The sequence below is a fragment of the Schistocerca piceifrons genome, chromosome 5 (genome assembly GCF_021461385.2).
Source record: "Schistocerca piceifrons isolate TAMUIC-IGC-003096 chromosome 5, iqSchPice1.1, whole genome shotgun sequence".
In the NCBI taxonomy this organism is placed as follows: domain Eukaryota; kingdom Metazoa; phylum Arthropoda; class Insecta; order Orthoptera; family Acrididae; genus Schistocerca; species Schistocerca piceifrons.
In genome coordinates, this window is record NC_060142.1 from 616636271 (window position 1) to 616924628 (window position 288358).

At 41.8% G+C, this 288358-nt stretch overlaps 1 protein-coding gene and 1 non-coding gene across 2 annotated transcripts; one reads left to right on the forward strand and one right to left on the reverse strand.

The window, feature by feature from the left end:
* Positions 1-26229: 26229 nt before the first annotated feature.
* On the reverse strand, positions 26230-239151 carry LOC124798573 (zwei Ig domain protein zig-8-like). The gene is made up of 5 exons (XM_047262035.1): positions 239038-239151; positions 163673-163774; positions 101621-101729; positions 96066-96356; positions 26230-27091 (listed from the first exon to the last, which is right to left on the reverse strand). The coding sequence occupies exons 1-5, from the start codon at positions 239038-239040 to the stop codon at positions 26955-26957; spliced, it is 642 nt and encodes a 213-aa protein (XP_047117991.1). The 5' UTR covers positions 239041-239151; the 3' UTR covers positions 26230-26954.
* Positions 44191-44265, forward strand: Trnat-cgu. Its single transcript has one exon. It is a non-coding gene; the product is annotated as a tRNA-Thr (tRNA).
* Positions 239152-288358: the final 49207 nt, after the last annotated feature.

Here is a 288358-nt window from a genome sequence, read left to right on the forward strand (position 1 = left end):
AAGTCATTCTGCTCTTAAGGTGTTAGACGGTTTGGGCCTTCAGCCTAAGTTAAGAACTGTTTTACATGAAGCCTTTGGCATTTTTAACATTACTGTTATTGAGTCTTAAGTGTTGGGGCTTCAGCCGATTTTGAATTTAAGTTGTTTGCTCTTAAAGTGTCATATTTTTTGGGCCTTCAGCCTAATTAAGGAAGTGCTTTGCCTTTAAAATTTCTCATTTTGGTCGAGCTTTAAGTTATTGGCTTACAGCCGTTTTTAAATTAAAGTGGTCTTGCCCTTAAGGCACGAGATTGTACTGCGCATTTAGCAGCTGTGTTTTTTTTTCGTGGCTCTTGTTATGTTTGATCAAATAAAAGGTTGTATCTTCGAATGTAACTGACAGCCGCTTATTTTGGCCTTTTTTCACAAATTAAACTACCTGTCCTCTGCTGCAGGTTTAGCGGGATGTCTCAATTAGGTTTTGTGTTTAATGTGTGGGAGTTGTGCAACGAGATTAGTAAATTGGAAGAGGGGTTTTCAGGGATGCAGCTGTTAACAGTAGTGGGATTCTGAGAAAAATCTCGAATGAGCAGATTAATTTGCTGAGGGTACATGTACAACTAAAGGAGAAAAGGCAGGAGGTAACTGGAATGGTACCACATGAATACACGACCGTGAAGATGGGTGGATAGATGCCAGGATAGAATACTGAAAACCATATTCGGGACACCAACACGAGCTGCTTAGGCAAAATAAACGCAACAGCAAAAGCAATGAGGAATTTCAAATAACTTACCAGAATGCAAGTAAAAATTAATAAGATTTTAAATTCATTCATAAATTTGTTATTAAGGATTATGTGTCCGAGAAAACGGTCGTTCAGCGACTGCTCCCATGTGCATAAGGCACGTGACCGCTGGTGTTCCCTTGGCCGTCCGCTGCGGTCCATATATAAATACAGCCCGAGAAGCAGGAAGAAGGTTCATTTCGCACTCAGCCAATGTAAGATCCACGTCTGTTAAACGTCGGATTGCGCTCTGCCTCGGATGACGTCAGAGACGAACTGTGGCAAAACGCGTATTTTCTGTAACAATTGATAGTGAATTCGCGAGGACTGTACACCGTCCGGGTTCGCTTACATTTTGCTAAAGTAACTGTTAGTGTGCCGTCCGTGATAATTACAAGCGGTGACTATTATTTCCACTTTCGTAGCAAGCATACATTTCTAACATTTATTTGAATATTAGTAGTCAGGGCGAAAGACAATTTGGCAGGAAGGTAGAAGTCGCCTCTGAACTGATAGTTGAGCTGTTTAGATTAGAAAGATTTACTGTCAGTTGAACATAGTGACTTTCAATGTGTTGTGTATGAGATAGTTTACCAAATATATGTATGAACTATAACTTTATACCTTCATTTGCAGTCATAGTCCTGTTCCCGTAAAGTAGAAAGAGAAAATAAACATTTCTTTCAGTGGACTGAACCAGAACGTGGCCGTGCAGACTGGAAACTATGGTCAGTATGTTCTCCATCGCTCCAAAAGTAGTGACTAGGCTCGTGTGAGAAAGACGGTGAACAAAACAAATAAACCGTCATCTCATACTGAACCCACCGCCCCAAACCTCATGAGTTGCAGGCTCACCTATCATTAACGTTCTGTAGTGCGTCAAGTACATTCTCCCCCCCCCCCCCTCCCCAATAGGTATAGTATCATAATTTTCTTACTGATTTAGGACGATCACGTTGGTAACACCACATGGCGAAAGGCATTCACATTAATCTCCCTTCACCTCTCGAATAACTAGAATTCGACGACATATTAGTGCTATAACAACATACAGGGAAAGAACACTCCTATTTCATTAGGAACTAAACAGCTACCACAAAAAACCACAAACAGTATAACGTCCTTCATAAGAGGTCTTGTACAATGCTCTTATTTGTGGAACGTCTTACGTTTTCTGTTCCTTCTCCAGCACGGTAACAGCGAATCATCAGCTCCACCTTACGGTGAAGAGGTTTTAGGAGTGGGCTGCAAAGATGGGTTTCAGTTTTTTTCTTCTTTTTTTTGGAAACAAGAATGTAAGTGTTCCTTGTAACTCTTCTGGTCGTATTTTTAATTTATCTGACTCTCATACGAGGGACGCCATTCTGATTGGTGGGGTTCCTGAGCCTTTATTTCCTGTTCCAAACTCTCCCAGGAAAGCATTAATTATTTTAAAGTTATTTAACCACAGTTCTTGGGTAGCAAACAGTTCGAGCCTGCTGCATATTTACAAAGCTTTGGTAAGATCATGGCTGGACTGCAGTGAACAGTATATGAATGTATTTGAATTGGAAAGACTTCCTTACCCGAAGATCGTTGGCGCCACCCACTATGAGTTGCTGAGGCTGTTGACGGATGCTTAATGGACCAGCCACATATCCAGTCTCTGAGCTGAGGCTGGGCAACTGCCAATCACGATTCTGCGGCAACTCCTCAATATGCGTCAAGCGTAGTTCTCGAACAACAAGGCCATTTGAGATCCATGTGATGCGAGTGAACGGGATTCGTTTGGTGTGGGGTAAGTAGGGGCCTGAATCCAATGTTTTAACTCACTACGACCATGGTCACTGCAGAGTCCAAGACTGATATTAGATTTGGTGCAGTCGCACTCCTGCATATGCAATTAGTACGCTTTTCTCGGATACTTCAAACGAGCATCGCATCTGTGAAACTGTATTCACGGATTGGTCTTAACACGGGATTTAGTGGGCTGTTCTGTGGTGTTTCCCTGGATGTGTTCTGAAAATTCGGTTACTTCAAGGCTTCACTGTCTTTGAGGTCCAGTTATATAGAGGGAGCTGGAGCAGATGAGATGTGTCGAGTCTACTCAGTTCCTCGACTGTTTTGACTCTCAGAGTACCCTTCACTCCCTACTTGTTCCCATCAGATAGAGTAGCCAGTGTATCCAAGAAGCCCTTTTCCACTTACAAAGCTTGGGGATAGAGGTGTCTTTTTTCTTAGTACAGGGGACATGGGTAGTAAAGGGAGAGAAATGATGGCCGTTGCGTTCCTCACTTGTCATGCCCTGTATGCTTCACTTCGTTGATGAGATACAGAGCCATAGATGGGAAAAAGAATGGCTGCAAGTGACAGCCAAAAAGACTGTGTCTGGTAACTCACAGCTTACAACGTGCATTACTTTTAGTGTACAGATCACGGCTCGTAACACTTTACTGGATTGCTTTTTTATTCTGATAAGAGGAAGCAGCTCATTTGCCGATCTTCTTTTCTTCTATTTCAACTGTCTACCGAAGGAATAAATGTGGTGTGTATTTTCAAGTTTTGTAGAGTGTCCAGCATGTTCCCCAAGATATTAGGATGACATGTTAATGTGTTATCAGTGTGACACGGTAATCTGCATATTTTGTAAGTGGTCAGCCAGTCACATCTACCTGAGAAGATGTTTTAGTTTCTTTATTGTCTTCCTTGCTTTTCAAATGACTGTTTCACTTAAGGGTGAATAACTTGAAAAGCCAAAGGCATCTTTCTACCATATACCAACTCATACAATGGAACGTACAATGCTGTAATATACTTTATGACTGTGTGAAGCTATGACATAGAGAAGGTAAACGTTGACATCGTAATTACGACGGCTGTTCACTGAACTCCTTCTTATCTGACACTGTGCTAAATGTGTGATTTGTGGTGCTGTTTGATTGGGGTGGAGGCGACTCGTTATCAGCTACCGAATTCGCCACAGATAGCTCACATTCTTCATCAGGCATGAAGTTACTGTACTCATCTGAAATTGTTGCCTGGGAACGTAAAACTTTAACAACCAGTTTTCTACAACGGCTTTGTAGTCGTCTGTCAAGGAGAGTGCCTCATCTGCTAGTTCTACGCTATCATGTGTTCGTTTTATGTGGTTGTGAGCCCTGATGACTGATTGGACGGACGGCCGCACATTTATGTTACAATAATTGTTTTGTGGCCCTTGGAGATGAAACTTTAGGTTTCGGAACAGGTCGTGCAATGAAGAAGAAATTACTGGGAACTGAATCGGAGTCTTCTTCTACCAATATAGTCCTCAGGAGTGGATGACCCCTCGATCAAAAATTTAGAATTTTCTACTACACAGGTAACAATAGACGTAAGAAATAGAATGTATATCACTCAACATCTCTTTCTCTGTAGCTGAGTATTTCCGTTTGGCGTTATTCAACTGTTAATGGCAGGTGGTGATACTCAACATTGATATCCTGACTCAGAATACATCAAATCGCCTGGCTACTTGCGTGAAATGATTGAAAGATTTCTGTTTCATAACTGGTAATATTAGTACTTGGCTAGTCTTTAATGCCACTTTCAACTTCTAGAACGCGGTTTGACTATTGGCTGGCCACTGGAATTTCGCACCCTTTTCCTATAAACGAGTCAAAATACTAGCAATTTCAGCAAACATTTTCACAAATTTTCTAAAATAATTACACAGAACTAAAAGCAATTTGTGTCATTGTTTGTGGCGGTAAGGATAATCACATAACTAGACAGTTTACCTCTGTAGACGGAAAGTAACAATTTCCAATAATTAATGATAAATGTGCCAAACGCCACACGTCAGAAACTTCCTCCAGAGTGTGCGTTCCTCTAGATGTTTAGAACATACAGTTGTTGTTGTTGTTGTTGTGGTCTTCAGTCCTGAGACTGGTTTGATGCAGCTCTCCATGCTATTCTATCCTGTGCAAGCTTCTTCATCTCCCAGTACCTACTGCAACCTACATCCTTCTGAATCTGCTTAGTGGATTCATCTCTTGGTCTCCCTCTGCGATTTTTACCCTCCACGGTGCCCTCCAATGCTAAATTTGTGATCCCTTGATGCCTCAAAACATGTCCTACCAACCGATCCCTTCTTCTAGTCAAGTTGTGCCACAAACTTCTCTTCTCCCCAATCCCATTCAATACCTCCTCGTTAGTTACGTGTTCTACCCACCTTATCTTCAGCATTCTTCTGTAGCACCACATTTCGAAAATTCAGTATTATCTTCTAAATAGATCATACACTGGTATCTCTTTAACCACTCCGTACAATAAAGTCTGCAACATACCTTCCAATTTTACAACCCAGACAGCATCAATCAGTACTTAGTGATCCCAAGGAATCGTAAACGCGGTCTTCAGCTGGTGTTTTGGAGCCAGTCATAAATAGAGATATCCACTATTCGAGTCTCTACTTATACTGACCTAGAGTGTTCAATTTCTTCGTCATATTCTGTGACGTATATGTATCCATATTTCTTCCTGTCTTTAGATGTTACTAATGCAACGAAACCTGTATTTCATCAGATGAATGGTATAGAACAGCCAATGGCTACCTGTATGAACTGTCACTCTCCTCAATAATTCCGTCAACCAACTACTGATCGATAAATTATTTCATCATAAGTTGCGGATGCCTGAGTATTCTGTACGGCTTCCTGTAGACTGGCTGGTGGGGCTGGGGAGGGTCGGGAGGGACATTCCCCGTTGCTAATATACGTCTCGGTTGCTAATATACGCTGAATAACAGGTTTCACAGGTAATAATACACCAGAATTAAATGATCCTGCAAATCATACTTACAAAATTTCCATTTACTTAATCTTTCCTGTTAAATCCTTCACCTTCTTGTAAAATGCATGTGTATTGATGGTTGGTCTGTGAAAAAGGTGTCCTCTGGAAGAACCCATATCGTCCTTGTCTAGTACTCCTAAATTGGCAGACGATAGTACTTTTTTCAGTTCTAGTTTCTCAGATCCAAAATAATTCATATACACTGTAACTACGCAACCTCCATGTATTTCCTGCATATGTACCACGCTTCTATGTACAAGACGTTTTCCAACAGCCCCGTAACACAGAATACATCAAACAGTGGGTCAGCAGCGACACTCACCCAAAGTAATTTTCTTGTTCATCTTGGTTCTTTATGATTCGAACTGAGGTTGGATGAGCGTGTTTATTCGGTTCAAGCTTTCTTATCAGCAAACTTTGTGACAAGTTATCACTTGTGTGTGTCGTTTCCAGATGGAACAACACCCCACTGAGTTTGGTTGGATGCTGCAAAAGATCAACATTTGCATGACGCTTATGCAATAAATCCAACCAATCTATCGTGCATATTCCTCACCAATACGGGGTAATTCTTTCATATGTTCCTGATAATTACTTGCTCCAGCACAGAAAATGATCAGTGCTGGCTCCAATGGTGCCTCATCGTTATCCCCATCTCCATGTATCCTTTATCTTTAGTCTCTTACAACCCAGGATTTCTAGACTAATCAACGGCAAATCAGCCCATATATCCAGTAAAAGCCTATGTTCCCTTCTGTCTACCATACCCCTGGGTAAATGTTTGCAGCATTCTGTTTCACAAGCAACACCGTCGGGCCGTTGAGAAACTCCACTTAGCATTTGGTGAATGTTTACTGTGATGACATTCGCTTTTTTTACTGTTCCGACAGACCTGCGTCCGATGCCCCACCACCTAACATGCATAGTACTAGCATTATTTCCGAATATGGTCCACATGCCACACCCATAACGTTTTGCTTAAAGGGAAACTATATTCTCCCATCCTGCACCCGATTTGTTATATCTGCCTGCATATCAACGTTAATGGCAGCAGCCAAACCCTTTGGATTTTATATCTGCACTATCTTTCACCTATCTGGTCAAGCACTCTTAAAAATACCACTAACGTGCCGAGCCCCCTGCATAATAGTTTTATCTGCTTCTTCACTAAATCTGTTGACAGGGCTTTTCTCTTCCATCAGTAATGTTATCTACTTTCCTGATGTTACCTAAGAATACTTCCACCGATTCGTTCGTCTTTGACATCATCATCATCATCATCAGCAATCGGTTGGGTTTCTGGGACACACTATTAAGTTGTTACCTTCAGAATACAGGACTGTCCAACCTACGGTAACCCTGATAGAGTTCCTTCTTGAATTGTTTAAACGTATGTAACCTTATTCCACCCTTCATGTCTCACGATGTACGTTTCCCAGTTGCCCGCTAACAGTAACTTAGCCATACGTGAACGTACGTCGTCTGCCGATTACCCACAATTGCAGAAGCTTCCACATTGTTAATAATGGCTGCCATGCCCTCATTTGGATTACCCGAAACAGAGCCGGTAGACTAGCTGCAATAGGATACACTGATTGAAGCTTCCACCGTTACACCTCGTCTAAGCCCATTACCTGAAGTTAAACTGTTTGCCTACCTTTGTAACGCGGTATTCTTCTCTAATAGATCTACCATACGTTTTGTCAAAATTTCATGCGCTTCCAGAGTCGTCATTGCCTGTGTTTCTAGCAACTGTGCAAGAGATAACAGCACCAAATTTTTTAAGTGCATCACAAAGCAAGTAAGTCTACCACATAATTTCTAAGAGAGTTAAAATGGAATTGAAACTAATTCTTACAACGTTTGCTAGTCAAACGAAACTCCGAGCCCTAAAGTACTTCGTGTCCGTAACGTAGCTGCCACTGCTTTCATACACAGTAATTGATTGACCAGCTTAATTACCACATTGGTACTAGTCGCAAATTGTAATTTCTACAATTTCTCTTAAACTGAGACATTTAGGCACGTCCCCCGGGCATCTCAAACCGTAACCACAGATTCCCATGCACGTCAGCTCCAGTCCACCATGACCATGCAGAAGAACAACACAACAAAGGCGACAAAAATAGAGCTAACGCTTGAAATATCAGGCTGGAGCAGGCGATAACGTCGCAGCCAGAGAGTCTTCTCGATGAATACCAGCAGCTTACGATGCAGTAGAACTTCAGACACAACATGTATAAGCCACTAGTGTGACTTCTAACATGTGATGGAACGAATTATTCGAAGCTCAACTGTAGCATTGACTTCTTCACGGGCAAGTGGGTTGAGAGTGAGGGTAATGGCAAGAACTGAGCAGAAGACCGCTAATAAGACATCCATGGTTGAATTAGACCCTTTTTCTAGGTACTTGCAATAGTGCGTTACCGGAGGACGAGAGGCTGTCTAGCGGAAAGACTCAGCGAACCCACCAATCCAAGAGACAACGAGACTTAGCCCCTGGGTGTCGCTATTGGTGGCGATGACATCACTTGTTCTGCTCTTCTTGTTTAGTCAGCTCCCGAAGCAGCCTATTTGGAGTTGTAGAAATGACCAACGTCACCATTCAGAGATGCTGGCTAACTTTTTTCCGCTTCCTGAAGATATTGACTAAGCGTTCTTGCGGTTTGGATAAATTTTACTTCATAGTGAGTGTTCACCACAGTAATGGCACATATCTCTCTCTATGAAGTCGTTTTGTTGCATTGGCGGCAGTAAGGGCTCGTCGGAAAAGCTTCAGGGAAACACTATAGAACCATTTAATATCTTAGTGTACAATCCAATAAACAAATAAATAAATGTTAAAACTCCCAACGACGAAGGAATTATCCAAATGGGATGGAAATGTTGGATAATTTATTCAAGTGAAAGAGCCATACAAACTGTGCATGTCAATAACTCGTTGGTTCAACTCTGGCCCTTACTTCGTTTGGCATTCTCTGACAAAATTTTTGGATGTTCTTCTGAGGTACATCGTATCATATTCTGTCCGAACTTAGGATATATCGTGAAAATCCGTAGCTGCTTGACTGCACTACTCATAATGCTCCAAACGCTCTTAACTGGGGAGAGATGCGGCACCCTTACTAACGAAGGTATGGGTTGGCAAGTACTAACGCAGGGAGTAGAAACTCTCGCCGCGTGTATGTTGGCCTTAATTTGTTGAAATGTAAGCCCAGATTGGCTTGTCATGAAGGGCAATAAAACGGGGCGTAAAATATCGTGAACGTAGCACTGAGTTGTAATGGTGCCGCGGATGACAACCAAATGGGTCTTGCATAGAAAAGAAGTGGAACCAAGACCTTCACTTGTCGGGCCGTAGGGTTGTACCAGGTTCGTATCCTACCACTGTCCGTGGTGTCTCCAGGGGGCTCAGTTCGCAGCGGACCCTGCGCCAATGACAGTTCTATTCCATTCAATGAGTTTGCAGGCCGAAGATGTGTTTGTAGAGGCCCTGGACATCGGTGGGATACGTCCTGACAACCAAGACTGGTGCTCCGAGGTGCCATTTCTTTAATCTGCAACCTTTTGCCTGTCTTCCGTGCCACTCTTACAGCACAGCGGTACATCGACGATATTCTGCGCCTAGTTTTGCTGCTGTTAATAGCATTTCAGCAAGATAATTCCCTTCCACACACTGCTTGTGAACGTGTTTACTAAACAATACCTTGGTCACAGAAGTCGCCGGATCTCTCCCCAGTTCAGAGTGTTTGGAAACTTATGCGCAGAACCGTATAACCAGCTAGGGATTTTAACGATCTAATGCCCCTATTGGACACAATCTGGCACGATATCTCTTCGGACGATTTCAGCAACTCTGTTTATAAATGATAAAACGAGTTAATGGTTGCAATTTCAGAAGCTCATTCTCTTGAACAAATTATCCAATTTCTTAAGAATTGTAACCATTTGTCTGTTTGTACATCACATCTATCGATTTCCGTCCCATTCGAATAATTATTTCGTGGTGTGTCACTTTTTTGTGTTATAGCTTACATATATGATTTATCAAAAAGAGTAAGGAGCACTATTAGATTGTCGAAGAAGGATCGTGTTCTCTAACATAAGTACTGTCGTTTGACTATCGTAATAAAGTCAGAAATTATTTTGGTAAGATTTCCAGTGTCTGTAGTGTATAACAGCTCTCCTTAAACTTTTATAAATCAATGATAATGCCTATGAGAAAGATGAAATCTTGCATATTGCAAGATTATTCGTAAACATCTTGAGGCGGTCAAAACAAGTAAATTTTTATGGGTATTACGGAAACCCGACACGAAATGGGACGATGTGATGAAATGAGCACTAGGCATAAGTATGGTTGATTTAGATGTTTTGGAACAGTTCTGGAACGTTCTCGCCGTTCGTACAAGAAATTTCATTTATAACGAAACTACGACTATCTTATACCGTCAAAGCGTAAGAGATACTGTCAGTTAGGCTTGACTAAAAAAAATCGAACGTAATCAGAGATGGCTGCTAAGGTCGTTACAAGACGGTATAACTATTATGAAAGTGTAACAGAGGTGCTTAGTGAACTTAAACGGGAACCTTTGCAGAAAAGGTAATGTATCGTATGTAAAGAATAAGATGGAACAGACTTTGGCACGTACCGACGCATAAGAAAGTAATTCCTCCCCGGCTCAGTATGATAAGGAAATATCAGATAGATCCAGTAATGCCGTTCCACCAATTACTGTAAAATGCCGCTCTTGAACGTCAAAGTGGAAACACTGCACGACACGCCGTCATCACTGTCTTGACGGAACTGGGCAGTGTGCAAAATAGCGACTGCGGTTGAATCACTCTGATATTTTAGTGAGTTTCGATGTGGTCTCTAGGCGCTACAGTCTGGAACCGCGAGACCGCTACGGCCGCTTGTTCGAATCCTGCCTCGGGCATGGATGTGTGTGATGTCCTCAGGTTAGTTAGGTTTAACCAGTTCTAAGTTCTAGAGGACTGATGACCACAGTAGGTAAGTCCCATAGTGCTCAGAGCCAATTGAACCATTTTGATGTGGTCTCTCTCTTCATTCGTGTACCTCTGTCTGATTCGTTGCGGTTAACTGAGGCTAGGTTTGGTGCTGAATTAACTAATCTCTTTCGGCATGTGTTGACAACCACTTACTTTTTATTCAGTAACCAGTATTACGAGCAGACAGATGAAGTTGCGATGGGTTGTCCGTTGTCTCCTGTGATGGAAATTTTTTTTATAGAAGACTTCGAGGAGCGTGCATTGGAGTCGGCGCCTTTGATACCCGCCTGTTTCTTTAGATATGTGGACGATAACTTTGTTGTTTGGCCTCATGGTAGGAAGAATTTGAATGCCTTTCTAGAACATCTGAACTTGATCCACCCGAACATTTGTTTTACAATGGAGGTGGAAAGGATGGTTGCCTTCCCTTTCTTGTCGTGTTGGTTAGGTGGAAGAATGATGGTTCATTGAGACATGCATTCTACAGGAAACGTACTCACACCGACTTGTACTTACAGGCTAATAGTTGTCACCATCCGGCTCAGCGTCAAGGGGTACTTCGTACCTTGGTACACAGGGCACATGTCGTTTCTGACGCTGAGACTTTGCCAGCTGAGCTGTCCCATCCTGAAGTTACGTTTCATCAAAATGGTTATAGTGACAGACAGATTGAACGTGCGTTGCGCTATCGACCAACTCTACATCGGGTGATGGATGATAATGCTGAGTCAACACCTAAGTGTACTGCATTTTTGCCTTACGTAGGAAACACTTCCAACACGATTGGTCGTATTTTACGGAAATTCGATGTGAAATGTGTTTTACGACCTCCATCTGAAATTAGAGCGCTTTTGAGTTCTGTTAAGGATGATCTTGGTCTGCGTAACGCGGGTGTATATCGCATTCCTTGTAGCTGGGACATGGCATGTATTGGTCAAACAATCAGGACCGTGGAGGACCGATGTACTGAGCATAAACGGCACACACGATTACAGGCGCCAAGTAGCTCTGCTGTTGCCGATCATTGCTTGGATACTGGTCACCCCATGTTATATAATAACGCCGAGGTATTGGCACGCACCTCCAGCTATTGGGACAGTGTTATTAAGGAGGCAGTTGAGATTAAATTAGCGAACAACCTCGTTAGAAGGGATGGAGGTTTTTGCTTAAACTCCGTTTGGAATCCGTTTTTCTCCCTTGTCAAAAAAACAGAGGGAGAGAGTCAATGCTACCTCACCTGCGAGTTCGTAGTCTCACTATCGATAACACTGACTTTCGTCATCTTTGGTGGCACTAGTGTTCAGTGTGTGTGTTATCTTTCCTGCATGTCCAAGAACAGATGTTTTAAATTTGCATGTACATCACCTGTCCGTTGCAGTTTGCCTTGAAAGTGGCGGGGTGTTCTACTGCCGAAATATCAGCGGTCGCTGAAAGTGTTACCTGGCTGAATTCCCGGAAGTTATTTGGAAGTTGTATACAACTCAGGTCTAAACAAGAACAACGGCTTTTGCCCGTTTGGGAATGAGGTCGAACAGAACATTTATGACAGCCCTGCCAAGTCACTCCGTGCTGCTTCAACCGTGTGCCAAAGTTCTTCAGTCTTGTTGCCTGATGCATAGGTTCACGCTTGTCTTTGGGCAACCCATGACCCGATTATTTAATTTGTGAGAGATCTGTGTAACGTGCTGGCAAGGGCAACAGGAGATCATCTGTAACGAGGAAGTTCTGGACAGCACAGGTAACACACCCATTATCATGACTTCTGATGACGACCACGAAAGCTATTTAGCAATGTTCGTGCTACTCGGAAACTTCACACAAAGATATGTTCATCACCATAATCTGCACCGAACTGGAACACAAATAAAAAGAGATCATGGTGTCAATACTATGTACAGCGTTTTAGGCGCATTGCTGTCGGCTCCAAGCGAAGTCGTATCAGTGATCGGCATGCTGACTGTCCGCGGTTTTGTAGATGTTATTACAGTGTCCATGTAGACACTTGTACTTCCGTATAAAAGTCCATCTACTGACTGGAGGAACACGACGTATCTGCATGATACTATGCCGCTGAGCGTAGTGCGCGTCAGTCCTCTGTAGTGCTGCTGACACTTTTCCGCCAAGGCTCAACACGGCTTTGGGTATTGTCCTCCTGAGTTCACCGGTTTTAATATTTTCAAGGTAGTCGTGGGATCAATATAAACACTGACAGCAACATCGTGGAACAATAAACAGGTACCGATATGCCACACTCCAATTGAATTGTAAGCCACGCTCATGTCATTATTGAACACACTAAGTAATCTTTCCTTATATAACGTAAACAGCAATACTCCTACTAGCATCCGAAAGTTGGAACCACTCTCCTCGTTGGAAAATCACGTCTGTGGACTGCACTCAGGGCTGAAATTTTAGTAGAAAAACGACTTTTGGCCTTGCCATCGCTGTTTACGTCTTTCCTCCTAGAACAGATAAGAAAACTTATCGTGTAAAAGGCCATCCTGTTCGCCAGTCAGTACTCTCACTCAACCCTTTCCAATAATCTCATCCTTGAATCATAAAACATCTCACAGAAGAGTACCTCCCAAACATGAATGTGTCACAGCTCCCATTCATAGATATTCTATAATCATCCATTCTTATCCCGATTTCCCATTCAACCTGCTGCATAGACTTCCTGTCATAACTTTCAGCCATCATTGCAATAAAGAGGGCTAACCCGAGAAGGGAACAGAGGAAGTTAAGATGAAGTTACATTCCAGTTCAGAATTCTAACTACAGAAAGAATGTCGAATCCACCACCCCTCTGATTCCACATTTCTCACCCGATCACTTCCGCAAACATACACTTGCGCCTGACGTGTTGACTTGATCCTGTTGTCCGTCTGTTCCTCGTGTAACTAAACTTTACGGACAACGCCAAAACATGCTGGCTTCTTGCTCACAGCATTTCATGAGGCCACCGCATGACACGTCATTCTCTCCAGCAGCATAGTACATCCAAACGACCATGTCGCTGTCACCTGCATATTTAAGATACCACTATATGTCTGGCAGATTTCGTCCGCTCCAGGCTTTATGCTGGCCACATCCAGTGGCCCATCCTTCTGAACACAAATATCCATGCAGCATTTGCTCTGGGACCTACGCAGACAACATCCAGTGGCTCATCAGTCAGAGCATACGCTCGCCACTCAACATGTGCTTAGCATATGCTCCGGCCTTTACGCCTGCCACATTCAGTGGATCATCCGACGGAGCACACAATGGGCTTATGGTAGCTATTCCATGTCGGCCTGGACACCAACTTGGACTTGTTGATTAGCGGACGCTTACTTGCCTAGTTTAATCGCTTGATCCAACTGATTAAAGAACTGTGTTTCCTAACCATGTGCAAGTGTTATCTCTTCTTGTAACTCACTGTTGGAGTCATTCTTTAGTAACTACCAAACAGCACCTAGTTATTCTCCTCCCCCCCCCCCCCTCCGCCCCTCCTCACTTCCTATTTTCTCGGCTATACACACTCATGTCATAACTTCACACTCAACCATATGCAGCACGCTCAACCATTCTGCTCCCAAATCCACCCCACATCTCAGCTAGATTTCTATCGTAATCTCCTGGAAAAGATCACCCCGACCAGCACACTATACACATTCACCAAGTATTTGATACCACTACTTTTACGTTTGAAAAGCCTTATGCTGAGGAGCAGCTAGGGAACTGTTGCCAGCCAGTTCTGCAAAGAGCAATGAAACCTCAGTAACGCAAATAAAACTATTACACGTGTTTAGAGCGGTTACACTGAAAAGTAATGATTTGCTTATCCACAAATACTGCACTCCACGGCAAACTGGCGCTCGTTTGATGCCTTTATTATGGTGCTGCAATTCTAGTGGCGTTACAGTGAACTACAGCATCATAGACGAGCGTTCTGTTTAATGGTGATGTGGAGAAAAAGATAAACGATCCAATGACATTAAAATTAATAAAGAAACTGTCAATTCATAACATTCGATAGTTGTTTCTAGGCTGAGAAAGTTTCTAAGGTTGTGTTTACTATAATGAACAAAATATTTTAATTTCATGACATTCTTAATCACTGTGTCTGTCAGTCTTCAAAATTAGGAACAAGTCACTGAAATAGCAATTAGGGACATCACAACAATGTACAGGGATTGCACAAAATATGGAACCGTCTAGAGAAATTTATGCTTGAACATAAATTCAGATACTAGCCAAGCCTGCTAGTTGTACTTTTGTATTACAACAATACATTGCCAGTATTAGTACTGTGTTCTGTATTGTTGTGACTGCAATATTTCGGAGGCAAATGAATTCGGACGTGGCCAGCTTGTTAGAGCTCGTATGGTGGATGCTTCCATGACGTTATACCGGAGATTTATATCGAATACATTGCTTTCGAAATTGTATGTTGTATGAAAAGAACTGTGACGAAAAATTATATGGAAACAGCTGCAATCAAATGTCAATGCAGAACTGAGTGTCGCACTCGTGAAATCTGTCAGCAAAACAAAAAAAAAAAAAAAAATAAAGAGAGAGAGAGAGAGAAGGGAGCCACAAGAAAAAATAAAACAGAATAGTTGTGCGAGATGAAATCCCAAAAATGCCCATAGAAAGAACCATTGATGAAGAAGCACTAAAAGCTCGTCTATGGAGCAATGGAAGAAAGTCATTTGCATGGATGAGTTTTGTTTCACCCAGTTTCTAACCTGTGACCGAGTTTACGTCACGAGAGAGAAGCGTGGCAGGGATTCGGTAATGTTTATGGCAGCAATATCGTGATACTCCACTGATCCTATGGTTACTCAGTAGCGTCGCATTATTTGCAAGGTTTATGTGACCATTTTGGCTGACGAGGTAAACCCCTGGTACAATATCTCCTCACCCATCTTACTGCTGTATTCTGAGAGGACAGGTCCCTTGTTCATTCAACTTGCGTCGTCCAGGACTGATCTTTTGAGCACCAGGAAGAATTATCGCATCTCCACCAGACCACCACAGCCACCAAATCTGATAGTTTTTTAGTCTTTGTGGTCGGTCATCTTTACCTGAATTAGCCACTATTTAGCAGCAAGATTTTCTGAAAGACATGACAGAACCCGGAAGCTGTGTCGAGTGCCAGCAGGTTTCGTACAGGATTTTAATGCGGTGTGTCTGGCTGTTTCCATTTCTTTTGTCCAACATCTGCTTCTCATCAGTGGAGACCAGTGATGAGTGAGCACAGTGAACTGCGCAGTCTCCAAGGTCTTATCGGCATCGTGAAGTGACATATGTCTGAGAGAAACTAACTTTAGATAGATAATTGCTACAATAGTATAATTTGTAATATTTATCATACTACCATGACGACTTTATTGTGTTGAAATATATCGAGTCACGAAACCGATTTACACATACGTGAATACATATGGACGGTCGAGGTAAGTTATACATAAATTAAAGAATTTTTTTACAGTTGTTGGTGATTGAGTTGTCACACAATCTTTTGGACGTATACACATTCCGAGCAATGTTAAGCTCTGCATAAGATGTATATGTGACAGTCACTGCGGTATTAGACCGTTTTCATGTATGTTTGTCTGTTTTAACGTAGTGACACTAGGGGGTTATGTTAGTGCACTTGTGACATGGAGAATGACGGAATAAAATTAATATTTTAGCTAGCGTATATTTCACGTGACATATACTCCGTAATGTAGTGCACACTTGTACATTCATTGTGTCGAATAAATACGGTAAAATGTAAAAAATATCATTATGGGCTTACGTATTCCTTCGAAAACAATTAATGGAGAAAGATTGAAAGGATTTAAGGACAACTATAAATCACTTCTACTTACAAAGTATTTTTCAGAGCGTATTGATTTCGGCGTTCTGAGAAGGCATTTCTCAATGCTTCCTCACCACTATACAAAAAAAAAAAAAAAAAAAAAGCCATATGAGTGACTATACAAGTTTATTCTCGATATTGAACGCAGACCGTAAAGATGCCTTAGAAAAGCGTATTCAGAGCGCATGGTGCTATGGGATGGAACATGTCTATACTAGTGCTATGATGACATTCAAAATCAGCAGAGCGCTTACGGGCAAACCTTGGGCCTTACAAAATTCTGGTGGCCTTGGCTGCGACAGAATTTCCTTTGTGCAGTTCTGTGTGCTCAGTGCGTGGATACTCCTGAAGAATGAGAGACTCGTCCTACATTTCTTGTTACCTGTTCCATCCTATTAATAGATAGTGCAACCTGACGATCACAGGCTATAATCAACAAACTCACATTGAACTGAGAGTGAAGAGAACAAAGTTTCTACGGCCGCAATAGGGAGCGGTGGATGGGACGTCTTATTTGGAAGCAGGAGGAAAGTTTTGTGATCATGTAAAACCAACGCGGCCCTGTTATTGTAGTATATAACGTGCGCGTTAACTGATTGGTAGAGTAATAATGTATTGCTAGCACGTCTCGCTGACGGAATGTTGACAACGTGTGAGGAAGGGATGTTGGGTCACACAGTCACAGAGCCTTACCTTAGAGAACAAGGCCATAATTAGATCTTGAAACTGAGGTGTTTACACTGTGATATTTGTCGCACTCTTCTGTTCGATGTCGTGTTATGTAGCTTTGCACGATGGTTTATTCTGTGAGAATTTCTGTAGCACCCCGCGACTACTGCAACGTACATTCATTTTAGCCTGCTCGCTGTATTCGTCCCTAAACTCCCTCTGCATTCCCGTGCAGAAAAGATGTACTGCCTGAAAGTCGCGACTTTCAAGCACAATGTCTGATATGCACGGGAATATAGTGGATGTGTGAGTACAGATCGTAGACGTGATGTTGACGACGTATAGGAAGTTGGGTCCGGCTGTGCGTCGTGCACTGAATACCAAATGGTGAGGCGACTGCTCGCGATAACCGGGAAACCCGGGTTTGAGCCCAGGGAATTCCATTCGACAGCTGATGGTAGTCATTATTCGTAGTTGCGAATTCAGCTGATGCGTTAAGCCAATATAGGTGTGTTGCCCTCTCTTCATAAAGCAAACACTTATATTCAGTAAATAACTGTAACATACGTTATTATGAATGTACCTCATAGAACAAAGAATGCTTTTTAAAATGCAGTACTGTACGGAACCCAAAAATTCACTGCCTACGATTGACACACACTTTTGAACATTGTTGTTGTGGTCTTCAGTCCTGAGACTGATTTGATGCAGCTCTCCATGCTACTCTATCCTGTGCAAGCTTGTACATCTCCCAGTAGTTACTGCAGCCTACATCCTTCTGAATCTGCTTAGTGTATTCATCTCTTGGTCCCTCTCTGCGATTTTTACCCTCCACGCTGCCCTCCAATTCTACATTGGTGATCCCTCTATGTCTCAGAACATGTCCTACCAACCGATCCCTTCTTCTAGTAAAGTTGTGCCACAAGCTCCTCTTTTCCCCAATTCTGTTCAATACACCCTCATTAGTTATGTGATCTACCCATCTAATCTTCAACATTCTTCTGCAGCAGCACTTTTCGAAACCTTCTATTCTCTTCTTGTCTAAACTATTTATCGTCCTTCAGAAACGACTTCCTGACATTTAAATCTGTACTCGAAGTTAACAAATTTTTCTTCTTCAGAAACGCTTACCTTGCCGTTGCCATTCTACATTTTATATCCTCTCTACTTCGACCATCATCAGTTATTTTGCTCCCCAAATAACAAAACTCCTTTACTGCATTATGTGTCTCATTTCCTAATCAAATTCCCTCAGCATCATCCGACTTAATTCCATTATCCTCGTTTTGCTTTTGTTGATGTTCATCTTATACCCTCCTTTCAAGACACTGTCCACTCCGTTCAGCTGCTCTTCCAAGTCCTTTGCTGTCTCTGACAGAATTACAATGTCATTGGCGAACCTCAAAGCTTTTATTTCTTCTCCTTGGATTTTAATACCTACTCCGTACTTTTCTTTTGTTTCCTTTATTGCTTGCTCAATATACAGATTGAATAACATCGGGGATTGGCTACAACCCTTTCTCACTCCCTTCCCAACCACTGCTTCCCTATCGTGTCCCTCGACTCTTATAACTGCCATCTGGTTTCTGTACAAATTGTATATAGCCATTCGCTCCCCGTATTTTACCCCTGCCAACTTCAGAATTTGAAAGAGAGTGTTCCAGTCAACATTGTCAAAAGCTTTCTCTAAGTCTACAAATGCTAGAAACGTAGGTTTGCCTTTCCTTAATCTTTCTTCTAAGATAGGTCGTAGGGTCAGTATTGCCTCGCATGTTTCAACATTTCTACGGAATCCAAACTGATCTTCCCCCAGGCGGGTTTGTATCAGTTTTTCCATTCGTCTGGAAAGAATTCGCGTTAGTATTTTGCACTAGTGACGTAATAAACTGATAGTTCGGTAATTTTCACACCTTTCAACACCTGCTTCCTTTGGGATTGGAATTATTATATTTTACTTGAAGTCTGAGGGTATTTTTCCTGTCTCATACATCTTGCTCACCAGATGGTGGAGTTTTGTCAGCACTGGCTCTCCCAAGGCTGTCAGTAGTTCTAATGGAATGTTATCTACTCAGGGGGCCTTGTTTCGACTCAAGTCTTTCATTGCTGTGTCAAACTCTTCACACAGTATCATATCACCCATTTCATCTTCAGCTACATCCTCTTCTATTTCCATAATATTGTCTTCAAGTACATCGCCCTTGTATAGACCCTCTATATACTCCTTCCACCTTTCTGCTTTCCCTTCTTTGCTTAGAACTGGATTTCCATTAAAGCTCTTGATATTCAGGCAAGTGCTTCTCCTTCCTCCAAAGGTCTGTTTAATTTTCCTGCAGGCAGTGTCTATCTTACCCCTAGTGAGATTACATCCTTACATTTGTCCTATAGCCATCCCTGCTTAGCGATTTTGCACTTCCTGTCGATATCATTTTTGAGACCTTTGTATCCCTTTTTGCCTGCTTCATTTACTGCCTTTTTATATTTTCTCCTTTCACCAATTAAATTCAATATTTCTTCTGCTACCCAAGGGTTTCTACTAGCCCTCGTCTTTTTACCTATTTGATCATCTGCTGCCTTCACTATTTCATCCCTCAGAGCTACCCATTAATCTTCTACTGTTTTTATTTCCCCCATTCCTGTCAAGTGTTCCCTTATGTTCTCCCTGAAACTCTGTACAATCTCTGGTTCTTTCAGTTTATTCAGGTACCATCTCCTTAAATTCCCACCTTTTTGCAGTTTCTTCAGTTTTAATCTACAGTTCATAACCAAGAGATTGTGGTCAGAGTCCACATCTGCTCCTGGAAATGTCTTACAGTTTAAATCCTTGTTCCTAAATCTCTGTCTTACCATTATATAACCTATCTGATACTTTTTAGTATCTCCAGGGTTCTTCCATGTATACAACCTTCTTTCATGATTCTTGAACCAAGTGTTAGCTATGATTAAGTTATGCTCTGTGCAAAATTCTACCAGGCAGCTTCCACTTTCATTCCTTAGCCCCAATCCCTAATCACCTACTATGTTTCTTTCTCTCCCTTTTCCTACTCTCGAATTCCAGTCACCCATGACTATTAAAATTTCGTCTCCCTTCGCTACCTGAATAATTTTTTTTTTATCTCCTCATACATTTCATCAATTTCTTCGTCATCTGAAGAGCTAGTTGGCACATAAACTTGTACTACTGTATTAGACGTGGGTTTCGTGTCTATCTTGGCCAGAATAATGCGTTCACTATGCTGTTTGTAGTAGCTTACCCGTATTCCAATTTTTTATTCATTATTAAACCTACACTCCTGGAAATGGAAAAAAGAACACATTGACACCGGTGTGTCAGACCCACCATACTTGCTCCGGACACTGCGAGAGGGCTGTACAAGCAATGATCACATGCACGGCACAGCGGACACACCAGGAACCGCGGTGTTGGCCGTCGAATGGCGCTACTTGCGCAGCATTTGTGCACCGCCGCCGTCAGTGTCAGCCAGTTTGCCGTGGCATACGGAGCTCCATCGCAGTCTTTAACACTGGTAGCATGCCGCGACAGCGTGGACGTGAACCGTATGTGCAGCTGACGGACTTTGAGCGAGGGCGTATAGTGGGCATGCGGGAGGCCGGGTGGACGTACCGCTGAATTGAACACGTGGGGCGTGAGGTCTCCACAGTACATCGATGTTGTCGCCAGTGGTCGGCGGAAGGTGCACGTGCCCGTCGACCTGGGACCGGACCGCAGCGACGCACGGATGCACGCCAAGACCGTAGGATCCTACGCAGTGCCGTAGGGGACCGCACCGCCACTTCCCAGCAAATTAGGGACACTGTTGCTCCTGGGGTATCGGCGAGGACCATTCGCAACCGTCTCCATGAAGCTGGGCTACGGTCCCGCACACCGTTAGGCCGTCTTCCGCTCACGCCCCAACATCGTGCAGCCCGCCTCCAGTGGTGTCGCGACAGGCGTGAATGGAGGGACGAATGGAGACGTGTCATCTTCAGCGATGAGAGTCGCATCTGCCTTGGTGCCAATGATGGTCGTATGCGTGTTTGGCGCCGTGCAGGTGAGCGCCACAATCAGGACTGCATACGACCGAGGCACACAGGGCCAACACCCGGCATCATGGTGTGGGGAGCGATCTCCTACACTGGCCGTACACCACTGGTGATCGTCGAGGGGACATTGAAAGTGCACGGTACATCCAAACCGTAATCGAACCCATCGTTCTACCATTCCTAGACCGGCAAGGGAACTTGCTGTTCCAACAGGACAATGCACATCCGCATGTATCCCGTGCCACCCAACGTGCTCTAAAAGGTGTAAGTCAACTACCCTGGCCAGCAAGATCTCCGGATCTGTCCCCCATTGAGCATGTTTGGGACTGGATGAAGCGTCGTCTCACGCGGTCTGCACGTCCAGCACGAACGCTGGTCCAACTGAGGCGCCAGGTGGAAATGGCATGGCAAGTCGTTCCACAGGACTACATCCGGCATCTCTACGATGGTCTCCATGGGAGAATAACAGCCTGCATTTCTGCGAAAGGTGGATATACACTGTACTAGTGCCGACATTGTGCATGCTCTGTTGCCTGTGTCTATGTGCCTGTGGTTCTGTCAGTGTGATCATGTGATGTATCTGACCCCAGGAATGTGTCAATAAAGTTTCCCCTTCCTGGGACAATGAATTCACGGTGTTCTTATTTCAATTTCCAGGAGTGTACTTCTGCATTACCGCTATTTGATTTTGTATTTATAACCCTGTATTCACCTGACCAAAAGTCTTGTTCCTCCTGCCACCGAACTTCACTAATTTCAACTACATCTAACTTTAACCTATCCATTTCCCTTTTTAAATTTTCTAACCTACCTGCCCGATTAAGGGATCTGACATTCCACGCTCCGATTCGTAGAACGCCAGTTTTCTTTCTGCTGATAACGACGTCCTCTTCAGTAGTCCCCGCCCGGAGATCAGTATGGGGGACTATTTTACCTCCGGAATATTTTACCCAAGAGGACGCCATCATCATGTAATCATACAGTAAAGCTGCATGCCCTCTGGAAAAATTGCGGCTGTAGTTTCCCCTTGCTTTCAGCCGTTCGCAGTACCAGAACAGCAAGGCCATTTTGGTTAGTGTTACAAGGCCAGATCAGTCAATCATCCAGACTGTTGCCGCTGCAACTACTGAAAAGGCTGCTGCCCCTCTTCAGGAACCACACGTTTGTCTGGCCTCTCAACAGATACCCCTCCGTTGTGGTTGCACCTGCGGTACGGCTATTTGTATCGTTGAGGCACGCAAGCCTCCCCGCCAACGGCAAGGTCCATTGTTCATGGGTGGCGGGGGGGGGGGGGAGTTTTTGAACATAGAGACCTTCAAATAGTTTAAAATGGGGAAATAAGTAAAAGCAAAGTGCATAAATTATATGTCGTCTCAAATGTTGAGAGCGCCGAAGGTAAATAAATAAAAATAAAAATATTTCATTAACATCTGTGTCACACGCTAACTATAAGCTACTTAAATAGGTATTTAGTTTCACATTTATTATAGATCTCAGAATTTATTATCACCAATGCAATACTCTCTAGTAACGAGCCACGAGTATTAGAATAGGAAGAAAACTAAATATCACATTAAAGTGACCACCGCTTATGTTGGATGTCTCTGTGCAATAACCAGTCACATATACTAAGAGGCAGCGCTAGCAGTGAAGGGTATAAAAAAACGTTTCAGTGGTGAGCGGGTGGGGGAGAGGGAGGGGAGAGGCGGCGTTGTATACGCGAACAACAGAACAGTGGACGGTTGATGTCGTAATGCGGAAACGGAGAAATTTATCTAACGTCCAAAAAGGTACGATCACTGGCTTTCGGGCCAGGGGTTGAAGCATTTCCGAAACGACTGAGTTTGTAAGTCCTTCACATGCTACAACACTTAAAGTATACGACGCACGGTAAAATAGTGCAACCGAAAACCAGGGCCGAGGCCACTGTGGTTCACCACAATATGAAGATAACAGGGGTGAAACACGGCTGCGGAGATGTGTACGAGTCATCAGACGTGCAACTGTTGAGCAACAGGCTGCCCAAATGAACCAAAAGGCTACCATCAGTGTCTCCTCAACGACCGTTCAGTGAACATTAATGCATATGAATCTCTGCAGCAGACGCCTACTTCGAGCGTTACTGTTGACCGCTGGCTGTCGGTGACGAGGGCTGAGATCAGTGTGCGAGTACCCCAAATGGAAGTCCACTGAGTGGCAGCAGGTGGCCTTTTCAGACGAATAACGTTGTATGCTCTATCTACCAGACGTCCATTGGTGTGTAGGGTGTGAAATGTCTGAAAGCAAATACCCTGTAACAATCATCGGAAGGGTTCTGGCCGGAGAAGGGAGTGTTATGGTCTGGGGAATGTTTTCATGGCTTTCCTTGGATGAATTCGTAATTCTAGAGGGCATAATGGATCAATACAAGTATGCTTCTATTGGGTGCCATGTCCACTCTACATACAGTTCCTTTTTCTCTGCATGATGGCATCTACAAACAGGAGAGTTCAACGTGTCACACAGCTCGCACTGTACGTGCGTGGCTCGAACAGCACCTGATGACCTGGCCATTCTTCACTGGTCACCAACTTCCCCTGATGTTAGCACCATGTGTCCTCAACTTTGAACGTAGCCCAGCAGGCAGCGGTACAGGAGAATGTTCATTGTGTTTCGGGCCGAAGGTGGAAGTATTTCCACATCCCTGTCGTTACCTCAGAGATCCTCACTGACCCTCTTCCAGCTTGTCTTGCAGCGGTATGCGCTGCGAAATGTAGTTAGTCCGGCTTCCGACAGGTGGTCACATTAAAGTGACTCGTCAGCGTGTAAGGAATGTGTTACAAAATTTATTGATAGGAATTAAGTCACTTTTAAAGCCAATAACGGGAACCAAAAGTAAACTGAGTGGCTCTGTTGCTTTGCCAGATTACATTGAGATATACAGCAGTGTTTCAGACCACCAGAGTGCTACAGGATGAGCAACTAAGGCGCTAACAGAAGAAAACATAGACAGAGCCTATGAACAAGCAAATGAACGTTTATTAAGACTGGGAATAATAACGGAAACAACCAATCCGAGAATGCACATGGACACGACTTTCGTTACAAGTAAGAAACTTTGTGTGAAATCCTCAAACATCTATTATGTGTAAATACCAGAAGACTTTACTCATCAACATGGTGAGAGATTTCAGCAGGAAGTTATATGACAGAATGGTTCACTTTCAAGTCGAGGATCTTTGACTCACTTTTTGTAAAATTTAGTAAATTAGTAATTAACAAACCTTACTTTAAAAGTAATTATATATAGATGTATGGAGCTGTAGGGGAACAGGAATGGTCATCAGCAGTGTATTAAACACAAATAAAACCAAGTAATCACCATTTATTGTTAAAAAAGTATGTGCTGGGAGTAATTAGTACACTGACAACAATAAACTGATTAGAAATAAACCAGTGCTAAGATTCACTGAAATGTCAAATAAAGCTATTCAACTGGAAAAGGAGAAACAGCAAAAATAATGCATTTTAGACAACCTAGCACGATCAAACGAAGTTGTGTTGAAATATAAAGTTAACATCATTTAAAGGATCTTAGGAGTGAAATACTCAAACCTAAACTGGATGCGAAGTGCATAAATGAGAACTACTTACTAGAGAAAAACAACTATAGCCAGACAGGAGGTAAAGAAAATGAAAAAATATACTAAGTTACATTCTTAGTTGACAAGGAATGTAACCTTCAATACGATAAGTAGAAGACCCACTGCATACCAAGAGACCTGTAAAGACAAGCCCTTCTTTGCGTAGTCCTAGAAGAGAAGGAATAAATTATTTCAGTTTGCCAACCAGCTTAGCCGTGGTGAATTTCAAAATAGGCTGTTACGGGATTCTCATTAAAGGACTGAGGAATAATTAATTTTAAGTATTCAGTGGTAATATATAAGTTATATAATGGACAAGTAAATTCATCTAAATATTTTCGTGAGAATTTTAGTGACATATTTCACTTCCTCACTTTCTCAAGACAGAGTACCAGTTGATTTCTATTTAAGTTACATAATGTTCTGAACGTAGAGAACAACGTTTACTTTAAAATAACATCGTATCTTGTCTGCTTCTCTGGTTTTACGGAATAAACAAATAAAACTTCTTTAGTGACGCTGTTAAGTTCTGATCTGAGTTAAGAAGTTCAAGAAAGTCCTATCATCTTTTCCTGAAAATATCATTTATCTTCTTATTATTTCTAAAAACAGTTAATTTTCATATTTTAAACACGTGGAAAACGAAGAAAAAAAATGCATCTAACTCTATGAAATTGTTGAAGAACATGAACGTTTAACACACCTGTAGGAAGATGAAATTTTAAAGAGAAACTCATTTCCAGTTCCGTTGCGATAACGGAATGAAAATTCTAGCTAAGTCCCTTCCAAATATTAGTTAACACAGCTTCCACCTCAGAGAGGAATCACGTGAATCATAATGCTTACATGATGATGAAGTTTTTCAGATATTTATGTAAACGAAATTGTAGACAATTTTCCTGGTCTGCAGGCATGTAAGTTTTTCACATCAGTCGTCTCGATAAAGATAGCGGTTATTTCTCCTCTTTCGTAGTAATAGAAGAGAATTATAGTTTTTTGGTAGTTCAGTAGCAAGGAAGTTCAAAATCATATGGTTTACGAGCTTTGAAGTGCAGTACTTTCTTTTTCTTTTGCTGCTATAATTCATACATTTCTTTGTTTGTTTGTAAACTCTTTAGAATTTTCGACACGAGAATATCTGTCTACTTAGAGTGAATAGTATTTATGTCCATTAAATGAATTTCTTTAAGGAAAACGTCTACACGATGGAACGGAATTGTAATACACACGACACTTACAAACATCTGTTAAAAACTATCAATTCTTCAACAACAATTTCATAACAACCCTTATACTGAGCATTCAAGTAATTCACAACAAATTTTTACAGGTACAATACCATGCTAGGAAAAGAAGTAATGACACAGAAAACAAAATGTAGAACATAGTAAGTATCAGATACTGAGCATACAATATGTAAAACACTACTCTTCGAAATTAGGAGATAAAAATAATGATTTTTCATTTTTATTTGCGATCTGTTTAATATTTATAGAAAATAGTGTGTCATGATTCAGTTCGCACAAGTCCAGATTCCGTCTCTGTCCCATAATTTTAATATTAAAATAATTTACGTATATTTCCCGACGAGCCACATCCAGGTTAAGGGCGGATAAGAAAAAAAGGAATGAATAGGTATTATGGATTTACGGAATACAGTTTCATGTTCATTCACTGGACATAGGCGTTCGCACTCGGTGGAATCAATAGTATACGTTGGCCGTTAGCACACTCATTTTTGACGTAAGAAGTCTTTTGAGGTTAGTGCCGACCTTCTTAACCGCAAAGCACCACGTAATGTTCTTGTGATGTTCCACAAATGAAGAACCACCATAGTAGTATAAGGATGAGATTCCATCAGTTTAGCCAACCTTTAACGTCGTGTTAACAATTCAGAGACACAGTTATTGATATGAATAGGCAAATAACTACAACATGTTCGTAGCATTAGCTGAAGATGTCTGAACGCACCACTAAACCACCTCCCACCTGGCCACCATCCATCTTCCATCAATCCCATACAAAACGCTTCGTCTCCAGCAGTCCGTAGGGAAAGTTCCCCTGAAATCGTTCACACATAAGTCGCACACCGGAGTGACAGTCTGCCGCCAGACGCTCGTCATCCTCCGCCGGGTGGTCTCAGAAAATGCAGACATGTTCAGATGGTGGTGGCCCGCTATGGATCGGCCCCTAGGACGGCGGCAGGCCCGGCGCACAGAGCGGCTGCTATACTGGCCAGCAACAGCCACGCCGAAGGACATCGCAGCCAAGACAGCGCCCGCCCGCCGTGCTGCATCGCCGCAGGGTTCTCTCCTGAAACAGTGAGATTAAACACATTTCCTTAGATTAGCTTTCTGCCTTTGCGGAGTGCAGGACATTTTTAGAGGATGTCAAAGCCTCATTGACTGTAAAATTACTTATTCATCAAATCAAAAATTGCAGTTGCAGCTATATGGCCATTGTCAAGTGCAGTACTGCGAGATTTGTACTTCAGCACACGTCCAACTTCTAAAATATATGACGCCTGTCATGTCACCATCACATGATTCACGTAATTAACTTAACCCTTTCATGGTTAAAATTTATTTTGCATATATTTATTTTACATATATTTGAGCAAAATAGGTCAGAAACTCATAACTAACATACTTCCACTACCCAGAAAAATTTAAGCTGACTGATTTTGGAAATCGGTGGAGTGGGAGACATCTGACGCACGAACCTAATTAGATCCACATTTCCATGAGAACCACGGCTTTCGTGAGTTATATTTTAATTTTAGAATGATTTTACCGGGATGGAAATTTTGGAAAGAGGTATAACAAATCAGTACCCAAGCACATTTACTTTCCTGACAGTGGGAAATAGGAAATATCGCACACAGGTATTCAACATAACATTCGAAGACTGCTTTGAGATGCCACACTCCAATGTCTTCCCATTCTATGAAGATTTCTAAGGCAAGTAAGTCCCACTTAATACAAATTATATAGAAATCAGCTGAGTCACTGTAGTGCGTAGTAATGTTTAAAAACAGACACACCAGTGGTGTAGTCACGCAGGTTTTGGATGTCCCTCTAAGTTTATTCCGTTTACATATTTCATATTTTGTAAATGGTTCAGAAATGTTGTCTTATAAAGTGGTTTCACCAACAGAAACAACTTAATTAACCGAAAATATCGAAATCAGAAGCGTGAAAGTGACAACTTCCCGGTAACGACGTTGTAAAGAGATTAGTATTCAGAGCCATTCAGCTGTACCTGCCGATGTTGTTTTAGGCAATTAGACCTATTCACAGATTTTGTTCATGGAGCTACTTTAGCACATTAACAAGGCGAAACATTTTTAAATTTTTCATTGGTTTATACTCCCGAAATTTGATACTTTCTTGCATGCCATTTTGATATCTCCTGCTACTAACGTTGTTTCCAATGGTGAACCACTCATTATTAGGCAATGTTTTTGAACCGTTTACTTACCATTAAGTGCTATACGTGGAATAATCTTACAGGGACGTTCATAACCAGTATGATTGCATTGTTAATTACACAAAGAAAGATTGGAGGCACTTGGATAAGCTTGGAAGGATGAAGGCATATTTTGATCCAGACAAACGATGTAGCTACCATTGCCTTACGCTTGTGCCCCGCAGTCTCAATAAATTTGTAGAATGACATTTTTGCATCAGAATGTATAAAATGTTTTGTCATGCACAGCATCGGTTTTGACCGTTGCTACAAGAGACACACTTGAGAATTGGCAACACCCAAAACCCGTACCGTCAAAAAATAAAAAATAAAATATATAGACAGTCTGGTGGGTAAATGTTGTCCTTCAAATACCATGTAACCCATGGAAAGTCCTCACTTGTATTTTTTGCAGTATGATTCCAACTGCTAACAGGCACGCAAAGCTCTGAGAGGGAACATATCTATTACGTGTCTGTCGCCTGTCTGGGTATGGTTCCTGATACGATGTAGTGCGGGTTGCATAAAACAGATCGGTAGGAGTTAGCTGAATCACCCTGTATATATATGCAGATGAATGAAATAATTTTCCTGTATGAATCAGCATTAATTGTTGATTTTTGTGAACCAAGTGTACTAAAGTCCTTTTGTAAAAGTCAGAAATTCTTTGAGCAGACTAGTGCTCCTTGAGCTTATCAACATGGAACTTTCAACGATGATATACCGATACCCTCCCTGCACTGGTTTTTCGATTTCTGATTCTTGACATTTCCTGGTTGCGGTCAGAGCCAATATTGGAGCACCTGTGTCTTTCAAGATCCATTAAATTGCGTAGATGTTCTGAATCTATTAGTACATGGTTGAATTTGGTTAGGTATTACCATCTGGAGATCTACATGTCATTTTACATACACCTGTTTAGTTAAGTGACGTACAGCATATAAATATCGAGGAAGCAAATTGTACAATAACTGATTCCATTTTCATTTGAGTTATCATCTAGAAAAAGAAAATGGTTCAAATGGCTCTGAGCACTATGGTACTTAACTTCTAAGGTCATCACTCCCCTAGAACTTAGAATACTTAAACCTAACTAACCTAAGGACATCACACACATCCATACCCGAGGCAGGATTCGAACCTGCGACCGTAGGGGTCGCGCGGTTCCAGACTGTAGCGCCTAGAACCGCTCGGGCACTCCTATCATCTAGATTGTATTTGCCAAAACAGTAAGCATAGTAATCTTTTACTATTTCAGCGTTCATATCTTGACAAATTATCTTACAGTCTCCTCTCAGACACTCATTGTATTTTTCATCCATCACACTATAAACAGCTTCCTTCTCTAAGCGTATCTTCTCTTCAGGTGGGGCATGAACACATATGAGCCAACAGGGAGGAATTTCCCGCGGATTCTGGGTATGTACAATCAGAATGATGTCGTTCCGAAATCCGTAATAATTCTGGTTCACTTATTTACAGGAATAGTTGTGCGTAACGTTTGATCTTTTCCGTCAGCTATAAGGTATCACACAATCCTTTTCTATCACTCCTTCTCGTAATGATCTTACCTCTTCAATATCTGTAATAACCAGTCGGTACTCATTCAGTTGATCAAGTAATATTGTTAGAGTTGCTGCCTGGTAGGGAGAGCATTCCATGATCGAAACCGTTAGCCTTTTAGACGTCTGTCAGCTTGTCGTAGAAAAGTCTGGCCGGCTATTTATTCAGTAGATCTGGTACCACTTGATTTTTGCATATTGTGTCTCATATATGTTCCCGTTTTTTCCTCAAGATGAATACCGTGGGCTGTTCCATACTCCATTCTTGCCAATTCTGAACTGGTGCTAAATGCTAACGACAGTGATACTTGTCGTTCATTAAAAGCACTAATCGTCTTTCGTTTCATTTTAATTTCCAGAGAAATTTTCATTAGATTTTTACTACGCTAGCGTTTGGGGGAAACTAAAATATGTTGTTGTTGATGTGGTTTTCACTCCTGAGACTGGTTTGACGCAACTCTCCATGCTACTCTATCCTGTGCAAGTTTCTTCATCTTCCATTACCTACTGCTACCTATGTCATTCTGAATCTATTTAGTGTATTCATCTTTTGGTCTCCCTCTACGATTTTTACCCTGCACGCTGCCCTCCAATACTAAATTGGTGATCACTTGATGCCTCAGAATATGCCCCACCAAGCGGTCCCTTCTCCTAGTCAAGTTGTGCCACAAATTTCTCCAATTCTGTTCAATACCTCCTCATTAGTTATGTGATATACACATCTAATCTTCAGCATTCTTCTGTAGCACGATATTTTGGAAGCTTCTATTCTCTTGTTGTCTAAACTATTTATCGTCCACATTTCACTTCCATTCATGGCTACACTCCATACAAATACTTCCAGAAACAACTTCCTGACACTTCTTCAGATACGCCATTGCCGGTCTACATTTTATATCATCTCTAGTTCGACCATCATCAGTTATTTAGCTCCCCAAATAACAAAACTCATTTAGCACTTTAAGCCTCTCATTTCCTAATCTAATTCTCTGTGACGGTACGTCACATAAATATGGAAACTTCTATCGGTTGTAAACCTTAGTTTAGTATTTTATGAATATAATCAGTATTAAAGATACAGTTAATGTTCTTGAAACAACTGGTACGCAGCGATTATTTAAGAGTAGCATCTTTATTCAATGTCTATGATAATAAAAAGGGATCGAAAGAGACGCGATTGTACAGCCGAGGAGGAAGGACGTATTTTATGAGACACACACTGTTTTGTTTCGTGATACGGTAGGCAGCCAATGAGCGGCTACACATTTTTATGTAAGTTTATCTTATTTATTGCTAAAATTAACTTGTTATTATTATTACAAAATGAATTTATTTGTAATAGTTGTCACCTCAAATGCTTGCAGTTTCTAATTATTTTTAATGAGCATTTATTAAGTAATTTGCGCTGCGTAAAGCTCATCTTCCGATGCAGCCTCTGGTCGGCCATTGCGCGCCTAAGTATTAATTTAATTTTCAGTGTTAACAGTAACTGTAAATGCGAGAGATTTCGTTATAAGAACCTTTTTAAATTGACGTTGAAGTTCATGTTTTTAAACTATACAGATTCCTTGAGTTCGGTAAGTTTTATCTTGGCCGCTCCATGGCAACAATCGAAATTCTCTCAAGCCTTGCTTTGCAATCAATAACTAGAAATTAACAAAATTACATTCAATTCAGTTAACGACAACTATATTTTAGACACCACGTTCAAAATCTAAATCTAAAATCTAAATCTAAAATCTAAAATAAAATCAAAATCTAACTGAGACCCTTCAAGAACCCGTTTCATATTTACTTATGCACATCAGTAAAAGTGATAAGAAAAGACAATATTGCTCAGAGAAACAAGCATGCTGATAAAGTAAAAATAAAAATATAAAAATTACATATGTAATAATTTTTTGTATACAACGTCACGAATGCCACCAAAGACGTCACAAGTGGCGTCCAACAACGTGAGGGCCCGAAATTTTATGTACCAATATTAAGTACACAGAAGATGACTGAGATTTGTTAGTCCGTCTAGACAACTATATTTAAAAGAAAATTTTTTATGTACGTAATTATATGTATGTGAAATTAATGCCATATATGTAATCTATTTCCATGTACTACAAAATAAAAAAACTTTTACGAGATCCAACCAGTGAAGATAAATGGACATGAAGCTGACTAGATGCGTACCATTGTCTCGACTGTCATAAAGACAACACCAAGCAACAATAACTAATATAGGTATGGGTGTATATGCATGCGCTTCTGGGCTGGAATCTAAAGGAAGAAAGGATCCGGGGGCCATTCACTGTGTTTATCTTCTTGAGTTAAAATTTGTCAAAAGTGTTTTGCAATTTGTTTTAACGTCAGTGGATAGGGAATCAGATTCATTTACTACTACTGAACAAAAGTCAGTCTTAGAATTCTGAGACAGTGATTGTGTTCTGGATTTGTGGTCACACAATCAGCTGTGTGAATCAAATAAATGCTAGTGAAGTTGATTGCTAAAGTAATGTTTTAGCAGAAGTAAAATTTTTCACAATGCAACGGAAATATTACGAGTGCGAAAGTGTAAGTGTTAGTTTCAGTAGTAATAGTAGTAGGTAGCTTCTTTGCTTTACACTTTCAGTGTTTTGTATGTGCTTTGTGCAGCGTCATTTTTGGGGGAAAATAGTTTTTGTGTGTAACCGTGTCTTACCAGTCAGGATTTATACTAGTCGAAATGGTGAAGACACGCTAGGACAAACGCTTAGAGGGGGAAGATCTGTCAGGCTTTGACACAGACGAAAATATACAAGAGTTTCCAGTGAGGAACCACCCACAATGATGGGTTCTCAACTTCCAAAACCGGAAGCTGAGCAATCTGAAACGGACAAAATATTAGGCACTGATCAGGATCAAGCTCAATTGAGCAAAGAAATCCACTCGATTACTGGCACAGGGAATGAGGATGCTACTGAGTCGACAGCGAATGTTGTACAAGTACCTGTACCAACGACCGATTTTCTAACGGTGCTGATGGCACACTTAGTCATGAGAGACAAGCAACGGGAGCAGGCATTAATTAAACAAGTTAAGGACATTCTAGCGGAAGAACGTCTCGAACTTGAGGAAAAGGAAAGACAGGAACGCATTGAAGGCGAACGCAGGGAACTAGAGCGTGATGCTAAGTTCGTGGCAAAAATGAATGAAATGTTTGAACAGCGTGACAGGGCGCTAGTGTCATATTTGTCACAGGAGATCGATGTAGTCAAACAGCAAGTGGCTGACTTGGTACACCAGAACAAAGACACTCCACAAAGGTCACGCAGTTCGACGAGTGCATGGGTCAATTAGACAAACCTCAGTGTATGTTGGAGAAGCAAGTGAAAGTTATTGTTAAAACTGTTGATGTAGTTTCCAACTCGCTCGAACAGCGAGTCGAGGACTGCGTATCACAGGCTGAAACTAGCTTAGAGCGGGCCGATTAGTTATCGATCCCCGGGCCATTCAAAAACATTCGTTACGGAAATGTGACGATAAATGTATGCCCAGTGGAGAAAACGAGACTGCGAGAAATTGCAACCGTACTCGCCAGTCAATTGTTCAGGCGTTGTCACCGCGAACGGACAGGTAGCGGTACCAACTTTAGCGCAAGTAAAGCACGAAGAATCACTATTAAAACACAGGCAGTTCCAGACGTTTAATGGTGAGAAAAAGAATGTCCATCCGGTAATATTTATAAAAAGTTTCCGGAATGTACTCCCGGCATCATGGACTGTGCACCAAAAGGTTCAGTCTGTGATCTCTTTCATCACAGGCGACGCGGCACAGTGGGCGATGGAAATCGCGGAGCAGTGTCCATCGTTGTCTGAATTCGAAAGTAAATTTCTTGCCAGATACTGGTCCAGGTCTGTTCAGGAGCAACGGACAAGCGAACGGTAAAGGAAAAAACCAATCCAATAATAGCCCTCGTAAGAACGGGTATTCGAAGAGTGATGAATATTCGCAATGGGAAAACTTCTCTAAGAAAGGAAACCCTATGCAAAGAGTGCGCACTGTGGATGGTCACTGGCACAGCACTGGATACAATACGTACCAGCATGGCCAGTCAAACCCGTCTTCACCAAAAAGATGTGGAGGAAACTACAATCGAAAGAGACGAGGTGAAGGGGGAAGAAACTCCAACTTCAGCAATAAAAATATGAGAACTAACAATGAGCAGTGGCAACGGGCAGGGCCAGCAAATTGGCAGGCACATCAGAACATGCCGTCAGGTCATGTTCCTGTTAAACATATCATTGTCATCCCGATGCCACCGCCTCCAACTCAGCCTCCGAACAATCAGTCTCACGTGTACGCACCGCAGTGCACGTCACCAATTGTGACTGATAATGTTCGAGTAATCGATGTGTCTGATCACGTGTCGGCAGGGTGCGACAGGCCGTCAAACTCTGGCCGACCTCTGTAGGCCCTTCCCAGACCGTCGGCAAGATGAAAGAGGGGGGGGGGGGGCAGACAGAAAGTGGGGGTGAATATGTTCCGCTACAATGACGGATGCGAGATGAAAGATGAACTGACAGTTGATCCGCGACCTGCGCACCAACAAGAAATAGAACATGTACAGGCTGCCTTTGTGGCAAAGATAAATGGGATCGAAGTAATAATAATATTGGATATAGGGGCGAGTGCTTCTTGTATTTATGAGCAGTTGTTCAAGTGCGTGGATCGTGTGAAAAAGTTACCGAGCCTGCCAGTAGAAAACTGTAGGACAGTAGGTTCCGTACGGGGCAGGGTGCGGCTAATAAAGAATCACGTGCAGGCAGAGATTTCCCTGGAAAACGAAGCCATACTGTGCTCATTCCCGGTGGTCAAAAATCTCACAGTACCTTGCATCCAGGGCCTTGACGCGCTTAGGGAATTGAAGGCAAAAATTGACCTCACCCGAGCCAGATGCACCTTAACCTATCCAAACCGACAAATTGATCTAGCATTAAGGAGGACTCTGGACGCGTATGTGAACTACTGCCGAAACGTGCGGGTAACTTTACAGGATCCTGACACGTTAAATCACAACTGTGTTGTAAATCAAGACAGCAGCGAACCGGAACCCGGTTGGGAACGGGAAAACGCTATTATTAAGCAACACATTGAATCAAAAGTAGCCGAATCTTCGTACCTCAGCCTGTCACAGCAATCTGATTTGAGTCAAGTGCTGAACCAATTTGTACAAGTGTTTTCAGAAAAACCGAGGATAATAAAAAGAGTATGAGTCTGGCATGCAAGTAAAACCTCACCAAACTTTCTGCCCTGCCTCCTATTCATTGCCGTGGTCGCAAAGACAAACCGTGGGGAGAGAAATTCAGAGAATGCTGCGGTGGCAAATAATAAAACTGTTTATATCCATTGGCCGTGCGGTTCTAGGCGCTACAGTCTGGAGCCGAGCGACCGCTACGGTCGCAGGTTCGAATCCTGCCTCAGGCTTGGATGTGTGTGATGTCCTTAGGTTAGTTAGGTTCAATTAGTTCTAAGTTCTAGGGGACTGATGACCTCAGAAGTTAAGTCGCATAGTGCTCAGAGCCATTTTTTTTTGTTTATATCCACGGATACTTAAGGGTTTAAGTCTAAAGTGTGTAGTGTTTAAAAGTAGATGTAAGTTGTATGCCTAGTTAGTAAGATTTATTTAATGTTTATATGATTTTATACTTGTGCTTGTTAGATATAGATTAGTTGCTAAGTGTATGTATGAGTGAGTTGTGACAGAAGGAGAATACTGCACTTAAACAAGTGCCGTGACAGAATAGAGATAATCAAATGAATCTGCATAAGGACGCTCTGCACTGGATAAACCTTGAAAAGGGAAGAAGCATTGTGCATGGTCGTCGGACGCGCAAATTAACAACAAATCGCTGTGTAAACGCGAGAATTCGTGTAGTAAAAAAAAATTTTAAACAGAGTAATATCTCTTAACTTCCACACTGATTCCAGCTTGAAGGCACTTGCAGGTACACCCGCGCGTAAGCAGGGCAGCTGCAAACGCAACAATGACTAAAGTTTCTGAATCAGTGTTGAATGAATAAATAATACACATGTCATAAAACCTACTGAATTCACGGGTCCTGTATAACCAAATGGATAACACTTTAAATAAGAGGTGACAACTAGGTCAATCACTGAATACTAAGTGATAAACGGACTTAGAAGGAACTCTAATTGTACCATATCTAAGTATATACATAATATTAACATGTAAAATGGAAAGCAAATTTATTATGTAATTCTAGTAAAATGCAGTAAACCATGTTCCAATTTAAAAGTGACTATCCGAAAGCTCAAATAGTGAAAAGATGGATAAACTGAAGTACGAACTGGAACGACGTGAAAGTGTGAACAGTTAACTATGCAAGAACACGACGTGTGTGACTGTGTTTAACAGTGGAAGGCTGTCCTGAAAGTATAGTGAACAAAAGAATAAAAATTAATAACTCAAATGGTGAGCCTTTGCCAGAAAACAATTTAGATGCGAAACATGATAGACATTCACAGTGTGGATAAATGTTTCGGCAGAGAAGTGAGACTATAGATAGCGCACAGCGAACTGTGGTTTCCGAACCGGCAGATGCACGCTAGAAGCGACGCAGGCCAAGTGATATGAAGCGAAAAGTGTCACCGCGACGTACTCAACTGAACACTCACCATGGTGACAGTACGTACTGCGATCAAGTGAACACTTAGCTTAAAATTACAGCTACGTTAAATCAGTGTAAAATGTGTGAGTTCGTACCAGAACTTATTTAAAGACCTGGAACTCGTTCGTTCGCACATTCTTGCAATGCATTCCGTAAACAGTGAACAAGAGTGACTGTGGAGTGTTTGGGAAACTAATGAATTTTCTTCCAACAATTATAACAGGTATAGTTACTTTATTATGTCGATGAACTGATACTCGGTGAAATGTTTACATGTTGCGCGACGCAGCGAGCGATAGGCGGTTGTCCTGTCCGGGCAGCGGACGCCGCGCCACGCCAACGACCGGCAGCTGTTCGCGCCTACGCCACCGCTTGGGCCAACGAACCGGCGCCGACTGCTACAAGCGGTCACATACGCTATCGTCTACGCCAGCAGCGTCACACCGCCAGACCAACAACAAACCGCCGTCGGAAACTTTTACTTCGATCAGATCCAAAAATGTTGTAGTCGACAATGAACTGATAAACCATGTAAAATTGTAACAGTCAAAAACACAAAGTCTAAAACAACTATCTGTACAAAAAAAGGACTGTTGTACGTTATGTAATTTCATGTTTTAATGATGATTTTTTTGTAATGTAAAGGTATGTGTATATATTTGTTTGTTAATCTGCTACATATTCAATGTAAATCAAAATTAACCTTAATAACAACAATCCGAAGGCTCCGGGCAGGTTTTTTGGCCCGTTCTTTTCCCTTACGCCTGTAACCCGAATGGGGGAGCGTAAGTCAAAGTCCCTCGGGTCTGTAAGATACCGGATTGTTCCTATTCATAATAAAAACAGAAAGACAGATGGGACTGATAGACGTACTCACCTGTAATTGTGAATTAGGTATGACACCCATAATTGTGTAATGAACAGATTATTGAACAGTGAATTGAAATAGGTGGGCGAAACATAAACTGAAATATAAAACCGTAGTGAGTCTGTACATAAACACCCTCACTAGGGAGCACATGTCACGGTACGTCACATAAATATAGACATTTATTTTATGAATATAATTACTATTAAAGATACAGTTAATGTTCTTGAAACAACTGGTATACAGCGATAATTTAAGAGTAGCATCTTTATTTAATGTCTATGAAAATAAAAAAGGATCGAAAGAGACGCGATTGTACGGCCGAGGAGGAAGGACGTATTTTATGAGACACACACTGTTTTGTTTCGTGTTACGAAAGGCAGCCACTGAGCGGCTACACATATTTTATGTACGTTATTCGTATTTATTGCTAAAATAAACTTGTTATTATAATTACAAAATCAATTTATTTGTAATGCTCGCAGTGGCTAGTTATTTTTTATAAGGATGCTCATCTTCCGATGCAGCCTCTGGTCGGCCAAGGTCAAACCCTGCTTTGCAATCAATAACTAGAAATTAACAAAATTACATTCAGTTCAGTTAACGGCAACTATATTTTAGTCACCACGTTCAAAATCTAAAGTTGGTACACGAATAACTAAGACCCTTCAAGAACCCGTTTCATATATACTTATGCACGTAAGTAAAAGTGATACGAAAAGACAATATCCCTGAGAGAAACAAGCATGCTAATAAATTAAAAATAAAAATATATAAAATATAAATGTAATAATTTTTTGTATACGACGTCACGAATGCCATCAAAGACGTCACATCCCGCAGCATAACCCGATTTAATTCGACTACATTACATTATCCTCGTTTTGCTTCTGTTGATGTTCATTTCATATCTTCCTTTTAATATATAGATTGATTTATAGTTACCCAATGAAAATATGAGAGAGAGAGAGTCTTGAAAGAAAGCGTATGTGCTTATCGATGAGTGAGGGCTGAGTCACGACCATAAAAGTGTCTGAAATATTTGTAAGAACGTTTTCTGGCACCTGTAAATACCTCAAGCTGTGGCACTGAAAACTAGGGAAATTTAATGGCGAAATGTTTGTGGACTTGTGCTATTTATATGGGGTAGCGTGACGTGGACTTGCAACACTTTTACGCAAGCTAGCCAGTGTTGGAATTCATCTTTTGAGAACAATGGCTGGACCTGCTTTATTTTACAGTGATGATAGATTTGATTTTAACCCATTACTGGTCAGTGTCCCTTTTTTGGGAAGCGAAAATTTTACTTATTTTTACGTAAGCAATGGAGCTTTTAGCCTTTATTGTTGCACCCGTAGGTTCAACTAACTGCTATAATGCCTGTAAATGTAAAATAAATAACTTTTTTTCTAAGTACTTCACCACAGGAAAACTATAAACTTGGCGATTTTTTGATCTCACACTTGGCAGCACTGTATGTCCGCTGGTAGTTCCTGGACGTCAATGACCTGTGATTTAGTTGTCTGGACATGTTTGTTATGAACATATGGACGTCCATGTAAGATTAAGTATACTCCAGATTTTTTTTCAAGTAAGTGCAATATCGATGTATTTTATGCGTCCCAATAATGGGACAATGGCATGTTACACTATCACTTATTGTTGATGTGCCCTATTCTTGTATACAAGTATTATACAGAGAAGAATTGCATTTTACGTTCTTTATATCTGCTTTTTTTCATGTTCTATTTGAATTTTAAGATTCCAACAGGATAAAAACATGCCGCGTGGACTTACACTTGAAGAAATTCTAGCAGAACTAGCAAACCATCAAGAGTGTGACGATGAAGATGATGACGTAGAATTGGCGATTATTCCACCCGATGTGGATGTAATAACAGATGAAGAAGACATTGACAAAAATGTATTGAACAATGAGTCTGTTGTACAAGTTGTAGCCGGTACTTTAGAGAGAAGCTCTCACTTTTGGATGTCTGACAGAGAATAGTGATGTTTTACCTATCAAAGAAAACAGGATCAGTACCAAAACGCAGAGGACCACAAGAAAGCAAATTGATGGGAGGACGTGTGAGCACAGAAGTACGATTAGATCCAGGAAATCATTTCATTGTGCCAAGTAAAACACAGAAGAGAGTAAAACACAGAAGAGATGTGCTTAATGCAAGAAAAAAACAACAAAAATTTCTGATAAGTGCAATGTTGGTGTACACTACAAGCGTTTTCCTCCATTTCATACTGAATAGACATACAATAATATTAAAACATTCTTTATTTATTGTTTGTGTTGTTTCTTACAATATTATGCATGGAGAATAAGGTTGCGAATTTGGATAGCGCATTTGGCCAATGTCCCAAAAATGGGACGGTCTGCTATTGATCATCCAGATTATCAGAGAACTTAAACATTATTTTGCCAGAACACTATTGCACAGTTGAAACTAAAAAAAAAGCAAAGCGTTGTTATTTTCCCCCACTCCTGACAAATGTTCCACAGCTTTGTCTATCTGCTGATTTAGAGCAGTATGGTGTCTGTTGTTCGTTTATCCACAGGAAAAACCATCCAGTTTCGTACGAAAATAAACACGCGGTGAGCCAACTCGTGCTACTGCGGTAGCAGAAGTGAACCTGTAGGTGGCAGCACGAGTGCGGACCGTGTGTTAGCATTCAGTACAGGGCGCGGTCACTTGTTTAATTAACTCATTTAACCACAAGTCCAGCAGTAAGCGCAACTCTCACGTATGCTGTGTCTCATCTTTCCTCTCTCTGCCGTCTCTCACTTCTCTCTCTCTCTCTCTCTCGACCTCTCTCTCTCGACCTCTCTCGACCTCTCAGTATGTATCCGTCTTCCGTTTTCCCTCCCTCTTTTCTTTCTCGATGTCCTCGCTCACCTTCGCCTACGCGCGATTTGTTTATCCATTCCCATCCCAACCTAGTCGCCGCTGCTTTCACTTACTTCCACTCTCTCCTCCCATCGCCAGACCGTTTCTCGGTGGTATACTCACACACACACACAGTGAGTACGCCAGCATACACCGCCCGCAGGCTTGCTTAATTAGAAGGCCACACCGGGCACACTGCCTTTGGCCGGCGATGCCCGCACAGCAGGCAGCTGGAGAAGCCCCACTCCGGTCTATTTGCAACGCCGGGTCGACGCCTCGCTTAATGAGAGACTGCCAGCAGTTGATCAGCATTCCATCGGTGCTGCCTCTTCGACGCCTCTTACAGACGCCGCGCGAAGCTCTGTAATTACGGGGAGGCCGGAGTGGTGGACAGGGCCGAGTGGTGGCTCGCAGCGGAGGCGATCTCATTTAGAGAGGGCTACTGCTCACTTGCACGGCTAATGGTCTTTTCGGGTCTCTACTGCTAATCAACGATTAGCAGTAGAGACCAGCGATTTTATTTAAATATTCACTTCGCTATATCGCGAACAGATTCCAGAACACTAAAAGACGTAATATTTGTCTCACAACGTAGCTACAGACATTGTTCATACTGTAGTAATCGTATTAAGAACAGTCAGTGATCCCATGACCTTTTAAAAATATTGTATTTCATCAGTCTACCTAAATGGCAACAATAACGTTCCGGTTTTTACAAGTGAAGACAGTGCCATATTATTATGTGTTATCCACAAAAATGTCTGCTTAAAACATGAAAATACTTCGTCGTCATTAACAGAATCATATCGTCGTGGGGCAACACATCCATCCACAATCCGAGGAGTAGTCTTCCGTCTAACGTTCTGACTTGTAGTAGCACGAGTTTTCCTAAACAACTGGTCACGGATGCTGATAATAACTGTCTGTACATCTGAAAACGAATCTAAAAGGTAACTAGCCTAGTATAATCATTTTAATAACAAACTGTATAAAAATTCAACACTGATTCGACAGTATGTGCCCGTAATACGAATGGAAACGAATTCAGAAGCATTGGTTGGCCGTTAGTGAATGTAGAAAGAGCGAGTTGAATTCACGAGGTCCTCAGTATATTACCAAGACGAAAAAGATACGCTAAAGCATTTGAAGATATTGTTTCTACTTTAATTTCCCTGCAAAATATTATGTACACAGGGAACTTTTATTCCTGTAGTTATGTTATAAATTCCAGCTACTAAAACGCAAAATCCCATTTTCCAGTTGTTGATTAGGTACTATTTCAGTCAAATTTTTCAGCTGAGTAGAACTCTAATACACCTGCCTCTTCTATTGCAAATAGTCTTAAAGTCCTAAGCTCTGCAATGATGATGGCACATAAATTATTATTAAACACCCTAAGTTGATAACTCTCTGTGACAATTATGAAACACCATAAGTTGATGACTCCCTGTGACCAGACATTTCTCTTAAATAAAGAACATTACCTTCTTAATTTTCAAAATTACAAAATTCAGCAGTTGCCACTACTTCTAATTTACTGCTTACATCACAAGTAAACCGGAACAGGCATTTTACCTAGTTCATGAAGTGCTGATGAAGCTGATGCAAAGTTCATAAGCAATCGGGAATAGTAGACACTTAGTTTGTAGTCCAGTATCTATACTGTAAGAAGAGCCAGCAGTTACAAACCACAGCTATACTCGACAGCTGATAAAGAGTAGTCATACATTCAATATATGTGCTACAGAACAATGACACATATTTAGAACGAACGTCACTGCTAAATCTTACTTCAGTGTATCATAACATTGACGTCAAGCATAGGAAATTAGCGAATAAGAGAATATCATTAATTTCATTATATTGCAATCTTAGAAAAATTAATAAAACACGCATATAAGTTTCACCAGTGAGGAGTAATACTTCCTGAACTTGTTGATTTTCTGTTGTGTTCTACACAGTCTACATTAAGATATTTCATAATCACATTATCACTTAATACCTCGTTTCTTCATCTTCAGTATCATTTTTCAATGGAAAGAGATGATACTGTCTCAGTTTTCCACCGTTAATGTTGCATGATATTAAGAGAAGACACCTCCATCGTCAGACATGCGTATTATTCATCATTTTAACGATAACACCAGCTTCAAAAAAGTGATACATAGAAAACCAGGTAGGGCACTGGAGATTCGGATTAGAATATTATAAAATAATAACACCTTTACATTAATCATTCCTATCAGCAATGACATTCTGTTTAGGTAAATAACAGCAGATGACTACATATTGGAAAATTTGTAAGTGTAAGCGTTATTTAGAGTTTATAGTTATAAAATGGTGACTTGTTCGGTCTGTACATACTGTTGTAAAGAGGTTAAGGCGTAGCTACAGCGAGGAAATCCAGAATCAAGTAATGGTTTACTACTTGTGATTTTTCCAAAATAGCCAATATAAGTCTATGCCCGGACAAAGATGATTACCCATATCGCTAAAGAATGAAGATACCTGTGCACAATCATAAATCACTAAATTTTAAAATTATAACGAAATTCAAACGACTGTGCAACAAATTCATGAAGATACTAACATGATCATTAACAGATCTCTCTATGCCAATCTTCTCTTCGAGAATAGTATCCGTTTTGAGACACCAGTTCGTGTTCCGTTTTCGCAGGTGTCACGGCTCACTCATCTAAAGAACTGCAAGGAAGTCCTAAGCGCAACCGTTTTTCTCCTACAACAGAATGTCTTTCATTCGGTGAGTGCCATCTCCAACGTTAAAGTGTCCCTCGCGACGCACGAACCGGTAATCTCAAAAGACGTCCCAGGTAAGTAAAACCGTGCCATTTGTCAGCCCGTGCCCTCCGAGCGGCCTCTCATGTATAATCTGAGCAGAAAAGTCTATCTTTCACGGTTGACAGATCCGGATTAAAAATGAAATGGAGCTGGGGTTGGGATGGTACGCTGACGGGGTGGAAGGGGAAGTGAGGAGGGCATGACGTTGGAAGGCGAGAAAGAGAACCGGAGAACAAATTTAGTTCCACCACTGCTTGAGGAAGCGGTAACACACCCTGGCGTGCCTGCCTATCTCTAAAAGGATGAAACTTTGCTGAGAGGAATTCAGTGCGCTTCGGTAGCTCTCGGGTCTTCTGGGAAACAAAGGTGTTTCACAAAATGCTGCTCGAAGGCAATGGGAGCAAACTTGGTGCAACGTTAGACGCCTGGCATCCGTCAAGCTCGCTTCAGATCAAGAGATGGATGGCAGAGGCATTTCTGCTCTCATCCACGCTGGCGCTATCGAAGCTGTTTCGATTTTACGTCACTGTCTTGCTACGGGTTATCCATCGTTCTTCGGGAGGCTTTTCCAATTCTCTAAGCTACTGCACTCTGTGACTCTTCATATTCGCTCTTAATACATTTCCAATAGTTCTCCTTCAGTTTCCACTCAAGCCCTGCAGACTTTGTTGGGAAAAACTTTATTCTGTTTCATTTCTATGTTATATCATAACTGGCGGCAAGTCTCAGCAAATCGTGATCACCTTTAGTACCTGACCTCACATTTTTTGTTAATGATGACCTTTTTCGACCTGACTAGCATTTTATCTCCAGATCTGAATGTCGAAAGGACAAATGAAGTATGAGAATAATAAGTAACGTAAATGTAACACTGTAAATACTACAAAAAGATTAAAAATAAAAACTATGTAAAAGTACACAGCATGCTATGAGGAAGGGTACATTGTCATCAAGTGACTTGTGCTAAAACCGGTGACCATTATACTGTAGAGTGTAAAGAATAATATTCTATCATAAAAAGTTATTAAAATTAATAGTACTTTAATACATTTTAGAAGATACAAGATAAAAATAAGTATACAAATGTATGAAATAACCTCACATGACATGGAAGCGTGCGGAAGATAGTCCGTGCATTCCCTCTAACCTCTGTGCACTCGGTGGCTCAGTTGGATAGAGCGTCTGCTACGTAAGCAGGAGATTCCGGGTTCGAGTCCCAGTCGAGGCACACATTTTCACATCTCCCCATCGGTATGTATCAACGCCCGTCAGCAGCTGAAGGTATTAAATATAATTCTAATTTCGTTCTAAGACGGCTGCGGGTCGTCAATGGTGTCTGTTTCTTCAGACAGACAACCATATCCATGTAAGTATACTTTAAAAACAGGTTCTTGAAGGGACCTTTCAGTTTAATCAGAAATTGCGACACGTGTCATGTTAACATAATCACATACCTTCCTTAATTTAGTGTAACAACACGAGCCCAGGTAAATGTGCTACATGCCAGAAAGTGCGCCTCTTGCGGAAGCACGCAGTGTTGCGCCATCGCGCTTAGCCCATCAGCACACGGGCTGAGACAGCTAACGTCGACGTGTGCATGGACGGGATATCCCACGGCACGAGACACAGGGTCGGCCGCACACTGCACGAGCTGGTTGACGTGATTCTGCGCTATCAAAGCTCTCAACTGGCGTAAGTCGGCTTTATTTGGCTCGAAAACCATACAGTTAGTTAAAAAGAAACGCATTTAAAATTCTTGCCTTACCTCTATTAAAACAATCATTTCGTTTTCTGACTGTGCGCTGTCACATTGTTTTGTATCTGGTGTACATAAATAACAACTTTAATATCCTTGAATGCACAGTAAGACGAAAATAAAAGATACCTGTCCACTCTGGAAAGACATCACCTTATAAAAAGTCACCAAATCACACTCAGTCCTGACGGAGGGTGCACATATGCACTATCCAAACTGCCGTCTACCTTGCTGCTTTACAGAGAACCGGAACTAGACCGAAAAAACGACCTGGTGCCACGCCGGTGTCTAGTGTGGTCGTTGGGCGTACAGTTAAATTGTCACTGTGCTGAGAGACAAAGGTGCTCCAGACGTCAGCCCACTGTTGGTGTGTATTACCTTTCTGCAAAAAAACCCGTTTACTGACTCAGGATCCGTAATGTGGCTCCACGATTCCGCACGACTGAGAGAATAATATGTCTGTTCTCTCAGGCGCCAGTCGCACGGGGCCATTGATACACTGCATAGTATTAAGGATGGGGCTCCTGATTTTTTTTTATTTATTTATTTTTATTTCATCGGTCAGTTGACAGGTTTGATGCGATCCGCCACGAATTCCGATCATGTGCCAGCCTCTTCATCTCAGTGTAGCACTTGCAAACAATATCCTGAAATATTTGCCGAAAGTATTCCTATCTCTGCCTTCCGCTAGATTATCTGCTCTTTCCAGCCGCATCTATAACCATGGAAGTTCCACTTGTCTTAACGCACGTCCTAACATATTGTCCCTTAATCTTTTATCTGTTTACCATATGTTCCTTCCTTCGCCGAGCCTGTGGAGGACCTCCTCATTTCTTGCAACATTTCACTCACTTTTCAATACCCTTCTCCGCACCACATCTCAAACGCTTCGATTCTGTTATTTCCCGGTTTCTCCTCACTCCACGGTTAGCTTGTAGAGGAGGGCTGGTTGGAAGGTTCGACTGGTGAAAGTGGAAGCAGTCAGTAATTTAGATTACTTTAGGTGGCACACTAAAGAAACAGGAGGCAGTTTGCGCGCAGTTAGGTTCAGACAGTGTAAATTGTTGGGGAACACCCATGCATCAACAATAACTTGTTTTACGGGTAGGAGACCCGAAAATTACGCCAGAGAATGTGGAGAAGGCTCGTGGTTGGCACTCAGTCGAAAAATTACACTGAAGCGCCAAAGAAACTAATATAGGCATGGCTATTCAAATACAGAGATACGTAAACAGGCAGTATACTGCGCTGCGCTCGGCAACGCCTATATAACACAACAAGTGTTTGGTGCAGTTGTTCGATGGCTTGCTGCTGCTACGATGGCCGGTTATCTAGATTTAAGTGAGTTTGAACATGTTGTTATAGGCGGCACACGAGCGATGGGACACAGCATCTCCGAGGTAGCGATTACGTCTGATCACTTGTATCCATTAATGTCCATTGTGAATTACACGGACTTGGGCAATTCCAGCAGGACAAAGTTATACCCTACACGCCCAGAACTGTTACGGAGTGGCTCCAGGAGCCCACTTCTGATTTTAAACGCTTCCGGTGGCCACCAGACTGCCGACATATAAACGTTATTGCGCACATCTGGGATGCCTTGCAATGAGCTGTTCAGAAGATATCTCCACCACCTCGTAATCTTGCGGATTTATGGACGGCCATACAGTATTCATGGAGTCGCTTCCCTACAGTATTACTTCAGACCTCGGTCGAGTCGACACCACATCGTGCCGCGGCACTTCTGCGTGCTCCCCGGGGTCATACACGACATTAGGCCGGTGTACCAGCTTCTTTAGCTCATCATTGTATTTACATAACATCAAATATAACAGAGATTATTTATATTAATTTCATATTAAACTCCCACAACCTTTTAGAAAACGAGGAAGTATAAAAACTTAAACAATCTTCATCTGATCTATTTTCGGTCGCGCATAACGAAGCCTTGGCGAAGGACGCTACGCTAAATCTTCACCAATTTCGGCCTCAGTTTCTAAACTTTTGCTATCGAAATTCAATTATATATCAAATCCTAATGCGACCGACACGCGTTCATGAATCTCATGCCTCTACTGAAAGTAATATGATTGTAATATTCCAGCTGCGAGTGCCATTGATGATACGCTACCGCAATTTGATCGACAACGCTTTTTGCTAAAAAAAGCAGAATATATGTTATCTTGTAATAGTTGGAAATAAGTAACGCCGATTGGGCATTGTGTTTATTGGAGGTCACATAAATTTGCAAAAAGAAGTAACTTGAAGTGCAAAGGTCAACTTGTAATTGCATTTATGAAGAATAAAAACTGATTTTGTGAAACAAGAAGGTAATTATTGTTCACGAACCTTTATTCGATGTTGGATCCTCGGACCTTCATAAAAACTATTAGTTCGTCTAGCAATAATTGCATAGTGATTTCCTAGCGAATTAACAATACTGGGCGAATTTGCGTTGTTAATCAGGAAATATCATACTGCCACTGTTGTTCAACCTTGCCATTCTGAAAGTGTTTCCAGAAAATAAAATCTTACGGCGACTGTGAATATTGTAGTTGCAGAGGGAGAAGGCGTCTTCATCGAGAGTTGTAGCAGTTTTCTTCGACTTTGCCTGGCGTTCTCTGAGAACCGGAGAAGCGGAAACCTCCAACTCATCCTGTACCTAACCTGTTCTCTCCTTACAGCAGCCACGAAGAAAACACATTCATTTATAGTCAAATTTTTTCACAGATTGTTTTGTACCAGACAGGTAAAAAATTTTATAGTGTATGCATCTAGGCAAAAAATACAGAAGAGAGTTTTTTTAGTGTAGTACCTGTCTTATCTTTGTCAAAGACAAAAGTCAGGGAGGAAGTGAATTAATTAATTAATTTTTCTTATGAGTAGCATTTCATTTTAGGTTTCCATTCATTTTGTTACAATGAATCATGCCTAAAATGATTCGTTCTCGAGACATTCAACGTACTGTTGCTTGGAAACAGGATATTTTCATTGGGTCTAACGTATAACATAAACCTCATACGATATGAAAAAAATGGCTCTGAGCACTATGGGACTCAACTGCTGTGGTCATCAGTCCCCTAGAACTTAGAACTACTGAAACCTAACTAACCTAAGGACATCACACACACCCATGCCCGAGGCAGGATTCGAACCTGCGACCGTAGTAGCAGCGCGGCTCCGGACTGGAGCGCCTACAACCGCACGACCACCGCGGCCGGCCATACGATATGAGTTTCTGCTGAAAACCACTAGTACAGTACGGCGTCTTGCTTTCTGCTTGTAACATAGGGAGCATTCCTACTTCCTGTTGGTTCTACTTAGCGTGACTCGTTGCCGAAAAAATATCGCAGAACTTATTTTGTGTGTAACGTGACGAAATGGCGTCTCGGAGACAAATAGCAGCGACATAAAACACGTAGCGTGCCACGTCAGCGTAAGCAAACTCGTCCCGTGTGCCGACGACTTTACCGTGTGTCGCCTTTCGTTTGTTGGTTGGTGCCTGGACTGTTACCGTAATCAGGGACTCTTCGCCCACGAGCATATTGAGCCGTGCATGAATCGCCGTCCCACCATTTGGTATTTCACAACCTATTTTAAAGTATTTCCATCTCACCACGTTGATTTAAATTACTGGCGTTACTGAGTTGCGGTTTTGTCTGACCGTCATAAGCGCTAGTAGCGCATATCCTTATGTCCCGTCTGATGGGATCTTTGCTCGGCTGCTATTACTTCCCGCTTGTCTCCTGTCGTGGAGTCAGTCGGAACGTGCGAGGAGTAGAGTTCACGGCGGCAGTTCAAGTCGTGATTTCGGCCCTGGCAGTCAGTTGCAACGCGTCCGGAGCGCTGACCGGGTGAGCCAGTCGCCGGCTTGCATCAGCAGTGAGCCCTGCGTGAACATCACCCGCCCGACCGTTGCCGCCACGCATCTCTTAAGCCGGGCCTGACTTTTGGTGGATTGTTGGTCGATCGGTTGGTCCGAGGACATCGCCGTGCGGCGTGGTCGATTGGGAACGCTGGCGGTCTCTGCGCAGTGTCGAAGTCTGTCTGGAGCTGTCCATTCGGTACGAGCATCGTCGGTCGTGAGAACATGAAGGTTGAGTGGTTTTGTGCATTACGTTGTTGGTTCCGGCGTTACTGTTGTGAAGTGTTTCTGATTGTGGTTGTTAGTGTTCTGGTTACCTGTCCTGGCCGCTAACGTAGTTTTTAAGCAGTGTCTTTTCCTCAGCAGTTGTTTGCTGCCCAACATGGTGTGCAGTTTTGGCAGCTCAGTTCACATACGCGTTTGTTTGGGGATAGTTTTCTTGGGGCCTTGAATTCTCGTGTACTCCGTCATGGCAAGTCCGTGACTGTCCCTTTGTTGGGTTCGCACGAATTAAGTGTAGTTGGACTCACTACGTGTCTCGCCTAAGTGAACGAGGGCAGACCGATCCACTGGAGACTCTAGAGTCTCGTTCTCTTATTTATCCTTTTGCCAGTGTTAATGTTGTTGTATTTTTACTGAATTTTAAAATTTCACTTTGGCAGGGTTAGTTGTGGGCTTTCAGTCCTGGAAACATGTATTCAGAGTTTTCTCCAAGTCCAAACATTAGCGCCTTCTGCTCTTGAAAGGTTATTGTAATTTTCTCTGAAGGATTTTACGAGTTATTGTGGGCCTACTGCCGTTGGTGTTGCAAAAAGGAAATTTTTAAACTTAATGTATTGTTTTATCGATTTTTCCAATATATATTTCATTAATTTGCAGAATTTAACTTTGCGGCCTTCAGCCATCATATTGCGTTCGTTTATCTCTTTCTGTGCAGCTTGTGGGCTATCAGCCCTGTTAGCATCTTAAAACGTTGTGGCCTTCTGCCTTCAGTAGTCACGATAGTATATCCTGAATTGTTAAGAGTTAGTCCCGCGGCCTGCAGCCGCTGCGCATGCTCATTTCATTGAGCTTTATGTCATGTTGTTGTTGTTGTTGTTGTTGTTGTGGTCTTCAGTCCTGAGACTGGTTTGATGCAGCTCTCCATGCTACTCTATCCTGTGCAAGCTTTTTCATCTCCCAGTACCTACTGCAACCTACATCCTTCTGAATCTGCTTAGTGTATTCATCTCTTGGTCTCCCTCTACGATTTTTACCCTCCACGCTGCCCTCCAATACTAAATTGGTGATCCCTTGATGCCTCAGAACATGTCCTACCAACCGATCCCTTCTTCTGGTCAAGTTGTGCCACAAACTTCTCTTCTCCCCAATCCTATTCAATACTTCCTCATTAGTTATGTGATCTACCCATCTAATCTTCAGCATTCTTCTGTAGCACCACATTTCAAAAGCTTCTATTCTCTTCTTGTCCAAACTATTTATCGTCCATGTTTCACTTCCATACACGGCTACACTCCATACGAATACTTTCAGAAATGACTTCCTGACACTTAAATCAGTACTGGATGTTAACAAATTTCTCTTCTTCAGAAACGCTTTCCTTGCCATTGCCAGCCTACATTTTATATCCTCTCTACTTCGACCATCATCAGTTATTTTGCTCCCTAAATAGCAAAACTCCTTTACTACTTTAAGTGCCTCATTTCCTAATCTAATTCCCTCAGCATCACCCGACTTAATTAGACTACATTCCATTATCCTTGTTTTGCTTTTGTTGACGTTCATCTTATATCCTCCTTTCAAGACACTGTCCATTCCATTCAACTGCTCTTGCAAGTCCTTTGCTGTCTCTGACAGAATTACAATGTCATCGGCGAACCTCAAAGTTTTTATTTCTTCTCCATGGATTTTAATACCTACTCCGAATTTTTCTTTTGTTTCCTTTACTGCTTGCTCAATATACAGATTGAACAACATCGGGGAGAGGCTACAACCCTGTCTTACTCCCTTCCCAACCACTGCTTCCCTTTCATGTCCCTCGACTCTTATAAGTGCCATCTGGTTTCTGTACAAATTGTAAATAGCCTTTCGCTCCCTGTATTTTACCCCTGCCACCTTTAGAATTTGAAAGAGAGTATTCCAGTCAACATTGTCAAAAGCTTTCTCTAAGTCTACAAATGCTAGAAACGTAGGTTTGCCTTTCCTTAATCTTTCTTCTAAGGTAAGTCGTAAGGTCAGTATTGCCTCACGTGTTCCAGTGTTTCTACGGAATCCAAACTGATCTTCCCCGAGGTTGGCTTCTACTAGTTTTTCCATTCGTCTGTAAAGAATTCGTGTTAGTATTTTGCAGCTGTGACTTATTAAGCTGATAGTTCGGTAATTTTCACATCTGTCAACACCTGCTTTCTTCGGGATTGGAATTATTATATTCTTCTTGAAGTCTGAGGGTATTTCGCCTGTTTCATACATCTTGCTCACCAGATGGTAGATTTTTGTCAGGACTGGCTCTCCCACGGCCGTCAGTAGTTCCAATGGAATATTGTCTACTCCGGGGGCCTTGTTTCGACTCAGGTCTTTCAGTGCTCTGTCAAACTCTCCACGCAGTATCATATCTCCCATTTCATCTTCATCTACATCCTCTTCCATTTCCATAATATTGTCCACAAGTACATCGCCCTTGTATAGACCCTCTATATACTCCTTCCACCTTTCTGCTTTCCCTTCTTTGCTTAGAACTGGGTTTCCATCTGAGCTCTTGATATTCATACAAGTCGTTCTCTTATCTCCAAAGGTCTCTCTAATTTTCCTGTAGGCGGTATCTATCTTACCCCTAGTGAGATAGGCCTCTACATCCTTACATTTGTCCTCTTGCCATCCCTGCTTAGCCATTTTGCACTTCCTGTCGATCTCATTTTTGAGACGTTTGTATTCCTTTTTGCCTGTTTCACTTACTGCATTTTTATATTTTCTCCTTTCATCAGTTAAATTCAATATTTCTTCTGTTACCCAAGGATTTCTACTAGCCCTCGTCTTTTTACCAACTTGATCCTCTGCTGCCTTCACTACTTCATCCCTCAAAGCTACCCATTCTTCTTCTATTGTATTTATTTCCCCCATTCCTGTCAATTGCTCCCTTATGCTCTCCCTGAATCTCTGTACAACCTCTGGTTCTTTTAGTTTATCCAGGTCCCATCTCCTTAAATTCCCACCTTTTTGCAGTTTCTTCAGTTTTAATCTACAGGTCATAACCAATAGATTGTGGTCAGAGTCCACATCTGCCCTTGGAAATGTCTTACAAATTAAAAAACCTGGTTCCTAAATCTCTGTCTTACCGTTATATAATCTATTTGAGACCTTTTAGTATCTCCAGGGTTCTTTTATGTATACAACCTTCTTTCATGATTCTTAAACCAAGTGTTAGTTATGATTATGTTGTGCTCTGTGCAAAATTCGACCAAGCGGCTTCCTCTTTCATTTCTGTCCCCCAATCCATATTCACCTACTATGTTTCCTTCTCTCCCTTTTCCTACACTCGAATTCCAGTCACCCATGACTATTAAATTTTCGTCTCCCTTCACAATCTGAATAATTTCTTTTATTTCATCATACATTTCATCAATTTCTTCGTCATCTGCAGAGCTAGTTGGCATATAAACTTGTACTACTGTAGTAGGCGTGGGCTTCGTATCTATCTTGGCCACAATATTGCTTTCACTATGCTGTTTGTAGTAGCTTACCCGCATTCCTATTTTCCTATTCATTATTAAACCTACTCCTGCATTACCCCTATTTGATTTTGTGTTTATAACCCTGTAGTCACCTGACCAGAAGTCTTGTTCCTCCTGCCACCGAACTTCACTAATTCCCACTATATCTAACTTCAACCTATCCATTTCCCTTTTTAAATTTTCTAACCTACCTGCCCGATTAAGGGATCTGACATTCCACGCTCCGATCCGTAGAACGCCAGTTTTCTTTCTCCTGATAACGACATCCTCTTGAGTAGTCCCCGCCCGGAGATCCGAATGGGGGACTATTTTACCTCCGGAATATTTTACCCAAGAGGACGCCATCATCATGTAATCATACAGTAAAGCTGCATGCCCTCGGGAAAAATTACGGCTGTAGTTTCCCCTTGCTTTCAGCCGTTCGCAGTACCAGCACAGCAAGGCCGTTTTGGTTATTGTTACAAGGCCAGATCAGTCAATCATCCAGACTGTTGCCCTTGCAACTACTGAAAAGGCTGCTGCCCCTCTTCAGGAACCACACGTTTGTCTGGCCTCTCAACAGATACCCCTCCATTGTGGTTGCACCTACGGTACGGCTATCTGTATCGCTGAGGCACGCAAGCCTCCCCACCAACGGCAAGGTCCATAGTTCATGGGGGGGCTTTATGTCATGTCTTTTCAAAATTGAACTTATTCTAAAGCATCTGTTTGGAAGCTTTCAGCTACGAAGCAAATTTAAGTCTTCAAAAAGTGTATTTGTGAACTAAATGATAATAAATTACAATTGTGAAATGAATCCGACCACAAAGTCCCTTGGCCCTTTCCACAATCCTAATTACCTGTTAGCCCTGTGTGACTTAGCGGGCGTCTCAGATACGTGACTTCGGGAGCTGCAGCACTGCGACAATTCTCTTTTGGTCCGAATAAATACAGGTCTGGCGAGGCTGAGTATTTGTGAAAGCAGTGATACGTGAAGTGGTCTACTGTCCTAGTGTCTGACTCTTCCGTCAGCCGCTCTGCTGTCGCTCTGACAGGCACATCTTCCGATGAGTCCAGCCGCCACTTGACGGGCCGAAGGCCCAAGTTACGCCCTCTATCCACAGAGCTAATTGGGCGCTTGTTAGCGCCAATCGCAGCCAGCCAGCTGCCAGTCTTAGGTTGGCTCTCCGAACATCTGCTCTTATTACTTCCACGGCCTGAGTCAGTAGGCTTTGTCTGCCTGCAGTGTCAGCCCTGACGCTTGGACCGTTGACTACCAAGGTTGCGCCACACCTGTGTCGCGCTAACCGCAACACCTGCTGGAGGCCGACTGTAACGCTTTGCTGCCGTGGTCTGAGGAGCCGTACCCGTCCTCCAGTGCTGCCTGTTGTGGGCCTCAGTTCCACTTCCAACTACCGAGTGTAATAAATGGGTTTAAACAGTTACGGAGCGGCGTAATTTACTCCTACCCACCATCCACCGCCTCAACATTAGGTTCGTAACGCTAACATTTCATTATGTTATATAAGCGTGTAACTGTAGAGATATCGAATTCATTTGCTCTCATAGTCTGCTTCAAGTTCTCAATTTCCTCATCAATTTATTCCTCTGATAAAGACGAAAGTAATATCCTGCACAACAATGAATAAAACCGGGCTTTCTTGTACCATTAGCGATTACATGACTTCTCTTGAATTGTAATACCGGTGCATCTCGATTTCCCACAAATATTCTGAATTTGTGTATACCATTGTTTTCTGACGAGGTTAAAATAGTGCAAAATGTTTGAAATTCCGAAAAAAGTACGGATAAGCCATAGGGAACTACGCGTAATATACTATATGTTGAAAGGTAGCTACTCTGAGCCACAGCGCCAGAGATTGCGCCAAAGAGTTTTATTCCGCCGCCTCCACTGGAGTGCTTGTCCAGAACTCGTAGTAGGCAGTTCTTGTTGAGATGTGCTAGTAGTCAGTGCTTGTCGAGAACTCGTAGTAGTGAGTGCTTGCTGAGATGTCGTAGTGAATAGTTCTTGTCGATAAGTCGTAGTGGAGAGTGCTTGTTCCATGTTTTATGCAGTTGTTTGATGGGATAGACAGCAGATGTTGTTCTAATGGAGATATTGTAATGGTCAGAGTGCTTTTCGTCAATATATATGAAGGTTACGGTTCTATAAAATATTTAAGAACTTCAGGTAAATTTTGTGCGTGTCCGACGTTAAGACGACTTGCTATCGAGAAAATTTCAGGAAGAATGTAATTTCGAAGAAGAAACTAATAAACTAAAAAGGTAACTATTAATTGAGTTTATTTTTCAGGTAACATATTTCCACTTTAGACGTAATTTGCTGCTCGCGATTACGTGATTCATACTTTGTGCTACATTTCATGTTCTATGAATTTACTTGTGAAGCGACGTGCTTGCGTACGCTAACTGATTTTGACAATGATTGATTAATGAACAGGGTTGTTATTTGTATATATTATGCATCGCTTGGCTGCTAGGCTCTTTTACTGATGTCACATTTTTTATTATGTGTCTGCTGTGCTATTTAATTAAATTATAATTGTCACATGATTAGTTGTGCTGATATGGTTATGTATGTAGGTTACACTTTGTGATTTATCTGCTTGCGCCTTCATGTTTACTTATTAAGATAACATATGAACATTTATTTGCTTATGCTGATATGATGCTAATGACCTGTTTATTGTGTAAGATATATGTTTGCTGCTGTGCGTATGGATTGCACATTTACACATTTCTGTTTTGTTGTCATAACTATTCTTCAATTTAGAATATAGCAATGCTGATGTACAGTGTACGAACACAGAGTTTAGGTCACACTATGGTATTAATTATAGATTGTTTGTTTGGCAGAGCCTCGTTGTAGGAATTGTGCTGCATCCACTTGTTGACATTCTGTTCTCTACTGGTATATTTACTCGCTGTTACATGTTTTGCTTACACTCAGTGCCTTATATTTTTTACATAAGAAAATGAACTGCTGTAATTCGACGAACGACGTTAGTACAAGAAACTTCATAGAATTCACATGAGCTGGAGGTTTTATGGAAGCTGTATAAATTTATGCTAATAGGAAGGAAGCTAACGACATGACATACCAAAACTAGGTTTAGACCATTGACAGTTATTACACTGCATTCTTCGTGAGCAATTGAAATAGGAAGTGACACTTGACACAAGTTGACATTCTGTTCTCTACTGGTATATTTACTCGCTGTTGCATGTTTTGCTTACGCACAGTGCCTTATATTTTTAAGATAAGAAAATGAACTGCCATGGGCTGGAGGTTTTATGGAAGCTGTATAAATTTATGCTAATAGGAAGGAAGCTAACGACATGACATACCAAAACTAGGTTTAGACCATGGACAGTCATTACACTGCATTCTTCGTGAGCAATTGAAATAGGAAGTGACACTTGACACAAAAAATACTCCACATGCTTGCTTCTGCCATGATTCTTGAAGTGGTGTACACACTGTGAAATATTATGATCATTCACTCTCCGTAATCGTACTTAATTACTGAGAGTTATTCGAACTAAAGTCTGTTAGAGGTCCTGTATGCATTTCTTTTATTTAATGATGGACAAGGTAACCAAAATGTATTATATGATTCACAATGAGTAGAAGATTTGGGTCAGATGGATTACACAGAGGTTGTGTGTGGACATTGTGTCTTCGGATTGTATGGGATGATGAACTGAAGTTTGCACTAGAATTTTATATGTACTTGTTCGAGGAGACTGACTATAGGAAAGAGTTGTTATGGAAGTGGAATGATATTGGTAATAAGGTTTATATGTATCGACGTATTGAAGAGGTATTATTGAGGTATTATTGATATTATGTGAATGTTGATGATTATTGGAGTTTTGGTGGACAAGAGGTAAGGTAAATGATATTGATGATAAGATTTATATGTATCGACGTAACAGGTATTATTGAAGTATTAAGATTATGTGATGCTGATGATTATTGGAGTTTTGATGGATAAGAGGCAAAGTAAGTGAGGAGCATATTTTTTTTGTTGGTTTATATGGAACAAGGAAGATGAAGTTAGCAGATTAGAACACTAAAGTGGAAAGAAGATTGTCTACACACACACTTTGTTAAATCACTAAGCAGTATACACTTTTTTTTTTGGAGAGAGGAAGTATTTGCATATCTTGGCACACTGACAGTTGTTCAGCAACTGTACATTTTGATCTGGCTTGGCAAACATTGGTCTTGGCATGATGACTATGACGTTGACTAACTATTATTGACTGTTATACATTGCTGCCACTACTACTTGATACACATGATGAACATTAAATTTTGACAGAATTGCATTTACACAGTTAACACTATTCAATTACACAGTAGCACTAATGTGGACGAAAGATGAGTGAGTGTGTTTTGTGTGTTTTCCTTTCCCAATCCCAAATTGGTACCGACCTATCTCCTAAATATTATCTTACTTGTTTGTTGTGGCTTGCACTGACACTCATAAATATTATAGGTTTACTGATATTTGTGCATTTGTAATAATTAAGACGACAATTATCTTATATCATTTGTGTGTTTCTTATAATTTATATGTTTAGTGTAAGAGCATTGAGAATAATTTTGTAAAAGCAATTGCGTGTGCATTCAAACTGTTGTTCACACCTGCACCTGTTCAACATTGAAGTGTGACACTTAGAAATGTTTAATTTCTGCTGATGAACTGTGTGATTAGTGATAGTGAATATTATGGACTGTTACTTGCACTTTTTCTACATGATTGGTGCCACTGGGACATGTTTAATTTCTGCTTATAAACTCTGATGAACAGTGTGATTAGTGATAGTGAATATTATGGACTGCTGTCTGGACCTGCTCATCATTGCTAAGTGCCACTGATGGAACTGCTTCTACTGAAATGATGTCACTTGTTGCTGTCTGCACCTGTTCAACATTGCTGGGTGCCACTGATGGACTATTTCTACTGAATCGATGTCACATGTTGGTGTCTGCACCTGTTCAACATTACTAGGTGCCAATGATGGACTGCTTCTACTGACATAATGTCACTTGTTGGTGTCTGCACCTGCTCAACATTGCTGGGTGCCACTGATGGACTGCTTCTACTGAAATTATGTCACTTGTTGCTGTCTGCACCTGCTCAACATTGCTGGGTGCCACTGATGGACTGCTTCTACTGAAATGATGTCACTTGTTGGTGTCTGCACCTGTTCAACATTACTGGGTGCCACTGATGGACTGCTTCTACTGAAATGATGTCACTTGTTGCTGTCTGCACCTGTTCAACATTGCTGGGTGTCACTAATGGAACTGCTTCGACTGAAATAATTTCACTTGTTGGTGTCTGCACCTGCTCAACATTACTGGGTGCCACTGATGGAACTGCTTCTACCGAAATGATGTCACTTGTTGCTGTCTGCACCTGTTCAACATTGCTAGGTACTACTGATGGAACTGCTTGTACTGAAATGATGTCACTTGTTGCTGTCTGCACCTGCTCAACATTGCTGGGTGCCACTGATGGACTGCTTCTACTGACATAATGTCACATGTTGGTGTCTGCACCTGCTCAACATTGCTGGGTGCCACTGATGGACTGCTTCTACTGACATAATGTCACTTGTTGGTGTCTGTACCTGTTCAACATTGCTGGGTGCCACTGATGGACTGCTTGTACTGAAATGATGTCACTTGTTGCTGTACCTGCTCTACATTGCTGGGTGCCACTGATGGACTGCTTCTACTGACATAATGTCACTTGTTGGTGTCTGCACCTGTTCAACATTGCTGGGTGCCACTGATGGATTGCTTCTACTGACATAATGTCACTTGTTGGTGTCTGTACCTGTTCAACATTGCTGGGTGCCACTGATGGACTGCTTGTACTGAAATGATGTCACTTGTTGGTGTCTGCACCTGTTCAACATTGCTGGGTGCCACTAATGGAACTGTTTCTACTAAATTGATGTCACTTGTTGGTATTTGCACCTGTTGACCATTGCTGGGTGCTACTGCTGGAACTATCAACTACATGTTTTTTTTTTAATCATTGAAAGCATTTTATGTGAACATTTGTATAAACTGATATGTAAAGTCACATGTATGAAAGAATTTGTATTGCTTACTGTATTTTATATATTAGGTTATTGAAAGGTCAGTGCAAAGCCAAAATTTTATCTAATTATGTGATATTTATGTATTAATATTATCTTTTTTTTGTCTGTATTTTTGTGGACGAATTTGGTGGTATTTTCACCACCAATGCTGGCAAAAATACCATCAAATTCTGGCCCGTGGAGGAAGGGCATATGAAAGGTGGCTACTCTGAGCCACAGCGCCAGAGATTGCGCCAAAGAGTTTTATTCCGCCGCCTTCACTGGAGTGCTTGTCCAGAACTCGTAGTAGGCAGTTCTTGTTGAGATGTGCTAGTAGTCAGTGCTTGTCGAGAATTCGTAGTAGGCAGTGCTTGTCGAGATGTCGTAGTGAAATGTTCTTGTCGAGAAGTCGTAGTGGAGAGTGCTTGTTCCATGTTTTATGCAGTTGTTTGATGGGCTAGACAGCAGATGTTGTTCTAATAGAGATATGGTAATGATTAGAGTGCTTTTCATCAATATATATGAAGGTAACAAAACTCGCTTTATTTCTCATTATTTCAATGTCTTCAATAATGCGTCATTACAGGTTCAGTCAACAAAGCATCTGGCTTGTGTTCTTGTATTAGAGTGTAATTCTGGTTTTCTTGCGCAATTAAAGTATTTCTAATTTTTTGATTACTTCAGTATAGATGGTATTTAAAATTTCTTGTCTTGTTGAAGAAGAACCGTGCCAGATGTGTACGTTGAATCACACTCCCACACAGAGAACAATTACACTTGTGTTTTGGTTTCGTAGGTTTTATAGTTGCTGGGGACTTAATTAATTAATTGTGTTAACGGAAATTTTCTTTCATTCTTTGTTGTTGTTCTATGCAGTCAGATTGCGTACAAAAACTAGTCAGACCCAACCGTTTACGAGACTACGTAATCGGACATACAGCTCCAAAAAAAAATTATTTTCGTTATATATAATTAAGCCCCCATGCAATGTACAAGAATCAATAGGGAACAATAAGAGTAGGAGACCAAGCACAAAATGCTCGGAATCAAAAAAGTTGTTAGACAAGAATGTTCAATCTACACAGTGAAGAAGCAGTGTCGGAAATGAAAGAAAAATTCAAATGCGAGATTAAAACTCAGGGTGAAGGGATACCATTGCTATCCTCAGTGAAAGTGAAGACGAGTTACAGGATCAGTTAAATGGAATGGACGATATAATCCGTGCAGAATAGAGACTGAGAGGAAACTGAAGAAAGACGAAAGTAACGAGAGCTAGAAAATACGAGAACAGCGAGAAATTTAACATCAGAGCTGCAGATCATGAAGCAGACGAAGTCAAGGAATTTTGCTGTCTAGGCTGCAACATAACCCATGATGGACAGAGAAACGATGACATAAGAAGTAGAGCAGCACTTGGTAAAGAGAAAACTATTAGCACTAAACACAGACGTTTATCTGAGGAAGAAATTTCGGAGAATATGTGTTTGGAGCACAGTACTGTATGGAAGTGAAACGTGGTGGGAAAATCGCAACTCAAGGGAATTGAAGCATTTGAGATGTGGCTCTAAAGAAGAATGTGGAAAACCTGGTGGACTGATAAGGTAAGGAATGAGGAGACTCTGCGCAGAACCGACAAGGAAACGAATATATGGAAAACACTGACAAGAAGAACAGCCAGGATCGTAGGACACCTATTCAGATATCAGGGAATATCTTCTCGTGGTACTATAATGAGCTGTAGAGCGTAAAAGCTGTAAAGGAAGAAAGCGATTGGAATACACGTAGCAACTATATAAGGATGTAGGTTCCAAGTGCTACTCTGAAATGAAATGGTTGGCATAGGTGAGGAATTCATGGCAGGCTGCTTTATACCCACTAGAAAGCTGATGACAAAAAAAAGGCAAGAAAATGGATTTTTTTGTTTTTAAATTTAATTTAATTTTACAAAGTTTGGTACACAGTCATCTGTCTCATGTCGTCCTCACTCTAATAAACTACACTTACTTAGGTATCACTTAAAGAAAAGTACCTGATTTGTTACAAACAAGCTTTTTTTCACGATAGGATCATCCAAATCACGCCAGGAACTGTCTCCTGTGGTGGCCAGCCAGCATGTTAGTCACAGCCAAGCGTTGAATCAGCTCAACCCCAAACAGCATCCCCGTTCATTTATTTAACCTATACTGACTTTTTTTTTGTATTTTACTTATTTATTTTTAATTACCACAATAGTTTCCATAATCGGTACATCTTTACACAAATATTTAATATCGAGCGAAGCCCGTTTTGCGTTTTGAGATATATCAAGGCCTCGATTTTCGACAACAAGCTCATAGGTGTTCATAATGCAAAATGTTTCCAGGAAAGTGTGCAGGGCTTAGAGTCTTTTTACAGCAGCACTTTATTGTTGAAATTTGCTGAGTCTACAGCTCTGACATGCAACTTTCACATGAGAACATTTTTCCCTTTATATGATACTGCAGAACATAGATTTTCAGTTGTAGCGCAGCCGATTATTTAATTATCATTCTTCTGCCTTTCTGGAACTAACTATGGGCAGGTTCACCAGGCTTGCATAGAGATCAAGTCATTTTTACTAAAAGAAAGGTTGTTGTGGCTACAATGACAAATAACAGCAAACCCTTTCAAAATATCGTAGGTCTCTTCATAATGATCCTTTTCTCTTTTTCTGTTCCTTCTTCGATAAAACCCTTACGTACTCAAACTGCAAAGGAGATAAAATGTCACCTACACCTAAATGAGAAACTAATAATTCCTTACTAAGTAAATCTTTACTCTTAATGACTCTCTAATCTGTAATTTACCCAACAATCATCTACTTTTATCTTCAATATCACCAGTGATTCGTGACTTCGACATGTCTTGGGATTACGTCGGTAAGCAATCACGTGTTGTTAAACTTAATACTTGTTTTCTCTTTCATAATTTTAAATGTCAAATTTCCTAATTCTGGAGAAACAAAATGAATTTTCGCTCAACGCTTCTTTTAATACTGATGCAGACGTTCTCCAGTAAATGTACAATGTCTGACGAGTATTCTGTTTTCGCCAACACGAACGTGAAGTCGACACAGGTTGGCACAAAACGCAGCCTGGGCCACGCGCAACACACTCGTGCCCTGAGTGTCACGCAACCTGTTAAGGACGTGGCGAACCATAGTGGCCACTTTGGTATTTTTGTAAATGAACGTCAGTTTTTAAAATGTTGTTTTGACAGATGCCGGACTCAGGATATGCAAATTTAAAACTTTTGCTAATCTTTCAGCCTTCTTCCTTATGAAATTTTTAACACACGAGAAAATATATAAGTTACAATATGATTTGAGTCGTTACCCACATTTTTGTTTTTAGTTTTATCGGTATAATTTGGTATACACTGAAATATATAACATTAAGTTTTAAGTTTCTGAGAATGTATGTTTGTAGCACATCATTGTACGTTGGTGAAACATAGACTGTGCCAAATCCGCAACAGGAGAGAATCTAAGCATTTGAGATGGGGTGCTACAGAAAAATGTTGAAAATCTGGTGGACTGATAAGGTAAGGAATGAGGAAGTCTTCTGCAGAACCGGCGAAGAAAAATGTTCAAATGTGTGTGAAATCTTATGGGACTTAACTGCGAAGGTCATCAGTCCCTAAGCTTACACACTACTTAACCTAAATTATCCTAAGGAGAAACACACACCAATGCTAGAGGGAGGACTCGAACCTCCGCCGGGATCAGCCGCACAGTCCATCTGCAGCGCCATAGACCGCTCAGCTAATCCTGCGCGGCGAACCGGCGGGGAAAGTAATACATGAAAACCCTGGCAGGGAGAAGGGACCAGATGGTAGGACACCTGTTAGGATATCGGGAACTAACTTCTATGGTATTTTAGGGAGCAACAGAAGGTTGACGTGACTATTCAGTACATAGGAAGCACAATCCCTTTAGTCACAATTTCTTGGGGGTTTACCGAATCATACGATGCTTCTTTGACTTTGTGGTGCAATATCAGGTGGAAATCGTTTTTAATGTAGGACTTATTTCTGCTCTTCAATGAGGCAATGTGAAATGCATGTTCCTGTTGCGAGAATGTTAGATGTAAGGATTTCTAATTCGCGATCCAGATGAAAGACAATATGATGAGAAATAGTGGAAAACTTACAGAAAAATTTAGCAAGAGCAGTTTTAATCTTTTAGTGCAGCAGACCTTAGTTTCTACATTTCACATATATTGTTTAATATGAGAAGACCAACGACAACGTATATTATATAGCGACACATCGAATTTTAAATAAAGTGACATACATAAATAAAGAAATTTAAGATAAGGCTTTACAATAACTAAAATAGCTATTGCTAGCGACGTCAGACCCGTTCATTTAATGTGGATTCAAATTGTTGTTATGTTATAGAGAAGTGATTCAATTTGTTTTAACAGATGTAAGGTCTTACCGTTGGCTTCATTGTATAGTGCTGCCAAGTTGTTCCTACTCAGTTGATAATGTATTTAGTTTCCATTATACGCCATGCAATGACTGATTATTCAAAAGGGATTATACCAGAAAGGATCAGATGCTTTTGGAAATAGGATATGAAATTTCGGTTTGTTTCCCCTACATAGTGGACAGAAAAACCAGTCCAAGATACTTTATACAATCCATTCTCATAGAATGTTTGAGTATCTACCATTATGTTGTGGGTTAGAAACTGTCCTCAGCTATTATTAGCGGACAATGCAATCGTTACATTAATTATTGAGAATTGGTTAGCAATCTTCTGCGAAATGGCGGTGTCAAATAATTTGCCTCCTTGGTCTGACAATTTGTTGTTTTTATGTGTTCCTGCTTAAATTATCAATTGTTTTGGCTGTATTGCCATATCAGTAATTTTTATTATGTGAGTGTTCTTTGTGTAGCATGGTCTGAAATCCTGCATGTTTGACGGCCGGTGTGGCCGAGCGGTTCTAGGCGCTTCAGTCTGGAACCGCGTGTCCCCTACGGTCGCAGGTTCAAATCCTGCCTCGGGCATGGATGTGTGTGATGTCCTTAGGTTAGTTAGGTTTAAGTAGTTCTGAGTTCTAGGGGACTGATGACCTCAGATGTTAAGTCCCACACTGCTCAGAGCCAGTTGTACCATGCTGCATGTTTGGGTATAATGGGATGGCAGGATGAGTTGTCTATTGTAATTTCTGTGTACGGGTATTTCCTGTATAAGTTGAACTTACGGTTTTGTTTGTTAATGGTGATACTAGGACCCAGTGCATTTATCATTTTGTTGTTTACATTTTGGTGCCTTTATACATCAGCAAAAAATCATCAACATTTCTAAAGTGATACACTATTTTACTTTTGAGCTATTGATTTCTTTAAGAAAATGTTTTCCAAATGAGTGGTAATATCTCTACCAGGAAATTTCATATGCTACTGTCCGTGGTAAGTTCCTTCTTCTGGGTATATTTTCCCATTAAAGGTGAACTTACAACTTGGTATGTTGAAAACGAGGGATTTCCTGTCTGACGTGGCACCTCTGGTGTTTTATGCCCCGTTATTTGATAGCTGATACAGACGTCGCTGGGTCTTCCCATACAATCCTGGTAAAGAAACCATCACTCTTTCCCGACCTCTTACGCACTACTTACCAACAGAGGGTACTTAACTGTAGAGCGTGTAAATAAAATGTAATTACTTGGCATCGCCGTGCAGGAGTACACGGAATGGCAACCGATACTTTCTTCTTCTTGTTTCGTATAGGCCAACAAGGACCACGACATTCAACTACTGCGTTTGGAGTGGGCTTTGACGTTTGCCCAGTAGTTACGAATCCTCTGTCTGTGTTGTTCCTTCCTCTCCTGTGTCCAGAGGGCACCAGTCTTCTTTCTTGGTAGTCTGTCCTGGAACATCTTTTGTCTAAGTTTCTTCCTGGGTATTACGAAGCGAAGTGGCGCAGTGGTGAGCACACTAGACTTGCATTCGGGAGGACAACGGTTCAAACCCTTCTCCGGCCATCGTGATTTACGTTTTCCGTGATTTCCCAAATCGTTCAGGCAAATGCCGGGATGGTTCCTTTCAAAGGGCACAGCCGATTTCCTTCCCAGTTCTTCCCTAATCCGAGCTTGTCCGTCTCTAATGACCTCGCTGTCGACGGGACGTTAAACGCTAATCTTCTCTTGCTCCCCTTCCTGAGTACTGTCCGATATTCAAGTTTGCTTCTGTTATTCCCAGTTCCTTAAGATCTTTCTCCATTTTCATCAACCATGGTGAATTGGTCTTCCTGTTTTGCCAGTTACAAAGAAACTGGTTGGTCGATCTGTCACGGTGCATCCTGTAAACGTGTCCATAAAATACAGGAAGTCTTTTCCTAGCTACATCTGTGATTCTTTCACAGTATTCGCAGACCTCTCGGTTAGGTCGCCTTTTATAATTATCTCCTTCCATGACTGGCTCCAGTATCTTTCTCATTATCTTTCTCTCCTACATTTCGAGTTTTTCAATAAGTCTCTTCCTATTGAGTATTAAACATTCTAAAGCACATAAGGCTTCAGGACGGATGTCTGTCTGGTAGTGCTTCATTTTAGTGATCGGGAGAGACATTATTTATTATAAGTATTCTTGGTCAGCTGGTACGTTAGCTCTAGCTTGTTGACTTTAGTTAAAAGTGCTGTTCCTTCAGACATATTAGGTTCCAGCCGTCTTCAGGCTGCTGCCTCGGAGTGTAGCGACAGTGGAGAGTCTGGTGCGTTGCATGGTACACCCCCGGTGTTACATGCTTCACCCACTGTCCCTGCTGTCGAGACATCTTCGTGGGTACCGGGGAGTGACGGGTTCAGCTGCGTTCGCGGGGCGGCAAGTTAGGAGTAGGCAAAATGCAACAGAAAAAAAACAATATTAATGTGCGAGTAGTAAACTGCAGGAGCGTCTATACAAATGTCCCAGAACTGCTCTCATTAATAAACTGTCACAACGCCCATATAGTACTAGGGACAGAAAGTTGGCTGAAACCAGACGTAAACAGTAATGAAATCCTAAACCCAGATTGGATTGTTTACCGCAGAGACAGGCTGGACAGTGAAGGGGGAGGCGTGTTTATAGCAATTAGAAGTGCAATAGTATCGAAGGAAATTGACGGAGATCCGTAGTGTGAAATGATTTGTGTGTAGGTCACGGTTAAAGCAGGCTCAGACATAGTAATTGGATGTCTGTATAGGCCCCCTGGCTCAGCAGCTGTTGTGGCTGAGCACCTGAAGGATAATTTGGAAAATATTTCGAGTAGATTTCCCCACCATGTTGTAGTTCTGGGTGGAGATTTTAATTTGGCGGATATAGACTGGGAGACTCAAACGTTTATAACGGGTGGCAGGGACAAGGAATCCAGTGAAATTTTTTTAAGTGCTTGATCTGAAAACTACCTTGAGCAGTTAAACAGAAAACCGACCCGTGGCGATAACGTATCAGACCTTCTGGTGACAAACAGACCCGAACTATTTGAAACAGTTAACGCAGAACAGGGAATCAGCGATCATAAAGCAGTTACGGCATCGATGATTTCAGCCGTATATAGAAATATTAAAAAAGGTAGGAAGATTTTTCTGTTTAGCAAAATTGACAAAAAGCAGATTACAGAGTACCTGACGGCTCAACACAAAAGTTTTGTCTCAAGTACAAATAGTGTTGAGGATCAGTGGACAAAGTTCAAAACCATCGTACAATATGCGTTACATGAGTATGTGCCAAGCAAGATCGTAAGAGGTGGAAAAGAGCCACCGTGGTATAACAACCGAGTTATAAAACTGCTGCGGAAACAAAGGGAACTTCACAGCAAACATAAACATAGCCAAAGCCTTGCAGACAAACAAAAATTACGAGAAGCGAAATGTAGTGTGAGGAGGGCTATGCGAGAGGCGTTCAATGAATTCGAAACTAAAGTTCTATGTACTGACTTAGCAGAAAGTCCTAAGAAATTTTGGTCTTATGCCAAAGCAGTAGATGGATCAAAACAAAATGACCAGACACTCTGTGACCAAAATGGTACTGAAACAGAGGATGACAGACTAAAGGCCGAAATACTAAATGTCTTTTTCCAAAGCTGTTTCACAGAGGAAGACTGCACTGTAATTCCTTCTCTAGATTCTCGTACAGATGACAAAATGGTAGATATGGAAATAGACGACAGAGGGATAGAGAAACAATTAAAATCGCTCAAAAGGGGAAAGGCCGCAGGACCTGATGGGATACCAGTTCGATTTTACACAGAGTACGCGAAGGAACTTGCCCCCCTTCTTGCAGCGGTGTACCGTAGGAAGAGCGTAGCGTTCCAAAGGATTGGAAAAGGGCACAGGTCATCCCCGTTTTCAAGAAGAGACATCGAACAGATGTGCAGAACTATAGACCTATATCCCTAACGTCGATCAGTTGTAGAATTTTGGAACACGCGTTATGTTCGAGTGTAATTACTTTTATGGAGACTAGAAATCTACTCTGTAGGAATCAGCATGGGTTTCGAAAGAGACGGTCGTGTGAAACCCAGCTCGCGCTATTGGTCCACGAGACTCAGAGGGCCATAGAAACGGGTTCACAGGTAGATGCCGTGTTTCTTGACTTCCGCAAGACGTTTGATACAGTTCCCCACAGTCGTTTAATGAACAAAGTAAGAGCATATGGACTATCAGACCAACTGTGTGATTGGATTGAAGAGTTCCTGGATAACAGAACGCAGCATGTCCTTCTCAATGGAGAGAAGTCTTCCGAAGTGAGAGTGATTTCAGGTGTGCCGCAGGGGAGTGTCATAGGACCTTTGCTATTCACAATATACATAAATCACCTTGTGGATGACATCGGTAGTTCACTGAGGCTTTTGAAGATGATGCTGTGGTGTATCGAGAGGTTGTAACAATGGAAAATTGTACTGAAATACAGGAGGATCTGCAGCGATTTGACGCACGGTGCAGGGATGGCAATTTAATCTCAATGTAGACAAGTGTAATGTGCTGCGAATCCATAGAAAGATAGATCCCATATCATTTAGCTACAAAATAGCAGGTCAGCAACTGGAAGCAGTTAATTCCATAAATTTTCTGGGAGTACGCATTGGGAGTCATTTAAAATGGAATGATCATATAAAGTTGATCGTCGGTAAAGCAGATGCCAGACTGAGATTCATTGGAAGAATCCTAACGAAATGCAATCCGAAAACAAAGGAAGTAGGTTACAGTACGCTTGTTCGCCCACTGCTTGAATACTGCTCAGCAGTGTGGGATCCGTACCAGATAGGGTTGATAGAAGAGATAGAGAACGGAGAGCAGCGCGCTTCGGTGCAGGATCATTTAGTAATCGCGATAGCGTTACGGAGATGATAGATAAACTCCAGTGGAGGACTCTGCAGTAGAGACGCTCAGTATGTCGGTACGGGCTTTAGTTAAAGTTTCGAGAACATACCTTCACCGAAGAGTCAAGCAGTATATTCCTCCCTCCTATGTATATCTCGCGAAGAGACCATGAGGATAAAATCAGAGGGATTAGATCCCACACAGAAGCATACCGACAATCCTTCTTTCCACGAACAATACGAGACTGGAATAGAAGGGAGAACGGATAGAGGTACTCAGGGTACCCTCCGCCACACGCCGTCAGGTGGCTTGCGGAGCATGGATGTAGATGTAGATTCTCCCAAATACTTAAACCTGTTGGTGTTGTTGATCTTTCCCTGGCCTACATGCAGCGTACTAGAAGATTCACCTATGTTCATGATGTACTGCGTTTTTTTCAAGTGATACATGTAGCCCAACCTTTGCTGCTTGCTGTCTGAGAACGTTGAGTTGTTTCACTGAAGTTTCTATAGAGTCTGATAGAAGTGCTAGGCCATCGGCAAATGCCAGGCAATCAACAATGTGCCAATTGCACCTATTTCCCAGAGAGATACCATTTGCAATTCCCTCTTGAACTAACTCCTCCCGCCACTGTTTTATTACGTTTTCCAGGGCACAGTTGAAGAGGATAGGGGATAGTCCATGTTCCTGTCTTACTCACGATTTGATTTCAAAACTTTCTGAGAGGGTTCCTCTGAACTTTACTCGTGACATGGTTTTGCTGAACGTTTGTTAGATAAGGCTGTGGGTCTTCTCATCTAGCGCTAGTTCTTGCAGGATCTTCATGAGAGTAGGCCTATCAACTGAGTCATATGCCTTATTTAAGTCAACGAAGATGATGACGTACTTCTTACCAGTCATTTTTATTTGTAGTAGAACTGACTTCAGGTTCAGTATCTCTTCAGTACAAGAGCGTCCTTTTCTAAATCATTCCTGGTATTCCCCTAGCTGTGGGTCCAGTTGAAGTTGTTCGTCAGGGGGCGGGGGGCAGCACAGCTCCGCTCACCCCGCCGTCTCCGAAGCAACTCTGTCCTAACTTCTCCTTACTACAATTTACCGAAGTTGGTTTAAAAAAATTATCTGGCTGTGTTTTCATCTGACCAATCAGGGTCTCCATGTTAACCTTATGCTCCGCCTACAGAAATTCTGTCTATCCAATGAGAAACGTTATACTTTTCGTGGTGGGGCAATGTTTTTAAAGTTTGCAACGTAACAGAGACGCGAAAAAGTCTCACGCTAAAACTTGCAGCTGGTGTGGTCCACTTAGCGTTATCGTAAGATCTATACTGTTCTTATGGAGGGTTCTATCTTTTAACATGGGCTGGTGGGTGGTCCTAACGTAACAGAGACGCAAAAAATTCTGACGCTAAAACTTGCGGGTGGTGTAGCCCTTTTTGTGTTATCGTAAGATCTATACTGTTCTTCTGGAGGGCTCTAGCTTTTAACATTGGCTGGGGGGTGGTCTTGACGTAACAGAGACGCGAAAAAGTTTCACGCTAAAACTTGCGGGTGGTGTGGTCCTACCAGTTAGCTAGCGACGTGGGTGTCCGTCTGTCGCTTATCGTAGGGCCTTCCAGCTTAACACGGTTCTGCTCTCGGCTTCTGTTCTCGTTTCTCCCTTCGGAACTGCGTCTATCTCACGGTGGGAAGGTATGACATGCATTTAGGCATTCTTGTGTTAGTCTGTGGTATTCCATTTGCTCACTCGTTACTCGTATTACTTTGGTTAATTTAATGTCACGATTTATTCGGAGCTATGTTACATACTACTGGATTTGCTTATCATGTCAGGGTTTTCATGGAAGGTGTTGGACTTGCCTGAAACCTTACACTGTGGGTCCAGTTGAAGTTAGGATCTGTTTAGTAAGGACTTGGAGAAAGTCTTGTATGTGACAGGTACCAATGAGATTCTCCGATAATTATTGATGTCACTGAAGTCCCCTTCTTTGTGTAAAGGATGACTCAAGGCATTGGTCCAGTCACTAGGTAACGTTTCAGTCTCCCAAATGTTTTTTAGGATTTCCGACAACTTGTTTACAGTCTTACACAGTTCGGCCACTATTGAGTCTTCTCCAGATTGTTTGTTCTTTTTCAAGGACTACATGACTTCTATTACTCCTTCTTTCGTCGGTGGTTGCGAGTTTGGATGCTTGGTACTGCCGTGGTAATCAAATAATGTGTCAAGTGATTCACCGTTTAGAAAATTTACGAAGTACATGGCCAGAAGACGGCAATTGTCTGTATCATTGTAGGCTAACTTCCCACCTGGTACTCTGACGTGGATGCTGGGTGGACTGTAGTGGACTGTAGTTAACTTCCGTTGTTGTATGAACTTGTCTCTGTTCTCTTGTGTCTTCTGCGAGTTACACTTCAGCCAGGCCATCTGTCTCAGCGTCACTGCTTCCTCACAGGTAGTTGTCCACCAGGCAAGAAATTAATTGTACTCGTTATGTACATTAGATCTATCGTTTCCTGCCCATACACTACACGCAAATTTGATGTTGTACCGTAATGAACATCGGCCTACGAATAATCACACTAAAATTCTACTACATGCTCTGAAAGAACAAGCGATACCATTAATATAAAATAGTAATATCTAAACTAAATGCTTAGGGTTGCTCTCATATCATCGCTTTTTAAAATATTCTATTCCCGAGAGGATCAAGCAGTCACTCACATTACTTGTGTACCAGATACGGTGAGCAATGGTTCAAATGGTTCAAATGGCTCTGAGCACTATGGGACTTAACTTCTGAGGTCATCAGTCCCCTAGAACTTAGAACTACTTAAACCTAACTAACCTGAGGACATCACACACATCCATGCCCTTTGCAGAATTGGAACCTGCGACCGTAGCGGTCGCGCGGTTCAAGACTGTAGCGCCTAGAACCGCTCGGCCACCCCGGCCGGCGGTGAGCAATGCCGTGGTCTTATACTTCGGAGCGTGGGGAGGCAAACCATCTGGGTAATCATAGGCAATCCTTCGTTTTCTGTATAATAACTAATTAACAGATCGTGAGGGTCAACGGTATTGTGTGCAAGTCTTTAAACTGGACACCACTTCGGCGACTTGCATATCTCGAATATACCCAAATTACTCGTATTCAACCGGGGATATGAGCCTGTAGCTTGATGTTGAATCTGAATCATATGCCCTTCTTGCCGACCCATTATATCGTTGGAAACTGAATCCCAGTTTGAAGGCAGAATGAAAATTTCCATATTCCTCCCAGGGTTCGAACACGAGACTTCTTGGTTTCGAGGTACGTAACTTAGCAACATAACATCGTGCTCGACACCATAATAGCGAAATTAATGGTACTTATTATGTACATTATATGTGTTGCTTCCTGCCCATACGTTGCACGAAACTAATATTGTAGCCTAGTGAACATCGGCCTGCGAATAATCGCACTTATGTTCTACGACAGACTCTGAAAGAACATACCGCAAAAGTATGGCAGTACTAAGCTAAGATCTCAGTTTCCATCTTGAGCTAGAGGTGGCAAGTAAGTTCAAATACCGAAAGAAATTCTTACATTTCAGTAGGTATATAGCGCGTATTTCGTGAAGAACGGTAGCTTGCAAATATCTCCTGTCATTGCTCCACTGTATGAGACCGTCAGTGTGCCGTATCAATTTGGAATAGTAAGATTTCTTTCATATTACGCTTTATGGCGGTGCAGGAAATCTGTCTGCGTGGGTGCACGAGGGCACGATATTTAGAACCGGTAGTAAAATTATACGCTGATGAGCCACAACATTATGTTCACCTGCTTAACACCTAGTTTGTCCGTCTATGGGGAGAAAAGCATCACTCATTTAGAGTAGCCGGTCGGAGTGGCCGTGCGGTTCTAGGCGCTACAGTCTGGAACCGCGTGACCGCTACGGTCGCAGATTCTAATCCTGCCTCGGATATGGATGTGTGTGGTGTCCTTCGGTTAGTTAAGTTTAAGTAGTTCTACGTTCTAGGGGACTGATGACCTCAGAAGCTAAGTGCCATAGTGCTCAGAGCCATTTGAACCATTTGTTTAGAGTATCATGGGTCCGAATGTTTGATGGTAGGTTTGTGGAAGTGTGTGCCATTAGACGTTTATGACGGGTCATATAATTCGCGTAAACAACTGGCCGCTGGTTCGCACACGCGGTGATGGAGCTCGACAGCTACCCAGATTGGTTCCATAGTATTTACATGGTCATCGAGACTCTAACAAGAGTTCACTGCTACACTCCTCAAATCTCTGTAGAACGGTTTTGGCTCCAAGACACGCACAATTATGCTGCTGAAAGATGACAACATCGCCGGGGAATACATCAACCATTAAGGGATGCTGGTGGTTCGCAGCTGTCATTGTGTCTTCTTTTCCTACCACAGGTTCCATGCAGGCGGAGGAGATATGTTCTCTTAGCATAATACTGCTCCTGCCAGCCTCCATCAGTGGCGCTCTGCACGTTTAGAGCCGCCGATCACCTTGGTGACAGCGTTCGTGGAGACGACCACAGACCCAATAAGGCAAAAATGTGATTTGCCTGTAGAGCCTCCTCTTTTCCACTGATTGACTGTCGCCCGTAATTGACGATTACGTTGGGTCAGAATGTGAACACAGAGGGGTGTTCTGCTGCGAAGCTGCTTGTTCAACAGTGTACGATGAACGCGGTGCTCCGAAAGAGTTGCACGTGCGCCAGCATTGGGCTCTTTCGGCAGAGATACCACAAATCACCATCTGCCCTACTCTGTCCAACTTTACAGAACAGAAAAGCCTCCGAAACCCACGTTTTGTGAGGAGTCGTGGACGTACAACCATTTAGCGCCTAGTGGTAGTTTCACTGTCCTCCTACGTCTTTCTGTGGGTGCAAACGACAGTCACACGTGAACTTTCGACCAACTTCGTGTTTTCGAAATACTCATTCACAGGCTTAGTGTTATAATAATCTGCCGTTTGTCGAAGTCGATCATCTCGGTGGATTTCCCCTTTTTCACTCCATATCTTTGGTAGGCTGACCCCTGTCAGTGTCTGCTCCGCTTATATACGTTTCTCCAACGTAGCAGTGGGCGGTGGTCATAATTTTTTGGCTCATCAGCGGAAGAGACGAGTGTAGAGAAAACGGCTAAAGTAACAAAATTTTAGCAGCAATGAAAACATGTAGTGGTCCTAAACAGACACACAAATACGTAAGTCACTCTTTGTATTAGTTATAAAGCTGTGGCTGTCTGGACTAAAAGCTGCGTCACCCATTTTACCAGAATCCAAATTCTCCAACCTAAAAGCTTAGGCACGAAGCCTAAGACTGCCATCAAAAGTAAGAATGAACGCATATCCCCATCTAAAGTGATTCTGCCAGTTCATCACAACATAAAATGCACTAGTTAAAATTCGGCGTATAGTCATTTGCCACAGGCATCACCTGACACAGGGTGTGGTATAAGATAAGCCTTGGCCAGATAGTTGAATTCCCGGACAGCAGCTTATTACCAATATTACTTTCGTTGATGACATGCGCGGTTGTATATCTTAAATTTACATTTAGAGTTAACAAATCTCTACAGCAAAAATGCTTTTCTTGATATTCCCATTGAGGGTTTCATGTGCGCTGTGTTTTGAAAATTACTCAAGGTACTCTGTTCCATAGAGTCTTTGTTGAATCACTAATGAAAGAGTACTTTGAAACTTTCTTGAATTATCTTGTTACGCTGTTAACATTCTCAAGACTCTGGATGAACTTCCATGTCTTGTGGATGTGAAATGTACAAAAATTGGATAGTTACTGACTGAGTTGTGTAGACACTCCTCCAGCATTATGAAGCATGTTATATAGAGTGTTAGGGACATAGTTACAAACATTGTGATAACTTATACTTTAATATACAGGTTGAAGAAAAATTCACGCACTGGGACTTCGCAGCACGACTTCTCACACACGAGGAATACAAAAATGTCTGTCACAAGGTACTCTGTTCCTGAGACAGGTAGTTACTGTGCACGTGGTTACAGTGTTGCCGGATTGCCAATCTTTAACGTCCATTTACTGCCAAGAAAACGCGCAGGACGACATTTTGTGACAGACATTTTTGTATTCCTCGTGTGTGAGTAGTCGTGCTGCGAAGTCCCAGTGCGTGAATTTTTCTTCAACCTGTATATTAAAGTATAGAACCGCTACAGTCAGTCTCAAGGTACTCTGTTCCATAGAGTCTTTGTTGAATCTCTAATGAAAGAGTACTTTGAAACTTTCTTGAATTATCTTGTTACGCTGTTAACATTCTCAAGACTCTGGATGAACTTCCATGTCTTGTGGATGTGAAATGTACAAAAATTGGATAGTTACTGACTGAGTTATGTAGACACTCCTCCAGCATTATGAAGCATGTTATATAGAGTGTTAGGGACATAGTTACAAACATTGTGATAACTTATACTTTAATATACAGGTTGAAGAAAAATTCACGCACTGGGACTTCGCAGCACGACTTCTCACACACGAGGAATACAAAAATGTCTGTCACAAAATGTCGTCCTGCGCGTTTTCTTGGCAGTAAATGGACGTTAAAGATTGGAAATCCGGCAGCACTGTAACCACGTGCACAGTAACTACCTGTCTCAGGAACTTGCAGTGTTGATGTGCAGTTGGTGCAGTGAATGGCGCTTAGGGTTTGTATGCAGGAAGTCGAGTGTTCGATTCTGGGTGGAGGCTTATTTGTTTTTATTTGCTAACAGTAGTCTTCGAGGTATGGTATCTGGTGTCTTAATCGCCATACAGCAATTATAGTGTGTCTTATGCAAAACATTTGCAATTACGTACTACCAACACAGAAATGTAAATACAATTGTTTTCATCGGTCAGCTTTTAAAGAAACATTTTGCACTCATAGGGTGCGAATTGTTTCACATCACTGCATCTGCCAGATTCCAGACTTGTTTTGTGTGTACCCTCCCCGAATGGCCGCATCAGTTAATACCAACTATTATTCTTGCTATGCTGAGGTACATTAAATTTCGTTAGGGCTGTACGCCACCAGCAGGGCCAGCGACGTGGTCTGCAAATAATTTCGATGGGACACTTGAGGTTATGCAGGGCCGCGAAATAATTCGCGTCTACGACACGCAAGAGGCTTCTTTAAAACGTGACCAATAAAAATGATTGTACTCCAATTTCTACGTTCGTAATATGTAACTGCTAATATTTTGTAGAACGCCCACTGTAATCTTTGTGTGATGATTAAGACGCCGGATACCGTACAGCGTAGGATACTTGTAGAAAATAGCCGGCCGAGCTGGCCGAGCGGTTATAGACGCTAAGTCTGCAACCGCGCTACCGCTACGGTCGCAAGTTCGAATCCTGCCTCCTCCGTGGACGTGTGTGATGTCCTTAGGTTAGTTAGGTTTAAGTAGTTCTAAGTTCTAGGGGACTGATGACCTGAGAAGTTAAGTACCATATTGCTCAGAGCCATTTGAACCATTCTTTTGTAGAAAATAAAAACAAATAAGCCGCGACCCTGAATCGAATCCTCGACCACCTGCAAGCTAACCAAAACTCTGTCCCCTGCACCCACTGCACAACACTGCTGAATCTGCTGACAGAGGTATATACCGTACATGTGATAACGTTGTTGCCAGATTGCCATTCTATAACGTCCATTTACTGCCGGTAATAAGCGCAGGATGAAATTTTGGGAGACATAATTGTATTGCTGGTACGTGAGAAATCGCACTGAGAAGTCCGAGTGTGCGAATTTTTCTTCGCCCTATATACCCACTGCAGTATATTGTTTTTTTCCCCGCATGTAGCAAAAAATGGTTCAAATGGCTCTGAGCACTATGAGACTTAACTTCTAAGGTCATCAGTCCCCTAGAACTTAGAACTACTTAAACGTAACTAACCTAAGGACATCACCAACATCCAAGCCCAAGGCAGAATTCGAACCTGCGACCGTAGCGGCCACGCGGTTCCAGACTGTAGGGCCTTTAACCGCTTGGCCATTCCGCATTTAGCAGTAGTCCCGTAAACACTTCCCGTAATTTAGTACCTGATGTTTTCTGCAGGGTCGTAACTGCGCCATGAAGTGGACTACGCATGTAAGTGTGGGCTCTCCATTTTGTGTCCACTCATTCACAGTTGTAACCTGACATGCTACGCAGGGCGACATAAACTTTAATGACTACCTAGTGCCACGTGTTCTTGGAGGTACTAACAAACCTAAAAGCAATATACCACTAATAACTACGAATATTGGTCTGCAAATGAAGTTATTACTGCTGTAATATTAATCAGTGCACTGTCCTCAGCCAACAATAGATGCATCTGCACTTATACGCCCAAAACCCTGTATTTGTGAGTAAAATGATAGAATTTCGAATTGAATGCATAAAAAGTAAAAGTTGTCTCTGCTGTGGGTACAAATTAATGATATGTTATATTACTTTTGTTCTGCATGAATTATTGATCCCGGCCTCCAGAAATTATTTTACTATTAATTGTTTCTAAACTTCACATTCCTATGCCAATAAATAGCAGACATCTGCTTGTGTCCCTCAGTGCATTTTGTTACGAACAAGTGTGTGACTAATGATACATTGTGTATCAAACCACAAGACTTTGTGGGATACTCAGCTTATCAGGAGGCTTCTATGAACAGCGCTGCGAACCAAATTCTGGAACTCATCGCCTTCAGCAAAATATTTGCTGCAGAATAAGCGCCCACCTTCTCTGATATATTTAACAAGCGATGCAACTTACGCGTAATGCATTCGATTTGACAGTTTGTGTTTACTGTATCATGAAATTAATTATCTGTTAAGAAAGCCAGCATGTTAGACATCCACTTTTCCAATCCTCAAACCTTCGCCATTGTTGATGTCGCTGCCTCAGTTGCCAGTGGAGGGAAGCCACAACAATGGTCGCTGTCCTGAGAGTCAAAGGTGTTCCAGACGTTACCGCATTGGTGTGTATTACATATCTTTCTAAGTCCGTAATGCAGCTCGACCATCCCCCATGACTCAGCGAAGGATATGTCTGTCCTCCCGTGATATTATGGGGCTCCTGGATTTTATTTTTCATTCTTTTTTTCATCAGTCACCTGACTGATTTTGTGCGGCCCGAAACGAAATCCGAACTAGTGCCAGTAGCATCTTCCCCGAGTAGCACATACAACCCACGTCCTGAATTATTTATTGAATTTATACCTACCTGTGTCTTCCGCTAGATTATCTACCCGTTCCGGCCACCGCTAATTCATTGAAAGTTCCACATGTCTCAACACACATCATGTCACACTGACCGTCTTATCAATGTTTTTGCCATATGTTCCTTTCATCGCTGATCCTGTGCAGAACCTCATCTTTTCTTACCTTAACATTTCAACTAATTTTCAACATCCTTCTCCGTACCATATCTCAAGCTCTTCGATTCTACTACATTCCGGTTTTTCTTCATTCCCTGGTTCGCTTGGACAGAAGGGCTGGATGGAAGGTTCGACTGGTGAAAGTGGATGCAATCAGTGATTTAAATGACTTTAGGATGCACACTAAAGAAACAAAAAAAATGGCTCTGAGCACTATGTGACTTAACATCTGTGGTCATCAGTCCCCTAGAACGTAGAACTACTTAAACCTAACTAACCTAAGGACATCACACACATCCATGCCCGAGGCAGGATTCGAACCTGCGACCGTAGCAGTCGTACGGTTCCGGACTGAGCTCCTGAACCGCTAGACCACCGCGGCCGGCCAAAGAAACAAAAAGCAGTTTGCGCCAAGATAAACCTGTTGGGGCACAGTCCTTCGTGCACCCAGCCATCAACAATAACTTGCTGTAAGTGTTGGAGGGTTGTACAGTACACCAGAGATTGTGGAGAATGCTCACGGTTGGCACTCAGATGAAGGATTAGAAATGGCAGTAGCAGGAAGTCTACGCTGGTATTTGTAGTAAGTGCTTTCAGTCCTTTGGAGTTCTATTTTTTGGTTTTTTGTGGATACAGAATTTGCATTGAGTGCTCCAGACCTAGATTCTCAGGTGTTTGATACTAACAAACATCTCTTAGCCAGTTATACCCATCTTGTCTGCACTATTCTCTCTCTCTCTCTCTCTCTCTCTCTCTCTCTCTCTCTCTCTTTCTCTCTCTCTCTGTGTGTGTGTGTGTGTGTGTGTGTGTGTGTGTGTGTGTTTGTGTGTGTCTGTTAGAATGAATGAGGAAGGAATTCGTGGTGCATCGCAAATGCTACCTACAACTCATTCTCAGATAAGAAATCTAGCCACCCACAGTGAGGGTAGACACTTGTTACAAAATATACGTTCCCTGCATTACTACTCTACATCATGACACTTGCTTGACCTGCACACTGTTAACGTGTGTGCACTATACTTACTGATCGGAAATCACTTGATTGCTGCAATCGTTACTTCTGAACTGGCAGAAATTAGAAGGATCCAGGCTGTTAATGGTTTGTATTTCACCACAGCCACTAACGTTAATAGCAATAATAAAATGGCTCTGAGCACTATGGAACTTAACTGCTGAGGTCATCAGTCCCCTAGAACTTAGAACTACTTAAACCTAACCAACCTAAAGTCATAACACACATCAATGACCGAGGCAGGATTCGAACCTGCGACCGTAGCGGTCGCGCGGCTCCTGGCTGTAGCGCCTAGAACCGCTCAGCCAGAACGGCCGGCTAGCAATAATAATAATAATAATAACAATAACACTGTGCGCAGTACTATAGTAACCCTTATGTAGTTATTGCTGTGCCATGCTGTCTATTAATTCATTTATCTGTTTCGAAGCGAGAAATTAAGCCGTTTCTGGACTACTGCAGGTGCTGTTTATAGCTTGGAGAGGACATTTCTTCGAGATACTTAGCATTCGTAACGTGTGTGTCTCACTTTTATAATCAGCGATGTACTGAACAAACCACAACATACGTATGTAGTAGGTGGAAAATGTGAGGTACCTGTAAACTCAGTCACATTATGCTACTAAATGAAAAAAAGTGATTATTGAGAACGTTTATAATCAGTATTAGAGTCTTACAAACTTTTGCTAATAGTAACGATGCTTTGAAAATAATTTAGTTTCGTGATTGAAACAAAATCGAATTGTTTAGTTTTTATTCCTCAGAAAATTTAGTTTTACCCCCCAGGCCGCGAACCACTGTCTTAATATATTAATGCAATGGATCGGGCGCCATTGTCGAATCCTTATGTGGTCACAGCAAGTTCCATTAAACGAGCGTATCTTCATAGTATGAAGGCTTTCACGACCGGATGACATATCTTCTGGTAAACCTTGCGGGATGTAAGGTCGTGGTCCATGAAACTCTTCAGCTCCTAACGTTTCGTCCAGTGCTTCGCTGGACATCTTCAGAGGGGTGTTTCTCCTCCGGTGAGTCTTGCCGACTGACGGGTCGGACGTCTGAGAGCGACTTATGTATCGTAGAAAGTGGGCGTGACCAGAGTTACACGTGATATGCAGAGATAACCTTTGTCAGAGATAAAACTTAACTATCGATCGTAATCTTGTCACGGATAAAAAATGATAACAAAATACCGTTTTTGGATGTTTTAGTTATGAGACAGACGGATGGAAGCTTGAAACAACAGATTTTTAGAAAAATAACGCACACAGACAGATACTTACATAAAAGCTCTAACCACCATCCAAAACAAAAAAGAGGTGTGATTACAAGTCTCGTTGACAGAGCCAGACGGATTTGCACGCCGGAGTATCTAGACGACGAATTAAAACATCTGAAGCACGCTTTTGAGAGAAATGGCTACTCAAAGAAAGAAGTAAGCAGAATTCTGCACCCAAACAACAAAAAGCTTAAGGACAAGTCCGAAAAACGATGGAAGAATACAGTCTCTCTCCCTTTTATAAAGAAAGTAACGGATCAGATTGGAAAGATTTTAAGTAAACATGATATTAGACCTGTTTTTAGACCAACGAAGAAAATTTGTCATGTCCTTCGGTCTGTAAAAGATAAACGCGCTCCTCTATCAGCCAGTGGCGTATATAAAATTCCGTGTACATGTGGTAAAGCTTATGTTGGAACAACAAAAAGAAGCGTAAATACACGGTTAAAAGAACACAGAAGTCTTTGCCGATTAGGAAAAACAGATAAATCGGCTGTAGCAGAACACGCTTTTCAGCCAGGAAATCATCAAGTGAAGTTTTCCGAAACAAAAATTTTATCTACGACGACGAACTATTACCCACGGCTTTGTAGAGAAGCAATTGAAATATATAAACATAGGGATAATTTTAATCGAAAAGAAGAGACCATGAAACTTAGTGATATTTGGACAGTAGCACTACAGAATTGCTAGACAGTTTTATCCGTGACAAGATTACGATCGATAGTTAAGTTTTATCTCTGACAAAGGTTATCTCTGCATATCACGTGTAACTCTGGTCACGCCCACTTTCTACGATACATAAGTCGCTCTCAGACGTCCGACCCGTCAGTCGGCAAGACTCACCGGAGGAGAAACACCCCTGTGAAGATGTCCAGCGAAGCACTGGACGAAACGTTAGGAGCTGAAGATTTTCATGGACCACGACCTTATATCCCGCAAGGTTTACCAGAAGAGCGTATCTTCATTCACTTGTGTGATAACGAAATACGGTGGAGATTTTTAATCTTAATTTTATTGAAATGTTAGTTCTGACGCACAAACCTTATTATCTATCTTACCACGGTCACTCAAAGTCGTTTTAAAAGAAGGTTTACAACGAAGGCTTCGTCGATGCTTGTCATTCATCTCATCATATAATCTCCCTTTCTCTCTACTGACCTTCACATCGATTACAACAAATATTAACAACTTACTAAATAGAAAGAGCGATTATAATATCCGAGAGTGTACTACAGTTCAAAACAAATTGGTGCATGCTACTTCCTTGGTCTTTCAATTTTAATGGCCTACAGTGTACTTATTTAGCTGCTTCCGAAGCCCTCTGAAGCTCTATGGGGAGGTCGTTCTCTTACAACAACTCCACCGCCGCTCCTCTCTTCCTCATGTAGCCACACCAAAAGCACTTCTAACTCTTCGCGGTGTACTGGGTAAGTGGAAAGAGCCAAGGTTGTCGTTTTAGCAAAGCCTTCTATACTGACAATATCTGAGCACAGTCGACTCCTGAGGGGGAAAAGAGTTGCTTCTACAAAGCCGTAATAAAGCTGGTGTGTGGAGGAGCGACCCAGCGCCCGCTATCACGGCGAAGGACAGCCGGCTTGTTACGGGCGGCCGCCGCCGGCGCAGCGCGGCGTGTGAGGGCCTTCGGCTGTTGCAGCGTGTCGCTCGATACGCGGCCTCTGTCGCTGGGGAAGAGCCCGGCGGGTGATCCGGATTTATACGGCGCCAATAACGCCGCTCTGCTCAGCGGAGCCTCGATAATGCGGTGGGCGGGGTGGGTCGTGCAGGCAGGGTGGCGGCTGAGCGGCCCGGCCAGAGCGGCCTGCCTGCGCAGCGAGTCACGGGTCGTCGCCGCCGCCACCCTGCCGCCGCTGTTGCGCTTTGTTTGCGAACAGCGAAAGGACGTCGCCAGATTGCGGCAAATTGCGACGGCAGGGGCGACGCTCGCCAACGGAATCACAAAGTGGTCCACACTCACCGGGCGCGATTGCCTCTGTTCCGAACCCAAGCTCGTAAAAAAAATAGCCGTACATTGGAACTTGTGAGAGAAATCTTATGGGACTGAACTGGTCATCAGTCCCTAAGCTTACACACTACTTAATCTAAATTATCCTAAGGACAAACACACACATCCATGCCCGAGGGAGGACTCGAACCTCCGCCGGGACCAGCTGCACAGTCCCAGGACTGCAGCGCCCCTGACCGCTCGGCTAATGCCGCAGCGGCATACATTGGTACGATCGAGCAACAATGACCATACGTAATATCTATGTCTGAGGGTGTACTCTACATATCGTCATGCACAGCGGAAAGTTCCATTCCACAGCGAAACTTCCCAATAAAATTAAAACTGTGTGCCAGAATGGGACTTGAAACTTTGTCACTGTCTTAACAACTGTAAATCCGAGCAAACATCATAATTTCATTAGTTGTTGTAGAAATAGCGCCAAACAAACTAGTATAGGCATGCGTGCTCAAATGTAGAGGTATGTAAACAGGCAGAATACGCCGGTGCGGTCTGCAACGCCTATTCAGGATGGTCCATTGATAGTGACCGGGCCAAATATCTCACAAAATAAGCAACTAACGAAAAAACTACAAAGAACGAAACTCGTCTAGCTTGAACGGGGAAACCAGATGGCGCTATGGTTGGCCCACTAGATAGCGCTGCCATAGGTCAAACGGATATCAACTGCGTTTTTTAAATAGGAAACCCCATTTTCTGTTACATATTCGTCTAGTACTTAAAGAAATATGAATGTTGTATACGAAGACAGTAACTTGTTCTCGAAAGAACAGTTAGTGTTAATGACAGTGCAGCTTTTCCCTGGAATAAAAGATGACTAACTGAAAACGTCGGCTGCCGACAGGTGTTGTTGATATACCTCGATGTGGACGGCTGAAAATTTAAGCCCCCATCGGTACTCGAACCCGGGATCTCCAGCTCACATGGCAGACGCTCTATCCATCTGAGCCAGCGAGGACACAGGTGAGTAGCGCGACTCCAGGGACTTATGGCTTGCACGCTTCCCGTGACATTCCCAACTGTCCACAATTCTACATATGTATTGTACCTTATAGACATTTGCCCAACCACTCATTACTCGCGCACCTGTCGACAGCTGGGGTTTTCAGTTAGTCATCATTTACTCCAGGGAAAAGCTGTACGGTCATTAACAGTAACTGTTCTTTCGAGAACAAGTTACAGTCTTCGTATATATAGTTAAAGGCGACCCTTCCTTCGTCTGTGCGAATGCGCACAGGTTACCCCAAACTCTTACGACAATCGCCAAAGCGTGCGCGAGTAATGAGTGGTTGGCCAAATGTCTAAAAGGTACTATACATATGTAGAATTGTGGACAGTTGGGAATGAGAGTGTCACGGGAAGCGTGCAAGGGATAATTCCCTGCAGACGCTCAGTGGCTCAGAGGGATAGAGCGTCTGCCATGTAAGCAGCAGATCCCGGGTTCCACTCCCGGTCGGAGCACGCATTTTCAGCTGTCCACATCGAGGTATATCAACAACACCTGTCGGCAGCTGAGGTTTTCAGTTGGTCATCATTTATGAATGTTTTAGTTGGACCACTTTTTTCGCTTTGTGATAGATTGCGCTGTAATAGTCACAAACGTATAAGTACGTGCTATCATGTAACGTTGCGCCAGTGCCGACGGTATTTGCTTCGAGAAACATTACCCGTGTTAAAAGGGGCCGTTTACCAATTGCGGAAAAGGTCGATATCGTGTTTATGTATGGCTATTGTGATCAACGGGGTGTGTGCCATGTATGCTGCTAGGTATCATGGACGACATCATCCAAGTGTCCGGACCGTTCGCCGGATAGTTACGTTATTTAAGGAAACAGGGAATGTTCAGCCACATGTGAAACGTCAACCACGACCTGCAACAAATGATGATGCCCAAGTGGGTGTTTTAGCTGCTGTCGCGGCTAATCCACACATCAGTAGCAGACAAAGTGCGCGAGAATCGCGAATCTCAAAAACGTCGGTGTTGAGAATGCTACATCAACATCGTTTGCATCCGTACCATGTTCTATGCACCAGGAATTGCATGGCGACAACTTTCAACGTCGTGTAGAGTTCTGCTACTGGGCACAAGTGAAATTACGGGACGATGACACATGTTTTGCACGCGCTCCATTTAACGACGAAGCGTTGCTTAAATATATTGAAGCTTGACATGTGAATAAACCAGCAGTTAACGGTTGTTTATGGTTTTATTCAAGTTAAATTTGTTATCAGCCTCTACAAGAACACGAAGGAACAATCTCTGCTGTTTGCACAGTTCCAGTGACAGTCCAGTGATGAAATCATCTGACTGAAAGAAGAGACCCAAGACTTGGCTGCCATATGTGGTTTGGGATATCTCGTGTAGTTAGACCTGGAGCATCCCGCCACATTGTATTACACACACAGTTAGCTGCCACTGTGTCTCAAGCTCCTAGTTCCGCGAAATGGTTCCGTCCTCAAGCTGATGACAATGCTGGGGTTTAATTAGAGGTACATTATAAATGACACCAACATCCAGGAATGTCTCATGTCGGGGACGAGTCTAGTTAGAATCTCCTTCAAGCGGAATGCCTAATGGTAGGAGTACCTTGATGTTAGTACCAAAAAGAAGGGTCTCGAAAAGTGTGATTTTGAAGAGGATTTTTATAAATCAATGAAAAAATGTGTATCCTGAAAAACTATGGAGATTGTAAGAAACCACCCAAAATTCATTTAGCCTGCTTATGAGATGGCCGTTGTGGCGCAAGAGACTAGTTTTCCAGGGGAAATTTGAGTGGGTCGCCATCTTCAATGAAGGACTAGTCGCTGTGGAGATGGATAAAGTTTCAGTGGGGTTCGAATAGCCTGTCTACTCTGCGATGTGTTTCTTGACCTCTCCAATCATCGTTTATACCGACTGGACAACTTTATTTGACTTTCTATCGATACAGACAGTTTCACTTGAAGGGTGAAAATCTGTGATCCATATGAAGTAAAAATGTCTGATATTCAGGACTTCAACATATCTAGGTACGTTGCCGATTATGCTTACGGCATAACACCTATGTTCACGAGCCTGATGAAAGATGAGGCAAATTGCTATCAGTTTGTGGAGTTTGTGAGACTCAGATCCAAAATATATGCATACCACACACATGCAGTTGCCACCCTACGGTGAGTTAGGAGTGTGCTTCATGCAGCCTCACAGGCTCTCACGATTGAGAACTACAAGGAGTGCCTGAAGATTGGTGCAGAAGGTTCTGCATAAATGATGAACCACGTAGTTCATCGGTCACAATGTCATGAAATACACAATGCACCAAAGTTGAGAGTTGGTCTGTCGCACCTTCATGACATACGCTTCGCCTGTACAGATGAGATCGGAACTTTCCCATTCTCGTACAAGTTGCTAAAGAGGGGGAGTGGGAGGTTCGTGGGAGAGAGAGAGAGAGAGAGAGAGAGAGAGAGAGAGAGAGAGAGAGAGAGAAAGAGAGAGAGAGAGTTTGTGTGTAATAGATTCACAAGTCTGCTGCTAGTCTCACGTACACTGTAAACGTAGTATATATTGAAAACTTCATATACAGAAAAAAACTATGAGACTAGTTGTGTTAGTGTGAAAACAAAACAAAAATGTACGTCTGCAATCTTGTGTAAATATTGTGTATTAGTTTTGAAAGTAATACACAGTCGAGAATCGTATTACTACTCAGTTGTCACTAAGTGCTACTCACTGACGGTAAATCATGTACTTGCATGGGTAGATTTATTGTTATATTTTTTTGTGGATTTCAATCATAGGATGCGGCAACAAGGACAGTTTATTTACACACACACACACACACACACACACACACACACACACAAATATATGTATATACGTCACACAATCATTCAGTTTCTTTTGCAGAATTGTCCAAAACATTTTTTTCTGTGTTCTTCAGATTCAGCATGAATCGTCTTCAGGACTATAGGTGCAGTTACATATACAGGCAATCCTTCATAAAATTTAAAGTCTTAATACTTAAATTCCTTGACACTGGTTCAATACATGTGTGTATATACTATTCTTATTGCTCTGGATTTACACTATTCGCATCGAATCCTCTACGAAGTTATGGTATGCAGTTAGAATATATCAATGCCAGCAGCTCACCCTCTCCACCAAAACTGCTAACACACATCATAGATCAAACAAATGCTAAACACTTGAATGATTTATGTAAATGCACACGTCCCCTGAAATTAATTCAAGCACAGCTTCACCACTCGTCTCTCGTACGGACACCATACATCAAAACATATGCATATCAGTTGGTATAGGTCATGGGTCATAACCTGTCATGTTATTCTCTGTATACTACCTCAAGCTACTCAGACAGTCCCACTCATACCATAAATATAGCACTGTAGCACGAAAATCTTAAATGTCTCTATTTCTATAACTATTCCAAAGTCACTTCATTCACATGTTCAAAACCATTAGCAGTCACATTTATTTGTTGGCAAATAAGACTATTTTTGTGGGGCTTAAGTGCAGCGCAACGACTTTAGGAAGCTCTGGTGATAGTAAAAAATAACGGAACAACGACAGGTCTGTTAAATCTGGAGCGTCATCTGCCATTTGCTACTCTGGAAACATGGATGATGATGTAGTGAGTAACTGAGTGTCCTCATCAAGGACTTCTTACGAGACTTGCTGTAGTAGTGTAATTAATGATAAAGTGTAGGTAAAAAAATACATTTATAAAGATTATGTTGTCAGTATTATTAACTAATGGGTAAATACTCAAACTTCCGTTTTTGGGACGATCTCTGCTGACAATGTTGTTATCAGAGATCTGTGTCTGCTATATACAGTCACAGAATGGTCATTGGGTGAGAAAATCTGGAGGACGGGAGGGAAAGGGATTGGTTATCCTTCACATGGTTCGCCAGTGACCTTGAATATGACGTTCACAATTACGTCAGTTGCAATACGACACAACGAAACGACTGTTCATGGATGTTGAGTCAGCATTTTACCCACAATCGTCACCGACTGCCTACTGCTGCCTAATCCGCATCTCCGTCAGAAGCTGTTGAATCATGACTCTCTAGACCTCTCTAGTTACGAGGAAAGTATAGCCACTACCTCAATTAAGAATTAACATTTTCGTGCAGCTCACGACGCTGCCTTGGATGTTCCCTTGTATGCGTATGTATGGAGCTTGCATTCAGAATACATTACGCATAGCGCGACTTTATTTTTGAGTTGATTAATTCTTCGGCCGTAACTGACAGATTTGTTTTTGAATAACTGAATGGCATAAGGGCATACAAGTAGAAAGCGCTACACCATTCCAGTCTATGAAGTGTACTATAGCTTTTCGTCTCTGTAAGCCATGTTTACTGAGATTAATCAGATTTTTATACAAATATTAAATCATATTTCATTAATAATATCGAGAAAAACAGATAAAAGTAGGGTTATCGTTTCAACACGACATCGTGTATCAATTGCCCAGAGCGTTCTGTGACCGACATCATCTACAAACTTTATGTATGGTTCTATTGTAGCTGGAAGACATAAGATCTGGTAGTACACCGCGTCACTTGTGTCCTGCCCTTCCTCGCCAGTGAGCTGCTTTGTATCAGAAAAGCAAGGTTCTTTCGTCCTTCTTTTTTCGGAATACTTCCCGATGTTGCTCACTTCTTATGGCAGATTTACGTCGGATAATTTACTCTCAGTAAATCTCCACCATTTGCTCAAAATCATAGAGTTCAGAAGGAACATTTCCATCGATACGGCGAAAATCTCGTACAAGACTCGTATCGCTTGTAAGACGTCCGTGAAAATGGCAACAATCACCAAAGCTCACAGTGAATTTCAGGTGAGGTGTGTTAGTGAATGTCTCTGAGGATCGTTTTAAGGCGTCAGTAGCTCATGTACGTTACAACCAACGTGCCATCATTGAATTTCTAAGTGCAGAGAAAGAAACTGTGGGGAATATTCACAGACGCTTGTGCAAAGTCTATGGAGCATCTGCCGCCGATGGAAGTACAGGTAGTCGATGGACACAGAGTGTGTGGTCATCAGAAGGCGGTTCGATGGAGGTCCACAATTTTCAGAGGTCAGTGAGACCACCAAATGGTTCAAATGGCTCTGAGCACTATGGGACTTAACATCTGATGTCATCGGTCCTCGAGAACTTAGAACTACTTGAACGTAACTAATTTAAGGACACCACACGCATCCATGCCCGAGGCAGGAATTGAACCTGCGACGGTAGCAGTCGCGCGGTTCCGGACTGAAGCGCCTAGAACTGCTCGGCCGCAGCGGCCTGCAGTGAGACCATCCACGGCTATCACACGTGACATGTTGCATTGAACTGACGTTGGCATTCGCGAGGGCAGACACATTACGACTCGAGAAGACATTTTGAGGACGGTGAGGAGGTGATTCACACTGTGAAGCTCTGGCTCCGCCACCAGAACAAGGATATACACCCTAATAGCATACACACCCTTGTTTCGCACTGGAACAAGGCAATTGAACTAGGTGGAGATTACGTGGAAAAATGTGGTGTGTAAATAAAACGCCATTCTTTCATGTCTGTAACTCTCATTATGTTCAATAGAGAATCACCGAGGAAAAAAATACAGCGCATTTCTCTGTGGGCAAACTTCGAAGATCACAGGGTGTAATGACATTAAAGTGAGTAGCAATTATACTGGACATGGGTCACGAAGAGAGTGCTCCATACGGACGAACTACAGATGTCAGGGTATTTTTTTATTTTCTATAAGGATATGTGGGTCTCTTAGCGTTTCTCTATCACAAAAGTCGACAACTCACTAACAGTACATAACGTCTACATCTACAAGTACATTTACATCCAAATAGGTACACTGCAAATTACACTTTAGTGCCTGGCAGAGACGACGACGACGACGACGAGATTATTGTTTAACGTCCCGTCGACAACGAGGTCATTAGAGACGGAGCACAAGCTCGGATTAGAGAAGGATGGGGAAGGAAATGGGCCGTTCCCTTTCTAAGTAACCATCCCGGCATTTGCCTGAAGCGATGTAGGGAAATCACGGAAAACCTAAATCGGGATGGCCGGACGCGGGATTGAACTGTCGTCCTCCCGAATGCGAGTCCAGTGTGCTAACCCTGGCAGAGAGATCGTCGAACCACCTTCTCAATAAATCTCTATTATTCACTATCGAATATGTTGTGGAAAAAACCAACACCTATATCTTTCTGTGCGAGCTCTGATATCAATTATTTTATTACGATGAACGTTTCCCCCATGTAGGTCGACGTCTACAAAATATTTTCGCATTCGAAGAAGAGGATTGGTGACTTAAATTTCGTGAGAAATCCCTCCGCAACAAGAAACGCCTTTGTTTTAATGATGTACACCACGCATCCTCTATCATGTCCGTAACAACATCTCCCCTATTTCTCGATAATACAAAACGTGCTGCTCTTCTTTTAACTTTCTGGATGCACTCCTTAATCTCATCTGGTAAGGATTGCGCACCGCACAGCACTGCTTCAAAAGAGGACGAACAAGTGTAAAAAGTCTCTTTAGTAGATCTGTTGCATCTTCTAAGCGTTTTGCTAATAAATCGCAGTCTTTGGGTCGCCTTCCCCATAATATTTTTTATGTATTCTTTCAAATTTAAATTGTTCATAATTTTAATTCCCAGGTATTTAGTTGAATTTACGACCTTCGGATTTGACTAATTCATGGTGTAACACCAGTTTAACTTATTCCTTTTAGGACTCATCTGTATGACCTCACACGTTTCTTTATTGAGGGTCAATTACCAATTTCCGTACCGTACAGATATCTTTTCTAAATCGTTTTGCAATTTGTTTTAGTCTTCTGATGAGTTTGCTGTAGGATAAATGACAGCATCATCTGCAAACAGCCTCGGACGGGTGCTAAGGTTGTCTCCAAAATCGTTTATATAGATAATAAACAATAAGGGGCGTATAACACTACCTTGGGGTAAGCCAGAGCCCACTTCTGATGTACTTGATGATTTCCCGTCAGTTACTATGAACTAAGACCTCCCTGACAGGAAATCACGAATCCTGTGCATAACTGTGACGATATTCCAAAAGCACGCAATTTAATTACAAGCCGCTTGTGAGGTAAAGTGTCAAAAACATTCATATCTAGAAATATGGAATAAATTTGAAATCCTTTGTCAACAGTACTCAACATTTGGGAGTAGAGAGCTAGTTCTGTTTCACAAGAACGAAGTTTCTTAATTCCTTGTTGACTGTGTTTCAATGGACAGTTCTCTTCGAGATGATTCATAATGTGCAAACACTATATATATATGTTCCAAAATCCTGCTGCATATCGATTCCGTATCTAGAATATTGATGTGACCTGTGCAACTGTGGATACGGATCTTTCGTCTAGCTAGCGGTTGTGTATTGTTAAGTATGAAAGTACTGCACCGGCATCCTCTGAAAGGAACCTAATTGATATACTGTCTGGACAGAGAGACTTGCTCTTATTAAGTGCATTAAGTTACTTCACTACTCCGACGTTATCTGCTTCTAAGTTATGTTGGCAATTCCTCTTGATTAGAATTATGAAATATTTACTTCGTCTTCCTTGGTGAAGGAATTTCTAAAGACTGTGTTTAGTAACCCTGCTTTAGCAGCACTGTCATCGATTGTATTTATATTGCTATCGCACGGAGAAGGCATTCACTGTGTCTTGCCGCTAGTATACCAAGATGGCCATTCTTGGGAATTTAGCGTTCGTTTCAATTTGGCATGATTTGTCGTTGTTTCTGCAACAGTGTTCTGACTCGTTTTGTATACCAGGGGGCTAAGCTCCGTCGTTAGTTGATTTATTTGGTATAAATATTTAAATTGCTGCTGATATTAGTTCTCTGAAATCAAGCCACTTCTTGTCTACACTTACATTGTTGATTTGGGAGGAGTGGATATTGCCTCTCAGAAAGGCGCCAAGAGAATTTTTGTCTGTCTTTCTGAACAAGTATATTTTTCATTTATTTTTGGAGGATTTGGGAGTTACAATATTCAGTCTGGCTACGATATCCCTGCGTTCACTAATCCCTGTATCCGTTTTGTTGCTCGTTATTAGCTCATAATTGTTTGTTGCTAAGAGGTCAAGTGTGTTTTGTCAACCGCTTACTATTCGAGTGCGCTCAAGAATTAACTGTTCGAAATAATTTTAAGACAGGGCCGTTAGCTCAATTTCGGATGATGTTTTATGGTTACCTCCATATTTAAACATTTATTCTCGCTAACATATCGAGGGTAAATGGAACCCACAACAATCTGTAATTGTATGAGTCGGGTAAGTGTTTGAAATTAGACTTAAGTTTTCTTAGAATCTTTCAGCAGCTGCATCATCTGAGTTGGGAGGTCGGTAAAGGTATCCAATTATTACTCTATTCCGGTTGCCAAGAATGACCTCTACCAATACTAACTAACAGGAACTGTCTACTTCTATTTCTTTACAAGAGAAACTCCTTTAAACATCAAGAAACACTCCACCGCCAGCTGTGTTTTTTTTTAACACAATTAGGTTCTTCGCAAAAATTTCAGCTGAACTTACCTTCAGCTTTAGTGCCTCTTAGAATTTGAGCATCAGTGGTTTCTAATAGCGCTTGGAGCCCTGGTACTTTCCCAACACAGTAACGACAATTTACAGCTGTTATACCAATGGTTCTTAGATCTACGTTCTGCCAGTGTTCGACCTGCGCCCTTTGAGATGGAAGTCCTTTATGTGTTTCTCCAAGACCAGTCCACGCCAAAAGTCCGTGAAGCCGCCTCCTGCGTGTAATGACCTCCAGACCTATGTAGCTGTATCTTAAACGCCACTGCCCTATGACGCAAGTAGAGGATTCTTCAACATAGACTGTCGCAGAATCGTCCGATCCTCTGATTCAGACCCTCCACTCGGCTCTGTATCCGAGGTCCGCAATCGGTCCTGTCGACAATGCTGCAAATGGTGGACTCTGCTTTCATCTCGAAAGTAAGGGTGGCAGCTTTTAGCATTACTGATAGCCGTTCGTGAGCAGAAAGAATCTATTCTGATCCGAGGTGACATACATCGTTGGTACCGACGTGAGCTACCTTCTAGAGTTTGCTGCGCCCTGTGCTCTTCATGGCATTCGGGAGGACCTGTTCCACGTCTGGAATGACTCCTCCCACTATGCATATTGGCTTTCTTAGCCATCTTGGCATTCATGTCCCTAAGAGGCCACATAGGGCGCCTAACGTAAGAGATGCCAACTATCAATAATCACACCCTCTTCGATTGTCTGGCTCTTGCAGGCTGAGAGATTTCCGCAGAAACAGGAATAGCGAGTGCATCCGGCCACCGGACAGTGTCAGTCATGGACATCACCTGGACTCTATTTGTCACACTAACCTAGGAGGTTTTGCATTGCCCCCTCACCAACCCAACTGAAGTATTTCGCCGTCAGCACGACCCGAGACGACCTCTGACTCGAACACGGGTAATGGGTAATTCCTCAATGCAAACAGTAACCGAGCTGAATGAGATTTTCACTCTGCAGCGTTGTGGACCTCTTCCTGGCAAATTAAAACTGTGTGTTGGACCGAGACTCGAACTTGTGACCTTTACCTTTCACGGGCAAGTTCCCCACCAACAGAGCTACCCAAGAACGCCTCACGTCCCGTTCTCACAGTTTTACTTCTGCCAGTATCTCATCCCCTACCTTCAGAGAAGCTCTCCTGCGAACCTAGCAGAGCTAGAACTGCTGGAAAGAAGGATATTCTGGAGACGTGGCTTAGCCACAGCCTGGAGGATGTTTCCAGAATGAGATTTTCACTCTGCAGTGCAGTGTGCGCTGGTTTTTGGAAGGTAGGAGAGGAGATATTGGCAGAAGTAAAATTGTGAAGACTAGTTGTGTGTCGCGCTAGAGTAGCTCAGTTGGTAGAGCACTGGACTCTGGCAGAAGTAAATCTCTGAGGACGGGGCGTGAGTCGTACATGGATAGCTCAGTTGGTAGAGCACTTGCCCGTGAAAGGCAAAGGTACCGAGTCTCTGTCGGGCACACAGTTTTAATCTGCCAGGAAGTTTCAGTAACCGAGCTGGCTACTGTGCGGACCGATCGGCGGACTCGTGGGTCGTGTTGGATCCCCACAGACAGTCCACAACAGTGCTGCCCATCCACTGCAGCCTCAAGCTGTGTATCCGCCTGGAGCTGAGAGCGAAGCGTCACCTACTAAGGTAGCACACGCACACAGCAATCACAATTACTATCCATACTAGACACTGCGGAAAATTACGCTACGCAGACAAATAAACGGCGATCGGGTCGCATTATGAAAATTTACTGTAGACTCTGACGAAAACGCAAGAACTGTGTCTAATGAATAACACGCAGTAATTCAAAAACTAAGCTTCAAAAGCACACAGATGGACTTACATAATTCGCTCCTGGTTAGGAACTGATAAAATGTGACAAAAATTGTTGCTTCCTTGCTGCTGCTTGTGTCTCGGCCGCCAGCTGCTGCCATGACTCAGAGGACCATCAACATGGCCTCTCTCTAAGAGCGTGCAAAAATGCAACAGGACATAGAGAATGCTCTACTGAACAATTTGAAGTAGGGAACCTGGTATCGGAGAATGAAGCATAAGGGGATTATGGAAGTGTACTTCTCTACTCTTTGTCTAGCATTACTGTTTTCCAGCTTTTTTACAACTAATATGTGTACAAGTTTACACATACTGTGTTATTTTTTATATGTAGATCTTTACTTCCTGCAAGGAAAGAAGGAGGAGGACCCTGTTTACTAGGAAGTAATGATACTGTAAGCCATCTGAATGGCGACCTGTAGTTGAGGTTCGTGCAAAGAGTTCTACCTGAGATGTCGGAGAACGTATCCTTGTGTGTTTGTGAGACTACGTGAATTAAATATGACCGATAACCGCCTCACACCAATGTGGAAGTACGCAGCCGTCTCAATTCTGTATTACCTGATCGTTAGATTGGAAGAGGAGGTCGTTTTCAACGGCCTGTGAGTTGACCTGACCTGAACTCCCTTGACTATTTACTATCGGGATATCCGAAGTCATTTGTGTATGAGACCCCATTGGATACGGAGATGGAATTAGTAGCCAGAATTGTAGCTACCTGTGACGTGATTCGAAACACACCACGGATATTTATCAGGGTGTGTTATAATATTGTTCGCCGATGACACGCTTGCATTGAGGTTGATGGCCGTCATTTCCAGCACATTTATTAAGACACAATGCAAAAGGTACTTTCATTGTGTGGGTGAGGATATTTGCGGTTAAATATAACTAACGTAAATATAAAAGTACACAGTAATGTATTTTTATTCCTATGCCTCCTCCCAGGTTCCCTATCTTTAATTATTCAGTGAGGCATCCTCTATGTCCTGTTAAATTTTTGCACAGTATTACAGAAAGACGCTGTATGTAAGCCTAAATTTTAAATATGTTTGTATTTCAGAAAACCTCTGAAGCGCGTAGGTGACACATAGGCCTACATTTTAAATGCATAAATTGCAACCGAACTAGAAAATACCATACTTAATCGGGTATTGATGATCTTTTCGTGGTGGAGGCAGATGCAGTGGCCTCATTTTCAACCTTTGATAGTGCTTACTCAATCGGAGATGCAGACCGATCCACACAACAGCCTTACTTAAACATCGGGCAAAAATTACTAACAAACTTGTATGATCTATTATCGAGAGCCATACAAGCTGTATGTCATTCTGTGGACCAATCACACTGCGTGGTTAACCACCAAAACACCTGGAATGTAATACGGACAAAATTGAAACGATGGTCACTGCACAGTGCCCAATTCCAGCTGTTGTTCGTGGCACACCAATGGCATAGAGCAAAGAGGTCTATCGGAATATATTGGCGTCACTTTCGAAACTGACTTATTGCCTATAGATCGTGTATAGCTCACCCTCGCCAGTTTGCACACGATGGTTACCACACGGCTGCCTCACAGATGGCGAGCATTCCATTTTGTGACATATAGGAATTCTGACTGAAGCAAGAATACAAGCCAAAACTTTGTACATGGGGTCAGGAGCATGTGCACTGACGCAAAAGGGATGGTAGTGATGTTGGGACACTGGGATCTAGAGCGAGTTCGACGTTCTGACTCATTCCAAAGGTGCTCTATTGCATTTAGTACATGACTCAGTGCAGGCCGCTCCATTTCAGGAATGTTATCAGTGCCTCACAGATGATGCCGTGTCGGCAGGTGATAGTTGAAGTGCTCACTGTAGCAAATAGTTACTAATAGCAGTATTTGTGGCCCCTGTTTTGATCACAAGCGAGGTAAATTCCTCCTACAAGTCAGTCATGGGCCTGAAGGTGGCGTAGTAAAAGTATGAAACTGGTTGCCAAATAAAACAAGGTTGAAAATTGACGGCTGAAAGGTGTTTAAGTTGACACCCTTCACCAAAAAAGTGTTCTACATGACATTGCTCCACCTTACTCAACACAGATAGTTCCCTAGTATCTCAATAATCAGTTTCAGACCAGGTGGACTGACCGAGGGGAATCCAGTGCAGGCGCTATTAAATAGTCAGATTTGAATACATTGTTTTCTTCCTTCCATGAGGCTTAAAATCCTTGACGTACTCTATTCCTGTGCCCGTCCTCGTTGCTCTCAGAGGCTGTAACCAAAATGGATGTGATGAAATATGGAACATGTGAGGTGTTTTCTGTAACAAGTACGGAAAGCAGGCCTAGGGATGTGTGGAAACATGAGGCGCTCACTTCCTGCAATTTTTATACATAATTGGTAAATGTATTGTTTTTGCTATATGAATAATAAATGCCTTCATATCTTTACAACGAAGGTTTTTCAGACCTATATTTTTATCATAACATTTCTAACATTTTAATATAAAATAACTTTTCATTGTTTCTGACATAATGTTTTAAGACAACCAGTAGAATAAACAATTCCCTGGACCGAGTAGTTGAATGACCCGAAGAGGATCGCTTCAAAGACACCTAAATTGATTTATTTATGAGCCCATCTTTATACAGACGGTTGCGGGACCTCCACTGTTCAGTATAAATTTTCTGAAGCAAATACCGTCAGGCATCTAAATTTCCAGTTATTTTATTTCAGCAACAAGTTTCAACGTTACATTACGCCATCTTCGGGCCCTCTGACGGACATGGATGAGAAGTGATGTTTTAAGGCATCACCGAGTTAAAAATGTACGGATACCCGTCGATGAATATGGGCCAATATTTTGACTGGACCAGAGGTAAGATTCTTCCTTCAAGTCGGTCAGAGAGCCTGTAGGTGGCATAATGTACCGCTGAAACTGGTTGCTCAAATAATATAACGGCCGTAAATTTAAACGGCTGAAGGTGTTTTGATCGACATTCCAATCAGATTTCATTCAGATATCATAAAGTACTTGAAATTTCTAAAATGAATTACACACAGTATTAATAATCTGATACTACTGAGTAGTTTAGACACCTACAGAGAAAATGGAAGGAAAGTGTGGCGTTGCCAAACGTGGCGGGGCTCACCGTTGAGTATGTGGACGTAGGTGCTGGCCGGCTGCGCGTCGTTGGGCACGCACGAGTAGTTCCCGGAGTGCTCGCGCGCGGCGCTGGGCACCAGCAGCGTGCTCGACTTGGCTGGTCGGTCGGTGGTGACGTTGATGCCGCGGTCGGCGTCGTAGTTGACCATGCGGTTGTTATGGTACCAGAAGACGTAGACGGGCGGCTCCGTGCTCTGCCGGACCGTGCACACCAATCGCAGCGCGCTGCCCAGCTTCAGGTACTTCTCCGACGGCCCCGCGATCTCCGCTCTCGCCTCTGCAAAAGTAGAAGGGAGAGAGTGGTGCTTGGTCTCAATCCAAACCTTCAACAAGTGATCATAGTAATTTCTCATGTTCGTACAAAATAATTATGCTGCATAGAGAGCAAAAAGACCATACTGCCGGAGCAGGATCGACTACGAAATTGTAAATCAGTTTTTCCTGGAAAGGGGAACTCATACATAAAAAATGCGATAATGGGGGGCATAAAAAACACAGTGTATTTGGATAGTAGGAGTTAAAATATATACTAAAACGAGGCATTCAATGGAGGACAGTTAAAACGTCGACATGAAGTTAAGAGATCACAGCTGGCAATATGTGGGGCACTTTAAAGAAACTCGACTCAAATACTAGTAAAATTCGGCCACAGTATAAAAACACACACAGCGAGAGACATTTAAAAATTATTGTAAACGATGGGACAAATTTGATCAATTAAAACTGCTGGTAGATACCTGCTGAGGGGTGGGAGGCTGTAGGGGAGGGAAAAAGAGGGGAGGAAGATGTGGGGGGCCTGGGGGGTGGGAGGAAGAAGAAAAAGGGGGCAGGGGGTGCGCCAAGAGGCAGGAGACAAAGAGAAAGATGAGGCAGGAGGGGGCACAGAGACACAGAAAGGCGTACAGGAGAAGGAGGGGTTGTAGGAGGGAGGAAACCGATTCAGGGGAAGGGCAGGGGAGGTGGAGACGGAACACTGAGGAGTGGGGGGGGGGGGAAATCTGGGGTTAGAGTCGGTAGGAGGTGTAGATGTCAGGGCGAAGCTCATCATACGGCAGTGGTAGGTGCTGGAGGTTGTATTGGAGTAGAGAGGAAGTGGGCCAGGGGGGTAGGGGGAGGGATGGAGTGTATGGGTGATGAAAAAGAAAAGATGCGGAATGGGGATAAGGTCATTGAGGGTCCTTGTGGGGGGGGGGGGCAGCAGGCGGATATGGAAGGTGTGGCTGAGTGCATGGCGTTCTAGGATTTGGATAGAATCTGGGAGGGGTGAATATCAAAGTGATGCGGGATAGACAAAGGATGTGGTGGATCATGGATATATAGGTGTGAAGGATGGTAAAAATATGTCTGACAGGAGTATCAAGAGGTGGATTCTATTGTTGGTTTTGTGTTGGATCATGAGGATATGGGGAGTTGAGGTGAAGTGACAGTCAACTGAGAGGCAAAGTTATGTTAGGGTAGGAGTGAAGTGGATAGGATGACCACAAATGGTTTGGTAAAAATCTTGGAGTTGGAAGGAGCCAGTGGTGCAGGCTATGATGATTGCCTGGGTCTTTGAGGAGATGGTAAGAAGGAACCACTGGTTGCACCAAGTGGTGAACTGCTCAGGGTAGGTTTGGAGGGCATGTTCGGACCTTCGGAGGTTATATGAAGCGACAGGAAGGCGATGCCATCATCAAACTGGAGGAGATGAAAAGGGAGGGGAGGTATGAGCATATCGGTAGTATGCAAGACATAGAGGAGAGGGGAAAGCATGGGGCCTTGGGGCACACTGATGGTGATACGGGAGGTAGAACTGTGGATAGTGCCATAAGAGAGACGATTGGAGAGGAAGGAAGCAATGAGATGGACAAAATTGATGGGGAGAGCATAGGTCAGGAATTAGAAGAGGGGCCTGGGATGCCAGGCATGGTCGTAGGCATTCTGAGATTGAGGGAAACAAAGATGGTGGAGCGATGGGAGTTAAGTTGGAGGGAAAGGAGATTCGTAAGGTTGAAGATTTGGAGGGATGAAAGCCACACAGGGTGAGGGGAAATAGGTAGCTCTCATTAATGTGGTGATGAATGTGGTGGGAGAGGATGGAGTGGAAGACTTTACAGAACAAGGAGGTGAGGCAGATGGATGATATGAAGGGGTGTTAGAGGGGGTTTGTTGGGTTTAGGGAACAGCAGGACACAAGAAGTCTACCACAGGTCAGGGTAAAAGCCAGTGGAGAAGAGGATGCAGTACAGGCTAGCAAGGGCAGCCAAGAAGGGTAGGAGGGATTGCTTGAGGTGGCAGTATGTGACATCATCATGATCATTTCGAGTGGAGGACGAGTGTGATGTCAGGACTGGTAGTGGGAATGTCGCTGTAATAGCTGATGGTGTAGGAGTGTATTCGAGTGACAGGTGGGGAGGAAGGAGTGGTAGAGCCTGCTGGATTCACAAAGAAGAAGGGCAGGCTGTGGAGGAAGAGTAGAGTGGTGAGGACAGATGAGTTTGGTACGCACAAGGGCCTCCACAGCATCAGTGATGATTTGTTACGGGAAGTGAGAGACATGACTGATGTCAATTGGATGCCAAAAGGTAAGGCAGTTGTTTATGACCTATGAGGCAATGGGTTCCCTGTAGGTATCCCAGTTGGCACAGTGGTAATCATGGATGCACTTCAGAGGAGCAGCAGGGTGGGGGGGGGGGGGGTTGGTCTCTTGGGGAGACGCAGGCAGAGGAGATGGTGAAAAGGATGGGTAGTTGGTCACTACCAATGAGACCAATGACATTTGCAGCGATATGACCAAGGAGGTTGGGGGAAGCAAGGATAACATCTGTGGGGGAGTTTCTTTCAGGAGAGGTGTGTTGTGAGAGAAGAACAAGGTCACCATGGAGGATGTAAGGGAACTTATGCCTTCACCAATGGATGGCAGGGTCACCGCTGTGGATGTTGAGGTCAGCAGCAATGACATAGGTGGAGAAGGTATGGTGAACGTGGGAAATGAAGTCGTAGGGTAAAGGAGCTGTGCAACAGATATAGTGGCATAGGTGATGATGAGGGAGGGAAATAGAGGCTGAGGAGAAGGTGTTCAGTTGGGTCATGGAGCAGCGGTTTTGGCCAGACAGGGAGATGCTAGAGGTGACTAATATGGACCCACCCTCAGGCGAGGTGTAGATGATTGATGGTGCGGTGAAGGAGATAGGGAAAGGTTCGGACAACATGGTGAGGATGGAGGAAGGTTTCATTAAGGATTAAGGTGTTGACATAGTGCTGAGATATATATGAAGAGGTATTCGTTGGCAGGGAGAGACCGACTGTTTAGGTAGAGGAGACAAAACTGTTGATGCACAAGAAGGTGGGAGGGGAGGAAAGCAATGGGGGAGGAGAGAGGGGCTTAAACAACAGTGTCTGGGTGGGTGAAGGTAAAGTGGGCCTCATTGTGGGAGTAGGCAGCGTAAGTATTCAAATGGAAAATGGAGCATGCAGCAAGAGAAATCTGATGGAGAGTGTGTGGGCATTGGAATGGCTGGATGTTTTCTGGACGATGGTCAGGAACTGGTTGATGTCTTCCGCCATAGTGGGAGGGCGGATTGAATTGTTGGGGTGGATGGGCTGGTCAGTAGGGCGAACTGGGACAGTAAGCTCAGTTTTGGTGGGTGGGTGTTCGACTTTGCATATGGAGGTGTAGATGGGGTGTGGTTCGTTGCAGGTGTTGAAGGAATAAGGAGAGGCGAAGTTAGGACACTGTATAAGGAAAAATTGGAAATTTGTGTTAAGGTCTTATGAGATCAAGCTGATAGGTCATCAGTCCCTAAATTTACGCACTATGTAACTAACTTATGCAAAGTACAATTACACACACCCATTCCCTAGGGAAGACTACAACCTCTGATGGGCAACCTCTGATGGGCGAGCCGTGCAGTGTAGAAGGAAGTGGGTGGCTTTCCAATGGGGGCGGGTGGGGGGGGGTCTTGCAGTTTTGTGTGACAGTACAATTAGTTTTTATTTCTAATAAAATTAGTCAGTCCCTATAGGGATATACGATACCATATAGGGTGTCCCAGGAGGATTAGTCAGTATTGAGTGATGACTGTAACGTTCAGTTGAAGCAATAATAGCTAGTAATATGGAATCCAGAACGCATACCTTAAGAGCTGTGAGCACTTCTTCATCTTCGATACTGTGAAACAAAGCGCTTCTACTGCACGTTCTCCGCTTTCCACATTTTGCGAGATGGGAGCATGGACCAATACAAGAAAAAATGTGTGTAGTTAACATCGACTCCAAAGTGCATAGATTAAGAGCTAATAGCACTTGTTCGTGTTTGTCACTGTGAAACACATCACTTTTACCAAGCAATTGCCCATAGTTCTTAATATATTCGTGGTTACTAGACCATTTTGTTGTGAACGACCGTTCCTGTCATATTCCCGAATACTGAGCCGTTCCTCCTTCGTCACACTGTATAATAAGTGCAAGAAAAAGGAGTAACAAGAATGGACGGCTAAAAGGAAAATGTTTGATTTACAAAGGATGCTTGCAACGATGAAGTATTTACTGTACAATCTTGGTGTCTCAGAAACAAAGAAGTAAATAAAAAGTATGTTCAGAAGTAGAATTAAAGTTCGGAATGATGGATATCAGTGAGAAAAATTATGACGATAATACTATTCCCAGAGCAAATGAGAAAGGATTACAGATGCTGCTGAATGGGATGAAGACACTACTCGACAGAGAATGGAGGTTAAGGGTAAGCGAAACAAAGGTGATAGTATTAAGAGTTAAGATATAATAGGAATGAGATTACAGTGATGTCATAAAACTGGGGAACTCTTAGTAAACGAAGAGACTCAACTCTTCTTTCTAGTATGTGTATGGCTGAGAGAACAAACACCATGGTGGATCATAACAACCACGAAGAATGAAATTTCAATTATTTACAAACATCAGCTGTGTACGGAATGTTAAGAGAAATAAAAAGGGAGAGATGAAATTGTGTGATCGACATGGATTCGAACCCCGGATCTCTTGCTTAGTAGGCAGGCGCTTCAAGCCCTAAGCCAGCGAGGAGACACGAATCAACTCGGCTGCGGGGACGTATCTCGAGCAAGCCCCGCAGCAGATCCACATTCTCAGCTTACTCTGCACACTACTAGTGCTCCATGCCCATTAATCTCAATGCTCGTGGCAAGACCTGTTTCCGCTTGGGTTCGAGCGCATGTGTACGTCCGCACAGAAATGTTCTTTGACTTGTGATTGGGGTAATTATATGTGTGTACTTTCGGACATGTCTGATAGAACAAACACCATACTAATCTCACATAGTTTGTTGGATATATTAACAGGAACTCAGAAAACTGTAAATTTTTCTAAAATATTTAAGATCTGTGGATGTTTCCGACATGCTTGAAAGTAACTAGATCAGCATACTCTGCTAATGGATTACAGATGTCCATAGTAGTGTCACACACTCAGTATACAGTAAAAGATGGGTATAGATTTTTCTTGTCATGTAAGACGAATCTGACAACTTAATTACCTCTTCCACTTTTTAAAAAAGCAGACACCTACCCACTACTCTGAGGTCGATGAAGATAGACGTGGGCGGATGTGACGACACTTGGCATTCGTACAGACCAGCATCGCGCTGCTGCACATACTTGATCTGCAGCGTCCAGTCCTGAGAACAGAGAAGGGAGAGAAAAAAATTAAAACTCTTTTGCGGGTCGTTCATTATACATTTTTACTTTAATCGTTATATCATGAGATGCTTCCAGGAATGTTGTAGAAACGTTGGTATGACACACATCTATAAAAGCAAGCACAGTGGAGGCAATGTAAATGTTCACCTAATGTACACAGTAGCAAATTTGAGACTATATTTCATTTGCATTAATTACTGATCCCAATAACATCAGTTTCATGTTCGCCACTGTTGTTAGTATACACAGTTATGTCTGTGTGGTTGGGTACTGGCTTATCACATGGCTGATTGAACGGGTTGATTCTCACAGTCTCTATTTCTCTCTCTCTCTCTCTCGAGGAGGAGGAGGAGGAAGAGGAGGAGGATAAGCTTACTGTTTAACGTTCCATTGACAGCATGGTCATTAGCGACGGAGCACAAGCTCGTATTGAGCATTTTCCTTAGGCGATTTAGGGAAATCACGGGAAACCTAAATCAGAATGGCTGGATACGGTTTTGAACGAACGTCCCCCCGGAATTATTTTTTTTTTTTTTTTTTTTTTTTTTTCACTTGCCGCCCTGATTTTACGACCCACCACCTAAGTGCTTAAGGTGGGTCTATTTTGACCACTTGGCCGCTACGACCGGTGTGCGGACTGTGATGTAGTTGATGAAACTCACACCAGTTCCCGCATCCGGTCGCACCGTTGCCCGTGTCCCGCCACGTGGAGGCGGGTCTGTGTTTTTTTTTTTTTTTTTTTTTTTTTTTTTTTTACTTTGGCAGCTTTCCCAAAACCGATTTAACAAAAATTTTACAAAAATTAATTTTGAATTGGAAGAAGGAAATACAAGGAATAGTTTAGTCTGAAGAGGAGAAAAGACGATAGGAAAGGAAGAGATGATAGTCCCACCACCGTAGGGGACTGAGGATGAGCGTCTTGGGATTTATCTTCAAGCCTCTGATCCTCAGTCCCCTAACCTTAGCCTAGGAAGTTCTATTCTATTCTAGTTGTGGCGTTTGATATCTCTATTTATGTTCTGTCTGGTTACTTGTATACAGGTTTAGAGTGCCGTGGTAGCTGATGGCAATTGCGACGGTGCGCCGACACTGTTTGTGTCTAATTTTATACATTAATCTATTGTCAGTTTTAGGTCTACTTATGTAAGTCTATTGCATGTCAGTTGTTTTATATTGAGACTTAGTTTAGTTCTTCCACACTATGGTGTCTGTCTGGGTGCTGCATATAGGTTTATTGTCTGTGTGGTCTTCTGTTCCTGTATTCTTTGTGGCATTCGTCAGAGATTTTGTCTGTTAGTGCGTTCAGTATGTCCCAAAGTTCAGGTGTTCTGATCGCGTCGTATATGTGTTCCTCTGTCTGTAAGTGTTGTATCCCAGGTGTGTTCCTGTGCTGTCCATATTTCCCGCAGAATAGGATTGTGTGTTCGGGGGTTCCCATACCTCCACATGTACACGTTGATGTGTCTCTAAGACTCACGCGATTTAAGTGCGTGGGATAAGGTCCGTGGCCAGTCAAGAAATGCACCATGCCGCGGCTAGGATCGGCATGTTTCATTCTTAATCTTTCCGTTATGTTCGGAAAAAATGTATAGACTCTCCGTCCCTTATCACTTGTGCCCCATTCCTGTTGCCATGTGTCGATTTTCCATTTTTTGAGGTCCCGCTTATTGTTCAGCGGGGAACCAGTCAATATGTTGACCTGGTCTAGTCTACCCATCTTTAACCAGTACAGAGCGGCCCGATATTTGATTGTGATATCTATCGGGAAAATTCCTAGCACGACACACAGTGCTTCAACTGATGTAGTGCCGAAGGCTCCCGATAGTCGCAGAAGGACGCTTCTCTGCCCTCGCCTAACCGCTGTTCTGTTTGTGACGAGGTTGAGTCTGTGCGCCCATGTACTGGCCGCAAAGCTTAGCACTGATTCGAAGAGTGCGCAGTGGTAAGTTCGTGTGACTGACAGAGGAAGTCTGTATTGTCCTGAATTAATCCTTGCCAGTTTATGTAGTAATTTTTCTGCCTTGTTTGTTGTTATTCTGATATGTTCATGGAAGTTCAGCTTCTCATCTATGTATACGCCCAAGTAGCGGGTTACCGTCATTCTCTTTATGTTGCTGTTCTGTATTTTAATAGATGGATTGCGTCTGAGTTGCCCTTTGAGCAGTGTGTATGTTGTTTTGTTGCCCGCTATCTTGAGTTTGTTTGCGTTGCACCATTGTGTTATTGTCTGCAGTGTGCCACTCGCCTTCTCCTCTAGCTGGGCTCTTGTATTTGCTGAGATGACCACCAGTAGGTCATCTGCATAGGCGACAGCACCGTCTGTCCTCATATCCTCCTCCAGCAGTTGCAGGAGAGGTTCAAAAATAATGTCCCAGAAGATGGGTCCACAGATCGATCCCTGCGGACATCCCTTGGTAATTTTCCTTATTACCTTCCGGTTGCCCACGCGCCATTCCACTATTCTGTCTCTGCAGTAGTCTAAAAGACTGTTGTATAGGGCTGCGGGTACTTCCATCTGGCGTAACCTCAGAAACAGTGCTGGCCACCACAGGTTGTCAAATGCTCCTGCGATGTCTATCATGATTGCCAAAGAGTATGTTTTATCTGTGTTTTGTGTGATTTCTAAAGCTCTGTTTATTGCATCATCGATGCTTTTCCCTTTCCGAAATCCAAACTGGTGGGGATTCATTCCAAGTAGGGTTCTGTGAGCCTGCAAGCGGTCACACAGTAGCCTCTCTTGGATTTTTGCCATGGTGTTTATGAGGCATATTGGTCTGTAGGATTTCGGATCTGATTGGTCTCTGTCTGATGATTTTCGTATGATGACTGCATTTGAGGTTTTCCAGACTGTCGGTACACGGCCTAGCCTTAAGGCGTCGTTTAGTAGTTCTGTTAAGTATGGGGTGATCTGTGGTGCTAGCCTCTTAAGCACTTCTGCATGGATCCTGTCGGGTCCAGGTGCTTTTTTATTCTTTAGCTCTCTTATCGCTACCGCAACTTCCTCGTGCGCAAAGGGACAGGTGACGGCGTCGGTGTTATACTGTTCATGAAGTTCTTGTCTGAGTGTGATCTGTTCCTGTGTGTCTGAGTCTGTGGCATCTTCCGGGAGGAGTTTGTTCAGCAGATATTGTGCTGTGTTTCTCCATCCCACTGTCATTGTGCCGTCTTCCTGCCGTAGCGTGCTTAATGCCAATGGGGTCTTTATTTTTTCTGTCAGGATCTTGTATTGTTCCCCCCAGATATTCTGTTGTGTGTGTGTGGTCAAGTAGCTCTCCCAATGTTGTTTCCTGGTCTGAAATAATGTCTTTTTGAAGAGTTCTTTGGCTTCCCTATATGCAGCTAGTCTCAGTAGTTTGTCTCTTTGTATCCATGTCCTCTGGTATAGTTTTCGTTTCCTTGTCATGTCACGTTTGAGTCTGGTTAATTCGTCTGGCCATGGTGTTTCCCGTTGTTTGCTGTGTGTGTGCGTAGGTATTGCTGTTTCTTGTGCTGTTTGGATGATTTGTGTCAGTTTGTGTGCTCTGTAGTCCACGCTTCCCTGTATGTTGTATATATTCTCATTTTGAACAATTTGTTGTAGTCTGTCCCAATTCGCTCTTTTAAAGTTGAAGTGTGTTGTATTGTGTGTGGTGCGATAATTGTTTGTTGTGAGACTTATTTCTATTATGTTGTGATCACTTGTGGTCAGAGAGTCGTGTATGGTCCATCTTTGCAGTCGTCCTAATGTTCTGTCATTCGCCAGAGTAATATCGATTTTGGTGGCAGATCCGCCTGGACCTCTGTATGTAGGTGTAGGTCCGTCTTCATTTATAATATGTAGTTGTGTCTCCTGTATGACGTCGTTGACTTTCCGTCCTCTGTCGTCCGTTCTGTCCGAGTGCCATAGTGTGGATTTAGCGTTGATATCTGCACATATAATTAGGTTCTTATTTCTAGAGTATTCAGCAATGTCTTGTATCATATGTAGGTATGGCTCTATGTCGTCACTGTACTGTGCGTATAGTGATGAGACCACCCATGTGTCTCGACCCTTAGTTATTTCTGCTGTGGCCAGATGACTGTTACATAGCTGCGTAATCTTAGTGATATTTAAAGTTTTGTTGAGGACAACTATGGCAGCCTTGTAGTTTCGTCTGTCTGAGATTGTGACAGCGTCCCAGGGTAGGTTAGTTAAGTTTCCCTGGGTTGTCACATAAGGTTCTTGCAGGCAAAGAATATCCGCCTGCAAGTCCAGAGCTACTCGCGGCAGTTCTGCACTAACGAGTGTGCTTCTATTAGCATTAAGTTGTATTATTTTCATGGGTGTTTCACATGAAGGTAGAATTTGTGTCCTGTTTGCGAGTAGTCAAAGTCAGTTCTGCCATGTGCCCTCACTTGGTCCTTGTACACTTGGTGTGGGTTATATGTTTCCCCCCTCCGACTACACGCTAGTATGACTAATTTTTCTAGCTCTGCTGGGTCTGTAGGTATGTTTGCGGTCTTTAAAGTCATTCTGTCAGATTGTTCAGTGGTCGGGAAGCATACATAGCTGCCTAATGGGTGAAGTAGTCTGGTTAGCAGTCTTTGTGCTGTGATGAAAGTATCCTTATATTCTAGCCTACTTAGTCTTAAGTTTAGTTCTACATTGTTGTAGTCAGCATGCCATGGTGTTTGGCCGACTTTTCTCTTCTGCTCTTTTTCTACATATGGGATGATTCCGCTATATTTATCTCGAAGTGCAGATGTCACCGGTGTGGTGTCTTGTTCCGTCTTCAATGGTGGTGAGGCTGATGAGCTGTTACCTGCGGCTCTTCTTCTTTCACCTTTACTTTTTCTTATGTTTACACTACCTATTGCACTGTCGTCACCTTTCTTTTTGCTATCACTATCTGTACACTCATCGTCACTATCGTGATTACCCGTAAGTAGGTTTGTGTCAAGGACTACTACCTTTTTCTTATGTGTCTCGTTACATCCGGTCATCTGTTGTGTTTCATTATGTTGTTGAGGTGTTATGCGTTGTTGTGTATGATCTGCAGGGTTAATTATCCCTCCAGATACAAAATTCACTGGTTTTATATGTCCTATACATCTTTTTGTATTATACCTTTTTGGTGTGTTGTCATTTACTCTTTCTTCGCTGCTAGCTTTGGCATAATCAGGTGTTGCGTGAGATTTCTGTGTATTGTCCATTTGTTCGTTTTCCGTGTGTTTGTTTAGGTTTACAGACTTGTCTGTGTTCGTGTTTGTTTGTGTGCTATTGTTTTGTATTCGATCGGTGTTGCTGTGTGGATTGTATAGCACTTCAAATTCCAGCTCGTCAATTCTTGCCTGCAGTGATTGCTGGTAGCTGACCCAGTATTGCATCTGTTTTTTAAGTTGTTTGGCTATGTTATAATGTATAGCTCCATTAAGTACCATGTCGTCGATGAAGTCCATGGTATTTATATAACTGTCATGTAATGCGTGCATACCTTGAAGAGAAGGGATATCGTCTGTGTGTGTGGGGTGAGTGGGAAGCAGTCCCATCTGCCTGCGCCAGCTTATAGCTCTTTGGTGGTTTCGATTAATAGTCGATGGTGATTTATAGTTCGTTTTTTGCATTCTTGATTGGGGCAGTGCGAGTGTGTACGTAAAGGTGGACAGAGAGATGCGCATCAAAACTGGTAATGCAAGATATCTGTTCACATGTATTTTTTATTGAGCTGAACACTCAACAAACGTTAGTGTTTCCTAAAGGAAGGAAACCGTTTGCTCTTCACAAGCTTTCTATAAGTACTGAATTTTGTAGAAGTTACATTATAAAATTTATTCAATGGGTATATCAGAAGCATACTGGTACAGGTGAAGAAATATATCTTCCGTAACAGGCCTGTACCGAAATCAAGTAGTAATGATATGACACTGAAGAAAAGTCCCGAAAGGGTACGTCTGAAGAACAAGATTTTATAGAATTGAAACGTCGCCATGCCAAATCCTGGGAAGAAGATTCAAATGGCTCTGAACACTATGGGACATAACATCTGAGGTCATCAGTCCCCTAGAACTTAGAACTACTTAAACCTAACTAACCTAAGGACATAACACTCATCCATGCCAGAGGCAGGATTCTAACCTGTGACCGTAGCAGTCGCGTGGTTCCTGACTGTAGTGGCCAGAACCGCTCGCCCACAGCGGCCGGCTGGGAAGAAGAAATGAAAAGCGTTTCAAAAGTGTTTCTATCGCAGAAAATTAAAAACGAAGTAATATCTGAGAACGTTTTTCGTGGTGGTTTCGGTTTCGGTCAGAATGCGACGATCTTTAGACGGTGGTAGGCGATGGCAGTGAGCAGAGCAGGTTTTGTGACTCTGTGAACGTCATCTGTTCATCTCTAGTAGTTCGATATAATGGAACGCACTTGACCTACCTTTTTTTCTGAATACATCGTACTGTTTAAGATTAATACCGATTAATTCAATCAGCTAAGGGAAAAGAAAGTTTAAATTATTAATTGTACCGAGAATATGATTATAAACAGCTGGAGAATATGACGGTTAGTTGAGCAACAAACGAACTAACCAGAGTGGTAAAAGTTTCTGCAACGTTCTTCTAACATCAGTACAATTTCCAAAACTACGGTTTCGACGAGTAACCCATTGAACATGTAGAGACTACCATCGGTCTGCCACTTGTTGAGTACCATGCTGACTAAAAACCTATTGTTGCTTGCTGCACTAGTACACATATTTCACGAAGAAATATTACATAACAACATCCGGCATCATACTTTGATCCCATGCCACGACTTAATAGTGACTTTTACTGGAGCGCATGGAGCTTCACTTCTAATCAGACACTCATAATGAGACACAAAGCGCTATTTAGAAAACTTTGTCATACTGTCTTGTTGCTCTTAGGTGTGCGAGCTTTCTTTTAGAAATGTCTTGGCTCAAACTCGTCTAGGGGATGAGCCGCACGTGTCACGTTAATCGCCCTAAATTAGACACATGTGCCCCTTTGGTTAAATTGTCTGGCTGATGGCAAGTTAGGGAAATGCAAAGTTAACATAACATATAATAACAGTAATAATAACATCGGGAATTACATTAACGACCCATAAACGACGTAGGCCACACAGTTGCGATTTGGTTGGAATAATGTTTATTCAGAAAACAAACTAATAGTGAAAGAGGTCTTATTTAGAGTTGCTGTGACACTCGAGTGCATATCTATTTGATACCGTTCGATGATTCACAGTCTCATCGCTAAACGCAAGTCCAGTACTGCGCCTCCTTAACTACACGAAAAGTTAGAGTTCACACCAGGCGCGCGGCTGCTCACCACTCAGAGACTAAGTCCCACGATACCACACAACGCGATGTTTTCTAATTCGTTTCACTTCCTACCTACCGAAAGACTGAACGTTCGCTTTCACGTCTCCTCCAGCATTGTCCCTCTGCTCGTCCCAGGCCGCGCTACCCGCGCGGCTGACATTCTCGCTCAACTGACTACAACAGTTCCCTTTCCTGAAGCCGTCCATTTGATTTGCTGCAGCTTATTCTACATTATTGTACATTTTAACATATTTAAATAATCAAAGCTTGACCACTTTCGTGTCCTAAATAAAGTAAGAATAATATATATTACATAAGAAACGTTAAATCCTTTTACATAAAACCAATACAATTTCCTTCTTAACTTTGAATGTCACGGCCAATAGCATTGCACCAATGTGCTTTCTGATAAATAAATTACGAACAAAGGTAAGTATTAAGCACTAAACTTTACTACAAATATTCTATTACCTAATGATTCAATAAAGTGTGATGCTGTCATCGTTCGTTGTGTTTTGTGTGGAGGAAATGATGATCTAATGCTTAAGTGATAATACTGATAGTTTAAAGTCACTATATATTTTAAACAAATAAAGTTACCAAGTTGAAATTTGCCACATCTGTCATTTTAACGATGCGCTTCTACATGCCATGTCGATCGTTAAGATCTACCACAGCGTTCAGATTTTAGCATTCAGGTCTTTGTTACAAAACTTGTTAACTTCAATTTAACAGTAAATCCTAAACTACTGTATACATGATCAATATACAAGTTTTATTGGAATCGCAATGAAAATTTATGGAGAATGACAGATTAAAATTACTGTCGCTTGATTCCCTGCATTACCACAGAATTAAGTCGTTTTCATAAATGTTCCCCTTTATGGCCGATCTTAGGTCCGCCATATTTAACACTGCTACGTCTCCTCGGCCACAAACGGATTCCACTGGGTTTCCCTATGCCGTAGGTTTTCGTTTGTCTCACTCGCACACTACAGCACTTAGGCCTCAATAGACAATAGATGCCTGTGAGTTTCCCCATCTCGTGGTGAATCTGCACCCTATGTGATACGCGGTCCTGGACGACAGGGTTCGTTTCACAATTCCTGTAGTCGGACTCTTTCGGCCATATACTTAAATTAGAGCGCAATGCTCGTCGACTCAGAGGTGTTATAAACTGCGTGTGACTCATGTGTTCACTTTTGTCCTTCTTGGTCGTTTCATTTTAACACGTTAGAGTTTCAATAAAGGTGTCAGTATTTTTTAACGGAAGTATTTTTCTGACTCTCGACCATTCTACTCGTACGAAAGTAGGAGAGGAATTTAAGATCAGTGCACACTCTGGTGCTGAGTGAAATGTCATTTTGGAAACAAATACCTAGGCGGTGGCTACGCTTCTTCTCCAATAAATCGTTCCCATCAGGAGTGCTTGTGCCGGAAACTATGCAGAGAAGTTTCGTGAAGTCTGAAAAGTTCGAAAGAAATACTGGGAAAGTACGTCTAAGAGAGCAGGTCACGGGCAGTTTCTACATAGGTAAGTCAGAAGAACACTTTCAGGCTATACGTAAACGTTCGTGGTTCAAGTTTCTGCCTACCACAAAGCTATAATCGGCAATGAAATTTTAGACCAGTGCATATTCCGCAAGCGGAGTGAAAATTAATTCTATAATAGACGAAGCACGACGCGAAGGCGGCACATATAACACTCAAATAAAGAAAGAAAAGGAATTATGTTAATGGGACGTAGTTCGATAGATGTGATGCACATAAACTGACAACTGAGCAAGTAAGTAAAGTTTTGTTTCACCTCTGGCGCTTATGAAAGCAATTATTCGGCTTGGCATTGATTCATAGCGATGCTGTATGACCTCCTGCGAGATATCGCGCCACATTTTGTTCAATTCGTGCAGTAGATCTTTCAAAATCCCGAGCTTTGGAAGGCCCTATGAAAAATTCTCCAGACGTTTTTAATTGGGCAGGGATACTGCGATGTTGTTGGGTGAGGTAGAGTATTGCAAGCACGAAGACGAACAGTAGTAACTCTTGCCATGTACCCGCGTGCTTTATCTTGCGGAAATATAAGCCCAGGATGGCTCGCGATGAAGGGCATCAAAACGAGGCGGCGAATATCCTTGACATATCGCTGTGTTGTAAGGGTATCGTGGATAAGATCCAAATGCGTCTTCCAGTGAAATGGCTGTCTCTTCTGGTTGTAAATCAGTATGGCGGGCGACATTCGGGTCATATATCATCGTTGCCTGAGACATCTCCAGACACGTCTCCTTTCGTTATCGGGCTTCATTTCGAAGCTGGATTCACCGTTGAAGATAATACTATTCGAGGCAATGAAATTCCAGGACGAAAAAGTGTCTGGCGACACCCTGGACAGCGGTGGGATATCAGCCTCACTGCCGCCTGACATTCGGCCCGACAACTTAGAGTAATGGCCTGGGGTGTCATTTTCTTTCATTGGAGGTACCCATTGGTAGCCACCCGCGGTAATCTTCCAGGACAGCGATAGCTCGGCAATATTCCACGCCCTGTTTTGTTGCCCCTCATGGCAAGCCATCTTCGGCTTACATTTCAGAAAAATAATGCCCGCTTGCATACGGGGAAAGGTTCTATTGCTTGTATTTGTGCTTTCCAAATCATACCTTGGCCAGCAAAACCGCCCAATTTCTCCTCAGTTGGGGAGATTAGGAGCGTTGTGGAAAAGGTCCTTCCCCCAGCTCGGGATTTTATCTAACGCGCAGTCTGAACAGAATTTAACCCAATATCCCTCAGAGGACATCGAACGACCCTATCAGTCAATGCCAAGTCTAATAACAGCTTGCATAAGAGACAGAGAAAAAAAGGCGTTACTGACGTGCACAAAATGTGTCGCTGTTTTTCTTGAATAAATCACACAATTTTTCAAAAGTTTTAATTATTTATTTGTGTGTATATGTACGTTATATCTGTTGATTTCCGTGTCATTTGAATAATTCCTTCGTGGTGAACAGCTTTTTACTTCTTAACGTGTACAATCATATGTCTGCGTGAACGGTTCTATTATGAGCATTATTCTGTTATTTGTTCCCAAGGAACTTCTATCTTAGGGAGTATACGACTATGGTCACAGCGAATGGGTTACGTGCCATCCTTGTCCAATAGTTCTCTCCATCTGCAGGGACCTAGCTGGCAGCGCCCTTTTAACGTGACGTGAGACCCTTCCCCTTTTTTTTATAGGCCCAGCCTATTATAGCGTAATACGGGCGGCGGGAAGTTAAAAAGTCGCCTCCTTATCTGTGCAGGTCAGGAGCGGCGCGCGCGAAATCCCCCGTGATGGAGGGCTCGGCGGTGCGGAGCAGCACGCCGCGGCCGCCGCCACCGCCTTCGCCTTATGCGGGGCGCTGTTTGTCTGCGACGAGCCTGATGGATGGCAGCTAATGAAGCCCGGTCTACCCTGCTGCCAGGGGCCGCTACGCCGCTGAGCCGCCTTTGAGCGCGACGGCAGGCAACCCGCCACACGTTCCCAGGCGCCCCGCTGCCTGACGTGCTCACACTGGCTGGTCCCACCTCGGCGACACACGACACTTACTCGATCTCTGAACCCAAGGCATCAATAAATATTTAACCCCCGTGGCGCGCGAGTGTATTAACATTACCAACTGTATACATGCTTTTTAATTACTTTCCATCCGTACAAGCAGTTGCTGGCCCATGGTGGCTATCGCATTCCTCCACTACCACATTTATGCAATCTTAATCCTCTCTTCAGCCTATATGACTTCGATATATCTACAAATTTGTCTCTTCCCAAACCGTTTAGTATGTCCTACGTGGATCTCAGATCAACCCCATACGCAGTAAAGGAACGCTGTCACACAGTTATGCGCTTTGGAGTCAAATTCCGTCTGACTTCTCAGACAGAATTACTTTGGAGGGAGTCGGGGGGGGGGGAGGGGGGCGGGAGGGTTTACGACATCAAACAGGCCAACTTGGACCAGGAGAAGCAACACAAGACATTTTAATTTCCACTGTATATACACTTACAAATAAATTCATAAAACTTTGCCAGAATGACCAAGAATGATTCAGGATTCATACTCATAGCAGTGGAAGTTCAAAAACATGACAAAATGAATTTTTTACATGCGAAATTTCATAATTTTTTCAGTTACTATTGGCTGCATTTGTTGCTACAGGTACACTTTTCTTCATAAGTAAAAGAGATTCTTAGATGAATTTTGCACAGCATATATAAACTTTACTAACAGGTGTATGAAACTGTAGAATTTTCCAAATCCATTACAAACTGTGATGCAAATTGAGATAAGTAACTATACAAATTTAGTTTTTTCTCAATAAGAAGTTTGAAATGTAACACCTGATTCATTTTTTTCATTAATTAGTTAATTTATAGAGTTTAATACACCTGTAGGTATGGTTTGTGTGCTTTGCAAAATTCATTGAAGGAACTCTCATACTTCTGAAGAAAAGTGTGCCTATAGCAATAAACGCAGCCAATAGTAAGCGAAAAAATGTTGAAATATCACATGCAATTAACATTTCTTTTATGTTTTTGAACTTACACTGCAATGAATGTGAATCCCGAATCCTTCCTTGTCATGCTCACAAGGTTTTATGAATTTATTTGTAAAAGTATAGACACAGAAATTAAAATGTCCTGTGGTGCCTCTCCCGGTCCAAGTCGACCCGTTTGACGCCCTACCACGCTTAATATGCAAATATTACCTGAATTATAATGGCATACACCGATAATAAGATGATAAAAGTATGACTCCCCGAAACCCGTAGCTAAGATCCGGTAAGGCACGAAATCTTGAAGATAATCATGAAACCGGCGGCGTGTCTACAATAGAAATAAGTTTTTAGCTCATAGTTACGTTGCATAGTTTTCGTTTCCTTGCATGGTGGGTGGTGGTCTTTTTTTATATTGGTTTTTATATGTTATGAAAAGTAGGAGTTACTATGATCTGGGAGCTTCACAACTGAAACAACATTTACGTCAGTGACACAGTTGTGGTACTTCTCGCAGTTAGCTTGCCCGACAAGATGTTTTTATAGTAAATGACACCTCCAACACTCTAGGTTGCATATATGCAGCTGCAATTATTGTTACAGTTGCTTATTGGTATTTTTTTTTTTTTTTACTTTTGTATAAGTGTTACGCTAAGGAAATTCTCTCAATTTCTATTAAGAAGGGATCCAAACAAAACTATTGAAATCACTTTATTTGAGAATGATTCTATGTTGGAAAAGCAGATCAGTTTTAATGTTTCAAAGGAAGAACGGCTAACTAAGAGAATCCTCCTATTTTTACAGTTATTTTTGTCAAAATTAGGCAACTATTTAAGATATGGCCGTTATAATTTAGAACAATGGCGTTGACCTCTGCACCAATATTCCCCTACAAAATTCACATAATACATTTAAGTCATTCACTTCATGAATATGGGATCTGTTACAGTAAAACAATAATGACTCTTTTATTATATTTATACTTAATATTAGATGAAACTTGCACGTTTTCGTGCTTCGTCACAGAATGGCTTCTTATACTACCAAGAAACAAAACGATAGTGAACGCGATCATTTTTCAAAAGGAACAGAGATTACAATAACATTCGCAGATCATACTAGTTGATTACATAGTCCTTGTGATTTTCCTGCGACAATATTTATTTCGTTACGACGTCAGTTTTATTATATTTGCGAACTTTTTTAACATTATTTTTTCACGTTATGTGGCGTACCACCACAGGTGCGGACTTGTATCGCTTACATGTTATAAGGGGCAGTGAAAAGAAAACCGAACACCAGCCACAAGGGTACCATGGAATTGTTCCATTCAAATGTAATCACAAAACGCGTTAATATATTTATCCCATGGGAGACGAGACAATCAATTTATGTTTTGTAGAACGATGTCGGCCGCTGAAGGATCCACCACCGCACCCGCTCTTGCACTTCCTTGTCCGAATGAAAGCGACGTCGACATGTGTCTTTTTTCAGGTCGCTTAAGATTAGAAAATCACACGGCGAAAGATCCAGGCTGCACGAAAGATGTTGCAGTGTTTCCCTACCAAATCACTGAATCGTACCTTTCGTCCGATTGGCAGTGTGGAGGCAGATGTTATAGTGCAACGCAGGGATCCCGTCCGACAGCATTCCCGGTTGTTTTGACTTTATTGCACGTTGCAGTTTCTGCGAAGTGTCTTCATTGCGCTACGCAATGATTTTGATTCTGAGCTAGAAGAATTTCAGCGATTTGTACGGAAATCACTTTAACAACCAGCACACACACCGAATCTTCTACTGTGTGCATTGCACGTCTTTGGTGACCTGAAGAAAGACATGCGCTGACGTCGGTTTCATTCTGACAAAGAGATGCAAGAGTGGGTCCAGTTGTGGATCCGTCAGCGGCCGTCAGCATTCTACGAAACTTCAAATGATCGTTTCGTCTCGCGATCGTATAAATCTCTTAACGCTAGTGATGATTACTTTTTAATGGATGTATTTCATGTTCCCGCTGTGGCGAGTGTCCGGTTGTATTTTGCTGATCATCATATACTCTCTTACAAGTTAAATATATTCTTTTGCTGGAAACGAGTTTGTAGCCATAAATTGTAAATCGATTGAGTCTTATGTAGAGTCTCTTTGTCTATTGGAGGACCGTAAAAGACTCTCAAGACAGAAATCGATCGAAAAACAAAAACGAAGACGTAGAAGTTAAAAGCCAGTGTGGTTCTTCAACTCCTATTATAGAGCAGGACCTACCGTTTTGTGAATAAGAACATAGTTGTCGCCTGCTAGAAAGACTGATGCACTTCTGATGCTATCAGACAAGTATTTTACAATTTATTCGACACAATTCCTAAAAGTTGTTCGAGGATAGGTTTTACACGCAAAAATATGTACGGAAAAGATCATTTTGGTGTTGCGATGAGACTTATCTGCATAAGCGCAGATTCCTTCTCAAACACACTGAACCGAAAATTCGCTTGCAACTTCTCCATTGTATCCTCTCTGGTCAGCAGGTGTAGTCGGTGGCTCCACTTATATGGACATCTTGCCCAGACAAAAAAATCGGACTAGGTATTTATTCTACCTATGAATTATAACTCTTCTTTCTGTATTGCATCGAAAGCCATACCTCCGTCCTCTGTCTTACCCTATCCCTTTCACCTCCACGCCATAACGCTGTCCAGTCCCTGGCCTCAAATCCATTTCAGCCATCCAACCAATCACGTACCCCATCTCCAAAGCTACATCTCGCCGTATTGTTTGGTTTACACGTTCAACCTACGCCCAGTTGGATGCTTGCCATTCCTACAGAGTCTCATTCCAATGTAGGTCCTTCAACTTTCAATCACTCTACAGTGAGTGATCTCCACCTCTCTAAGAAATTTTTACGTTTATTTATTCTTCTTATTTTTTATTCAGAACGGGAATGCGCAAAGACAAATTATTAAATTCATCAACGCAATTTTTCTGTTTAATAATTTTCAGCTATATTCAAATACTGCACCGCATGAATTATTTTACGTATCTTAAAACTTTTGGATGGAGAGGAGAATGCTTCCGCTTTAACCTAGTGGTTGAGAGAGATTAAGCAACAAGAAAGGTAAAAAACACGTATGTGTAATTTCCTCTCTCCACCATACGCAGCATGAGACGTACTCTGCTCCCTCGTTCATGCTACAAGTCATAGACCTCTCCAGGGCTCCGAGATCTTGAGCTTTACGTGTGTAGTTGGCACTTAGTTTTTCGGTCTATCGTCTACTCTAGATATGCAACAACTGTCATCTCATGGTGAAATGCAAAGAAAGTCTGTGCGAATTTTTTTCCTCTGATGACATCCTTACTGCTCTGTTCAGTTACGTGGACTCTACATAATTAGATCCTTTTATCTCTATCTTCTCTCTCTTTCAGTGAACCTTTTAACATTCTGACACTTTTTTTATCTAATTCTTTTGAATCTGCTACTTCCGGATCCACCGTTAACTTGACGAACATCTACAAACCGCTTCCCCTTTAGATAATATAATTGGTAAATCCATAACTGTATCTGGCTTCTTTCCCCAGTTATTATTTGTCAGGAAAAATAATAGAAAACCCGGTCTTTTGAAAATGAAGGGAACTGCGAGCTGCTGGAAAGAAAAACTATTCGAGGCTTGCGACACTGCAGCAGTTCCGATAGGCTGGAAGATGGTGTTAATTCACAAAAAAAGGGGACCAAATAAATATAAATAATTATGGAACGATTGATTTAGTGCCTTTAGAATACAATAAATTAACAAAAGCTGATACAGAAATGTTAAACTTTCAATTATGTTAGCAGAATGGGTGTATCAAGATGGATTTAGAAGTAGCATAACCTACCCAGAGCAAATTTTAAACACAAACAAATAGGTATATATATGAAAATACCAAATAAAAGGATCGTGCTGGTATTTGTTGATTTCAAGAAGTGGACAGATAGATTCAATCCAAAAAAATATAGACGGAATTGGCACTAGACAGAAAAAAAAGTACAGTATAAAATGTTCAATTTCCTGCAACGACTTCTAATGCCTTCCATATTGTATCACAAGTCAGACAAGGAGAGTGTTTGGCGCCATTGTAATTCAACTGTATCGTAAGAGAATGAAAAAAGAGATCAAGAAATTAGTATCTACGTAAATCTGGATAGATCGAAAGAAACAAGTAAATGGGTTAACTTTCGCAGACTACTGCACCGTAATAGATGGAACATTAGCGAATCCAAATAAAAGACTAGAACTTCTGAAGAAAACAGCTGAGAAGGCAGGTCTAAAAATATAGTTTAAATAGTAGGAACACATTACCAGTGAAAGTAGCTCGCCGAGAATTTTAAGAAACAAGTTTGACTACATTAAGAAAACAGCTATAAATATTAAAAAAGTGAAAATGAGCAGCTAACATCAGAACTGAACGAATGAAAAAAGCGTGTGTGATAGTGAGAAATTTAGAGTAGTCTTTCTGATAGTTTTAAGTACAGAAATTGTAATATAATTACAAAACAAAAGGTCTTCTTTGTGTTGGACAAATTACGTTACCAAGATTAGAAGAACTGCATTAGAAGATTAAGAAATAAAGGAAATAATATGCACATTCTATCCTAAGATGACAGATGACATATGGAGAAGCTGCTTCACTTTCTACTGGACGTCTAGAGAGAGAATGAAGCCATGAAAATAGTTGAACATAATGTGTGGGGACGCAGAGCAAAAAGGGACTAAGAACGAAACCAGGTTGAATAGATGACCTTACTTAACAGAGATAAATTCAGAGTACAATTTAGGAAATTCAGTGATTTTGAGGAAGAGAAACAAAAAAAAAGGAACAACATGGGTCACATTGTCCCATGACACAGAAAGAGCTCGTTCCGATAAAATAACTTCGGAGAATGATGTAAGGAAAAAAACGTGAATAATTACCTTGAAGTCAGCGTTTAGTTGGACTGAAGCGTAGTAAGGAAAAGAAATAACTAGGAATGAAGCGTTACCTACAGAACTTCCATATGTACCAGCAACCATATCAATATCACCACATTTGGACAGACATACAATCTCGTCAATATCGCGTGCAAGTCACAAAATCAGCAACTATATAATTGTAGTACCTTCTTTGAACGAAAGTTACACGCATATTACAATAAACATTAAAACTGAAAGCGTGCCATAGCATTTTAATTTACAATGGATGTTTTGGTTTAACTGATTCTCTTGTGACCACATACCCTAGAACAGGTAATTTCAATTACTTCTCTAGTTGCTTCCTGTCTATGGGGTTGGATCTGCAACGAATGCGTTTTTTTTTTCTAAAATATAATCTAAGCGTTTCATGCGAAACATTCTCATTCTCCCAGGGAAAGATTCTTTATTTTAGTTACAAATATAGAGTTGTTTAGCGATGTATTCTTATTTACATCATACCACTTCACCTTTTCTTTCAGGTAGACGCTTCTGCTTAAGATGTAAGATTCTGCAAGATATTCAGAACGTTTATCTATGGCAGTCATAAAATTTTAACTGGACTGAAAATAATTTCCTACGACAAATGTTTTTAGGTGTAGAAATAGATTAATTTAATGTGATATCGTGATCACTGACAGAGACAGAAATCCAAAAAAGCAAAGCACAGCTTTTGAATTATGTTTCTTCGTTCGTCAAAATGAAACTTGTGACTTTCATTCCTCAAGAACATCTTTGTATTACTGTTTATTAAGCAAAACACCAGCAGCTAGCGAAGTAAAGCAGTGCTATTGTAGAATTCCAGTCTTTCGCTGGAATATACAGGGTTATTCAGCCAATTTGTTCACTTCAAATATTTCTGCAAACATGTGAGATATGTAATACTATTTTCACGCACACGAGATGGCAGAAACTTCTCACTAATCGCTGTACAGTCTCTTTTCATCATAGTGCGCCCTCCTCTTGCAGGTTGCACAGCAAGCTCACTTGAGTTTTCGAGTTTCATTACAGAAATACCGGTATGAACTTAAATCTTTTACTATACTAATTTCTGCAGGTGGTATCATAATTCCAAAATTCTATGGATCAAATTAATAATATGTCTACATCGAATTAGTTTTCAAGATCATTTACAACTTCCCCCATGAACCATGGACCTTGCCGTTGGTGGGGAGGCTTGCGTGCCTCAGCGATACAGATGGCCGTACCGTAGGTGCAACCACAACGGAGGGGTATCTGTTGTGAGGCCAGACAAACATGTGGTTCCTGAAGAGGGGCAGCAGCCTTTTCAGTAGTTGCAGGGGCAACAGTCTGGATGATTGACTGATCTGGCCTTGTAACATTAACCAAAACGGCCTTGCTGTGCTGGTACTGCGAACGGCTGAAAGCAAGGGGAAACTACAGCCGTAATTTTTCCCGAGGACGTGCAGCTTTACTGTATGATTAAATGATGATGGCGTCCTCTTGGGTAAAATATTCCGGAGGTAAAATAGTCCCCCATTCGGATCTCCGGACGGGGACTACTCAAGAGGACGTCGTTATCAGGAGAAAGAAAACTGGCATTCTACGGATCGGAGCGTGGAATGTCAGATCCCTTAATCGGGCAGGTCGGTTAGAAAATTTAAAAAGGGAAATGGATAGGTTAAAGTTAGATATAGTAGGAATTAGTGAAGTTCGGTGGCAGGAGGAACAAGACTTTTGGTCAGGTGATTACAGGGTTATAAATACAAAATCAAATAGGGGTAATGCAGGAGTAGGTTTAATAATGAATAAAAAAATAGGAGTGCGGGTTAGCTACTACAAACAGCATAGTGAACGCATTATTGTGGCCAAGATAGACACAAAGCCCATGCCTATTACAGTAGTACAAGTTTATATGCCAACTAGCTCTGCAGATGATGAAGAAATTGATGAAATGTATGACGAGATAAAAGAAATTATTCAGGTAGTGAAGGGAGACGAAAATTTAATAGTCATGGGTGACTGGAATTCGTCAGTAGGAAAAGGGAGAGAAGGAAACATAGTAGGTGAATATGGATTGGGGGGAAGAAATGAAAGAGGAAGCCACCTTGTAGAATTTTGCACAGAGAATAACTTAATCATAGCTAACACTTGGTTCAAGAATCATAAAAGAAGGTTGTATACCTGGAAGAATCCTGGAGATACTAATAGGTATCAGATAGATTATATAATGGTAAGACAGAGATTTAGGAACCAGGTTTTAAATTGTAAGACATTTCCAGGGGCAGATGTGGATTCTGACCACAATCGATTGGTTATGAACTGCAGATTGAAATTGAAGAAACTGCAAAAAGGTGGGAATTTAAGGAGATGGGACCTGGATAAACTGAAAGAACGAGAGGTTGTAGAGAGTTTCAGGGAGAGCATAAGGGAACAATTGACAGGAATGGGGGAAAGAAATACAGTAGAAGAAGAATGGGTAGCTCTGAGGGATGAAGTAGTGAAGGCAGCAGAGGATCAAGTAGGTAAAAAGACGAGGGCTAATAGAAATCCTTGGGTAACAGAAGAAATATTGAATTTAATTGATGAAAGGAGAAAATATAAAAATGCAGTAAATGAAGCAGACAAAAGGGAATACAAACGTCTCAAAAATGAGATCGACAGAAAGTGCAAAATGGCTAAGCAGGGATGGCTAGAGGACAAATGTAAGGATGTAGAGGCTTGTCTCACTAGGGGTAAGATAGATACTGCCTACAGGAAAATTAAAGAGACCTTTGGAGAGAAGAGAACCACTTGTATGAATATCAAGAGCTCAGATGGCAACCCAGTTCTAAGCAAAGAAGGGAAGGCAGAAAGGTGGAAGGAGTATATAGAGGGTTTATACAAGGGCGATGTTCTTGAGGACAATATTATGGAAATGGAAGAGGATGTAGATGAAGATGAAATGGGAGATACGATACTGCGTGAAGAGTTTGACAGAGCACTGAAAGACCTGAGTCGAAACAAGGCTCCGGGAGTAGACAACATTCCATTAGAACTACTGATGGCCTTGGGAGAGCCAGTCATGACAAAACCATCTGGTGAGCAAGATGTATGAGACAGGCGAAATACCCACAGACTTCAAGAAGAATATAATAATTCCAATACCAAAGAAAGCAGGTGTTGACAGATGTGAAAATTACCGAACTATCAGTTTAATAAGTCACAGCTGCAAAATACTAACGCGAATTCTTTATAGACGAATGGAAAAACTGGTAGAAGCGGACCTCGGGGAAGATCAGTTTGGATTCCGTAGAAATGTTGGAACACGTGAGGCAATACTAACCTTACGACTTATCTTAGAAGAAAGATTAAGAAAAGGCAAACCTACGTTTCTAGCATTTGTAGACTTAGAGAAAGCTTTTGACAACGTTAACTGGAATACTCTCTTTCAAATTCTGAAGAAGGCATGGGTAAAATACAGGGAGCGAAAGGCTATTTACAATTTGTACAGAAACCAGATGGCAGTTATAAGAGTCGAGGGGCATGAAAGAGAAGCAGTGGTTGGGAAAGGAGTGAGACAGGGTTGTAGCATCTCCCCGATGTTATTCAATCTGTATATTGAGCAAGCAGTAAAGGAAACAAAAGAAAAATTCGGAGTAGGTATTAAAATTCATGGAGAAGAAGTAAAAACTTTGAGGTTCGCCGATGACATTGTAATTCTGTCAGAGACAGCAAAGGACTTGGAAGAGCATTTGAACGGAATGGACAGTGTCTTGAAAGGAGGATATAAGATGAACATCAACAAAAGCAAAACGAGGATAATGGAATGTAGTCAAATTAAATAGGGTGATGCTGAGGGGATTAGATTAGGAAATGAGACACTTAAAGTAGTAAAGGAGTTTTGCTATTTAGGGAGTAAAATAACTGATGATGGTCGAAGTAGAGAGGATATAAAATGTAGACTGTCAATGGCAAGGAAATCGTTTCTGAAGAAGAGAAATTTGTTAACATCGAGTATAGATTTAAGTGTCAGGAAGTCGTTTCTGAAAGTATTTGTATGGAGTGTAGCCATGTATGGAAGTGAAACATGGACGATAACCAGTTTGGACAAGAAGAGAACAGAAGCTTTCGAAATGTGGTGCTACAGAAGAATGCTGAAGATAAGGTGGGTAGATCACGTAACTAATGAGGAGGTATTGAATAGGATTGGGGAGAAGAGAAGTTTGTGGCACAACTTGACTAGAAGAAGGGATCGGTTGGTAGGACATGTTTTGAGGCATCAACGGATCACAAATTTAGCATTGGAGGGCAGCGTGGAGGGTAAAAATCGTAGAGGGAGACCAAGAGATCAATACAATAAGCAGATTCAGAAGGATGTAGGTTGCAGTAGGTACTGGGAGATGAAGAAGCTTGCACAGGATAGAGTAGCATGGAGAGCTGCATCAAACCAGTCTCAGGACTGAAGACCACAACAACAACAACATCATTTACAAAACAGCATAACGTCAATATAGGAGTATTTTTATTAGAACTATTAGAATTTTAAAGTTTTTCTTACTTTTGTTTCTAGTTGCTGCTGTACTGTCTAAATGTACTAAAATGGGGCTGGATGGCAACATAAACATTAAAGAAGGAGCCACTGCACTTGTTCTTACCTTGAGAACAACATTAAATGATGCAATCTGAAGCAATAAATGTAAATGAGTTGCAGTGTTATGACTCAACGAAAGCATAATTTTTGAAAAAAACCCATGATACCTTTGCTCTTACAAATTTGCAATCGCACCGAACGTGAATTTAGGAAAGTAAGTGCGTGCACAATGATAACTTTCTTTCCAATAACGTATTTGTAGTAGTTAATAATGGCCCCATTTCAGTAATAAATTTATGCACCATACCCTTCGTAATTACTTACTCCATAACTAGTATCAACAGTTGGTTAAGGCATGGAATACAATGAAAATCGGAAGTTACCAGCTTAAAAAATTCAATCATTATTTGTTTAACGAAAGGAAATAACAGAATCAGTCTGCATTACATTATGAAACAGTCAGTGCCACGTTCTTGGTAGTGGCTTAGTTAATGAAATCATTGAGAGATTACCAATGCAGAACGTACGACTGTACGAAATTTATTCCGTAGCCTAGACTTTGACACTTGACATCTTTTCCAGATCCTAATGCTAGTTCGTTTGTTTTCAGCGAAATGAAACAGAAATAAATGGCTGCAAAGTAAACAAAAATTACTGACGAAAATTAAGGTACATTAAGTATTCAGTGCTGGCAAAGATTCTGTAGCCTATTCTTGTGCACAACTGTCTCCATCAGTGATGCAGACGTTTCCAGTTTTGATTGGTTAAGTCGTCTCCCATTCATCGTATAGTGCGATGCGTTGGAAATAATGACCCACTATCATCCAATATAAAGGGGATTTTTGATCTAATCTGCTAAGATTCAAACCGCTTGTTCCTCTTAATATCCTAGATCGGTGGAAGACTCATTTGCCACAAAACTGTCGATCAGATGCCCTTGAAAATACTTGCTCGTTTCAACGTAGGAATTGCTCTGTTACTTTTTGGATGATAAGCGTATTGTGATATCGAGTTTTAGATCGATTTGTTGCGGTTAACGTTGCTACCTTTAAATAGTGGGCTCCTGGATTCGATTTCTGGCCGGGTCGACGATTATCTTCGTTTGGGGCGTTAGTGTTTCTACTGTCGTCATCATTTCGCCTAATCTTCATCGACAGGTAAGTCGCCGAAGTGACGTCTAACACAAGAACTTCCAGGTGGCCGGATAACACCAGATAGGATCTCCAGGCCAACAATGTCATACTACCATTTTATTTAGGAACCTTCTTGCACTCGTTGTACTGCAAGGAGCAACAGAATGCGAGGATAGGTAAAGTAGATGATCTTGAAACATAGAAATATTGATCTCACAGTAGCATAACGAAACTCATGCTCCTTTTTATGGGGTGTATTCGAAATCCGTTTCTGTATTCGTTATTTTCCTGTTAGGGTTTAGCTTAAAAGGCGAAGCACAAACCTCTAGCATGCATTCAGACACTCGTAAAATAAGTACTTTGTTTGTCGTAAATTGTTAATTTTTATAGTTATATCACTTGGCTTAATAATATTTAGAGCATTCATATACACCTTCAAATGTTCCATGTGAATTATACAATCTTATTTGGGGGAAGAGCATTATGTGAAGGTCCGCAAAGGGCCAAATAATTTTCAATTTATCCTATAGCGAGTGAAACAGGAATCACTATTACAGCGTATGCACTGCGTAGTATGATACGGGTTTATTGTTTTGGCTCCATAGTATGTTATACATCAGAGGTAATGTTTAAAACATAATAACATCATACATATTTAAAGGAACTAACGAATCAAAGTAAATACTGGTTACGGTCAGAACTGAAAATATATGCACAGAAATAACTGGTAGATACAATAAATTGTAGGACCAACGTTGGGTTTCAAAATCGTTGTGTTAAATCGTAAAACAAATTCGAGACGTTATCAAAAAGACAGCTGTATCACTAAAGAGCTACGACGAGTACCAAGTCACCGAGTCCCACTTTAAGGCTGACTGTCTATCAGCTTCCAGGGGCAAAACAAAATTGATTTTCAGTGTTTCACATAATCAATAATGGAATTTAAATTACTGTCATACCCTGCTCGTTAAGATGCATAAGGCTGCGTTAAATGTTTAACACAGTAAGTCCAGTATGAAAGTTAAAGATAGTGTACGTATCTTGAGCAGTATGATTCACTCAGATTATCCAACGTTGAGCACGGGAGCACTTAGCGACTTACAACAAACCTTATAGGTAATCTGAAACTTTTAAGGAAGATTTTCTTACTAACACTCCCTGAAAAATAATGAAATAATTTTCGTTATCCACGTAGTAAAGGCTTGACATCAGGCACGACGTTTTAACTTATTACTTCTTTGCTGCTAATTACATTCACAACACATTTTGCGTACATTATCCTCACATATCGCAGAATGCAGCTCGGGAGTTATGTCATCATAAGACACAGAGTTCAGAATATATGAAGTCTTAAACATTGATAGGCATGTGTTTTGTGTATGGGGGAATGGGGTGGGTGATGGGTGTTATCGGTGTCCATGCTTTTTTAAAGTAGTGAGCCTCAAAATAGATATTAGAGATTGCTTATAGATTTATTTCTGTTCTCTTTCTCTTCCACTCCAATTTTAACCAGTCTGTTAATATAGTTTTGTCTTTCGTTTTTACATCGACCACTTTCAGTTTCTAACTTCCTCTTGAAGTAAACCTTCTTTTGCTCTCACAACAATAGATTCTATAGTACGATTATTGAAAAAGTCATTTTCGTGTATGGCTTGAGCCTTACAAACGATCGTAACATGTTATGAATGAAGTCCTATGTGCTTAGTTGGATGATTCTTCACCAGCAAACGAGTATATAGGCTATTGAAGTTTCCAGTGAGCTAAAAACCTGTAGAGAAGATAAATCGAAACAGGTAAGGGCGTTACGCAAATTACCAGGTGGATATAATGAAACTCGGCCGATGTGGTCGAGTGGTTCTAGGCGCTACAGTCTGGAACCGCGCGACTGCTACGGTCGCAGGTTCGAATCCTGCCTCGGGGACGGATGTGTGTGATGTCCTTAGGTTAGTTAGATTTAAGTAGTTCTAAGTTATAGGGGACTGATGACCTCAGTTAAGTCCCATAGTGCTCAGAGCCATTTTAACCATTTTTAACCATGTGATGAATTCACAGATATCCATTAAGGGGTGTGATTATCTTGTGGCAGCGTCCGTCCCCGGGAGCTGAGTGGTCAGAGCGACAGGCTGTCAATCCTAAGGGTCTGGATTCTGTCCCGGTTGGGTCGGAGATTTTCTCCGCTCCGGGACTGGGTGTTGTGTGGTCCTAATCATCATCATTTCATCCTCATCGACGCGCAAGTCGCCGAAGTGGCGTCAAATCGAAAGACTTGCACCAGACGAGCGGTCTACCCGACAGGAGGCCCTCGTCACACGACCTTATTATTGAAACTTGGTAGGTATGATAACGCATTAACGTCGAACCCATTTACGCTGGCGAAAAGTTAGTTGAAATCTTGGCCACTGGGCGCAAATGTGTCGCTGTACACTGTATGGCAGTATGAAAAGCCATAACATGAGTCAACAGTACGGCTGTATAGGAGAGAGTCTATGCGCTGTTGGTGAAACTGTTCCATGTGAACGACAGCAGTTACATTGTTGCATTGAAATAGTATCACCGTCTGAAAGGTCTGGGGAGAGGTTCGATGTCATTAGATGCTTTAAAGAAGACGATAATGAAACTCGAAAACTGAAATGAGCTTGCTGTGCTATCCTGCTAGAGGAGGGCACACTATCTCCGTGGAAGTTGTTGACGAGTTGCTGTTGCTGTAACTGCAGCAAGTGCCCCAGGTAGCGCTAGTTCTCTTGCAGTGTCACGAGATTTTTTCTGAAGGCTTCTGCGGTCTATTTTACATTAGTACCTGTACAGCATCCGGACGTTGCAGCAACTGAAACTTTGTGATGCGTTGCAACGTTCTGAATTTTGTCTTCGGTTTCTAGCATAGATCGAAGTTGATGACATGTGGCCGGGCAGTATTTTATGGAGTGATGAGGTATATTTTAATCTGCGGGGTGCAGTGAATACGCAGAACAACCGAATTCTTGATACTCTTGAAGCTCGTGTTGTGCACCGAGGGCCATTGCACTCTCCGTACATTACCGTGTGGTGTCGATTCACCATTACACTTATTCACGCATGTTCTCCTTTGGAGAGAATACACCCATACGACCTGTTGAATGTACGGTGACGTCTTAACCTTATCGAGGCCTCCTTGTGCATCACGTCATTCCTGCATTGGAAGCGCGAAATTGTGGAGAAATCTCGTGTTGCTCGCCCTGTGAAAATTCTGCTTAATGCAACCTGCAACGAACATGTTACGTCCAGAGGTTTTCCAGAGTAATGGCCTGCCGGATCACCTGACCAGAATCCAACTTACCTTTGGCTCTGTGGATATTTAAAAGAACGCGTTTATAAGAGACACGTTAGGTCTCTACCTTACTTGAAGGCCAGTGTAAAGGAACACGCTGCTCAGATTCTACCGGAATTGCTGCCAAACCTGTTCATCAAGTCGTTTTACGGATGCAGCATCTCTTCGACGTTCGGTGCTCACACTGAATTAATTGTGTAAGCTGTAGTTAGTAAAAAAATCAAAATTAGGCTTCCTCAATTGTCTAACGTTTTCTGCCCACGTCCCGTTACTAATTCATCAAGTATGGAAATATTTCCATGCGTCTTTCTCGTATTTAAAGCGCCATATTAGCACGTGGGAGCTAAAATTTGCTCAATTATTTTCCTGTGTAAATCGATTCCGCATTAACGAATTAGCATACCTACGAAATTTCGCTGCCATACGATAATTGCAGCCCAGACTGGAATTCAGCGAGTGGCTGCACTTTAATTATGACCCTATGGTTCGATTAATTTCATTGGGAGCATAATGGAAATATCTGTTGATACTGAGAAATAATTTTACTTGTAATAGGGAGTTGAATGCTTAGCATGCCAGATAATGATATTTATTTTTTACAAGAGGTAAACGTAAGTTACGAAGCTTATCACATTCCGCCATTAACAGTTTTTGTCTATCATGTAGTGATATGGAAACCTCTTTATTTCAATGTCTATGTCTGTACTTAAATTGCTGAATGACTGAGAAGATGAAACTTCTACGTTATTTGATACTGAAACAGCTCAGTAAAACTGAACGTACTGAGCCTACTTTCTCTTTACTTTTTCTTATCATGTCAACACTGACCTACAATATTCTAGCGCAACGCAATCTGACTGCTCAAAAATTTACAACCTGACTTCAAATAATTAATTTAAAAGAATGGCCCTGACTAAACAGAAATCTTAACAATAACCTACACATTTCATTAAGCACTTACCTCACAAAAATCTTCATTACGTGAACTACTGTAATACAGCGAGCTTCAATACTGCCAGCTAAATAAAAGATTCTAACTACTAAAGCCACTAACTACTAATAGGCATATGGGTAGCAAAGGAAAGATTTTGTTGCAAACTGAATAATGTATTTTTTACCTTAATAATGTGACATCCACTTCGAACACTAACATAAATCGTCATTGACATCCAGTACAAAGATATTTAATCATGAATAATTTTCAGTCTCGAAGTCTGACACGTCCAGATCGTTAGCCTTCGCTAACACTTCAGACCTCTACCCTCCATAAATGCGAACTTCTAACATCCATCACTGCTGGCGACTAACTTCCAACTGCCCAACAGTACTTCCATCACTGTTGACGACTAACTTCCAACAACGAGTCCAACAGAGTCTCTTATAAAGAAAGTGCAGTCAGAGATCCAAAGCAAAGCGCTACAAAGTGCTGCCAACACAGAAACAGCCCACTTACAATATTATTGTAGGGACAGATTTTCAGTGAGGTTCTACTGATCATATTTGTTGTAGTCAAAATATAATGAAATTAAAACTGAAATCGGCTGCTCGATAATAAACAAAAAGCATATAAGGCTAAAGTAGCAACAAGTAAACTCTTCGAACTTTCTATCATTCAATTTAACACAGAGATAAATCAGCGGCATTCACAGGAATGGTAAACGTCAGCATTACCACTACAGCAGCAGCACTGCCTCTTCCACGAACTGCCAGTGTTGCAACCTGCCTCTGTGGAGCTTTTCCCCCTTTAAGACTTTCCAGCCACACACACGGACACGAGGAGGGCTTAGCATTTAGGCGTGCGGGATTGTCGGGAGAGGCCGTCTGCCACCAATTGCGTCCGGCCTTTGTCCTGGCCGGCCCCGCACAGTGGGCAGAGCGGAACGGTGAGCACTTGCGGCAAGTGGCGGGAAGCGCGCGCGGCACTTGCCCGCTGAGAACCCAGCAGCCCGGGGCAAACTTCCCCCTCCACACCCCGCCCCGCGCGGACCTGCAGGGACCGCCCCACCCACGCCAAGACAAACTTTGCCGGCGCCACTGTAGCGCTGCAATTGCTGATAATAGCCACCGGCCAGCGTCGGCGGCAGACGCCGCGCGAAACGGCCCGCCGGACCGGGTGTCATACGTTACGAGCCGAGTAACGTATTTGCACAATAACGCAGCTGGGGGCGTCCATTCACTTCCACTCTGCTTGTTCCGTTCCTGAATCTAAACTGTTGTACTTTCGTTTCCAGCTCAAACAAAGGACGTAATTCTCCATAGGCCACATCACGTCGGTATCCTGCGCATTTTTGGGGCAGGCTCACACACTAAATTGTCTTGGAATACTTACTGCAAGCAAATTGAGTTACAACGGCTACGTACAGCACGTCATGGGCCGATGTACAAAATTAATACACTTATGATGAAAATCAATCAAACATAACTTGGGACTGGCTCCAGCTCTCAGAACCGTGTGAAATATGCATATCTAGTATGGATTAAAGCTCTAACAAGACAGTACTAATGCTATAAGTATAAACGAGTACAATGACTAATTAATATCAATACTGTAAAATCTAATAGTACAGTGTCAAACGAAGCGCTTAATATTCTGTCAGACCCAACACCGGTAATTATTAAATTGAAACATATTCCATAGAGTCTAACTACACTCCAAGACAAGAAAATAAAATGAAATGAAAAAAAAAAATCGACACATCAAGAAGGAATTATCCGAATGAGATGGAAATCGGTATATGAGATGTATATGTAAAAACTAATAAATGACCACAATTTCAGAAAAAATGGATAATTTATTCAAGTGAAAGAACTCTACAGATTGAGCAAGTCAGTCACGAGCTGACCCATCTCTGGCCTTATGAAACCAGTTATTCAGCTTGGCATTGACAGAGTTATCGGCTATCTTGTTGAGTGGTATCGTACCAAATTCCGTCCAATTGGCGAGTCAGTTCGTCAAAATCCCGAACCGGTTGTAGGGCCCTGCTCGTTATGCTCCAAACGTTGTCTGTTGGGTAGAGAACCGGGGAACTTGCCAGCCAAGGTGCAGTTTGGCAAACACAAAGACGAGCACTAGAGACTCTCGGGCGGGAGTTATCGTGCTGAAAAATTAGCCCAGGACTGCTTGACACTAAGGGCAACAAAACAGGACGTAAAATATCGTCGACTTACTGCCGTGCTGTAAGGGTGCCGCGGACAACGACAGTGGTGTCCTGCTGTGAGATGAAATGGCACCGCAGACCATCACACGGTCGCTTCTGGTCGTCAGACCATACGGTGGCCGACTGTCAGGCTGGTATCCCAATGCTGTCTGGGGCTTCTCCAGACACGTACTCGCTGGTCATTGGGGCTCAGTTAGAACCTGAACTCATCATTGAAGATTACTTTAGTCAGTGCGATTCCAGGCCGAATGTGCTTGACAGCGCTGCAGATGGGACTGTTGGTGTACACAGGGCAATTGTAGCAGACCTCTCGATCGCGAGAGGGAAAAACGACTGTCAGAACGCCTCGGTACGAGAGCTGTCATTTCCATTATCTTTGAAAGGTGATCATTGCGCTATTTGAAAGCTGGTGGTTATAATGTATGCTCCACATCCTCGGTGAAAATCGGATTTCGGAATTTAGTCCGCAGCCCGTTATGTTTAGGGCGCCGTCTGTCTGTAAGTGTGTCCCACTTCAAACTTTCTATGAGATTTGTAACGCTCTCGCGATGGCTAAATGTACCAGCAACGAATCCTGCCGCTCTTCTTTGGACTTTCTTAATCTATTGAATCAGGCCCAAGTGGTAAGGGTCCCATACAGACGAACAATACTCCAAGACTGGACGAACTAACGTATTGTAAGCTATTTACTTTGTTGAAGGACTGCGTCGATTCAGGATTCTACCAACAAATCGCAATCTGGAGCTCGCCTTAACCGTTACTTGTGCGATCTGATCATTCCATTTGAGATCATTTCGAATAGTCACACCCAGATACTTGATGGACGTTACCGCTTCCAAAGACTGGGCATTTATTTTGTACTCGTACATTGATGGAGATTTTCGCCTTGTTATACGCAGTAGGTTACACTTTCTAATACTGAGAGATAACTGCCAGTCATTATACCACACATTTATTTTCTGCAACTCCTCATTGATTTGTTCACAACTTTCGTGTTACTCTACTTCCCTGTAGACTACAGCATCATCGGCAAACAGTCTAAGGCCGCTGTCAATACCATCCACCAGACCGTTTATGTAAATCGTAAAAAGTAGAGGACCTTTTATGGTGCCCTGGGGCACACCTGAAGTTACGCTTGTTTCTGTTGAAGTCACCCGGTTCAGGATGACATACTACTCCCTGTCTGTTAGAAAACTTTCTATCCAACCGCATAAGTCATCGGATAGACCGTAAGCGCGCATTTTATGTAGCAAGCAACAGTGCGCAACTAAGTCGAACGCCTTTCGAAAGTCGAGAAATATGGCATCAATCCGGGAGCCGGTAACTACAGGCTGTTGTATATCATGCACAAAGAGGGCCAGCTGTGTCTCCCATGACCGCTGTTTTCTAAATCCGTGCTGGTTTCTGCAGATGAGCTTCTCAGAGTCTAGAAAGGTCATTATGTCTGAACACTAAATATGTTCCATGATTCTACAACAAATCGATGTCAGTGAAATTGGGCGGTAATTGTGTGCATCCGATTTTATACCCTTTTTATAGTTTGCTATGGAACTTTCCGCTGTTCCATTGATCTCTGATTGATGATGGATAAGGATGGTGCTATATTTGTAGCATAGTCAACATAAAATCTTACTTGGATACCGTCTCGGCCAGATGCCTTCCTGGCGTCTAAGGATCTCAACTGTTTTACAATCGCAGATACACTAAACACTATGTCAACCATCCTTTTGTTTGTTCAATAATTCAAAGTGGGAATGGTGCTGCAGTCCTCTACTGTAAACGAGTTTTTCAAAGCTAGGTTTAGAATTTCGGCCTTCTGTTTATAATCATCTGTTACCTTACCCGTACTGTAAGCAACAGAAGGTATTGAATTATTTGTAGCGTTCATAGATTTTACGTACGACCAAAATTTTTTGGGGTTAGTTTTAGAATCTGCAGATAAAATATTGCTTTCAAATTCTTTAAAATATTCTCTTATTGTCCTTCTGACAGCTGCTTTAATTTCGCATAATTTCTGTTTGTCAGCGGGGCAGTGACTACGTTTAAAACGACTATGCAAAATTCTCTGCTTTCTCAGCAACTTACTAATATGTTTGTTGTAAGAAGGTGGATCCTTTCCCTCCACTCTACTTTTGCTAGGCACATACTTCTCTAGCACATGGTGGACAATACCTTTAAATTCCGACCAAAGATGATCAATATCTTTGTGTCCCGGTGTCAATGGTTGGAGCTGACTATGAAGATATTCATTAATGACACTTTTATTTGCATTCCAAAACAAGAAAACTCTACGCTGTTTCTTTGGTTTTCTTGCAACTTCCACTGACATTGAAGCCGCAACGACATTATGGTCGCTAATACCTTTTTCTAGATTAACTTCCCCCAAAAGATCAGGTCTGTTTGTTGCCAAGATATCTAATATGTTCATATCTCGAGTTGGTTTTCTAACCAATTGCTCAAGGTTATATGTTGGGAGCGCTCCTAGAATAACTTCAGACGTATCTTTGCCTCTGCCCCCTGTGATAAACGTGTAATTTTCCCAGTCAATGCATGCTAAAGTCTCCACCTATAACTGATGGATAATTGGGATATTTACTTCCTATGTACTCAAGACTTTCCCTGAATCGTTCTGCGACGTTTATTGCGGATGCTGGTGGTCTATAAAAACATCCTGATATAATGGTCAATCCTTGTCTGATTGACAGCTTTATGCAGGCTATTTCACAGTCCGACCCTGTATCGATCTCAACTGCATTTAAAAGCTTTTAACTGCAATGAGCACACCACCTCCCATAGCATCAGTCCTATCTTTCCTAAACATTGTCCAAACCGAGTTCAAAATCTCACTATTTTTTATGTCTGATTTCAACCACCTTTCGGTACCTAATACAGTATTGGCATTTCTACTGTTTATTTCGGAGATTAACTCGGGGATCTTGCTATAGACATTTCGACAATTTACTAACATGAGATTAAGCATATTCAAATCCTTTGGTATGAACTGTTTAGGCGAACTAACAATTTTTACAGCTGTCACACCCACATAAGTGTCATGAACTGGTAATTTTGGAGGCCAGCGGTTTGTCTCCCGTGAGGAGGAACCTAATCTAAAAAAAAAAACATGTGCACGCCCCAAGTATTGTGCTACCCATGTAGCTGCTCCCTTTGTGTAGTGAACCCTGATCTATCGAGGGGCGTCCATGTTCGGCCGTGGTTGAACCATTCCTGCCAACATCGCCGAAATGTGGCATCGCTCCAACTGAAATGTCGGGAGAATCGCCGATTATTTCAAGGGGCTTCTTCGAGCCCAAGTACATCTCCTCTTTCAAATGCTGATATCTACGCATAATCTTCGCCGGCCGCTTCGAATCCTGCCTCGGGCATGGATGTGTGTGATGTCCTTAGGTTACTTAGGTTTAAGTAGTTCCAAGTCTAGGGGACTGATGACCTCATATGTTAAGTCCCATAGTGCTCGGAGCCAATTTAATTTGTATTCTCTTCACGAGCCTGTCTGCGAGTCATAGTTGCTCCCCAACTGAGTACACAGAGTGACATTCCCAAACACTTCACGCTCTGGTATCAACATGTTCCTTGTTTATCAGTAGGGCGAAAACACAGTTTAAAGTTGCAAATTTTACTCTTTATTTAAAAAAAATGTTTCAAATGGCACTGACCACTATGGCACTTTACTTCTGAGGTCATCAGTCCCCTAGAACTTAGAACTACGTAAACCTAACTAACCTATGGACATCACACACATCCATGCCCGAGGCAGGATTCGAACCTGCGACCATGGCGGTCGCGCAGTTCCAGACTGTAGTGCCAAGAACCTCTCGGCCACTCCGGCTGGCACTCTTTATTCACTCCATGATTAGTTTCGGACTGTTACCCATTTTCAAATCATCGTAACATAGACAAAAATGGCATTTCCGAAGATGTGAAAACCATTTCAAAAACGTGGAATACCTATGTTACGACGATTTGAAAAAGTATCTCGGCTCGAAGCTTGTCATCCAGTGAATAAAAAAGTAAAATTTGCAACTTTTGACCGGTTTTCCTTTCTACCGATTAAGAGAATTTGCTGACCCATAGCTACTCCAGCATGCTGGAAGTTTGTAAATGTTCCTTGTTTACTATCTTTGCCTGCAGCGAGGTGAAATAGCTCTGCGCACTATCATCACGCTGAAATTGCGCTGCAGAGTCACTCATTCAGCCATCGGACACCACAGTTCATAAATAGCACTTTCCGTCCATGCCTGTATGAATATCAGTTTGTGACCAGATTGCGTAATTCCTTCGTGGCGAGTCGATATTTTAGTCTTAGAGCGGATAACTGGGAATACTAAACAAACATTAAAAACTTTTGACCCTCATAAAAAGTGGAGTCATGCGGCTGACATTGTTGTTTGAGGAACTGACAAGAATAACACGAAAGGGCAGTATCAGCCACAGCATTTTTAATCCAGAAAAAGTCAGATGATCAACTAAGATCTGGGAAATAACTCTCAATCAGAAAGCGATCTTCGCTGTTTTAAAGACCCTCGGAAAGCTTCACTCATTTGATGCCCTACAAACAACAGCAGCAGTACATATCGTCAGTGAAACAACATTACCGTCTTTGATCAATGAACACCATCAAAACACCCGAGTGAAGCAACAATAAATGTGATCAGCGTGTTGCAAACTTAGTAGCTGTTTATACTCTTCTATGTTTTAAAGCTCTCACTGACGTATTTATAAATGAAATCGGCAGACGAGCTGTTCAGAAAGGCGTCCAGAGCACAACCGCAATTTAGCTATAACAAAATCTCAAAACTTTCGTGATACAAATTGCACGAATAGCAGCTCTGTTGGAGAGAGAATATAAACAGACTATAAAAGGAATCGTTGCATATGGTTTTATTCCAACGGTGCACCAAAAACTGGCTATCAAATTACCGATCTCTCCTAATTTGAATACTACTTCACGCGATGAAAAGAAAACTGAAGGCTTACTGCTGACGGTTCTACATAGTTAATGCGTTAACGCCCCGAAAGTACTCAAAATTGTCTGATATGGTATAGTGAACGAAATTCTGCACGCAAGAGGCACATCGGGAAAGGTAGAAAAGGCAGGGATTGATAGAGAATGGCAAGAAATCTGGAGTGTGTAGATATAGGAAGGACAACCCACAAATTCTTCCCTAAAATAAAATGAAGATCGTCACACTTACTCACGACCAGAGGAGTTGTACCGTACCTGTCGGGGTATGATCTGTATCCCGCCTAATTCCTAAAAACCCATCACAGACATTTGCAAATGGAAAGCAATCTCTGCCCACCACACAAGCACATATCGTCTAAGACTTTGCCATTAGACAAAATGTTACAGTCCAGGATAGCATTATATTTGATAACGTTGCACTCTATAATATGTTAAAAATAAGGAGGTGTGACACAAGCGGAAACTGGTGACAGCCAGAATATCAGGTTACCATCTGCAGTCGTACTTGGCTGTTAGGAAACAAAAAAGACCATTAACACAACGGGACACACCACGGCAGCGATAAGATGAGCCTTGGGGAAGATCCTGATAGCCGTTTTCCTCATTTTCTTGTCGCTATACCTCGTGTGGCACGGCAGCACAAACCCTGTTTATTCTGAGTAGTGACTCAGAGCGCCAGGAGATAACAACCCAACAAAAGGAAGAAATATAGTTGTCCTCAAGAACAGCAGTGTAGTGTGGTGTTCTATAGTATAGTGTACTATAGAATTATAAATTAAAAATTATAATGTGTCGGCTGTGCATCAGATGGCCACATGATAGTACATAGATTTATTTTAATTATTTTACTTATTGAAACGAGTCCATCGGTTCGTTTCATTTAACGTGCTTGATTTTGTGACTTTGTCATTTTGTAGCGCCTTTAACAAGTCTGCTATGTCAGATTCCATCCTGACAAGACATTACTAAACCATTTTGAGGAATGATGGACCAAAGTACTTGTTTCATTGTGTTCGTCGTACTAGATAATGTTTTTTCTGTATCCTGTACTTCATGAGTGATTTTCGCTGGATGATTGCATAGATGTAGAAAAGAAAACGTAGAAAGAGACGAAGAAGGGACAGGACTAGACTGTGAGGAAAAGCTATACACAGTGCTAGAGAATTGGTTGGTAACTTTATACTGAACGAATTTTTTCCCTCCAAATATTAAAAAGAAGAACCATTTCACCAGCATTTCGTCTTGGTTGGCTCCGTAAACAGGCAGACGTGATTTTCGGAGCCGCCCTGCCTGGTTTAGGGAGAAAGGTATTAGAATGTGCTGTGATCAATCTCTTTCAGTTCCTTTTACTTTAGCCTCTTTATGATAGAGAAATATTTGGTGTTATTTCTTCCGTTTCTGACAACATTTTTGTGCACTTCAGAAGACGTAGTGACGTGAATTTTGACCTTTGCAGTAGTGAGTTATGAGTGGGTAATGCCCTTACAGTTGACTGTTACCTCAGATCCTTCTTTGTAGCTTCTATTAAAATTAACCAATTTCTTTTCAGTGTGCTTTCTGTTGTTTACTGTAATGAGTTTATGCTTTGATATGGTATGGTGTATGTTACTGATTCTCATGCTGCTGGTTATTAGCACGATAGAGCACGGAGCTCGGATGTCGAAGTAAGTAGCTATATACTGGGAGGATTTCGGCCCAATATTAATTTTAGGACTTTTCAAGACATCCGTTGAACTCCGCCCCCCCCCCCCCCCCCCACACACACACACACGCCGGACAGTCCCTCATTTCCCAGTCTGTCACCAGTGTGTTACCGTTGTGAACCGTAAGCAATAAGAGGTTACTGTAAACGATTCATTCGTTTTCAGAGCTCTGGTTTCTCAAATCATGTAATATAATTTATAAATATGATTTATGCGTCACCAGAACCGTTAGTTCACGAAGTTTGTATAGTGTGCTCTACAAATGTTCTATGAGTGCCCTCTTGTGACCTGACATGTCTAAGCAGTAGTCATCTTCATTCCGCACCTATTGTAGCAACATCCTGGCAACGGACAAAGGTCCACTGTTGGAGTGTTCTTGACAGCTGGAAAACTCTAATACAATCCTTAACGAATACTCAGTGGAGAAAGTCACAAACGTTAGGTCAGGAGACTTGGAGAGCCAAGGGAAAGTATTCACCAGTACGCCCAACCCAACGAGGTCTAAGGTCATCGTTCCGTTAGCGCAGACCATCAGTCCTACAATGAGGGAGTGCGCCGTCTTGTTGAAACATGGAAATCCCTGGAACAGCTACGCGTCACAGTCCTCTCAAAAGGCCCATACAGCTTCATTTGTAGCAGGTTCGCTTGCATCACTGCACAGAAGGTATTAACGTTCACGAATCTCGTTCATCCGCCACAATTTCATGAGGGTGTTCAGTGCCTGACACTCTCAATTCGTGGCGATCAAACTTTCAGGATGGCATCCGCCACAATTTCATGAGCGTGCTCAGTGACTGACACTCAGTTCGTCGCGATCAAACTTCCCAGGTAGCTTTGTCACTTATTGTCATCTTAGAGACGAATTGTTCATCTTCAAGAAACTCCTGTTGTATGATGCAAAATTAAAGGGGGTGGTCATAATTTACGGTTTTAATATTGTTGCACGAGCTGCAGATGGTACGGTTTGAAATGTAACTGCTGTCGTAAAATATTCCGCATCGTTTGCTGCGGTATTCCAAGTTCATGGGTTGCTCAGACCGTTAATATTTTTGAACTGCATACGAAAATTTCCCTCCGCGTCTCCACTGTTGTGTCTGGCACATTTAGTAGACCGACATTTGTCTGTTTACAAAATTGTACGTACCAAATAACAATGCTCTGCTTACATAGCGGTTCTTTCCCTTAATTCGTCTGAATACATGCTGCAATGTGGTGACGGATAAACATCTCACATATTCCAACACAAGAAAACCTTTTTTCTTGCTTTATCGCCATTTTGTCAAGGCACTACACGCATAACGCCTACTGGTAGGCGAAATGCCAACTCGATAAGATTACGATTCTGTTCATCCAGCAATCATAATTTTACATATAATAGTTTGAGAATCCAGAACTCTGAAAACGAAAGAATTATTTACAGAAGTCCGTAGAATCCCGTGCTTTCTGTATCTCAAATTAATTTGAGAAATTCTTTATCTCAGTGAATAAACTCAATCCCTTGGCAATAAGTGCATTTCCTACCGTTTTAAATTACCCTACTATTAAATATAAACGATGGTGTAGTAGGGGACCAATTGGTGTTTACTGTGACTATCCTGATTATTAATGCAAAGGCGTTCTGAAAGGGAAATACAAAGTTGTCACTGAAAATTACAGAGGAATTTCAACGTTCACGTAAATATATTCCGAGCATTATCAAATCTTTTCCTAGTCCACAATTTGTCCAGTAAGAAATAATGAGGGTGGCTGCGTAGTAATGCTCTTTCTATATCCAACCACGCAGAAACTCAATTAAGAGAAATACGTTTGAACGCTGTATGCACAATGGTAGATCACTTTCCACCACCTCTTTGCTTGTAACAAGTTATTCTGTTGCTCTAAATTACATTAACATTTCTTTCGGACGTGTTTGATTGTTATTTCATCCTAATCACTAAGGCAAGGAAGGAGACGTGACGGAAATAACCAAAAATTGTTCAGTTTGGGAAGGGTGAGTTTCTTTCTCGGTTTCCTGTTTCAAGTAGATGGTTTATGTAGCACGTTTTGTTTGAACACGATAACGCTGAATCGTAGTAACACATTCAAAGTCGTTAAAATATTCTACGTTATAATTATACAAACAAATGCATTTAGGAAATTTCGTCTGTTGTTATCTTTAGATAACAGACTAAAAGAAAATAGCAAATAAATTACCATATAATCAAACTGTTGACCACTAGTTACTCCAACAGACAGACAAATATACTGCTGAAAATTATACCAGTCAAAGGCGTATATTCAGCAGCTGAAGGGAGTGAAAGGGAACAACATTTTTCAAGGCCTTCCGTGAATTCTGTTATTCATGACTGGTTCCAAACGCTTGAAATTTAGTCACTAATTTCAAAAAAGGAGTGATCTTAAAGAAATTTGCACAATAAGAGAAATTAGGCAGCAACTGAAATATAATTTTCGTATTTCTCCCAAAAGTCATCACTTCGTAAACTAACACATTTGGTACTCTGTATGTCCCACGTAGAATGTTAATAATAATAGCTATAGTTGACTGACGAGTAGGAATCTTCTTCATTCAGACATTGAGAACCATAAGGGCCCAAAGAAAGACACAGAGTATTGAGAAAAATGCCTGCGAAAATCGGATTTCTAGGAAAACCACCGTTCACACAGGTTTAACTTGTTCTTCAACCAATGTATTTCCTCTAAAAAAATGAGGTACACACTTTATGTTATGAAATTTTGATTGACATCTAAGCCTGTTATTGTGAATGATAATTCAGAGAAATTTCATATTAGTATTAGCCACTTCTGACAACTGTAAAGTTCGTAATTAATGTGAAACTAGAATCGTAACATAAATAACGCACAGATTTATGACCTATCGCAACACTTCAATGTCCTTGTTATCATCATTTGCATTAAGCACATTCCTTGGCTTGAGGTTCATATGAAACTATCTGTTCATTTCAGGCATGATATGTAGTAGTTTTGTGAAGTCTTTGTGTTTCGAGGTTGATCTACTAGTTTTGTCACGTCTTTGTGTTTCAAGACTGATATTTGCCCTGCACCTGTGTATTTTTGCCAAAGATTTTGTAAGGCATCTGTGTGGATGTGACAAACTGTGGTGTCCGCAGCTCGTGGTCGTGCGGTCGCGTTCTCGCTTCCCACGCCCGGGTTCCCGGGTTCGATTCCCGGCGGGGTCAGGCATTTTCTCTGCCTCGTGATGACTGGGTGTTGTGTGCTGTCCTTAGGTTAGTTAGATTTAAGTAGTTCTACGTTCTAGGGGACTGATGACCAGAGATTTTAAGTCTCATAGTGCTCAGAGCCATTTTGAACAAACTGTGATCTTCCTCGATGTGACTTGCAGAAAATAGTAGCCTCCCATGACTATAAGGAAGAATAAGATACTTCAAACAACAGTTCAGGCGACCTGTTGAAAACTTCATAACAATAAAAATTCTGAAAAGCGTACTGTTACCATGTACATCAAATTTTGGTTTGGTAATGATGTCAGTAACACTACGAGAAATTCTCATATCCTCTGCATTCATGTTACAACTTGAATGCTCATTTCGTAGAACGTGAGGTTGTGGTGGAGCATACCTTCAAGAGCTAAGAATTTTAATGAGAAAATGGACGTCAGTGCAGCCGGTGAGCATTAGTGCAGCAATAAAAATGGTTCAAATGGCTCTGAGCACTATGGGACATAATATCTAAGGTCATCAGTCCCCTAACTAACCTAAGGACATCAGAGACATCCATGCCCGAGGCAGGATTCGAACCTGCCACAGTAGCAGTCACGTGGTTCCGGACTGAAGCGCCTAGAACCACTCGACCATGGCGGCCGGTTGCAGCAATGAAAATTTGTGCTTCGGGCGGGGGGAAGGGGGCGGGTTTCTATATGGAAGTGAATGTCAGAGGAATCAATGGGACGGCTTTTCCCAGTTGTTCATACTCGTATATCCCCGTGTAGGGGTAAAGCACAAAAAAGCTGGTTCAGGTTAAGATCAACAAATGACAGTAACGTGCATACATGCTACGATATCAAAATCGACGACAATGTGCTTTAGGCCCCTATAGTTTTCAACGTCTCCATTCGTAAGCATTATATCAATTCGATACTCGAGAAATCTCGTCTGGCTGGTAACTGGGAAATGTAACGGATGGGACTATGTCATTAGAGAGCCGCAAGCCGGCGGGAGCGAACACAGGCGTGTCGTTCTTCACTGTCAGTTGTCAGCAGGGACTAAAAATGGACGCCGCAGATGAATCGCATGACGTTGCGACGTTTGAACGACGTGTCCACGGCGCGTGTAGCTGGGCGCGGTCGGACGTAAACCGCCAGGCTGCCCATGCAGCGGGCAGTTGCACGCCGAGTGGCAGCGATCGCTCAGAAAAGCAATCGGGACTGTCACGGGAGAGACGTGCCCGCAGCGGCCACGTATCTGCGCTGTAGGACGGACGCCAGACTGCAGAGGGCAACAGCAAGTGCTTTACGGCTTCCAAGAGCACGTAAAACCACTTCCTGCGGTAACGGTGTGCGGACAAGGAATACACTCAATTATTCAAAAACACTCTTAATCGCATTTATTATTATTATACCGCCAACTGGTTTCAACCCGACTTAGGGGTTTGAACCGTGGATGAAAGATATCAGACGGATGCCATATTCCTTGACTTCCGGAAAGCGTTTGATTCGGTGCCCCACTGCAGACACCTAACTAAGGTACGAGCATATTGGTTCCCAAGAATGTGAGTGGCTCGAAGATTTCTTAAGTAATAGAACCCAGTACGTTTTCCTCGGTGGTGAGTGTTCATTGGAGATGAGGGTATCATCTGCAGTGCCCCAGGGAAGTGTGATAGGTCCGCTGTTGTTTTCTATCTACATAAATGGGTGGATAGCAATGTGCTGTTTGCTGATAATACTGTGGTGTACGGGAAGGTGTCGTCGTTGAGTGACTGTAGGAGGATACAAGATGACTTGGACAGGATTTGTGATTGGTGTAAAGAATGGCAGCTAACTCTAAATATAGATAAATGTAAATTAATGCAGATGAATAGGAAAAAGAATCCTGTAAGATTTTAATACTACATTAGTAGTGTATTGCTTGACACAGTCACGTCGATTAAATATTTGGGCGTAACATTGCAGAGCGATATGAAGTGGGACAAGCATGTAATGGCAGTTGTGGGGGAGGCGCATAGTCGTCTTCGGTTCATTGGTAGAATTTTGGGAAGATGTGGTTCATCTGTAAAGGAGACCCCTTATAAAACACTAATACGACCTATTCTTGAGTACTGCTCGATCGTTTGCGCTCCACATCAAGTCGGATTGAGGGAAGGCATAGAAGCAATTCAGAGGCGGGTTGCTAGATTTGTTACGGAAATGTTTCAGGAACTCGGATGGGAGTCTCTAGAGGAAATGAGGCGTTCTTTTCGTGAATCACTACCGAGGAAATTTACAGAACCAGCTTTTAAGGCTGACTGCAGTACAATTTTACTGCCGCCGACTTACATTTCGCGGAAAGACCACAAAGAAAAGATAAGAGAGATTAGGGCTCGTACAGAGGCATATAGGCAGTCATTTTTTCCTCAGCCGGCCGGAGTGGCCGAGCGGTTAAAGGCGCTACAGTCTGGAACCGCATGACCGCTACGGTCGCAGGTTAGAATCCTGCCTCGGGCATGGATGTGTGTGATGTCCTTAGGTTAGTTAGGTTTAATTAGTTCTAAGTTCTAGGGGACTTATGACCACAGCAGTTGAGTCCCACAGTGCTCCGAGCCATTTGAACCGTTTGAACCATTTTTTCCTCGTTCTGTTTGGGAGTGGCACAAGGAGAGACGATGCTAGTTGTGGTACGAGGTACCCTCCGCCACGCACCGTATGGTGGATTGCGGAGTATGTATGTAGATGTAGATGTAGGGGTCATCTTCTGGGCGTTTGCACCATTGGTCGTCTGCTGGTGGTGTCACTCCTGTCTACATAACTGCAGGAAACTGATAGAGAGTTTCCTGCCGTTATGTAGACAGGAGTGACACCACCGGCAGTCGACCAATGGTGTAAAAACTCAGATGATGACCCCTGCGTCGGGTTGAAACCGGTTCGCGGTATAATAATATTAAATGCGATTAAGAATGTTTTTGAAAAACTGATGACTCATACTAATCTCTGCTTCATCTCCACAACCATGTTGTCCAAAAATCTAAGGAACAGACTGTTTAAAAGAATCTGGGTAGCAGGTGTGTTAACGTCCGGTATGTTAAATCTACAGCCGGCCGCAGTGGTCTAGTGGTTCTAGGCGCTCAGTCAGGAACCGCGCGACTGCTACGGTCGCAGGTTCGAATCCTGCCTCGGGCATGGATGTGTATGATATCCTTAGTTTAGTTAGGTTTAAGTAGTTCTAAGTTCTAGGGAACTGATGACCAGAGATGTTAAGTCCCATAGTGCTCAGAGCCATTTGAACCTTTGTTAAATCTACGATATTTTGATAGATTTGCTTTGTTGTGCTTTACAGTGTCTGTTGACCACCTGGAATGAAGTTGAGTACCGGTATCCCTAGCAAAGTACACAGATGGCAGTTGGCACTTGTGGACGCTGTAATCAACCAACCACATGCAATCCGACATCGTAAGATACTGCAAGTTGCAAGGGTGGTCTGTTTGATCCAGAGCACAGAAATACGATCTCAACAGGGCCACTGGAGGCGCCGTGGCCGGTCAGCCTGTAATACACTACTGGCCATTAAAATTGCTATACTAAGAAGAAGTGCAGATGATAAACGGGTATTCATTGGAGAAATATATTATACTAGAACTGACATGTGATTACATTTTCACGCAATTTGGGTGCATAGGTCCTGAGAAAGCAGTACCGAGGACAACCACCTCTGGCCTCTTGATTCGCTTGGACATTGAGTCAAACAGAGCTTGGATGGCGTGTACATGTGCAGCTGCCCATGCAGCTTCAACACGAAACCGTAGTTCATCAAGAGTAGTGACTGGCGTATTGTGACCAGCCAGTTCCTCGGCCTCCATTGACCAGACGTTTTCAATTGGTGAGAGACCTGGTGAAAGTGCTGGCCAGGACAGCAGTCGAGCATTTACTGTATCCAGAAAGGCACGTACAGGACCTGCAAAATGCGATCGTGCATTATCCTGCTGAAATGTAGGGTTTCGCAGGGTTCGAATCAAGGGTAGAGCCACGGGTCGTAACACATCTGAAATGTAACGTCTAATGTTCAGAGTGCCGTCAATGCGAACAGAGGTGACCGAGACGTGTAACCAATGACACCCCACACCATCACGCCAGGTGGTACGCCAGTATGGGGATGACGAATGCACGCTTCGAATGTACGTTCACCGCGATGTCGCCAAACACGGATGCTGTAAACAGATCCAGGATTCATGCGAAAATTTACGTTTTGCCATTCGTGCACCCAGGTTCGTCATTGAGTACACCATCGCAGGCGCTCCTGTCTGTGATGCAGCGTCAAGTGTAACTGCAGTGTATCTCCGAGCTGATAGTCCATGCTGCTGCAAAAGTCGTCTAACTCTTCGTGCAGATGGTTCTTGTCTTGCAAAAGTCCCCATCTGTTGATTCCGGGATCGAGACGTGGCTGCACGATCCGTTACAGCCGTGCGGATTAGATGGATGTCATCTCGACTGCTACCGATACGAGGCCGTTGGGATCCAGCAGGCGTTCCCTATTACCCTCCTGAACACATCGATTCCATATTCTGCTAACAGTCATTTCGACGAACGCGAGCAGCAATGTCACCATACGATAAATCACAATGGTGATAGGCTACAATCCGTCCTTTATCAAAGTCGGAAACGCGATGGTATGCATTTCTCCTCCTTACACGAGGCATCACAACAACGTTTCTCCAGGCAACGCCGGTCAACTACTGTTTGTGTATGAAAAATCGGTTGGAAACTTTCCTCATGTCAGCACGCTGTAGGTGTTGCCACCGGCGCCAACCTTGTGTGAATGCTCTGAAAAGTTAATCATTTACATATCACAGCATCTTCATCCTGTTGGTTAAATTTCGCGTCTGTAGTACGTCATCTTCGTGGTGTTGCAATTTTAATGGGCAGCAGTGTAAGCAGGTTGTGAGAAAGGACCTTACGACACAGACGTCCTGTTCGAGTACCCTGCTTGACACGACAACATCTTGAAGTTCGCCTTCAGTTCTACCGTTCTCATGTCAGCTGGCCACTTCGTGTTATTCACGGATGAGTTGACATGTCTTCTGACGCAGGCTGATGGCTTTGCTCGTGTGCGGACACCCGTAATTAGCGGGACCTGTTAAATTCTGCCTAGGAAATCGAAAGATTTACGTGGCTTTGTAATGTTGCAGGGGGGCTCCAGTGTTGACAGCCCATCTTGCTGTTGTTCGTGGTAGCCTTAGTGCCAGGAAGCACACCGAAAAGATCCTGCTTGACCGTGTTGTAGCTGCTGCCTGAATTATCTGATTTCCTCCTAGTGTCAGGGTCCATGTGGCGGTCATCAGGCGGAAAGTCTTGCGAAACCAGGACGTTGAAGTAATGGAATGGCCGGCGCTGTGTCCCGACCTAAACCACGTCGCGTATGTGTGGAACATGATGGGCAAATGAGTTCGTGGTAGTCGTGTTCCACCACGGACATTCCAATAACTCTAATGGGCTCTGATTGAAAAATGGGAACGGATACCACAGGGTGACCTCCGTTGACGTAAGCGGGGCATACTACGAATGTGTCAGGCTGTGATAAATTCTCACAGAAGGAATACGAGGTATTACAGTTCTCGAGGTGAAATGAAAATCATCCAGGGTGGCGGTATGAACATTTGTCTTCCCTTTGTTTTCGACACCTGTCGGACATTTCCGTTCTTTTCATGTAAAAAATCGAGGATGTAAGGATCTTTTTGAAATATAAAGGTATAATTTGGTAACATAGCAAGATCTCAGTAATTGCTCAATGAAATATGGCGGACGCCCAAAATCGTGTTCCACAAATTTTTGTGAGGAGTGTGTATTTAACGCCACGTGCTGTACGATATGGCTGTAGAACGAAGTTGAGTAATCCCAGCAAACTTGACCATGTTATCTCAATGTAATGCTGACCTGTGGAACTCGATGATCATACTATCTTCCTATTGTATACGCATGGTCTCTACAATCGAACATTGTCATATATCGCCCAATGTTTGGGTCTTTTCATATTACGAAGAAGACCTTTCTTGTGAAACGTTTTTGCTGTCTGCCATATCTGAACAGTTTCAGGTCGGTAACCGAGATGATGAAAAACCACACAATAAAGTTCAGTTCTGTCGGAGGTCGATATATCTCGTACTGTCTAGTAAATTTTTTCTCGGTCTAGACGAGCTCTTTACACTTTCTCAACATTAAATAACTAGTCGTTTGTTTGTCCACAGCGCACAAAGGATACAGGTTCACAATGAGAACAACTCTGGTATGTAGCAAGTTAAATTTGTTATTTGTGGGTCACCTAAACATATCATTGTTGTAGGATAATTAACAGGATTCCAAACTATGTGCAAGACTGCGTGGAAAAAACACAATAACATTTTCGCATCTGGGCAGCTGACTAACGAAACAAAGAAAAACCAAAAATTTGTAATCAGTTATGGAACAAAAGTTGGGAAGTTTGGTGACCGAATACGAAAGTTGCGAGCTGTCCAAAATATGGGTTGCAACACTTCAGATGGGTTACCTACATTTCTCCAGACTCGAACGGCATGCGCCAGTCAGCACCAGACAATGGCAGAAAGAGAAAATCTCCCGAATCTTAGTTCACAACTCTCAGTGGCCCAACTTTCAGAAAACTCCTCCAGGCAGGAGGATTCCCATAGCTGTTACCAATGTTACACGTAAAAACAGGTGAAATAAACACGAATTTCCCATTTTAGACGTCGAAAACGCCATTTAACAGACAAGAGGTTGGTACGGCAATGGAGCTGTCCCACCGATTGGCCAACATCTTCACGCCAAGCACTGTGGCGAGGCAAATAATTTGAATTAGTAGACGAGAAACTGGAGAGATGTCAGTCGATATTCTCACGGTGGTCAGCTGGCTCTACGGCAGCCTGTTCTTTGACGTCTGCAGAGATAAGGCAAAATGTCTTGTACAGTTACTACCTGGGGACAGCGGTGTTTGTTCGTTAGACCGTTCCCAAGTGAGAACAGGTGTCGGATCTCACCAACAAAAACACAGCATGCACATCAGCTCCACTCCTGCGAAGCTGCTAGGCTTCCCGGAGACTCTCGCCCCTGTTATTGAGACTCACTGGCCTTCCTCTAACAGTAACCAGGAATTTGAGATCATCCCAGCAGCGCAAATTTTCAGCTATAAATATGCAAAAGATTGGTCCCAAGCCCACAGGTCTAGTACTTTCAATAAAGTAACCATGAAATAGCGCCAAAAAAAGAATGAATCGCGTTTATAAGTTAGTGAAATGCCCCATTTGTTTAATATGTTACTGATGTTGCCACTTATTTTTCTACCGTAATGAACGTGCGAAGTACAGTTGTCGATTACTGACCGTACAAACTAACCGCATTTCGGTCTGTACCTTTCCTAGTCCGTGAGTCAGACAATTCTTGTGGCAGACTGATGACATTGAATTATGGACCACAAACTTTCTCCACTATAGCATAAATTCAACCTTTGGAAACGTAACTGTAAGTGGCTTACTCTCGAATGCATTTGCGTTATCAGTAGTGAGAATAACAGGTAGTTATTCCACACAGTTTTCTCTGTCAACAAATACGTCAAACATTATTACTGGCTCTCGTCATCTTCAGTATTTTGGAAGTGAATCTTGTTTCCACACATTTCCAAAACAATACAGTGAGGAGAATATTTTATAGTGAAACATGTTACATGTGAAACGATATGATAGTAGAAGCAAAAACCTTAGGTAAATAAGCGTAAATGTTTCAAATTTTTCATTTGAAAACGCCACTTTCCTCATTGAATGTCATATTCAGTATTTTAAGGGTAAGGACTTTACTTGCACATCACTACCTCTTTAAATAGTATGCTGTGAATAGAAGTCAATAACAATTAACAAATTTTGCTTTTTTTTTAAATATTTTTTACGGCGAGCATAAAGTAAACCTCTGCCGCACACACATTCGCCGATAGTACACGTGTTGATATTGCTGAGATTTTGCTAATAACTATTTTCGCCTCGTAGACACACCACTAGGCCTTTAAAAAGTTTGATCTTAATGTAAGTCCACAACAATGAAAAAGTTAAGTTCCTCTCTTAACTTTTAGGGTGGTCTAAAGAAATCCCATCCTCCCCTTGGTGATTCACGTTATGAAACTGAATTAGTATTGCTAGGATTAATGAAAAGTTTGCAAGAGGTGCTGTCATTGGCGAATGTAATAGGCTCACCAGCTTGGTCGAACATTCGCTTACGGTGTATTGGTATCACATTGTTCATCCTTGTGGTTTTGTGGATTTTACAGCCTTTGGCTTAGAGATTAAATCATTACTTCAGTGTATTGTGCTAAAGAGGTTCATGAAGTGAGGGTTGCCACTAATTACGGAATTAATTGATGCTCATTTGTCTCTGGTTGTTTATTAATCACGCTGGTAAAGGCCACTAACGGGGACTATAGTGTTAAGTGGTAGCAGTCGAAACTATTTGCCTTCTAGAGTTCTCTGTTATTTCTGGACTGCGATACTACAACTGTTTCAAGTATAAAAGTATCAGTGTATTCTATTTATATGGACTGAGGCAGACAGATGGAGTATGTCGTTCAACAAGGTATGTGATGGAGCAGAGGTCGTAACACGACCAACGTTACTAAAGGGGAAGCAATGTTTCGAAACTGACGTTAGTGGACTTCAAATTCATTTGCTTTCCACTGAGGCACCTACAAGTCCCAAACAAAATTGTTATATTCAGCTGAATGTTCACTCGTATATTCTCATTAGCTGAAAGACTTGGTAGTTGATTTGGTTGTGTTTAGTCTGCCTCCTAAGTGTGGAAGGGGGGTAGTTGGTTATTGGATTAAGTAAGATCAAGGCAAGTGGAATTTCTAAGGAAGAACAGTACTTGGGGGGCTTGCATAAAATGTTCTGTTTTTAAGACGTTAAAACGTAAATTTTATTGTCAATACTGGTGCAGGTATCGCTTTAAAATGATTATTATAAATATTTGTTTCCTTACGAAAACAATTTCATTGGAAGTGTTTACGCTGTGTTGGATAATCAAACCACCACAGTCAACTTTATTCGTTGAAAACGAGAGTGTCTCGTAGTCACTGCTGTAGCCGGACGAAAATGGTTCAAAAACGGTTCAAATAGCTCTGAGAACTATGGGACTTAACATCTGAGGTCATCAGTCCCCTAGAACTTAGAACTACTTAAACCTAACTAACCTAAGATCACCACACACATCCATGCACAAGACAGGATTCGAACCTGTGACCGTAGCAGTCGAACGGTTCCAGACTGAAGCGCCTAGAACCGCTCGGCGACCGCGGCCGGCACGAAAACGGTATACGGTGTCATAACTACAACATGGACGTAGTACGACGACTTCTTAGTCTGTATGTGTACTTTGAAACGGGAATATGAAACTGATCAGATGTACGAATTTATTTTATATTCAAATGGGACATTCGCAGACATGGATTTCTAATCAAAAATTTATCTCTTAAGACCCCCTATACAACACCTAGAAGTCTGTAATAGAAACTGAAAAACGCCCTCGGTATGCGATCTGAGAAATTTTTTTTCAGGACGCACTGAGTCTGATTGCATGAAACGTTATCTAACTCTCAGGCCCGCTTCACGAAAATTAACCGACCTTTTCGAATATCGCGACAAGAGTACATGATGTCCTTTCTGCTAACAAGTGCCCTACTTACTTCGCCTTCAGATTCGCGGAGAGCGTTTTTCCCCGTTTACACGACATTGTTCGTGTGCTGAGGTTAAGTACAATTACATATTACATTAATAAGATTACTGAATCTTAAATCGATGATAACTGTTGCTATTCCTAAGTGTCGTTTCAAACCACGCGACAGTGGTGTAAATAATGCATTAAAAAAGCAGTAGGTGTTCGATTTAAAACTGCAGCAAGCAGCTACTGCTATCTTTTAGAGTTGAATTCCTTGGTACTATCGGATTCCACCCAACTTCAAACGCTTTGAAATAGTGACACCTCGCTAAAAACTGACTTCTATTACTTGCAAATTACACAAGAAAAAATACTAACACTATTCCATAACATAATTAACTTTTCCTAACACATGCATCTCTGCATTGGATAGTGTTTACTTTTTACTGCAAACACACTTGTAAACTTTTTGGTATCGTTTATTGCCTCTGATCGCGATGTTTTATTACCTAGTGAGTAGATTCAAATGAATGCACTGCTCTGTGACCTTTATTTTAGCATCTGTATAATATCATTAACAAACTGAATTACTATTAACTTTAGAAATCATACGCAAAAACGTCGTATTTGTGTGCCTGTAATATTCAAAGTATTAATATTGCTGATGGGGCCTTTACGTAGTTATAGTCGCCTTTCCAACAGCTTTCAAAGGTGCAAGTTGGATACGCCAACTCCTCTGTTTGTCCAATTTCCTTGTGTTTGTAATTCATGCATAATAGTTCGGGTAGCCGTGAACATCCGTTAGTGATAAGTTAATATCACACTGCCACTTCCTATTCTTACTGTGTTTCACTATGCGATTCAGTCCAATCTATCCGTTTCGCTACGGGGCCCGCAGATTTCCTTCCATGGACTGAGCATCTACAGTCCAGCCAACGAAGATTTTAAAACGTCGAACACGCAGGAAAATCGTTTTGTGCAATTGTAGGAGTAAATGCCATGAGCAATACTCTAAAAATCCTGACCAGTCGGGAGTGAACGTTAGTGTGAGAAGGTGTACAAAAGGTCACGTTTTTCTTCAGTATCTCAAAAATCGCGGCTTCTAGCGAAAACGCTTCCCATGACGACATTAAACTACATTAAATTTACTTCAACAAATGTCCTTCATTTCTCTCTAAAACTAACGGTTTCTGTACTGTAGGGGATGGAAAAATCGCAGATTATTAGAAATAGTAAATGAAGTGGGAGTAAGAACAGATATTAAATATATGTATCACATCAAATTCAGCAGAGCTGTGTTAAGGGGTAAACGGAGTTCCGGGGTTGTAACAGCGTAAAGGTGGGAGTGGTGAATGGTAGAAGCGTGAGGGAAGGTTGGTTGGCAGTTTGTCGTTACGCACTTCCCTTATTCACAGGTCTGCAAACTGCAGAGAGGGCAGTTTGATTCTCCAATACGTCACAAGAAGCAACTAGGGAGCGTCATGAACCTCTGGTGACGCAGTGAGCAGACATTGTTTTTCACAACGTGCATTAAAACTACATAGAATAAAATTATGGGTTATTATTAATACCAATCTCAGAGACGAATGTGGACAGATTAACCGTAAGTTTCTGCACATTGTTCTACCCTGCTAGGGTGGAAACAGACCCTTAGTCATTCGGTACGGCAGCTGTAGGTTCTTCTGGGACAGGCAACTTACCCCACCACGAGTGCTGGCTTTTCATTTCGCAAGCAGACCGTAGCTCCCCTGTATTTCCTAACCAGTTCTTTTACTGGAGCAGACAGAATGATATAGTGGAGTTATTTTCAGATTATTAAATAGAAGCTTATTTGCTGTTGTTAAGTGAAGTATTATGCAAAGATGTTGAACAGCTGGAGCTGTCAGCTGTCTACTGAGGAGACCGTCTCAAGTATGACATGGTGTCCGTAAGTATTCGACAATGTGGACTTCATATCGCGCTGGGTTACTTCTCACAGCATTTATCATTCCAGCTCTTTATATTTGGTCCCTTAGTAACAGAATTGGGTCGCATAGGTGTTACTTATCTTCTGATATCTCAAAATAAATCAATCAGTGCATAACAGCAAACTTGAACATTAGCAGTCCCTTTCCATCAGGTAAATTAATACCCACCTTGGAAGATTTATTGTGAATGTGTGGTAAGTGGTTCCCTTCACTGCCGCCGACCCTAAAAGCACCAGCAATTCCTGAACGTCGACAAAAGTCATGGGACAAACGTACATGTGCACAGGTGGCGGTAGTGCCGAATACACAAGGTATAAAAGGTAAGTGCCTTGGCGGAGCTGTCACTTACACTCAGGTGATGCTTGTGAAAAGTTTTCGAAGTGATAACGACACAGGGCGGAAATTAACAGATTTTGAACGCTGAATGTTAGTTGCAGTTAGACTATGCGACCTTCCATTTCGGATGTCTTTGGGGAATTCAAAATTCGAGATCCATCAGAGTGGGCAGGAAATACGAAATTCCAGGTATAACCTTTCACCATGGACAACCCAGTGGCCGACGGCCTTCACTTAACAATCGAGAGCAGCGGCGTTTGTGTAGAGTTGTCAGCGTTAGCAGACAAGCAACACTGCGGGAAATAACAGCAGAAATTAACGTCACACGTGCGACGAACGTTTCCGTTAGGACAGTGCGACGGAATTTGGCATTAATGGACTATGGCAGCAGACGACCGACGCGAGTGCCCTTGCTAACCACTCAGAATCTCCTGTAGCTCATCTCAGGGGCTCGTAACCGTATCGGATATAAGTAAGGCGACTGGAAAACAGCAGCCTGGTCACATGAGTACCGATTTCAGTTGGAGAGATCTGATGATAGGGTTCGTGTGTGGCGTAAACTCCTGCGTAGCCTTGGACTCGTGGTGTCAACAAGGCAGTGTGCAAGCTGGTAGTGACTCCGTAATGGTGTGGTCTGTGTCCACATGAAATGGACTGGGTGCTCTAGTACGAGGTGCATTCAAGTTCTAAGGCCTCAGATTTTTTTTCTCCGGACTGGAAAGAGATAGAAACACGCGCATTGTTTTAAAATGAGGCCGCGTTCATTGTCAATACGTCTCAGAGATGGCAGCACTGTACGGCAGGTGGAATTTTACCGCCAGCGGCGAGAATGAGAACTGTTTCAAATACTTAAAATGACGACGTTTTCCTTACTTGAACAGCGTGCAATCATCCGTTTTCTGAATTTGTGTGGTGTGAAACGAATTGAAATTCATCGACAGTTGAAGGAGACATGTGGTGATGGAGTTATGGATGTGTCGAAAGTGCGTTCGTGGGTGCGACAGTTTAATGAAGGCAGAAGATCATGTGACAACAAACCGAAACAACCTCGGGCTCGCACAAGCCGGTCTGACGACATGATCGAGAAAGTGGAGAGAATTGTTTTGGGGGATCGCCGATTGACTGTTGAACAGATCGCCTCCAGAGTTGGCATTTCTGTGGGTTCTGTGCACACAATCCTGCATGACGACCTGAAAATGCGGAAAGTGTCATCCAGGTGGGTGCCACGAATGCTGACGGACGACCACATGGCTGCCCGTGTGGCATGTTGCCAAGCAAAGTTGACGCGCAACGACAGCATGAATGGGACTTTCTTTTCGTCGGTTGTGACAATGGATGAGATGTAGATGCCATTTTTCAATCCAGAAACAAAGCGCCGGTCAGCTCAATGGAAGCACACAGATTCACCGCCACCAAAAAAATTTCGGGTAACCGCCAGTGCTGAAAAAATTATGGTGTCCATGTTCTGGGACAGCGAGGGCGTAATCCTTACCCATTGCGTTCCAAAGGGCACTACGGTAACAGGTGCATCCTACGAAAATGTTTTGAAGAACAAATTCCTTCCTGCACTGCAACAAAAACGTCCGGGAAGGGCTGTGCGTGTGCTGTTTCACCAAGACAACGCACCCGCACGTGGAGCTAACGTTACGCAACAGTTTTTTCGTGATAACAAGTTTGAAGTGATTCCTCGTGCTCCCTACTCACCTGACCTGGCTCCTAGTGACTTTTGGCTTTTTCCAACAATGAAGGACACTCTCCGTGGCCGCACATTCACCAGCCATGATGCTATTGCCTCAGCGATTTTCCGGTGGTCAAAACAGACTCCTAAAGAAGCCTTCGCCGCTGCCATGGAATCATGGCGTCAGCGTTGCGAAAAATGTGTACGTCTGCAGGGCGATTACGTTGAGAAGTAACGCCAGTTTCATCGATTTCGGGTGAGTAGTTAATTAGACAAAAAATCGGAGGCCTTAGAACTTGAATGCACCTCGTACAGCGGATCATTGAATGGAAATGGTTACAGGGCCACAACTGTACGCCATTGGTCTGAAGAATATTTAGGACAACTTGAGGGAACGAGATGGTCACCCAGATATCTCAAGATGAAACTTATCGAGCATTTATAGGACATAATCGAGAGGTCAGTTCGTGCACAAAATGCTGCACCGTCGACTCTTTCGCAATTTTGGATTGCTACTGAGGCAGCATGGAATAGAATTTATCCCTTAATACGGATCCGTGCGGTTAATTGTGGGACACACATTTAACATTCGTTCTCGACTCCATTTAATATTAAATATTAATTTTCTATCAGTAAAACACTATTTTTAATAAGCTGAGATTGTTAAATCTCCTGCAACTCGGGACCCTTTGTCCCGAAGAAAAATGAGTAGGACCACAGTTGCAGGATATTCAATATCGTTTAGTTCTGTAATAGGATAAATATTCGCTACAAGACGCCCCGCCCCCCTTTCCCCCAGGCGTCAATGCTCTCACCCACCAGTCAAAAATTATAGGATGTTTTTATGATACCCCTCTTACAACTGTACAAGAATCTGCGACTACACAATTTATACTCCTAACTTTTCTTCGTTGACTGGACTACTAGGCGTCCATTCTAGATGAACGGAGATCTCGGCCATGTAAATGACACGATGGTACGGTCGAAGAACTTTTCTAGTGAGTTTTACACTCTTGTCATGATTTACGAGATTATCTTGGGGATGTCACTACACAGACGGGTGTAGAACTGCATCCAAATGCGAAGACTGGTCGAGCACGCTTTTAACAGGTGTGATTGTTCAGTAAATTTTCACATGCGACTTACTAAAGGGATGTTATATTCAGGGATTAGGTACATCATAGATGAAATCTGAGGCCAATAATACACGGAACGTTATAAAGTCTACATTTGAGACTCATTTGCAGTAACAGGGACAATATTTCATTCTGAAGCAAATAGTAACTCGCAACCACACTTTCACATTCATATGACGAACGACTCCTCTGCGGACTTTTGTTTACTGGAAAGCTTTTGTTTCTACTATCGTGTATTTTCACCATTGCCAGTCCCCGCTGTTAATTATGACGGTCCATGCGGAAAATCGGTCACATATCATAGCAAGGATATCGTAGATTTTCTAATCGTATTTTTAGTTCACACAAAAAAATCAAATCTTTGACCAGCTTGGGGTGGCTGCATAGAGACACATTTTCGGAAGACTAGTTAAATTTCTGTCTAAGCTCTAAGCTTTTCGGAATTTCTGTACTTCTAGTCAACACTGTTACTTGACTGTAAGTATTTTGGAGATATCAGTCAGCACAATTTCAACTTCGTGTGTGTTTTAGGAGTCTAGTCAGTTGGAGAATTTCAATGGAGGATGAGAATCTATTCGTTCATTATTTAGCTCTCACAGCTAATTTAGAACACCGGTATTTAATCGCCAAGCAAACAGTACGTTGTGTACGTCTTTATCTAATTTCAGATCTTATGAATGCAAAATTAAGACCTCCAGCCAGTTTCAAGTGTAAACTGGCGTGTAATACCTTTGTTTGGCTGTATTACTCATAGTAGACAGTTATGGCCAACTCTGGACGCACATTATTCTTTGTGTGTGCATATGGTTCTTCATTCTCACAGAAGAAACAATATTAACCTCATTAATTAGCAGGAAGTATCTAATGAGACTTGCAACATAGAATGTCAAGTTTCTAATATTTACCGATGGTGACCATTGCAATTGGAATGCTTTTACTTGTACTAGGACATTCGACAGAAGGAAGATTGGGTTTAACATCATGTCGACATCGAAATAGAGATACAGCACAAGCTTGGATTTGATCAAGGATACCGTCCTGGCATTTGCCTGGAGCGATTTCTGGAAATCGCGGTAAATCTGCGTCTGGATGGCCGGACACAGGTTTCAACTGTCGTGCTCCCGAATGCGAGTCCAGTGTGACAACAACTACGCCACCTCACTCGGTCACGACATTGGATATATTGTATGAGTATCCAATGGTAACTGAATTCACAATGAATACAGAAGAATTAAATTTAATATTGGTAGTAAAACAGTTTGTACAGTGTTGTCACTCTGCTTGAAGCCATGTAACTGATCTGTACTTGTACCGTGTGTGAAGAATGAATAATTCTGCTCGTCTTAAGGGATTGTATATTGTTTTAGTGGGAAAATGTGTAGGCTAATGCATATAATTTTTATATGGACTTGACATCTCACAACATTCATAACGTAATGGATACCAATAATTGCACTTCAGCGCCTGGTAAGTGCTATATAGGAATGAATAACATTCATTAAGTTACGCAAATGATATAGACAGAGAAATGAAAGGAAATGTAGAAGGTAATTCGGACTAATGATGATAATCAATGAAAAAAAAAATTATTTCAGAATGACGCTAGAGAAACTAACATCTTGGTGAACATAAAAAGACTTCTGAATCAATGAAACACGTGTGCTATTAAATATGAAGCATCAAATTGGACGTTGAAAGCAGTATAGTGTTTAGGAACAGGTTGATGAAAGTGGTTACAATAATTTCTGACACGTTTTTAAAGTTTTAAAACACTCAATTCAATTTCACACATCTAGATGGTCACACTATGTATTTAAATACAGTGATTAATAAATAAACATGACAATTATGGGGGAAATTTTAAAATGAAACAGCACAACTGGACTTTTAAATTTTCCAATTCTGTACACTGACTATTAATCATGGCCATTGGGGTTAACAGTCAGCACTGGTGGCAGAAGACTTACGGTATAAGAAGTGAACTTCATTCTTTCAACGGCCTTATTCAAGAGGGCAGAGGAGCGGACTTAGGTTCAGGACATACTTTAGTCCCTGAGGTGAGAAAATGCCCCCAAAGGTGGGAGAATGAGCAATGGTCCACAGCATGAAGATGCAGAGGGCAATGAAAACCACTGCATTAAAGACACATAATGTGTTTCCACAGGACATGTGGCTTGTAATTGAAAAAGTGTCATGCTGATCTCTCCACTGGCAGAAGATTCCGGAATAGTCCCCCATTGGGATCTCTGGGAATGGACTCCCAAGGGGAAGCAGACCGTGAGGGGCGTGGAGTGCCAGAAGCACGAACATAGTAGGGAAGCTAGAAAACCTGAAAAGGGAAACGCAAAGGATAAATCTGGATGTACTAACAATAATGTTAGTGAAGTGAAATGGAAAGAATAAAAGAATTTTTGGCCAGATGAGTATAGGGTGAGATCAACAGCAGCAGAAAATGGTACAACGGGAGTAGGATTCTTTATAAATATGAACTTAGGGCAGAGAGTATTTTACTGTGAACAGTTCATGATAAGATTGTTCTTATCAGAGTCGACGGCAAACCAACACCAACAACGATAGTTCCGGTATACGTGCCGACGTCGCACGCCGAATACGAAAAGACAGAGGACGTTGAAAGGGTAATATAGTGCAAAAGGAGATATAGTACTCATGGAGGATTAGAAGGAGTAGAAGAAATGGTTATAGGGGAATATGGGTTTGGGACAAGAAATGAGAGAGGAGAAAGGCTAACTGAGTTCTGTAATAAATTTCAGTTGGTAATAGCGAATACTCTGTTCAAGAATCACAAGAGGTGGAGGTATACTAAAAAAAGGCCGGGTGATAAGGAAAGATTTTTAGGTAGATTACATCATGGTCAAACAGAGGTACCGAAATCAGATACTGGACGGTAAGGTGTACCCAGGAGAAGATATCGCAATTTAGCAGTGATCAAGAGTGGACTAAAGTTTAAGGGATTAGTCAGGAAGAATCGATACGCAAAGAAGTGGGTAACGGAACTACGAAGGAATAACGAGATACCTGACAAGTTCTCCAAGGCTACAGATACAGCAATAAGGAATAGCTCAGTAAACAGTGAAGTTGAAGAGGATTGGATATCTCTAAAAAGGGCAATCACAGAAGTTGGAAAGAAAAACATAGGTACAAAGAAGATAACTGCGAAAAAGCCATGGGTAACAAACGAAATACTTCAACTTGTTGATAAAAGAAGAAAATACTAATATTGGTCAGGCAAATTCAGGAATACAGAAATACAAGTCTCTGAGTAATGAAATAAATAGGAAGTGCAGGAAAGCTAAGACTAAATGACTGCAGGAAAAATGTGAAGAAATCGAAAAAGAAATGATTGTCGGCAGAACTGAGTGTGCTTATAGGGAAGTCAAAACGCCCTTCGGTGAAATTAAAAGCAAGGGTTGTAACATAAAGAGTGCAACGGGATTTTGCTGTTACGTACAGAGGAGAGAGGGGACAGGTGGAAAAATTGCACTGAAGGCCTGTATTAGGAGGAAGATTTGTCTGGCGAGATAGGAGAAGATAAAGGAGTCGATTTAGAAGATATAGGAGAACAAAAATTTAACAGAGCTTTGGAGTGCTTAACATCAAATAAGGCAGAAGAGATAGATAACATTTCTTCAGACTTCCGAAAAGCATTGGGGGAAATAACAAAACGACTATTCACGTTGGTGTGCAGAATGTATGAGTCTGGCAACACACCATCTGACTTTCGGAAAAATATCATCTACAAAATTCCGAAGACTGCAAGAGCTGATAAGTGCCTGAATTATCGCACAATCAGCTTAAAAGCTCGTGCACCCGAGTTTCTGACAAGAATGGTATACACAAAAATGGAAAAGAAGATTGAGGATGAATTAGGTGACGATCAGTTTGGCTTTACAAGTAGTAAAGGCACCGGAGAGGCAACGCTGACTTTGCGTTTGATAATGGAGGCAAGACAAAAGAAAAATCAAGACGCCTTCATAGGCATTTTTGACTCGGAAAAAGCGTTCCACAATTGGAAATGGTGCAAAATGTTCGAGATTCTGAAAAAAAACCCGGTTAAGCTAAAGGGAGCGATATCAAATCTGTACAAGAGTCAAGAGGGAACAATAAAAGTGGACGACTAAAAACGAAGTGATCGGATTAAAAAACGTTTGAGACAGGGATGTAGTGTTTCGCCCTATTGTTCCGTCTGTACATCAAAGAAGCAACAATGGAAATAAAACAATGGATCAGGAGTGGGATTAAAATAAAGGGTGAAAGGATATCAGTGACAATATTCGCTGGTGACATTGCTATCCTGAGTGAAAGTGAAGAGAAATTACATGATCTGATGAATGGAGCGAACAACCAAATGAATACAGAAGACGGATTGAGATTAAATTGCAGAAAGTTGAAAATAATGAGAAGTCGTAGAAATGGTAACAACGAGAAACTTAACTTCGGGACTGATGGCTACTACCAAGGGAATCTCCCCAACGCAGCCCCCTCAGATTTAGATATAAGTTGGCACACTGCATAGGCCTTGAAAACCTGAACACAGATCAATCGAGAAAACAGGAAGAAGTTGTGTGGAACTATGAAGAAATAAGCAAAATATACCAACTGATTAGTCCATGCGTAAGATAGGCAACACCAAGGCTTCTGGGAGCTCAGGAGCGCCGTGGTCCCGTGGTTAGCGTGAGCAGCTGCGGATCGAAAGGTCCTTGGTTCAAGTCTTCCCTCCAGTGAAAAGTTTAATTTCTTTATTTTCGCAAAGTTATGATCTGTCCTTTCGTTCATTGACGTCTCTGTTCACTGTAATAAGTTTAGTGTTTGTGTTTTGCGACCGCACCGGTAAACTGTGCGATTAGTAGACGAAAGGACGTGCCTCTCCAATGGGAACCGAAAACATTTTATCGCAAGGTCGTAGGTCAACCGATTCCTCCACAGGAAAACGCGTCTGATATGTTCTATACGACACTGATGACTGCTTGTGCGTCACATGACAGAAATATATTGCCGACCCACCTAACTTGTACACTTGGCGAATGGGTAAAAAGATTCTTCTGCCTTACCCGATTTCGGTTTTCTTGTGGATGTGATAATCACTCCCAAAAAAGTGATGAAAACATAAGAGTTTGTCACATAAACTGAAAATAAAAAATTAAACTTTTCACTGGAAGGAAGACTTGAACCAAGGACTTCTCGTTCCGCACCTGCTCATGCTAACCACGGGACCACAGCGCTCCCGAGCTTACATCAGCCTTGATGTTGCATATCTTGCACATGGACTACTCAGTTTCTATATTTTGCTTATTATATCGTAGTTTCACACAACATCTTCCTGTTTTCTCGATTGATCTGTGTTCAGTTTTTCACGGCCTATCCACTGTGCCAACTTATAACTAAATCTGAGGGGGGTGCGATGGGGGGGGGTTCCCTTGTAAGTAGATGATGTTAAGGAGTTCTGCTACCTAGGCAGTAAAATAATCAATGACGATCGGGGCAGGGAGGACATCAAAAGCAGGCTGGCACTGCGAGAAAGGGCATTCCTGGCCAAGAGAACACTTCTAGTATCGAACATAGACATAGTTTGAGGAAGAAATGCCTGATAATGTACTCTTGGAACACAGCAATGTGTTTTAGTGAAATATGGACTGTGGGAAAAACGGAACTAAAGGGAATCGAGGCATATGAGCTGTGGTGTTACAGACGAGGGTTGAAAATTAAGTGGACTGATTAGGTAAGGAATTAGAAAGTTCTGCGCAGAATGGAAAGGGATATGCGCAAAACACTGACAAGGAGAAGGGGCAGGATGATATATCTGTTAAGATATCAGGGAATGACTTCCATGATACTGGCGAGTGCTGTAGAAGGAAGAAGTTGTAGAGGAAGACACAGATTGGAATACATCCAGCAAATAATTGTGGACGTAGGTTGCAAGCGCTACTCTGAGGTGAAGAAGTTGGCACTGGAGAGTAATTCGTAGCTGGCTGCATCAAACCAGTTAGAAGACTGATAACTCAAAAGAAAATATAATGTACATGTATTTCAAATAGAAGAGGAGGGGCCATGAGAAGTAAAGTATATTGGGATAGCTAAGACATGTCCGAATATTTAGTCTCAAGTAGCCGTTTCTTTATAGAATTTTAATTACAGATAAGAAACACACGAAATGCAGAAGTTATAAATAATGGAAGCGCAGACCTGAAGTCAATGTAAGAGGATATGAAGGACATCAAATCATCCTAAATGCGGATGCACCGTACGGAAGACCGAAATACTCTTTATAGAAACGACGTGTGACTTAAATAAGGACAAATGCGTTTCCTCCTATACTGTCAGTTCCTGTCCATAATGGCAGCAACGATTATAAAGCTATTCATAGCGATCAGTTACTTTTACAAGTCTTTCACCGTTTATATGGTACTGCCACATAATTGTAACCGCAACTGTTTCGATTAAAGTGCTATACATTTAACGTATAAACAGACCATACAAGGCTTGTCCAGATAGTAACTTCCGATCAGTCGCGAAATGGAAACTACATTGAAACACAGAAATGTTTTATTTGCGACAGTTGGATCTACCTTCAAACTACTTCACTACATAGTCGCCGTACCAGCTAGGACATCTGTCGCACAGTTATACCAACTTTCCAATATCCTCGTCGTAGAAGGCACCCGTCTGTGCTTCCCGCCAATTCTCTTCGTTCATCTATAGCTCGTTGCCTGCGCTAAAATGTTGTCTTCGTAGCCAGTAGTTAATGTGAGCAGAAACAAAACACAGAGGGAGCTAATTACCGGCTGCAGTGCGGGTGATCAAACACTTCCCATCGAAAACGCTGCAGGAGCATTTTCATTGCCCCAGCACATTGCTACCGAGAATTGTCACGAAGTAGGAGCCGTATGACAGCTCTGTAATGTGGGCTGCATAATATCAGACGAAATCTCTCACCAGGAGCTCATACTTGGCGGGAGACACTATTTTCTATGCATCTTTATGTGCTCACCATGCGCTCAGAACTGGAAAGAGAGAAGTCATGCAACCGACAGGGATACTAGAGAAATTGTCGAACACATACATGCAATGCATTATTAGATTTACACAGTGGTTTACATTTCTTGACCGATCGGAAATTACTTCCCGAATATCCCTCCTATATTTTTAGCATGGCACACTGCAGCTTCAGAATCGGATATATTGGTGTATTTATGCCCTGTACCAAAGCGATGTATCATTAACCGCGTTATATCTTTCGAAGCTGTGGCGTATTTCTATTGAAACTGTGTCATTCTCATTACTCTCGTGAAACTAATTTTCTGTATATGTTTTTGAACATTACAATTGCTCTCATGCTGAATGTATTTTCTGTGTAAGTGCTTCAGCAATTAGTTAGAACCAGCAGCACGAGGTGGAAACAGAATTCGTAGCACAGGGCAAAGTGTCACAACAAAACTAGTACTCAAGTTACGCTGAATGTATTTCGAGGCCTTTTCTCTTCGTTATAAACGCAGAATGCGAACACAAAGTCCATGGTATCTCTTACAGTAATTGGAAAAGCTTTTAGTCATTAGCGAAGGCTTGAAAGAAAGCTTCCAAAATAATTCGGTGTTTCGCCTCACTTACGATACTGAAGCTGCTAAACAGTGATACCAGTGTTCGGTGGTCAGATAATAAAGTACGACGGGCTTTTGTACTGGCTTCAACAGTCACATTTCCGTAACGGAATAGCGAATAACTCAATTACCCTGAATCAGCTGGTCGGATGCCAGGAACTTGGCAGACGTACAATAGAGCGAAGCCCAGAAATTATCAAAAGCATTGTGCTCAACTTTATTAAGGAATCCATTCAAGGAGTATAGTGATGTAACCCCTGAATTCTTCCGTCACGTCTCACTGTACATTATGGGTAGTTAGGAGAGATTTGTATTTTGTTTGTACAGCTACGACGCATAGAAAGTTTTGAGACAGTCTCGAAAAAAATGCAGAGCTTTCCGCTACGGTTGCAGTCATATATTCTACCAGGTGAGGCTGCTACAATATGTTCTCACGTAACTTTCCACTTATCTTCAATTTAAGCAAAATATTCAGGTTTACCTACAAAAAATTAGTTTATTTTCATTATATATTTGCCTAAAAATAACTTTCGACAGAACTTGTACATCTAATCGTTGTCACATCAAGTGACATTAATGGTAAAGTATTAGAAAGGAATTGAAAAAAAAATTGGATAACTATGTGTTAAAAGAATATTTCACATTCGAGTGAGATATGTTCTTATGCTGAATATCGCCAAACAAACACAGAAACAGCAGAAGTTTTGTGTTCCGAGGATGATGAACGTACCTCAGAGTGCTGCACGTGGATGGCCTGGTACCTATCGTCCCCTGTGTACGTCACCAGACCCACGGTCAGCAGGTGGTAATCCTTGCGCCTAATCCACGACACCTGAAACATGAACGTAAAATCACCATCAACTTTCACTTCATGGGGATTTCCATTTATCCTGTGACTTTACACGTTAGTATAGCCCGATCGGAGAGAATGTGCGTACTACTGTGTCACATGTGTGAAAGAATCATCGGATTCAGAAAGCAGCTACAGATTTGCTGCTCATTCAAAAACAGTCCTTAGTGTATCAAAAAACATATTTTCAATACTGCATACATGCAAAAGTGTGCCGAATTAGCGAATTTTTGTAAATTAGTCAAACTTCATACAACAATGCTACAAAAAACGAATCTGAGCTCGTACACTAAAGCGACAAATAAACTTTTACAGATACGCATATTCAAATACAGAGATACGTAAACAGCTAGAATATGGCGTTGTGGTCGGCAGCGCCTATATAAGATAAAAAGTGTTTGCCGCAATTGTTAGATCGGTTACTGCTGCTACAATGGCGGGTTATCAAGATTTAGGTGAGTTTGAACGTGGTGTTATAGTCGGCGCACGGTCGATGGGACACAACATCCCTCAGGTAGCCATCAAATGGGAATTTTCCTGTACGACCATTTCACGAGTGTACCGTGAATATCAAGAGTCAAACCGGAAAAAGATCCTGCAAGAACGGGACCAACGACGACTGAAGAGAATCGATCAGCGTGACAGAACCAGAATTCGTCCAAAAATTGCTGCTAATTTCAATATTGGGCCATGAACAATTTCCAGCGTGTGAACTATTGAACTAAACGTCATCAATATGGGATTTTCGAGCCGAAGGATCACTCGTGTATCCCTGATGACTGCAAGACACAAAACTTTACGCCTCGCCTGGGCGCATCAAAACCGACATTGGACTGTTGATGACTGGAAGCGTTATCTGGTCGGGCAAGTCTCGTTTCAAATTGTATCGAGCGGATAAACGTGTACGGTTGTGGAGACATCCTCAGGCATCCATGGATCCTGCATGTCAGTAGAGGACTGTTCAAACTGGTGGAGGGTCTGTAATGATGTGGGGTGTGTGCATCTAGATACGACTCTGACTTATGACGCGTATGCAAGCATCCTGTGTGGTCACTTGCATCCATTCACGTCCATTGTGCATTCCGACGGACTTTGACAGTTCTAGCCGGCCACTGCAAGACCCCACAAGTCCAGAATTGTTACAGAGTGGCTCCAGGAGCACTCTTCTGAGTTTAAACACTTCCGCTGGCCACCAAAATTGCCAGACGTGAACATTATTGAGCATATCTGGGACGCCTCGCAACGTGCTGTTCAGCAGAGATCTCCACCCCCGTACTCTCATGGATTTATGAACATCCCTGGAGTTTAATGGTGTCAGTTCCCTCAAGCACTATTTCAGACATTAGTCGAGTCCATGCCTCGTCGTGCTGCGCCACTTCTGCGTGCTCATGGGGGCCCTTCACGAAATTAGGGAAGTGTACCATCTTCTTTGGCCGTTCAGCGCATAAACGCCACTGAAGAGTGCTTTCATCTGACCTCAGCACCAGTACTATGGAAATCAACCGAAGCCAACGATTACAATATTTGTCATCAACAAGTTGGCAGACATTTTAAAGGTCGTTATTGAAAAACAGCAACAGCCGGTAGTATGGCAGTACGGATTTAGAGTAAGATATTGAGATATTACTGTTGTTTGAACAGGTATAGTGTAGTTCTCGTCATTCCATTTATGTTATTTGAACAAGTATTGTATTTGAAAAACAGAGCACATTACCAAAAAAACAACTGCTCCAATTGAATTAGCAGAGTGGGTTAATGCGACGCACACATTCTAATGACTGTTCTTGAACCTTTTCTATATTATTATTATTCAGTGTTATTTGGTAAGTTTATAATTAAATATTTTAAATAGTAGCTACGATAGTGAACAGTATGGTCGATATACTATTATGATCGTTACGCCAGCACGAATCCAACTATGAATTTACGAAGTGCCTGGATTAATGTTGCTGAGTAAGAAATTATGAACTGGCATACCGGGAGACAATTCTATCAGCTCATGAATTGGCGATGCGATGATACTCCTTAAACGAGTAAGTAGGATACTGAAGCAATTGGACAGTTGGAGATGAGGTGCGGCGACTAATGGTTGTAGTTTGGTGTGAGTGGCTACGATGTCGGTATATTGTAGTACAGAACATTCTACACTAACAGTTGTTATTTTTATTTTGGCAGTACTGGACGTTGGTAGTGGATTGATTATGAAATGTTTATAAACGTTTCATTGCGAAATTAGACAAACACTTTTAACTAAGCAGCTCTGCAATCATTTAGTGCTGACAGATTCATGTGAATACACTTACAGGTATCAGGTAACGAAGGAAGGAGATAAAAATGTGTACATATTTGTCAGTAAAGTAATTTACAGCCTGTCAGCTCGGGACGAAATTGTCTCTACGCGACGGTGAACCCTAATACAGAGAGCAGCTCAAAGGTTTTCGTAGGCGACCACAGATTATCGTGACACCCAATACACGAAACTGTGTTAATAAGTGGAGGAGGTATCGTATCTTTCCAGATTTCAACTCTTATAATCCAAACTAATTTCATTTTGTGCACACAAAGATGGTCTCACAAAAAAGTGAAGCATCCTGTAGAGGAGGAAGAACCTAAATAATACTTCACGGTTTGGGAGTGTTTCTAATGATTCAGTGATTATAATATCGAGCAAAGTTTCAAAACACTTGGCAGTATGAGACTGCATGGCTGAACTCCATGTGGCCTGGATGCATGCGCTGATCTGTTGAGATAGACGATCGTAAAGCCGCTGTACCTTCTCCTCGGGCAAGCCGGTCCCCAACCGTTGTATAAGACACTTGATATCCACATTATGGAATGGGAACGCAGCTGCCGTCCGAGCTGGTACGAAACATGTTCCATCGAGGACATGTCTAGGGAGGGACCTTCATGACGACTGGAGTACCTCAGTATCATGCAGACACTTCATCACGACACGAGCCATATGTAGAAGGTCTTTGTGGTGCTCAAAAATGACGCCACAGTACTGTTGCATTATAGGTGTCACTGTTTGTCTTCATTCCTCGTCAGGTTAGAGCTAACGGCTCTGGTGAGAAGTAAATTTTGCAGTCTATATTTCCGAAAACCACTACTAATTTAATGATGCGTTGTTCGTATTATACTGAATTCATACTATAAGTAAAATACTATTTGCTATTCTTCCAGGTTTTAGATCATTAATCGTCAGCAGTTCACATTCCACAGCAAGAGAAGAAATGAACTGGTACAATACGTGATCAAAAGTATCCGGACAAACCCAAAAACAAACGTTATTCATATTACGTGCATTGTGCTCCCACCTACTGTCAGGTATTCCATATCAGCGACCTCAGTAGTCATTAGACTTCGTTAGAGAGCAGAATGGGTCGCTCCCCGAAACTTACGGACTTCGAACGTGGTCAGGTGATTGAGCGTCACTTGTGTCATATATCTGTACGCGAGATTTCCACACTCCGAACCATCCCTAGGTCCACTGTTTCCGATGTGATAACAAAGTGGAAACGTGAAGGGACACGTACAGCACAAAAGCGTACAGGCCGATTTCGTCTGTTGACTGACGGAGAGGTTGGACAGCTGAAGAGAGTCGTAATGTGTGATAGGCAGAGATCTATCCAGACCATCACACAGGAATTCCAAACTGCATCAGGATCCACTGTAAGTACTACGACAGTGAGGCGGGAGGTGAGAAAACGGATGTCATGGTCGAGCGGCTGCTCATAAGCCGCACATCACGCCGGTAGATGCCAAACGACGCCTCGCTTGGTAAAAGGAGCGTAAACGTTTGACGATTGAGCAGCGTAAAAACGTTGTGGTGAATGATGAAACACGGTACACAATGTGGTGATCCGATGGCAGGGTGTGGGTATGCCAAATGCCAGGTGAACGTCATCTGCCAGCGTGTGTAGTCCTAGCAGTAAAATACGGAGGCGGTGATGTTATGGTGTGGTCGTGTTTTCCATGGAGGGGGCTTGCACCCCTTGTTGTTTTGCGTGTCACTATCACAGAAGAGGCCTACATTGATGTTTTAAGCACCTTATTGCTTCCCACTGTTGAAGACGCCGATTGTTTCTTTCAACAACATCGAGCACCTGTTCATAAGGCACGGCCGTTGGCGGAGTGATTACACGACAATAGCATCGCTGTAATTTATTGCCTTGCACAGAGTCCTCACCCGAACCCTATGGAACACCTTTGGAATATTTTGGAACCCCGACTTATTGCCAGGCCTCACCGACTGTCATTTTTAAATCCAGCATTACCGCCACGAGCTTGTAAGTCGTTTTCAGCCACATGTCTGGCTACTTTTGATTGCATATTGTATGTGTAAGCGAATCTGCAAGGAGGAAAGAGATTACATTGTTGAAGTACCATCAAGTCGCCTTATGGCAGAGAATGACATCAAGTGCGTATGAGTCCTTTGTAATAACACTTCTATGTTCACCTGTTGAGTGCAGCCTGGACTATAATGCATTAGCTCTTCCATAATTTTATACTAATATGGTATCCAGTATTCATGAATTCCTTTTACTAAAATATAATTCTGTGAAAGATGTTGATCAGCAATTTATATAGTCGACCTTTCTCCAAATTAAACAAACACATAATGATTGAAAATTAACTCTAACTGCTGTTTGTTTTTTAACGTTCTACACTTTTTTTATTTATGTATGGGTTTTGATTATGCTAACTAGCGAATTTGGTTTGCAGAGTAACTTTCCGTGTTGAGCTTATGATGAAGTTGCTGCCGAAGAAGATTAAATGTGTTTCGTCAATCATATTTCCTCACAGCATGTGCACTCTTTCTGTGTCTTATATCTGTCACAGCTAGGGAAAGCGGGGTTGCCACACAGCGAGTAAGTGTGGCAACGCTGTGGGAGAGAGCAGTGTCACTGGCCGCGACTGCACTACGCCGTGGCAGTCTGCAGCGGGCTACAGGATTGGACACGGTCCGGGGCCTCATTCACCAGAAACAGCCTGTAATCTGAATGCAAATGTCCTCCGCCGCCGGAAGAGGGGCGTACAGTGCTGGGAAAAAGGGCGGAAATGTCACTACCGTCCCATTCTTTGTGGGCCTGAAATTTCCAGCAGGTTGAGCTCTTTGCAGAGCAAATGAAATCGTGCAGGCTTGTACTCTAATACGGTGGGCAAAATACAGAATGTCTAATGAGAAAGCCTTCAATATGCCGATTTAAGTACATATCAGGCGTACCGTCCTTGTTTATTTAACTAAATGCAGTGTTTCTAGAGGGAAGTGGCTGTTACAGAAATTCTCTTTACCCGTCCAAAGCTGTGGAGCTTAAAAATGCATGAAATACTCGTCGGCCTAATAGAGGATGGGGATCTATGTGGCTCAATTACCTGAAAAATATCTCCTCCTTATATAGATCAACCACCTTGACAATGTTGGAAAGAACATAGTACTAACAAAGAAATTTTCAAGGAATCGCTTTAATTGAGCACTAATAATTTTTTTAAAGGTTAGTCAATTAAGTAATTACAAATTTTGATAATCCCTTTACTGTTCAACTGAATTTGCTAACTCACAATAACATGTCATCCCCATTGTTGTTTCTCCAATCACGGTTATTCAATTTAGGTTACACGATGAGTGTTATGGATAACCTGATATACCGTAACCATAGAACTTCATCTGTCTCTTGGAAACAAGAGCAAATATGCTAATGATGATGATAAGCAGTTGCCGGCCGGGGTAGCCGTGCGGTTCTAGGCACTCCAGTCTGGAACCGCGCGACCGCTACGGTCGCAGGTTCGAATCCTGCTTCGGGCATGGATGTGTGTAATGTCCTTAGGTTAATTAGGTTTAAGTAGTTCTATGTTCTAGGGGACTGATGAGCTCAGATGTTAAGTCCTATAGTGCTTAGAGCCATTTGAACCATGATTAGTAGTTAGTAAGGAAATATTAATATGTTTGTGAGCAACTGTATGACACCCTTTTGTAACCATTTCAGTTACTTCAGTTACTTCGAAAACGATATAGCGAAGATTATGTTATACAACGAATAAAGCTGTCGGATTCGATCTTCCCCTTGTGAGGATGTTTCAGTAGGATATGGTGATTCTGATAACAAGTATCGAGAGTCGAATGACCTTCTGCTAACAACGTTTTGCTGACAACATCCTATTGTAGAATTTCATAGTTGTGTTTTCCACTTTGTTTTACTACAAGTTACATTGTGTTGTCTATGAGATAATAAACAGATGTATCACATACATTTCATGAAACTGAGAACAGTATAAAGTGCTGCTGTGTCTCCGCCAGGCCGGCCGTTGTCGCCCAGCGGTTCTAGGCGCTTCAGTCCGGAGCCGCGCTGCTGCTAGGGTCGCAGGTTCGAATCCTGCCTCGGGCATGGATGTGTGTGATGTCTTTAGGTTAGATAGGTTTAAGAATTTCTAAGTCTAGGGGACTGATGACCTTAGAAGTTAAGTCCCATAGTGCTAAGAGCCATTTTATTAGTAAGCTGCCATTAGTTATTCGGGCACCTCAAAATAGCGCTATACAAAACTGGCGACTAGCCAAGTGTGGTGCGCATGGGCCATAGATGACTGGGGTAAACGATGGTACAAATGGTTCAAATGGCTCTGAGCACTATGGGACTTGACTGCTGAGGTCATCAGTCCCCTAGAACTTAGAACATCTTAAACCTAACTAACGTAAGGACTTCACACACATCCATGCCCGAGGCAGGACTCTATCCTGCGACCGTAGCGGTCGCGCGGTTCCAGACTGTAGCGCCTAGAACCACTCGGTCACACCATCCGGCAGGGGTGAGCGATGGCTGCGGAGATATACAGGATGTAAAATTTAAGTTCACAAACCAGAATAACTCGAAAATTAAGCTTCACACGAAAAAAATGTGTAGAATCCAAAGTTGATTATTTTCGAGTGGGACATCTGCTGGTGCTAAAATTAGTGTGCCAGCCCGCCCCCTGGGGGAGGGGCGGGAGTCAACTTTAAAATTTTAAATGGGAACCCCCATTTATTATTGCAGAATCAGATTCTACATAAAAAACTACATACATTTGGTCTAAAGTATTTGTTTTGATTCTTGGTAGTTGGCACTGTAATTCGAGAAAATCCATGTTTTCATCTTGCGTGGAAAATGGTTACGCATAGGTAAAAAAATACTTATTTATTTCGTAAACTTTGATTCGCTAAAACTAAAACTCTCCCTTTCTCCCCATAGGGTGGGGTCTGAGAGAGATGAATTATAGTTTTACAAATGGTGGCATAATTATTAATTTTTTGTGCATATTCGGATAAGTTTTGTTTGGGTCAACATTTGTAAAACTCTAATTCCTCTCTTTCAAACCCCACCCTATGTGGAGAGAGGGAGAGTTTTAGTTTTAATGAATCAAAATTTACGACGTAAACAAATATTTTTATTTATCTGTAACAATTTTCCAAGCAAAAATGAGTACAAAAATTTTATTGAATTAAAACTCACCCACCAAGAACCAAAATAAATATTTAAGACAAAATGTACGCAGTTTTTTATGTAGAATCTGATTCTGCAGTAAAGAATTAAGGTTCACATTTGAAATTTTAAAGTTACCTCTCGCCCCACCCACAGGGGCTGTGGTAGTGGGCTAATTTTAGCACTAGCAGATGTCCCCCTCGAAAATAATCATCTTTGGAGTCTACACATTTTTTCGTGTGAAGCTTATTTTTCTAGTTATTCTCGTTTGTCAAGTTCAAATTTACACACTTTATATGGGCGAATAGACGGGCAGCTGTCGAGTAAGTGACTGCCAACTTGAATGAAGGGGCTACCAAGTGCCTCCGCAACGATTGTGCAGCGAACGCTGCTGTGTATGGACCTACGCAGCAGGTGCCTGGATCACGCACTCATGGAGACTGCTGTTCACTGGTGACGAGGGCTGATTTTGCACATCAGTACCGCACCTGGACTTACATGAGTGGATACAGGTGACCTTCCGGGTATAATGAACTGTCGTGTGGCTAGGGCCTCCCGTCTGGTGGACCGGTCGCCTGGTGCAAGTATTTTTAGTTGACGCCCCTTCAACGGCTTGTTCGTCGATGGGGAGGAGATGATGAAGACAAAACAACACCCAGTCACTGAGTGGAGAAAATCTTCGACGCTGCCCGGAATCGAACCCGGGCCACTTTGCGTGGTATTCCGTCGCGCTGACAGCTCAGCTATCGAGGCGGACGCTTTCCGAATGAATCACGTTTTATGTTCCATCGAACAAATGGCCATTAGTGCGTACAGCGTGAAAGGTCGGAAAGCAAACAAAGAGCTATGCTCTGGGGAATGTTTTCGTCAAATTTTCTGGGTTACTTCGTCACTCGGTGAATGGATCACCAAAAGTATGCGTCCATCCTTGGGGACTATGTACACCACTGCATACGGTTTCTTTTTCCTTAGTATGATGGTATCTGCCAGCAGGACAATGAAGTGTGTCACACAGCTCGGAGTCTATATTCGTCGTTTGAAAAGCACCAGGTTGAGTTCCAGTGGTCACCAAATTGGCCGATTTAAACCAAATCGAGAATCTGTGTGTACATCACGGTCGATCTTTTCGGGCCATGGATCTTCAGCCGAGAAACCTAGCACAGATGGACACTGCTCTTAAGTCAGCATAGCTCCACATCTCTTTCGTTACCTTCTATTAACTTCAACTGGGCACGACGCTGGAGTCAGCATGGTTCCATATCTCTTTCAGTACCCTCCACAAACTCACTGACTCCCTTCTTGCCCGGTGAATTCGTCCACGCTGAAAAAGGCGGTTCGCTTTTGACAGGTGGATCCTTTAATGTAACTCGACAGTGAATTTCGCGGAATGATGTTCATACGCCGAGCGCATCATTTAAAGGGTCGCACACTGGCACTCCACCAGTTATTGCAGTTCTCTTCAGTTCCAGGAACCACTCAGTTAGCGCGCAGCTTTCGTCAACAGTCAACGCCTCAGTTCTCAACAGTAGCCAGCAAGTTATCTTCAGTGACGATCCGTCAAGTCGTCCCACAGTTTACGCCGAGTCTCAAATATTCTTTAAGTGACAGTCAAAGTAGTGTCTGCTATTTGAGAGATTAAACTTAAATTCTCTGAAGATCAATCTGATAATTAGAAATCATTTAATGTGTTTGTTTAGATTAGCTTCATCACTGTCACACCTTCCTGCAAAGCAAAACGTAATTTTTTTCTGATTATATATCCTTTTCATAAATGGTTGTTATTTTATTCACGTGCGCCACTAGCTAGTTTGTTTTAGAGACATAGGCCTGTGAAGAGGAGGTAGCAAGCTTTCAAGCAGGTCACTTCTATTTAGCTACGAATATATGTTGTGGGTATCGCTTTGGCATGTAACAAAGGTTTGCATAAGATGTAATGGCAGTAAGGTAAAACGAGAAACTGTCAATACATATAATGTTGACGATGGAGAAAAAAAAACCACTGCCAGTACCATTAACGGAGACGCGGGAAAGAAATGCCTTGGCGGCAAAGAAAACCAATCACAACTGGTGACGTAAGCCGAGAGAGCTGGGGCAGTGGCCAGCACGCTGGACTCGCGTTCTGTGGGACGGTAGTTCAAATCCACCTCCATCCAACCAGATGTCCGTTTTCCGCTAATTTCTAAACCACTCCATGAAAATTCCAAGACTGTTCCTCTGAAAAGTCATAGCCTATTCCATTCCACATCAGTAACAGACCAAAAAATACAAAAGAAGGATGTCAGCTTGCGCTCTATCTCTAGTGATGTCGTTCTCGAAGGGACATTAAACCCTGATCTTTCTTCTTTCATCTTCCTTGGATACGAAATTTCCAAGGATTTCAGACAGGGAATAAATCTAGCGCAAGTGAATTGCACGTTTTTATGTGGCGACACTTTTCTCTTTACTGTATGGCCTGAATTTATCATTAAAGACTGTTAATCACTTTGCTTTCGAGAAATATTTAAGCGAATCTTGTAAACTGTTCTTATTTATATTTCTAAGACATTTGGAATCAGAAGTGCTGCAGCTGATGATGCTGCTGCTGCTCCAACTACTTTCAGCAGCCCAAGAGCTACTTCTTATCCGTCCGGCCAAACTAGAAGATGAGAAGGAATTTGACTAAAGCCTCTCAAGACGCCACCGCTACCATTTCCAGAGTTTGACAGAAATCTTAAAGCCTGACCAAATTGTATTTCCAGAACTGAATGTTTCGTCAATAGTGATTTAGAGAGCAAAGCGTCTCTTGTTGTTACTGATGGTACTGATGTCTTTCAAAAAGTAGAAACCTCTGTCCGAAAGCTGACCCAGTAATTCTGTCCTATTCTCTTATTTAGAAACTAAAGATAATTTAGAGTCAAATTTTGATGTTCTAATACGCCAGGAACTAGCAGGTGTGAGTTTTTCCAATGTTTTAAGAAACCAAATCAATATTACAAAGAGCTGACAGCGCAATCGCAGGGCTTAACTGTTGTTGTTGTGATCTACAGTCCGAACACCGGTTTGATGCAGCTCCCCATGCTACTCTATGCTGTGAAAACCTCTTCGTCTCCGAATAACTGCTCCCAATTACATCCATCTGTATCTGCGTACTGCATTCATCTACTGGTATTCCTCTACGATTTTTATCACCCACGCTTCCCTTCAATACTAATTTGGCGATCCTTTGATGTCTCACAATGCGTCCTATCAACCGATCCAATTTTCTACTCAGCTTCTGCCACAGATATCTCGTCTCCCCAGACCTACTCAGTACCTCCTCATTAGTTACGTGATCTACCCATCCAATCTTCAGCATTCTTCCGAAGCTCTATTTGTTTCAAAATCTTCTGTTCTTGTCTAAACTATTTATCGTCCATGTGTCACTCTCATAAAAGGCTGTACATCACACAAATACTTACAGACGAGAATTCCTAATACCTAAATCTACATTCGATGTTAACAAATTTCTCTTCTTTAGAAAGTCTTTTGTTGCCATTACTTTTTATATCCTCTCTACTTCGGCCATCATCAATTACTTTGCTGCCAAAATAATAAAACTCATCTGCTACTTTAAGTTTATCGTGGTCCTAATGCAATTGCCTCAGCATCACCTTATTTAATTCGTCTGTATGAAATTATCTTTGCTGTGCTTTTGTTGATGTTCGTCATATAAACTCCTTTCAAGAAACTGTCCGTTACGTTCAACAGCTCATCCAAGATATACAATGCCGTCGGCAAACCTTAAAGTTTTTGCTCCTTGTCTGTGAGCTTTAATTACTTCTCCATTTCTGTTGTTTTCCTTCATTGCTTGTTCAATGCACAGATTGAATAACATCGGCGATAGGCTATAACCTAGTCACATTCCCTTCTCAATCACTGCTTCGTTTTGGTGCCTGTCGACTCTTTAAATAGCCGTGTGCTTTCTGTACAACTCGTAAATACCCTTTCCCTACCTGTCTTTTAGTCGTGCTATCTTCGAAATTTCAAAGAGCATTTTCCAGTAAACATTGTCAAAAGGTCTACAAATGCTATAAAGTAAGTTCATCTTTTCGTAACCTATCTTCTAAGATGCTAGAGACTGTAATTTTCGTTTCGATAATGGTACATGCAGGTCCTCTTTTTCCATGTATGCTGATCATTCACTCGGCTAACAGTAAATTAAAAACGACCTGATTAGCTTACCTAATCCGTCTTTCCTAGACTGTCTGCATTATAAACGTTGTATCTGTCCTTTGGACATGTCCGAAAGATCAGACACCACAGATATAATCAAGGCGAGGACCAACATTGATCGCCTCATTGCGGATGTACACTAAGATCAAACTGTTACGGGAAGTGGCTAAATGCTGCGGGTAATGAGGATAAGTTACTGCGTGGATAAGTTGAGAAATGGATAAATTCTTTCACGTCACGTCTGTAGTCACAAATTCTTAAGTTCATAGACAACCGGTTTAAGTCAGCACTGATCATCTTCAGATGTGTTTTGTAGAAGCATGTCCTAATATACTGGAGCAATAGTGGCATCGTCTAATGCTAAACACAAAATCAGCGTCGGCATCGTCAAACACATATAAATAAAAGTAAACACGAGAGTCATTTTGCCATTAGCACTAGTGTTCAAACCATTGACGTCTGACGGGAGGCGTTCAGGGTGGTCCGTGCAGTTCTACGATAATTGTGTCCGGATGGGGCAGTGGTCGGCGTATCGGCCTAATAAGCATAAAACGCGGTTTCGAATCCCTGCCCAGTGCTCATTTTCATCGATCTCCATTGATTTAGATCAATCCTCACTAGCAACTAATAACATTAATTCGTTTTTGTCTTGTCTGCCATTACCCTGGGCACAGAAGCAGTGACAAATGTTCTGCTGATGCTCTCTAGGGCGCGGGTGACCCCATATTTACGCTGCAGAGGCTGCTGAAACGAGCACGCGATGCGCGCGGCCGCACCAAGAAATCACAGGACATCAAAAAACCACGACACAGTCTGTATTCTGTAAATAGAATTTTAATGCTAAAGTACAGTTTTGTACATGTTGTGGTGTTACCCAGCAGCGAGAAAATAGTTCCTTCGAAACACACAGTGCGTTGTTTCAAGTCATTACATACATCAGAGGTAACACCAAACTAATTTTCTTTCTTTCTTGGGGCCTTGATCCCGCTTCACGTGGGGCGGGCAGTGTTACTATTGATTTGACAGTGTTAGTTGCTGAGGGTGGCCAGATGCCCTTCCTGCTGCCACCTTAAGCCCACCGGGAGGGAATTAGTGTACACCAGCTGTCTGCATCCAGTATAAACCATGGAATAGTGCGAACGTTTCCAAATGTCTGCGAGTTGTATAACTGAGGCGGAACGTGGGGACCAGCCCGGTATTCATCTAGTGGGATGAGGAAAACCGCCTAAAAACCACATGCAGACTGGCCAGCACACTGGCCCTTGTCGTTAATCCGCTACGTGGATACGATCTGGGGCCGGGAAATCCACCCGAGTCTAGGATGCTGCACATTAGTGCTCTTGGCTACCCTGGCAGGTAAGTAACACTATCCAAATACTGCAACACATTTAGACTCTCTACTGTACAAAACTGATTTAGAATAACGATCAAAGGGACGCTCACAACGAACATGTACGAATAAATAATCATTCAAAGTCACAAGGAAGGCTGAACGCGGTCCTTTCAGTAAATGACAAGGTTCGCCTATAAAGGTCATTAAAATTTCCGGCTGGTACAGGCTCGTCACATTCTGTAATTATTGTAAAAGCGTACAACATTAAGTATCACCGAGAGTAAATGAATTTCAGTGTTCGCTATTCAGTTACAGTGACCAACAGATTCCTGTAAAAAGCCAATTTGTTATAGATGTTGCATAGAAGTTATTTACCAGATAGGCCACATCGGCTGCTATATTATCTAAGAAAGCAACCAATTTATTGTGGTTTAATAACTTCAATACAATTGACTTAACTTTTATGAGAAAACGAATCAGATCACATGGGTTCTCCAGCTGAAAAGTTCCACGCACTGTTGCAGAAATATCATAACATTTTCTTCCGCAGCCACAGTTAGTGTTAAAGATTTCCTGGCATACACCGCTGAATGCTCTGCGGAGCTGTTTTTGGGATCTATGTACGTCGACGTTAAAGTTTGTGTCGCAGTGCCGTGTGGAACGTCTGTACACAAGGCAGTGTCACTGACTGGAATAGAATTGTCTTCAGTGATAAGTCTCGCTTCGATGTGAGACCTGATGGCCTGCGAGGACGTAAGGCGTGATGATCTTGGGGTACCATTTATTTTCATACCAGGATCCCTTTCGTTTTCATCAGTGGCACCCTTCCAGTACAGCGGTACGTCGACGATGTTCTACTCTCCCTTTTGTTGCCCTTCATGGCAAGCGTTCCTGCGTTTATATTTCAGCAAGATAATTCGCGCCTGCACAGGGCGAAAGTTTCTATTACTTGTCTTCGTGATTGCCAAATCCTATCCTGGCCAGAAAGGTCACCGATTTTCCATCCCACCCACGTTTGGGGAATTATCGGCAGGGCCCTCCAACCATCTCGGAATTTTAAACATCTGACAGGATGACAGGACAGAATTTTGCACGAAACCGCTTAGGAGGACATCCTACAACTCTAACAATCAATGCAAAGTCAAATAACTGCTTCAATGAGGGCCACGGGTAGGCCAACGACTTCCTTGTTTCATTTGCGACTCACGTTCTCCTGAATGAGCCATTCTATTTTTCTGATATTGTAATCATTTGTTTGTCGGCCGATGTGCATCACGTCTACCGATTTTCATCGCATTCGGATAATTCCTTCGTGGTGCGTCTTTTTTGTCTTAGAGTGTACATGGTATGAAATAATATAGGCTGCTTCTGTAACGTAACCTCCACGTACCCCCATTTATTCAACAAATGTTTGTTAAAACCCTTATCCAAGGTAACTAAAACCAACTCCTGTATTTAATAAAGAGAATCCATGTGAAAATTAGCCATCCTATTTCTCACCACTCATATGCAGCGCCTCTCACATAAGCCCAATCAGTGCACTGGTGGAAAGTTTCATCAGTTTCCATGGAATCAGCCACCGATTCATCTATTTTTTAACACGTCAATCTTTTATTACGACGGTACAGATATTTGTGGTACAACAAAGTGCTCATCGTTCGAGTTGCTGAATTTTCATTCGTCTCGACTTCTTCTGATATTGAGAATGTTCACCTCAGTTATCAGAGTTTTGTATAGGCCTAAGATTGGCTTAAAACTGTATAGTGACGTAGTCACGATGGTGAAAAGAAATGAAAATACAAATAACCAAATATTTAATCAAAATTCAGCGCTTTATCTGCAAGACATCACGATGCAAACTATCAACCAATAAAAAGATGGCTAAAGGATTGTCAGAAAAATAACTTGTACAAAAAGCAACCCAATTTCAGTGCAACAGCAGCTGAAGAATGCACAGGGGGATATGTTCCCTTCCATCATGCAAAGTTGCTTAATAGCTATGGTAGAAAAATCTCTAGGGTCAATTAACTTGCGTGTAGTGTTAATGCTACCACTTCTAGGAAGGGAGGAGCTATGCCAGCCCGGATTGAGTCCGCTCGGCTGATTAACGACGGCGGGTGGGTGTGCCAGATAGACTGGATGTAGTTTTTAGGTGGCTTCCCACATCCCACTAGGTGAATATCAGGGTGGGTCACATGTTCCGCCTCATATATACGCTACGCAAACCTTTAAAAGACTTTCTCACACTTGCATGCAAAGCGGTTGGGTACATAGCTTCTGTGCTGAGGGATGAATATCAGACAGATTAATTTCGCTGTTTGGTCTCCCTAAAGACTTACTCAGTATCAGCAGTTTGTACAGATAAGTTTGTTATTTAAGGACGCTATGTCGAAAAGTTCATTGTGATCGTAGAATTCGATTCTGTGATGAAAGTGTAAACATATATGCCTAGCTCTCCCAGTACTACGAAAGCGTTAATACAATACATATAATATTTCTTCTTCTTGAAAAGTACATAAATCTGCGTATTCATGCCAGACATCTTTATGCACATAATGGTTCGTATTGTTCGTGTAAAGAAGATGAAAATTCGTTCGAACGGAGTACATTTTCTTTTGTGTTTTCTATTTCGTAAGTTTATTGAACTAGTTGCGCAGAGTAATCAACAGAAATGTTGCGTGCATTATCAGTAAAGGGAAATAAACTTGAAATTTACGCAGAATTCATCATAAAGGAAGAATGAAACTTAGGAAACTTTTTAACAACAAATTTGAGGGGAAGTAAAGTCAGAATAACTGCAGCGGTGATTGCGGGGGGGGGGGGGGGTGGAGGTGGCGGTAGGAGTCCAGATGTAGACGCTGTCGCTGTCTGCGTTATAATCACTCAAAGTGCCAACAATATTTCTTAGATTATTTTGTGCAAGAATGATATGGAAATGAATGCGAACAGGATAATGTTTGCCCCACCTCCGTAGGTGATACATCACGCCGCAGGCACTCGCAAAAATGTACTATCATATCCGTCAGACAAGTACGCCGTGAAATTAATGTTGACAGAATTTCTTGATAAACATTTCACAAGATATGATGTAGTGTTCAAACAAAACTAGTGCTCCTACAAAACTAATGGCAGTGTAAAATCGATTATGAACGAACACAACTGCTACTAATGATCACACCTCTCCTTTCGTCTTGATACAAAAATCAATCTGAAAACCACTACCGAAAAATGTTTTCTTAAGTACATGAGTGAAAAATGCATTTTCTGTTGTGATTACCTAGTGACATCAAATGATGCCAATAAGTAGCTGCATTACATGACTGCTGATGTTCTACGTCTCCTTGATGCTGGAAATCAGAATTATATCTGGAAGGGGATTTGGGGGGAAGGGGGGGGAGGTGTCAGAGAGAAGAATGAAAGATGGAAAGATGAAAAGATGACACGAAGAAGAGATAAACCTAAAAGACAGGGGACTCGTTTGTAAACCAGTTTCCAGTAAAAAGGTTCCTGTCAGCAAAGTAATTAATTTAAGACAGAGCGAAACACAAGCTGCTAAAGATAATTCAGTTTTTACATGATAATCGATAAACATAAATATTAAAGTAAAAAGAACACAGGAATGTACACTAAATTTTATGAAATCCTCTCCTCACAAAGTTCCACGTGTTACAGTTCCTGGTGACAGCGATTGTAATCAAAACCGTAACTTTATCTTAAGTAATATCAAATAATAGAGCGCTCCAGATTTTACCGTAAATATGTAAATGGAATTATGATGATCACCCTTTTCCTATTGTGTTGCGGTGTCTTTGTCAACGTTTCATTTTGCTTGTTGTTGTTGTGGTCTTCAGTCCTGAGACTGGTTTGATGCAGCTCTCCATGCTACTCTATCCTGTGCAAGCTTTTTCATCTCCCAGTACTTACTGCAACCTACATCCTTCTGAATCTGCTTAGTGTATTCATCTCTTGGTCTCCCTCTACGATTTTTACCCTCCACGCTGCCCTCCAATACTAAATTGGTGATCCCTTGATGCCTCAGAACATGTCCTACCAACCGATCCCTTCTTCTGGTCAAGTTGTGCCACAAACTTCTCTTCTCCCCAATCCTATTCAATACTTCCTCATTAGTTATGTGATCTACCCATCTAATCTTCAGCATTCTTCTGTAGCACCACATTTCGAAAGCTTCTATTCTCTTCTTGTCCAAACTATTTATCGTCCATGTTTCACTTCCATACATGGCTACACTCCATACGAATACTTTCAGAAATGACTTCCCGACACTTAAATCAATACTGGATGTTAACAAAGAATTTTGCTTAGCGGCTAAATAAACTAATGCTGTTTCCTATTGACTGGAAAATTCTTATACAGACAACATGCCAAACAAAAATATACCAGAGAGACAGAACAAAATTAAGACAAGTCGATGAGGCGAGGGCATATATGTACCATTTAAGCCCAGATTGAAGAGGATTTTTGTTACACGAAGTTACCTGTATCCAGAAAATTACATACAGATAGTAGATAATTTGAGCTGAGGTACCTGCCTTCGTACCTGAAACCAAAACGTAAATGCAAAACAAAATTCGTACTAAAGAGAACTGAACCAGCTTAAAAAAAGCTTTCTTTATATCACTATCTACAGTTGATAAACATTTGACAGTAGTAATTTTTTGTAAAAAGAATTGTACAATTTTATTTGTTTTCTACGTGTTTCGCTACTGTCTCCCATGTTCACAAGGGGAGATAATGTACGTCAACTGGTTGAAAATACATTTCTGCCAAATTCGGCAACATCAAGTATAAAATACGACTAATTATCGTGATAATTGTTTCAGTGAATTTACACTGAAGTAGATTCACACAATGGAAGTGTGGTAAAACAGATACACCTAATCAAAGATAACTACACTACTGGCCATTAAAATCGCTGCACCATGAAGATGACGTACTGCAGACGTGAAATTTAACCGACAGGAAGAAGATGCTGTGATATGCAAATGACTAGCTTTTCAGAGCATTCACACAAGGTTGGCGCCGGTGGCGACACCTACAACGTGCTGACATGAGGAAAGTTTCCAACCGATTTCTCATACACAAACAGCAGTTGACCGGCGTTGCCTGGTGAAACGTTGTTGTGACGCCTTGTGCAAGGAGGAGAAATGCGTACCATCACGTTCCCGACTTTGATAAAGGTCGGATTGTAGCCAATCGCGATTGCGGTTTATCGTATCGCGACATTGCTGCTCACGTTGGTCGAGATCCAATGACTGTTAGCAGAATATGGAATCGGTTGGTTCAGGAGGGTAATACGGAACGCCGTGCTGGATCCCAACGGCCTCGTATCACTTAGCAGTCCAGATGACAGGCATCTTATCCGCGTGGCTGTAACGGATGGCGCAGCCACGTCTCGATCTCTGAGTCAACAGATGGCGACGTTTGCAAGACAACAACCATCTGCACGAACAGTTCGACGACGTTTGCAGCAGCTTGGACTATCAGCTCGGAGACCACGGCTGCGGTTACCCTTGACACTGCGTCACAGGCAGGAGCACCTGCGATGGTGTACTCAACGACGAACCTGGGTGCACAAATGGTAAAACGACACTTTTTAGGATGAATCCAGGTTCTGTTTACAGCATCATGATGGTCGCATCCGTGTTTGGTGACATCGCGGTGAACGCACATTGGAAGAGTATTCGTCATCGCCATACTAGCGTATCACCCGGCGTGATGGTACAGGGTGCCATTGGTTACACATCTCGGTCAGCTCTTGTTTGCATTGACGGCACTTTGAACGGTGGACGTTACATTTCGGACGTGTTACGACCCGTGGCTCTACCCTTCATTCGAGCCCTGCGAAACCCTACATTTCAGCAGGATAATGCACGACCGCTTGTTACAGGCCCAGTACGGGCCTTTCTGGATACAGAAAATGTTCGACTGTTGCCCTGGCCAGCACATTCTCCAGGTCTCTCACCAATTGAAAACGTCTTGTCAATGGTGGCCGAGCAACTGGTCGTCACAAAACGCCAGTCACTATTCTTGATGAACTGTGGTATCGTGTTGAAGCTGCATGGGCAGTTGTACCTATACAGGTCATCCAAGCTCTGTTTGGACCAATGCCATGGCGTGTCAAGGCCGTTATTTCGACCAGAGGTGGTAGTTCTGAGTACTAATTTCTCAGGATCTATGCACCCAAATTGCGTGAAAATGTAATCGCATCTCAGTTCTAGTATAACATATTTGTCCAATTAATACCCGCTTATCATGTGAATTTCTTCTTGGTGTAGCAATTGTAATGGCCAGTACTGTAATACAGACTCGTTCAGAACTCGTTACAGGTGTGATCACATTTCGATTGTGTAAATTTTCTTCATTATAAACTGATTGAAACAATTATTGTGTTAACTAGTCACATTTTATACTTGGTTTTGCCATATTTGGTAGGGATGTATTTTTGACCAATTGCTGTACTTCATTGTCTCCTATGAGGATAGTAGCCAGTACCGAAAGAGCGAGAGTATAAATAACACTGCAAAGTTATTGGTGCAAAAACGAGTACTCTTTTTCTGAACCATCTTAGTTACGAACGGATGTGTTGCGACCAAGTTAGGGGGATGGTGCTAAGAAAAATGTGTGTCGGGGGATGGCGGGGAGGGGGGGGGGGGGAGGAAAGTGGAGAGAGGAGAAAGAATCTCGCTAAATAGAACGAAAGTAACATTAAATTTAAAATGAAATCATTAATACTAGATACTACTAATAACGTTTGTGTTGCTAGTTCCCGGTCGTTGTGCCCGAGAGGTTCTAGGCGCTTCAGTCTGGAACCGTGCGACAGTTACGGTCCCAGGTTCGAATCCTGCCTCGGGCGTGGATGTGCGTGATGTCCTTAGGTTGGTTAGCTTTAAGTAGTTTTAAGTTCTAGGGGACTGATGACCTCAGATGTTGTGTCTCAGAGTGCTCAGAGCCATTTGAACAATTTTTTGTTGCCAGTTATCAATAAACGCATTGCTATTGTGATGACGTGCTAATTAATATATCCAACAAATGTGTCGTTTGAAGTGAAAAAAAAATTGATAAGTTATAGAGGACAAGAAATAATGGACACGTTAGTAAACTGTAGCTACCTATTGTGTACAAAACGAAATCGCACTTAGATATATAGAACAGATTACGTGTTCACGACATGACGTGATTTGTTACCCTACAGTATACATATTCGAGTCCATTTGTTCTATATACTATCATTTTGTGCGTGTGATTGCTCCATGGCCCTGAAATTACTTTTTCACGCATAATGTAGTCAGATCTGGAGATCGCGCTATTTAAAATTTCTGACAGTATTAATTGCTATAGGAGTAAATTATCCCACAGGATAGGAGAAGAGTGCAGGAGACTATCGCTTCCAGCTGCATTCGTCGGGTAGACGTGCATAGACATGAGTCTGTACTTTAACATTAGACTGCTGCAGAATTACGAAACAGGTTGTATGGTGAAGTAGTACGACGTTCTTGGCTCTGAAAAGTTCCTCATTGGAAGTCAACAAGGATTACACAGGAAAGAATAACTATTAAAAAGAGTAGAACTAACTTGTCCGGTGCGAGCTAAAATGGAGCGATCACACGCTGATAGAAGTGGGGAAATCAAACGCCGGGCCATGATTCTTTGGCAGAAACCTAAGGAAATGTAATTCATTGTCGAAAAAGGCGCCTTACCTAACCGTCATTCGTCGGATTCTTCGGGCACTCAGCACATACTATTAACACAGAAGAAGGTTCAAAGAAGAACAGCACATGTCGCCAAAGTTTATCTTAGGAAATGCGCGAGGTTCATGTAAATGCTCACGACAAGTGTAAATAGGCTGTTTAGGTTTTTATATTGGTAACGCCACGTAGCGCTCTGTATGAAAATCACTGGCTGTGCTGTGTGCAGTATGTGGCTGGTTTGCATTGTTGTCTGCCATTGTAGTGTTGGGCAGCAGCAGCTGGATGTGAACAGCGCGTAGCGTTGCGCAGTTGGAGGTGAGCTGCCCGCAGTGGTGGATGTGGAAAGAGAAATGGCGGCGTTTTGAGAGCGGATGATCTGGACGTGTGTCCATCAGAGACCGTACATTTGTTAGACTGGATGTCATGAACTGCTATATATATTATGACTCTTGAACACTATTAAGGTAAATACATTGTTTGATCTCTATCAAAATCTTTCATTTGCTAACGATACCTATCAGTAGTTGGTGCCTCCAGTAGTTTGAATCTTTTATTTAGCTGGCAGTTGTGGCGCTCGCTGTATTTCAGTAGTTCGAGTAACGAAGATTTTTTGTGATGTAAGTGATTTGTTAAAGGTATAGGTTAATGTTAGTCAGGGCCATTCTTTTGTACGGAATTTTGAACGTCAGATTGCGTTGCGTCAAAAATATTGTGTGTCAATTTAAGCACAGTCTTGTACAATTTTTCTAAGGGGATGTTTCATATGTCGACCCTTAGCCGAGGATACCTCACTGGAATCTTCTGATTTTTTCTTGTAGTTCGTGTAATTAGTGTAGCTTTTGTTTATTACTAGTGCGTAATTGTAAGGAGATTCTCCTTTGTAGTTGCAGTCTTTCATTGTTGTACAGTAAAACAATTGTGGCATGCATGTAGATTTACACCAAGAATTTCGCAGCTGCACTTGCAATTAACTAGATATTATTTTCAGTGCTATCTTAATGTATTCTCTTATTTTTGCTCTTCAAATTGTGCTTTTCTGTGTTATCGTGTGAAATATTATGACAATAATGGCGTGTGAAAAACGTAACACTAGGCTCCAAAGTAAAGGGAGAAATAATAGTGACGACGAGTGTAGCTTATCAGCATCACTGTGTAATGAATTAACAGACATTCGAAGTAGTAATTTGGTAATTGAGCATAGGGAAATGGAGCGGGCGGCAAATAATGGTGTAGACAGTGAAACAAGTAGTGAACAGGGAATCATTATCTATCGATCGGTCGGCAACAGCTCGCCTCAGTAATCCGAAATGACAGAACACAATATTGCAAATACTGTAGACTCAGGTTTCGGGTCCTCACCGTTTTCTCAAATGAGTCAAGACACATTTTCTGCTCGCCAAATGTGAATGTTGCCGGTGCAAATGCTCTGCCGAAAAGCATAGAGGAACAGATTCCAGACACTAATACATTATTATTGCAATTAATCCAACAAATGAAACAAAATCAGAGACAAACGCAGCAACACTTAGACACAATGAAACAAAATCTTCAAAAGTTAGACACAATGGAACAAAATCAGAGACAAACACAGCAAAAGCTTCATAAGTTGACACAATGGAACAAAATCTTCGGAAGTTAGACACCACGCTTGAAAAAACACGTGAAGATTTAACTACTGAGTTGCATAACATTGAATCGAAATGTCAAAAAGTCTGTAATGACGTAAAAATACAAATTTGTGAGCATTTTCAACCTATTTTTTCGCGGCATGAATATGCATTACAGTATCACGAAGCAGCCCCAAAGGAACTGCAAACTATGGTTCATGAAAATCACGACACCTTGCAACCTAAAATTGACTCAGTTGCATCTACCGATTCCGTTACGCAACTTGTAAAAACTCAGGAAAACTTAAAGGACACAGTAGGTACTCTGAAAATTGGTTCAGAAAGACACATAGAGGAAATTAGTTCATTATCAGAGAAAGTAGTTGAACTTTCGGATCAGCTAAATAATTTATCTACGAAGGTAGATGATAATCTGAATGACACAAAACCAGTAGTCTTTAATGACACACAAGAGTGCGAACAAATTAGGAAATTCAAACAAAATCAGAATCAAATTAATACGCAACTCGAAAGAGAAATCCAGGAAGTACAAGATCAGCTGACACAGGTAATATAAGAATTACGTATTTCAGAGGACACTCGCGCTCCAATACGGGAAGAGGGACATAGAAATACGGAAAAGCCGCAAAATAATAACACAGGGCATTTCGGAAATTATGAAAGAAATTGGCAAGGTGCACCGAATATTGAGATGGAACCGCCGACACGACGTAAGAGTGACCAATATGCGACTCGCCGACACGATGATTTTGACTATAAGCTGTTTATTACTACACGTAAATTCAAAACATTTAAGAATTCCGGCAACGACATTCATCCACAAGCGTGGCTTCATCAATTCTATCATTGTTTTCCTCCTAACTGGTCATTAGAGCACAGATTAGAATTTATGTGTGGCTATTTAGAGAATGAACCAGCTGTAAGAATGCGATCGGTCATTCACGATTGCCACAGTGAAGGAGAAACTTACCATGCCATCCTCTCAGCATATTGGTCTCAAGCTAGACAAGACCGAGTAAAACATAGCATCATAATGATGAAACATTTCGGACAATCTCAATTTTCCAGTCTTGTGAAATATTTTGAAGACATGTTGCACAAGAATCAGCACCTGCCAAACTCATACAGTCCCTCAGAACTCATCCGCATTTGCTTAATCAAACTACCTGAACATTTACGACATATTATTTTGGCAGGACGTTGCAAAGACGACATTGAAGCTTTTCAGGGACTCTTACAAGATTTAGAAATTGACACTGACAATCGCGGAACGCGAAAACAGGAACACAACAATTACAGATCACATCCGTCGCAATAAGGCGATGAAAGAAATAATAACTGGACACAACAAGGCTCTTCTCACAACACGAATCGTGACCAAAACAGACACCACCCGTATGACAACCATTGGCAGAGTGGTAATAATTACAGGGAAAGATCACCTCTCAGCGGTAGTGACTATCACAGAGCCAATCAGAGAAACAGGCAATATGGGAACCAAAATAATTATTATCAAGGGAGTCAGAATAACTTTAGACGCAACGGTCCAGCGCGCAGTTACGATTCAGGGAGAAATTCTCCACCATGTGACCGACAAGAAAGAAACTATGGAATCTACCGACATGACGACAGACGATATGATCGTAACGACAGACCAGAATTGCATCAGAACTGGCGGGATTCAAACAGGGCAGGGCCCTCTCGACAAGGTTAATTTGTAGAAGTTAGGTCTCCAAATCCCAATAACGACGCGCGCCAACTAAGAGACAATAGGCAATGTCTCACACCGCTGGCAGCCACAAAACGTACTTATGAAACTGACGACGCAGCTGCCGTAGCTAGTAATTACGTAAAAACGGAAGACATTAGGGACATCTTACTCCAGGAACACGACGTAAAACATAACAACATTGCATATCCTGTGATTCACATTACAGTAAATGACGTAAAATTTACGGCAGTACTTGACTCTGGCAGTCCCGTTTCAGTAATTAACAGCTGTTAGCAAATGCAATAAATCGAACGATTGCCCCACACTTCCTTTACGTAAGATTAAATTACAAGGTGCAATTTTTGGAAAAAGTGTAGATGTACGCCAACAAACCAACTTAGAATCCTTTTGTCAAAGTCACAGCTTCTCTATGAACTTTCTTATTGTTCCATTATTGTCGACGGAAATTATATTGGGAGTAGACTTTTTGAGTGACTACAAAGCAATCTTAAACTTTCATGATGCTGAAATAAGTTTAGAGAAAGAAGGTAAGTCAATAGCTTTGAAATTTGAAGATTGGCTCTCAAACCATGACGAGGAAATTAATCGGCTTTACCTTCTGTTAGACAACAGTTCGGAATTCTCTACGGAACTAGACACTAACAATCACTCTGCAAGTAGTGACAGGGATGATATCGACGACATATTTGAAACTAATGAGGTAATTCAGAATAAAATCCAAACAATTGAGAATTGTGGTGGCACTGTTAGGCAGGACCTTTTTGAGATTTTACAAGCACATTCCACAGTTTTTACTCACAAAACAGGAACAATCAAGGTATTTCGATACCAATTTCGTGTTCGTGAGCATACTAAATTTTATCTTAGACCATACGTAATTCCAGCACATTATAGGGACCGTGTTAGAACAGAAATACAATCTTTGCTTGACGAGGGCATTATTGAGCCTGCAGTAAGCTCATACAACAATCCATTACATGTTGTTGAGAAGAAAAATGGATCGATCAGGCTTGTCTTAGATTCGAGACAAATCAATATTATCATCTTTCCTGAAACAGACAGGCCGCAGACGATGGAAGAACTTCTTCAAAATTTTAATGGTGTAAAAGTGTTGTCTTCCATTGATCTCAGATCCACCTTTTATCAGATCGAACTTCATCCAGAATGTAGAAAATACACGGCTTTTCTCTGTTTCGGCGTTTGTTATCAATTTCGGATACTTCCTTTTGGTTTGAACTTTTCTTCGGCAGCTTTCATTCGCGGGCTAGATTCCATATTAACTGAGTTCTTAAAACGTCACATCACCTTATATGTGGACCATATTCTCATAGCAGAAGCCTCATGCTAACAACATAATCGCATCCTCAACAGCGTGTTACATATTTTTGCAGAATCTGGAATTACAGTTAACTTGGAAAAGTCAGATTTCGGTAGGACAAAGGTGAAGTTTTTGGGACATATTATTTCTTCTGAAGGCATTCAGCCGGATCCTGAAAAGTTAGAAGCAATCAGAGCCATTCCAGTTCTATCCACAAAAAAAAACGAGTCCGCAGTTTTCTAGGTCTCGTAAATTTTTACCGTCGTTTTCTGAATATGCAAATTCTAGTTACACCAAAACTTTGTTCTCTCACTGGAAAAAAATACTATTTGGAACTGGGACGAAGAAGCACAGTTGGAATTCAATTCTTTGAAAGAATCGCTACTTAACGCGACAATACTAGCCCATCCAGATCTGTCACAAGATTTATGCCGTAGCACGGATTTTTTTAAAAGTCGGTCTTGGTGCCCATTTATTTCAAGAAGCCACAGAACATGACACTACTGATCAGAAAGCCATTGCTTTTGGTAGCCGAGTGCAAACAAAATCTGAAAAAAAAAATTATTCCGTTACTGAATTAAAAGCTTTAGCTATCGTTTGGGCATTTAACAAATTCCGTTTCTTTCTTTCTGGTAAGCACGTAAAAGTATACAGTGATCATCGTGCATTACAATTTCTTATATCTTCAAAATTAAATCATGACAGCTTAAAACGTTGGGCATTGTTTCTGCAAGAATTCCACTTCACAATACTCTACCTTCCCGGCAAGGAGAACATTGTTGTGGACGCACTGTCATGCGCACCGGCTGGGCTTGAGAAAAGTAACACAGAAGGCAATCTAGAGAAAAATTTCAGTATTCTTTACATTCAGAAAGTCGCCTTTGAAACTTCATCACCATATCTTTAAAGGACATTGCTCATGAACAAGATTAAGATCCGAATTGGAAAGACATCAAAAGTAAATGGCATGGAAAGACACACACTCAGATTCGGCATTATTATCTGGTTAGAAACAACATACTCTTCAAACGCTGCACTGTTGATGACAAGCTATGGGTACTTTGCATTCCAGACGATTTTGTTAATAAGCTCATTTGGGACATTCATTTCAGCTACGCACATTTGGGTCCACGAAAATGTTATCATATTCTTCGAACGACTTGTTATTTTAACAATATGCAAAAGAGAATTCGAAGAGTTTTGTCTATTTGTAAACTTTGTCAAAAGGCGAAACCATCTACTATCTCACATCGTGCTCCGTTGTTTCCTATCATTCCTTCTAAATTAAAAGAATTTGCTGCTGTTGATCTCTTGGGACACCTGGTCAGAACATCGAATGGATTTTCGTACGTTCTAGTCGCTGTTGAACTTACTTCAAAATTTGTTTCTTTCACTCCTTTACGTAAAGCCATTGGACGGTCTGTATCCAGCACCTTTGTTAAAAATTTCTTACGTGAAGTTGGACACGTTAGTAAAGTCATTTCAAATAACGGACCGCAATTCAGATCTGCTGTTTGGCTACGCACGCTTCGGAACCATAACATCAAACCTGTTTTTATTTCATTGTACTCACCACATTGTAACCCGTCTGAACGGATTATGAGAGAAATCAGTAAGCTTTGCAGACTTTATTGCCACAGAAAGCATCAGCATTGGGACGGATATTTACACTTACTTCAAAATGTGCTGAATGAAATGCCTCATGACTCCACTGTTTTACCACATACTCTGGCACTGAAGAATGAAGAACCACTGAACAGAATCAGGGAGCTTGTACCTTTCCCGAATACACGTAAACTTCGTCAAAAAGTCGTAATTGATTTGGCTATTAAAAATATAAAATCTGCAGCAGACAAAAGGAGAAAACTACACGGGAAAACAAATGCAAAGGAATTATATATTGGTCAGAAAGTTCTCATTACAGCTCATTCATTGTCGCATAAGAAGAAACACTTGAGTCACAAATTCTTTCTAGTTTACAATGGACCTTACAGAATCCGACGTATACCACATGATAATTGCGTTGAAGTTGAAGCTCTGCATACTAGGAAGCGTAAAGGATTGCACCACATTTCACATGTAAAACCATTTATTGAGAGATAATCTGCTTTTTAACTTTGTCTTTGCCATACAACTTATCACTTCACGTTACTACTATGCTTTGTCAGACTTAGAAACTGTTAACATGCAACAATGTTTGAAGTTAAATATCCAGTCAAGAACCTAGAGAACTTATTTAAACGGAAATTATGAATGCATTGTTATAGTGAACAGACGACACAGTGTTATTGTGTGTGTACATTCTTGTTTGTTAGTGGCACAATTACGTAACGACCATAAGGCTCACATACTTAGAACATGTACCGGTACTGCTAATGAGATTTTAATGCAATATTTTGGTTTACTTGAAATAGATTCTGTATTTAAAGTACTTTTTGAGAGATATCAGATGACACAGTGGTTAGTTTATTTGACAGCTACACGATTATATCACAACGCTACTAATGAGTGACACAATTTACATTGTTGCTTTTGCGTTGTATCTGTTTTATATCTGCACAGTTTTTATGTGTTATTCTGGAAAGTAAAACATCTTTTAGTAGTAACTTTTGTGGTATAGCTACAACGAGACAGCCTTTTCCGTAGTACAACAATACGTTACAGTACAGTACTTTCTTCATCACCGCAATAAGCATGATAACTACGATATCTATATGCAAAGCATTTCACTTTCGTTTATGATGAGGTAAGTACATTGACTTCAGCAGTACTTTGCGTACAGAGGACGATAACTACGACACTTCCACATAATTATCTTACAGCAAGACGCACATTTAGCGCTATAGTACACGTATTTGAGTGATTAATTTTCTACTTAAGACATTTCTTTTTAAAGATTTTTCAATTACAATGATACAAAGGTTTTCCGTGATACATTTCATTCCATTGCTGTAATCTGTAACACCTAAGGGTATAATTATATTAATCCTCAGGGGGGTACACCCTTACTTTGTGTACCATGTGTTTGGCAAGCACAAGGAGCCCTAGCTAATATGGTATTTGCTTATACAACTTTACGCATCGGTACCATATTTCTCTAACACATAATCACACAGCTACCTGATCATTTAACTGAGAGAGACAAACATGTTCTTTTACTACATCAGTGACACATGTTTACACAATTACACGGTTGGATAACTTCATACTTATGATATTGTATTTTGTCTGCACTTTGTGAACTGTTCATATTTTTTGGAACCATTGTGATACTATGAGAGCTTTGAATGGTATATTTGGTATAGGATCATGATTTTTAAGGCATGATTGAGGTAGATGACACTATTGAAATGAGCAGAGAATTTTCTTTAGGTTTTGAAATTGTTGCAGAAAGCTACAACGTTTTTGAGATTTGGCTGAGTTTTTATGATGTTATTTTTACGACGACGATGTGTATTATGCTGTTGAGGTATGTTTATGATCAATAAGCTGATGCTGTATGAGGAATTTGATTATGCTACGTATCTGTTATGATGAAATATTGAAGAAGTGTCGACGAATATGTATATGTGTAATAAGGTAAGGAATAATGAGTAGTGGTTAGGGACTCTGACTTGTGAAAAAGGATGTTGGAAACCAAGAATCGTACTTTAAGAGTTATGAAATGTGTGTACATGCGTGAATGTATCACAATGCCGCCGAAATTTTTTTAGACACTGTTATATTAATAGGATTTCGTTTCTACCCATTTGTAATGAAAATTCTTGACCTGTGAAATTTTTTATATGAGACTGTCACTGAAGTGCACACTGCTGTTGTAAATATTTCGGTAAGAAAGCCAAGTGACCTTGACATAATACGCTGTGGGCGCAAAGCTATGCGGCAGTCGCCTCGAAAAAAAAAGGCCGTGCTTTTCAGAGGCACAACAAAAAAAAGGAGAGGCCATTAACCTCGCTATTGACATTCCTTTCTAGAAAGCATTGCAAATACAACACTCATTACTTGGAAAAATTCTTACATCTGCACACCTGATTATGACAAGTGTCTTTCTACGAGAGTTGAGAGAATTTCTACTAACTTATGAAATGCCACATGACTATTGAGTAATATTTTTATGCTTCGCTTTAGGTTGTTGCTTATTTCATTTGATATCAGGTTTCTAGCTGTTTTGCAGCATTGGTTTCATAAAATAAAATTAAATGCATTTGCTAATGTGAACACTTTCTGTCAACAGATCTATTAAATAATTATTTTATGATCCACATTCTTCGAAAAAGGGGCACTTGAAAAGGAAAGAACAACAAGAAGAGATTAATAACAGTTACTGCATACATAATTTTCTTTTCAACTAGTTGTTAATTTTTTTTGTAGAATAACTTCTTGTGGTGCACCATGTTAATGACATAGATATTAAGTTGTGAATAGGCATTTCCCTTATCTGCATTGTCGTCTTTAGTGTACTATTTTTTCTGCTTGTGGGTTTGTCATGTTTAGATATAAGTAATTACATTTGCTGCTGCTGTTTGCCAGGCATAGTGCTGCTGAATTTCACTTTGTATTACTCTGTTAAGCCAGTTTTACTACTGATTAATTTTTCTTATTTGCTGCAGATTGCCTTATATTAATTGTAATCTTGCATTTCCTTTGCTAATTTAGATTTACTGCTGCTTGCTTTGCCAATTTCCATTTTTTTGTCATTGCTCTTTGTGTTAATTGTTTTGTGCTGCTGCATTGCCTCGTCCCTTAGTTTAGCATCTGATTTCAGTAGATTTAAGTTAGCTCAAGATGGGATAGGCTATATATGAGAACGAGTTGTGATGAATTGGAAGAAATGCATTGAGAAGCTATAAGAAAATGGTTTGGCCAAAAAAGTATATTGAAAGAGGATATGAACAAAAAAGTAGGGTTTAGGGACAACAGATTTAGGTAGGATTTTCTTGGAAATAAATGATGAGGTAAGATAATGGATAATAAATAATGAGGTAAGAAATATGTGAACATATAAATACAGAAAGCATGCTTGGATAGGATTTTTTTGGTGGAAACAAATGTTGAAATAAGACGAAAGATCTATGGAATGAAGTTTTGGGTTGGACTGCAGTACCAAATGTTACACTGAAAACAAACCCTGTCCTTTCATCCTGTGTGATTTTGCTATGTGTTTGTATACTCTTGTGTATTTGTGTTTTTCCTGTCTTTATGTGTTTAGCTAATAAGAGTTATATTGTAGAATTTTTCTAGTACTAAGCTACATTCACTATGATGAGGAATACTGTTAACCTCAAATATAATTTGCATTAATAATATGTTATTTACTTTGTAAAGATGTTTAGTCATTAATAATTCTGTTCTGTTTCAATGCTCATATGTGAAATGAATGATTCGAAAACTATTCTCATTATTTTATATATTTACTTATGTCGTAATTCCTGTAACACTGATTTATATGTTTATTTCTATTCTTTTGTAAAGTCTGTGTTACTAAAAATGTTATCTGTTCTGTAATGTTCTTTAATGATGTATTTTGTACCTTTGCTATTGTATTCTTATGTTATAAAATTGTAATTGACACCAGTTCATCAAATTAAGTAACTTGTAAGTTACATTCCACTGCACACGTTTCTGTTGGTCATAGTATATGGACAATATGTCAGAAGTAGGGACTGTTAGTGTTTGCATGTGTGTTAATAATTGAGCAAGGGACTGGATAACAGCATTGCTGGTTCTAAGGACAGTTCCAAAAACTTTGTGCGTGCACAAGTGGTGGTTTATGGACTTGCTATGTTGTCCACAAGACTCCCCGATGGTCATTGTGCACCTGCACAGTCGCAATAGATGGATGCTGGCTGTCTCTACAAGGACAACAGTGGGTCTGCATCTTTGATGGCCCACCAATACCATTATTTCTACAAGGACTGTGTCAGTTTAAGCACAGTCTTGTACAATTTTTCGAAGGGGACGTTTCACAAGAAACTGGTAAACACCACAGGAGAGGCGCAGTTTGCCATGGGGAGACTTAGTGTTATAATTCGGTGACCGCAGATTCAAGAAATTCGAAGGGCTTTCCTATAGTCTAACTCTTCTGCTTCAACGATGAATGTAGCAGAGTAAGTGGAAAATGATACTTGTAGACAAAGCACTGTTGGTGAGTTTCTGTTTGCAGACGTAGCCAAAATGTAAGACATTTACCCGGTTGCGCCGTACCTCCATTCGGCGACTTACAGAGAATGTTGCCGTTGGCAGTAATTTATGCGGATGCAGCGTTCAACTTTGCTAGGCTGTTCCCGTAAGAGAACCTTCCAGTGCGTACTGTTTGTAATAAGCAGATTTCATTATGATACAATTCAAATGCCTATGTATCCCATTCAGACAGGAGATTAACTAGAACATCGATATCGTGGAACGAAATATAAAACGTTCCCTGTCCCGCCCAAATATGTCAGCGGTGTAAGCTTCGAGCTTACGTGTTTTTTTAAAGCTTCAGACAGTACTAATCCCTGTTTGACACATAATCTATAAAAAATAAATGAATATTCCTAGGAAGGTGGTGATGCTATTACATAGTTTACCATCCTTTTAACTGACAGCTTCTTCCTCGACCGGTTATCGGTGTTTGAATTTACACAGAAGATGTTGATTCTTTTTTATGTTGCAAACTAAAAAATGATACACATTTCACTTTAGATCAGCAATAATTTTAATTGCCTTTACGTGGAGGGAATAACTGTGTCCACTGTCTCATGATTACAGATGCGTAAAGTGCGAGGTGTAGTGTGCTTTGGGATACCATTCTTCTTGTTGCTTCAAGCAGTTGTATAATGCTGTTACGTTGAGGCTCCAATCATCTACATTCAACGTTCCGCTCGTGCCCAGCTAAAGTTTTAGTACACCGCAGCGGTATACTTGGCATCCGGAAAAGAATTATGAGAGGAATTTACATACTGCTATTTGTAGCAACGACAGTAGTTATCGAAGTCTAAAACCGTCGTCTCCACTTCATTTTCAGTTCTCTTAGACACAGAAGATCCGGAAATTTAAGTTGAAACAGATCCATTAGAGATTTCAGTCAACCCACTGGAAGTAGGTAGAGAACAATACAAGCCCTAATTTCTGTAATAATGTAGTTGGCAAACGCAGTCGAATCACCAAAACCTCGATTTACTTAGCCATACAGTGTCATGGCGGAATAACTGTGATTGGCAAGACGGGATTCGAAAATCGAACTTTGCTTTTTGATTGCAATGCTTTTACCAAGGGCACTACGAGGAAAAAGTTCATAATTAGCCTGATACCTTGCACGAGTAAAGTACCTATCCCCAAGTTTTGTGAACTGAGAATCAGTCCGTTTTGCAAGGAAACGACTAGGGTCACAGCACGGAAGAAGTATTGGACTTTCAGCATTTACATAAAACGGTGTTATTTTAGCAGAATGACGATATTATTTGCAGTGATCTGAGGGCACAACACAAATAAGAATCTCTTAATGAATGGGAGAAATCATTTTCAAAGTGGTACTGCATCATATGGCTAAAACGAATTAATTTAAGTGGACTGGTTCTTGAACAAAAGGACAAATATTTAAAAAAATTATGTGTTTTAAAGGTAGTGTACTTCAAACAGTAAGAGTTGTAACGCTTAGAAACTGTTAACGGATCTTTTGGGAACATTTTGATGTATGAACCACAGCTTTTGGTCCCACACCTTTTTATGAAATGTATTTCGTGTTGAAAATGAACTAAAGCATGTTAATTATGTATGTGTAGCATAGATAACCATATTTCGAAATAAAAACAAAGTGGAAGCTTGATAACTTTCGGAAAGTTCTTTACACCATTACCTTCGAAGGAGAATTTTCAGATATTTCTGTAATAAATTATTAATGCTTAACAAAAATATCAGGAATTATCTCATAGTCTTTTTTTAACAAAAAACCTGTAATTTTCAAACTAAAGTCATAAGAAAAGTTATGTATGTATTTAGACAGTGACAAGATGTCAGGCATCTGTTTTTAATAACTTTTAGCCAATATGTACGGCAATATCAGAAAAGTAAACTTGTTTCTCTATCAACAACGTATAATACTAATGCATCTCAGATCCATATTCATCACATTCCCCGTGGTGTTCTCCCCACCATTTCTTTTTCAGGATATTTTTCCTCTTATTATTGTTACTTTGGTGTCTTTCAACACTGCATGGAAGGGTCTCCCGCAGTCAATGGCAATGGCAATTAAAGTTCATTCCATATTTAGTCCACCATCAACTCCAGAACCTTAACCCTTTGTTTCCTGACATAAGAAAATTTTTACTTTTTAACATTTTCTTTGCAGAATTTATGCTATTGTGGCCTCAAATGACGGTAGGATTTTTAGTAAAATTTTATTTTATTTTTTGCAACTTTTTTCTCTCCTGGTACTCAGAAATACCGTCAGACTCCATGGACAGAATCACAACATGCGCAGAAAAATGCTCCAATTTTTATAACTTGTACTTTATTCCACATAAATATTAAATATTTTTACATTAGAAAATTAACAGAAATATGATGTTTCTGAATTTTTTTTTAAATTTCACATAAATTTATTCTAGAGCAACTTCACAATACATAGTAACTTGGCTATACATTTTTGACAGTATATACATATCACATATTTAGTGATACCTCATGAAATTGTAGGAAACAGTTCTTTTTCTCATTGCAGCACAAATACACTTTACATGTACTACATTGTGAATGTGGTCTCGACTGAATTTTATTTTTTGCACACATTTCGCATCGTCCTCTTTTACAACTGAACACTACAAAATGATTTCCTCGGTTGCCAAGACGTACATCCTTTGGAACAGAAAAGTTATCCTTCCTTCTCTTTGGGAGAGTTATTTCATCTTTACCAGAGTTTCTCTTTTTGAGATTTGGCACTTGCTGTTCATTCATTAGCCCAAGTGCCACAGCACGCCTGAATTCCAGCAGTGACAGTGCCCCATGTAGATCACTGAAAATGACATAAGCATTGACAAAAGCAATTTCTATTGCTCCCCAGAAGAGACGGTGCCACCATTTCTTTGATCGCTTGTCGAGACAATAAGTTGAACGTAATCTGTCTGCATGATCCACACCAACCAACTTTTTATTGTAATCACATACAATAACTTGACATGGTATAGTCATAGTAGTTCCATCTTTCTGTTTTCTTGTCACTACACTCTGTTCGGTGCTGTGGAAGTTTGACGCAAAATACAATACTTTATTTTCCTTCCATTGAAATACTGTTAGTTCTAAAGATGACACTCTGTGATTTGATTTAGACATTTTTCTTTAGGTAAATTCCCTGGCAAGCCTTTCCTGTTTTTTCTAACTGTTCGACAGGCAAATGTATTTACGGATATCTGTGTGAGAAAAAGTGGACAGAACAACTAGTGAGAGGTAACGCGTTGCTGCTACAATAAAGTGTTCGCACAACCTGACGGTACTAAAAAGTTCACCGTATATTTTCCACTTTATCTCATTCACTTGTAACGTAATGCTTCGAACTGTTACAAAAAAAGAAAGAAGGTAAGTACGTACAATGGAAAACTCAACGGAAGTTTCAATAAATTGCGCACAAATTCAGGCAACACCACGGAAACAAGCACATACAATCTTCTGTTTTCACAGCAGCGCGCGAAAAACAATTTCAAGCTCTGACCGCCAGAGAGGTCTATGTATTGCACAATAACAACTATGAAACAGTAGAGCAGAGTTACTGTTACGCACTGACAGGCTCTCGGATCACGAAACTGCACCACGAGAAAATAATGAGAGTCAAAACTTACTGGTACTTTTAAGTACCATCAGGAAACAAAGGGTTAAACCGTGACACTACCCCACTACTGAAAAATGGCAGACCACCCTGCACGCCTATTTTCAAAGTATATAGCTCTACCATTATAGTTTTTGGTATTCGTCTCTATATACAGTTGTTAAAAGTCTCATATGTGTTTTGAGTCCTGCCATGAAATTACTTCTCTAATAACATTGTGTGTCTGAGACATTAGAGACCTTTTCGTTGTTCAGAAAACTACTGGGAACTTTGTAAGACAACAAATAAAAAAAGAAATTCACATATCTTCACTTACTAGTCCTCTTAAAATGTAATATAATAAGTGGAGGTCGCTGAAAGAATAATATAACTTTTTTGACTTCATTAAAGTCGCTTTATGATTACCAAATGGTCTTCCATACATACACTTATCAACTTTTAAGCTCTCTAATTATTTTGAACATAAGCACCACTCTTTTACATAAACTGTGAAGCCTAGTACAACGTTGGCGTAGGTGATGGAATACGTAGCTGTGTTAAGTACGACTGCTACAGAAGAGGATCAGATAGTGATTGGGAGTGGAAATAAAACTTTGCTTAGGTATTGAAGTAGATCTTTTCAGACAAATTTAGCGATATGAATATTCTTAATTTCTTTATGGTGACAACTAATGTGAAAGTGAGTGAGTAAGTTTTGCCAAAAAGATTACCTTGTCATGCATAAATATTAAATTTTGAGAATTTAAGTTTTGAGTAAAGTAAAGATAAAATTCTTTCAGTTATAAAGGAACTTCAGTAAAATACAAAGAGTTATAAAAATAAAATTGCTCTTGCGGCTCCATAAGGCTGAATTTAGGTTGCATTAAAATACTAAATGATAATATAGAGTGATCACACACTAAAATTGGCCTTTAACAGATCATTTGTTGAGAGAAAAGCAAAAAAATTTAGTCTTAATAAATTTTAACGTGTTTATTACGTGGTTAGAATATTTAAGTATTTTATTTGTTGGTTATGCAAAACGCAAGCGTAGATGCCCCTCCTGGCAAATTCTCTTCAGCATATAGTGATGATTAAAAATTTATGGCCTTTCTAGATGAAAATGATAGATGTATATAAACGTATTAGCTAAAAGTTTCCTGTGTCTTTATCAGAACCATATCCTGATATATTATATTTATTGGTGAAGTTCTGTAAGGAAACAGCAGGAAATTAGGCAAAATATACCTATTTTGCTTTTCTGAAATTTAACAATTACTTTTCGTCGACCTGTTGGTATCCGTTAGACGTGCCACTAAACTTGGTACAGGAAGATCCTGGATTCCGTATTATTCTATTTTTACTGGGTTTCTTTCTAACACCTAGAAAACTCTTAGGAAAAGATCTAACAGCCTGATTTCCATATAAATCACTTATACATCACAGTGAAGTCCTGTAGAAGGCGTAACATTAGACGACAGTTGTGGACTGTAGGCACGTTTATAACTTGAATATTACATGCACAATTCCCCATATAATAATGTTACACGTGGGTTCTCCTGGCACAGAACTATTTTTTCTGTTGCGGTATAATGCTATATGCGGCACAACAGTAAGGAGTCCTTAAGTAGGTTATTACTGCAGTACATATCACAGATAGGTATGATTCTTTGTAAGAAGTACAAAGGCTTCAGGGGCAATGATTTGTGATAACAGTTGGGAGAAAGACCGAGCAGTAAAAAGAGTTATGTACACGGTGTATCACAATTATTGAAAATCTACAAAGAAAAGTATATGCCGTATAGGGAAGCATAAAAGGAAGACAAAAGAGAGGATACTTCTGCGAACGGTGATAACGAGCAGGACGTACAGGAATCGGTTTTTCCATTAGAAAACTGTTTGAGAATGTGGACCTTGAGGATGAACTTTTTGTGCTGTTAAGATCATCTCAAATTAAGAAGGAAAATTTAGATTCATAGGACGAAGAATAACCAGTAGAAAACAGTACAGAGCAAAATAGGCAACTATCAAAAGATTAAATATATTGCTACTCACTATGAATACACACCTTAAAGAGAAAATAAATTCTACATTTTTAGTGAACAAATGCAAACACAGCCTAAAACACTAAAAGTATAAATGAAAATCTCGAAAACTGAACTAAAATTAGTCAGGAACAACCTCAAGTTACTAAAAAACTGAGTTAACACATGGAAAAAAACCAAAAGTTTCGAAAAGTGAAACACAAAGTAGGTTTCCTAAATGAGGAACTATCTAATATGAAAGAGATGTAAAATATTTAAATGAGACTGTTAATAAAATTCAGGCAGAAGTTGTTGCCATTAATGATAGGTTAGAAACTGAAATAGAAAAAAAATTACAAGAAAAGGTAGAACCTATGGTGGAATCAAAGGCTGAGGAAAGCCTTTCCAGACAGAAAGCAAACAAAGAAAGTAGAAAATTACGAAGTAGTAATACTTCCAGTATACAGGAGAAAGTTAGTGATATAGAAAGATCTAGAGTAACAGACAGAATGGCACACAGCAGGATACTTGTGGGTGAAGAAAAATTCGACCCGTACCGAAAACACAGTGGATTATCACCTGTGGACTTTATAAACAACTGTGAAAGGTTATTTCCTGAAAACGTTACAGATATGGGAAAAGCAAACATTGTGATAAGCGGTTTAGCAGAGATTCTGAACGATGAGGGTTAAACCAAGCCCTGAAACAACGCCCTTCCCTGTATTTAGACAAAAATTATTGGATGAATACTGGTCTGAGCAAATATAAAAACAGTCTTTGGCGTGAATTTATAATGATTCGGATGTTCGAATGCTGAATGGCTATAAAGGAGTTTGGTGAATTATGTTGTAGGAAGCTTGCTTACTTAAGGAACTGTAGGAGTGATTCCGAAATTATATGGGAACTCTGGAAGAAATTACCAGGCGATTACAAGAGGTATGTGGCTAGTAACCACCGAACTTTTCCCTCAGTTTTCGATAAAATAATTGACGAAGATTATTGGCGAGAAAATCGCAATTACTGTCACAATAACAACAGAAGGAACAGTCGAAATAATAACAACACCAAACAGAAGGATAACCATTGTCAGGTTAACACTGTTCAGAGAGAAAGAGGTAAAAGAAGATTTTCCTCTAACAGTCGCAGAACAAATAGCCCACGAGATAATTACAATAGAGAGGAGGAAAACTAATAACTGCTAACGTTAAGGGTCAGATGGACGTGGGAACAAGATACTATAGGCCCAAACGCAGGAAGAATTCTCAATGTAGACAAAGAAACTTTGATGGACCGGTACTGTACGGATGCGACGCTGGGCAGTAGGCCCGTCGCGACACATGTTACTTAGAAAGTGAGACACAGTCGGCTAGGAACAGGCGCGTTTTGCGTGGTGAGAAGCAGCTACCGCAAGCAGCGCAGCCGTAGGAATTGTTAACTTAAGAAGTGCAGACTGCGGGTGGCGTCACAAAGCCGGTCACTGAAATGAGACCGTAATCATCTCATGCAGTAAGTAAGGGAGTAGATGGTGATTCACTCGCTATAACAAGTTCAGAGGCAATGGACAGACAAATTACAGTAAATTAAAAGAGGGTAGCGTCACTGCGTCAAACTGCAGCTAGAAATAGCAGGGAAGTGGAGGAGAAAGATTTATTTAATGGATCCGTGCAGAGCTCGCGAGGTGCCAGAGCAAATTCATTCAAAGCATCGCGCAAAGGACGCATGTAGCTGACTTTAGGGTTAATGAAGTGAGTGCACACGAAAAGGAGGATGAAATTTTACACGTTGCTAAATAGTCATTCCCTTACAATGAAAATGGAAGAAATATTTCTGTCATTCAAAAGCGTGACTTAAGGAAAATGAGTCTGTGCGATTGGTAGAAATCCAAAATATATATGAGAAACTCGTTACTATGAAACGAATTGAGAAGTGGATGAAATATGTATAAGAAGTTGATCATGAAATAATTAAAATGCTATAAGACGTTTCATGTGAAGCAGGAATAATTTCAGTATAGTATCCAAAAGACATACCGGCGCCAAAGAAAATGCAACCACCAAACGAAATAATTTCTAACAAAAAAGAGCTGGACATATTGAAAAAATTTGCGATCTGAAAGGAAAAAGAACCGCCTGACACTGATTTTAAAGAAATGAACGTCGTTTCATGGGAAGACGCAATGGGAAATCAAGACTTATTCTGAAAAGAGCAAGACGATACGGAGGTGAAAGTAACTAAACAAACCGTAATTCCGATAGAGATTTACGGATACAAAATTAGAGCGTTACTGTGTACTGGCTCTCTAATTAGTTTTTCATCTCAATCTTTTTACGACTAGACAAAACAAATCCGGTTCAGTCGAAATGTCTGTGCAGTAAATCAAAATTGTAGGCGCCACTACAATAAAAGTAATCAATAAAGACGCAAGATTTAATAGAATTTCTAACAGCAAGTCGTGTTTTTACACACGATTTATTTGTGCTCTCGTAACTTTCACCGATATAATTATGGGCATAGATTGTCTGCAGAAGCAACAAATAGTACCTAACTGTGGAAATGAAACTATTAGCATTACGAATGAAGAAGAAACCATAGATATAGGCTTAGAAGAAACGTACGACAGCAATGAACCGGAGTTTCAGTCTATGATGAAATAGATACAGATAATGAAGGGTTATCAGAATTATTTGAAGGTTATCATATGTAAATTTAGACCTAATGTTACAAGTAATTCGGAAAATTGTCACTGCACACCATATTTGTATCCACTGCAAAATAAGGGGTTGCTACAAATATTAGAACAAAATTATAACGTGTTTCAGATACGTCTGGCAGAAGGAAAAATTTCGAATATCGTATGGAAATACTGCCACATAAACCGTGTTTCGTTTACCCATACCCGGCACCTGCAGCGAGAAAACAATATGCGTGAATGGGGAGTCGCAGAGAGCAGGAGCAGTGAATATAATAAACCACTGATTATTGTCGGTAAGGAGGACGGCGGTGTAAGAGTCCTAATTGATACCAGAATTTTGAATAAGATGGTTAAGACACACAAAATATTGCAAAAATTTACTGGGAAATAGCTTTTGTTATTGAATCGAGAAAGTATACAGCTTTCCTTTTTCGGTGGAAAATATTGTCAGTACAAGATAATACCGTTTGGCGTATAATACACAGTATCAGTCTTCATTCGGGAGTTATATTCAGTGTTCGGAAGAGAATTAAGCATGAGACTCATAATTTATGTAGACGCTTTATTAAAAGCTACACGACAATGGAAAGAACATTGTGAACTACTGGAACAGATATTAATTGCATTACAGATATGAGAAATGACTCTGAAGTTTAAGAAATGTGAACTGGTGAGGAACGAAATAAAATTTTTGGGTCATATTATAAGGGGCCTGGAGAACTATAGATGAATGCAACAGACAAATTCCAAATTTCTAGATTTCTGGAATGCATTTCACAAGGTGCCCCGTTGCGAGCTCTTAACGAAGGTACGAGCATATGGAAAATGTCCACAGAAATATTAGTGTTTCGAACACTTCTTAAATAATAGAACCCTGAATGTTGTCAAGACAGGAGTGTTCATCAGAGACAAGAGTACCGTCAAGAGTGCTCCAGGGAATTGTGATTGGACCGCTGTTGTTCTCTGTATACATAAATGATTTGGCTGACACAGTGGGAAGCAATTTGCGGTTGTTCGTTGATTATGCCATGGTGTACGGTAGGGTGTCGAAACTGAGTGAATGTAGGAAGATACATACAAGACGACTCAGACAAAATCTGCAAATGGCGTGATGAATGGCAGCCAGCCCTAAATGCGGAAAATTTACGTTAATGCAAATGAATAGGAAAATCAAACATTTATAATTTCAATAAAGTATTACTAGTGTCCTGAATGACACAGTCAAGTCGTTTAAACATCTGGACAAAACGTTGGAAAGTGATATGAGGTGGAAAGAATATGTGAGAACTGTGGAAAGGAAGTCGAATGGCCGACTCGGTTTACTGGGAGAACTTTAAGGAGATCGCATATGGGACTCTGGTGCGTTCTTGAGCACTGCTCGTTTGTTTGGGATCCGTATCAGGTCGGATTGAAGGAAGATATCGACGCAATTCAGAGGCGGGCTGCTAGATTTTTTACAGGCAGGCTCGAAAAACACTTCAATGTTACGGAGATACTTAGCGAACTCAAATGGGAATCGCACGTGTGGTGGGGGGGGGGGGGGGGGAAGGCGACGTTCTTTTCGAGAAACACTACTGAGGAAATGTAGAGAACGAGTATTTGAAGTTGACTGCCGAACGATTGTGCTGGCGGCAACATTCATTAGACATAAGGAACACGATCAAGATACAAGAAATTAATGCTCATGCTAAGGCATACACACAGTCGTTTTTCCGTCGCCCTATATGCTAGTGGAACAAGAAACGAAATTACAAGTAGTGATACAGGTTACCCTCGGTCATGCATCGTACTGTGGCTTGCTAAGTATCTATGTAGATGTAGATGTGCCAAAAAATTAAACTTTATCCTCTCACGAAAGCTACAGCTAAAGCAGATTCAATTAAATACTAGAGTACTTCAGTGAAATAGGAATACCAAAAGGAGAACTGTCTGTTTATGGCTAAATTATGGTTAGAAGACATGAAACAAAGGGGTGTACAAGAAACCACATTTCAGCTTGCCGCACATCCAGTAATCCCATTCACGCTAATGTGAGTGTTAGGAAGCCTATGTAGGACTCACTGTGACCAAAATCATAGAACTTGGGCAAATTCGGTCCAAAATTCGAAGTAACTATTAATTCGTTACAAAATGAATCAATTGGCATCACTACTGAACAACCTATGCTAGGTTATAAAAGTAAGAGTTTAATAGAGGAAATATAACACCCACCCAGCAAAGTGAGAGATTTGGTTAGAAAAAAGGAATTGTCACGAGAGTTATGTGGAGGAAAAGCAGAAGTAAGAGCCAAAAGGCACTACGAAAAGATAAACTACCAAAAATTTAATACTGGCGACTGAAATAATATTTTCTTGTATATCGTAAATCCAAAAGACAACTAGGAGTCAGAAACACAGTTTATCTAAAGAAATATGTAGCTAGAAATGTGTAACAAACTCAAACAACTATTAATGATGGCAAATCTGTACATTGCATGAAATATTGTTAAACCCATACAAGTGCCTGTCAAGTTTCAGGTTCTGAAGTGTATATATATATATATATATATATATACACTCCTGGAAATGGAAAAAGGAACACATTGACACCGGTGTGTCAGACCCACCATACTTGCTCCGGACACTGCGAGAGGGCTGTACAAGCAATGATCACACGCACGGCACAGCGGACACACCAGGAACCGCGGTGTTGGCCGTCGAATGGCGCTAGCTGCGCAGCATTTGTGCACCGCCGCCGTCAGTGTCAGCCAGTTTGCCGTGGCATACGGAGCTCCATCGCAGTCTTTAACACTGGTAGCACGCCGCGACAGCGTGGACGTGAACCGTATGTGCAGTTGACGGACTTTGAGCGAGGGCGTATAGTGAGCATGCGGGAGGCCGGGTGGACGTACCGCCGAATTGCTCAACACGTGGGACGTGAGGTCTCCACAGTACATCGATGTTGTCGCCAGTGGTCGGCGGAAGGTGCACGTGCCCGTCGACCTGGGACCAGACCGCAGCGACGCACGGATGCACGCCAAGACCGTAGGATCCTACGCAGTGTCGTAGGGGACCGCACCGCCGCTTCCCAGCAAATTAGGGACACTGTTGCTCCTGGGGTATCGGCGAGGACCATTCGCAACCGTCTCCATGAAGCTGGGCTACGGTCCCGCACACCGTTATGCCGTCTTCCGCTCACGCCCCAACATCGTGCAGCCCGCCTCCAGTGGTGTCGCGACAGGCGTGAATGGAGGGACGAATGGAGACGTGTCGTCTTCAGCGATGAGAGTCGCTTCTGCCTTGGTGCCAATGATGGTCGTATGCGTGTTTGGCGCCGTGCAGGTGAGCGCCACAATCAGGACTGCATACGACCGAGGCACACAGGGCCAACACCCGGCATCATGGTGTGGGGAGCGATCTCCTACACTGGCCGTACACCACTGGTGATCGTCGAGGGGACACTGAATAGTGCACGGTACATCCAAACCGTCATCGAACCCATCGTTCTACCATTCCTAGACCGGCAAGGGAACTTGCTGTTCCAACAGGACAATGCACGTCCGCATGTATCCCGTGCCACCCAACGTGCTCTAGAAGGTGTAAGTCAACTACCCTGGCCAGCAAGATCTCCGGATCTGTCCCCCATTGAGCATGTTTGGGACTGGATGAAGCGTCGTCTCACGCGGTCTGCACGTCCAGCACGAACGCTGGTCCAACTGAGGCGCCAGGTGGAAATGGCATGGCAAGCCGTTCCACAGGACTACATCCAGCATCTCTACTATCGTCTCCATGAGAGAATAGCAGTCTGCATTGCTGCGAAAGGTGGATATACACTGTACTAGTGCCGACATCGTGCATGCTCTGTTGCCTGTGTCTATGTGCCTGTGGTTCTGTCAGTGTGATCATGTGATGTATCTGACCCCAGGAATGTGTCAATAAAGTTTCCCCTTCCTGGGACAATGAATTCACGGTGTTCTTATTTCAATTTCCAGGAGTGTGTATATATATATATATATATATATATATATATATATATATATATATATATATAATGGAATATATGAAACAAATGTGTCCCTTAAACGACTGTGAAATAATGCAGTCTAAGGGGCATAGCAAAGATATAACCTTGACAGCAGTGAACTGTCCAGAAATGTCAAGGTAGAAAGGCAACCAACAAACAAAGGTATACTGAGTATCCTTACGTAAAATGCTAAATTGACTGTTTATAATATTATTAACAGGTAGCCAAAAAGTGAAGTTTATGCATCTTGGCTGAGAGGAACCGAAAAGATTGCAATAGTACTCATACTGGAGGCAGCAAGTTTTTCAGTAATGCATAAATTTTATATAATTTATGTAAAAGTGATTTCTAATGAAAGTGTGATTTCATGACAAATTTTGTAATGATATTTCGGTGTATAATGTCAGTGAGATTTTTATAAGAGATAGAAAATATTTTCATGATGACAATGCTTGAAAGTAGATGAACTGATGACAAAACTTTTCTTGTAAATTTCATTTATGCTAACATGTTAGGGTGCATAACTGAAACTGGCACATATATAACACTATTACTAATCAGTTTCTAATTGACAAAAAATAATTGCCTTTAAAATTTATCGTTATATAACTGTGATATGCAAAGACTATATGCAAAGTGTGATATATGTGATGTTAGAGTACTTCTGCTAATGTATGATTGTAAATTATGCAAATAAATACGTGAAATGTATAATATACTAAATAATATTTTGTCATGACTTAATGAAATGAAAATATTAGTTTATGTAATTTGATATATTTGTGCAAGTTTTCATTTATATAAAATGGTACACGCTTAGGGACAATGTGTAGAATATGTTTTATGTAAAAGATGGAATATTTTTGTGCCCTACAGAAGTTACTGCAGGACGCATAAAGGTGATTTGGAATTCTTGCACTCTACCTGTAGTGTGAGCAGCAACGAGAGGACACAGTCTGTACGCATCAGCGGTGAAAGCGGCAAAACGTGGAAAGAGCAGGCGGTGCCTTGGCTGGAAATAGTTGCACAGCAGCCTCGTATGAGGACTGGTGAATTGTTACGTGTTTGATACGAGTTTTTGGGCTACGTTATGGACGTTAAAACGACTCCAAGAAAAATTAATTGGTCCTTAACTCAAGAATCTGTACCATGGGTAGTGTAGCCGCTATTACTGTCAACCACACCCAACGACTAGAACCAACATGTTACGAAGTGTATAACTGAAATTGTAGAAGTGTGAACCATTAATTCAAAATTAACTTATAATTATAATTATTGTATTAGACTTAAAATTTTATTCACCCTGTTATTTTATTCTCAGTCATTCATCTATATAGTGTCTGCTCCTGGTGTGTCATTATTGTGAGTAAACCTGCTATGAAAAACATTCAACGTACTTTTTTGAGTATCTACAAGCTCTAATTTTCATCTTTGAATAAATGTCAGAAAATAATAATGGTGGACTAACTTTTAAAGTGTAGATAAATGTGTTGTTCGAGTTACGTAGTACAATTGCTGGAGTGAAGTGAGTACTGAAATAGATGTTTTCAGACAAATTTTACCATTTTAATATTCTTACTGTCTTTGTGGTGTAAGTCAAGTAAAACTGGGTAAATTCGTTTTTCTAAAAAGATGAACTTATGATTGATAAATATTGAGGTCGTGCTAGGTTAAATGTTGAGAAATTAAAGATAAAATTCTTTCAGTTGTAAGTGAAATTCAGTGAAGTACAAAGAGTTACAAAAGGAAAAAGGCTTATGTGGCTCAGTAACACTGGATTTGGGGTTGCATAACAGTATTGAATGACAATATATAGTGACCACCCCTTTCCTTTGGCTCTCGACACATTATTTATTAAGAGAAAGGTATAAACGATGTGTCTTAGTAAATCTGAATGAGTCTATTATGCTGTTAGAATAATTAAGTATTTAATTTGTTGGTTATACAAACTTCAAACATAGATGTCCCCCACGGCCAAATTTTTATGGTACAGTGATGATCAAAAATTAATGTCTTTGTAGATTAAAACCAGATATTTATGTGGGTGTATTAGCTAAAAGATTCCTCCGTATTTATCAGAACTATATCCAGAAAAGCTACATCTATTTGTGAAGTTACGCTAGGGAACAATGGAAAGTGAGTCTAATTTACTTCTTTTGCTTTTCTGAAACTTAACCATTTCCTTGCCTAGATATGTTGGCGACCGTAAATCCATTATACGAACCACTTGGTACAGAAAATCCTTGGATTCAGTATTATTCCATTTTTACTGTGTTTCTTTCTAACAGCTAGAAAACTCTTAGGGAAAAGTAGTCTGATTCCATACTCATATATTACGGTCATATCCTGTAGAAGCCGTAACATTAGACGGCAACTGTGGAAATTAGGCACGTTTATGATGTGTACACTATACCCCGTGTAACAGTGTTATAAGTGGGTATTCCCTGAACAGGACCATTTGTTCTGTTGGAGTACAGGGCTGTACACGGATCGTGCATTCGAACGTTGAACTTTGAGCGAGCCCAGTTTCTGGCGTAATAGCGTGGAAAAGACAGGGAGTCTTGGCGAACGTGCAGGGCAATATCTAGCTTGCCAGACGTTCTGGACGTAGCCAGTGAGATGGACAAACACCCCCCTACGTCAGATGACACCATCTTACTGCAGTACAGAGCCGCGAGACGCCATTTTGGTTTTCAGCTGAAGCCCATATTTATATATGCCTTTTCTAATACCAGTAATTAGTAGATCTCTCTAAAACCCGTCGTTAGTTGTACGATTTGTAGTACTAAAATGACCTGACACGTTATGTTGTTGGTTAGAGAAATATTGAAAATTGAGTAGTATGAAAGCGTGCCTACTGAATTTTGAGGAACCATCAAAACTTATAGTTCTTTGTACAGCTTGTTGTAATTATACGTCAGTTAAAAACGTATCTACGATTAAACACGTTAAGGCGCAAAGTATAGTTGTAAATCAGTTCCGATTATTGTAGCGTAATTAATAGAGACATGACGTATTGCTGATTAGCTTTCCACTGGATCCAGATGCCTGTTGTTAACCTTCGCGTTTTCTAATACGCCCTGATACTTTCTTGTTAGTTTAACAGAAGAATATTTTGAATATTCAATGTTGGGTAGATATAAGTGTGCTCTCTCTGAGGAATGAATTTGTTCGACTGGCTTTATCTAGAAGACAACCTCCACTACTTGCAATAAGCTGCTTCGCACTTTCTTCTTTCGGGTTCGTATCTCGTGTATTGTAAGGGTTTCTGCTATTACATTATAACATTGATCAAGTAAGTATGACGTAACGGTGTTACTAAAAAGAGAGAATGATGAAATAATTTTTGTCTGATTTAGAGAACTATTTGTAATGGCACATTCGCTAGCCGGTTTCCTCACTGACTGAAAATGGTACTTTCCTCTTCACCTTATATCATGTTCATGGATAGTCATATTTTCATTTATGTATACTACAGACAGAACAACATGACTATCAAATGGCCAAGGGAGGGATTGTGTGTTTTAGTAAAGCTGACGGAGTACTTTTAAGTCCGTCAATTTCAAAACAGTATGATCTGCGAGTCATTTGCAGCCTAGAACTGCCGCTGGAACACGCTGCTACAGCGTATACCACGCTGAGGAACACGTACCGTATGCCCAAGTCGCATTGTTTCTGAAGTTCAGCATACACGTTGGACTGGGAGCGATCAACGTTGACATTCTAAAGCACGGTGCGTGTGCCGCCGGCTTAACGAGCAAGCATGCAAGTTCGGAGTGAACGGAGCAGATGATCTGGCAGCTGTTCATCATAATCCACATGTTACATGCTGAGTAACTAGAAACTCCACAAAATAATTCGGACCAGCGATGTTCGCATTATGGGCCCAAACTCCTTCCATCGGTATCGGCACCTTCACAAATAGTGGGAAGACAAGTATAAGAGATACGCATTATTGGTCCACATTGGCTGAGAGAGGCTGTACATCAGAAGCAATGGAGTGTGAACATTTGTTGATTGTTTATGGGAAACCAGGTGATTTATCTTCATTGGACTACATCTTAATGGGAAAAAGGTAATTTATTTTGTATGCTACCAGCTCTACTAGAGGTAGTATCACACTGAATGTGTTATTGCATGTGATACTAGCACTATGTGCGCCCGGCTGAGCACTTGATTGACATTAGGAACGCGCTCAACTAGATCTTCCTTGCTCGCTAGGTAGGACGTGAAGGCGCTGTCAGCTGGACTGAACGTTTGCTCTGTAACATTTTCATTTCATACATGAAACTAATAAACTATGACTTTCATCCATCCCTATACACAAAAATCCATTGGTGTTCAACCGGGCGATCTGCGAGGCCACAGACGAGTAGGATCACCACCAACCCGTCCCTGGGGAGAATGTTCTCTTAAAAGTGTAGTAACGGTGATCGTGAAATGTGGAGGCCCGCCGTCATGTAGAATATAGGTTTTCATTCACGTAGCACGTGGGACGTCTTCGAGCAAGTGGGATACTTCTTCTTGAATGAATTGTAAGTACGTCTAGCCAGTCAGAAGTTTTGGGCAAATGTGTGTTGAATATACCACCCCACATATTTATGCTAAATCTCTGTTGGAAATTGCGTTGTACTGTTGCATGGGAGTTTGCTTCAGATCATATGTTCTTGTTATGTAAACTGTTTATACCTTCTCTAGTAAACTGTGCCTCATCAATAAATAAAATGTATTTGTATAACTGACGATTAGTATTTAACCAGTTGCACAACTCCAAGTGAATGGCAGGATATCCTGGATGTAAATGAAGCGCTTTTTGTTTATGGTAGGGATACAGGTTATTGTACTTCAGTGTCGTCATACCTTGGATTATGCACTCATACCTGGGTTGCATTGAACAGCATCCATAATATCCACATCATCGTCTTCAAGTATGGAGCGCTCGTACTGATTATGAACGCTAGGTAGAGAACTTGTGTCCCGTAACATTCGAGATACTATGATAATGGTTCGTGCATTCGGAATCCTCCGAGTAGGATAATGTACGCGACATTTGTTAACTGCAGCCACAGCATTACCATCATATTCGCCATAAATTAACACCATATCGGCGTGTTCCTCTGTCGTAAATTTGAAAGGCATCCCTATTTCATAAGTAATCTATTAACTACAACAGTTACAATGTGTTTTCACTTAAATACACCGTTGTTACTATATACTTTCACTGAACAATACAGAAAACTATCTCGTTTCAAGGTTAGCAAACAACTGAAACAACTCACTAACGGTTGGCCAGAAATGACATAAACGTTTCTACGTTCTTAATAGAAAGTAAACGAATTTGCTTGTATGATAATCTGTGCTTCCCTTGATGTTCTGAAAAACTTCTGCAGATGACCGTCTGGGACATGTTTCATTAGATTCAACTGACCAATAATAACAAAGTAATGGGAATCGCGCTTTACTTTAACCTCGTACAGTTTTGCGATGGCTTCTTATTAGCGAAGTTGCTAAATTTCGGGAAAAATCTTTTATTAGACGCAACTCCGTAACTAAACATTTGCGGACGTATGTTTGTACGAACTTTTTTTTACTTTTACTTCTAGAATAACATATTAAAATATTTCCATAGCTTCATGTATCACACTATGTATATATAAAAAATTTTACATATCTTCATGGATCACTCTATATATATATATGATTCATGAATATATGCAAATATTTTAATTTGTTATCCAACAAGTAAAACTATATATATATATATATATATATATATATATATATATATATATATATATATATAGTGGTGTATTCTTTTGGATGTATCAACAAGGTCATTATGGACGGAGCTGAGATTTTATCCAGGATGGAAAAGGAAATCGACTGTACCGTCTCATAGGGACCATCCCAGCATTTGCTGGAGCGATTTAGGGAAGTAACTGGTAACCGACATGTGGATGGTCGGACTCGGATTTGAATCGTCGTCTTCCCGAATGCAAGCCACGCGATTTAACAGGATCAGGTTTGATTATGAATAATAGGTAAGCTACTGATACGTTACTGAGAATAGTTCAGAGACAGCGTTATTTTGGTCAGAACAGGCAGCAAAAGATTATTTTTTATGAATACATGCCCAATATACGGGCATAATATGCAGAAATGGAAAAAAGTAGAAGAGGTTATTGAACGTATAGTTCATTATGAACAGTGAGAAAGTCGGCTTGTTAGTAGGAATGGGAGAGGAGAAAGGCCAATTAAGATCAACAAATTTCTACTATTAACAACGAATGTAAATGTTCAAAATTAAAAAGGGAGACGTTATGCTTGTACAAGTATCAGAGATACAGGATGGTTCCATTTGGTTTACATCACTGGCGACCAGAGATCTATAAATCTGATATTGGTTTGTGGATCGTACCCAGGAATAACAAGAGGCTCGGATCAAAACTTAGTAAAGATGCAAAGTTAACTGAGTGTTCTGCCAGCAGCAGTGTTCTCCTCGAAGCTTATTCATTGTTTATTAAATTTCTCCAATAAAATATGAAGATAGAGATGAGGTAAATGTACAACAACAATAGAGATATTAATCATAAAGTTGTCTCGTCACCACTTAAAAAAGAAGGAAGTTTAGGGCTTTTTACGTCCTATCGACAATGCTCATAATCGCTGTTGAACTGTGGTAGAGATAAGGACTTTTACTGCAACCCGAGCAAAGTGATTTGCATTTTTTACTTGTCCCGTCTTTTCTTTACTGTGCATGCACTAAATCTCTTTCTCTGGACCCCAGTTCCTTCTGCTTCATGTCTCTGCGTTTGCTTTTCCACACTTGTTAGCCTGCTGAAGGTCCATATGAATTCCTGAGCTGCCTAAACTTCTTTGAACCAAGTGAGGCAATGTAAAACTTGAGATTCTTGTTTCAGGAATTTCTTTCTTGTGTGAGAATTTCATAGTTGATAAGATAAATTACTTGTGCACTGATAATACTCACAATGATCGTGGCAAAATATGTATGTCCGTAGGCCAATGGCACATATTTCTTGCAACATTGTACAAAGCGGTCAACATATCCATAAAATCGACTACAGCTTACGTACCATTACAGATTATTACAGTGGAAGGGTTTCATCTATGTCCTGTGCCAGCATCTACTGCACTCTTCTCATGTAAGCTAGACGACAGGAGCATACATCTCTCCTTTTTTGAAACACAGGAAACTAGGGCGCAACCCTTCTTCAAGGGCAATTACTCACTTGAGTTTCTTCATCGCCCCAACAAAACGAAAGATTCCTTCCTTCCTGGTAGTAACCAGATGTCAACTTTTACATTTCGGTCTGATATGTAAATAGGTGCACACAGTCGGAGAACAATGTCCGAAGGTATGCAGCCTAAGTCGTCTAATCCATTTGGTTTCAATCCAGCGCGTATTTACAAATCATGCATTTAAAAATACCTGGGAATCCACAAGAGCATATATCATAGTGCCCCATTTATTTTCTTTGCTGGGTACACATTGATGAAACCTCTCCCACCAAATAAATCTTCCAGTTGTTAAGCAACCGTAACATCCTTTACCAGGATATAGAACTTCCGGAAATTCTGGACCATCATAGCAAATGTCGAAATGCTGTTGCTTTGTCTCTTTCCTTTCATCTCGAGTGAAATGATTCCCGAATCTAAAGTACTAGATGAAGAGTGTTAAACATCCTGTGGTCATTAAGAGATAAAATTTTTCAGTACCGTTTCCAGCGGTCACCCACAGATCCTCAAAGTTTCGTCACAGAATTCAATTAATATCGGCTAACAATAAGTTACCGACGAAGGCTTTCGACTCAGTAACGTATATTGGTTTTACGTCTGTCACACTAAAATTGACCTGAACTCCATCGATATTCTAATTTATTGACTTAATTGACTGTTCCTTCATTTGCTGGTAGAATATTTTATACATTATGAGTGAAAAACCGGATGTTCCACAAGATTATAGGATATTACTCCAGTATCTTGAGATGTTTCATTCACAGTACTGATTTCCATACAGAACTGTAATGGCCAACATATCACCATCTATGAGATACTTCCAGCTTCCAAAAGCATTGTACTTGCTTTCGCTACACCCATATGTCCAGATTACTTTTGAGAAACGATGTGGGAACGTATTCTCTGTAATAATGGAACATTGATCGATTTCTTCTCATTATTCATTCCAGTACTGTTATGATCGTTTTCTTAAAGTGCTTCCTCGTCGCCTCTGCCTTCCTTCTGAAGTACCCTGCCCAACGTCAACTTCGTCACCGAAATCTGTGTCCACTTCGTCTTCTAAATCCCCTTAAATTTCATTATATCCCTCTTAAAACAACATGTTTTGAGTTGAAACTGCTGCGCTGATGAATACTTCTCTAGTATCTTAAGTTGAAAAGGAATAAACAGCGTTAAATGGCAGTAACAGAAATTTGACAGACAATCGTAAGTAAACAATTGTGAAAAAACTTGGCACAACAGTACGAATACAAAAATAATCGATGAAAGAAGGAAGTACAACAGTATTCAGGATGAGATGATAATGCAGCATTATAAGCCACTTAGGAATGAAACAAATAAGTTAAATCTTTCTTTAATTTTTGCTAAAATTTTAAAAATGTATAACCCGCTTGTAGCTGCTAATCCTCGGTTATTGTGGAATCACATCTTGACGTTAAATTTGGCTGAATTAAATTAAGCCATTAAACCAGCGTAATCTCCCACCGATCTGTAAGGCAAGTTCAATGGTATCTTAAAATGCAACACATGAAAGATCCAACAGTAATCTTAGATAATTACGTGTCATCAATGAACGATATTCTAATTTGGACCAGCGTTGAAATGGACTGGTGTCTAAGTAGTAAGTAAAGGCGAGCAAAGGTGACATGGCTGCACGAAAAGTGTGAAGAACACCAAAAGAAAACGTTCATCGAAAGTGCTGATATTCAGCACATAGAAAAGTCAAAACAAGACCATCAGCAATTTGAGTGCGGTGGGAATTCCAGTGGTGAACACAGAGGAGAGAGTAAATAGGTGGATGTGTGCGTTGAAAACTGTGCAATAGGCAGGTACACCCTGACGATGTGATGGAACAAGAAACTGCCGTTGATACGGAAAACACAGGAAATCCAATATTAGAGTTTAACATGGCTTTGGAAGATTTGTGAAATTTGTGCCTTCGTATTTCCTACAATCATTGGGGAAGATGCAATCACAAAACTGTTCAGTTTGATGTAAGCAAAAACACATAATTGTATGGGAGTGAAATATAGACTGTAGGAAATCCGGAGAAGATGAGAATCGAAGCATCTGAAATGTGACGCTGTGGAAGGATGGTGAAAATTTGGTGGACTGGTAAGTTAAAGAATAAAGAGGTTCTCCGCATTTTTTCAAAGATAACAGAATTTGTAAAACACTAACAAGAAAGGATATGATGCATGAAGAGATTGTTGCAAAAGAGGGATTCGTGAGAGATTGATTGAAAAAAAAATTTGGGCATTCATATATCCTCTGGTCCCATACGACTTTTTGGCCTGCATCAGCTACAACTTACAACTTGTAACTATACAGTAATATAATGTTACGTGTCCTATCATTCTGCTCCTTTCTTCGGTTATTTTTGAAATTTTCCTGTCTTCGGTGATTTTTTAGAGAAACTCCTTATTTCCTGCGTCCTACTAATTTTCAGCGTCCTTCTGTAATAGAATTTCCCAAATGTTTCCATTCCCTTCCTTTCCACTTTTCATAAATGTACAGCCACATAAAAAAGTGAGGTACCTGTAAACATTATGGCAAAACTTATCGATAGGGTTACAAGATCAGCATTACATACTCTGTTCCCACCGTGGACACACGGAACTGGTGCAGCTAAGGCCGTTTTCCGTATTCCTGCCCTGTACGTCACTGGGAATATATCGACAAAGCGGACGACTCCTGGGAGCAGCCGTGAGCTCGCAGTGTTATTTATTAAAAATGTTATTGTGTACTCTCTCATATTTTATTACCCACGGGAGGCACAGAGGTTTAGAACTGTGCGTTACATCAGTTTCAGCCAGTCACATGAAACATTTCGAATGTTTTTCTACTATCGAAAACGTAGATATGTACGTACTGCAAGCACCACTACGTGACACAGTAGCTCTTGATATCTGATCGCACTAACCAGAAGACCCGAGAGGCGGACTCGCAATGTTCTGACGTTGTACTGTACGATGTAGTTCACATTCAAGCTGCTTTTTCCTTTTTTCTTTTGAGTCATCAAGTTTTCTAACTGGTTTCATACGACCCGCCACGAATTCCTCTTCTGTGCCAACCTCTTTATCTCAGAATAGTATTTGCAAAATACGCTCTCAATTATCCGCTGGATGTATACCACTCTCTGATTTCCTCTACTGTTTTTAGCTTTATAAAACTCCCTCTAGTACCGTGGAGGTCATTCCCTGATACCGTAACAGATATCCTAACGTCCTGTATCTTCTTTTTGTCAGTGTTTTGCATATATTCCTTTCCTCTCCGATTCTGCGTAGAACCCCCTCAATCATTATCTTATCAGTGTATCTAATTTTCTACATTAGTCTGTAACACCGTATCTCAAATGCTTAGATTCTTGTGTGTCCCGGTTTTCTCTTAGTGCGTATTTCACTACTATACAATGCTGTACTCCAAACGTACGTTCTCAGAAATTTCTTCCTCATATCAAGGCCATTGTTTGATGCAAGTATATTTCTCTTGGCCAGGAATGCCCTTTTTGCCATAGCTAGTCTGCTTATGATGTCCTCCTTGCTGCGTCATCGACTGGTTATTTTGCTGCATAGGTAGCAGATCTCCTTAATTTCATCTACTTCGTGACCATCAATCCAGATGTTAAATTTCTCGCTGTTCTCACTTCTGCTACTTCTGATTACTTTCGTCATTCTTCGATTTACTCTCAATCCACATTCTGTACTCTTTAGACTGTCCATTCCGTTCATCAGGTCGGGTTGACGGAGGAGATAGAGAAGATCCAAAGAAGAGCGGCGCGTTTCGTCACTGGGTTATTTGGTAACCGTGATAGCGTTACGGAGATGTTTAATAAACTCAAGTGGCAGACTCTGCAAGAGAGGCGTTCTGCATCGCGGTGTAGCTTGCTCGCCAGGTTTCGAGAGGGTGCGTTTCTGGATGAGGTATCGAATATATTGCTTCCCCCTACTTACACTTCCCGAGGAGATCACGAATGTAAAATTAGAGAGATTAGAGCGCGCACGGAGGCTTTCAGACAGTCGTTCTTCCCGCGAACCATACGCGACTGGAACAGGAAAGGGAGGTAATGACAGTGGCACGTAAAGTGCCCTCCGCCACACACCGTTGGGTGGCTTGCGGAGTATCAATGTAGATGTAGATGATCAGATCATGTAATTGTTTCTCACTATCACTCAGAAATGCAATGTCATCACTGAATCCTTTCACTGCTATCTTTTCACCTTGAATTTTAATTCCACTCGTGAACGTTTCTTTTATTTCCAGCTTTGCTTCTTCTGTTTCAAGACTGAACAGTATCGGCGAAAGACGGCCTCCCCGTCTTACACCCTTCTTAATCCGAGCGCTTAGTTCTTGGTCGTCCACTCTTATTAATCCCTCTTGGCTCACATATATTTGATATATTATCCGTCTCCCCCTATAGTTGACCCCTATTTTTCTCAGAATTTTGAATATCTTGCACCATTTTACATGGTCGAACGGTTTTTCCAGGTCGACTAATGCTATGAATGTGTCATGATTTTTCATTAGTCTTTTCCCTATTATCAGCGGCAACGTCAAAATTGCCTGTATCGTGCGTTTACTTTTCGTAAGCCAAATCAACCGTCATCTAACACCTTTTCAGTTTTCTTCCCCATTCTTCTGTATATTATTCTTGTCAGCAAACTTGTATGCATGAGCTGTTAAGCTGATGGTGAGATAACTCTCGCACTAGCCAGCTCCTGCTGTGTCCGGAATTGTGTGGGTGACATTTTGCCGAAAGTCATATGGAAAGTCGCCAGACTCTTACAGTACATTCTACACACCAGTGTGAAAAGTTGTTTCGATAAAACTCTGATGTCATGTTGTCTATCCCTTCTGCCTTATTTCATCTGAAGTCCTCCAAAGCTCTCTTAAATTCTAATTCTAATACTAGAACCCCTGTCTCTTCTATATCGACTCCTGTTTCTTCCTGTATCATAGACAAATCTTCCCCTCATAGAGCCCTTCAGTGTACTCTTTCCACCTATTCTTTTTTCGTCTCTGCATTTAGCAGTGGAATTCCCATTACCTTCTTTCCTATATGTTGAGTGAGTCCTTCGGACAATCATTTCTTTTTCGATTCCTTCACTTTTTTCCCGCAGCCATTTCCCTGCACGTCCTACCTCTTTCACTCTTCAGCGACTTGTACTGTATTCCTGAATTTCCCTGAACATTTTTGTACTTCCTTCTGTCATCGATGAGCTTCTGCCGTCCATAGTTAGCTTCTTTGAACATATGTTTCTCTTTCCAAGTTCTCCGCAAGCTGAGAGGCCAACGAAGAAGAGGAGGCTGTGCTTACCGCTCCCCGGAGTGAGTAACGTGCAGGTCATCCTGAAGAACATTGCCGCATCACTGAAGAACGGGACATACCCCTACTCAGATCAACCACACCCCTTTACCCCGCCAGACCAGCCTATACCTCCCCTCCCCCATCGACCGATCCCCCTTCGCACATACAGATACCGTGACGCGTTGATGGAAGCGCTCACGAAGAAAGAGTTAGCCTTGATCAATTCTCACCCCATCTTCACGCCCTCTCAATGGGACGACCTAGTAGACATTATAGACCTATAGGTGAAGGAAGAGTTCCGGACTGGTAGGAGGAAGGTGGATCCCGAAGCTCAGGAAGCCATGGAAGCCATTGCACGTCAACAACGCGAAAACAAACGCCCCCAGTTTTAGTAACGAAAACCATGCGAGGCCATCACCACATTAGCGGAGACTCTAGCTGAAACCACCGGCCAGTCACTTATGCCGTTCGTTTTCCGTTTCTGTCACTGCCCCTCTCACTATCCTTTAATCTTTCTTCAATTTTAATATATATATATATATATATATATATATATATATATATATATATATATATATATATATATGTATATATACAAAGTCAAGCAGCACGATATAGCCATGAAATTTTCTACCCAAACCGTCATGTCAGAAGGTGAAGCGCCTCGCGCGCTAGTACTTCACCCCCAGTCGAGGATATCTTCCTCCTTCAAATGTGCAGGTGTGTGTGTGTGTCTGCCCGTTTTAGAGATTCCTCTTCACCTGTAACTGTCTAGAGACCTATTCCTTATTGCTGTATCTATAGCCTTAGACAACTTCAAGCGTATCTTATCTCCTTAGTCCTTCCGTAAACCACATGTTTGCATATTGATTTTTCCTACTCTTCAAGACTACTAAACTGTGATCTGTGTGTATATCTGCTCCTGGATACACCTTACAATCCAGTACCTGATTTCGGAATCTCTTTCTGACCATGATGTAATCTAACTGAAATCTTCCCTTATAACCCGGCCTTTTCCAAGTATACCTACTCCGCTTGTGATTCTCGAACAAAGAATTCGTTATTACTAGCAGAAGTATACTGCAGAAGTCAACTAGTCTGTCTCCTCTGTCATTCCTTGTCCCAAGCCCATATTCTCCAGTAAACTTTTCTTCTAAAGTTTCCCCAACACCTGCGTTCTAGTTCCCCATGATTACTAGCTTTTCATCTCCCTCTATGCACTGTATCACCCTTTCAATATTCTTATAAACTTTCACTATCTCTTCGTCTTTAGCTTGCGATGTCGGCATGTATACCCGAACTACCGTTGTCGGTATTGGTTTGCTGTCGATTCTGATTAGAGCAACTTTATCACTGAACTGTTCACAGTAACACACTCTCTGTCTTTTCTTCTTATTCATAACGAATCCTACTCCCGTTTTCCCATTTTGCGCTGCTGTTGATGTAACTCAATACTCAACTGATCAAAAATCTTCTTCATTCTATTTCACTTAAATGGCCTCTTCTGTATCTAGATTTAGCCTCTGCACTTCACTTTTGAGATTTTGTAGCTTCCCTAACACATTCAAGCTTCTGATATTCGACGCTTCGTCTCTTAGATCTTTATCGTTTCGTTGGTTATTGTATCTTTTTCTCTTGGTCACCTTCCTCTGGGCAATACCCTCCCGGAGATTCGAATGGGGGACTATCCTGCAATCTTTTGCCAATGGAGAGATCATCATGACACTTATTCAATAGCAGTCGACATTTCGTGTGGATACACTTTACGTCATTAATTCATTGCTTTCCATTGCCTTCTGTATCCTCATGCTGTTCATAATTGACGATTCTTCCACCTTTAGGGGCAGTTTCCCACCCCAAGGACAAGAGAGTGCCCTGAACGCCCGACCGCTACTCCGCCCACCTCGACAAGGCCGTTGGCAGAATAAGGGTGGCTTCTAACGCCGGAAGTCCTCGGTCAAAATTTCCTGATTATTATAAAGCTGCCTTGAGAAAGTTTATTCACTAATATACTGGGCTGATTGAGATGGATAGAAATCTATATCAACTGAGACACTATAACAGCCACTCCAAGTCCTAGGGCGGCCGTGGCCCCTCATAATCCGGATGTACTCAGCACACCAATGTTCCTTCGGAGAATTTTTTAGGTATTTCATGCAACAAAGAAAATAATCGAAGCATTTTAAATGTAGTGCTACAGAAGAATGTTGAAAATTAGGTGGACCAATAATGTAAGGAATGAGAAGGTTCTGCACAGAATCGGAGAGGAAAGAAGCATTTGGAAAACGCCGAGAAGAAAAAGGGACAAGATGATAGGACACCTGTTGATACATAATCCTGTTAATACAGGAGGGAATGACTCCCATGGTGCTAGTGGGAGCTATAGAGGGTAAAAGCTGTAGATGAAGACATTGAGTGGAATACATTCGGCTAATAATAGAGGTCGTAGGTTGCAAGTGCGCTCTAAGATGGAGATGTTGGCACACGGGAGGAATTCATGGCGGGTCACATTACACCAGACTGACTACAGAGAACACAAAACAAAGTGGTAAAAGACCGCATTGTAGCCCCTCTAGCCTATCATTGACCATGTGATCTCTTAACCCAAATACCATGGTGGAAAATTAAACAAGAACAGCGAGAATTAATAGACCCAGCAGAAGGACATTTTATTGACACACTCTTGAGAATCGATCCGTATCTGAGAACAGTCGAGAGGGCGCGCGAAATCTCAGCTGTGGTATGCGGTATACTCTTCTTTTGCAACAATTCAGCCTGCAATCCTCCCATGGATACGACCGTAGAGATGACGTATGTAGTCTTAAGGGACAGCTGCTATGTAATTTCAAAATCGCGCCTCAGTTTGGGCAGATTTCCTGCGGGACGAGACGTTTTATCCAGTCCTAAACATATTCAATGGGAGACGGATCTGGGAATCGTTCTGGTCAGGATAGTCGACGTCAGCTTTGCAGCGCATGTCAGGTGGAGCGGGATACATGTAGACATGCACTGTCGTGTTGGAAAAGCACATTGTCTTGTTGGTACACGAATGGTAAAACGACGGGATGTACACTGTTTTGGACGTACCGAACGCTGTTCAGTATCCCCTCTGCTACCACCATAGGAAAACGGCCATTGTAAAATATGACTACCCACACCATGATGCCTTGTGTGCGTCTGTCGTGTACTCCCAAGACTTTGGCGCTCACCTGCACAGAGCCACACCGTTGCGATCATCGTTGGCAATAAGACAGAGGCGAGTCTCATCAGTGAAGGCAACAGATCTCCATTCGTCCTCCCACAAGAGCCTGTCGTGACACTTCTGGAGGCGGACTGCTCGATTATGGGACCTCAGAGGAAATAATCGGTAGTACTCCATGGGTCGAGAGTGTAATTTGCAGTGATGACGTGGTGCGATTCGATACGACACTTTATAAGATGCGATTCTATGGCATGCATCTGTGCAGCGCTTCCATCTAGACCCAGGATGACGAGTATAACAGTTGGGGATAACATCGATACACCGTGGAGACACAGGTTTGCGATGTGACATCACTGCCTCCCGTAGGCGCACAACACGACCTATCTCAGCGCTGTCAGTTGCACGAACGATTCACGTCCACATTCTCGCGGCATGCTAACGATCTTGCCCACACGGTTGGATTTCCGTATGGTACAGCATACGGTACTACTGGCTCTGGAGATTAACGACTGATGAGAGGCTTTCAGCGTTCCACGGCTGATAACGTGGTCCTAGGTATGACCGCAGCGCTGTGCGTTTGATCATCACATTAACAGCCGTCTCTAGTGTCCCGCCCAACTACGGCATTCCTTAGTCACTTGTATGAATGCGTACTTTTTTTCATTTTCCATTAGTGCAGCTGAAACTGGGAGGAAGCTCACGCTGGAAGTTGTGAACACCTGTTATCCAAGAACATTAGCAAGCTATATCAGAGGAAAATAACTGAGATTACGAAATCATCACTTACAATTTTTTGTTCTACATACATAACATGGTTGAAAACTACTCTGTAATGTCAGACGACAACTGAGGGAAATACAGAAGAGATACAAAAATTGCATGTAATATTGGGTACTGCATATCTCTATCGATTCGTTAAGTGGTGTGGTAGTAGAGCGCACGACTAGGAGGCAGAAGTGTCGGAACATGTAGACAAATAATCTCTTTTACACACTCGCATGTAATTAATTCGAGAGTGTGTGTTCGGGCTTCCGGGCTTTCAACGTCGAGGTCATCAGCGCCCTGCCACACATTAAAAGAAACGGATGTGGACAGACTTAGCAAAACCGAAGCACACACGCAAAGAAAGCAGGAAAAGAAGGAAAATACTACACAAGGAAGTAAAACGTAAGGGAAACGAAAACGTAGCAGCAAGAATGCCACAGAAAATTGTCATTGGCTGGCCACTTACATAAAATAAGGGGGAGCTTGTCACACAGTGAGCAAATTAAGACCTTCTCCCTAAAGTCTTTGTAAAAACATTTGACAAGTCCCAGAACTTTAAAACTTTAACCACGTTCGTTTGAGTGTTTCCCAAAAGAGATGCAGAGCCGCTGGCACATCAGCTGCGGCCAATAGGTCAGAAAATTAAACGCAATCCAATAAAACGTGGCGCACAGTGACCTGGACGCCACAAGCACCACACATTGGAAGGTCCTCTCGCCGGAGCAGGAAGCCAAGCGTCGTAGGGCTGTGGCCTATCCGAAGCCGAGTGAGGAGAACTTCGTTCCATCTACGGGGCTGGAAGGAAGTACACGAGCCTACAGAAGGGCTGTAAGGTGACAGTATCCACGAACAGCTCAGATGCTCCCTCAAATTATTGTCAGTGTACAAATTATTGAATTCTTTTGTAAGTAAACGAAGATTTACATTTACTCATGAACACAATACGATATCATGTAGTAATCTGTATGTAAAAGTTCCGTAAAGAAAAGAAAACGTCCAGAAGGTGATTACGCTCCTTCTATGTTCACGCGAAAGGCGCATTTCTTGTTGATTCGTTGCCGCCGACCCTTGCCCGCTGTTCACGAGATTAGGGCTTGTGACGCATCCCAGGGAAGCGATGCCAACTCGGTGGGGGCTGTTAGTAGCAGTGAGGCGAGTGACAATGGATAACAAGGGGGTGCGGCCAAAAAAAAAAACTGATTAAATTAACATTTGGGACAGAATAAAGAAGAGTCCAAGAGACTCACGAGTATTTATAGTAAAATAATGAAACAATTATAGTTGACAAAGTGTGTGGCATAACTAGCTACAGTTTTGCAATTTCTGCCAGTTTAATATTTTAACGTTTGGTGTCGACAAACGAAGTCAGGAGCGAATGTACAACTGAAAACGGATAACTATAGGCCTCTTGTTTCTGTCAGTCATTTTTCTACAAAAGTCGAAACAAATGGAGCGATGCATTCAAGTGTGGCTTGCCGCCAACTTGAAGGTAAAAATAGCACAATATGGCATGTTCCAGAGGCGACTACTTTCATCATACAAGAAGAATCAAGACTTACTTTTAAATACATATTAGGATAGAGCCCAATGACCAGTATTGCGTGTTGGATTAGATGACACAAAATTAAAACCTTTGTGGTAATGAAAGTAATATTGACATTTACGAGGTCATAAATATTAACAGACTATTTTGTAGCACCGAAAAAACAGTAAAAAGGTGGTGCAGTTAGTTAACGGCAATAAAACTAGCAATTAACTATGTACGAGATTCGTGCAGCAGTAGCATACTCGTACGTATCTGACACTGCTGGCTAATTTCACAGAACTTTAGACATTTGATGGGCTATGATCCAGCAACCGTATGATATTTAATTGGAGGACGTATATGCAGCCTCTTAGATTCCACAAAATCTTGTCAATTGACCATCGTTTCGATTGAACTAGGGCAATCTTTGTCAGAGTAAAAAGTTACATGGAATACATGTAATCATAGCCGCTCAGATGTTTTAAACCCTGGTGTGGTTACATGTATTCCACGTAACTTTTTGTTCTGATGAAGACTGCCCTAGTGCAATCGAAACTATGGTCAAGTGAAAAAATTTTGTGCAACCGAAGTGGCTGTGTATATGTCCTGTAATAAACACAGTTAACAGATTTACAAAGTTAATTGTTGGCTCGTCTTCGAGGTCACCAAGCCTGTAACTTCAGTAAACGGCAAATACAAACACGGCATGTATTGAGCACCTGTAGTGTGAGTTAAAATTTTGGAGATCGCTTCACTGATATTGTCTATTTGTCTGTATTTCTGGGTCCAGCAGAATAGTCTTCTGAAACCCCAGAGGAACTTATCAGTAACCCGCTACATAACACATCACGTTGTGGCGTTGCATTCTGTCCCGAAATGATATTTTCAACTGAATGTTGTCAAAGGGGCGGCGTTTGGTAGCAGTTCATGAAATAGAGTGATGTTATTCAAACGACATAGAGACAAGCCAGATTCATGACGGACATTAATCTCATTTAAGAACAGTGGACGATGCAGCTCAGTGGAATTTCTGTAGCTCTGACTGAAGTTTATCAGTATTTGTCTTATAATCTATGCTGCATCAGGCGTCATTGTTCGAAGGCGGTAACTCATCAAACTCACACCTTACCATACAACAGTATACAGTAAGGGAAATGATCTCGTAAAACATCTCAAGGAGGTCCTAGCTTCCGACAGAGAAGCAATTAAGGAAAGAACACGAAGAGTGAACCACCCTCAAGAGGTTCGCAGAAAGGAATAAAATATCGGCAATTTAACTGTTTAGTAGTTACAATGAAGCGCCCCAATACCCAAAGTAATTTTCTCGAAAGAAAGTAAATGAATAAATAAGTAAATAAATAAAAACACGAAGAGTGTTCGGTCGTTGACCCTCGCAGAGTCCGCCTCCAACTTCTCCTATCTAGCAGCTGAGAAATATTCAAAACAAAATACAAATTATAAATGTGATAAGGAGCCAGGTTGGTATTGCTTTTAAATACTTAGACGTCCGTTGTGGCCGAGCGGTTCTAGGCTCTTCAGTCAGGAACCAAGCGACCGCTACGGTCGCAGGTTCGAATCCTGCCTTGGGCATGGATGTCTGTGATGTCCTTAGGTTAGTCAGGTTTAAGTAGTTCTAAGCTCCATGGGACTGATGAGCTCAGATGATAAGTCCATGGTGCTCACAGCCATTTGAACTATTTTAAATACTTACATCGTCTAATTATACTAAAATACAGAATTACTAAACGAGAAAATTAGAGATGAATCTTGCTTAAATGTTGTCAGTACATGTTCACAAGAAAGAAAGACAAAATGGGCCGGAGAAGACAAGCGAAGAGGCCTCTACACTTCTTTTCAGTGACGTTAGTTCTCCATCTTCCACAGTTCTACATGCTTCTCTAAGCATCAATTATCATCACAGTGACAGAAGTGTTTGTTGGTTTGTTGACAAACTAAACATTCTATTCGATAAATTTAGGAATGAAATATCTTTCCTTTATAAGTCTTCGTTTCGAATATTACTTGAGTAAGAAGAAATTAATAAAAATAAAAAGAAGCGATTTAACGCCACCAATTGTGCCTCAGTGCCCCCGCAGTTATTGGGCACAAGTCTGGAACAATGTCCGCTTAACATGAACGCCTAAAAGCTACGGAATCTAACACCAGTTAGAGGTATAAGCTAACGAAACGAACACCAGTTGAGAACTATGCTTGACACTACCATGTTACAAGCTTTTTGCAGTATGAAAGCTACTATTTTCTGTGCTTTTTGCATTAATCTTCCATTCAGGTCGATTAATGGCCAAGATTTATTGGAACATAGGAGAACTACAACTTTTCCAAGCTATTGAATTGTTTCTTTTCTATACTGTTTACATCTATTTTTACAAGAATGAAGAATCATTTAGCTATTTCAGTGAGTTTGGCCTTCTCTTTATTACCTTTACCTATGCATATGATAGGTCATCTAAAATTATCTCATTCGCCTCATTTACAAAACTGGAAAACTTTAAATTTTGCCAAGAGAAGGAGATTTTCTCCCGCTGGTGAGTATGATCGTGATCCAAGAACCTTTTCGCAAACCCATTACTTCTAGAAGAGAAAACGGAAATGTTATCTTAATCGATCATTAGCACAAGACTTTGGGTCGCAAAGTATATTTCAGTTGTCATGTTGAACACTCGCGTTTCTGCCAGTTACTCGTGTCTTTCTTGCGCGATTGTTCAGCATTACAATGCCTCGCTGGAAAACCCTGAAAAATTACATATTTCAGTTCCTAGAACGGATTTTTTTAGTTTTTGAAGGCCTAAAAATCAAAAATTTAAGTATAAAGATATTTTTAGTTTGAATAAGGACAGCCATTCAGTTTCTAAGAAAGAAAATTGTTTATTTTACTAACAACTACGCTGAAGTTTTTGCTCAGGTTGATGACATATGGGTATGTTCCAGTTTCGCACAGTAAGAAGTCGTAGAGGACGAATGTGCAACCGTAGGTAGCTGAGTAAAACATTTTGGTTAGCGTAAAAATGAACTAAAAGGAAGGAATATAGTTTAAAGTTTATAGCTAACGAATTCTACCAAGTGTTTGTTTTTTTAATGGAATTATTTACTTTTTGCGGTACTGGAATTAATCTTGAATAAGATTTCGATAACATGATGCGTGCAGAACACGAACAAATAGTAACAACGTAAAAGTGTCGCAAATCATTGTCCTGCCATCCGGAGAAGTGGTATTACAAACGTATGTATACCATACCAAAGGTAAGGAAACGTGTAGCTAATAGACAATTCTTGTGTTTATTATATTGACTCTGATATCGAGTGCTCAAAATGTTGATCTTGAGTATATATGCATGCGATTAAGCCATTCCCAGCAGACAATGCTACTCGTTTTTCTTAATGGAAGTTATTTTTGTACTTTTCTATGTCATCGGGAGCATTTCCTTGTAGAACTCATATTAATATTTCCCACCGACTGAAGTCCAGAGATGGTTCATGTGGTAGGAGTGCGGAATATTTCCTGGTTTCAGAATAACAGATCCAGCTATTAGAAAATGTTCTTTTAAGAAGTTGTCTACATTTCAGTGAGGAACAGGCAGGACATAAATCATGTGGGTGCGTCGAGAATTTCTGTATGTCTAGTAGGATGCCATTCAATAAATGAGGCAGTATATCTGCGATGAACTGTAGATGCTTCTGGGTGTTGAGACTCTTGTCAATAAAACAAGAACCACTTATGTGATTAAAAATATGCGTGCTTCCAGGTTGACAGACCAATGTCGTTCGTGCATCCCCTTCTGTCTGCTAGCGTGGACACACTGGTGTTTGTTTTGCCTAATAAAAGAAATCTTCTATTACAAGGCATCATTACTTTACCATTTTCATAGACACCATTGGGAAAACATAAAAATATTTTAAATTTGTTGCCATCATGATGGTGCGATATATGGAAATGATGAAAGTCCTTGGAATTTAGTTACATATGGCTGTTTCCTCTCTCTCGTATACGCTGGGTCGTAGTGGATTGTGTGCTATCTCTGCTAAAATATTCGTGTCAGCTACTGCTTGGCGATGTATACGTAGTTACCAGATTAGGATGGTGAAACAGTACCACGTAACACCTTAAACTGCTGTTCAATTTTTCTTTATTGCGCGGCCGTTTCCACCTTAATTCTGTAACTGATATTCTCTACATGTACTTCCGCATGATTAAATATTATTTATAAATATTATATTTGTGACACCTTGGTTTATAGATGGCTGTAGGCCTTCCTGTTAGTAAACATTCGTGATGGGTAGTTTTCTTTGACCGAAAACGGTCGCATAACAAAAAATTAGAAGAAAATTAGTATCTTACATGATGTCATTTCTATAATTTATAAAAGCTGTAGAACACAATGAACAAAAAAATATTTCTTCTGGATGTAACCGTTCTGTTTGTAGCGTCTTAGCTGCCACAGCTTGTGAATAAGGTTATAATTCTTGATGATTTGTTTCCATACAACTTCGAAAGACGGCCTCTACCGATTTTAAAAGAAATGTTATGCGCAATCAGAAACCCGGTCACTGTGTGCTACAGCCATTTTCTCTTTTTCTAATTTTCCATAACTTCGAAGGGCAGTTTATAAGCTGATTCAAGAAATGTTATGCATTATCTCAAACCTCGTTACTGTACGTCACTATTATTTGCTCTGCCCTTATCATTTTTCTTTTATACTTCATGATCGATTCAGTAGTCGAAGCTGGAAATATATGACCCGTCCCTTTGTGATTCAGTAAGGTGGGAAATACGTGGACCGTTCCTACGACGATGCTTCCACTCTCTGTTTCTAGAATATTGCGTCTCCAGGGAACTTGCGCAACAGTGTCCAATTAATAATCGGAAAACCTGACTTCCTTTCGGAAGCGAGTCTTGATATTACATTTTATTCAGCATGCCTTAAGGCTGTCTGTGGAACAGAAACAGGTAGCGTCTAATTACGCTCCCTTTAAAAGATAAAGGTAACGCGAAACATAATGCCTGTCAGAGGAAATTTCCTTTTTCTGCAAGGGTTACGTGAGCTCGGAATGGGTCTGAAGCACAACTAAACATGAACAACGTTACTACGGACACCAACAATAGGAAACAGAGGACAGATACGATGGTAACTCACAATACAACACAATGAGACGTACGTGTCCGTTATGATAAAATTATGAAATGGAGACTTGAACGTCTTCAAAACAGTATATCTCAAATGACTAAATATAATTCAGTCGGAAGTCAGGTAGCGGTCGAACTGGAATTAGTATAATGATAATAAACGCTAATTTCAAGAGTTCTACAGCCGTGTACTGTAATTCAAAATCGTTTCATTGAAAGTGAGCGAGGAGTTGCAGGGTTTAAGACAGCTGGTATTCGGAGGAAGCCGAGCTGTTGTTTCGCTAAACCGCTAAACGTGAATGCCAGCTTGGTTCTTTGAACAACTGCACAGCTCTTTCATGTGAGAGGAACAAATGAATCTTAAGCCCTGGTGTCACTGTTTCCTATGTTTCGTACGGGGTTATATAAAAGTAAATTGCTTGTAGCTGTGTTAGCGAAGCAGTGTTGGTATCTTACATTAATCTTCTCAGATTCAGTTGGATACATAGACAAGAAGCAATTCTTCAGGCTTCAGTTTCAAAAACTGCTCAACAATGAACAAACTGTAATTTCTATCAGCAACTCTCTGTCGTATGTGGTTGACCTTCTTCACTGGTGAATCCAAATATACAGACATACAAAGAACATATCTGGTTCCAAGGTACTTCCTCTACTAATGTGAGAGGCAATATATTTGTTTGGCTGTCAGCTACACGTAATCATCTAAATACTCTTTAAAGGCACTGACTTGGTACTCGTACTTATGAGAAACCATCAACTTCAGAAGGAAAAAGTTAGAAGTGTATTTTCTCTTTTGTTCCATCTTTTGGTGATAAAGTAAGCAGCTTGAACTATTGCATACAACCATATGCTGTGTCGCACATGACATCTTTGAACTGTCGCTCGTCTACTATCTCTACGACAAGACCCGTAATAATTCACATCTGATAAAAGTGTTCTTAGATGTGGATATACGTTCTGTAGATGACTGACCTAATTTCACAATTTACTTCTAAATGCTGTGAATTAGGTGAAGAAAAATCCTATAATAATTCAAAATTTAATGAATACGTTGGACGTATAGCACATCCTAATTCTACGTTCACTGACATCTTGCTAATTCAGGACGAACTGAAGGACACCATCACTGAAGTCATAAAGAGAAAAAGGGTTCTGATGTACGTGTGACTGGAAATACGTTCCGAGCGAGGTACACGAATTTGAAGTTGGATATGAACATTTTTGATAGTTTCCCAAAGTACACCATATAGATCTGTCAATAGTACCCAGTTTATATTTTCTGTTGTGGTATTTGTCATTGTAAACTAGCGTACAGCCGATATTTAGTAATTTCCTTACACTCATAGTGTGCCTAGTGCTTCTGCATATGCGCCACATGGCTTGTAGCCCGTCATTTGTTTCCGCGATAATCAGCGCTCTGCCGCGGTGCTCTTCTCTACTCCGTAAAGTTGGATCCACTTGAACGTGGTGTGGTTTACTCCGGTTTACACCTTTATTTGTTTCATCCTGTTCCCCCATACCACCGTCTTTCAACTGCTTACATCCAATTTAGGGCTCCGACTTTTTCTTCAATTCTTCGGATACGGACGGGGGGTTGGGGGCGATGGGGGGGGGGGGGGAAGGAAGAATTAAAGGTACTACAGCATTGTACTGAAATTGCAAGTAATGGTCTTTACCATATTTCATATTACTTGCAGTCATCCGCTTTAGGCAAAAGTTTGACCTTCTTTGTAACACTTCGTGGTATTATTTAAAGTTTTCTTTCTTTTCAGGATGTCGCCTGATGCAATAACTAATGTTACTCAACGCCATAAAACTGCAGCGGCGTTTTTAATCAACATGATGGTTTTGGACAGTGTAGGAATGAGAAAACACCAGGTATATGGAAATGTGTACGTTTGTACTAATGTTTTAGTAGCATATTGGCAGTGAACCATCAGCACCGCTTGAGTCTCAGTGCGTGGTCAGGTATTTTTGGCGACTACCTGTCATCCTTCCACAACACCTCACATGTGAGGCATATCCCCGTCGGAAGATGTGCCTTTGTTGGTACGAAGAATAATATGGTTACTACATCATGGTGTTACAGATCACTTCCACACTTCCGTATGGAGGTATATCGACTATGCATTGACGCTGGACCGGTGGTGATTGTTCATTACCACCATAGCAATGAAACACGAGTGTAGACGGAACATTGCCACTTTTCCAGTTTGTTATGACAAGGACATTGAACCATGGAAACCTGCACTGTCAAAGGCCTTATATCTCTACCTTAAAGTTGGTCTAGCTGCCTTGCAATCCATTTCCGGCCAGATGTCCATATGTCCTTCTTTGCTCCTTTTCGTTTCAAGACTACTTAGCAAAATCATTCTGATAATTACGGATATTCGACATACATAGTAGGGTCAGTAATCTACTACTTCTACACATTGGGTTAACACGTAAATTGATAGGTAAATGATAGGTAACGAGGAAGTCGACATAAGAGAGATACAGTTTACGGCTAGGCACGGTGAAATTATTTAAATTTATGTGGATGGCCAGGCTGTGGCGCTGGTGTGAAAGTGACAACAGGGTTTGTACAACACCACGTTTACATAATGGTCCAAAGACATTCCAGGGCTCAACGCTGTATCTCTGTCGCCCAATGTGCTTTGGCCTCCAACTAGAAGGCAAATTAGTTTCAGATTAGTACAGAAGCCAACCATCTCTCATACACTTAACTCCAGTTAAATTTTCTGACTGTAATTAATTATTCAAGTCGGAGGTGAGTCTCTAATCTGAATTTATATTAATTAACACACGTTCCGAAAAACTGTCGCATAACATTGCACCTTGCATGGCTCTTGTAGCTGTATCAGTGTTCACTGAGATCACTCAACATTTTAGTTTGTATTCTCGAGGAAATTTTCTGCCACTACCTTATATATACCGAAGAGCCGCAAAACGTCGTGTAACCGGTCAAAGTCGTATCTAGAATATCAGGGCCCCATACCACTCCTGCTGCACACGTCCTACAATATTACAGAGCCTCCACTAGCTTGAACAGTCTCCGACTGAAATGCATGGTCCATTCCCTTCATGAACTAGTCTCCATATCCGTACACGTCCATCCACTCCGAAAGTCCCTGTCCATGATATGTCGTCGAACGCACGCTGACACTTGTTAATGGCCCAGCATTGAAACCAGCAGCAATTTGCGGAAGAGGTGCACTTCTGTCACGTTCAACGATTCTCTTCAGTCGTCGTTTGTCCCGTTCTTGTAGGACCTTTTTCCGGCCGCATCGATGTCGGAAATTTGATGTTTTACCGTATTCCTGATATTGACGGTACACTCGTGAAATGGTCGTACGGGAAAATCCACATTTCATGTCTGAGATGCTGTGTCCCATCGATCGTGCGCGGACTATAAAATGACGTTCTAACTTCCTTAAATCTTGATAACCTGCTATTGTAGCAGTAGTAACCAATCTAACTGCTCCAGACACTGTTGTCGTACACAGGCGTTGCCGTTCCCAGCGCCGTATTGTGCTTGTTTACACATCTCAGTATTTGAATATGCATGCCAATACGAGTTTCTTTGCTGCTTTAGTGTATATGTGTATAACGTGTCTCTCTTAAGAGACACCCAGGGCATTTTTTGGTTCTGTTTTGACAGTTATTTGATATTTCGTTTTTGCATTGTGTATCTGGAGTCAGCCGAAATAAACAGAGCTTACCACTTCTTTCAAGCCACGCCAAGTATCGATGCAAAGCGCCGGTTTTTTCTCATTATTACACCCAAAAAGGTTGCAATTTTGCGTGCTCATTTGACAGGGAGATTCGAGGTTAGTGTAGTACGATATCTGTTTTATCGGCAAGTATTAAAGGGGACAGTAAAACTCAATAAAGAAACAGTACTCCAGCAGCAAAAGCACTGCCCTGGTGCGCGCTAAATGCAGAACTGAATCTGAGTCGCTATAGGACAGCTGTTTATTAAGTTATAATGTCCCTCTTAACACAAATGTCATAATATAGTAACTTGAAAGTGCTCCATTGAAAGATCTCGCAAGATTCCGATGTAAAATAATTTTGTTCGTAGTGAGAAATAAACAGATGCTTTCTGTTGACACTTGATTGCGCATTATAAAAGTCACGAGCAGTGTATGTATATATAGATGTGCGTGTGTGTGTCTGTCTTAGCCTAGCGTAAATCTAATATATTTGGCGCACTTGTTGAGCGCACTGCAGGAGACTGTTACAGGCACTGTTGCGTATAAGAGAGCATACCCCTATTATTGTAAATATTATCGAGTCTTTTAGAATACAGTTGGACTAAAGTTGTATGCTGTTTGCTTGCTAATACAACACGGCGACCTGAGTTAGTACTCATGTTTATGATGACAGTTGTTATTAAGATTTTGGGAAGTTTCTTCAAGTACTTCGAAATTGTGGTCGTTTTGCTGTAAACGTATGTTAGGCAAGTGCCAGTATTATAATCAGTGGGTGTGGGTAGTCACCGATAGTACGGCAAGAGTAATTCGCTTTCCTTGCAGATGTACATCCAAATTGTAATTAACGTCTGTGTAACCTGGTTTTGGCAGTCCTGTGGCCTGAACCATATTGTATGTTGACGAAGGGATCAAATCAAACTGGTTGTGTTGGTGTGTAAATGAGTCAACTAAACTTTCAGTAAGGATTTAAAACATTTTGTTTCAGCAACCGTATTTCAATCTGGACAGTTAATTCACTGGGTTTTTATACTTCGTGGTTTATGTTGTAAAAAAAAAAATTATATGGAATTTATGAAATTTAACCTGATGGAAGTTTTGAAATAATAACTTACTTTTTCAGGCTGTTATTCTGCGCTATTTGTACTCAAAGCCTTCTAATACCAACCAATGGTACAACTGGGTAGGCTACCATATCCGTCACTAACAGTCTTTTACCTGTGATGGTTACCAAAGAACGTAGTATTCAAAACGTGATCTAAAATCCCTGTGTCTAGAGTAACTATACTCGTATATTTCCGATACCAGTAACATACTTGCTAACTAAATTAATGAATACAATTCCAAGCCACAGAAAGCAATGAGCAAGAACTGACTTCTTTAATTACAATGAGGGCATCGCGATATTTGGACAAAATTCTTTCTGACGGTTCTGTGTGCTAGTGCGCTACTGACCATTAGTCAGGGATCCATCTTAAGTGAATTTAAACGTCGATTTGCTGAATGAATTACGAAAATAAACAGCGTACGAAGCAGATACATAGTGCCGTTGTGTACCTGGCATAGCAGGACGTAAGGAACAATTGCAAAACATATGAAATAGAATGAACAGCATACGGCATAATCATAAAGCACAGACGAGAGGAATGAAGAGTGGTAGTGAGGGGTATATCGCATTGTTTAACATAAAATTTGGATCAACACTGTAGGGGATGATGTGAATCGATTGTGCAATTCAGAAAGTACGATACACACTGAGCGAAGCACGGCAGGCATCAGAGCGTACACGGAAACAGGTGTGCAGAATTATGTCTGACCTAAGCTACATTTTATGTTGTGTAGACTTTAAGTTTCTGTTGTCTATTACGTGAAATAATATCAGTATAAATATGTTATAATGAAATTTATAAGATATTGTATCTTTATGCTGACACTATCAACTATAATTTTACACAGCAGGTCTTGAGAACTGCAGCGAACCCAGAGATAGTTTCAAAGTATGGACTATTCAGAAAAATATAAAAGATCGTGGTAAGGTGCAGCAGTGGAATTTATATTTGCAAAAAAAAAAGAATTTTATCTGCTATGCACCTGAAAATAGAATGGCTCATTTAAGACCATGGAGAATATCTTCAAAAAGATGTCAGAAGTAGATTTGCACTGGTGGAGAGCGTTTCCTTACATAAAGGAATACAGTTAGTACCAGATATTGGCATGGGAAAGTCGAAAAGCTTTCTGAAAGTACAGAATTGTATGAAGGAGAAGAGCCATTGAAAATCGAGGAAAAAGGACACTGGAGTAACTTCAAATGACGCGTATTCAAAGAACGTTATACGCTAACAGGACAGCCAATCAAAATACTATACACATAAGATGAGAAGTAAAGGTCCTTAATAAAGATGGATTCCTCAGAACCCAGGAATGGATAACTTGTCACTGGAAGGGGTATTGACAGGGAATATCAGTAACGTACATATCAGAAATTCAATACGTAAATCAAATAATGTGGGATAATTGGTGTAGTTTAGAGGAAAATACTGGCCAAACATTGGGAAAAATGGACGAGAGCATCAAATCAATCATAATGCCGTCGCGACTTACGGTAGTGTCGTTGCTAAATCCCGAAGAGCACGTGAAACATCTCATCACTATACTGTTTTGTGGAAGAACATTTTCTGAGGTGGCATTGACGAAATAACCACTATATGACTGATTTTTCCGAAGTTATGCCAACAGTTGTCTGTGTCGAATTCGAATTCTTTTTTCTTTTGAGTCATCAGTCTGCTGACTTGTTTGATTGTGCTCGCCACGAACCTCTTCATCTTAGAGTGGCAATTGCAACCTACGTCCTCAATTATTTCCTGGATAAATTCCAATCTCTGTCTTCCTCTACGGTTTCTTGTCCTCTAGAGCTCCCTCTTCTATCATCCCTCGTTTACAGTTTTTACCCTTTACGACTTTCTGTAGTTAACGGATGTTGTTCCGTGATGGCATAAGAGATATTCTGCACCCTGTTCCTGCTCCTTGCCAATAGTGTTTTCCATTTATCCTTTCCTCGCCGGTTCTCTGGGAAATCTTCTCATTCCATACCTTATCAGTCTACCTAATTTCCTGCTGCAACACCAAATCTCAAATGCTTCTACTCTGCTCCAGTTTGGCCAATGCCCATGATTCAGTACCATACAAAGCTATGCTCAAAACGTACATTCTCAAAAAATTTTTCCTCAAATTAAGGCCTATGTTTGATACTAGTACACTTCTCTTGGTCGGAATACCGTCTTTGCTACTACTAGTCTGCTTTTGATGTCCCCCCTGTTCCGTCCGTTATGGGTTATTTTGCTGCCAAGGTAGCAGAATTCCTTAACTTCATCTAGTTCGTGATCACCAATACTGAAATTAGCTTCTCGCTCTTCTCGTTACTCTTACTTCTCGTCACTTTCGTCTTTCATCGTTTTACTCTTAATCCATATTTTGTACTCATTACACTGTTCATCCCATTCACACATCCTTTAATTCCTCTTCACCTAAGCTGAGGAACGCAATGTGAGGAGCGAATCTTATCAGTGATATTCTTTCACCTTGGATTTTAATTCCGCTCTTGATCTTTTATTTCCGTAACTGCTTCTTCAATGTATAAACTGACAGTGGGAGCGAAAGGCTGCAACCATGTCTTCCACCCTATTTAATCCAAGCGCTCCGTACGTGGCCTTATTGTTCCACCTTGGTTGCTTGCACATATTTTATATTATTCGTCTTTCGCTATAGCTTACACCTATTTTCCTCAGAATTCCGATCATCGTGCACGGTTTGACATTTTAGAACTTTTTTTTTTTGTACAAATCCTAGTCTCACTTCCATTATCAACGGCAACGTCGAATTGCCTTTCCTAAAGGAAACTGATTTTTATCTAACGCCTCCTTAATATTCTTTTCCGTTTTTCTTTATATTATACTTGTAAGCAGTGGATGTATGAGCTGTTAAGCTGGTTGTGCGATAATTCTCTCAATTGTAAGCTCTTTCCGTTTTCGAAATTGTGTGGATGACTCTTGAATGAAATTTTCACTCTACAGCGGAGTGTGCGCTGATATGAAACTTTCTGGCAGATTAAAACTGTGTGCCGGACCGACACTCGAACTCGGGACCTATACCTTTTACGGGCAAAGGTCCCGAGTTCGAGTCTCGGTCCGGCACAAAGTTTTAATCTGCCAGGAGGTTTTTGTGTGGATGATGTTTCTCGGAAAGTCAGGTGGTATATTGACAGGTTGAGAAATTCAACAAACCAATATGAATAACCTTTCTGTTGCCATCTACCTCAATGATTTTAGAAATTCTGATGGAGTGTTATACATCTCTAGAGCCTTATATGACCTTAAGTCTTCCAAAGCTCGTCTAAATTCTAATGCTTGATCCCCTACCTCTTCTATACCGACTCCTGTTATCGCTAGACAGAACTGATGCAACACGGACTCACCATGCCGTCACCCAGGTTGCTGACAACGCAGGGGATGAGCGCCGTGGAGCCGGTCTGCGCGGTGACGATGCTGGAGTTGTCGGTGACGAAGCGCACGGCGGGCGGCGGCACGTCGGACGCGTCGAGCGGCCAGTCCGCCCCCGGCGCCGCCTCCGTGGGTGCGGCGGCCACCAGGGCGGCGGCCAGCGGCACCGCCAGCGCCGGCGGCCGCGTCTGCCGCGGGGCGGGGGCCGCGCTCCAGGCCGCACCTGCCGAAAGGTCAGCCGTCGTCAACGAGGGACAGCGCGCGGCGTCTGAGGAACGGAGGAAGACAGTTCAGGGGTCAACGGCTATCCTAGTCTACAAAGCATTGTTACGCATTTCGGATAAAATCCGCTCTGGCATTAGGACAGCTATCCTCGCTCTTCACGCTGCTGAAACGTTTATTTATTTAGTCCCATATGCTGGATTCTTGGCTGCCGCGCAAACATGGAACGACTTGAAATTGATAAGTCGGCCACAGCACAGGTGGTGTTTGGGCTGTTGCCCATACGCTGTGTTGTCCCAGTCGCAAATAACATACAAGATCCGACATGCGAATGCTAATCGATTTTAAGGCTTCGCCAGCACATACGTCATACGTCTTCGAAATCAGACGAAGGGAAAGTACTTTTTCAATATACATTAGAATTTACATAGCTCTTTGGTATATACGAGGGCTGTCCAGAAAGTTCCGATTGATCGCGACATGGAACCCACAGTGAAAATCTGATATGGTTCATTTGTAATATTTAGCTACACCTTCCAGCTACTTCTCTACATAGTCGCCGTTCTGACTTTGTCGTAGCGTTGTACCAACTTTCCAGTACCCTCATCATAGAAGGCAGCCGCCAGTGCTTTCCGCCAATTCTCTACGCTGGTCTACAGCTTGTTGTCTGTGCCAAAACGTTGTCTTCAAAGCCAGCTGTTCATGTGAGCAGAGATAAAAGACAGAGGGAGGTAATTACGGGCTGTATTGTGGGTAGCTAAACATTTCCATTTGAAAACGATGCAGGAGCATCTTAATTGACCCTACAAAATGCGGCTGAGAATTGTCTTGAAGAAAAACCGATGACAGTTACGTAATGTTGGCTGCATAGCTTCAGGCGAATATTTAACCAGGTCCTTGTACTTGGCGGAAGACACTATTTTCTAGACATCTTTACGCGCTTACTGTGAACTCAGAAATAAGAAGAGCGACGTGATGATGTCTAGGGTCATACTAGAGACACTGCCCAACAGATCTGTGCAAAGCTTTATCGGATTTTCGTAGTCGTTTCCATTTCGCCACCGATCGGAACTTACTTTCTGGACACCCCTCGTATGTGCATACTTAGGATGGTGCCTACACGCTACATTTACGTTAATTTTCATATCTTATGATAAGTTTCTAAGGAGTGGGAACACCCCCATAAAACACGTGATTACGTATGTTTACACAATGACGGAATAAATTCTCAACATCAAAATATAATTAATGTACAGGAATGAAAATTTTTAAATACATTTTTCTAGGTAAGATATTTAAATTATTAAGATCATTGGTTAATGTAAGTGTGAGGTAAGCCATTAGAAATTCTAAACACTGGTACGTTAATAGGTGTTGTAACCGCCAGAATGTTGAACGCAAACATGAAAACATGCAGACGTTTTGTTGTACAGGCGCAGGATGTCAGCTTGGTGGTGGAGACCCATGGCTCTTACACTCGGTGGCTTCCTTTTCTGGGTAACGCTGGAGATACTTTCCGATTATGTCTCATATGTGCTCGACTGAAGACAGAAGTGATGATTGAGCAGGGCAAAGAAACATGTTGTCACTCTGTATAGCACGTTGGATTACAAAACAGATATTAGGCAGTGGGTTATCCACGTGAGAAAACCTTCTGGAATGCACAACAGGTCCATCTCCCAGACTGACGTACAAATTTTGAGTCTGGGTGCGTGGCACAGAAACGAGTGTGCTCCTGCTGTCATAAGAAATCGCAATCCAGACCATACTCTAGGTGTAGGCACAGCATGTCTAGCACGGTGTTACAATGGTTTTAGGCATTCAATTGCCATCCTTCAAACCAACATATAGCCATCACTGGCACCGAGGCAGTGCCCGGTTTCATCAGAAAACACAACAGACCTCCACCTTGCCCTTCAATGGGCTCTGGCTTGAACACCAATGAAGTGTCTGGCTCGAAGCTCTGCTTCCAGTATCCGATTCGTAACAGTCCGTTATGTCACAGTGGTGCTAATTGCTGCACAGATAGCTGCTGTAGATACAGTACGTTGCGCCAGAGTCAGAAGGCGAACACGATGGTTTTCCCACTTCTTGCGACGGTTCATTCTAGTAACCACCGCTGCCGGCATTCATGCCAAATATTTCTACAGTATCGGAGAAGGAACATCGAGCTTCTCTTAGTGCTATTACAAGACCTCGTTCAAACTCAGTGAGGAGCTGACAGTAGTGTCTTTATCACCCTATGGGCATTCTTGACTAACATCAACACACCATGTCGATGCTCGTAGGGAACAGTGCTCAGACCGTTGCAGCCTGTATTTAAAGTACATCTGATTTGTATCCTCATAGTGGTGTTACTAGTGCCACTCATATGCGACTGGCGCAAAATTTGACACCATTATCTTTCAGACGTTCATCAACGTTCATTTACGTCGCACAGCTCCCTTTTTAGTTTTGCGATTTCTTTCCATTAGTATATTTATCAATCAGAGGTAACTTTTAAAGTAACTTTAGAGAAATATGAAAAGACCCATTAAGTTTAATACGTTTCAGATAACAAGACATGTCTCTCATAGTAACTCTACGCACAAACAACTCTCAGTTGTAGTTGTAGTATAAATGGGATATACGTTTTACAAGTAGAAAATAAATGAAGTGGGTGTAGAAGAGTATAAAGATTTTCCTTGATCCATTTTCTTGTTGACTTAAAATGTTCTTTAAGTTTCTTTATAAATAATTCTTCTGGTGCCAGTCACAATGTTTTTTATTTACATTTCACACGATGCGTATCAGGAAATTATTCTCATTTCGAGTGCGTTTCTGTGTGATTTGTGCCGATCTATGTGATGTTGTCGATGTGTGAGATTCTGCTTCCTTTCGTTGAATTTACTGCAATATAGAGGGTGAGTCACCTAACGTTACCGCTGGATATATTTCATAAACCACATGAAATACTGACGATCCGCTTCCACAGACCGAACGTGAGGAGAGGGGCTAGTGTAATTGTTTAATACAAACCATACAAAAATGCACGGAAGTATGTTTTTTAACACAAACCTACGTTTTTTTAAATGGAACCACGTTAGTTTTGTTAGCACACCTGAACATATAAACAAATACCTAATCAGTGCCGTTTGTTGCATTGTAAAATGTTAATTACATCCGGAGATATTTTAACCCAACGTTGATGCTTGATACCTCCGACGTTCAGTTGCGTGTTGTAACAAACACGGGCCACGGTCGGCGAGCAGCATCTGCAGGGACATGTTTACGATGACGACCGTGTTTACGAGTGTGGCTGTAGTGCACTGTTGTGGTTTGGTCTAGCTGTCACAGTGTCCGCATGTAGCGCTTGCTACTATTGTTATTCTGCATTCGTCTCCGCACGCAGACCAACTGTAGTACACCGTGTTGTGTGTGTGTGAAATCTTATGGGACTTAACTGCTAAGGTCATCAGTCCCTAAGCTTACACACTACTTAACCTAAATTATCCTAAGGACAAACACACACACCCATGCCCGAGGGAGGACTCGAACCCCCGCCGGTACCAGCCGCACAGTCCATGACTGCAGCGCCTTAGACCGCTCGGCTAATCCCACGCGGCTACACCGTGTTACCAGACGTCTGTGACCATGGTGTATCCGAACTCTGAAAAGGCGGAGATGATACTCATCTATGGCGAGTGTCGACGAAATGCAGCTGAAGCCTGCAGGGTGTATGCAGAACGGTACCCGGACAGAGAGCATCCGACGTGCCGCACATTGCAAAACATCTACCGCCAACTGTATACAACAGGTATGGTCGTAGCACGCAAACGGGTCCGTAACAGACCCGTCACAGGAGAAGCAGGTGCAGTTGGTGTGTCAGCTGCTGTTGCCATTAACCCACACATGAGTACACGGGACATTGCGAGAGCCGGTGGACTGAGTCAAAATAGTGTCATGCGCATACTGGATCGTCACCGCTTTCACCCGTTTCATGTGTCGCTACATCAGCAATTACATGGTGATGACTTTAATCATCGAGTGCAATTCTGTCAATGGGCATTAACAGAGAATGCTTTGCAGTTCTACCTGTTTACAGATGAAGCGGGTTTCACAAACCACGGGCAGTGAATCTACGGAACATGCATTACTGGTCCGTGGACAATCCTCGCTGGCTCAGACAGGTAGAGCGACGGCGACCGTGGACTGTAAATGTATGGTGCGGAATCATTGGCGACCACCTCATTGGTCCTCACTTCATTGCAGGGGCACAAACAGCTGCAACATACATCGCGTTTCTACAGAATGTTCTGCCAACGTTGTTCGAAAATGTCCCACTGGAAACGCGTCGACGTATGTGGTATCAGCATGATGGTGCACCTGCACATTCCGCAATTAACACTAGCCTGACCCTTGACAGGATGTTCGACGGGCGTTTCATAGGACTTGGAGGACGCATAAATTGGCCAGCCCGTTTTCCTGATCTTACACCTCTGGACTTCCTTCTGTGGGGTACGTTAAAGGAGAATGTGTACCGTGATGTGCCTACAACCCCACAGGATATGGAACAACGTATTGTGGCAGCCTGCGGCGACATTACACCAGATGTACTGCGGCGTGTACGACATTCATTACGCCAGAGATTGCAATTGTGTGCAGCAAATGGTGGCCACCTCATTGAACATCTATTGGCTTGACATGTCGGGACACACTCTATTCCACTCCCTAATTGAAAACGGAAACCACGTGTGTACGTGTACCTCACCCCTCATGGTAATGTACATGTGCGTCAGTGAAAAAGACCAATGAAAAGGTGTTAGCATGTGGACGTCATGTGCTGTTCCAGTCTCTTCTGTACCTAGGGTCCATCACCGTTCCCTTTGGATCCCTACGTAATTCGGTGCTCTCCGATACACACGATCGAACAGCGGAGGGGTGGTACTCAAGCGTCAACTTTAGGTTACAATATCTCCGGATGTACTAAACATTTTACAGTGCAACAAACAGAACTGGTTACGTATTTGTTTATATGTTCAGATGTGCTAACAAAACTAACGGGGTTCCATTTAAAAAAAGTAGGTTTGTGTTAAAAAACATACTTCTGTGCATTTTTTTATGGTTTGTATTAACCAATTAAACTAGCCCCTCTCCTCACGTTTGGTCTGTGGAATCGATTCGTCAGTATTTGATGTGGTTTACGAAATATATCCAGCGGTAATGTTAGGTGACTCACCCCGTATAAGAAACATGCGATTTTTGGTTGGTTATCGATCTTTAGATGAAGTTAGTGGGGAACTTTGAAAGAATTTGTACTTACAGTTTCTTCTAAACTTCCACACAAACTTCACAAAAAAATCGATAACCAACCATATATCGCCTCTTTCGTGTATACTGAAGTCAACGAAATGAAGCAGACTCTGACACATCTTCAACATCACATAGAAATGGCATAAAACACACAAAAACGCACTCGAAAATTGGAATGATTGCCCGAAACGCATCGTCTGATAAGCAAATAAAGAAAATCATGACAGGTAGCAGAAGAATTAATTATAAACAAACGTATTGCATTCACTATCGCAGGTTTTCAAATCCATTGTACAATGGATCAAATCAGATTAATGTTCTTTAAATAAACTATTTTTACGACTCATTACCATAAAGTGTGCTACAAATGCTAATAGGTTAAAACCGTGATACAGTGCATGGGGTCTGTTGCATCCGAGCACTCGAATGGAACCGATGGAATACTGTAATAACTATCAACGAAATAGGGATCCCTTAGTACCGGATGGTATCACAGAGGGCATTCTCAAAAAGCTTTCTCTTCGTGATATGATTCATTTATGGTAAACAGTCTGAAAGTGCGTGCTTCTCTCACGTCTACTTAACTTGTCATGTAGCTTGTTTTTTATGCGAAGTAAAAACGCGAGTGCCTGAAAACGACAAAGAAGCGCATTCACACGGGTAGAAATAGTCAGAAAAGTAATCACAGAACGTTCCAGTTGCTATGCAGAAGCCACCGAATCGAAGTAATTTCGTCAAAGTGACAGTGTCTGACCTCGGCGAAAAAAAGAGCGATTAAAGGGTATTTCAGTTCCAATACTATAAACGATACAAGTTAAACTTCGTATGTCTAATAAAAAAAAAACAAGCAAGTCTTTCAAACGAAGCTTCCTGGCAAGTGCCCGGAAAAGGCTAAGGTCCCGAGTTCGAGTCTCGGTCGGTCACACAGTTTTAATCTGCCAGAAAGTTTCGTATCAGTGCACACTCCGCTGCAGAGTGAAAATCTCATTCTGGTAACGTCTTTCAAGTTGACGGGAACTCTAGCTCATGAAATGTACATACAATTACATTAGGCCGTTTTGTAACTTGTACGTCAGCGTTTTTGCTACTGAATTACATAGGAATTTTGCGATAAATATTAATTACACTTTTTGTAGAAAACATTGACTTTTGTTTCAGAGAGTCACCATTTTGTTAAAGAATTTTTTTTTATGTATGTTAAGTACTGATTTGGACAATATCATGTTTCAAAGCATTTGTTGAATTTTTGTTCTAGGCTGAAAATTAAGGCGTTGACAGCTCCCACTAACCGCCCTCGCACTCCGCGATGGGCTGTCGTCGGTGTCGTGTAGTGTCCTTGGGGGGCTAATTTTTACTTATAAAATAATTTAATCAATCTTGAAATTGTACTGAAAGGTCTGAAGTCAATTTGGCAATTTATTTATAAAATCATGAATATTAGTTCCTAAATCGTGCTTCATCTTGGATAACCCTCTTCAACACCGGTGTTAGTTACCGAGACGGCCGGTGAACGTTAGTAGAGATACGAGAGTCTGGGAGGAGGTCTGTGAGCGAATCATATAGGAACTGCCACCGTCACACCTTATCAAAAGATCTGCCGGAGAATCCTAGAAAATTCTGGTCGTATGTAAAACCGATAAGCGGCTGTAAGGTTTCCATTGAGTCCCTTGTTGAGCAGTTAGGTGTGGCAGTTGAAGATAGCAAAACGAAAGACGAAGTTTTAAATTTCACGTTCAAGAAATCGTTCACACAAGAGAATCCTAAAAACTTATCTTCATTTGAGCATCGGACAGACTCCCGAATGGAGGACATAGCAATAAGCATACATGGCGTAGGCAAACAACTGAAAGACTTGAAAGCAAATAAATCACCAGGTCCGCATGGAATCCCAGTTCGATTTCACAAAGAGTGCTCTACGGCATTGGCCCCTTGCCTAGCTTGTATTTATTTTGAATATCCCGCCAAGCGCAAAGACTCTACCTATTTGAAAAAAGCGCAGGTGACTCCAGTATGTAAAGAAAGGTATAAGAACGGACCCGCAAAATTACAGACCAATATCTCTAATTTCATTTTGGTGCAGAATCCCTGAACATGCGTAGTATCAGCCCGAATATAATAAACTTACATGAGACTGAGGAGCTTATTTTCATGAATCAGCATGGTTTTAGAAAACAGCTTAGAACTTTGGATGAAGAGCATCAGGCAGATTCCGTATTCCTGGATTTACGGTGCCCCACTGCAGGCTGTTAACGAAGGTACGAGCATATGGAATAAGTTCTCAGATATGTGAGTGGCTCGAAGACGTCTTAAGTCATATAACACAGTAGATTGCCCTCGACGGCCAGTGTTCATAGGAGTCAAGGGCATCGTCAGGTGTACCCCAGGGAAGCGTGTTGTTCTCTGTATACATTACTTATTTGGCTGACAAGGTACGCTGCAATCTGACATTGTTTGCTGATGATGCCGTGATGTACGGTAAGGTGTCGAAGTTGAGTGAGTGTAGGAAGATACAATACTGTTTAGACAAAATTTCCATTTGGTGTGATGAATAGCGGCTAGCGCTAAATGTGGAAAAATGTAAGTGAATGCTTATGAGTGGGAAGATCGAACCTGCAATGTTCTGATACAGTATTGGTATTGTCCTGATTGACACAGTCAAGTCTTTTAAATGTCTTGGCATAACGTTCCAAGGCGATATGGGACGGAACGAGCACGTGAGAACTGTGGTAGGGAAGGCGAATAGTCAACTTCGGTGTACTGGGTGAAGTTTAGGAAAGCATGGTTCACCTGTGAAGGAGACCGCATATAGGATGCTGGTGCGACCTATTCTTGATTTCTGCTAGAGTCTTTGGGATCCGTACCAGATCGATTGAAGGAAGATATCGAAACAATTCAGAGGCGGGCTAATATATTAGTTACTGGTAGGATCGAACAACATGTCTTATACTGTTGGTTAGGAAACTCAAATGGGAATACCTGGAGGGAAGGCGGTGTTATTTTCGAGAAACAGTATCGAGAAAATTTAGAGAACCTGCATTTGAAGCTGACTGCCGAACAATTCTACTGTCGCCAACATACACTGCGCGTAAGGACCACGAAGAAGAGATACGAGATATTAGGGCTCATACGGAGGCATACAACAGTCCGTTTTCCCTCGTTCAGTTTGCGAGAGGATCAGGAAAAGAAATGACAATTAGGGGCACAGGGTACCCTTCGCCACCCTCTGTGCGGTGGCTTGTGGAGTATCTGTGTAAATGTAGATATAGATGTAGTCCACCTATTTACGTTATGCGCACTGCCAGTACAGTGAACGCCACCAACCGTACAAGAAGGGTGAGAGGTCACGTTCTCTTAGGCAAGCACTTCTCCAGCATTTGTTTTTTAAACCAGTTTCGTATGTCTGTAACCTCTGTCTCCAAGTAAGGAAATTATTCCTCTCTATATGCTACTGTGATAAATTTGATAGTATGACTGTTTATCTCCATTCCGAGATTCTGAACTATTTGGACCACCAACCTCAGGACCGCACCGTTATGAGTCCCTGACTATAGCTAATGCCAGTCAGAGCCGTAGTTCTAATCTCCGATAGTGCGACTTTCGAGAATATACGCAGTGGCTTTGTCCTGTAAGTGGAACGGTTACCTTGAGATTTCTGCACGGCCCAGCGCACGTAGAAAACAACTCAGTTCAAAAAAATGGGTCAAATGGCTCTGAGCACTATGGGACTTAACATTTGAGGTCATCAGTCCCCTAGAACTTAGAACTACTTAAACCTAACTAACCTAAGGACATCATACACATCCATGCCCGAGGCAGGATTCGCGCAGCTCCGGACTGAGCGCCTAGAACCGCGAGACCACCGCAGCCGGCACAACTCAGTTACTTGAAGCCTTTCGGATTTTATTCATTGTGAAGAGTAGCGTGAGAAGAGCGTGCATTTCCAACTCACGTGTAAAAAGAGAAGATGACTCAGTAACGGCTCGCCTAAGGTTTGGTGGGTTACAGAAAACTTAAGAAACAGTCAGGTCAAGAAGCACATCCCATGTGTTATGCTGATAGTTATCACTTTAATTTCGTCTAGTTACAGTTGATTAACACGAATATTTCTTGTCATACGCATTTCTTCTTTAGCATTTGAAAGGAACCATCAGTTGACTGAAATATTTACACTTTAGTATTTATAAAGTATTATTTGCACATGGTAAATCGAAGTTATAAACAGTTCTGGCAAGCCCTGATATTCTATGACTCAGTAATAGTTTAATTTTCTGGTTACATTTTTGCAGATGCTGCGCTCTTCCCGCTTCAGAGCAGTTATTCTGATTACTGCTATACGAAATTTCAACTCCGCAGCAATAAGAATACATCATTGTGTTGTGGACTTTGCTGCAATCTGCTGAATTTCGTTATCAGCTATCGGACGCGTATTAGTAATATCTGTGATCTGTCCGTGTGTGTGTGTGTGTGTGTGTGTGTGTGTGTGTGTGTGTGTGTGTTTACAAACTGGTATCTGTTCTTTCTATAATTCGGTGTGTATTCACACAGTGTTTATAATTTTTAATTTATGTTGAATATACTTGCTGAGTGGTGTCGAAAGTGTTTAATGCACTGAATTCAGCAGCCTGCATGTCTTATTAAAACGTATGCAGTCCTTGTTGCAGTGACTTCGAAATAACCCATGAATGAAGGAATAAATTGGTTCAAATGGCTCTAAGCACTATGGGACTTAACATCTGAGGTCATCAGTCCCCTAGACTTAGAACTACATAAGCCTAACTAACCTAAGGACATCACACACATCCACGCCCGAGGCGGGATTTGAACCTGAAACCGTAGCAGCCGCGTGGTTCCGGACTGAAGCGCCTAGAACTGCTCGACCACAGAGGCCAGCTGAAGAGGAACTCCTTGCTCCTTGAGTTTCGTAGGGCTTTATAACCTAGGAGGGAATACATTAAGTATTAAGATTCTTGATAATATCTTGAGAAAATGAACTACACTTTAGGAGATTATCAGTGTTTCTATCAACAATTGTTTTGCTAACAGCACAGATGTTGCGATATGCTAAATCAGATAGTAAAGACTGCATCTTTAGAACGCAATTCTGATTTTCCAGGACAACTGTAGAATTGCCATTTTGAACAACTTTCCGAAACATCTCAGTTCAATGCACCACGATGACGGTGAAAAAAGATGGCTGCCTTCCCCCTCCTTGACATTTGGTCAGGAGGATGCTTGATAGTACGTTGGGACATGCCGTTTATAGGAAGCCTACTCACACATATCTACAGGCTTACCGCGAAGGGGTACTTCGTACACTAGTTCACAGTGCCAACGTCATTTCAGGCCCTGAGAGTTTGTCAGCTGAGTTAACCTCTCTTGAGGTCACCTTCCGTCAGAATGGTCGAGCTCGCGCCTGCGTTGCGCTATCGACTCAATCGTGCACTAGGTGAGTGGTAAGAATATCGAGTTGGTAACAGCGTCTACGACGTTCTTGTCTTATACAGGGAAGATGTCCAATAAGCCTAGTCATATTTTGTAGAAATATGATCCAAAATGTTTCTTCGACCTCCATTTGAAATTAGAATCCTTTAGGTGTCCGCCCCCGGTAGCTGAGTGGTCGGTGTGACAGAATGTCAATCGTAAGGGTCCGGGTTCGATTCCTGGGTGGGTCGCAGATTTTATCCGCTCATGGACTGGGTGTTGTGTCGTCCTAATCATCATCATTTCATCCCTGTCGACGCGGAAGTCGCCGAAGTGGCGTCAAATTGAAAGACCCACACCCGGCGAACGGTCTACCCAACGAGAGGGCTTAGTCACACGACATTTGCGTTTATTTATCCCTTAGGTTCCGTTAAGAGTGATCACGGTTTGCGTAAACTAGGTGTCTACTGTATTCCTTGCAGTTGTTGGATGTCATATATCAGTCAAAATATCAGGACAGTGAAGGAAAGGTGTAAGGTGTACTGAAAGTAGGCGTCACACACGCTTACAACTGTCGAGGAAATGAGCTATCGCAGAACATTGTTCTGGCATTGGTCACTCTATGGAATACAACAGCACGGAGATTTCGGCATAAACTTCCAGCTGTTGGGACTCTGTTGTCAAAGAATCAGTTAAATTAAATCGGCATGTAACATGCTGTTGAGGTTTCTGCTGTAATAGATATTTATGCTTAAATTCTGCTTGGACTTCTTCTCTCTCCCTTGTCCAAAATAGAGGTCAGAGCTTATGCTACCTCGTCTGTTTTCAATTTTAAGTTCCCCAACTTCATAGTCTTGTATGATGATCATTAATGTCCGTCAAGATCATGTAAACGGTGGGTGAAAATCTCAACGCTATCAAGCATTACCAGCCATTAGGATTTCAGCTGCTTATTAGAATTGGTAGTGCTTTTGCATTTCGTCATTTAACTCCTCCACCACATTCATGTTCCTAAGTATAAAGGCGTCCAGCAACAAGTGAAACCGCGTGAGGCGCTACGACATTGTGTGTGTGTGTGTGTGTGTGTGTGTGTGTGTATGTGTGTGTCTGTGTGTATGTGTGTGTATGTGTGTGTGTGTGTGTGTGTGTGTGTGAGCGTTTCAGTCATTGTGAAAGATGACGCAATGGTATGGATACCTGCTACGACGTCCCTGCGACTGGAGTAAACAGCAGAATATGAAATTTTAGTCCCTCACATTTCAGTATAGGATGCACTACAATTCCTCTAATGCGGCCAGACCATGCAGCACGATATGTGATGACGACGCCCACTGCTGGACAAACCTTCTCTCTAGATTCGTTGTGATCTGCAGTCCTATTAGAGCTGAAATTCTTCAGGTTATCCCATGTATGTCAAATCGGACTCTGTTAGGGTCAGAATGACAAAGTTATTATCAAAAAACTTTCATAGGTAGTAAAAATCGGCAGGTATATCTGTTAAAGGAAATTCTCACATCATATTTCCCTGACGCAAATGAAGGCGTATTTCGTAAGTGACATATATCCAAGAAATGAAATTGTTAAGGAAAATACAAATTTAAAAAATAATGTGCTTAAATATCATTTATGAAAGCGAGTACTTCATGTTTCACGTTACTTTTATGTCTTATATACACAAATAAAGCAGAAAAAATCCTTACTATTTTGACGTGCTAGATTTATGTCACATGTCAGTGAAGCAAAAGGATTTATTAACATATTATCTTTGAAAATAACAATAATGTTTACCCATTTAATGTACAAATCAGTTGTTATTTACACAATCTGAAACCCTGTTTAGTTTATTAGATTCAAAGTAATATATATTTATCCTAGTGTGAAAATATCGAAAAGGAGTAGTAAAATTCATACGAAAAACAAATTAATTATTCTATCCTGGTAACAGCATTCACTTGGACTGGAAAGGAAACACCTTTTCGTAAGAAAGCCCAGAGCAATGCATATTAGTTATCAGTGATTACTTAAAATGCTATTCACGTCATCCACTCTTCCAAAGCCTTCGATACAATGCAGTATACTAGCTGCAGTTTCACTGTTTTACTACGCGTCCATTATTGAGTTCACAATCCAAAGCAGGCTGACGTCATCACAAGTAGATCTCAGTACTGTATTCATTCATCAGTCTAACGCATATCGTACATCGGATTGATATTTTTTGTCTGTCTCCTTCAAACGTGACAACATACCACTAAAAACACTCACAGGCAAAACTGAACCTGTTTCAACGTTTGAGTACTGGATTGACTTTCATTGTGCCTCAGTGTAGCAAAATTCAATAGTCTAAATGTCAAAACCATACTGCAGACTGACTTAAAAAAGTAATTTTGCTGGGCGTATTTCTGGTTTATTTCTTTTGGGTACATTTCTGGAACGACAGTGACTTTCAGACACCATTTTAAACAGGGTAAAGGTCACGTCAGTGAGAAAAAAATCAAGGAACATGATAAGAAAAACGTCTAGTCAACGTTTCGTAGCTGCGAACTGAATACTACTCTTAGCCAGATAAAATTCAGTTTGGAATTCAGCTCTTCAGTGGTCAATAATTCTTTGAAAATATTCATTGCGTACTTGTGCGATTGGATGCTGTACGACAACATGTATTTCACTGGGTGCTTAAAATTTTAACAATTGTTTAAATCTGGCAACAGTTCTGACCCTATTCATGACGGTGCAGTGGCTGTACCACAATACTGTATTGCTCCGAAAAACTCGCGGTGGAGAGTAGTCTTTGCACTTTCACCGTCGCAGCGCCGTACAGGAATCCAGAGTGGAAAGGCGTTGTGCCTGGAAATGGTGCGTACTGAATGGAGTGAGCGACGAACAAAACGACCGTTGTGCGTGACACGTCTAGTTCTGTGATAGTTCCCAGAGCAGGGTTTGGATGTTAAGCGAGCGGTAGCGCGGGTTCCAGGCCTCGGGGACCGCAGTGTTTGTGCCTGGCGCTGGCATCGCTCTCTCTCTGCTGCTCTGACAGGATACACACACAAACACACACACACACACACACACACCATCGTGCGCGCGCTCGCGCGTGCACACACCCGCCCACACACTGACAAATACACAGCAGGTGTTCTTCCTCACACACACTAAAACTCATGAGAAGACGCAGGTTTGAGGGAACACGGTGAGTAGACTCACTGCATAAATGTTAACAGAACAAATAATGATTTAGCACATTACGCAAGGGAACGGAAATGAGCGTACGGCATTGTGGGAAGTTCCGCCACCGAGAGCAAGTACTTAATAAATTCGACGACACACTGGGCGACTTGCGCGTCGGACATAGGGATGAAATGATGATGAAGACAACACAACACCCAGTCCCTGAGCGAAAAAAAACTACTCCCCCATTGAACCCTGGCCCTTCCGCTGTGCTGACCACTCAGGTAACGGTGGCGGACGTTACACAGGGGGGAAATGTCTCGATAAAATTTAGCTTAAAATCTACGCCGCATCACATCGTTTTACAAGAGATATTTCATTTTTATTTGACTTAAATGATTCTATACAATCCTGCGGCTACAGAAAAGATCAATATGATCTTACAACAGACAGCCATTACGCTTTTGCATGGTCATTATACTTTCTGTTTACAATTGCAGATGTGAGACTCATCCGCTGCTGCGTGTATTTCCTGACAGAATAGATAATTACACAGTAAGGTGTCATTACTTTGTGACAACGTTCAGGTTTCGTTTGGAGATACGAAAAAGTTATGTTATAAAAGAAGAAATTACTGTTGTAGCCTCGTCGTAATCTCTTTCACCCGTTAGATATATAGAACATTTCACGGCTTAAATGATCCAGCAAGTGATGTAATCTTGTAGACTCATCACAAACTCATTCGTTCACTAGTATGTGGATTTTGTCAAAGTATGAATGATGAAACGGAATCCGGTGATAGCAATTGCTGTTTATATGCTAAAAATGCTACTGTTTACTCATTCTAAAATTATTATAAGTAAAGTAGTACAGAAGCTATTGTTATTGTTTATCTACTACATAACTACAGATGTCAACTGAAAATAAATGTTCATACGTGTCCTGCAGCCAATACCAAATCAATACAGTACGAAACTGCTAGTAGTAATAATGCCCCTTTTCCTACTAATGCTAGCTGCATTATCGTTACTAATTTATTAAATTAAAATTCGTTTTACAGATCGTATTCATAATCAATATAAGTAAGGTACATCTCAAATATGGTGTAATGACAGTTGATTTCATTATATTCACTGATTTGTCATTTCAACTTAACAATTTAGCACTCATGCTCTGCGATGTGCGCTGTTAAATTTCGGGAAATAGCGTATGTGCCACTGATATTTTTCTACTTAGCTATTGTTTCACTAAATACACGCTTCATTTGAATCATCACACGTTTGCATTGTTTTACTCTACAAGTGAGAGGATCTCGTGATGCGTCCTTGAAGCAGTTTCCTCCGATGTGGTCCAAGACTTTCCGTCAGAAAACTCCTCATTTACCACCACAAAGCTGACTTAAGAGAGAAGAGGACACTGCATTAAGAAATAGTTCATTGTCAAAAAGTAGTCATCCACCAAAACACCACGACAAATTGTTTCTTACTGATTCCCTCTGAAAGGCCAGGTTTTACGTCAGAGCTCAAGTTTGTCTTACAGTGTTTACTTTCCAAGAAGCTTCAAGACTGCAATACTATCCTGCAGAGTGAATTGGTGCACCTGAGAAACGGTCCCAACGAATAGCGCGCACGTGGCGGCACTTTCAGGTTGTACTTTAATTGACATGCTGAAGGGTGCTTGTTCCTCTTCTCACAACTAAAGTTAATGTAATCCCTGCACTTTCAATAAAAAATAACGTCAATAACGACAAAGAGTGGATGGCAAAATTGTGAAAACGGAACTAGAACGACAGCTTTGATGGTTGCTACCGTTTATCCGTGTCTACCGATTTATTTCAGACAGTAGTCTATATTACAACTTAGCATCAACGTGACTGAAATTCTAAGATGCGACTTGTTTCGGAGATTAGGTCATAAACATAAATGCAAAATATACATTAAGAATAAAGTGCACACAACATCTTTGATTTTCTCAGTTGATTTTTTCGAGCTGCTCTTGGCCATTCCAGATTGTCTGTTAGTGGTTTTCTTGAAATACTGTTACTTTTGTGTGCGTAGTTACCCTAGAAAGTGCGTCACCTATTGTTACCTCGTTGAGAAAACAGTTCCGTGTGATGTGTATCTCTTTCTGGACTTGTAGCAGATGAAACATTGTTCTTCATTACATTGTCTCCGTATGTTGATCCTCAAAATCTTACAAACTATTTACAAGCATTTTTCGCTGCCCTCGGCATCACTGCTCTGCGGGTCCTGTGTTCCACTAGTTTCCAAATGAGCACATGCTGTGGCTTCAAATGGATTTAGTTGAGATTTCACACTTTCATGGACAGAAGCTTCAGTCGAGCAATATATTTTGGAAGTGTAGGAATGACTTCTCATTTCTTGAAGTAGGATAAATACCTCTATATATGTACAAAACGCGAACGTACTCCACGTTCGGCAAGTAAAGTCTACTCGGATGCGAAGTGGAAACCACAGCGAAAAATCAGATGAAGCTTTGCAGAGATGGGTAGGACTGTGTCTCACGCCCGTCGACAGTCTCACGTCACTCTTTTCCGTTCTGAGTGCACAGTGAGTGCGTAAACGTGGCTAGATAAGTAGTGTCTCCCCTTAAATGTGGGAGCCTGGTGAGAGGGTCCTGCCGATGTCATGCAGCCCACATAATATAACTGTTATAGATTTTCCACTTCACAAAATTCTCAGTCACATTGCATATTAGCAATGAAGACGCTCCCGCAGCGTTTTCTATGGCAAGTGTTTGATGACCGACGACAGAGCCCGTAACTGGTTCTCTGTGAGTTTCATCTGTGGCAACATGAACCGATGGCAATGAAGACGATGTTCTCGAGCTGCAGACCAGCGTAGAGAGGAGGCGGAAAACAGAGCTGGCGGCCTTCTATGACGAAGGTAGTGGAAAGTTGTAACAACACTAAGTAGCTGGGAGGCATAGCTATGTGTTGCAATTAAAAAATTCCGATTTTCACAGTGGTTTCCATTTCGCGACCGACTGCGCCTTTCTTTCCGAATAGTCATCGTATTTTCAATGCATCCGTCGATTTGTGTAATTATCAACGGCATACTTGTAGCGTTAATTCTCCACGAAGATCCGAGCTTTCAACAATGTTCAACACAATCATATTCAAATAACCCAGTAGGAGTTGAAAAAATATGCAGAAGTAGCAGATAAAGAGTGTCCACTGCGACTGGAGATTACACAGTGGCCGGCTATGGAGCGTCACCCACACTGTATTGTTTTACATAGTGATTAAAAATGGGAAAGTACACTTGCGCTGTTGTGACTAAACTTGTGCATTCCCGTAACTCGGCCAGGGGTACCCCGCTACTACGCAATGCTGCAGCAACATCCCGTGTCTCTTCTCACACTGTTCACACACCCTAATTCCTACAGCCCTTTTTATTACAGAGTCCCATCAGTCTGAAGTAGCGGATAAAATCCCTGTCTCGTTAAACTATATTTTGTGCTTATTAGTAATACAGTTTTCGGAACATAATATTTTTTCATATTCTTTTACTTTCCGTGCTGCCATTATTCGCTGCAATTGGGATAATCTTCAAATACACTGCCTCACGTAGAAAGAAATTAGAATTAATTTAATACCTTCAGATGCTGACGGGCGTTGATATATATCAACGGGGACAGGTGAAAATTTGTGTGCCGACCGGGACTCGAACCCGCGATCTCCTACTTACATGGCAGACGCTCTAGCCATCTGAGCCACCGAGGCCACGGATGATAGTCCGACTGTAGGAATTATCTCGTGCACGCCTCCCGCGAGACCCACATTCTCAACTTGTATGTCCACACACTACATTCTTAGTGTCCCACCCCAACACACTCATTACTCGTGGAAGACATTCTTACCAAGTCCCGTAAGAGTTCGGGCAATATGTGTGCATCCACACAGAAGAAGAAGGTCATGGAATGTATTGCCAGAACTATATATTTATATGGATATGGTGTCTGTTCTTTCGGACTACGAATGTAGTTTGTGAGCATATAAGGTGAGAATGTGGGTGTCGCGGGTGGCGTGCGCGAGATAGTCCCTGCAGTCGGACTATCCTATGTGCCCTCGGTGGCTCGGATGGATAGAGCGTCTGCCACGTAAGCAGGAGATCCCGGTTTCGAGTCCCGGTCCGGGCACACATTTTCATTTGTCCTCGTTCATATATATCAACGCCCGTCAGCAGCCGAAGGTATTAAATTCATTCTAATTTCGTTCTAGACGGCTGCAGGTCGTCAATGGTGTCTGTTCTTTCAGACATATCCGAAAGAACAGACACCATATCCATATATGTATCATGTAGATGTTGTCACAGTCACACACTAACATAATACAGTACACTGACAAGTCGGCCTGCTGACGCAACTACACCATGAAGATGAAGTGCTACAGAGGCGAAATTTAACCGACAGGAAGACGATGCTGCGATATACAAATGATTAGATTTTAAGAGCATTCACACAAGGTTGCCGCCGGTGGCGACACATACAACGTGCTGACATAAGGAAAGTTTCCAACCGATTACTCTTACACAAACAGCAGTTGACCGTCGTTGCTTGGTAAAACGTTGTTGTGATGCCTCGTGTAAGGAGGAGAAATGCGTACCATCACGTTTCCGACTTTGATAAAGGTCGGATTGTAGCCTATAGCGATTGCGGTTTATCGCATCGCGACATTGCTGCTCGCATTGGTCGAGATCCAATGACTGTTAGCAGAATATGGAATCGTTGGGTTCAGGACGGTAATACGGAACGCCATGCTGGATCCCAACGGCCTCGTATCACTAGCAGTCGAGATGACAGGCATCTCATCCGCATGACTGTAAAGGGTCGTGCAGCTCGGAGACCATGGCTGCGATTACCCTTGACGCTGCATCACAGACCGGAGCGTCTGCGATGCTGTACTCAACAACGTACCTGGGTGCACGAATGGCAAAACGTAATTTTTTCGGATGAATCCAGGTTCTGTTTACAGCATCATGATGGTCGCATGCGTGTTTGGCAACATCGCGGTGAACGCACATTGGAAGCGTGTATTCACCATAGCCATACTGACGTATCACACGGCGTGATTGTATGGGGAGCCATTGGTTACACGTCTCGGTCTCCTCTTGATCGCACTGACGGCACTTTGAACAGTGGACGTTACATTTCAGATGTGTTACGACCCGTGGCTCTACCCTTAATTCGATCCCTGCGATACCTTACATTTCAGCAGGATAATGCACAACCGCATGTTGCAGGTCCTGTACGGGCCTTTATGGATACTGAAAATGTTCGACTGCTGCCCTGGCCAGCACGTTCTCTAAATCTCTCACTAATTGGAAACGTCTGGTCAATGGTGGCCGAGCAACTGGCTCGTCACAATACGCCAGTCACTACTCTTGATGAAGTGTGGTATCATGTTGAAGCTGCGTGGGCAGCTGTACCTGTACACCCCATCCAAACTCTGTTTTACTGAATGCCTAGGCGTATCAAGGTTGTTATTACTGCCTGAGGTGGTTGTTCTGGTTACTGATTTCTCAGCATCTCTGCATCCAAATTGCGTGAAAATGTAATCGCATGTCAGTTCTAGTATAATAAATTTGTCCAATGAATACCCGTTTATCATCTGCATTTCTTCTTGGTGTAGCAATTATAATGGCCAGCAGCGTACTTTGTCTGAAGACTGTCCACAGTGACCGAAACGTGTAATATAATTTAAATATGCGAATGAGACGGATCAATAAATGAGAATTATCTTAAAGAACCACATACTTGCTGAATCTCTCAAGATGATTATGTCGGCTGTAGTGACTATTATAAAAGCCTGAGACTCTTGCGCCATCACATTTCTTCATAGGGTTCAACATCTTTTAAATTTACTCATGCCGCCTGAAACCACTTTTCACATTATTTAATACGTTCAGTCTCTGTTGGTCCATCATGGACACGGGACATCGGCTAGTTAAGTAACAGTCAATATCAATGAAATTCACCAACAGCCGTGTATCTTATGATCTTATTTTATTTTGAAGGTTATCAGCTTCAGCATTTCACTATGCCATATGCGTCTCTCAAAATAAACGAAAATGTCATGTAGAGTCATATATCTGTGAATGCCGTGAATCCAATCGTTACGCCAGTTCTACATTCGAACAACTGATAGCAACTGCGCATACCTGTAGTCCAAGAACGTAGTTGGCGGCAGGCGGCAGCATTATCCGTGGATTCCATAGGAAGCGCGTCCGGAAAACGCGGAAAACAGCACAGTCTTTGTCGTATTGCGGACGCAGAACGATTTATATGACGTCCGAGCGAGCATGCTCTTTGCCTTTCGGGCCAAAGGTGGAAGCATCTACAGCACCTCCGAAACGTCTGTCTGTAAACTGTTTGTGTGGCGCCGTCGTCGAAATGTTTGTACCGTGCATGGAGAACTGGCGCCATCCAAAACCGTCGCCGAGCTCTATCTGTGGTGCACCACGGGTGATAGGTGACAGGAGTGAACGACTTCAGCGGACTTGCGTACGGGCGACTACACTTGCAACTGTTAACCAGCTGACCGCCTAGATTAACCATGGGGCTACCAAAAGTGTCTCCTCAATGACTTCATCAGACGTTGCTGCGGACGGGCCTCTGCAGTAGGCGCTTGCTCATACCCCAGGCTGACAGCTTTTCATCGCCGACGAATGCTGGTATTTGCACGCCAGTAACGTAAGGTCGCCTCTCCAGATGAATCACGGTCTACGCTCCATTGGGCTGTACGTCCCTGCATCAATCGTCGGGAGGGTGCAGACAGGAGGAGCGATCTATTGATTTTCGTATCATTCCCTGCTGATCTCGTCTTTTTGAAAGTCACAATGAATCAACGCAAGTACTACGTCGCTTCCAGCATTAAGTTTGGTTTCCCTTGGCACGATGGCATGTGCCAGCAGGACAATTCACTGTGCCACACAGGTCGCAGTGTAAGTGTGTGGTTCGCAAACTCCCCAGATATAAACCCAATCGAGAAATTCGGGGAGCAGCTCGATCAGACTGTTCACATTCTGGATCCTCAAACGAGAAATATAGCTCAGCTGACCACCTCACTGGAGTCGGTATAGCTCCACATCCCAGATGGTACCTTCCGAGACCTCTCTGGCTTTCTTTTGTACATCTTTCAGCGGTTCGCATTGCAAAAGCTGAAACGCCCAGCCAAACCCTCAGCACGGGACAGGTAGTTTAAGTTGTGGAAAGGGACCAAAACAAGCGGCTGTCAGCTACACTCAAACATACAACCTTTTATTTGATAAAACATTGCAAGAGCCAAGAATTTAAAACAAAAACACAGCTTCAGTTTTGGAACTCAATTAGCGGCTGAATGCGCCTTGACGGCCGGAGTGGACGAGCAGTTCTACGCGCTACAGTCTGGAACCGCGCGACCGCTACGGTCGCAGGTTAGAATCCTGCCTCGGACATGGATGTGTGTGGTGTCCTTAGGTTAGTTAGGTTTAAGTAGTTCTAAGTTCTAGTGGACTGATGACCTCAGAAGTTAAGTCTCACAGGGCTCAGAGCCATTTAAACCATTTGAATGCGCCTTACAATCTCATGCCTTAAGGGTAACACCACTTTAATTAAAGCCAATAACTTAAAGTTCAAACAAAATCAGAAATTCAAAAGGCAAATCCTTATATTAAAACAGTTCCTTAATCAGGCTGAAGGCCCAAAGGATCTGACATAGAGCAAACACTATAAATTCAAAAATCCGCTGCAAACCTAATACTTAAGACTCAATAACATTAATTTTAAAAATGCCAAAGCCTTTATGTAAAACAATTCTTAAATTAGGCTGGATGTCCTAACCGTCTGACGACTTAAGGGCAAAACAACCTTAATCTAAAAATCGGCTAGAAGCTGTACAAGTAGAAACAACAAGAACAAATGAGAAGGCAGTAGACCCAAGGGTATCAGAAGTTCCGAGGGTCAGCATGGAATGCAAACACTAACGCTCGCATAGGCGAGACAGACATTCGGCCGATACATTTTCGATCCAACGACAACCCAACCGACAGACAGTCAACACACCCACCGACAAGATAACCCCCGCTTCATCCAACCAGCACACAACAGGAAGTTCAGTGGAACAACATAGAAGGTATTGGTGCCCACAACCAATAATTCATTGAGCTGTCAAACTACACACCGTGCTGGACAGTGACAAAACGATGAGGAAAATACTGCCTGATTTTACGTCAACGGCCAGGGCAGGTAACCGGAACGTTAACGGTCACAAGGCAGAAGATTCCGCAGGTGCACTTCAAATAACCAATACAGTTAAACAACACCAGAAGGTGTGTAAAATTTGCCCACTTGAAAACTCACGTCGTTGCTCGCAGGAATATCCCAATAGCCGACAACGAACTACAAACGAAACAATGTGAACAGTCATGGCTGGCTGGTAGACTAAGTTAAAACTCAACTTTCATGTCCAGGATCGGTAAGCTACAAAACTTATAGCAATGGGAACAGCACCGCACACTCCAACACCGTATAGAGGCTGCCAGCGGGCCCAGCCAAACTACCCGTCGCGGAGATTTCCTCGCTGCTCCACGCCAACCGACCAACTGCCAGGCCCGGAAACGTTGAAAGGGCCAAATATACGTCGGCCGATGAGACGACCTACTGAACGACCAATTAACGGTCGTCCCGCTCCAATCTCCCTCCGTCGGACAGCTCATGTGTGTCGCAGGCGCTCGGTGAGCACTGGCTGTCGGCGCCTCACCGGCGCTCCGTCCCTGATTGCACTGCTGGTCCGTCTCCAACTGCATTGCTGGTCCGTATCCAACTGACTGCCTGACACACGACGACCCGGAAGTACTATCGGACGCTCCAGAGATGGCACGACAGTGCACTTATCGATACACCCTGCTGCTGCCGCTCATGGACAAGCGAGGAAGGAAGTTAGTGACACCAGTAAATGAAATAAGAAAACGAGCCGGCAGTACCGTTATAGAAGGTGACAAACAGTAAATGGAATAAACGCGAGCCGTGCACGGCTCAAAGGCTATTCATTCACGTGTTACACATGTAGTCACACTGAAGTGACTGGACAGCACATAAGGGGTAGTCATATGAAAACGAGACACATGGTAAAAATTGAGTAAACTGTTTATTATTTCAGAAGTAGTCACCGTTACTGTTAATACGTTTATCCTGCTGTGAGACAGGACGGTGAATGCCGTCGTGGAGAGATGTTCGTGAGGCCTACGGAAGTGAGATAGTCCCCAGGTGTGCCTCTCTTTGGGCAAAGGAAATCGACGGCCTAGAATAACTTCCTTCATTGCTCCACAAATATGGAAATCACGTGAGAGAGATCGGGGCTTTGTGGAGTTTTGATAGAGGCCCCGCAGCAAAACCTCAGCGCCGCATGTGAAACAACCTTGGCAAAATGTGGATTGGTATCTCTTTTTCATGATGTGGGGCCACAATCATAATATATTACTTTAAAGTCAGTACCGCCATTAGACTGTTGTTTATTTACAGTGTTACATTTACACTTACGCAGTCATGATTTCGGCTTCAAAGTGCCATGATCAAGTCTTTTTATGTGTTATAAATTGCCTAAGACGGCATTCTGTCGTTTTAAAATACTCTATTAGACACATTGACTAAGTCGAGATTTCTGGCAGAACCTTCTACTTTGTTTCATTACTGAGTACACCATTTTGACTGAATGACAGTTTGCTAAGTGTCAAATTAACTTGAAAAATTCTTTCATGGTAGTAATCAAAGCTAAATTAAGTCTCAAATGAGTATAACATATTTGACTTTTTTAATCACCTGTGAAGCAGGTATTTTAGACAGGAACATTTACGCAGTCTTTCGCTGGATTTTTGCAAAATGATACTTTGCAATAAGTTGAGAATATTTTAGTAAAGTTCTAACTAGTTTCACTTTTAATAATCCTTGGACATCTGATAAACATAAATAAATATAAACAATAACAGTGCATTTGAGAAAGGATACTCGGTTTTATAAACACTTAGGAGCGGATCTTGCATAGGTTCACTATCAGCATGAAAGTTATGGTTCTAAACACAGGTTTATAGCAGTTGGATTATTATTAAAATCACTCACACAAATTAACTGGTTAGTGCTCTGATACATGAAGTTGGAGGGGCAGTGGCGAAGTAGTGGTGGCAAGCGACTTGGCGGCTAACTGTACACACGGCTCTTGATGACTGAATGCTCTATACAATTTGTTCTTGGTAACGGGTTTTTAATGTGTAGAGCCATTCCTTATTGCCGAGAGCACCATGCAACAGCGAGATCCACATCCGAGGCAAAATTCCTTGCAAAGCGGCTTCCGATTGGCTCCATTGGCCTCGTCAAGTGCACTGGGCAACAGTTAGCCACTGACTGCGTACCATTCCGACCAAGTAGCCGTCCAGTTCGACCACCAAAACTACCTTTCCAAAACTACCTTTTACAATGCTCCGAGCCACTTCCGTTGTGGAGGGACTTCCCTACATCTTTTACATTTTACAATACAAATTGCCTAAGCATGAATCAGCTTCCAATGTACAATGTTTTTCTTCTAACACACACATATTATAAAATTTCATTATTCTAAATATCATTTGGCTTTTCCATATACAGGGTGTTACAAAAAGGTACGGCCAAACTTTCAGGAAACATTCCTCACACACAATTAAAGAAAAGATGTTATGTGGACATGTGTCCGGAAACGCTTAATTTCCATGTTAGAGCTCATTTTAGTTTCGTTCACCTACGCTCAATGGAGCATGTTATCATGATTTCATTCGGGATACTCTACCTGTGCTGCTAGAACATGTGCCTTTACAAGTACGACACAACATGTGGTTCATGCGCGATGGAGCTCCTGCACATTTCAGTCGAAGTGTTCGTACGCTTCTCAACAACAGATTCGGTGACCGATGGACTGGTAGAGGCGGACCTATTCCATGGCCTCCACGCTCTCCTGACCTCAGCCCTCTTGACTTTCATTTATGGGGGCATTTGAAAGCTCTTGTTTACGCAACCGCGGTACCAAATGTAGAGACTCTTCGTGCTCGTATTGTGGACGGCTGTGATACAATACGCCATTCTCCAGGGCTGCATCAGCGCATCAGGGATTCCATGCGACGGAGGGTGGATGCATGTATCCTCGCTAACGGAGGACATTTTGAACATTTCGTGTAACAAAGTGTTTGAAGTCACGCTGGTACGTTCTGTTGCTGTGTGTTTCCATTCCATGATTAATGTGATTTGAAGAGAAATAATAAAATGAGCTCTAACATGGAAAGTAAGCGTTTCCGGACACATGTCCACATAACATATTTTCTTTCTTTGTGTGTGAGGAATGTTTCCTGAAAGTTTGGCCGTACCTTTTTGTAACACCCAGTATACATTACAATACTTAAAATATCCTGTCACAAATAAATGACCCTAATCAACAAAGAAAACACACTTGGTAGTTACAGAAATACGGTTACATAATGTAAATATACTTCTAATCGGTATAAATGTTACAAGGATATATTAATTATTCTAGATCCATATGTGTTGAATCTTACATGTGACATTCTGTGAAAATTTCATATCTCTAAAATCAGTACTTTTCAGGAAATGGGTCATTTATTGAAAAAAAATTTTGTTCGGAGACATCGAGGTTTACAACTGTTTTGTTACAAATTCTTAGACAAACTTACACTTCTGCGTTATTTATGCACTACTATTACCCTGATCTATAGTCTGTGTCTTCTTCAGTGTCACAACAGCCCAGTGCTTACCTCCTCCTTTTCTTTCTTGCATCTTTTGTCATTTGGTAAGCAGCTAACTCTGCTTCACGTACACGAAGCTCATCCAGTTGGCGCAGTCCTCTAGCAGTGTTCTGTCCAATCTTACCCCTAACTTCTCCAGAACATTAAGACTCTCATAATTCCCACCACTAACAGTTATTACAGCAACGTACACTGCTAACGTTAGAGTCATACGGACAAAAGATACATTTTTAGGCACACGGCACCACACAACATTATCGAAGAACTCACTCACATTCTGGGTCTTTCCATGTAAACACTTCTTTAGCAGCTCAGAATTTGCCAAATCTCTGTAAATAGGTTTCATTGCATCTATTACTGCCAAAGAAAGAGAATGTTTATGTGTAACTTCATGTAGGGTGCTAGAAAATTCAGCTTGCCAATATTTACACGAAGTGTTTGGTGGAGGTGGACACAAAGCATTACATGACTTTTAATCGGTTGATATTCGATGAAAGAAAGGGCTCCACACAGCTCTTTTCATTTTCTCTAAATTGTCACAGTTATCTCTAATGGCCTTCCCATAATATTCCTGTATTTCATCAATTACTTTGTCAGTTACTCTTCCAGTACATTTTATTGTCTTGCCATCAGACAGTTTTGTGTTACCCAGCTAGGCTTTTAGATTACAAAGACGTGTTACCATCCTTTCCTTGACATGCCCTATACAAAACAAAGCAATTCACAGCCTTTTACACTGTGTAGTTCCCAAGATATGAATGCTCAACTGTGGTAGTATGTGCGTAACTGCGAAATTTGACAGTCACATATCTACATTCAAAATATGATTTGAAGGTCTCACAAATGTCTGACTTTAATGTATTATATACCAAAAAGTTCAGGAAAGTCTAAAGTACACTATGGAGTAGAAAACATCATATGTAAAAGTTCAACGAATTTCACGTACAATGTATCCTTTAAAGTCTCTACACGTTTTGCTTGTTTCATATATGTGGCCAACTCCAGAGCTCCAGTTCTGTCTTAGATCTTTCAGTCATCTGTAAGTTTTTCTCGCTGTATCAAATCTCCCAATTTGTCTTTACCTACTCCTATTTGAAACACTCTTATCAAGTTCGTTTGAGTCTGGTGTCTCTGAAAAAAAAAGCATGGGATACTGCTTCGCACATATACAGACGGCTGTAGTAATGGCTATACAAGCTATTATGGTCTATCGACAATGCATTGGCGAAGCTGTTATTTGTACTCAGGTGATTCATATGACATAATTAGGGGCGCAAAACGGAAATTAATAGGCTTCCAACTCGGATACGCGTTAGAACTATATGCATAGGACATCGCATTTCGGAAATTCTTAGGGAAATCAATATTCCGAGATGCATAGTGTCAAGAACGTGCTGAGAATACCGCATTCCAGGAATTAACGCACCAAAGACAACGCAGTGACCGACGGCCTTCACTTAATGACCGAGAGGGCGACGTTTGCGTAAATTTGGCAGTACTAAAAAAAAACAAGCGAAACTATGTGAAATAACCGCAGGAATCTGTGTGGGACGTACGACGAACGTATCCGTTAGGACAGTACGGTGAAATATGGCGTTAATGGGCTGTGGCAGCAGACGACCAATGCGAGTGCCTTTGCTAACAGCTCGACGTCACCTGCGTTGGACACTAGATGACGGAAAACTGTGAGCAGTAAGATGAGTCTCGATTTCAGTTGGTAAGAGCTGAGGGCAGATTTCGAATGTGGCGCAGACCACAGAAAACGGTGGACCCAAGTTGTCAACAAGGCAGTCTTCAAGTGGGTGGTGAGTCCATAACGGTGTGGGATGTGTTTGCATGGAATGGATTGGGTCCCCTCGTCCAACTGAGCCCATTATTGACTGTAAACTGTTATGTTCGGCTATTTGGAGACCATTTGCTGCCATTTATGGACATCACATTCGCAAACAATGATGTCTTGCTCCTGGACAAATGTTGGTCGTGGTTGGTTTCAAGAACTTCTCGACAATTTGTAACCTCCCTCTTACTAATCGGCCAATACTGCTTCCAATATAAAATATGACCATGGATCGCGTGTATGCCTAATGGATTTTTCAAATTGAATAAGGCAATCTCTCCCGAAGAAGTAGGAGGAGAGTGTACAACCGACCCTTCTGATGGAAAGTCTGCTAAAAATAAAAAGTAATTAAACCGAACAGGGCTATAATTTCGAAAATGAAAGGTATTTTTTACACTAACTCAAGAACAACACTGGACGAAAAAGGGGTACCACTGGTCATGAATTCAAAAGTTGCACTAATGAATGAAAACGAAATAATTAACGGTCGCCATCCAACTAGGGCAAAAAATCTTCAATTTTTGGGTCCTGTCCTCCTCAGTTGCGCGTAATACTACTGTATGTTGATGATTTTCACTTATGGACCGTCTGACATCAACTGAATAAAACACAATTTTAGTGCCATACGCGTTTCGCCTTTATTTTCTGCAAGGCAACATCAGTGGCAGGTTGCGTAGACAGTTTCTTACATATTACGCTCCTGTTGCATTTTTGGTCTTGTTCTTCTTCCTATGAGCGCCAATTTGCTGTTTTTTCTGCATTCCACAGCACTATGCACTGAACGCTTTTTTTAATGCAATGTTTTGGTTTCTGTTCAACAGAAACACTGTCGTACACTACAAGTGCTGGAATCCTTCTCCATCTCTCTCCGTCCGCTCCGCACAACAACGCCCTACCCAAAGATTTTACAACGCACAAGCACTGCTATTATCGTCGCTAGCTGATGCAAATAATAAATCCTTTGGCTTTATCCCAGAGCTTATAAGTGTCACTGTAAGACACAGATAAATACAATGAAAATTCAACAGACTTCTACCTAAATTTACACGTACACTGGAACAATGTCCTTAATTATTAAGAGGAAGCATTTAGATTACATATTTACATACAAATCAGCAAAAAAATGTATGTATTGGTAGCAGGTGCCATGCATCCTGCATTTTCGGTGTCACCAATCGGAGCAAGCGATTTTGCCACGCAGATGGCCCTGCTTGATAACCATCGAACATTTATAGGACATAACCGGGAGGTCAGTTCATACAAACATCTTGCACCGGTAGCACTTTCGCAACTACAGATCGCTATAGAGACTGTATAGCTCAGTATCTCTACAGCGACTTGTTGAGTCCATGCCACGTCGAGCTGCTGCACTAAGCCGGGTAAAAGTAGGTCCAATATTACGAGTATCTCACGAATTTTTTCACATTAGTATATTAAAAATGTTCGGAAGTTTCAGCTAGAAACTTCTAGGACTTGCTGCATGGAGTGAGTAGATAATACACTACTGGCCATTAAAATTGCTACACCAAGAAGAAATGCAGATGATAAACGGGTATTCATTGGACAAATATACTACACTAGAACTGACATGCGATTATATTTTCAAGCAATTCGGGTGGATAGATCCTGAGAAATCAGTATCCACAACAACCACCTCTGTCCGTAACAACGGCCTTGATACGCCTTGGCATTGAGTCAAACAGAGCTTGGATGGCGTGTACAGGTACAGTTGCCCATGCAGCTTTAAACGATACCACAGTTCATCAAGAGTAGTGACTGGCGTATTGTGACGAGCCAGTTGCTCGGCCACCATTGACCAGACGTTTTCAATTCGCGAGAGATCTGGAGAAGGTGCTGCCCAGCGCAGTAGTCGAACATTTTCTGTATCCAGAACGCCCGTACTGGACCTGCACCATGCGGTCGTGCATTATCCTGCTGAAATGTAGGGTTTCGCAGCGATTGAATGAAGGGTACAGTCACGGGTTGTAACACATCTGAAATGTAACGTCCACTGTTCAAAATTGCCTTCAACGCGAACAAGGGGTGACCGAGACGTGTAACCAATGGCACCCCATAACATCACGCCAGGTAATACGCCAGTATGGCGATGACGAATACACGCTTCCAATGTGCTATCACCGCGATGTCGCCAAACACGGATGCGACCATCATGATGATGTAAACAGAATCTGGATTCATCCGAAAAAATGACGTTTTGCCATTCGTGCACCCAGGTTCGTCGTTGAGTACACCATCGCAGGCGCTCCTGTCTGCGATGCAGCGTCAAGGGTAACTGCAGCCATGGTCTCCGAGCTGGTAGTCCATGCTACTGCAAACATTGTCGAACTGTTCGTGCAGATGGTTGTTGTCTTGTAAAAGTCCCCATCTGTTGACTCAGGGATCGAGACGTGGCTTCACGATCCGGTAGCCATGCGGATAAGATGCTTCTCATCTCGACTGCTAGTGATACGAGGCCGTTGGGATCCAGCACGGCGTTCCGTATTACCCTCCTGAACCCACCGATTCCATATTCTGCTAACAGTCATTGGATATCGATCAACGCGAGCAGCAAAGTCTCTATACGGTAAACGGAAATCGTGATAGGCTACAATCCGACCTTTATCAACGACGGAAACGTGATGGTACGCATTTCTTCTCCTTACACGAGGCATCACAACAACGTTTCACCAGGTAACGCCGGTCAACTGCTGTTTGTGTGTGAGAAATCGGTTGGTAACTTTCCTCATGTTAGCACGTTGTAGGTGTCGCAACCGGTGCCAACTTTGTGTGAATGCTCTGAAAAGCTAATCATTTGCATCTGACTGCATCTTCTTGCTGTCGGTTAAATTTCGCTTCTGTAGCACGTCATCTTCGTGGTGTAGCAATTTTAATGGCCAATAGAGTAGTATGTTTACGAAGGTAAGCATCACATTTTTATGACACGCTGAAGTAATGCAATTCTTATCTTTGCGCCCGAAGCTGTCGCTTGTGCCTTAAACCGCCTCTTTAGAAAAAAAAAAATGGTTGAAACGGCTCTAAACACAATCGGACTTAACATCTGATGTCATCAGTCTCCTAGACTTAGAACTACTGAAACCTAACTAACCTAAGGACATCACACACATCAACGCCCGAGGCAGGATTCGAACCTGCGACTGAAGGAGCACGCGGTTCCGGATTGAATCGCCTAGAACCGCTCGGTCACAGCGGCCGGCCGGCTTCTCTAGGTAAGACAAGAAAGCAAATGAAAACTTTTCTGGGTTACAAGAGATGATAAGAACCAGGAAAGACGACAGAATAAAAGTTGGTTGGGCAATATCAGAGAAAACACGCAGGAACCGCACAGATCTGCATCGCTGATGAGAGTCACAGGGAATTCTAATGGGGCCTCCATACAGTAATGGATGTCTGATGGGAATCAGTAGCTTTTTAAACGTGAAGTCCGTCGGTTTGTATTTGATTATTGGTAGTTCAGTTATTGACTGCTTACAGAGACACTGAAGTCACTGTTTTGATTCAGTGGTGGTTTCACCATGACTGAATGGAAACGAAAATGGCTACGAATATCGTTGTTCCCTCCCGTCATGAAGTACTAGCCGTAATTATAGAAATTCAGTATGATGAGAAACTAAGTCCTAGTACGTGTTCCTACAATTAACAATGAATCCAGAAAGGCCTGTAAAGGACATGCTACACGCGGTCGTGCATTATCCTGCTCAAATGTAGGGTTTCGCAGGGTTCGAATGATGGGTAGAGCCACGGGTCGTAACACATCTGAAATGTAACGTCCACTGCGTTCAAAATGCCGTCAATGCGAACAAGAGGTGAGCGAGATTTGTAACAAATGGCACCCCATACCATCACGCCGGGTGATATGCCAGTACGGAGTTGACGAAGACACGCTTCCAATGTGCGTTCACCGCGATGTCGGAAAACATGGATGCGACCATCATGATGCTGTAAACAGAACCTGGATTCTTCCGAAAAAATTACTCTTTGCTATTGTGCACCCAGGTTCGTCGTTGAGTACGCCATCACAGGCGCTTCTGTCTGTGATGCAGCGTCAAGAGTAACCGCAGCCATGGTCTCCGAGCTGATAGTCCATACTGCTGTAAACGTCGTCGAACTGTTCGTGCAGATGGTTGTTGTCTTGCAAACGTCTCCACCCATTCACTCAGCGATCGAGACGTAGCTAAACGATCCGTTACAGCCATGCCGATAAGATGCCTGTCATCTCAACTGCTAGTGATACGAGGCCGTTGGGATCCAGCACGACGTTCCGTATTACCCTTCTCAACCCACCGATTCCATATTCTGCTAACATTCATAGGATCTCGACCAACGCCTGCAGCAATCTCGCGATACGATAAACCGCAATCGCGATAGGCTACAATCCGACATTTATGCAAGTCGGAAACGTGATTGTACGCATTTCTCCTCCTTACACGAGGCCTCACAACAACGTTTCACCAGGTAACGCCGGTCAACTGCTGTTTGTGTATGAGAAATCGGTTGGAAACTTTCCTCATGTCAGCAAGTTGTAGGTGTCGCCACCGGCGTCAACCTTGTTTGAATGCTCTGAAAAGCTAATCATTTGCATATCACAGCATCTCCTTCCGTCAGTTAAATTTCGCGTCTGTAGCACGTCATCTTCGTGGTGTAGCAATTTTAATGGCCAGTAGTGTATTTTGAATTGGAACCCGTGTCCGGAAACGTATCATTTCCGTCCTACAACCATTTGTAAACATGCTGTAACGGGACCACTTTTAAAAGTCATTGATTCGGCGTGAACTAGTACATCACTTGCTTTACGATACCCGTCATAATAGTCAAAGAAATTGCTCGTGTGCTTGTTGACAGGCTCTTTTCAACGTGATGCAATACGTCCTCTTCTTGGAACACCACAGTCACGCCTCCTGGTGGTGAAGCGCTCTTTCAAAGTGGTTCAAATGGCTCTGAGCACTATGGGACTTAACATCTGAGGTCATCAGTCCCCTTGAACTTGGAACTACTGAAACCTAACTAACCTAAGGACATCACACACATCCATGCCCGAGGCAGGATTCTAACCTGCGACCGTAGCGGTCGCGCGGTTCCAGACTGAAGCGCCTAGAACCACTCGCCCACACCGGCCGGCGAAGCGCTCTTTCTCGAAGCCACGGCGTAGTTGTCGTGAAAAATGTATTCTACTGAGTCGGACGTCGGTGGAGAACGATCCTGAAAAATACGACGAGCAGCTCTTGCATTATCATCAGCTTCGCCATTTAGAATGATCACGTCGGTGTATTCTGCAATCACGTACTCAACCACGTTACTCTAAAACTCACTTGAAAGCACAGTGCCGGAATCGGCCTTAGGGGTGCAAACATCGCCAAGAAGAGCTCTCATGCTACTCTGTCAGAACGTCAACATATTTGACTTAATTTTTTGTGGTAAGGGCTCTGAGACTAAACTGCTGATGTCATCGGTCCCTAGGCTTAAGCACTACTTAATCTAACTTTAACTAACGCTAAGGACCACACACACACACACACATGCCAGAGGGAGGACTTGAACCTCCGACGGTGAGGGAGCCTAGCGAATCGTGACAAGATGCCTCACACCGCACGGCCACCCCGCGCAGCACACATTTGCCTGCACTGCAGGCCGCTCATTTAAGCCTCAACATTCATTCCGTGGGACGTGCTCACCAGTGACGAGAATCTGTGTGTACTACTTTTTAATATGGTGAATTTGAAAGAACTGCCGTGAAAACAGTGCAGTGGCATAGAGCTGTCAATCCGTACCGTCAATGTCCCACGCACCAGGCAACTGTCTGAATTATGAACACGCAGGTGCGGACAGACTGCTTGAACGTCAAAAAGAGGACAAGAGATAATACTGAAAATGACAGCGGACACGAAGAAGCTGCTCTGGCTACGACGCCAATGAATCCGCACAGTGGTACGAGACACATTGTCAAGGTACGTGGAATCAGGGAGACGAGTGTCATTCGCGTTGTGCATCGACAGAATTTCCGTCTCTATCATCTGTCACCACATCAAGCACCCGACGACAGTGATTTCTAAATTCGTACAGAATGTTGTCCATTTGCCCTTCAGCAACTGCGAGACAAACCTACAGTGCGTTACTCCAACGTTTGCTCCTTACCGATGAAGCAAAGTTTGTTAACAATGGTTACGTAAATTTGCATAACATGCACTACCGAGCAGCCAAAAATCCACACTGGCTTCGTCAGGTGCTGGATCAGTATGGTGCGGCATCATAGGAAATTACATTATGGGACTTTACTTCATCTCAGGCTTTCTAAATGATCATTCTTGCGCACAGTTTTTTACGAACATTCTGCCGGTTCCTCTAGAAGAGGTACCACTGGATGCTCGACGGTGTATGTGGCTGCAACACAACGGTCGTCTAGGACACTCGTCTCGGTTTGCAACGCAAATACTGAATGAGAACTTTCATGGGCGTTGGATAGGACGAAATCATGCTGTAAAATGACCTGCGAGGTCCCCTCGACTTCTCTTGATTTCCTTCGTTGGGGAGCTCTCAAAGAAGTTGCAGTCTATGATGAAGCCCCAAGTACGCCAGACGATACGTATCATCCACTGAAAATACATCTGTTCATCTTTCTTTCGAACGGCGACTGCAAATGTGCCTTTCAGTCCACGGTCAACAGTTTGAATGTCCGCTTAAAGAAAGGATTTTTTTTTTTTTTTTGCAAGACGAACTTTACGTTTTGTGATATGGGTGGTTATCGAATCATTGTTAATACACTGTTTATTTCATTTAGGTGCGTTCGAAATTACACTCAAATATCAAGTAAGTTGACGCCGTGTGCTGCACGAAACTCGTAGTCCTGTCATCACTCACTTCAGCATGAAACGACGTTCCGTTAAGAAAACGTTTATTTTGCGATGTACAGGTGATCCCTAAAGTATTTTTAATGAAATTTTTAGTTCAACTAAAGTATCTCACATGGGATTTAGAGAGGGTGTAGGTAGAGACAGCATGTATTTTACCTCTAGGAAGCATAGAGCCACGCACTGGAGAAGATAGGTCGAATCTTCATTCTAATAATAAGATATTAATACTGCAGTTGCTTTTTGCAGCGAAGACCTATTTCATTTTGAAAAACGAACAGTTGATTTCTCTGTTTCGGCTCATGTAAATCTGGAAGGGTGCACGAATGTGAAATGGTTTACCTCTGCCCTTTGTGATACGCTACATGCTAGCCTATGTCGTACTTCCATATACAATAAACGCTTGTGAATCTGTATCTATGTCGTAAGGGATTTCAAGAGGAAATAAAGCTTTATTCTCCAGGAGCAGGCCTACAATAGGGAACGCAACTATGCAGCGTGCTACGAGACACCTGCCTGGCAGCGTGTGTACCGCAAATTCAGTTTCCGGCCACCATGGTCTCACATTCCAAGACATTTCTCAAACTTTTTTACCACAGGTTTGAAGGTCAATACTAACGAACGCTACATCACTGTAACTGTCTTCTCAAGAACTATCGAATGTGGTTATAAAAAGTATGCGGTTCCATATAAGAAAACGTACTTACTACATAATCTCAGTTGATACCCGCACCAGAAACGTTAACGAAACAAAAATGTACGTGCTTCTCGACGGTCTAACATTTGCTGGAAACCTCGTTCCGACATGTGTACCCTTCCTCGAAATAAAAGAGGGTTACGTCTCTTGTGACTCACCCTGTATAAGGCGACCCATTACGAATGGTCAAGATTGAGGCGTATAACAGGAAAGATCATTAGACACAGATAAGTAGATTAAAGAAAGGCTGTAAAATGCATACCTTTAGTACTACGATCACTTCGTCTTTCATATTGTGAAACAAATCTCTTACTACCGCAAGCTCTTCACTTTTCCATATTTTGAGCGGTCATAGTATAGTAAACATGGACGCTAAAGTACAGGGCTATTACAATTGATTGAAGCGATTTCATAAATGCACTGTATCTCCATCCATTGACATATGGTCACAAGACACTACAGATACGTAGAAAAACTCATAAAGTTTTGTTCGGATGAAGCGGCACTTCAGGGGTCTGCCGCCAGAGCGCTCGAGAGCGCAGTGAGACAAAATGGTGACAGGAGCCGAGAAAGCGTATGTCGTGCTTGAAATGCACTCACATCAGTCAGTCATAACAGTGCAACGACACTTCAGGACGAAGTTCAACAAAGATCCACCAACTGCTAACTCCATTCGGCGATGGTATGCGCAGTTTAAAGCTTCTGGGTGCCTCTGTAAGGGGAAATCAACGGGTCGGCCAGCAGTGAGCGAAGAAACGGTTGAACGCGTGCGGGCAAGTTTCACGCGTAGCCGGCGGAAGTCGACGAATAAAGCAAGCAGGGAGCTAAACGTACCACAGTCGACGGTTGGGAAAATCTTACGGAAAAGGCTAAAGCAGAAGCCTTACCGTTTACAGTTGCTACAAGCCCTGACACCCGATGACAAAGTCAAACGCTTTGAATTTTCGGCGCGGTTGCAACAGCTCATGGAAGAGGATGCGTTCAGTGCGAAACTTGTTTTCAGTGATGAAGCAACATTTTTTCTTAATGGTGAAGTGAACAGACACAATGTGCGAATCTGGGCGGTAGAGAATCCTCACGCATTCGTGCAGCAAATTCGCAATTCACCAAAAGTTAACGTGTTTTGTGCAACCTCACGGTTTAAAGTTTACGGCCCCTTTTTCTTCTGCGAAGAAAACGTTACAGGACACGTGTATCTGGACATGCTGGAAAATTGGCTCGTGCCATAACTGGAGACATACAGCGCCGACTTCATATTTCAACATGATGGTGCTCCGCCGCACTTCCACCATGATTTCCGGCGTTTCTTAAACAGGAGATTGGAAAACCGATGGATCGGTCGTGGCGGAGATCATGATCAGCAATTCATGTCATGGCCTCCACGCTCTCCCGACTTAACCCCATGCGATTTCTTTCTGTGGGGTTATGTGAAAGATTCAGTGTTTAAACCTCCTCTACCGAGAAACGTACCAGAACTGCGAGCTCACATCAACGATGCTTTCGAACTCATTGATGGGGACATGCTGCGACGAGTGTGGGCTTGGTGTCTGCCGAATCACTAAAGGGACACATATCGAACATTTGTGAATGCCTAAAAAAACTTTTTGAGTTTTTGTATGTGTGTGCAAAGCATTGTGAAAATATCTCAAATAATAAAGTTATTGTAGAGCTGTGAAATCGGTTCAATCATTTGTAATAACCCTGTACATGGCTTAAGATCTACTGTGAAACACATTTGTTCTGAATAAGATCTCATAGCACTCAAGCTCAAGTCTACTAGACTTTCTTGCTTAGAATGACCGTCCTTTGGAGCGGCTGACTGCTATGCGTAGGATTCGAGATCTGTTTCCGGTTCTGTCAGGAACTATAACTTTCAGAAAGGACTGGAAGTGGATGCACTTACCTCGTGAGTGAAATTGATGAGGTACTTGACCAAGTACCGGCTCCAGTCCACGAAAACTGAAAGCGATCGGAGAGCGATGTGCTGACTCTGGGCCCGCCTGGGCTCGTGGACGGAGTTTGCGTATATTCTCTTGCTATCTGAGCACTTGATATTCGTACAGCGGCTTCTCCTATCACCCACGGTTTCCTTAATTTTTCCTACAGTCGGCATCTATCTTTCCGTTATTCATTCATGCTTCTACAGCCTTGCATCCATCCTCCAGATATTACTGCTTAATGTTTTTCTAGGCTTCTTTATTCCACTTTGCTAGCTTCATTTACGGCAGTAATATGATTCCTGTTTTCGACAATCAGTATCCGCTATTTTATCCAAGGATACCTACTAAACTCTTAACAATTTACCTGTTATATTCTCTGCTGTCTCCAATATTTTCTTTCAAAGCTCGCCATTGATATTCTTTTGTATGATTCTCCCGTGCTTCAGTTAATCGTTCCCTAATGCTTCTTCTGAAATTCTCAACTATCTTTGGTAGTTTAAATTTTTGCAGTTCGCATCTCTTTAATTTCCTACCTTTCTCCAATATCTGCAGGTTCAATCTCAGCCTATGTCGTACTTCCATATACTCAGCATTCACATATGCCCCTGGAAAAATCATATAGTTTAAAATGAGGTTTCGAAATCTCTTACTACAATACAGTCATTCTAAAACATCCAGTGACCACAGTTCTCTTCCAGTTTTCCGTCCATCTTCCATGATTCTTAAGCCAAGTTTAGTGATACCTGAATTACCCTCATTTGTAAAATTCTACCATCGCAGTTAAGTTTACTTCTCCTTTAAATATTTGATTAATTATTGGGTAGTTGGCATGTAAAGTTGTATTACTGTTGTGGATGCCTTAGTCTTGGTTATGATAATGCAGTAACCACGCTGTTCTTAGTAGATTACCCACATTCGTGTTTTCGTTTCCATTACTGTAACCACTGCTACATTTTTTAATAACTGTGTGCTGACCTGATCGGAAGTACCGTTCCTCCTGCAGCCACAGTTCACTAATTCCTACTATACCTTTCTTGGACCTATCAATTTCCCTTTTTAAATTCTGTAACTACCTATTCGAGAAAGTGAGATAACTTTCCTAGCGCCGACCCACTGAATACCAGTGTTCCTCTTCCTGAAGATGACGTCATTCGACTGGAGATCCGAATGAAGAACTATTTCACTCTTGAATATTTTATCTTGAGGCTGCCATCATCTTGCAACGAATTGACGCATTGGTGCAGGGAATGGCAATTGAATCTCAATGTAGACAAGTCTAATGTGCTGCGAAAACACAGACAGAAAGATCCTTTATCATTTAGCTACAACATAGCAGGTCAGCAACTGGAAGCAGTTAATTCCAAAAAATATCTGCGAGTAGGCATTAGGAGTGATTTAAAATGGAATACCATATAAAATTAATCGTTGGTAAAGCAGATGCCAGACTGAGATTCATTGGAAGAATCCTAAAGAAATGCCGTCCGAAAACAGAGAAAGTAGGTTACAGTACACTTGTTCGCCCACAGCTTGAATACTGCTCACCGGTGTGGAATCCGTACCAGATAGGGTTGATAGAAGACATAGAGAAGATCCAACGGAGAGCAGTGCTCTTCGTTACAGGATCATTTAGTAATCGCGCAAGCGTTACGGAGATGATAGATAAACTCCAGTGGAAAACTCTGCAGGAGAGACGCTCAGTAGCTCGGTACGGGCTTTTGTTGAAGTTTCGAGAACATACCTTCACCGAGGAGTCAAGCAGTATATTCCTCCCTCCTACGTACATCTCGCGAAGAGACCGTGAGGATAAAATCAGAGAGATTAGAGCCCACACAGATGAATATGGACAATCTTTCTTTCCACGAACAATACGAGACTGGAATAGAAAGGAGAACAGATAGAGGTTCTCAAATTGCCCTCCGCCACACATAATCAGGTGACTTGCGGAGTATTGATGTAAATGTTGAGATCATTTAACATTGGTAGAGGGGCATTCCCTTGGAAAACAAAGTAACAGGAGCAGTTTCCTCTTGCTTTCGATGTTCACGTTATCAACACAGCAAAAACACGTTGACTAATCTTACGGTGCCAGATAAGTCAATCATCCAGAGTGTTGCTCGTGCAACCACTGGCACTCTGCTGCCCCACCTCTTGGTTAGTGTGGCCTCTTCTTCCTGTAAAGGCTCCATTTATTAAGTTCTGGGGACAACGTATAGTTAGTTGATTTTTTTAGATTATTGTCACTTACTGTTGCCTAGTTCTGGCTGTTATCCACTGCTGGAAAAAGTTTCGATTTTGATTACAATGAGAAGCTTACGCTGTGGCATATTATACCAAGCTTGTGCTTCCTAGTACATTAAGTCTTCAGTCATAGTGAAACTCAAATTGTTTTAAGCAAATTAAATTAAAAGTGTATACAGTACAGTACTGATGGGTTTCATTCAGGCTGGACAAATTTACGCACACATAGGAAAGACTTCCAAACAGTTCATCTCATCGCAGGCTGCGGGAGAGAATGCAAATATCTTTCCCCTGGCGCTCCGTCGCTCCGGTGGTGGCAACGAAACCCGAGGTGGTCGGCAGGAGCGGAACGGCAGCTCCCCTTTAACGCGATGCTTAAAATAATCGCCCCCTCGGTTTTGCGCACCTCGATACACGTCACTCACTGCGACATGATTTCATCACAGCGAAAGGGAACGCAGTAGGGTCACCAGAATAGCTCGTCTCGTTTCAGATACCACGTTTTCTATTTCGAGTTTAAAAGTTTGTTGTTAATATTATTATCGTGCGATATTTGGTGTATTTTCCCCCATCTCTCTTGGATCCTACATCTATAATTCGTAAATCAGTCTGCTTTTCGTTAAATATCCTGCCACTGTTACCGATTTTATGATAATTTATTTTCAGGATATGAACAATATGAAAATATCCACATTTCTCTGTGCACCCCGGAATACAGTATAGCTTGTGCCATTATCAACACGCGAAATAAACGACTGATATGACTGTATTGGCATAAGAACTGCAAACATGAGTCGTACTGCGTAGTGTCTCTATTGCCGTATTTAAAGTTTCCTTAATATATGCACTGCGAGTTTCTGAAGCACTCCCGACATGCCTAAGCCATCCACCCACATTCCCTTCAACCGATTATAGGTATTCATCCCATTTCATACAGTTTATTGGCAGTACTCTTGATTTATTTAAACCATGTGATGGATTCTCAGTGTATAACAATCTTATAAATGATATTATATGGTTTTTAAATTTCCGTGTAATATTTTGAATTTTCACACACCACACATTTTTAGTGAACTGACATTCTATTCACTACCTACAAATACTACTTAAGTCGTTTTGCGCTTTCTTATGATCGTCCAAGGTCGATACTTTACGACAGATAAAAGCAACAGAATCTTGTTGCATAACGTGACAAATCCCTTATGTGTATTTAGAGCGTTTTCTGACCCATTATGCTTTCTCTTTGTACAAGCAATGTTAGTGTTATCCATCCGCCTTCCAGTGTAATATACTTGGTGTTATCAGTAACAAATTCATCGAACCTTTCGAATCTCCATGTACTCCGTATCTTGATCCAAAACGAGGATCACTCTCAAAGTTCTTTCTGAAACTAACAAAGAAGGTCTCGACTAATTGTACTGACCACCTGATAACTCATGACAGTACGTTTCAAAGTTAGAAATAGACACCTCAGCGAACAACGCATCAAGTAAAATTCATGCTGCGTGAATACAGTCTATGCCTTCTCAGACCAAAGTAGCATTTCCTTACATCTGCTCTCTCTGGCTCGATCAGCGTCTTTCGTGTCAGCAGAGAAAGAATACGTTAGTGTATCTCTGTCTCGTAACCTCTACAAGAATAATCGTGTTAATGTGTCGTATTGATTTTGTGGTGCTTGAAATGTCGTGTCGAACCTCGTTTGCCCCGCTGGCCGGAGTGGCCGTGCGGTTCTAGGCGCTACAGTCTGGAGCCGAGCGACAGCTACGGTCGCAGGTTCGAATCCTGTCTCTGGCATGGATGTGTGTGATAGGTTAGTTAGGTTTAATTAGTTCTAAGTTCTAGGCAACTGATGACCTCAGAAGTTAAGTCGCATAGTGATCAGAGCCATTTGAATCATTTCGTTTGGCCCGGCCTATTGCAGCAACACGACGTGCGATGCACTCGAGAAGTCGTTGGAAGTCTCTTGCAGAAATATTGATCTTTCTGGCTCTGCAGCCGTCCTTACTCGCGAAAGTGCTCTCAGTTAAGGATTTTGTGCACTAACTAACATCTCGCTTATGTCCCATAACTGCTCAATGGGATTCATGATAGGCGCTCTGTGTGGCCAAATCATTCGCTCGAACTGTCCACAACGTTCTTGTAATTAATTGCGAACAATTCAGGCCCTGTGACGTGAAGCACTGTCATGCCCAAAAATTGCATCGTTCCTTGAGAACATGACGTCCATGAATAACCATATCCAGCTAATGACCGGTTCAGCTGGACGAGGGGACCGATTTCATTCTATGTAAACACAGTACACACCTGTGAGAAACCATACAAGGTTGCACTTGGGTACATGGCACCGTGGACTCTGTACCACACTCGAACGCTACCACTGGCATTTAGCAATTGAATCGGAACTCATCTGACCAGGTCACAGTTTTCCAGACGTTCGGGGTCAAACCGATGTCGTCATCAGCCCAGGAGAGGCGCTGCAGGCGAAGACGTGCCGTTAGTAAAGGCAATCTCGTCGGCCGTATGCTACCATAGCCTGTTAACGTCAAATTTCGCCCCTTTGTCCTTAAGGATACGTTTGTACGTTCTTCATACGCCATACACTAGTTTCTGCGCTTATTTCACGCTGTGTTGAATGTCTGTTAGCACTGACAACTCTACGCAAACGCTGCTGCTCTCAGGTGTTACGTGAAGGCTCTCGGGTGTTAAGTGAAGGCCATTGATAAACGTTGACTGTGGCGAGAGGTAATGTTTGAAATGTAATATTCTAGGCACACTCTTGACACTGTGGATCTCTGAATACTGAATTCGCTGACGATATCCGAAACGAAATGTCCCATGCGTCTAGCTCCAATTACCACTTAGCTTTCAGTCTGTTAAACCCCGTACTGTTACCATAATCACGTTGGAAACTAATTCACGTGAATCACCTGATACTTATCAAGGAAAACCGCCAAACAACTCTACGAAAATACCGCTGCTCTCGATCGTTAAGTGAAGACAATAGGCCACAGAGTTGTCCACGGTGAGAGGTAATGCCTTAAATGTGGTATTCTCGGCACATTGTTGACACTGTGGATCTCGGAATTTTGAGTTCCCTGACTATTTTCAAAGATGAATGTCCCACGCTTCTTGCTCCGACTACTATTCCGCGTTCAGTCTGTTAATCCCCGCCTGGCGGCCGTAACCAAGTCGAAAACCGTTTCACATGACTCACCTGATACTTACCAAGAAGAATCGTCAAACAGCGGTATGTTTTGAGGAGTTATTTTATTTAGATGACTAGCTTCGGCGGTGTATACATGTTGTTGTTGTTGTGGTCTTCAGTCCTGAGACTGGTTTGATGCAGCTCTCCATGCTACTCTATCCTGTGCAAGCTTTTTCATCTCCCAGTACCTACTGCAACCTACATCCTTCTGAATCTGCTTAGTGTATTCATCTCTTGGTCTCCCTCTACGATTTTTACCCTCCACGCTGCCCTCCAATACTAAATTGGTGATCCCTTGATGCCTCAGAACATGTCCTACCAACCGATCCCTTCTTCTGGTCAAGTTGTGCCACAAACTTCTCTTCTCCCCAATCGTATTCAATACTTCCTCATTTGTTATGTGATCTACCCATCTAATCTTCAGCATTCTTCTGTAGCACCACATTTCGAAAGCTTCTGTTCTCTTCTTGTCCAAACTATTTATCGTCCATGTTTCACTTCCATACATGGCTACACTCCATACGAATACTTTCAGAAATGACTTCCTGACAGTTAAATCAACACTGGATGTTAACAAATTTCTCTTCTTCAGAAACGCTTTCCTTGCCATTGCCAGTCTACATTTTATATCCTCTCTACTTCGACCATCATCAGTTATTTTGCTCCCCAAATAGCAAAACTCCTTTACTACTGTAAGTGCCTAATTTCCTAATCTAATTCCCTCAGCACCACCCGACTTAATTAGACTACGTTCCATTATCCTTGTTTTGCTATTGTTGATGTTCATCTTATATCCTCCTTTCAAGACACTGTCCATTCCATTCAACTGCTCTTCCAAGTCCTTTGCTGTCTCTGACAGAATTACAATGTCATCGGCGAACCTCAAAGTTTTTATTTCTTCTCCATGAATTTTAATACCTACTCCGAATTTTTCTTTTGTTTCCTTTACTGCTTGCTCAATATACAGATTGAACAACATCGGGGAGAGGCTACAACCCTGTCGTACTCCCTTCCCAACCACTGCTTCCCTTTCATGTCCCTCGACTCTTATAACTGCCATCTGGTTTCTGTACAAATTGTAAATAGCCTTTCGCTCCCTGTATTTTACCCCTGCCACCTTTAGAATTTGAAAGAGAGTATTCCAGTCAACATTGTCAAAAGCTTTCTCTAAGTCTACAAATGCTAGAAACGTAGGTTTGCCTTTCCTTAATCTTTCTTCTACCTTCTGTTACCTGAAATGATCCTCCATGATACTGAGAAGAGGGAGATTGAGTTAATAATTAAATCACTAAAGACCAAGAACTCTCATGGATATGACGGGGTGTCTAGCAGAATACTGAAGTATTGTTATACGTATGTTAGCCCAGTACTTAGCCATATCTGTAATTTTTCCTTTAGGAGTGGTCGGTTTCCTGACCGATCAAAGTACTCGGTAGTGAAGCCACTTTATAAAAAGGGAGACAGGGATAATTTTGACAATATTAGACCTACTTCTATGCCATCGGTGTTTGCTAAAGTTATCGAGAGGCTACTGGAGCTTTTAAATTCACATAATTTGCTGTCAAATGTACAGTCTGGTTTTAGAAATGGTTTAACAACTGAAAATGCTATATTCTCTTTTCTCTGTGAGGTTTTGGACGGATTAAATAAAAGGTTGCGAACGCTAGCTGTTTTCTTTGATTTAACGAAGGCTTTTAACAGTGTTGACCACAAAATATTACTGCAGACGTTGGACCATTAAGGAGTAAGGGGAGTAGCTTACAATTGGTTCGCCTCTTACTTTAAGAACAGAAAGCAGAAGGTAATTCTCCGCAATATTGAGAGTGGTAGTGATGTTCAGTCCCAATGAGGCACTGTCAAGTGTGGCGTTCCCTAACGGTCGGTGCTGGGGCCACTGCTGTTTCTTATTTGTATAAATGATATGCCTTCTAGTATTACAGGTGATTCAAAAATATTTCTGTTTGCTGATAACACCAGCTTGGTAGTGAAGGATCTTGTGTGTAATACTGGAACAGTACCAAATAATGTAGTTCATGAAATAAGTTCGTGGCTTGTGGAAAATAATTTGATGCTAAATCATAGTAATACTCAGATTTTACAGTTTCTAACTCACAATTCAACAAGTACCGATATTTTGATCAGACGGAATGGTCATATTATAAGTGAGACGGAACAGTTCAAGTTCCTAGGCGTTCGGATAGATAGTAAGCTGTTGTGGAAAGCCCATGTTCAGGATATTGTTCAGAAACTAAATGCTGCTTTATTTACCATTAGAACAGTATCTGAAATAAGTGACAGTTTAACACGGAAAGTAGTCTACTTCGCATATTTTCATACGCTTATGTCATACGGTATTATTTTTTGGGGTAATTGTTCTGATTCAAAAAGGCTATTTTTGGCTCAAAAACGGGCTTTTCGAGCTATGTATGGTGTAAGTTCGAGGACCTCTTGTCGACCCCTATTCAATAGTCTGGGAATTCTGACATTGCCCTCACAGTATATATTTTCTTTAATGTCGTTGGTTGTTAGCAATATTAGCTTATTTCCAAGAGTTAGCAGCTTTCACTCAGTTAATTCTAGGCAGAAATTAAATCTGCATGTGGAATGCACTTCCTTGACTCTTGAGCAGAAAGGAGTGCAGTGTTCTGCTGCATCCATTTTCAATAAGCTACCACAAGAACTAAAAATCTTAGCAGTAGCCCAAACACTTTCAAGTCTAAACTGAAGAGTTTCCTCATGGCTCACTGCTTCCATTCTGTCGAGGAGCTCCTGGAAGAGCTGAAAAATTAAGCAAATTCCAGTGTTACATTGTTGATTTTCTTTATTTAAACTTACGAATTGTCGCCTGAATATGTTTCTTATATTTTATTTTATCTGTTTCTACTATAGTGTTATAATTTCATGTACTGATTCGTTCCATGACCATGGAGACTTCTCCTTAATTTGGTCCCACTGAACAATAAATAAATAAATAAATAAAACAGCAAAAACCGTCAAAATCTTGTTTAAGCAAAGTGTCTCAGCAATGAGCATCTAATAATTAGTAAGACTGAAGTGAAAGTCATATAAAATAGTTAAATGTAATAAGAACATGTGTACATTGTATACAAGTCATATACAAATTACGAAACAACAAGGATCAACATATACCGGTTGAATGTTAACATATGGTAAATGACAAAGCACCGTGTTTTATCTCTTTCATATTAAAATAATGCATCAAGGTCTGCCAGAGGTAAATGTGGGCAATATTAAGTTGTTCGTTCATCAGATAATTGTCCTCTTCAATACTGTCGATTGTTAAATTTGATTATATTGTTTATACAGTGGCCTGTTGGTGACGTGAAGTAACATCGAAAGTATTTGCTTAATAAGGAGTTCAAAATTTACTGCTGAAAGACTACCGCTGTTTGCTTCTCTCAGACGAGTCCTGTGTTCGACGCCGATATAGGTATTTCTGTCAGTAAAACGAATGAATGGAATCGTCATAGTCTTAAGGGCCCAACAACTGGCGTAAGACTGTGACGTACCAATGGCTACACAACATGATTACTTGCGGTTCGCACACCCGTTTTGTTTGTGACGTGTTAAGGACGGCGTCTGTGCCCATCCTTCCGACGTCTCGGTGATGTTATCTTCCAACAAGGTAAGGCAGAGGGTGGTCGAATGCTACCCTCGCGAGAACGATCTGTAGACCTCTCTGACACTGAAAACATCTAATCATGGATTTTCCAGGCACTTGTGCCCCACCACTAACCATCCGTTCTGGCATAGAGTTGGAGCAGTGCGGTGAAATGATGTACTCGTGCTTACCCATCAAGTTCAGTTCCACTCGATGCCCAGCCGTACTGGAGATATTGTCGCTGGTAAAGTTGTCCGCTGTTTGTACTAAATTTCTCAGCATGTATTTAAAAAATGACGCACAGTATTATTCACGTTTTCTTTCTATTATACTTCGTACGCACACTAACCAAAATTTCTTTATTTACTATCCTTCATGACGTTGCAGTTTTAATGGACAGCAGCGAACGATCGGGAGTCTGTGGCAATAAATATAACAAGATTGCAAAATTTTGGAAAACACAGCCCTCAGTCGCGAACACAATTAATTTGTGACACCGAAACCTAGGGTACAAATTATTTATGTTGGCGACTGAGGGCTGTGTTATACAAAATTTTGTATTATACGTCGCTGATTCACAGCAACGTTAAAAACCTTACAACAACATTGCTTTAAGCAGTATAGGACTTAACATCTGAGGTCATCAGTCCCCTAGACTTCGACTTAAACTATTTAAACCTAACTAACCTAAAGACATCATACACATCCATGCCCGACGCAGGATTCAAACCTGCGACCGTAGCAGCAGCGCAGTTCGGGGCTGAAGCGTCTAGAATCGCTCAGCCACAGTGGTCGGCTAAATAGCACACTTCCATTAAGAATTTTTTCAATTTTTGTGGACGAAGAATACGAAAAAAGACTCCCAACAGACGCCAGCATACGTGAAGACAATGACAATATGTACGAAGGTATAGAATATAAAAATAAAGGAAAATAGTCAATAAATGAAGAGGTATTTGGGGGGGGGGGGGGAGGCTGGAAGAAAATAAGTGGCAGGTATGTACAAACCTGTTTATCACCTTGGCTCAATTAATAATATTTAAAAATAAGTTATTTTCTTTTCTGCCTGTTGCAGTTCAGCTACCAATGACCTATGTAGATGCGTAAGTAGTATTGCTGAGGAAACGAATTACCAAGAGAATTGACGCTAATAACGGCGCCCACTTAGAAGGGCGGTTATGCATTAATTTTATATCGCCGGAGCCGTTACGACTACAACTAGGCAGTTTTTCACAGTGGGTGGCCATCGTGGAGTAGAACAAAATATAAAGTGCTCCGCTCGAGCAGAGGGCTGTCACATTAGTCAACAAAACAGTGTAATTACAGCGGCGGCGGCGGCGACGGCGGCGGCGGCGGGGGCGGCATCGGGGGCAACTTGGCGCAGTCAGCGGCGCACACTGGCGCCTCGCGCATGCGCAGACTCCTCTCGCGTTGCCGTCAGCCCTAATTCAAAGTGCCGACCCAGACACGCGGCGATACGGCAGCCCGCGATGAACGCGGCGAGCGTGCGCACAGATTTACGGCGCCCCGTAATTAATTGACGACAACTGTAATGCGCCACGATAAAGCCTCGCACGGCAGGCCATTAGAGTTTTAATTGCGTTCCAAGACACGCCGCAGTTCTCCCGACGGCAGATAAGTCATGCCACAATAGCCGTGGGCCACAATGTGCTGCTACGGCAGTCCGAGGCGCGAGCGGTAGTCTCATTCGCAGCCTGCGCCGCTCCGTCCTTTCCGGCAACGTGACGTCACCTCCGACTGCCGCAGTCACTGGCGAGAGTGTCCATTAGGCCCGCTAACCGCGCGGCGAGAATTATGACTCCATTACTTGATAATATTTAGGCTCCCGCAGGTTTTAATACCGGAAATTATCATTTCCTCCTCCCCTCCGCAAGCTGAAATATGTATATCACTCCCACAAATTGTTCCGTGGGAAATTTAAGTGGCATGGGAAACGACCGTTTTCTCGGGAAAGGATCATTTCGGTTAGTGCTCGCAAGGAAAAGAAATTAAAAAACGGAACAGTATGAAATTTTCCTTGATAGTCTCTACAAGGGGGATGGAAATGTTACCGACGTTGCAGTGGTCTGATTTTGCGAAGTACTGTCGTGAGTCAGAAAACCTCCTATCATACTCCTTCGTACATAACCCTCCTGCTGTCTTAACATTTCGTGTATGTGAGGAGAGGGGTAGGGGCCAAAACTCTTTCCGATATGACTGCCCCTAGAATAACTAATCTCAGTAAGTCTTTAATACCAATGAGGTTAGAACACTAGCACTGAAACTTCGCTATAAAAACAACCCTGCAGATATTTCCCGGATATCCAACGTAACGTGAAGACATGTTTAGTAAGAGAGTTGTATATTTCCAGAGCACACAATATAAGACGTTATTTCATTGCCGATGCGTGGTTTTCGGTGTGTCATTTGATGTTTAGAAAGTGGTACTGAATCAGTACTTTCCCATGAGCTTATTTTGGCAATCAGTATGCCGTACCATTTCTCTTGGATAAAGGCATGGAAACTACGTGTAAGATGACGATAAATCTATAACTACAGGCATTTTATATTAACTGACTTACAGTCAACGAGTACCGCTCGTAATGTACTCGGTTTAAGATAATTTATACGCCCGGGTTCCCGGGTTCGATTCCCGGCGGGGTCAGGGATTTTCTCTGCCTCGTGATGGCTGGGTGTTGTGTGCTGTCCTTAGGTTAGTTAGGTTTAAGTAGTTCTAAGTTCTAGGGGACTGATGACCATAGATGTTAAGTCCCATAGTGCTCAGAGCCATTTTTTAAGATAATTTATCCGAGTTCAAATATTGGTCACACATTACGGCTACGAATCTGAGAGGAATATTTAGTGATTTCTCTCAGAGGCGAACTGATCGGCGTTTTATCTTCCTATGAAAATTTTAAAACTAACAATATGGACTCCATCACATTTTGCTGAGTCTGACCTCGATGCTTAAATATTTATCAGCCGTGTGACAGCCATACCCTTTGCGAGTG

What these genes read in the sequence shown, in the direction of transcription:
- LOC124798573 (XM_047262035.1), bottom strand. An exon ending in TCCACGTGCAGCACTCTGAG is followed by an intron (nt 101,730 to 163,672) that starts GTACGTTCATCA and finishes CTCTGTTCTCAG; the next exon opens with GACTGGACGCTGCAGATCAA. An exon ending in CTACGTCCACATACTCAACG is followed by an intron (nt 27,092 to 96,065) that starts GTGAGCCCCGCC and finishes TCACTGTTTCAG; the next exon opens with GAGAGAACCCTGCGGCGATG.